General features: G+C 40.0%; 4 protein-coding genes across 7 annotated transcripts; 2 read left to right on the top strand and 2 right to left on the bottom strand.

The window, feature by feature from the left end:
* The first annotated feature begins 21515 nt into the window (after positions 1 to 21515).
* On the top strand, positions 21516 to 105400 carry COLQ (collagen like tail subunit of asymmetric acetylcholinesterase). 3 transcript variants are annotated; one of them, XM_075212299.1, is made up of 18 exons: positions 21516 to 21575; positions 21981 to 22017; positions 51571 to 51686; positions 59036 to 59137; positions 60980 to 61024; positions 63307 to 63333; positions 64964 to 65035; positions 66246 to 66308; positions 70947 to 70973; positions 72911 to 72955; positions 74890 to 74925; positions 79952 to 80032; positions 89480 to 89567; positions 89775 to 89893; positions 91834 to 91953; positions 93103 to 93208; positions 98506 to 98608; positions 103456 to 105400. In XM_075212299.1, exons 1-18 carry the CDS (start codon positions 21573 to 21575, stop codon positions 103523 to 103525), a joined length of 1260 nt encoding a protein of 419 aa, XP_075068400.1. In that variant the 5' UTR covers positions 21516 to 21572; the 3' UTR covers positions 103526 to 105400. The 3 variants fall into 3 exon arrangements, with proteins under 3 accessions (XP_075068400.1, XP_075068398.1, XP_075068399.1); XM_075212297.1 differs by lacking the exon at positions 21516 to 21575 and having other exon boundaries at positions 21595 to 22017; XM_075212298.1 differs by lacking the exons at positions 21516 to 21575; positions 70947 to 70973 and having other exon boundaries at positions 21596 to 22017.
* A 37494-nt stretch (positions 105401 to 142894) lies between these two features.
* PLEKHA8 (pleckstrin homology domain containing A8) lies at positions 142895 to 180704 on the bottom strand. Of its 2 annotated transcripts, none has more exons than XM_075212294.1 (14): positions 180460 to 180587; positions 172632 to 172748; positions 170381 to 170536; positions 166615 to 166739; positions 165228 to 165386; positions 164930 to 164970; positions 163586 to 163734; positions 160055 to 160262; positions 157740 to 157825; positions 157204 to 157262; positions 155806 to 155906; positions 155365 to 155435; positions 154330 to 154391; positions 142895 to 144485 (listed from the first exon to the last, which is right to left on the bottom strand). In XM_075212294.1, exons 1-14 carry the CDS (start codon positions 180497 to 180499, stop codon positions 144288 to 144290), a joined length of 1572 nt encoding a protein of 523 aa, XP_075068395.1. In that variant the 5' UTR covers positions 180500 to 180587; the 3' UTR covers positions 142895 to 144287. The 2 variants fall into 2 exon arrangements, with proteins under 2 accessions (XP_075068395.1, XP_075068396.1); XM_075212295.1 differs by having other exon boundaries at positions 142896 to 144485; positions 155806 to 155936; positions 180460 to 180704.
* A 78-nt stretch (positions 180705 to 180782) lies between these two features.
* Positions 180783 to 188326, top strand: FKBP14 (FKBP prolyl isomerase 14). Its single transcript, XM_075212296.1, has 4 exons — positions 180783 to 181183; positions 184241 to 184392; positions 187033 to 187160; positions 187686 to 188326. The coding sequence occupies exons 1-4, from the start codon at positions 180999 to 181001 to the stop codon at positions 187842 to 187844; spliced, it is 624 nt and encodes a 207-aa protein (XP_075068397.1). The 5' UTR covers positions 180783 to 180998; the 3' UTR covers positions 187845 to 188326.
* An 8851-nt stretch (positions 188327 to 197177) lies between these two features.
* WIPF3 (WAS/WASL interacting protein family member 3) lies at positions 197178 to 252110 on the bottom strand. Its single transcript, XM_075212292.1, has 8 exons — positions 251975 to 252110; positions 228809 to 228926; positions 211553 to 211682; positions 210179 to 210295; positions 206131 to 206889; positions 202994 to 203140; positions 201885 to 201986; positions 197178 to 199192 (listed from the first exon to the last, which is right to left on the bottom strand). The coding sequence occupies exons 2-8, from the start codon at positions 228893 to 228895 to the stop codon at positions 199152 to 199154; spliced, it is 1383 nt and encodes a 460-aa protein (XP_075068393.1). The 5' UTR covers positions 228896 to 228926; positions 251975 to 252110; the 3' UTR covers positions 197178 to 199151.
* Between the last annotated feature and the right edge of the window lie 384 nt (positions 252111 to 252494).

Raw genomic sequence — 252494 nt, 5'->3', positions numbered from 1 at the left:
TTTCACAAACCTTCATGTACTGGTCACTGAGAACTTCAATGATAGCATCACAGGTGTAAGGTATTATCATGCCAAGAGCTTGAGGTGAAATAGCCGTACTGTATTTCAGATCTGCCAGTGTTCTCCCTGTTGCCAAAAAACGTAGGGTTGCCACCAGTCTTTGCTCTGGCGGTATGGGTCTCCTTAAATGGGTGTTCTCCCTCTGGATGAGAGGGGTTACAAGTTGGAGCAGTTCCTGAAAAGTAGAATCATTCATACAAAGAAAATTCTTGAAATCATTGGGGTTGTTGTCCCGTATCTCCTGTAGCAGGGGCATATGGCAGAACGTGTCTCTCCTCTTGAACTACTCTTTGCTCCAACAACATCTATTCTTTCTCCTTCTTTCTCTTCGGTTCCGTACCAGCAGTCTTCTTGCCACAGTAAGCATAAGAAGTGCAGCTGCTTGTTCTTGTTTTGTAGCCATTTTACGTTTACAAATGGGAATGAATGAAGGGACAGTGTAGCCTTCTGTTTTTAAGCTGTTTTGGGAGTTAACTATAGTGCAGGGTCCGCCCCTTTATGCTAATGTCTCCAGTATCTTGTACATTTCCCCGCAAATGTCGCTGCAGTGTGTATGAAATTAAAATCATTGCTCACGACAACATGGCTGTAAAAAGTCGCTAAAGGGATGTCCGCTCTTCCCTTTCTCGTTCTAAACAAGGCTAGTGTGTATGCAGTCCATGGACCGAGCGATCCGACCATCGATCGCATGTAAAATCGCTCGGCATAAAAAGTTGGTCGAAATTTCTGTAGTGTGTACCCAGCTTAAGTAACAATGTAGATACAGTGTATGGAAATAGCATGTGCATAATAATATATTTAATACAACCTATTCTATAGTGGAATGCAGTTTTAGTCTCACAAATCACCACTGTGAACTCCAGTTTTCCTTCAAAATTAAGATAATTATGTATCACTTTTGTTTGCCTAATTTGGTATTTTGTAAATAAAGACCAGAGTTTTTCAAGTACCTTGCTATATTTTGAAAGTGTGAGAACACATTTAATAATTGCTAGCCTTCTCAATTACATTAGATTGTCTATGATTAGTAAAATAATAAAAACATGCAATGTTGGCAGGGCCATCTTTGGGCATTTGTGGGCACACTGCATAAAAACTTCACCCAGGATCCCTGAAATGGAACATGCTGCTCCTCCTCAATGGATAGACTATGATGTCAAAGCCAAGTGCCACATTCCCAGTCTGAGTTGCAGAGGATGACATCCCCACCCTCCACATGATAGGTAAGAAACAGCGGGAGTAAGGACGCAGCACCCGAGGATGTGAAGGGCTCTGATACATCTGGAGAGGTCGACCATCCAGGTTGTCTTTTGCCAGTATGACCCTATCTAAAAAACCTGGGGCTTGGTTTTGCTGGATCTGACCAGATATCAAGAAGCATGCATTCTATCTCAAATTAGAGACTGACCCCCTCCCAGCCCCACAAAAGCCTTGGGTACATATGGAAGAGCCCTCTATGCTCTGTGCCCTGTGTCAGATTTGATTTGGCTCCCCAAACCTTTAAGGCCTCAGTCCCCTGACTCCCTGACATCTCTCATTGATGCCCTTAAAGATTGGGACAGAACCATTGGATCATCTACAGACTTCCCCACCCCTCCCCAAATACTAATATTTCCCACCTTACAGTTTCTATGCTGCTCCCTGAATTCGATATCTCCAAGTGGACCCGTGTTGGAATCTTTTCCCTTGCGCTTCTATTTGGCCCAGGGGCGGAGGGGTGTCTGTGCTCCTTTGGTAGCTGCAGGACGCATATAACATCCCATCCATAACTCCTATAAATACCTGTGGTTGCGGCATTGGATCAGGGACCTCTGTCATCAATACTGCCGAATCCACCCACCCCCGCCTCTTCTCCATACCATACTAACTAGGGATAATAACAAAGGTGGTATCACCTATTGGTACCAATATTTCCTGCCTACCTGACATTCCCAAACACATCTCCCAGTGTAAGTGGAAAACGGATCCCTTTCCCTGGCTCAATGGAAATGATATATAGTAACCTGTCTACAGTTTCTAAATGTACTAACCATGTAGAAATGTTATGTAAACTATGAATTTACCTTACCCCAGGCTGTCTCCAGAAGATTTGGCCTAACCACTCTAGACCCTGTTGGCGCAACTGTGGAGCTGTAGGAGATCTTCTGCATGTGTTTTGGTCATGCCCCATCATTCAATCTCAAGAGGTCTTTCACATTGCTTGGAGAGTTACCTCTGTATCCTTGACTCCAGCTCCACTCGCTGCCTTCCTCCACCTATACCGACCAACTGCCTAAACATTATCGTTATGTCTGGGGTCATATTTTGGTGGCAGCTAGGGCGGCAATAGCACAATTTTGGAAACAGCCATCTCCTCCAACCTTTCATAAAGGTATTGCGAAAATTCACTTTAGTTTACGAATGGAGACATTACACGTTCCATACTCTATTGCGCCTCCCTCCCCACTGTAAAATGAATGTTGTGGCACAAATTTACAACTGATGGAGAAGGTTCCAGGCCTATTCGCCCCTGGAGATCACCGGCTTCCCCACTCCTGATCCGGTTGATATACCCCATGGTTCCTAGTTGAGTTCTTAATGTCGGGTTCACTCCTGACCCCCAATTTGCTACTGTTGATATTTACTTAGATTACTGCTTTGTTTGCCCCCCCTCCTCTGGGCAACCTCCTTTCTCATTTTTTTTCTGTAGCCCTTGACCCCTTACGTATAAAACTCTAATCAAAATTATTGATGTAAAAAAAAAAAACTACATAGATGAAATACACATATTGCAAATACACATTTCATTGTAATCAATTCAAATGCATTTTAATTGTTGTTAGTTGTCAATACAGGAAAGCAGAATACATTCAAACCAACTGAAATGGAGCTATGCAGTGTGTGTGTTTCATTTATGTTCTTTATGTTTTAAATGGCCGATTGTAGTTACACACTTTTCAATATTACCCTTTTAAACCATACACAACTGACTTCTACCATTTGTCCTATTGCATTATTCAAATAATAATTGTTAATTATTTTTTTTTCAAGGAATTCAAGCAAGGTTTCAGCAATTGGAAAGCAAGTGTTCAAAACAATAGCAGACAATGGTGAACTGGGGGCAATGGATCAGGTTATTAAGGTAAGTAGTTAATGTTGCGATTCTATTGTGAATAATTGTAACTGTTTTACATGAAAGAACTCTGCTTTGTTATATTGCAGCACTTACCTTCTGGGCTCGTTCACATATATGGAAAAGTGGGTAGCGTGCATAAACACATGATAAATAGGTCATTTTGCTGTCTAACATTTTAAATGCAGCTTCAAAAGTTTAGAACACAATGGTGGGAAGAGGTCTATAAAACAATTAAGGAAAGCAAAGCATAAAAATGGAGTAACTTTGCATCTGGGCAAAATCATGTTGTTCAGTGTAAAAATAAAGCTATCAAGTATTTGTGTGCTACATGAAAAAGCAGCCGGTATTTAACTTATGCGCAAAATAATAAACTGGTGCCTGATTCATTAAGGATCTTACCTTTAGAAACTTCTTATTTCAGTCTCCTGGACAAAACCATGTTACAATGCAAGGGGTGCAAATTAGGATTTTGTTTTGCACATAAGTTAAATACTGACTGTTTTTTTTATGTAGCACACAAATATCAACTTTAAATTTCAGTGTACAAATAAGCTATCAAGTATTTGTGTGCTACATGAAATAACAGTCAGTATTTAACTTATGTGCAAAACAATATCCAAATTTGCACCCCTTGCGTTGTAACATGGTTTGTCCAGGAGACTGAAATAAGAAGTTTCTCAAGTTAAGATCCTTAATTAATCAGGCCCATAATTTGCACCCCTTGCACCCCTTAACATGGTTTGTCCAAGAGCAAACTTACTCCTTTTCTTATTGCTTTGCCCTCCTTAATGACTCAGGCCCAAAGTTTCTCATTTTTAATTCTGTTTTCAGATGATAGTGGATTTCTCATATTTAATGCTCTGTACTCATCAATACGGCAATTCTGCACTGCTACGCTTTAATAGATCTGTAATTTCTATCACACCGTCATTCTGTTTTCAAAGTGTCTTCATTCCAGAGTCCTGTAAAAATTTTTACCCAATTCTCAAAGGAACTTTCTCTATACTTATATTGCTTTCAGCAGTTGTTGCAAATGCGGTATGTATTATATGTATTATCTTAATATATAATTTCATCACTGTGTAAATAACAAATACCTTTCCAGGCACGATAGTAAGTACCATACTGATTAGTAAGAAACATTGCGTGCTGAATAGTTCTCTCCCATACACACTACAGTCTTCACATCAATTACATGCCTGTAATTGACAATGATAATCTAGTTAAACATGCATTTTTATACATGCCAGGTATTAACCATATATTCAGGCCATATAATGTGCTGCGTGCACTACAACAAGCTGAGTACACAGCCCTAAAACACCTGAAATAAAACAGTGATCACTATTAACAGATAACAAGGCCTCTTGTCAATAGTCAAAATGATGGTCTATTGAATTAATATATCTGTTAATTTGATAGTAATAAGCAGTGCAGTACAGTGAGGTCTAGCAGTCTTCTTTGGTTGCAGATTTTAAGGACATCTTGCCTGTGTTGCAGTTACATGATATTATATGAAAATCAAACTTGAAATATGAATGAACTGTTGCTCAATGAATTGTCACTGTCGTGGTTATAATAAAATATTAAATATATAACGGATTACTCACCCAGATACCAATGGTTCTAACATGCAAACTCCTGTAATCCCAGGGGGTAGTTAGGTTAAACCTACATCAAAAGCTTGAATGTGCATATTTGGAGACATTTGGAGACATTTGTTGTCACCCAGCGTGTATCTGTTCCACACAGTTGGATGTTCTGTTTATAGTCACCCAGCCCGAGAGTATCCACAGGGGCAGCCAGATGTAAGCTCTTTTGAAATCACAAAAGGATACTAGCTGTAATATACAGTATGCCTTATATATGTATATAGGAAAGGTAACACATCAAATAAATAGTGTTCATATACATATAGGCAAAACTGTATGTATGTATTTATAATCAGTGAAGATATTCCCATGACGTATGTCAAATGTAAATTCTAGCCATAGGGGAAGCTACAGTAATCAAGTAAATAATATTGTCATGTTTCATATACATTTGTACCTCCGAACCTGTTTATTGAATGTAAAATTATGTTTCTATGATGCTCTAACAATAGGGCATAACAATAGGGGATGCACCAGCTATGAGGGGGTCCAGCATGTCGTGGGCACCACTCCACCCCTTGGTCTCCCACTGACATAAGCCCCTGTTCTGTTCTCAAAAGAGCAGGGTGGAGGCTACTTGAGTGTGGCATGCGCTGGACCACACATGTTCAGAAGAGGCCCCATGATCTGCTCTATTGAGAACATAGCTGGGGGCCCAGGAGGTGAGAATGACATTACCGGGTGTGTATATAATTTTGCTATGGGGCCCAGCGATGCACCATTCTGCCCCTTGTTACACAGGCATTTTAGTGACTTTCTGACCATGAAATAACAATGTTCTAAGCTGAGGGTACTCTCAATCAGCTTATCATTACAATGACTGGAGGACAAGGGTAGGCTAGGCTGGGGGTCCAGGGGGCATCTACTCCTCTCTGCCAATCCCATACTGGGCTACCTTGGGCTGGGTCACTGGGTCAACTGTATTTATTTCCTTTAAAATGTTCCTAATAGGCTACTGAGTTGAGTTTTGCCCCCCGGGCTAAAATTTCCGAGCCCTCCGCTGCAGGGGGACCTTGTGACATTGCTGCGATTCAACTGTCACAGTGCTGCAGGCTGTTTTAAAAGTGGAATTTATCTGGTACCACACAGGACTAGCGTTCCAACTTTACTTTAATGTTATGCTGATTAAGCATATCCTTGCTTTTGAAAGTCACAGCCTCTTCGTCAGAAAATCACTGTGCTCTAGAAAATCAGTCTGACATTGGCCTAATTTTAAATGATGCATCCTTTACAAGCAATTAACTAAACTGCAACTTTCTTGCTGAAATTGGGGGCTGCAATACATTCTCATGTGACCTCTGATGAAGTGTTTTCAGTAGCTGGTCAAACCAACAGTCCTGCTATAGGTTTCATTTTGCAAATAAAGGATTTAAATGAAGATACTATTTTCCAGTCTCTAATAAACTTGGCTAGAGTGAGGCTACTTCCTTTGTTCTTTGACTATAAGAGTGAGTTAGCATAAAGACTGCAGTAAAGAAGGCATAGAGGTGTAAGGGGTCCACCGGGGGAGGGTTGGGGATATCCGAGCGCTCAAACGCCGCCGGGGAGGAAGGCCCCTGACTTTGTGTGCAGGGCACTTGTTTTTCTGTAAGGGGAAAAGGGGAAAGTACGGGAGGGACAGCTCCACAAGGTGAGTGCACCAAGGGAACAGCCCTCGCCGAGGCTATATTCATGTACGCGAGTCTACGATGGTGACTCCCTCTATCCCTTCCGCGCACTATGCTTACGACAAGCACCTGTACAACAAGAGAGACAGCACAAAGAACCATCCCTTTCCCAACACCCCAGATACTCACGTAATCCTGAGGGACCGCTATGGAATGCACAGTACCTTGCTTCTCCTCACACGGACCACTCCCACGTCCTGAGACGCTTTACTCCACATGCCTTCACCTGCGGCCTGAGCCCCGGCTGTTAAGCCTGCCTTGTCCTGGGGCTCAGGACTTAGGTGCCCTTCCTGACAGATGGAGGGGTTCTGTAAACTGGTCCAGAACTCTACTTCTTAACTACCAAGAGACCGAGTGTCCCCTACACTACTTCGGGACCTAGCGTCCTGCTAGTCTTGGGCCGAATGCCCACTACCAGCTATAAGAGCCTACTGCCCCTCTAACCATCAGAGACCTTATATCCCTCTAAATGCAAGGACCCAATGTCCTGCTACACTACAGGCAGCCACCCTGCTACACTCGCGGGAGCCTATTGCTCCCCTCACCCAGAGGCCTGTGCCTCTCTACACTCAAAGGGCCTCTTGCCCTGCTTTTTACTACCTATGGGGTCTGGTACCCCTTCTGCCTAACTATGGGGCCTTGTGCCCCCTCTACTTCTACCAATGGGGCCTTATGCACCCTCCTGACTAACTAGGGCCTTGCGCCCTCCTGACTAACTATGGGGCCTTGTGCCCAAGAAACTCCTACCGTGGCCATCCTTAACTGTGCCAAAGGCCTAGTGCCTGAAACATGCCCCAGGGCCTTATGCCCTACCTAATTGAGTAGTTTTATACTTACCTGCTCCGCGCAGGAACTCAGCTTGTCTCGTCATCTTTGGGTCTTCCAGGCCCTCCAGCCACCGACGCCTCTTCTCCCGTTTGGCGCTCCAGAAGTCTTCTTGCGGGGGCGCTCTTAGCCCTTACAAGGGCTTCCCGCCGCTGCTCTCTGTGCCAGTGTCTTCTCATGGCAGGGTAGCTCACAGCCCTTACAAGGGCTCCCTGCCCCTTCCGGCGGCGTCTGCGGTGCTGGACATCCCTCGACGTCTTCATCGGTCTCCTCCACCGGCGAACTCTGAAGATGTTGGCACCCAGCAGCTTATACAGCCGCGGACGCGGCGATGACCAATGATGCGGTGCCAACAGTTTAAATGGCCGGAGGCGAGCCAGGATTGGCCATCAGCGGGAAGTGAGCCCTGATTGGCTCACTTGCACGCTGCCCCCGGGACCTACAGGGAGGAAGGAATATTCACCGCTGGAACGGTGAGTAGCATCTTTCTTCGCCCTCATCCCGGGCACCTCGTCGACGGGGCACCTCTCCACAGAGGTGTACTCTGCTAACACAGAACAGAGCAGTAAGGAAAAGAGAAGTGTGGAGCAAATGCTGTTCTGCTCATGGTCCTAGAAACAGGCAGCTATGACCACAGCTTTGTTATCTACTGTAGTACTGAAGAGTTCATTTCCAAGGGATACCACAACTACTATACCTTTTAGCCATGCAGTTATATTATCAGGCAGATTTGTTTATCTGCATTACCCTGGGATACATAATTGATCATTGATTTGTATGGCTGAAAAGTACAGATGGAAGCTAGAAAGATAAAGCAGTGTATTTAGTAAAAGTTGCAGACGGACATATACAGGATAGATCAAAGTTTGTAAACTTGCGAGCAGGGTTCTCTTACCTCTCTGTCTGTGTGTATTATCCAGTATTGTCTTATTAATGTTTGTTGCCAATTATAAAGCGTTACGGAATTTGCTGGCGCTATATAAATAAATGTTGATGATCAAAGTTGTCTGAAGGTAGAAAACACATTTGGAAAAAATAAATATAATATTTTCCTAAGGGAGGTCAGTGATTAATAAAGGCAAAATGTGCTTGCAAAGCTGTTTAGAATGTGAAGTGAATTAGGGTAACCTCATAAAGTCATGCACATGCCACGCTGCCTTACAGTTTGCTATGGATGTCTGCCAAATTATCACTCAGCTATTGCCATCAATTGTTTGTCAATGTCATTGGCCTTGTTAGAAAGTAGCAGTGAATTATAGCAACTCATACAGTAAAGGAATCTGAGACTGCAGATGCTGTCCAACTGTCTAGAGCTTCCATTATATTTGCTGTATTTATTAGTATTGCCTCTGACAGTTTGGGTCTATTCACATTTGCAAATGACACATGCTAACGAAATCTTCTCAGCACAGGGGACATTAGTGGGGCCAGGACAGATCACACTAATGAGCCCCAATGCCTTTTACAGAAAACAAACCTCAAGAGAGCAGTACAAGACAACACATATTTTTTTTTATGTTTACAATTTTACAAATGATGCTACATGAGCTGTTTCCATATATGTGTAGAGTTTGTGAAGGCAAAATCATATCTGTGCTAGGACAGGGGTCACTTTAAAATGTGAGTTAGGTAACTGTTAAGACTTAGGGGCATATTTACTAATACAGCCCAGATTGCAGCGATAAAACTTATTATTTTTATTACCACAAAATATTATCGGTACAATGTAACAAAAAATAAATAATGCTATGGGCAGCGCAGCGATATTTTGACTGTGGCAAAACTTATTATTTCATGTTGGGGCCTGGCAAGTAGTATAAATGGTACCTGCATCATGAAATTATAAGTGTTGCTTCCATCATCAATAATTTTTACCCCTGTTAGCAATCAAATAGTAAATTGTGTCCCCTGCAAAAAAAGACTAACTGCCCGCTTTCTCCTACAGGGGTAATGTATTGAGACATAATAGATAGCAATCTCCATATCAGAGGTATCTTCAATACCGTGAACAGACATGTCATCTGTATGGTCCTAGTGGGCTTCAACATATCCTTACGGACATCTCTGAACCAGAAACCATCATGGATAGAGTGCACAGAGTTTTGAGGGCAAAGCCCCCACCAGATCAAAACCCATGCCCTACTATAATTATATTATGAATGCTACCTGTGATCATCCTATGGTTGATTATCAAAATAATCTCTTGATCATCTTCCTAAATCTGGTGCCTTCCGTGGTGCAAACCCGGTAGAGAGTCTAGCTTTGCAAGTCTCAGGAGGCCCAGGGTTGCATGCAGAGCATTTGGCCTGGGATGACGGAGATGACTGTCTGGTACCCAAGTGTCCACTTCACTGATGGGGCTCTCAGCGGTGCTAGATTTTGAGGCTTGTTGAGGGACAAATTCCTCCAGAATCCCATAGCTTGATGTGATTTGAGGGTAAGGGTACATTATGCCGTGATTTTATTGTGGGCGTTAGGCCTCACTCAGACAGGATGTATGGGGCCATTGATACACTGGCCAAATGGTCTCATAGGTAACCCTGATGTTCATCGGGTACTTTAAGGGTGGTACTAGAATGAACTGGGGGAAAAAGCAGCATAGCTGAAAGGTTGCATGTCTGCCCTGTTTGGTGGTAAACCCACACCACTCTGTGTGTTTTAGTTTTGTAAACAAGACGTTGGCCTATACCAGGACCACTGGGTGGTAAAGCTGCTGCTCCATGGGTCCAAAATATTCCTTGTTGCTCCATGCCCCATGGTCTAACCTTGCGCAATCTGAAGTGTCTTAAACCAGTAAAAACATTATGCATGACTTAAACAGCGATTTACTATATTGATCCTTTATAGATTCCCCTGTTGTATGCTTAACACTCAGAAATCAGTGATTGCGGTGACATAGCAATGCCTGGTGATTTGTGTATGGAGGTTTGGATAACTGGTAATTAATACATTGATTTGCCTTTAGTAGAATTGTTGATTAGCAAATCAACCTGTAAATCATTAAAACATTTCTGCAAATCGACCTTTAGTAGATCCTACCCGATATGTCTTAATCCATCTATTCCATCAGATAAGATTTTGAGCAATCCTGTCGGTCCCATTTATGTATGAAATCTCTACAACTCCTCCTATTGTTGAGGTATTCCAAGTTGAACTTCCTCCAGTCGGCTAATCACATTGGAATGTCAAGTTCCTCTTCTAAGTAGAGGATAACAGCTGAAGCTAATCCAGCTTCATTTTGGTATTTTCCAGGGCACTACAGAAAGGGGTGCACATTATGTTGTTATTTATAATAGCTTACAATACATTTATAATCTTCTAACAAGTCCAGGTGGAAATGAATCTTAATCTATTTAACTCATTACACATTGATTGGAACGACATCAAGTCAATGTAATTTGTATGGTTTGGTCAAAGTTTCATAAGAAAGATTCTGCAAAGATACATCTCTATCTCTTAATTTCAACTTGTTTTACATTTCGTTATACTTAATACAGGATAGTATGTTTGGAGATACAGCCAGTTTTGATGTACAAATTAACACATATGATAAAATGATTTACATCAGCACTGAAACCATAGTGACCAATCAAAAATTAGCTTTCAGCTATTCAGTGCAAGTTAGATAGTGAAAGAACTCTCTGGTTGCTAAGATTTAACCGTGTAATGTTTTATTTATATGGAACTAGCGCAGGATAATAATTGAGAAGATAATGTCAGTCCTTTTCTTTTCCTTTCCCTAATTTCTCTCCCCTACTCCCTCTCCAGTCTCCAGAACACTGTAAAGTAAAATCTGCAGACCTGCAATGCTTCTTTATGTCCAAGGTGTACACCTATTTAACGGTCTTTGTAAACACACCTACAAAATCAATATGTAGTGGATGCTCCATAAAATGTTAATGATGAAAACAGTCAAAATGTTGCATCAAACTCCAATCTGCTACTGCTTTGGGACCACCAACCTCATTAACTTACACTTTTCCTATTTTCTGTAAAATACGACTCGGTTAAACATTATTCATGTCTTAAATGAATCTGTCAGGAATTATGGTCTTTATATGGCAGATACTGATTGGTGGATTCCAGTGGCAGGAACAGGATTAGTGAGCAAAGGTGTACTGTACCTTTAAGGTGAGTTTGGGGAAGTTTGGGGAATCAAGAAATAGCAAGTCCAGAGAATAGTCAGGGTCCAGAGCTAGAGAGGGTAGTCATCTGTGAGCCAAAGATCAGAAGCCAGAGAAGGTAGCCAGGAAGGTACAAAATCCGGTGTGCTGTATCACAGAGACAAGCTCCATAAACTGGCAATGTACTGCTCAGGAAACTACTTATATAGGCCTGAAACTGTGGTAGCAAGTTTCAGGACCTGGCAGGTAATTACTGCTGCAACCCATAGCTCACGGTTCGAGTCCAGCACCACCAGATTCCTCCTGGGCATTGGTGGTGTGAGCTGGAATGAAAACCCTATTCTTTCAGCAGTGTAGCAACTGCGCCATGTTAGAATAGAAGTGTGATTGTACATGTTGAGTCCTGTGTGCTAACAGTGAGGCTTTCAGGGTATACACAGAGTACAGGGTAAGTCAGGGACTGCACTAGTACTGGACCAGACAGAATGATGGAAGTGAGGGGATATTCAGGCTGCCTTTATTACATGTCATTTTTGTGGCTTTGAATATTTTATAACATTTTTGCAAGTGCACGTTTCTGCAGAAGATCAACGGGAAGGGGGAAAATGCATCCTACCCAAATGTAGGAATAAGACGCAACGTTTGACACCTCCGAAGCTTCGGAAAATTCATGGCCTTTTCTAAGTAGGAAAAAGCTGTGTTCCCCCTATATATGTGCCCTCTTTAGTCCTATATCTTTTTTAAATAACCCCAACCACACTTAGCAAGAAATGCCCTTTATCTACCCAATTCCTCCCATCATCTGATGCAAACTTTTGCAGTGCCCAGAAAGACGTCGATCTTGCTGTGCAGATCCATGCACCTCCCCGCAAAACTAGACGCGCTTACACAATAGTAAGTGCGCAACATCTCTGTAAACCATTTTTGCGGTTTGTAAAGGACCTTTGGTTTATACTTTATTCTGGAGCAGGAATAAATGATACTGGTACTTCTCCTCTAGACCACTTTTCTCCCCTGGTCTCCATCTGCTCTAAATGCAACCAATATAGCAATGTACAGCATTGTATACAATACACCTTTGGAATTTACTATATCATTTTGCTTACCATTCACCAGCCAGAACACTAACACCAGTGCAGGCCTGCGGGCATACTCAGCACAGAGATGACAGGCAGTCTATGCTCTCTCCACTGTACTGACTGCAGGTCTGCTGTATTCCAAATGCTTAGCAAAATGAGCCACAAGTCTGCATTGGCTCTTGAGCTCCAGCTGTTGCATGATATAGCAAAATAAAATGCTGCATTGTAATCAATGCAGTTATTTGCTCTGTCAGTTGCATTTATTGCTCAGCAGCCGCTCTATGTCTGTAGTTTGAGTTGCAGATTTCATAAGATACAACTTAACATCCAGGTATAGCTGTGGTCAGGGCAAATATACCCCAGTCATCATTATCAACTGTTAATAAGGGTAACTGCCATATCATTACAGTGTATTAGGATTTTTTTTATTTTATTCCCTCTGTACTAGGTCATGAAGAGAGATTTGTATATTTAATACAAATACAGTGGTAAAGAGCTAAGTCTTTAGTTAAATAAAAGTTTATTTATCCTTTGTGTTATTTTTTTTTTATTTCAACTACATTATTGTGGAAGTACATGTTGCTAGTTACCACTTTTGCAGTGGGAAGTCCACACTGGTTATCCGTCTGCATAAGTGGACACCAAGCCTGGCTTTCTGATATTTGTTAAATATTTTAGATAGGGCATGTTAAAAAAAAGTATATCATTTTATATCTGCAATGCAAATTATGGCAGGCAAGTAACATTCTTGCCTACTCTGCTGGGACGGTTCGGGAAACTTCTGAGTTTTCCCAGCCTCCTAGGCCACCCTACCTGATCCCACCTGATATTCTTCTGAAGAGGGTAGAGCAGAACCCTCATGATGGGATTTGCATCATCATGTCTCATTTGGCAAGTTCTGAAGATGCGAAACAAGTGACCATGGCCCCACCCTCACTGCACAATGATTCAATGGCATCATTGCACTCCTGGAGAGGATGTAAAAAAAGTAGGCAAGCATGGCAAGTAAACATCATCAACACATAAACTCCCATCAAGGTTTATGGATGAGCAAAAGATCCGTTTCCTCTCAAGGCGTCCCAACACCATTTCATGGTGTGCAAATGGACTTATGCTTTGAGGCTCACAAAAGTGCAAACCCAAAGTACAAATGCTCTTTTGTGATGTCACACTCTCCTTCACGAATGCGCCTATATTTACAAGGAAGCACATGGATTTACTGATGATGGCGGCATCAGAGCAGTGCAAAACTTTGCACAGTCTCATTGGAGAAGTTGAGCAGATTGGTACAGATTAAGATGAGTGCACCTGCTTTTGAGACAGTGCATTTACAGAAATGTTTTTCTGCTTTACAGGAGGGAGCACAGTATTTCTCTTCTTACAAACAGGTTTGATTTATCCACTACCTCGAAGGTGCTGGAGTTTGTGTTTATTCCAATACATTACTTGGATATATTTTTTAATTTCCATTTGCACTTCTATGGGAAAATACATTTCAAACACATTTCAATAAATATAATAAAAATCTTCAAACACACAAAAGTTATACGTGTAATAAAAAGAGTCCTGCTGTCCCTCAGTCTTCAGACTCTCAGACATAACTAAAGCTAAACCGAGCAGTATTTTAGAAAAAACAGAAAAGTTTGAAATAATAAAGGAGGTGGCCCTAAAGTGATAATAGGGTGGACTTTGATGTGAAGTTTTCACTGTTTCTACCATACGCATGTTCAGCTGAATCTGCAAAACCGCACAGCCGGGCACAGATTTAATGACTAATTTTATCTGAGCTCTGGCTTCTAAATGGTAAATGCAATTGATACAGGAAAGTACCGAACTGCATACAATATAGCATTACAGAAGAAAACACAAGGTAACCCAAGATTTGCCTAACCCTGTGACTATGCTCATGCATATCACTAAGTTTTTTGTATGTGAAATTGACTACATGACAACGCACAACATCATTGTTTCCATTTAATTTTTTTTATAATCTGTTTTTATTGTTCATTGGTACAACATATACAGAAGTATCAAAAATTTTGTGCAAAAAGATACATAATGATATAAACATATTTTGTTTTTCTATTTCTTCAGCATAGATATTACAAAATATAATAAATCAGCAAAATAGTGTTGGCATATAAAACCCACGGCCATACTTGTTACATAATGGAAAATGCCCAATAAAGTGAATTCTGGGTTTGTTTAGTCTGTAGTTATTTCTTTATCAAATATTTGAAAAATAACATGGAAAAGATGGGGTATGGGGGACGTGAGCTCAACCATGGAAGTTCCTTGACCTAATGGAAGATAAAATAAGATATATAGATACTAACTCGATACTTTCTCAGCAAGCAGTAAGGAGAGAGGAAATGTAAGCTCTAGACAATCAGCATTGCCACACAGTCATACAGTATCAATACCTATCTTAAAATTTGGTTCCGCAGCCTAAAAGACTGTTTAGAGCGTCTCCAATGGTTTTAAATCCTTAGTTTTTACACTTCGGTTAAAGAGTACGTACCAATCTGCGTTGTAGTGACCATGTCGTTGAGTCAAAAATTTTCATAATAACATGTTGTACATCTTGAGGTAAAGACTTTATGTACGGACCCCACTTACGATAAAAGCGAACCACTCCTTCAACATCAGGTATCGTCGCTCTTCTATCAAAATATAAAGTTTCTAGTCATTTTGCTTTCACCTGATTAAGCAGGGGGATGGGGTTAAAATCCAATGACTCAGTATAACCTTTTTTGCTATAGTCACCAATACAGTAAAGATTGGTTTGATATCAACTTCCAGAAGATTGGGTATCCAGTTACCAAAATCGGCAAACATCAGGGCATTAAAATCCTTTTGTAAACTAATATGGAAACTAGAATTTATAAAGACCATGATCTTATTCCAGAATCTAGATATCTTTCTACAACTCCAAATATTGTGCAGGAAGGTAGCAAAGGTACATTTACACTTAGGGCAACAACCTGACACATCAGAACCATGTACTTTCTTTCTAAGCTCTATTAAGTATTTTGTAATGAACTTCTTGGAGATCAGCGAAGGAGAGAGCCTTCATTATGTGTTCTATATGATCTAACAAGGGTACAGTGTCCGACAACTCTTTCTTCCAAGCCATCATTTCATTATTTTTTTCAAGAAATTATCTAGCGTTATGCAGTCTAGCAAACTGTATTCATGTACAGTCCTGTACACACAATATTATCAGAAAGCGCTACAGAATATGTTGGCGCTGTATAAATAAATGATGATGATGATAAACAGATGTCATCAATGTTTTCAGCCCTTCTTCATATGCACTCAGGCAGTTCATTATACTATGCTGCATAAAGATGCACTATTATATGTCCTGCAATTAGATCATAATCTACAAATGTTTTACAATGGTACATCACAGCACTATATATATGAACTTAATAGCCCTTTGTTCTAAATAAGTCTACATAATGAAGAATTATAAATAGATTTCCCAGTTGCTGGGTTTTAGTTTTGGAAACTCAACAGGGAAGTACTGTCCTTTTATATTTTGCAATAATGTGATGCTGTGTTATCTAGTTTATATTTAACTTCACAGTCCCTAATTCTTAGCCAGTGGTATTTACAATTACACAGAAATAGCCTATACTGACTCATATCTATTTCACTACAGAAAACAAAACAACAGTGTGCCTCTAATAACAGAACTATTTTAGACTCCAGAACAGGCTGTTTTAGTGGAACAACTTGATGACCTCTATTTTAACAGTTATTTTGTGGTTACAATTGAATTAATTTTTGAATGCGTGTATATATATATATATGTGTATATATATATATATATATATATATATATATATATATATATATATATATATACACACATAAATATTAATATATATATATATATATATATATATATATATATATATATATATATATACTGTATATACTCACACTGATTAGCTACAACATTAAAACTACCTGCCTAATATTGTCTAGGTCCACCTTGTGCCACCAAAACAGCTCTGACCTGACGAGCCATGGATTCCACATTCCACAAGACCTCTGAAGGTGTCCTGTGGTATCTGGCACCGAGACGTTAACAGCAGACCCTTTAAGTCCTGTAATTTACAAGGTCTGGCCTCCATGGCTTGAACTTGTTTTTCCAGCACATCCCACAGACGCTTGATTGAGTGAGCTCTTAGGAATTTGAAGGCCAAGTCAACACCTTGAACCTTTTGTCATGTTCCACAAACCATTCCCGAACAATTTTTGCAGTGTGGCAGGGTTCAGTATCCTGCTGAAAGAAGTCACTGCCATCAGGGAATACTGTTGCCATGAAGAGGTGTACTTGGTCTGCAACAAAGGGTAGGTAGGTGGTATGTTTCACAGTAACATCCACATGAATGCCAGGACCCAAGGTTTCTCAGCAGAACATTGCCCAGAGCATCACACTGCCTCTGCCGGCTTGCATTCTTCCCATAGTGCATCCTGGTGCCATCCTTCCCCAGGTAAATGATGCACATGCACCCAGCCATCCAAAGGATGTAAAAGAAAATGTGATTCATCAGACCATTTTTTATTGCTCCATGGTCCAGTTCTGGCCAATTATAAGCGCTTTTGACGGTGAACAGGGTCAGCACCGTTAACTTTTTGAGCAATTTGTGCTGCAGTACCTCTTCTGCAAGCTGCAATTTACCCCACCAGAACAGGGGTTTACAGAAAACTCTTCAGAATGTAATTCTGGAGTTTCAATAGTAAATCATAAACAGACACATTTATTGGCCAAATATCAGATTTGTTACAGATATTATTTAAAGATGGAATTAAAATGACTCTAAGGGATCATTTTACTATAAACTATTCGCCAAGACAGGCTCCTATCGGAGCTGCTGTCCCGGCTGAACAATGTTAATAAATAGGCACATTATATAATTTGTTATCAATGTGATAAGAAATTATAACTAACGTGATATATATAAAATATGATGGGTTATAAATAGATTCCTTAGTTAGAGATATTCTACAAGCGCAAGCTGTTACCTGAGAATACACTCTGAATTATACCCCAGGGACTGCAATTTAAATGGTACACTTGGAAACTGTTAAAATGATGATATGGAAATGTGTGTGCACATGCAATTAGCGGCATAACATGAATATCTTAGGATATGTTTCTATATATGTTTATCTTATCACAAATCTTATTTTACAGGAAGCAGTTGGCATTATGACTTAATCATGGTGTTTTAGTGTGTTAATAACTAAATTACCATGTATGTTATAGAAACGCTGAGTCAGGGATAGCTCGTGATAGGGATCTAGAGAGTGGATGGAGAGTGTCTAAGCTGCATAGTGTCTATGGCAGAGGAACAGAGAAGGAGTTGGTGTGGAGAAGGATTTGAGGGTGGTTGGGAAGGTTTTCTAGCCTGAATTCTGTGGGATAAAGGTCAAATTTGGTAATGTGGCAGCAGTACAGTAACCTACCTCCTAGCCCAGATATATTGTAGCTGTGTTGGAATATAGGTGCAGTATTGCTGGACAGACCTTGAGCCTATTGCCCCCCTGTACTGAATGCTATCAACTCCTGCCTAAGCTTGCCTTGATGGGCTTCCTGTAAAAAAATATTTGCAGCCAATAACACAGCAGCCTCTGAAATAGTAATTTTCCTCTACTCAGGCATTTATAATATAGAAGTCATGAGCCCCCTTCTAGTTATCAATATTGTGCAGGCACTTAGCTTCAGGGGCCCATATTGTATGTCCACTGAGAGGCGCATTCACAGTTAACTCTCCAACTAATCCCTGAATAACTTCAGCACGTACCATGTGACTTATCACCATGCAACCTATGACCACTGCAGTGTATTTTATACGTAATATGTGCTCTGTTAATGAGTGTAGTTGCATCTAATAAAGACTGTAAATGCTGGGTATCTGCAGAGCCCTGACAAGTTAAAAGGCACCCCTGTCTAATGGCGTGATTAGGTTGCAGCGACTACAATGGCTGGAAGTCAGTCTTATTGCCCATTATCTGCTACTGCATATTGTGCCGTGACATATGACATAAAACACTAAGGGCTAGATTTACTAAGCTGCGGGTTTGAAAAAGTGGGGATGTTGCCTATAGCAACCAATCAGATTCTAGCTTTCATTTATTTAGTGCCTTCTACAAAATGACAGCTAGAATCTGATTGGTTGCTATAGGCAACATCCCCACTTTTTCAAACCCGCAGTTTAGTAAATCTAGCCCTAAATGTTGGAGCATGAACTTAAACTTTACAACTCAAGAGATTACACAGCCCATAGGACCCCCCAGCAGCTCTTTTTAATTTTGCATAATGCAAAAAGGCAAAGAGAGAGGTACAGTTCACAACTGCAGAGAGTTCTCTGGGTATGTTACTGTATATTGGAATATCACGTTATGTCTAGCCTTACTATTAATGTTGGATCTTCATACCTGCATAGAAGCTCCACTTTGAAGAGCATCCCTGTGTGATCTGGATGTAATATATTAAGCTGATTACATTTCGTTGTAGCATTCGGAATGGTAAAAATGTGCTGAGAAGTCGGTTCAAATCTGTTTTTATTGAGGAATCAAGTTTACATTTCAATATATCATGACATAAAACAATCCATGAATTATTGTTGTGATATTTATAAATCACAAACAGTGAACACCAAACATTCTGTCTAAATATGGCTAGTAACAATAGCCCTCTCATACCCCCAGTTACGTCAAGCTGCAGTTTCTCCTGGAGAGGGAACGATTTTAATTACTGTCTGAATTTTCCCAGTATAAAATACACTTAATGCCACAAGAAAGGGAATAGGAATCCAGTTATTTTTTGGAGCTGTTTGAGTTCAACTTTAGATTTGAAAAACACATTTTTGTTATATTTTTTTTCTATTGAATTTAATGTTCATAAATAAAGATGTGTTCTAAATTTTGAGATAATGAAACAAAATCCTCTAATAATAATAAAAAGCTTTATTTTACCATATTAGATAATAAAAAAAGGTGTATAAATTGCTTTATTTCACATTATGAAAACTATGGGCCTGAGTCATCAAGGAAAGTAAAGCATAAAAAAGGAGTAACTTTGCACCTGGTCAAAACCATGGTGCATTGGAGAGGGAGGTAAATTTAAAATGTGGGGACAGATTTATAGTTGGGTTAGGACATGTCCTAGATCAACTTTAAATTTCAGTGTAAAAATTTAGCTCTCAAGTATTTGTGTGCTACATGAAAAATAGACAGTATTTAAATGATGTGCAAGATAATAAACTAATTTGCACCCTTTGCATTGTAACATGGTTTGTCCAGGAGCAAATGTACTCCTTTCTTTTTTTTTCTTTTTGCTTAGCTCTCCTTAATGACTCAAGCCCTATCGGGTCTGTGCATCAATGAAACGTGGTGCCCCTAAACTTGCATCACTGCAAACCGCAGCGATGCATATTTATGCACCGCTAAGATGCACTATGCTGGGGCTACTCTGGGGGCCCCGGCGAAGTGACCCCTCTCCTGCGATCCTATCACCCGCAGCTTAGCGCTGCCGATGACAGGAGGAAGTGCGCACAGAGAGGCTTCAGTAGAATCCCATAGGAAAAGACAGGTAATGCCATCCTGAGATGGCGTTAACTGCCTGCGCAATGCAAAGCTTATCAAAGCTTGATGCATTACAGAACATCGCAGTCCCCATAGTAATTTATGGGGACTGCAATGCTGCACGGTAATTGCCTAATCTGAGAAATCTCCTCCAATAGGCAGTTAATGCATGGCAAACATACTTATAAGATGCTTTTAAGTATCAAAAAAGTTTGATGCATAGACCCCTATAGGTTTTATTGGTTTGCTTTTGTGCTGTTACTGTACTTAGTGGTTATAGAGACACAGGGGCCTATGTATCATCCTAATTTTTTCTCAAAAATTTAATTTCAGGGGATAACCACATTTTGAAGTACCTCATTTATTTATCAATAGGTGGCCACTTTGCGATAGTGACCATAGAGGGTTTAGGAGATAGGTCTTCACCGGTACAGCTGTTTTTCATGACTGATGTTCCAAATGAAGAATTTTCATAAATAGTCACAATATTCATTCCTTATCACTGCGATAAGGAATGAAAATAATCGTGTTTAAAAGACGGCGCTTGTTATATATGCCCCAATGCTGTTTGTACTTGCGCAGTATCCTGGTAAAACTCAATAAATTATATATCTTATACATGAATAACACAGTTACGGGTAGGCTATCTAAAGATATTTTTCTTACTAATAAATTAAAAGAATAGATGTATAGACCATGCCCCAATCAAATATTAGGGAGAGAATCCCTATATTTTAAATGGGGTTCCACCTTCAGATTACTTTACTTTATTGGTTTATACATGCCCTCTGCAACTGTTTCTTCTTTCTAGATCCCTTCCCTGGTTATTAGTCATCTCTTTGTATGAGCAGGGAGAGAGGTTAATGTTTGTTTCCCTTGAATAGGGCAAAGTGTTCTTTGCATTGGAAACAATTTTACCAAGCAAAGAATATAAACAACTCTTCACGATTATATAATCAAAACAGAGAACAAAACGAAAAACAAAACGTATATATTTATTTATTAAGTACAAGTTGCAATAAGGAATATAAAAACAATGAATAATCAACTGAAGGTGCAAAACACCTTTGCATTAGTCACAAGAAAGAACCATAAAAAAAAATCTGGTGCTATTACCATTGTTGGAGTTGCACTTAATAAACCTGATTATTGTTTTAATGTCAATTAAAGTAGTAATACAAAATACACTTTTTGAATAGGTAGCTGATTATTCATGACTAGGTTTTGCGAATGACGCAGGTCTGTTTCATTCATTGCAGTGGTGACTGCCTGCTTCCTACTCTGTATAACCCAGGCGTGATACCCAGAGGCATAAATATATTAATGCATTTGCTCGTAGAAGGGGTCCCCTTTCTGACTCATATAATTCAATACACAACAGAGCTCTCCACAGCCAGAGTTAAATATATCACTATTGGCTGCAGGAGGAAGGATTGCTGCTGAGAATGGTTAGCGCATTCCTCACAGCGGACACACACTGGAGTGGAGGGTCACACTGACATATACTTGACTAGAAGGAAGGGAGACACACATGGAAGTAGGGCATACATAAATACTGTACATGCACGGGTAGTAATAAGCACAAGAAAAGAGCAAGACTGACACAGACACACTCAAGGTGGCAGACACAGGAGCCAGCACTCAAATACACACCCACTCACTGGGTGGAGGCATCGGCTGGGTGCATACAGACACACTGGCACATACAGTCACTCCTGCAAACACAGATCTCCCTCAGCCTGAGCTCAGGTTCTACACAGGGGTTTTTCCTGCAGGCTGCCAGCATGGTTGTGTTCAGACTGATCGCAATGGGATTTTATTTCCAGCTTTTTTTCTGTTTTGTCCTTTCTCAGACTTCCTTCTTGGACAGTGTCTTCCCAATTCCTGCAGGTAATCATCAGTTTTTACATTTTTTCCTAAGCCATTCCATATATGTGATCCTTAGAGACTTATAATGTATATGCTACTCTACCTGCATACTGTGCATGTGATGGGGCTGCATTATTAGCGTCATTGACAGTCTGACTATCTCCTAATTCCCTTGCTGCACTCGCTCTCTCTGCCGGATTCCCTTGCTCTGGAAGGGAGTGCAGCCCTTGTCTGTCTGCATGTTTACTTCTATTTTGGTTGGGGATAGCCAGAGAGTAGAACCACACAAGACAGCCAGTGACAAATATCTCTATTAATATACCTATAATAATCCTCCTTCAAAACTGCTTAGCAGAATAACCAGATTGATTTTGGATAAGGCATCATATTGCAGTAGGTAGGATCATTTTATAACCCATTTAAACAAGCTTGGCAATTGTAATAATGTGAGTCCAGTTTCCATTATCTGGAAAACTGATAGTGATTTCTGTTATAAATGTTCTGTCACAATATAACATCACATCTTCATAATGTACAATGGTGACATTTTGCATTTAACAGTATATATTAAGAAAAAAATCAACATAATGCTATAATTATTCAGGTTACTTTTATTGAAATGATAAATGATGTCTTAGAAAGCCATAAAGTTGATTGCTGCAATATTTCAGGTCTACTGCACTTCATTTAACATCAGCATATTCTAAGTCACTGTACTTAAATAGCATGTTAAAAATGATCATGCAAATAGAAGTACATGCTATGCTTGTTACTTTTAGCTGGATATACAGCCAAGGAATTGGATAGTTATAATAAACATATGGTTCATTATGTTGAATAGGCAGAATGGATAGACTACAGTATAGTGCATGCACCAATTGGTTCTCTGCAGTAAAATGTCATGCTGGTTATAGCTTTTGCAATGTGGTGATGGCACCTTGCATTCATACATGCTCAATTTACCAACCTATTCCTTTTTATTATAGCAAACAGGCAAATAGTGTAAATATAATGCAAATAGGATAAAAACCTTTGTGCTAATTTCACATGTGGTGACACACTGTTCGTTTGCTACTTAAACTGTTTTAGCTTACCTGTCATTTGTGCTTATATTTTCAATAAATTTTATCTATACAATATTTTATAGGATGTTATACTTTGTTGGTCTGCTTTAATTATTGCATTGTGTTGGATTACACAAATGCAATGCTAATTTGGCTTTTTAATTATATTATTTTGTTCTATAGTTGTTAAAAATTGGGAAAAATTAAAAATGTTTGATGCACCATGCCTAAAATATACTACATTCTGTACAAAACAAAGAGCACTAACTTTGCCCCACACTAACATCATTGTTTCGCCTACTGATTAAAAAGTTTTTTAGTGCTCCTCATAGTGAATTTAGGAAGAGGAACCTGGTGATTATGATTATGTGTATAACATTTTTACAGTTCAACAGCAGTTACTTCCGTTTTTTGGTTGGGTGTTTGCGGATCCAAAATTTTATGTGTATGTATCTTATTTAAATGCTTCTTAGCTCTTGTCATAGAAATTAACAATTATTTCTCTAATCTATGTTGTAACATATTTTTGATTTTGAGATAGTGTTGTGCTTCAAATTGTGCTAATTTACTAGAATGGAAGTCACTATTTTGATATCTTTAGGTGCAAGCTACATTTCCTTAATATCTTCTAGTTGAGAAGAACACACTGGGGTGCTGAGGATGTATCTTCTTTAATAGGCCTTGAAAGTTCAGTACAGGGGGATTGATCAATTCGTATTGAGTCAATCAAGCCATTAAGTCTTAAACGTTTGCGTATGACACCAATATGTAGCGGACACTTGGACCAACAACCCCTGAAGCAAAGAGGGGATATAACGCATTTTACTAAATTATATTTTGCGTTTATATAGTATTTTTCTTCCAAGGTGAAGTGAAAGCATTTACTGCAAAATAGTGAGTGTGGTGGTCAATAGTCATTGTAGATCATTTTGTAACAGCTAATCCCACCAGTCATATGAGAGGGCAGACGAGTGAGGTGAGATTGTCCAAAACTGGAAAACTGCTTAAATGGAGAATTTTCTTCTCTTTCCATCACAATCTGATAAATACACAGCCCACATCTCTTAGACAATGGCTGAAATACTGATGACCATGAACAAATGGCTCAAATATTAAAGCTTCACGTGTCAGTTGTGCTTGTTTTGTCATGTCTTTGAATTCACCATGTGTTCTGTTACCTAGGAGTCTGCAAGTCAATTATTTTGACCCAAACTTTCATACTTGGCAAGTATAGTCCGGGAGCCTACCGGGGAAGGTGGTCGTGCCAGGGGATGGGGCTCCGAAAATCGTGTCATTTTGGCCCGCCCCCGTAACGTAATGACACAAAACGCGTCATTCCAGGTGAATCGCGGCATTTTGGACCTAAATCTGCCCACTTCACTAGGAAGTGGGCAGATCCGGGAGATTGCCACACTCTCCCGGGAGTTGGCAAGTATGACCTATCTCTATTCCAAAGTGATTTGACATATATTATTTATTCTTCCTAAGCAGCCTTTAAATGTCTCTCCTATCTGCAAAGGAACAGGGCAGACAGCATGCTCAATAGATTTAGTGAAGTTTATAGCTATTTCAAGTTTATAATTGAACTTCGTAATACATATTTTTTTTTGAATAAACATTTTTGTATTGAATTTTGCAAAAGCAGATACAGCATAACTGGACACAAATTGGTTAGTTGAGCCAGACATACACGACAATAGGCAATTTCACTCAAGAAAGTAGGAGTTGGAAAATATACATGCATGGAAGACATCGAAAGGTACAAACAAAGCTGTGCTTATTCAATACTATAAAAGGAGATAGTGAAAATGGGAGGAAGGGGAGGATAGGGAAATAGAGGGAGAAGAGGGAAATAAGGCGTGGAAGTCACTGAGAACTTACTAATATTTAAGCTTTAATATATACTAATATCTAGGAGTGGGTTTACTCACTCTTCAGTACTGTAAGATACAATATGTTTGATATTGTGTGTATTGGTTTATCTAAAGAAGTGTATTTTCCCTATTGATAAAACATTCACAGTAATAGAGATAATAGAGATGCCTTCTCGCTTTTCATCTTACAGATTTACATTTGTGTCAGCTACCACTGAGCTAGGTGATTTACATCTGCATAAGTAGTCACAGTGCGGTGCCTCTGTGTTGGTTAAACAAGCACTTTGGTAATCAGTAAAATCATTTCCACAATAGAAGCTATGTTAGAAAGAGGGATAGTATTACAAATTAAGACGGCATAAGTGATGAAACAAAAAAACAACAGATATAATAATTGTCTCCAGAGGAGAAAGCGTACATCTGTAAGCAGTTTTATTTCACATTTTACGATGTTATTATATTTCCTTATCTGCAATCCTTACAACAGTATAGGAGTGATTTATAAAAGATCTCCCTGGAAGAAGTTGAAGCTGGGAATTGCAATCTGCCAAAGAGCACAGTACATGGTATGGAGTAAGCATTTCCCTAGTAATACATAAAGGACATTTATGGTGGCATTACATTTCAGCTTTGTGGCACTGCTGGGTCTTCTTCTCTACAGCGGCGGCTGCTTCTGGCAGCTATTTTAGATGTGCATGCGCAGGCCGTCCTACTATAGATGTGACCGTATGACCACCCACCCCCTGCTCGATTAGCTACACTATTTAAACTCACTCTGGGCACCTCTAGGGTGCCAGAGTATATAATCTGTTAGTATCCTGCTACAGTGATTTTTCTGGCTCCTGGTTAATCCCCTGTGCAGCAGCTGCTTCTGGTTACTCCCTGTACTTTCCCTGCTCCTTTAATTCAGTGCCCTCATTCCTCTGCCTGGGATTCCATTCCCTGTGTCCAGCAGCTCCAGTTTTACTACCCTCCATATTATTCCTTGAAAGCCTACTTACAGACCTTCCCCCCCATTTGAAATATGCTTAAGACCGAATATAGGGATGCAACCAGTGTGGCACATGCAGCTAACCCCATACCTCCTTGCTGGCGTCCCTGGTGAACAGTGGTTTCACATTAGACCGCATGCCATGGCTGTGTGTAGCGCCTGCTTAAGGTGGTTGTTCAAGATCCCTCATGGTGAACTCCTGGTATATGGTTTATTATAAGGAAGATGGTGTTCCTCCTATAACAGAAGGGATCTGGAGAGGAGGTGGGCATATTAATGGTTGGAGAATAAGGCCAGTTACCCATTCTATTCTGCTTGTCTGTACCCATTTACATTGCAGTGCAGTTGCAGAAAGGCTTTTTTGCTGTTTGTTCCATTTTAGTACATTCAAAGCATGTCCTGACATTCAAAAAAAGTCCATTGATCTCTATGGGAACATGTTGTGTACATACCAACTAAGGGTTTAAATCAGCAGTTTAACCAGCATTGGTCTTTAATTTCATATTAATTTATTAGGTCATTTATTCTAATAACCCATTAATTTCAGGATAGTTGTGTGCTACATGTGGAATCTCTATTGAAATGCATGGGCCATAGACATGAACAGACATAAATAGAGTTGCACAGTCCCTACCCTCTTTATTAATCTCTATTAATATGTGATGAAAACTTGGAATCTCCTGGGCATCCCTTAACGCCAGTCTCATCTAGTGCTAGATTTACTATAGGCCGTTGGATTTACTAGAGGAGAAAATGGACATTTTTAAAAACCACCACTTTACAGATCACCATCCCAATTTTAACAATGATGAACATACAAACAGCCGGATTTACTAAACTGGGGTTTGCAAATCCGCCATCCAAACGGCCAAAGCTAAAGAGGTGGTTGTGAGTGGCGAGAGTGCTCCAGCTGCTGCTGTTTGTGCTATCCGGCCAATCAGAACATAAGTGGAAGCACCATTGGCCTATATATTATGGGGGCTATCATTATTTATTGATTAAGTGGCAAAATTACTTTATAATTAACTTATGGGGCAAATTTTATATCCCATTATATTATGGGGAAACAATTTTATTGCATTATATTATGGGGAAACATGAATACATAATTATATTAACTGAGTAATACTATTTGATTGCTAAGAGGGGCAATAATTATTTATGATGCACACAATCCGCACTACATAGTGCCTCCATGATATAATAATACAGTAATATTGTCTTCTTAACATAATGAAAAATAAAATTTGCCCACATAAGTTAATTATAAATTTCTTTTGCCCCTTAATAAATAATGTTTGCCCCCATTATTTTAATGTCAATAGTGTCTCCTCTTATGTTCTGAATAGCAAGATAACTCAAACAGCATGTTTGAGCAATCAAGTCAATTAGAAGCAGGTGTAGAAAAACCTGTCATTCTCCTTTTACTAAATCGCCAACGGTTTAGCTGTTTTTTTTACTAAAGCGCCGGCGGTGCCACCCTTCTCCAGGCATTCTACATCACAGCCTCAAAATGCCCTATAGAACATGCATTGGTTTGGAGCACTAAACCACCAACAAACACGATTTTTAGTAAATTCACTCCCTAGTGTGCGAAAAACACCTCTGATTATCTCAGCGGTCAATTGATACATCTCTCATTTTGCAGCAGGGTTTTAAGCAGATCTGTTTGTGTCATCTTGTTTGTTTGTTTGTTTTTTATTTTATTTTTCTGTAAATATAATTTGAAATAAACCTGTTGTTTAAATGTAGAAGATCTGCTTTATATTTTTGTTTCGATTCCAAATTAAGCACATTTCCATTAAAAATGGCAAGAATTGCATCAGATTAAATTTGTAAGAATTTCCATTGGACTACAGCTTGACAAGAAGAAAGAATGTTTTGTAATAATAAAGTGGTGAATGAGGGGGAGTGTTTCTTTAATTAAACTTTTACAAATGTATGTTTGTTTCATTATATATACTTGTATGTGCAAGAATTTGTTTTATATTTGTGTATATTTGTATTTTGAGCAGGGGTTTTAGGTACCCCTTACCATTATAGTGGGGCGACTGAGGTGTCAAGTTACCACTCAGTGTGTCCAAATATTCCTCATTTATCCAGATTCCCAGACAGAGCCCCAATGCTTCTCTGTCTCTAGGACTGTTTGTTTGCAGGACAGCCCCACCTCCCCATCATTGATGCTGTAGTCAAGCACTGGCCAATCTGGGTCTGGTTCTGCTATAATAGGGGGAACCAGGCTGTGTGTTTCACTGCTTTAGTGGGAACCAGACCAGGCCGTCTAACACTGGAACAGTTGAGTTTGGAATATGTGAGGGGAAGGGGGACCACAGGCTGGATGATTTTTAAAGTATTTTCTTCTTCTCCCATTCATTTCAATCGCCCATTCACTTTACATGGTACATGGAGGTCATTGTTGAAATGAACCATTACATTGAAATGAATGGGAAATGCTCTATACTGCTTTCATCTGGATACACATACGAATGCTCTCAGCGGATACCAGCAGTGGGTATAATGCATGTGAACCGTATATTAAGTGTTTGCACAAAGCACAGCTTTTATATGCATTTTAAGTGTGGTTTATGCAAACACATTAACAGTGGGCAACCAACCAAGGTACGGTCTACATAAATCATGGGATGGATGGAGTGGTTGGACCCAATACAGTTTTAATTCATTATTGTATTGCAGTAAGTACTAGCATAATGAAAATGGGAAAATAGACACTTGCAAAAAAAAGCAAAAAGCAAAACTCATTTACAGTGTAGCTATTCACTCATACATCTGAAAACATAAAATATAAAAATAATTTTATTTTAAATATTTCTTTTTATAACAAAATTAGATTGTCTAATGGTCGTCAGTAGATCTATTACAACAGATTTATGCTTGGAACTATGACTGTGACCTCTAGAGACTGGATAGTCTCTCTTACTTGACATTTCTATAGATAGTGTCGATAACAGAATGTAAGAATCTATCATCTAAATTCAGCATAAACCTGGTTGTATTGGAACACTCCCTTGTAAATTGCAGTTTCGTTTTCTGTTGATGCAGAATTTATAGATTTGTACTATTTTATGTATGGAGTATTTTTTTTTTATTATTTTAATTTTATTTTTTTATTATCACCATAATGCTTCTAATACTATCAAACAAGGGGATTGCTGGGAAATATTTAATCAGACAGTGCTATAAGGTTATACAGAGCTTTGTATGTCCAGGAATCTAGTTGGCCAAACTGATGTGTTGTAGCGTTGGCCATAGAAAGGCCAATTGACCAGTGATTCCTATGCTTGGTTAGTTTGGGGCTGTTTCACTGCAGGTCCAATTAGATATCAGGTACCACAAGATATTTTAGGAGAGCAACAGTTCAAGGTAGAATGATATACTGAATCTAGCATTCAGCATTATGCAACATTGAAAAAAACAGACATGCAATGCAGGACATCTCTCTAAGCACACGTGCAGCATAGCTGCTGCTTGGACAGTGCATCTTATCCTCTCAACATTGTTATATTTATCCTAGCAGCAGTTTCACACATTATTTTATTCACTTGTACACATTTCATTAATTTAAAGGAGTGCAACTTGTTTTCACTGATTTCAAATTTGTTTGTGGGACTCAGACCACTCCCTTCATAAGTGCTGCATATTTTGTAAATGGAAACTCAGGAAGGTTTTTATTGTGACATCCTAAGTACACTTGTTGCTACACAGGGTAGAGTCTCCCCTACAGGAGATACCGTAACGTTGGTAGGTGAGTTTACCCCACAAAATTCTCCTACTTCTGTATATGCTGACACATAGTCATTTATGTATTGTTTGTTTTAGAGAGAACACCAGACTATCTTTTGTCTTCACATACATAGTGGTCTTATATGTCCTAGCGGCACTTTCTCAAATGATTTTATCCACATTTCATTAATGTAAAGGAGCGGATATTGGTTCCACTAATTTCAATCTTTTCCACTCACTGCAGCACACGGTACACAATCTGGACATAGACAGACACCATATAGTTTATTACAATACATAGATTGACACAGGTTTCAGAAACAAACATTTGCTATCAGAGTAATATATATGAACTCTTCATAATATGATGCCAGACCAATATGTCCATTAAGCTATTTTATGTAGAAAATAAGTGCAAAACAGCATTGCATTACATTGTAAGATTCTACAAGAGTTACACTATCATTTTCCTTTCTTTACAACACTCATCTCTTACAGTCCATTAATGCATTAAAACAGAAACCCATGGTTTGAAATAATTCACTAATATCTATGAAACACATCTGATTTTAGCATATATCTTATAATAGAGAAAATTGTTTTACCTTAGAAAAGAGGATAGAAATGAAAATGTTTATTGTTTATTTTTGTTATGCATTTATGTGGAATGGTATTTTACAAATATACATTTTTACTTTAAGTTAAAGTTTCCAACTTAAAACAGACTTTAAAAAGTATGAAATCATCTGTACTATTGTTAGCTTACAGAGTGCCTGCAATCAGCACATCTAATTGGCTTTGAATGATTTCCTGTTGTTTGTTACAATATAAATATAGTATTTGTTTTATTTTTTTTCATACTTTAGATCCTGACAATTTATTGGAGCTTTTATGCATATGATATTACATAGGGAGCATCATCAGTTGTCGTTTTTAGAGTTCATTCACATAGATTTACGGGGAACTTACAGTGCAATCCTCATAAATGATGCACGGAATATGGCACTGTCAGTGCGCTATGCATGTCATTAGCGCGGTTTTACTTCAGTGCTACGTTATGAACGGGCCCTTACAGCAGGGGCCGGGGGCAGGGGGCATCGGCCCCCCGGGCCGCTCAGTCTGACCGCTGTTTGGGCCGGCCGCCCTCCCCCCTGTGGATGCAATATTATCTTAACATTACCGGCGGCAGCATCACATGACACACGATGCGGCCGTCTATGCGTCGACTGGGCTGAACTTTGCCAGCCCGCGCCTGCCTTACAGATTGGACAGTTTGTATTGGTAAAAGCACAACACATGAAACAAATGACAAAACCACATCTTAAGAGTGCGTTAGCTTTAATCATCATCATTTATTTATATAGTGCCACCAATTCCACAGCGCTGTACAGAGAATATTTGTTTCTCACATCAGTCCCATTGGAGCTTACAGTCTAAATTCCCTAACATATAGACCCTAAGGAGAATTTTTGCCAGCAGGCAATTAACTAACTGTTATGTTTTTGGAATGTGAGAGGAAACAGAAGCACACAGAGGAAACCCACGCAAACACGGGGAGAACAAACTCCACACAGATAAGGCCATAGTTGGGAATTGAACTCACGACCCCAGCACTGTGAGGCAGAAGTGCTAACCACTAAGCCACCGTGCTGCTCCATTCAGAAAAAAGGCCTCCAGCATTTGTAGCCACCAGGTCTTATTACACAAATTTAACAAGGAAATGCTAGGGTTGCTAAATAGAGTGGAGATAATATGAAAATGTATTATTGGCTGAGTTGGTAATAGACAGATACAGGTTACAATTTATGACAACCTTAAAGCCTGGATCAAAGAAAAACGTCAGTAATGAAATAACATACAAGACTCCACTATCAAAGGCTTTAATATGTGATACGCTTCTTTTCGCCTGTGATGCAACGTCATGAGTAATTACTTTGCAAATATATATATATGCATACCACACAATTTTGATAAGACAATCCCAAATTCCAGCTATCAAAAGGGGTGTAAGTTTATAAAATATGTATATGACGTAGGACTTTGAGCAGTTCGGTATGCATTTTTTTTTTACTATTTAACTAGAACTGAAAGCTAGACAACATGCTTACTTTATTAAAGACGCACCAAATCCATATTTTAAATTTAAATCATCAAAATGTTGAATATAACATCTCAGCCTAAGATTGTAAGGGAGATCAGTATTAAAATCTTGAATTTTGCTAAAAGCCCTTTGTATTCAGCCACCTTCTGAACCAAATCATGGGTCTAGTACATACTTACCTTTCATACCTGATACTTTTGAAAAGCATCTTTGGAATATATATTGTGTACTATAGGTCACCAATAAAATTGCCTGAAATATTGAAGTTTATTTTTTTTTCTCTCTCTTTGGAGGTAATTATACTCTACTTCCATGAATGATCAATATCTAAAATAATTATTAAAAGAATGTGTTTGCTCAAATAATTTTTACACGATTGAGATCACTTCCTCAGAAAGTGAAACTTGAAATTTTACAAAAATGCAATAATTTTCCTTCCAACAAGAGTCATTAATTACAATTGCCAACAAGCAATACCTTAATATACCTCTAAATGGAGCTCCTGCTGGAATGCTAGGTGGACTCAGGCTTTTGAATGCCTACATTTTTTTTGTTATTTCAGTTATTGTTGGGATTTAGATTTCTCTTTTGTTTCAGGACAACCTGTGGACTTATTAGTCATATAATTAAACATGTTGCTTCATTCTTTTCTAATAACCTGTAACAGTGAGTATCAAGAGGAGTAAAATAACTATTGTATGTATGTATTTATGTATTATATTTATTTATATTTATGTATGTCACTATTTATGTATTATATTTTTATGTATTATTGTATTATATTATTATATTTTTATTTATATAGCACTTGCAGAGAAATTTATTCAAGCACATCTCTGCCTCAGTTCAGCTTACAATCTAAAATCCCTACCACTTACAACAACATATACCCAGCGCAGATTTACTCACAGGGCAGTTAATCAAACTCTGTGGGCTACATTTACGAAACTGCTGGTTTGAAAAAGTGGAGATGTTGCCTAGAGCAACCAATCAGATTCTAGTTATCATTTATTTAGTACATTCTACAAAATGACAGCTAGAATCAGATTGGTTGCTATAGGCAACATCTCCACTTTTTCAAACCCGCAGTTTAGTAAATCTAGCCCTATGTCTTTGAGTCATGTAAAGAAGCCCCACAAACACAGTGAATATATACAAACCCTACAGATACATATTATCCATTAATTTTGTATAACTTTTCTAATTATTATTGGCACGCCATTGAGCATTTGCCATGAGATGTGATTCTCCCTGATCATAGCTTTAACACATCTGTGAAAGGCAAATACGCCAATCTTGTAAAGCATTAAACTAATCACATTTAATAGTGAGCCCATTCTTGAGTGATGACTTGTTTTTCCATGCGTTACAAAAATACATTTGGATTATATCCAATTATGCTTGAAAATCAGTGGCCTTAGAATACCTTTTATTTAAGTCATCACATGTCTTTCCATGGCAACAAATGTAAACAAATATTGTATAGGTGTTACAGGGTCACAAGACAGTAACTATGATCCACAGATAAACATCTCAGTGAGAAATAGTCTCATGTACAGTATTTGAAATATTTCACTGCATGTGAGTGAAACTAATGACTGACATGAGTTTCTAAAAGCTTTCCAAGACTAATATTTAATATGCAACACATCTGTTTACTTTATTAATATAATTTTGCTTAAATATTTAGCATTTTAGGAACATTAAAACAAAACTCCTAGGAAAAAACAGCAACTTGCTGGTTATTTCCTAAAAAGTTTTTTTTATTATTTATTCTAAGTAAAGTGTCGAACTTTTAATCTATGTTCTTTGAAATAGTGTGGACGTCTATTCTAATAAATAAAGATACATGTTTTTGAAACTAAACTAGCTTCTTATAGACAGACGAATTACTAAGTGAAACTTCATTTATTCAATGGGAGATATTCATAGATAGGACATACAACAAGAGTTATCATTTATATCTTCTTTAACTGAGTTAAAAATAAAAATCTCAATGTGATATCAAACATACATCTAAAAAATTAAGTTATATATTATTTTTGTTTAAATGTTAATCCGCCACAATGTTTTGTTTGAAATATAAATAACAATAGCATGAATGTGAACAAAATATAGCATTTCATTCTATTTGCTAAATTATGGCATGAATGGTAGACTAATAAAATATATCTTATTAGTAAATCCAGAGAAATGTTTCTATAGTTCCAGCCCAGTATCCTCAAATTTATAGGGACTTGGGTGCAGAACTAATGAGTTATATTTTCCCTTGTGTAGAATACATATCTGTGTCTCTAAGCATTAATTGATTTACTCACAAGATGGAAATCATTGTACGCTATGGAGCACTGTGTTCCTATCATAACACTGTATTAACGTTTTAATGAAGCTTCTTGTAGTTTTTACACCAATAAATGTATTTTAAATCAGAATGTATTAACTGGTCAAACTCTAAAACAAATTGTAGTGTAAAACACTTTTGGGAACAAATTTTTACTATTATAACTGCTAAATATAAATATAAATATTTAAATGGCATCACCATATTACTTGATGGAAAAAATAAATATGAAAAAATCTAGTATTGCTTTTTTGGTTCATATGAAGTAGTTTTTTTAAAAGAAAAATAGGGAAAGTAATTCCACAATGTTTATATAGTACTTAAAGGTGCAATTTAGTTGCTTAATAAGGAATTATGTATTGCTATTAAGTTAAACAAAGAAAATATTAGACTATTCAAACACATTTGTTTTTCGTTGATGGGCTTCTGCAGGGTTCTTGCAGCAATTGTTAGCCTCTCAAGGGATATACTTTTATTCTCTGGTTGTTAAGTGATAGCTTGTAGATTCATATAATCATCATCATAATAATTTTATTTTATATAGTGATTTTCTCTCTATAGGATCTAAAGCACTTTACATTTGTAGAATAAAACCACATGCAAGATAAACATATTGAAGATTAACAGAATACATAAAAGAAAATTATGACAAAAAAAGTTTCCCCCCTTCAAAAATGCTTATACATTTTCTTTTGTTGATTCACACCTCTTAAAAAGATTTTTTGTAATGTTGCTATTTAATAAAGCGCAATGACAGTCAATATATAGTTGTGTTAAAAGAAAAACAAACATTGTTGAGCTCACCATTCATTCATTATGTAAAGCATATTTCACTATCTTTTATCGTTTTTTATTTCTAGACGATTTTGCGGCCTGTTTAATTTCACTTATTATTTTTAGGACGTCTGCAAAAATAACTTGGATAATCCTTGATATGAACTTTGTGCAGCACTAAAAAACAACCTTTTGCTTTGTTGTACCATTGAATGCTACAAAACATTTACAGGGATCTCTCATTACTAATCCAGTTAATTCAGGCTCTGCAGGAGTCTTAATTATACAGGTTCTTAATTAACGATGGTTCTGGCCTAGAGAATAAAATTGTGGCACATGGATCTTTCTGCCTTAGCTACAGTTACATTTACTGTATGTCTGTGTTTGCAAACAATGTAATGATTACTTACAGTTACAAAGTACTTTATCATAACAAAACATAATTATCATATAAACCTGATATAGTTAAACTGCAGCAGAGTTTGCAAAATGTCCACAAGATGTTAGTAGGGTATTGAAAGTGTACACATATAATAATGTGCAAAGAAACATAATCATGAGTTAAATGTGCACAGTAATTAATATATATATATATATATATATATATATATATATATATATATATATATATATGTACAAGATATAAGATATTTCCTTTATAATTGCTGTAAAGTGGTCTTTAGAAATCTGGTTTGCACAGTAATGTGTAATATAGTCCAGTGGGAAAAAAAACAGAAAATGCACCCTCGTCTAATTGAAATGTGTAATTTTATACATTGTCAAGGAACAGATTTGCTAGTAAGTCAGCCAAAGTACTGCATCTACTAACTTGTAATAATCCATTTTTCGGCATATAAAATAATTCTACACAGTGTTTAATAAGTGCATGTTGTGTCCCACGTAACTCCCTTTACTGTATCATTCAGAGAATGTGCTATTTTGCACTTTTTGCACAGAGCAGCTGCTGACAAATGCTATACAGTATTCCAAATATATTAGGAGAACATTCCATTTGCCATAGAACATCTAGTAAATTTGCCCAAATTATTCCTTTTAGTAAAGTGAAATAAAATAGTATGTGTATGAAATCCTCTGCATTTCTATTGACAATTATTGCACTGCTGACTAACAACAGATGTAATCTACTGTAAATAACACACATCCTGATGCACTTGCTAAGGGATGTGGAAGAGCGTTAATGTGCTCAGTGATTGCTCTCAGATTATGTTATTATGCCTGTTTATGTGCACCTTTCTCTCCATTTGTACATATAGAGACTCCTGTTGCATTTATGATGACAACTATTAATTTAGGTGGTGTTTATTGAGTGTTACAAAGTATGAAAGAGTTAGTTGCTTTTGTAGGAGAAATGTTCAACATAAAATATGGGGCATGCAATAGCTTGATATAAAGACCTGTATTTACACAAATGGCTCATTTATATGTTAAGCACACCTGTCATGGCTTCAGGATGGTAGTGTTTGTGGTGACAGAGAGTGTGAGCAAATTTGGAGAAAATTACAAAAGCTGGTGGATTTCTAAAGTGGAATTTGGCTGTACTTTTACATCACTTTTATTTATACTTTATGTCATGTGTATTTTAATGTGCACCCGCAACCCTGCAAAAGCAGACACTTTTCATTTTACAGGGTCTGTTCCCAAAACAAAACATGGGTTCACTCTATTTTATGCATACACATGCACATAACTAAACATGTTGTGAATTTATATATTTTGCGGTTAATAAGTGACCCATTTGTCCCAAGTTTCCTTGTGTCAGATAGCTCTGGAATCCTTTATAGTAGGGTTGCTTGCTGTGGAGTTCCCTTCAGGGTTTGTGACAGAGAGAGAGTTGATTCTGGCACTGTCTGATACCTCCATTATGGCAGCAATTTGACCCTTAGGCCTCTGAATATATGATTTGGGTAGGTCAGGCAGTTCTCTGGTATCTATTGTTTCCCGTACTTTGCTAGTAATTAATGCTCTCACTTCCTTCCTTGGGTCCTTTGTATTCATAGGTTTCGTTTACCTGATATTTGCCGGTATAAAAAGGCTGTCTTATGCTTTTATATAGGTACAGTATATAAAAGGTCAATATTTTTTTACCACAAAGCAAAAATAATAATGTCTTGGGAACTTGGAATACATGACAGCACTTCCTTCCACCCTCCCCAGTCCCCAAACCAAGTCTAGGCCACCTAAAACAACACATAAGCAGCACAAAAATAAAATATTCTTTTAAGAAAGTTAAATTGACAAGTGTTTACTGGTCCCCGTATGAAAAATATGTTGTTGGAATACAGTATAAGGTTATTTTTTCCAGAAACCTGTGAATTTCTGTCTGATAAGAGGCTTGTGAGTAAGAATTCTATGGTCACTGACATTACTGTTACATTTCAAATGGTCTCTTGCTCATTTGGGTACACTTATTTAATTAGCAAAAACCCTTGATTTGGGTCCCTAATCTGAGTTTACAATCTTTAACCCCAATCCCTAACACAGTTATCAAATATTTAATGTCAAACCTTAACCCCCGCCCTGTTTCCCTTTCCTCATTCCTTAATGTCTTAATTAGTTACCAATTAAACTGAGTCTAAACAATCTAGTGTCAAAATGTTGGAATCCAAAGTCTAGATGGACTGTACATTAAATTTAATACTTAAAAAAGTATAAGAAAAAAAACTATTTTTGCGTTAGAGAAGCAGTAGAGGTATCTTCTCTTACCCCCATTGTCCATAACCAAGAATTATCCCTGAGTTTCAGACCCAGTCTCTGGTGTAGAGGACCTAGGCTGGAGTGTGGCGTGATGGCCAGCTGTAGCTGTAAGAGAAATTTTCCTTTCCAGCTCATGAACACTTAGCATATTTAAAGCTCAGACACTGCCTGTGAAGCTCTGGTTATCTAAAGAGAAGTGTGAGTGAGCTCTCACCATTTACGTCTCCACTTTGGTCCCCAAACATGCTATTTCCAAACTCTACAACATTCTCCTCAATGGCATGTTTTACTCTGTGCCGAATTATGTAGAGGCTTGAAATAGGTATTTTCTAGTGGTTGTTGACAGTAACGACTTACCAAAGATATTCCATTTGACATACGCTTGGTCACCCAGGGCCTGATGCTGAGCTAGGAGCAAAATAAAAAAAGGAGCAAATTTGCTCCTGGACAAACCATGTTACAATGCAAGAGGTGTAAATTAATTGATTTTTAAGGAAAATACTGGCTGCTTTTCATGTAGTACACAAATACTTGAGCATTATTTTTACACTGAAATTTAAAGTTGACTAGGAGATGCCATACCCAAACTATAAATTTGTCCTCACATCTTAAATTTACCTTCCCCTCCAATGCAAAATGATTTTGCCAAGGTGCAAATTTTTTTCTTTGCTCCTAACTCAGCATCAGGCCTTCAGTGGTCAAAACTCAATTTAAGATCTTGCACGTACTTATACCCAGATTCTAATGAAAACGCATCTTAAATAAATGGTGATGATGATGATTTTGAGATCCGCTTGGATCTGGACTGCGCTCAAGTTCCGTGCTCTTTTTTGAACAGCAACTTGCTTACAAGTTGCATTCTGATTTGAATTGGGCCCAGAATGTTCTTTGAAAGCTAAAGCATGTATGGGCAGTTCCTGAGATCTAAGTAACTGAATTTATATTTACTTTAGCTACGACATAGCCACTATTTCATTCTTACACTGACCTTTGGGCACTTGCTCCACTCATTGGTCTGTTAACTTAATCCCTTGAGCGATAACAGCTATAGCATGTTGCTTATTGGAGCTCAGGATGTGTTGTTTGCTTTTTTGTACCCTTCTTTCTACATATATCAGTTTACAGGTTGAAGGAGCCATATTTAATTGGCCATTAGCCATAAACTTGGCAGCCACAAACGTATTCCAGGATGTCATTGACCCACTAAATATCTGGATTTTTTAGCAAATTCAACCTAGGTTATTGTAATTGCAAAATTAGTGTAAAAAGTCACATTAGCAGGTATGGGTTTATAGGAAAATAGGCACATTAAAAGCAATAAGTTTTCAGGTGTTTTTTTCTTTAAAAAAAATCTTTACATTTCAGGTATCTTATTTTTATTTGGCGACTAAACTGACAAAATTGTTGCAAAAAGAAGAAGCAAAAAAGTAATAATTGAAAAGGGTAAATCGCACAGAAGTCTAGATAAAACTGTTGGTAAAATGGCTTACTATACACTGATCAGCCACAACATTAAAACCACCTGCCTAATATTATGTAGGTCCCCCTCGTGCCCCCAAGACAGCTATGACCTGTTGAGGCAACTGTAGGTGTCCTGTGGCATCTGCACCAAGACATTAGCAGCAGATCCATTAAGTCCTGCAAGTTGCAAGGTGGTGCCTCCATGGCTCGGACTTGTTTTTCCAGCACATCCAACAGATGCTCGATCAGATTGAGATATAGGGAATTTGGAGGTCAAGTCCACACCTTGAACTCTTTGTCATGTTCCTCAATCCATTCCTGAAAAATGTTTGAAGTGTAGCAGGACGCATTGTCCTGCTGAAAGAGGCCATTGCCACCAGGGAATACCATTGCCATGAAGGGGCGTACATGGTGTGCAACAATGTTTAGGGAGGTTGTATGTGTCAAAGTAACATCCACATGAAGGCCAGCAGAACATTGCACAGAGCATCACACTGCCTTCACTGGCTCGCCGTCTTCCCATTGTACATCCTGGTGCCATCTCTTCCCCTGCTACACGACGCACACGCCCCCGGCCATCCACATGATGTAAAAGAAACGTGATTTATCAGACCAGGCCACCTTCATCTTCCATTGCTCTGTGGTCCAGTTCTGACACTCACATGTCCATTGTAGGCACTTTTCAGAGGTGGACATGGGTCAGCATGGGTACTCTGAACAATCTGCGGCTAAACAGCCCCATATCTAGCCAGCGGCGATGCACTGTGTGTTCTGACACCTTTCTATTATAACCAGCATTAACTTTTTCAGCAATTTGGGCTACAGTAGCTCTTCTGTGGGGTTGGACTAGATAGGATAATCTTCGCTCCCCACACAAATCAGTGAGCCTTGGGCACTCATGACCCCTACTGACCACTGCATACCGTGAACAACCCATAAGACCTGCTATTTTGGAGATGCTCTGACCCAGTCGTCTAGCCCTCCCAATTTAGTCCTAATCAAAGTCGCTCAGATTCTTCCGCTTGCCCGTTCTTTCTGCATCCAGCACATCAACTTCAAGAACTGACTGTTCACTTACTGCCTAATATCCCACCCCTGGGCAGCTGCCATTGTAACAAAATAATCAATGTTATTCTCTTCACTTGTCAGTGATTTTAATGTTGTGGCTGATCGGTGTACTGTGCTTGTAGTTGTTCTCTTCTACTATTTTAAACCAAGAATCCTAATTCACTGTCATAGCGAAGGAAATTAATACATGCAGGATGTCCAAGGCAGTGTGGGAAAATAATGAATGGAGGCACTGAGTTAGTGTCAGTATTAAGTACGTAATGTGTATCACCCGTCTTGTTTATTATTAGTTTTGATCTGCTCCCAAGTAGGAAAGACACCTGTGATGTTATGTCAGCAGCCAGTCCTCAGCAGGCTCGGACAGTCAATCAATGTTCAGATAAGCCAATGAGTCACTTGAATTGAAGACAAGCCTTCAGGACAGCTGGTGCAGAGGCCTTAAATGCACAAATGTTTAATGAGACTGTCTGTTAAAAGTATCAGGCCATTACTATAAACAAACAAAGATGAGAACAATTAATCCAACATCGTGATACAAAATAGCTGAGAATCAGCTGAGTAAAATTCACATGGTTCTAAACATGCTCTTTAAAAATTATATTTATGTTCTGTAGAACCAATTTAGCTGTCAATCTTGAAATATCCCAAAGCCTTGGGAGGATAATCACGAATAGCTGATACATGTTATCAGAAATGTTTTTTAAAAATATTGCATATTATAATTGACAAAAAAGTACAGTTTAATTCACTAAAGATGTTTTGCATAATTTCAATTAATTCCAAAGCATAGCGATATATGTTAAAAAATAAAAACACAAACCTATAAAATTGTTAGATCACCGTTTTTGATTGTAAAATATCAACAATAGCACCATTTGACAAACAAACATAAAAAAGAGAAAAAGTCCAGTAGTAAGCCAAGTGCCATCAGATGCTAAATAAAGAATATGCATGTATCGTAATACTTTGCAAGTATTTCGAAACCTTTGATTGGATGCCACGTATAAAGCCACTAGATTTAAATTACCAGTTGATCCAATCTAAAAAAAGCTTCTTTTAACACTGAAAAAATATATAAAGAATAATAATAGTAGTCACAAATATATTTAAATATTCATGTGCCTTGCCATATTTTTTAGATGTATGACATTGCATTTAATTTTTTTGTGTAGTTGTGTGCAAGCTAGTTTTTTTCTCTGATAAACCATTTCAGATGCCCTAGCAGTGTCCTTCAGTAGACTTAACGGTTTGTACAGAAATATAAAATTCTCCATGATCAGTTTTATCTGCAATACACACAGTTCTGAAAAACTCCTGTAGCTCCTGCACATACATTGCTGAATGTTATTAGTTGCTCTTACAAAAGCAATTTGTATTTTAGGTTCAGTGGTCATTGTAGGGAATTAATCCTGGTTACCAGAGCTCTGTTTTTTTCAATTTATAATACAAGATCACACGCAATAAAGCAGACATGAGTATATCCAGTTGTTTGGTTCAATTGCTAAATGAATAAATCTATGGCCAAGTTGTCCAAACAACTTGGCCATAGATTCAGGCTGAATCAGGCTGTAGAGTGCTGCAAGTGCTTCTTGCTTCCTGGTCGCCCAACAATCTTAGATGCACAGTGATGGGGATGAGCAGAATTCTGCCAAAGCAGATTGGATGACATCTTGTTCTTACAGAAAAGATCCACACTCAGATCAATTTAGTTCAATACCACAAGTGGCGGTGGGCAGGCAGTTTAAGATTAGATAGAATAACCCCCAGGAAAGTTATTTGCTCACACAATGCTTATAACACATGGGTTTATGAAGCAGATGAGAACAATAAAGCAGTGATTAAGGTGTATATATGTAGAGATGGCAATACACAGTTGGACAACTGCATTGGAAAGCTTGCTCCTGTATTGGTATTAAGACCAGAAAAGAGGTGGTGAAGACTGTGACTGTACTCAGCCAACATCAGAACGCTCCATCCAACCTTTCCAAGTGCATGTGGTTGTAAGTGCCAGATTCACACAAGTCTGCATAGATGTATATGCGTGCGCCCACTTCCTGTCCATGCGCAGAGAGATCTACACAAACTGGCATACATCCCACTCTGCATCAACCCCAATGTTCGGAGTGCAGTTGTCATTAAACGCTAGTAGCCTGTCAGAGGGGTCCTGCAGTGTAGCTGTCACAATCTACACTGCCATCCCTTGGGTCTAAAGATTTGAAGAGGGACGGGATTTCCAGTTTGATCATCCAAGTGTGGGTACATTGCAGTGTATTACCAAAGTTGGGCTCTATTAATATTCCCTCCAGGATTAGTTTGTTCCATCTCTGTATTAATACAGGTGGTGTGCAGTAAAAAAAATCACCAAAAATCATCATCATCATCATTTATTTATATAGCACCAACATATTCCATAGCGCTTTACAATTGGGGACAAACACAGCAAACTGATAAACAAACTGGGTAAAACAGACAAAAAGGTGAGAAGGCCCTGCTCGCAAGCTTACAGTCTATGGGACAATGGGAGTTTTGAATTTTGGCCCAGCCAGACTGCAAAGGTAAAAGTCACTCATAAGCTAAATGATCCTGTCACAAAACAATGTTGATCAGGGGGTAGTTGTCTTGTGTGAAATTGTGTAAGGGGTGGTAATAGGGTAATGTAGTGAGGTTAAGAGGGTAGTTGAGGAATATTATAAGCTTGTCTGAAGAGGTGGGTTTTCAGAGAACGCTTGAAAGTTTGTAGACCAGAGGAGAGTCTTATTGTGGGAGAGAATTCCATAGAGTGGGTGCAGCTCGAAAAAAGTCCTGTAACAGGGAATGGGAGGATGTAATGAGGGTGGACACAGATCTTGTGCAGAATGGAGTTGCCGAGTTGGGAGATATTTAGAGACAACAAAGGAGATGTATGTTGGTGCAGCTTTGTTGATGGCCTTGTAGGTTAGTAAAAGTATTTTATATTGGATTCGGTAGAAAACAGACAACCAGTGTAGAGACATACAGAGTGATTCAGCAGAGGAATAACGATTTGCAAGGAAAATCAATCTTGCCGCTGCATGCAAAATAGATTGAAGGGGTTTGAGTCTGTTTTGGGGAAGACCAGTAAGGAGGGAATTGCAATAGTCAATGCGGGAGATGATAAGTGCATGAATTAAGATTTTCAGTATCTTGTGTGAGATATGTGCGAATTCTTTAAATGTTTTTTAGATGTATGCAACATGATTTAGCTATAGAGTCAATGTGGGGAACAAAGGATAAATGTGAGTCGAGGATTACACCTAGGCAGCGAGCTTGTGGGGTGGGATTTATGGTCATGTTATCAACAGAAATAGAAATGTCAGGTATGCTCTTGTTGGTGGGTGGGAATATTATTAACTCTGTTTTAGAAAGATTAAGTTTGAGTTGGCGAGAGGACATCCAAGATGAAATGGCAGAAAGACAGTCAGTTACACGGGACAGCACAGGTGTCGAGAGATCAGGAGAGGATAGATAAATTTGGGTATTATCTGCATAGAGATGATACTGAAATCCAAAGGAACTTATTAGATTTCCAAAAGAAGCGGTATAGATAGAGAACAGCAGAGGACCTAGCACTGAGCCTTGCAGTACTCCAACTGATAAAGGAAGCGGAGCAGAGGTGGCCCCAGAGAAATTAACAGTGAAAGAGCGATTAGAAAGGTAGGATGAGAACCAGGATAGAACAGTGTCTTGAAGACCTAGGGATTGCAACGTTTGTATGAAAAGAGAGTGGTCAACTGTGACAAATGCAGCCGAGAGATCCAGGAGAATTAGGAGAGAGTAATGGCGTTTAGTTTTTGCAGTGATCAGATCATTGACAACCTTAGTCAACGCAGTCTCTGTGGAGTGTTGAGAACGAAAGCCAGACTGAAGAGGATCCAACAGGTTGTTTGCGGAAAGAGAGTGTGTGAGGCGAGTGTAGGCAAGTCTCTCTAGAAGCTTGGAGGGGCATGGGAGCTGAGGGATGGGACGGTAATTTGAGAGAGAGTTTGGGTCGGAATCTTGTTTTGTTAGAATAGGAGTAATCACTGCGTGCTTCTATAGTGATGGAAAGATGCCAGTAGAGAGCGCGATAATACAGATTTTAGTTAGAGGTGAAATGAGCACAGGAGACAGGGATCTACCAATTTGCGAGTGAATAGAATCAAAAAGACATGGCATCCCTTGACTGAGGGGCCCCTGTACCCAGAGTGACACAGGCAAGAATAATACTAATGCATTTAGAACCTCCTTGTTACAGGTTCCAGAATCCCGAAATTACTTAAGTTGCATTGGCATGGTTTTACCATTTCACACAAAATTGATTGGTTGTAACTAAATTAATAAAACACCACTGCAGCTTTGTTATATATAACTAATTACCAATTAGGTATTTTCAATGTTTTCTTATTGACCTGTTGTAAACATTTAGCTTGTTGGAATTAAAGGTTAATTCCAAAGATCAAGTAGAAGCAAAGGACCCAACAGCACTTAGGACGAGTCCTGGGGGAACGTATCCCATAATTTTTGTAAACAGGAGCAAGGAGTTTTTTGATATAAAGGTGGAATTAACATAGCAAAAAACCATGCTTATTTAACACAGCATCTAAATTAGAAGGTATATTAAATAAAACTATAATTACAGGGGAGTTCATCTGGCATATAATAAATTAAGAAACCAATAGACTGCAATTATAGACAGTAATATACTGTATGCTTGTAAAACAAATATACAAATTGTATTAGTCTCTCTGCTGATTCTTCACGGTAAACTAATTTGTGTAATAAGTGCAGTGTATACATATTAGACTGTATGTAAAGATTATGGTTTTCACATCAGATGCAACATGCAAAAATAACTACTATAAATAATATTAAAAAAGCTTCTAAGCGTCTAAGCTTTATTTAGTACATTCTACAAAATGACAGAATAGCTAGAATCTGATTGGTTGCTATGGGCAACATCTCCACTTTTTCAAACAAGTAGTTTAGTAAATATACCCCCTGGTGTCCATTTAGTGTCCCATTTAAAATACATAAGTGTCAAATTAGCAGTAGTCTGGGAGAAATAAAATAGACTACCTTTATTTTAAATGTCATACTTATTTGTGCATATTAATGTGTTTTAGCAGAAAGTGAATCTAGATGTCTAACAAGACATCCCTTTGAAAGCCAGAATTCTGCTGCCTTCAACTTGGTGTAAAATCTCCCAGTTTTATGTCACTGAAAAAGAACTGTGGTTTGATACTAAAGTCGTCAAACTGCAAAATATGTGCAGTCAGTGTCGGACTGGGGCATGAAGGGCCCACCGGGGGAATGCAGTGATAGGGGCCCACTATATTGGGGTGTGGCCAACTTTAGGAGTGGGTGTGGCCAGTAAAGGGGGTGTGGTCAGGCCATGGAGGACAACTTATAGCACTATTTTAAATGTGCACCTTTTTGGATGCAATGCATTAGACCCTGCCCCCTCTACTGGTAGGGAACTACATGGGACCCATTAACAAAACACTTGTGGTTTGGAAGAAACTCCAGTACCAGCTCCTGTAGTCTCCTAATGCACCAAGACTGTTACTTATGATAAGTGCATCATTTTGTTACCTCCAACCCTCGCCTCATATGTTATTGCCCATCATGTATTGAGCTTATATGGCACAGTATAAAGACCTGCGGATCCTTTCCTCCACTATTTGAAATATTTATCGTCTTGCATTCTATTTGGTTAATAGAATAAATCCCAGGCAGGTGCCAATATGTTATGTGTAAGTAAGATGGACAATCATATTAATATTGGAGCAATAGAGTGCTAAAGCTGCTAGAATTTAATCTTTACACAAATAGTGAACATACAATAAGAGCCAGTGCACTGGAAAAGCAAAATGAAGCAGAAATTGAATGTACATATGTGAAGCATAGCAATGGATCCAGGTCTGTGTAATCCGGTAAAAGCCTGTAGGATAATAAATCAGGCTAAAGTTCAGTATTTCCATACACATAAAGTGTATGCAGTCCACAAAAGGTATATGATTCGTGCTCAGCGTTATACCATATGATAAAGACACAAATAGGATTCTATTTTGCCTTAAAAAACAAAAACTATTGTGTTACTTACCTGTGCAAAGCTCCGGTCCTTGATTCATGTTCCTCTGGGCAGCTGCTGCTGGATTACAGGACGTCCTTCTCCCCTGCTCAAACTGCTGAAAAACACACTACCGCGCTGGTGCAGAGAGCCGCGTCTGGGCTCTCTGCACCTGCGCGGTAGTGTGGTTACAGGAAGTGTCACCACCGCCGCCATCTAAACAAAGTTCAACAACAAGCTCCGCCCTAACAACGGAGGGGGCGGAGCTTCAACCCCGCCGGGCCTACCGGTGGATAGTCCGGCTGCCCGGCAGGCCAGTCCGAGGCTGTGTGCAGTGCACGGTTGTAAAACATTAGTAAATTTAGTGAAGGTCTGTAACGTAGGAGCAAGTAACATTATTATTTTTCTTTTAATTCATTTGGACTACTTCACGAAAGAAGATTCCCTATAGATGTAAGAGTCTAATAAAGAGGTAAATAATGGCTTTGAGGGAGTTCTTATAAAGAAAACTTTGTATATAAGTGGCTGTGTGATACTATTGTGGAGATACATGTTCCATCGGGCTCTGGTTGTCAGGACATCTTGGTGGTTGCAGTTCCATAGGCTCCAGCATGCTCTGGGAGCCATGGGCACGCTGGCTTGTAGTGACTGACAGGGCTTTCTGGCACTTGAGCTCCACAATAGTGCATAATTGATTTTTCACTTACTAGTATTTTTTATTTTTTTTAAACAGATTGTTTATTTATATTTGAGTCATAGAAATCATTATGAATACAAATAGAGCGCAATGTACACAATCATATAAAATGAGAGTAAATTGTGCAATAAAGGGGTAAAAAAAGGGGTGGGTGGGGCATATAGTGAATACCAGCATGAAATTAAAATAACATCAGTGACTGTAACAATGTATTTGAAGAAGGAGGGTCAGATAACCTAGAATAAATTGGCGAGGGTGTAGCACGGGTATTTTAAATGTTAAGAAGGAAAGTAGAAATTCGGTGGGAGGGAAAAAACTGTAATCATTGCTAGAGTTTGAGGTAGCTTAGAAGATGACATGTATTAGATAGTAGTAAGGGAAGGTTCGTCCTTATAGAACTCCGTCTAAGGAGACCATGTGGTCTGGAAAATATGGGAAATATTATGAATGATGGCAGTAATTTGTACATTTCTGTATAGCTTCCAATTATTATTGATAGAGTAATAGATACAGTGGGTTAGGATTCTTTCATTGAGACGCGATTTGACATTTAGCTGCATTAAGAATATGTCCAATTAGATTTTGAGAGTGGCAGATAATATCTGGGATGGGTCTGGGCAATAGAGAGAACAAAGGAGTGTTTGGGAGCTGGATATCTAGTATAGACTTAATCAAATTATGGACCTCTTCCCAATATTCTCTAAGCCTCTAGGCTTAGAGAATAATAGCATGACCACCAAATAAGCAGCAGGGTACTTTTGTGACCACATGACCTCCAACATAGGTCCAAAGAATTGAGAAGAATGGACTGTAGATAGGTTGGTACCTAATACCATCTGTAAAAAAGAGTTTTCTTGTATCCGTACTGAGATTGAAGATTTGGAAAGATTAGTTCTGGTTTTATTCCACTCTTTATTTGTCCAGAGTCTTCTCTGCCTCCTTTTCCCAAGCTACTTCATGAGGTTCCTTCAATGGTTGCCCATGGGCTAGTATTAACGGGTGTAGAGTTGAGATAAGTCCTCTAGATGTTGTAACATTTCAACAGAGAGACGCCAGTGGGGACCACTGCCAGTGGGGACCACTGGAGCTCTGGTGGCAGGGTAGGAAGTGTTTGAAAAATATGTCATAATTGAAGAAATTGATAAAACACTAAGGGCCTTATTCATTAAAGAACTTAAATTAGGAAGTTTCTTATTTAAGTATCCTGGATAAAACCATGTTACAATGCAAGGGGTGAAAATTAGTTTTCTGTTTTTTCTTTAAATATGTCATGAAATGAGAACAGCCATATGGGGTGACTTGTATATTTATGAGTAGGGAAGAAACTTTTGTACTAATTTAACAAAAAAGCTATTCCATCAGTTTGTAAACCTTAAATAAATAATCCTAACCATGATGTTATTCAGTCTAGGTCAGTTCTTCCCAAGCCCAGTCCTCAGGGACCCCTAACAGTGCAGGTTTTCCATATCTCTTCGCTGGAGCACAGGTGTATTCATTACTGACTGACACATTTTGAAAGATCCACAGGTGGTACTAATTGTTTCACTTGTGAGCTGGAATACATGTACTGTTAGGAGTGCCTGAGGACTGGGCTTGGGAAACAGTGTTCTAGGTATTCGAATTAACTATTTTAATACAAAATGGGTATGATCCAACTGTAGTCCAGTAAGCCTTCAGCAGAACTGACCTCCTAATGAGAAGTTAGCTCTTACCAACATTTGTCCAAGGTAGTGAATGGGAATGCTCAGTTAAATGCTTAGTATACTACACTGCAGGTAAGCTTTGAGATGTATTAAGGAATGCACCTCTAACACTCTGAGTGAGAACAAAACACCAGGATTTGTCTATGCTTCAGTCTATTGTTTTCAATGCCTCTATGAATGAGCCCTTAATGTTGACAACAGTCTTTTAGTTCCAGAATTGTCTATACTGTACAATGTTATTTTTCCAAGCAGGAAGAGTGAACACATAGCCTGTATGATTACATAGATTGGCACACTACTACTACTAATACAGAACTATTGTGATAAATCACTCTAATTAATGGGCCTTTGTGCTCTGGATTCCCTTACATTGACACCAAGGTCCAGGTATCCAACTGATGTTTGTGGAAAGGTCACATAGCAGCACTCTGCTCACTTTGTAGAATAATTTTTGTGTTTTTCTTATTTTATATATTAACAACAAATTATGTACATGTAATAAACATTTCAATCAACGGCTATGTTTGGGATAATATACATCCATGTATTCATTTTATACAAATGAGATATTGTTTAGTTTGGAACCATTTAGAGATAAGACAGTGAGGGGTGTTGAGTGGCCTAAGACAGCAAAATAAAAAATGTACCTCTGCCTAAAACTGTAGGTAAGACACTGCATTAGTTTAATATCATTGCTGCTTCTACTATGACACAATGAGGCACTTATTTCCATATATGTTATGCCCAAGGTCAGTACTGCAGGGCTCCCACCAGTGTAAAGACTTCAAATTGGTATTTGAACTATTCACTCATCAGGGTCTAAACCATCACTGGCTTAGGTGTACTCCAACAGTGGCTAAACTGAGCTCCTCTCTAACCTGACATAGGTAGAATACCCTGTAGTTTGAGTTGTATTAGTTTTTTAGAATGTTTGTGTAAAATAGGAATTCATTATTCTTGACTATTTACTTACACCCCAAGGGCTTGCTTGGTTATTAGCTGGTAAGAATGTAATCTAGTGTCATGCTAAGATTGCTGTGAGTTACTTGACAAAGGAATGACCCCTTGTCAGTGACATACAACAAGTGTTACAATAGCTATGTTTGTGGTTCTATTTTGATCACAGCAAGTGCTGTATAGTTTTTGCCCAAGCCATTGTATAAACAACAGGGATTAGATTTCAATTCATACAAGTACAACACGAATAGTGATAGTCAGGCATGTGTCCTTATCTGTATCTCCATATCACTGACATAGACCTCAGGATCATGTTCATTAGGGAACTGTTTTATATATAGGCTGGAGTTGTAGGAGATCAAAGCCGTTATGTTATGCCAAGGCAGTGATTGGCTGCAATTAAATTGATAATAATGTATAATCTACCTTGTTACCACCCCTCTACACGGTTCACTCAAACCTTATATTTATTCTCTTTCTATGCTCCAACAACCTGACCCCAAACAGACATTGGGTGAGACTGGATCATATACCGCTACTAAGCAGTTTTCCCATTGCAATCTGCAATTCTCCCACGTCCTGTCCACTTCCTAGTGAAGTGGACAGGATGGGGGCCTCATTTATGTGATTCGCGGTGAATCATGTAATTTTGGTCCCACTACAAAATGTCACTTTCAATGGAGGGGGGTGTGGGGTGGGGCGGAGCCAAAATTACGCGATTTTCCGCGATCCATCTCCTCCCACCCTCCAACCATGCCTCCCTCCCGGAGGACAAAAACTCAATGTTGGCTAGTATGACTTAACCTCATGTATCAAACTTCTACTTTCCTATTATGAGCAAGCTCTCTTAACTCTGTAACTGGTTGAAAATACTCAGTCTTGTTTTATTAATGTGTTTGTTCCAAATTGTAAAGCCTTTCAGAGTATGCTGAAGATAAATAATGTTAATAATAATATACTGCTGCTATTACTACTACTACTAATAATAATAATAATAATACTTTCATTCTCAGTGCATACATATACATATATGCAATTCTTGAGGAATAGTTTCAGTGGTTAATTGCACTGACTGATTAATAGTGACAGGAGAGACTGGAATCCCCGTTTCAGATCTCATTATTGGCTTGGTGTGACCTTTGTCAAATCACATTGTATTCCTTGTCCCAGACACCATTTGTACACGTGTAATACAATCTGCTGTTTGGTTTTGCAAAGTGACTACAATACTCACCTTGCTGTTAGACTTTGGTTGTATGTCCATAGAGTCAATGCAAACTGTTTACTTTGCCTGCCAGACCTTCAAGCACTTTCTGAACCATCCAGACACCTCACCTCCTGCACTGCTAATGGTTTCTAAATTCAATGAAAAATATGGTCACTTTATATTTTCCTACCGGGCTCAACAAATATGAAACAATCTATCAAATACTTTTAAATTTTCCTGCAGCCTAAGATATTTTACTAGAAGCATGGGTATAAGTATAATGCATAATTGCCTACTTCTGTAACCAAAAAAACCCAACGGTATATTCAACAAACGTGAAAACAAGATGTAACTCAAAGTATTTATGCAAATATATTTTGTCAAATATAGCTGCCGACACAGAACCAAGTGTGGCCAGCAAATAATATCCTCTTCAATGGATTTTCTATAAACCAACAGGACTACAACATGTAAAAACTGTGTTCTAGGAGACAAAAAATAGATTATACTATTTTGTAGTGTAGAGAAGATTTCTGTATGACAATACCTACTTTTGTAGGACCTAAATATATCTCCTTGCATGTTGAATTTAAGTCAGCCTTTATTTTATAGTACATGTTTATTTAGATTGGGAACATTTGTAATCACTGTTTCTAGAAGTCATTTAGCATGGAGAAAATTCATTCCAGGCTTTTATTGACATTACTAATTTGAGTTTGCTGCCAGGATATTTTTTACTGGTTAACATAAAGTTGTAAAATTGTGTGCAACTAAATTTAATGAGTGATACATCTATAAAATTTCTTTTTACAGCTTTTCCTTCCTTTGAACAGAAGAAGCGAACTAGTAGTCAAGGCTGTTGTCTCTTAACGCCTCCACCACCACCGATTTTCCCACCTCCACCATTCTTCAGAGAACGTAGGAACACAGTAAGCATCTAGGCATGAATGTTTACCTCTATCTATCCTCCTATCCCAATATCTTTTGGAGAGTAGCCTTCTAAATTATGTTTATTTATTTTATGTAGGATGGACACTGCTTATTAGAGCCAGAACTTGAATTTTATTTGGAATGCCAATGGTATAGCTCTTAAGAGTCATTAACTAAGCTTCAAAATGGAAGAAGTGGAAATTATACTTGTTCTATTTTGAGACAGAAAGCACTTATTTTGTGTTACTGCATTCATTGTTATCGATCAGGTGTTCTTTGCTAAACGTGGGCCAGTCGTAGTAATGTGCCTGAATATATGACATTTTATGTTTATGTTGTAGGACAGTTAGGGGAACATTTTCAGTTTATAAGTTTCTACAGAGCATATTTATCCCTGCAAAATGAAGAGTCTATTACAGTTATTCGGAGGTTCCAGAGACCAGGCCTCGGCCATTCCTTTCAATTTTGACACATTTTATATGTGAAAATGTTTTTCATGTCACATAAATTAAAGTATTAAAAACATGAAAATGTAGAAATATCCCATATGAGATAAAAAAAAAAAAAAGCTCCCCATACTCATAACTTATTAAAGACATAAATAAGGCTGAGACTAGCAGTAGAACAAATAAAACTTGTGATTATAATTGAGGGGATGGTCCATAAGCAGGCCCGGCGCTCCCATTAGGCAAGGTTAGGCACTTGCCTAGGGCGCCGGGCTCTGGAGGGCGCCTGGAGGGCGCCACAGAATTCTAAAATACTTTAAAACTGTGCGGCGACCGCTGACCATACCTGTCACGGCCGCCGCACAGCATTCAGATGCATGGGGAGGGGGGGAAGAGGCTGTTTTGTCACCACTGCCGCCTCTCTGCTCCGTCTCCTCCCCTCCACTTACTAGTGTCAGTGAGTGGAGGGGAGGAGACGGAGCAGAGTGGCGGCGGTGGTGAGACAAGGTAAGGAGAGGAGGGAGGAGGGCGGCGATTTTTGCGGGGGGGGGGGGGGGCGATTTTTGCGGGGGGGGGGGGGGGTAGGGGCGCCGCTTTTTTAAAAATGCCTAGGGCGCCGTGGACCCTAGCACCGGCCCTGTCCATAAGTGATAGTATGTGGTGTTTAGAACAAATCTACATTTTTTTATATAAAACATACAGGTCCATCTGACTTTCATCTGCTTGCTCTGCTAACCTGTGCATCAGTTGAAGTCACACTTCCTATCTAACAGCACTGCATTCTCTCTGCAGCACAGTAAGGGAGGCGGGGGAACTTGCCGTGCATAGATGGTTGTTAATAACTAAGCTAAGCCTCTATAGCAGTCAACCTGGTACATTTTCAGAGGCTGCATGAGTGGACCTATAACCTTCAAATGCATACCTCCAACATGTCTGTCCCTGACAACAAACAGGGATGGGGGCGTGGCCACGTCACAATAGGGGCCGGCCACATCATGATCGGGGTGTGGCCACACTCCCAGAGGCAGCCTAGTGCTGTAAATCACTTGGCCGCACATTAAATACCTTCCCCAAACATTCCCACCCGCGGGACTGTCCCGCTGAAATTGAGCCATTTGGGAGGAATGCAAATGGGCCACACATTACCTTTAGTCTCAGTAATAAATTGAAACAATAAAGTTAAAGAAAGAGACACCAATCTGCTATAACATATCAGCAGGCATTTGAAAAAAGTGTTACAAGCTATAACAAACAAATCTGAGCTGTGGGCCGCAGGTGATGGCTCACAGGGCTGCACGTGGCCCTAGGGCCGCCTGTGGGCCATCACTGCTCTAGAGGAAGTAGGAGGACTGTCAGCAAGGTAACCAATATGTGACCAGTGACGTTTTGATGGATAAGTATATTACAAATATGAAAGAAAAGCTTCTACTAACTAGTGAGTGGACAGTCCCTTTAAAATGCACCTTAATGATGGCAGTAATTCTTCACAGAGCTGGAGGACCTGCCAACAGCATCTTCTGTCAGTGTCCTGCCCTGGCACAGCATGAGAAACATGTATGTGCACTTCAACATGTTAGCAGGCTGAATTATATTAGTACCTAAAGAATGGCACACTGCTCAGCTGCCATGCAGTTTACACATAAAATAGATCATATGTAGCTCAAAATGCTAAACATGTTCAATCATATACAAACTTTTCAACATTGGTAAATTTGCTTACAATAATTCAAAATATGGAAAGCTGGCAGTATGAAAAAATAGGTAAAAAAGTAACTTTGTACTGACACTACTGCTATATATTACAGCTCTATACTACCGGGGATCACAGTGCTTGTGTTTTCTTAGCATCGTTTGGACACTGGAGGTAATTTTCAAAGTAAATTGGCCAAGACACAGTGCAAAGTCAGAAGTGATCCCGCTGTGCACCTCAGTTTGCACAAATGCACCTAGATTTCCTCCAAAGTACATGTATATAGCACAGAGAAGGAGTTGGGATTACAAAGTACCGAGGAGATGCTTCGGTGCTCCTAGTTTTATGATTCATTTTGCAGAGCGTGTTGATGAAGGAGCTGCAGGTTTTCAGGTAGCATCCTGATGTTTGCTATTATAGGAGCACAGTCATAGTCATCACACAGAAAATGATTTTTTGTGCCTGCTATTATAATAGGACAGTTCCTATTATACTGTATAATGGGACTCATTTTATTTGTTGTGCTTCTAGAAGCCCATTTCAAGAAGTAATGTAATCAAAATCTTCAAACACGCAAAAAGTAATATAAACAGTACCCTCATTCTCATAATTAATGTAACCCATAAATGAGGCTACGCCAAGCTGTATTTCAGAAGAAATATGTAGAAGTTGACTTTTTTGAAACGGGTGGTTACTAAAGTGGTAGGAAGTTGGGCTTTGGTATGAGGTTTACACTGTTCCATGCCTCCTGGCGTGCTTTCAGTTTTGGGCACTTTATTGTGTGCTGGGTGGACCATCAAAGCGCAACAATACAAAACCAAGGCAGTCTACTAGTGCGCATCAAGTGCACTTTATTGATTGCAGACCCCTGTAATTCTCCCTGGTATGGCATCCTAGCTAAGATAAAACAGGGTAATTCATATTACATATGAATGATAAATCACTTTAATTGGAAGACAATTATTATGCAGCACAGTGGCTTAGTGGTTAGCCCAACTGTCCTAAGCACAACAGTCATCCAACTTCGGACTGTCCCTCCAGATTCAGGACAGTTGTCAGACTGTCCTGCTCTCTCCTACCTGTTCTTGTCACTTTCACCACTTGTGGCTGCTGGTTACTTCAGCTCATTTGCTGGTTGTCTGGATCCTGGAATGTTGGAGGCCCTATTTGGAAAAACAAATTGGTACATGAGATTTAGAAAACTCCAACTATCCCCAGTGTTAAATAAGTAGCACACAAGTTTAAGAATTAGGCCTCCCTCCACCCCCAACATTAAAATACTAATATACACATTTGCTAAATAGATCTATTTCCCTCCATCCAGCCCCAACATTAAATTAATAGTATTCTCATTTAATACATAATCCTTTTTCCTTCCCTCCAAACAGCCCCAGCAATAAATTAACTAGCATTTACGCTTAATATAACCATTTCCCACAACTATCACCGGCATTAAATAATTCATATTTACAGTTAAAATTAATAAATAGCCCTCCTCCCCAAAATCAGTCCCATATTCAATTAATAGCCACAAACCACCTCATCTTAAATTATAAGGACCCAATATTAAATTAAATAACCCAACCAATAAATTAAATTACCCCACAAATACAATAGCACTCATTAAATCATTAGCTCCCACCTGCACTCCACCATTAAATAGCCTACCTCCCACACTATATTAAGACCCCCCCCTTCCCTCACATATATTAACACCCCCTTCCCTCACATATATTAACATACCGCCTTCACACACACTATATTTATATACTGGCCTCCCATACTCACACACTATATTTATATACTGCCCCCCCCCCCAAACACACTATATTTATATGCTGGCCCCCCACACTCACACACTGTATTTATATACTGCCCCCCCCCCACACTCACACACTATATTTTATATAATGCCCCCACACGCACACACACACACACACACACAATATATAGTGCCGACACACATACACACACACACACAATATATACTTCCCACATACACACACAATATATACTGCTCACACACAATATATATTACACACACACACACTTACCTTATTCCACCCGCGCATCTGTGGCACTTCACAGTTCACACATGGGACTGCACCTGTCACGTGGTGCGCGTTCCATGTGACAAGCCACACGGGGAGAAGAAGGGGAGGAGGAGGGGAGGACGAGGGGAGGAAGGGCCGCAGCCAATGATAGAGACTTGAGCCGGTTCATGCACCTGCCCAAAATTTTAATTTTCTGTCCGGCCCAGCCCGCCCCTGGTGGTTAGCACTTCTGTCTCACTGCACTGTGGTCATGAGTTCACAACCATGGCCTTATCTGTGTGGAGTTTGTATGTTCTCCATGTGTTTGCGTGGGTTTCCTCCCACACTCCAAAAACATGCTAGTAGGTTAATTGGCTGCTATTAAATTGACCTTAGTCTCTCTCAGTCTTTGTGTAATAGGGAATTTAGACTGTAAGCTCCAAATGGGGCAGTGAGTGAGTTCTCTGTACCACGCTGCGGAATTAGTGGCGTTATATAAATAGCTGATGAGGCGGATTATATTATGAGTAATGCAGTACAGCATATTTAAGCATGTTTCAAATAACTCTATTATGTGTTGTAAACCAGTGCTTAAGGAATAAACATAAAAACAGGGTTACAAGAACAAGAATTACACATACTGTATGATATCACTAAATGCAGAATCAATAACAAAAATGTACATGACACAAGAAATATACATAATGGAACCAAGCATAAATTTCAAATAAGTAAAGAGTTTCAGTAGTGCCTGAGTACCAATTAAAAAAAATAAGAATCAATTACCCCACTTCAATTAATGATTTCAGGAGTCTGTGATTCTTCATCTGATAGGATTTCTATTTTGCCCTTGAAAACAATTACTCATGGGAATTCTGCCATTGAAGGTTAAGACCAATCTAGCTAATAGAACCTAGTGAATTTCATTAACCGTACGTGCAGTCTTTACTGATTATTATACAGGCTGCTGTTCCAGAAAGAGGTTCCAGCAAAATCAAACGAATCTCTAGGTTTGATTGCATTGTGAGATTAGTTTCAGTACTTTCCAGCAGAGTGTATTAGCTTTGCACTATCATTAGCTTGACAAAACATGCATTATTCCTATGATAAAGAGCTTAATCCCAAAAAACTGTACAACAATTGCTCTGCATTTAATGTCTTGTACAAATAAATCAGATAGACCTTTTCTTTTGTGAAATATTTGAAAAATTAAAACACATTAAAATGTTTCATTGTTATAAAAGCTGCTATAAAAAAATCATAACTAGACTAAAGCAAAATAATTTCACATAAAAACATTTTTATATATTTGAATTTGCCATGGTCCCACCATAATAGGGGGTGTATCATTAGATTTCCTAGTACTGGAACATAAATAGGAATTCCACTAAAACTGCTTCTATCATTGTCGATTGATGCCATAGGAAAATATAAGCACCATTATTTCAAAGAGGGAAGTCTCCGCTTGCAAGTGAGTTGTTTGACTAAAGTGACCCTAAAATATTTATAGTAAAATTTGAATTCTAATCCAAGTCTAAACCCTAATCATACATTCTGCAAAACTTACATGAGCCTTATCAGAGCTCAGACTCCGTCCCCCATATTGTAGGAATGTAATTATATACCATAATTTCTTCCGGCAGATACATAAAGAAACACTGATGCAGAGTGGAACATATGCTAATTTGAATAGCTTATTTTTGCATGAAATTGCTCTTGTTGTGGCCTGAAAGTGGGTGCACACATATGCTCCTATGCAGGTTTGTGTGATTTTGGTAGAAAGGGACGTCTAAGCCGAGTTCAATAAAATCAATTTTACTCAAATGCGGCTCACGAAGACCAGCAAAAACATGTATATGCGTCTGTTAGGAGGCATATCTGCTACAGCTGCTATAGGGCAGGTGTGATACTCTCTGGTGACGTAAACCAGGCGCATACGTTGCTGATGCAGACAATCTTGACATGGATACAGCTCTGCGTATTGGCAGAAATACGCTCACTTTTCGTGCACTTTTTTTAAGAGTAATTTACTACCCTTTTACAGCCCCAATGTATCTTGTATTACTCTGCTAAAGCAACAGTTGTTTCTAGGGGTTATAGAAAACCACTAGTTTGATTTGTGCCATGGGGCCTATTAGAATATTAGTTCATCCCTGGGCTGGATGGATGCAAAGTAATAATTGCATAGTCTACAGCCATGATGTATTAGGGTACGTATTCATTTCTGTCAGAATAATTCTCACAATGGACATGGATTCTACCCAGACATAAGTGATCCACTAGCAGCACTCTGGCTGTGTAGACCAAGAGGGATGTCTACACAGGGGCAGGGCCAGTGGTCACAACAATCCAGTCTCAGCTCTGTGACTTGTATCAGATACATACACCTATTGATGTGGTAGAAGTTTCAGGGCCGTCTTTTCCATTGGGCACAATGGGCAGGTGCCCAGGGGCCCTGCGGGCAAGGGGGCCCGTCCGAGGCAGCTCTGTAAAAAAAAAAAATTAAAATACTTACCTTGCGGTCATGTCAGCGGCTCCCTCCCTGGTCCCTCTTCCGTGCTGGGTGTGATGTCACGCCCAGCATTCACTGCGAGCACAGCACGGAAGAGCGCAGAAGAGACTCAGCGGCGACTTAAGGTAAGTTAAGGGGGCCCCTATATATATATATATATATATATATAAAATCACTTTTTTTTTACATACATATATATTTTTTTTACACACACACACTATTATATATATATATATCTAAAAAAAAATAGGGGTCCGGTCCACTGCATTGCCCGGGGGCCCATAAAGTAGTTAAGGTGGCCCTGAGAAGGTTCAGTTCTTTGTAGAGGATGGGGAGGTAAGACTTTAACAGAGCTGCAGTGGAGGGTCAGCTTAATGCTGAGCAATGTATTTTACCTCCATAGTTCATGTCTGTATATTCCACTTCTGGAGTTCAATGGTCCTTTAACTTGTAATGTTACATTGATATGAATACAGTATTACAGATGGAGTAGGCTGCAGTACACCATAGTGCACATTGTATCATTCACATCAATGGAAATAATGTGATTATATTCAATCTTATTTGTGCTAATTGGGGAGCCAAGTTTAAAGTTGCAACAAATAATTTTACATCTGTACCAACTTTAACTGCATTATGATAATATTGTTTTATTATTTCCCTCAAGATATATGACCTGGATTATACAAGTTCACAGCTGGAGCTACAACCAACTATACCTTTGTGTGTGCCAGGCCCACCAGGCCCAGATGGACCTCCTGGCCCGCAGGTTTGTACATTGGGGTGAGATGACCTACTGTAACACAAATAAACATCTGGTTATTGTACATTGTGTTATATGTTTCAGTAACAATTGCAAACACATCCTCAATGCATTGATACATAAACTAAAAAATGGTTAGAAAACGCTGTATGTAGTGTCACACTAATTAAAGCCATTTATAGTTATATACCACAAATAAACGTTTTAAGCTGTAGGTCAATTCTCTATCTTAAAAAAGAATTTTAGAAAAATGTAGTCACATTGGCAATATGATTATTTAATGTGACACTTGGCATGATAAAACTTGCTGACAAACGCCTGTAAACTTAGTGGTGCTTGACAAAAGAACAACATCACATAGTTGCTGGGTTTCAAATATTGTTATAGATCTATAAGTTGTGCTGTGTTCAGAGTAGAATAATATGCATCATATGTCATCATACTTATCTTTTTGTTAGAGCTTGTAAAATACTGATATTTCTTACATGATAGATTTACATGTAGTCTTACGCTGTTCTTAAGTTGCTTCATTTTTTGGGGGAGATTCAGTTATCATCATCATCATTTATTTATATAGCGCCACTAATTCCGCAGCGCTGTACAGAGAACCCACTCACATCAGTCCCTGCTTCATTGGAGCCTACAGTCTAAATTCCCTAAGATACACACACACAGACTAGGGTCAATTTGTTAGCAGCCAATTAACCTACCAGTATGTTTTTGGAGTGTGGGAGGAAACCGGAGCACCCGGAGGAAACCCACGCAAACACAGGGAGAACATACAAACTCCTCATAGATAAGGCCATGGTCGGGAATTGAACTCATGACCCCAGTGCTGTAAGGCAGAAGTGCTAACCATTTAGCCAGCGTGATGCCCAGTTGCTGGCGATGTGCCCCTGGACATCACCGCGATGTCCGGCTGAGCACCATGCTGGCCATTACGGTAAGGAATCGCCGTAATGAGTCGAGATTCCAGTCTGAACATGAGCACGACGTGTCTCTGAAGACTGTTCTGGACACATCACCCTGAATTCAAACACCCTCTAAATGTCCTTGATTTTCCTTCTTGGATATTTAAGTCTACATTACTTGTTCCTATACAAATACTATTCCTGGTTCTCACTTCAATTTTCTTTCATCATCCTTTAAGTTTACCTGTCCATGGTGCTGAATTATTAAAACTGTGAGAAATCACCCTACTACCTGATCTACATTTCCTCAGACAAACACAGGAAAGCCCATTAACCCCATTAATCCTATACATGATTGTCCCCAACCTTGTTTATAAAAACTAGTCTCATACAGCAGAATACCTAAAGAATTATGTAAAACTAATATGGATTTAGTAATGTCATATTAGTACAGGAAGTCATTATTGATGAAATGTAATTTAATGCTGAAAATCTTTTTGATGTAGACACATTTACAAATTGCATCTTGTTTAATTGTTTGTTATATCTCAGCAAGTTAATGATGATTTTGGGAAAAATGCCAGGATGCTTAAATTGTGACATGAGTTATGGCAATATGGATCCACACCATGAAAATGAAATGCTGTTTACATTCTAAAGATGCAACATTGTGTATTTTTAATTTAAGTTATGACTAATTGCATCCACAGAAAACATAAAAAAAAATTAAATTAATGGTCTCCACTTTATTATCCTGACTACATTTCCCAACTTCAGAATTAGTAACAGGAACTGAGATATTTTATAACTTTTGTACAGAACTTTGTGTCATTTAATACTCCCTCTCCTAGTAATATGATGGGCACTTATTTAATGGTTCAAATTATTCAGCAGTTCTACTGCATATAATATATTTATTTCCTGTTTTTATCTTTAGGGTCCTCCAGGAATTCCAGGGATAACCGGACCAAAAGGAGAAAAAGTATGTTGCTGAGAGATTTTTTTTTCTGACAGCTATTTACGGGTCTATTAAATTATTCATTGTTTTAGTTTTGTGATGCTTGATTTCCTCTTTAATTCATGTGTCAGTGATTGCAGTCTCAGAACAGAGATCAGAGACATAGCTGTGCACTGCAGGGATGGGTCTCTACAGCAGGATTTCCTAGACTTTTAGTCCTGATATCCCAATCACATCTGCAGTCAGTGTCAGGATCTATAATTCAGTTTTAATTAACATGTCTTTGTAATTAATTTATTTTGGGACAAACATATATTATTTTATGAAAAAATATATTTGTAATAAGTTATGATACCGGCACAGATTTATTTCAGTATCCCAAATATATACTTTAATAGCAGCCTGTGACATGGGGCTGGTCGTGGCCCAGAGATTAGAAATCCCTGTGTGAAAAGTTCTGCTATGTATGCTCCAATACCTCTTGCTGATGATATTGACTTTGTTCTTTAAAGTGTTTCCTCGTGGTTTCCGTAACATTTTGGTTTGAGAATAAAACATATATTTAGTTTATGCCTTAAAGGGATTGGTCACCCCTAAACCAACCATGTCATTTAGCTTCATTAGCCATTACAGAATCAACAGTGTTCTGGCTGATGAGGGGGTCGCATTATTGGACTTGAGGTGATCACATGATGTTCATATCCAATCATGTGACGCCTGAGGACTTCCATTGTAGTATTTGTAGTAAACAGTAGACAAGATCATTGGACTCATGTTGAGTTGTAAGTCTGTCTGTGTTATTTGTGTAACAGCACAATTTCCGTACTGCACGTGCATGTGTACACATACGTCCAAATGGGGAGGGAAAAGGCCGTCAGGCATAGGTTGAGTGCAGTAAGGACATGTTTGTGTAATTGAGACTGAGGCAGACCTGGACACAGATGCAGACACTTGTCAGGAGATGTATCTCTTACGTGTGCTGGAGGTAATGATGATGATGACTACCAGAAGCACTCTTTAGTCACTTCTGATTGGCCGATTGCAGATTGACCTCTCCAGTTAATAGTACTTGATTTGTTAATATAACTGCTACATTATATGACGTTATGGTAATCTATTCACATTCACATTACATTGATATTTACATTTGGAAAGAAGATTCCCATTGGATTTTTAAAGGGGAAAACAGATGTTTGTATTTCATTTGATTTAATTTCACTTAATTTAATTTATATGTGTTTGTGCTTAATTATATTTATACAGTAAATGCAGCTTTCGCATGTATAAATAACACTGTCAAGACGATATTCTCTGTTGACGTTTCATTACGTTCCTATATATTGTGTACAGATAGGCTAATGCAGCTTCTGCATTTACTATTAACACTGACAATCCACATCTCTATGCTTTGGTGATGTATAAGTATACACACTTGTTATTGATGTAAATGTGGAGCGTATGCTAGTACTGTACAGCTGAATGAATTTTCAGATGTGTCAGACCAAGCATAAGCACACAAATTCAGTTTTTCTTGCATGTCTTTCCCTACAAAAGTGTCAAACTCAACATGAGCCCCAATATCTTGTCACACAGTGGTACCTGGTATTTACACAAAGTTGCCTACTCTCCTGAAATTTCCCGGAGGCTCCCGAATTTAAGGAGTCCTCCCAGACTCCCGTAAGAGTAGTCATTCTCCCTGATTGTAGAGGAGGCGGGGCTTAATGACGCGATCGCAACGCCGGGAATTCCGGCATGTCATAGAAGGGGATGGGTCCCTGCTATGGCGTCACCACGCCCCCATCCTGCGGTGGTCACATGGCTATTCTCCTACTTAAAAGTAGGCAAGTATGTATTAACAGTGCGTTTTCCTTTTTTAATATCTCAGCATGTGTACAAACAGCTAAGAAGAAGATTTTGAACAATTAATGCTACAAAGAACATAAATATATAGGAGCTGTATCTTTATGTAGCAGTGTATGTCCTATTTGGACTATTGTCACTACTTACATGACTTTGAGTTACACTACACATAACAGAAAATCCATGTACCTCAACATCACAGATTTTTCATCGCAACTGTATTAGAAATCCGTAGTGTTCCATCGCCGCGGATTGCCTTTGCGACCTTTCCAGAGTCACTCCGCGGCGTATTGTGTCTTGGAGTTACTCCCATAGTAACAGACTTTGCTTTTGGAGAGAAGTATAGTATTTTCTATCAAGAGACCACAGAAATGTACTCTGACTAGTTACAGCTCACACTGAGGATGTATATCTACTTGTGTACTAAATGTTCTCTGTTTGTGCAGGGTGAAATTGGCAGGCCGGGAAGAAAGGTAAAATCTTAGCTTTGAGTTCCATTTAGAATTCTCATGTGGGTTCCAGTTACTGACATTAGTGTCTGTTTATTGTTTTGTTTTGAATTGTATTGAATTGATTGCATTTTTATTTTTACCTTTCTTGTTGCGGTATTCATTTTATTACATTAAGTTACACCATCCAGTGCTCGGAACGTCTGATCTGATGGGTTCTGTACGAAATGGAAAAGTTTATTTGGGGGCAGAGTTTATCACAAGATGCCTGGCTGTTGCTGTGATTTATGTGGGAACAGGACAATTTACTAGTTTCTCCTTTGGGTTAGGGGTTCCAGACTATTGTAATGTGATAGTTACTGATCCAAGACTGCACAGTGCATTCATTATATGTAATTGGATGGCAGTTGTGGTAACTTGTTAATTGGAAGCAGTAAGTTCTACCAGTTACTGCAACGTGCAAATGTCAACTGTTGAAGGATGACTTTCATTAACTGGTGCTCTCATAAACATAAGCATTGGTGAAAGAGCAAAAAGTTTTGTAGAGAGATGTAGCAGGGTAGAGTAAGACTCTTTAATGCTGTGTTATTTCACTCTATCAATAAGCACAATTCAACTCAGGACACTGAGGAGTCTCAGTTGTGCTGGCAGTTACTTCATGTTCAAGACTGTGCGGCACCACTAAACAAGATATTTGTCCACTGTAAAAATACTTTGTACAGACTCTGCAAGTCTGAATTCTAGACATTACCATGGTAAATCCTATACCGGACAGCTACAAATAGCTTGGGATCCTCACATCACATAATTCCACTCTGATTGAAGTGCTCAAATGTGGAAGCTGGAAAACAAAGTGTTATTTTTAACCCTTCCTGTGACAGAATAGGGAAATACCAATTACTTAGTAATGACGAAGAAGTCGAAGAAGACATTACTGCATTAGCACAGATATCTATCTGAACACAATATAAAGATTCTGTGGTATTTAAATAGATTTAGCAAAGTCTTCATGAAAATAGCAGAAGCACAGAATACAATGCAAAATAATGTTATATTACTATTATTAATATACAAACATCCACACCTATGTTAGCATAGTAGAATTGGGTTATTTATAAAAGTCTAGATGCTGCCAACAATGAACAGTAAGATAAAAAGTTAATTACCAGTTAGTGGAGTAATCTGATTAGTTTAGGGCTCCTAGTGCAAAGCAACAGGGACATAATAAAATATAATGAAAATATAAGGAGATATATACATATATTGTCACGATCCAGCACTCACCTAAGCCTGTGTGACGTTTGTACGTCTTAAAAAATGGTTAATCAAAAGCAACCACCTGTCCTGTTTAAAAAGGATTAACACTCTTCTTATCTATCCCACACACTAACATTGCCTTACCAATTATGCCACCACCAAGTTGTTTTGTGATGAGCTGACAATCTTACTTAGGAAGCCTTGTGTTCTCAGGTGTAAATGTTGAAGAATTCACTGTTATATAAATATGTATCTCTTCTTCAAATATTTATTTACTTTTCTTGTTATTTAATGTAGTGTTCTAGCACAGTAACATGGTATGCTGTTATCTTGTACACTTGTACACTGTAGATTTGCAATGTGTCTTGAATTGCTAATAAGTTTGTATACTTTCCAGGGCAGGACTGGTCCTCCTGGTGTCCCGGGAATGCCAGGCCCTATAGGACCACATGGACCAATAGGACAGAAGGTAGGTACAATTACTTAGTTTTTGCTCACAAATGTTCAGTCATAACTTTTCACTGGTTCAACCTAAAGATAAAAATATCTATTTACTGAAAATGAATTAGAGAAAATTCTAGTAGATCCAATACACAAGTAATCCCACAGGTATATGTGTTGTCTATCTGTAATTAACCTAACATTATATCAAGAACTCCTTATATCGTTATACACACCAGGAAGAGAAGACTGTTGACATGTAATAGAAAAGCAACAGTGGAGCAATGGTTTCTATCTTTCTGGGTTTTAGCTGGACAGTCAGGTGGGGGTGTCTTACAGTTTTCAGAGTACTGTCTAAGTTTCAGTGATCTTTGAAACCTAACATTAGAAAGTGTTTCATCTTGAATTAAAGTCTTAACTTAAGTGCCCATATAAGAACAGTTCAAAGGAGAAAAAGGAATTAAATAACAATAAATAATTAGCTTATCTTTGGCAATATAAATATAATAAATGTATAGGGATACAGTTTACCAATTGGGTTCAGATCTATCTGGGACAAACTGAATTTGAATCAATTTGGCATAGTTTTCTGATGTATATATATATGTATATTTCCTGTTTAGTATGTTTAACATTATTGTTTTGTCTTATATGTCATATGTTGCCATATGATTCCAGATGATTTTTTTTATATAGCCTGAACTCTCTCCCAATCTATAAACCAGGTTAGGACAGTGTAATGTTAGAGGAGGTCTTGCAATGTATATAAATGACAAGCGAACACTGGTGTCAAAAAGGCACTTTGAACGCTAGACATTTTCCAACACCAACCTTCATAATGCTGACACATTGAAGACAATTGGAAAAACTCCCTTGTCACACAGATATATTATTATAATATATTAATATATTATTGAATTATTACACTCAAGTCTAATCACTCCGGTGTGATGGGAGAAGCATTCCCCATTGTCTTCTATGTGTCAACATGGGTGATACTGCAGCTGGGAAAGAGCTTGCATTGAAGAACCTGCCTGACACCATCCTTAAAGGAAAAGTAAAAGTAAATTCAAGTATTTGTCAGAATGCAGTTTATATAAACTTTATATCTGAGTAACTAAAATGTTTCTGTATGATACAAGGTTCATTAGAAAAGGCTATTACAGAAATAACTGGAATGAATCATACATTACAGCTCCTGTTCTCAACTCATTAATCTCCATTGTTGTTACCTGCAGGGTGAAAAGGGGGATTCTTCATCACTGGGAGGGTCAGGTTCAAGAGGACCAATGGGCCCCAAGGTTTGTCTAATCTACCCTATGTGAAAGTATCGGGTACTATTTACTTTCTGACATAAACAACAAATCATTGGAAATTGTAATCCTACCAAAAAAAGATACCAGACAACCAAGGTGTAATTTTATTGGAGATTTCGTTTGAAATAATTTCACAGGCTACCAAGTACAGTAAATACTACAAGTAACAGCATGACACCTCAAGTGTGCTGAATTTAGTATAGGGGAAAAAAACATTTAATTCTGCATGATAAAAATAGGGGAAAAGAAAAACACTGTCTCAGCTGTAGTACCCGTATATGGGAATATTTATAGAGTGCATGTATGGTGTTGTACACGTTCTCCTCAATTTATACACAGACCAACCAAGCTCAATGCAATCTCACTTTATATTTTCCACAAAAAAAACAAGCATTGATCTGTCCAAAGACATGGACAATTCATTTTCTTTTTTAGGGTTCATAACTTAGTGTTTGATTAATATTAAGTTTGGCATTCCACTATCCAGATTTATTTATACCTATCAATACATTGTCAGGTTTAATGTAAGTGAAATGATTGCTGCTTCCCATTAATAATGGATAAATATAACATTTGTTTTCTGCACTGAAATGCATGTTTATGTGTGCTTTGGGCACACATATATAACACCTGACATCTTAATTTACATTATTAAGTCTAGGGGGTATATTTACTAAACTGTAGCTTTGAAAAAATGGAGATGTTGCCTATAGCAACCAATCAGATTCTAGCTGTCATTTTGTAGAATGTACTGAATAAATGACAGCTAGAATCTGATTGGTTACTATAGGCAACATCTCCACTTTTTCAAAACAGTTTAGTAAATATACCCCTAGACGTCTCAATGTATCTTTGTTTAATGGAAAATACTTAACAATGCAATGAAATAATAATAGCTAATTTATTGTGCTCTGTATCCATAGTGGTGGGTTGGCAGGGATATACAGTGGCTATAATATGCATTCACCAGTTTTGGCATTTTTCACATTTTATTTTTTTACATCATGGAATTAAAATGGGTCTATTCTGGATAATTGTTTTTTAACCACTGATTTTTCTGCAGTCCCTGAAATAGAGAAGCATGTGCATAGCATTACACTCACTCCACCAGATGTCAGGGTAGGGATAGTGTTTGTGGGTTGATACACAGTGTTAAGTTTGTGCCTAGCGTTGAGGTAAAAAGTTAACTTTTAGCATATGCAGACCATTTGTGTCTTTCTCTACTTGTTACGAGGTCTCCCAGCTGCTTTTTGTCAAACACTAGTGGTTTTAACATGCTTCCCATTTCTTGTCATAATTGCCATAGGCCTCCCTAAAAAGTGACCCTCTTTTACTGATGCTATCATTTAGAGGATGGGCTGTTCTAAACATATTCACAGTTATGTAATTTCTTTATGATGGAATTCACAGTGCCATGTGAGCTATTAAAATCTTTGAAATCTTATATTCTTATAATCTGATTGTTGCATTTCAATAGCATTTTCTTGGATTTGCCTTGAATGTTATTTGTTCTTCATGATGAAGCACTTATTTGGAAATGCACAAGTCAACTGACAATCCTCTCACACATTTGTGTTTATTCTGAACAAAAAATTAAACAGATTAATATTAAAGGATAACTCAAATCATTTATTTATGAGACCTCTGAGGAGAACTGAAGGATTATTTAGGTTATCTCAACAAAGGGAGTAAATACATTTGAGTAGTATCTGTTTTTTATTTGTAATTATTTAAGAGACAGCTTGATTCCATTTTGATTCCATGATGTAAGAAAATAAAATGTTTTATAGTCATTGTATTTGAACACAGAGACCTGTCTGCAGAATATTCAGTCCCTCCTCATTCATAACACAGTGCTAAACAATTGTCATCATGGCTTTGCATTTCAGCACCAAATGGTCATTAATATTGACATTACAAAATATGTTATTCATGTCCATTAATTCATTATTTACTAATGTCATTTTAAAGTAGTTACTTACGCAAGATGTTCTTCATCGTTGCCTTCTGCTTAATTATATAATTAACTCGCAAATCTCGCACAGGACAGATTTGGTCTTGAAAGTAAAGTCAATCAGAGCTCATGATTAGGTGTACAGATTTGGACAGGTTTATCAGAAACCATTGTTCATATCCCCCTAACTCTAAAACTAATCCCGTTATGGGGATACAAACCTCAAAGGGAGTTGCTAGCTGCGAAAGATGGGAAATAGCTGCATTGAAAAATGGGAAAACACGGAAGGACAGCCCATGTCATTTTAGCTTTGGGGTAAGAAAGGAAAAGGTAACAACAGGAGGTTATAACTCAGGTGGTTGTTGTATAACCGTTAAACCAGAATAGAGCTTAAATCTAAATCATAAGGACTCATTAAGGACTGTTTTCCTAGGTTTTCAGCAGGTATATTCCACTCAATACACACAGACTGAAGATATCTACAGTCAGGGCAGTGTTAGGAGCTAAAGGGCAGAGGACACACAGTAATGGATTGTGGAAGGCAAAGGCTCTAGAAGAGCTTCGGTCTGGTCACAATACACACAGACTGAAGATACCTACAATCAGGGCAGTGTTAGGAGCTAAAGAGCAGAGGACACACAGTAATGGATTGTGGAAGGCAAAGGCTCTAGAAGAGCTTCGGTCTGGTCACAATACACACAGACTGAAGATACCTACAGTCAGGGCAGTGTTAGGAGCTAAAGAGCAGAGGACACACAGTAATGGATTGTGGAAGGCAAAGGCTCTAGAAGAGCTTTGGTCTGGTCACAATACACACAGACTGAAGATACCTACAATCAGGGCAGTGTTAGGAGCTAAAGGGCAGAGGACACACAGTAATGGATTGTGGAAGGCAAAGGCTCTAGAAGAGCTTCGGTCTGGTCACAATACACACAGACTGAAGATACCTACAGTCAGGGCAGTGTTAGGAGCTAAAGAGCAGAGGACACACAGTAATGGATTGTGGAAGGCAAAGGCTCTAGAAGAGCTTCGGTCTGGTCACAATACACACAGACTGAAGATACCTACAATCAGGGCAGTGTTAGGAGCTAAAGGGCAGAGGACACACAGTAATGGATTGTGGAAGGCAAAGGCTCTAGAAGAGCTTCGGTCTGGTCACAATACACACAGACTGAAGATACCTACAATCAGGGCAGTGTTAGGAGCTAAAGGGCAGAGGACACACAGTAATGGATTGTGGAAGGCAAAGGCTCTAGAAGAGCTTCGGTCTGGTCTTCTCGGAAGACAAAAGACTTCTTTGTTCAAAGAGGGGACTTTCCTCTTTCAATGAATAACCTTGCCAAGGGAATCATAAGATCTACTTGATCATATAAAATAACTGTAAAAAAAAAGAATACTGACCTCAGTTTTAACCTGATAGTCTTAATGTAAATTCTTATGTGACATTTTCTGTTAAACCCACCCCAAGCATTAATCCTAGACCTCTTGCTAACTCTGAATAAAGCCTAAGTCCTCCTAATTAACTTTATTTCCGTTATAAAACTATCCCTGTTATTATGGAGCTTTGCTCTTGCTTCCCCAAATTCTAAAAATGCAGGAACATGTTCTGTCACAGCTTCATTTGTAAAGGTGGAAACATAAAGATGAAAAATTATATTGGTCTTGTAGTGCTCTCCTGTGCTTCACATTCTACAAAGGACTTTGGGGCCCTCTAATATTGTCTTTGCCCTAGCCCATGTAATAAAATAATCATGCCTTAAATCCAGCAAGTATGGGGATCATTCATCCAAATACTAATATAGATTTGTTATCCAAACAAGCATATCTGAAAAATAAAGTATGGGCATAACAGACGTAGATGGTGTTAAGTGCTTTAGAAGTAGACGTAGCACAATCTCTTTTTCAGGATAAACCCCAAGGTTGCTCTACCTCATTATACTAAGCAAATGTGACAGAACTCTAGGGCGTAAATGTATTCAACTGCGGAGTTTGCAAGTCGCCGATATTCGGCGACTGTGCAGGGAAAATTTAAAACAGCAATGTCTTTAAAGGCAAGTTTTGCCAAAATAAGTGAATGGCATTCAATACAAATAACTAGTAAATAATTATATAGCTATAATTTATAACAGATAATTATAGCGGATACTGTATGTAACTGAAAAGTTACAAACATATACAGATTAATTTTAAATAATGTGTTTTACTATTCTTTTATTTATTTTTGAGAAATGCCCACCATCTGATTACCAATAAAGACCTATGCACATATAAAAACAAACAATTACAACTATGTATGTAGAATGTTCCTTATCCTAATTGAACATTAACTAATTTCCCGTCCCTTATTTGTTTAAGACACTCCCATATTGCTAATTTAATATATTTGCTACTTACCTTGATGGAGATTACAGACTCATTGAGTGGTGTGCAGACACTGCTCTCTTTTCCAAGCCTGCATGATAAAGATTTGCTGCGTTTGTAGGGCTGCATCTCCATTATGCTTTCCTGCTACGCTGTAATGTAGTGGTAGCAGAAATTACACATTATTTAAAATTAATAAGGCTTTAGTTATCTTTGTGTGATTTCCCCTAAGACACTGTTTAGCTACAGCATGTTTGATATTTTGTTTCTGTTACACATTTAGATAATTTGTCTGCCATTTCTTTAAGGGTTTTCCTGGCATGAAAGGAGAAAAGGTCAGTGGTCCTGCCTTAGTACTAACCAGAATATGTGCTGATTGTTAGCAGTAGGAATTTTAGATTGATATTGTGGATCATTTCACATAACCACCTGTTATTCAGCTTGTGTCACTACAGATTATGTATCCTGACATACTGTATCTACCGGAGTAATTGAACGGCTCTTTTAAAGCACATATACACCCATATGCATGGTGACAGCACTATATGAATAATGGTCCCGGCAACTGTTGTGCAATCCAGCATTATTGGATCCAGCATTATTGGGGCCTGTCACCCTGAAGAAAACATTTAATTTGTTGAATGTAGACTTGGCAGCTGCTTAGAACAAAATAAATTTAGGAATAATATTAATCTTTTACAGTCCTGACATGGCCAGTAGTAGGGGCTTGGCTAATTTTTGTCCCTTTTTTCATGAAAGTTGGGAGATATGTTCAGGGGCAGCGTTAACTCTGAGGGGTGCCATAGGCACCCCCTAGATTGTGTTGCATACCTTCCACCTTTTGGTTGTCCCAAATTGGGATAGCATGCCACTGAGAAGGGGTGTGGCCATTCCACATCCCAAGCTCTGGGCTGTCCCTAAACTCTTCCCTAAAAACACCCGTTGAGTGCCATACGTACCTGCCTCTGCTACTCATGGCATTAAAGGGGCACCCGTTGTCTCCCAAGTGTCCTGAAATCAGGACAAAAGCCATGATCTGTGGAATGGTGGGACAGTCCCCTAAATCAGGACAGTTGGAAGGTACGGTGTTGTCCTATGCTGCTGCCTTGATAAAGACTTGAGCTGAACAGTCAGTAATTGTCTAAACGGGAAGTGACTTGAACAGGCTGGTGATATATGTGAGGGGGTCAGGCAGAGCAGCTTCATCCCCAATATTATGCATATGGGATTTTAGTTGCAAGAGGGAAAACTACTTTCAAATAACTCATTCAGTTTTCATTAGAAAGGATTCGATTAGAAAGGAAAATAAATGCATTTACTGTAATACTGAAATATACATATTTTACATACATGAAACCGTATTTATTTACAGTCCACCAGACCTTTGTGGAAGCCGTATTCTAAAACTACTTGGTATCCTTTATTTACTCAGTTTGTAAACATTTTATTTGCCCTCTATTTCCAGTTCAGGAGTTGCATAACAGTGGTTATATAGAAATCAGGTGGATTGTTACTTGGCAGTCTTGTGACATCATTTCCTCTTTCTTATGTGAATAAAACACATTTGTTGCAAGCTACGCTCATGAGAGAGTTTACCCTCATCTATGACAACAGAAGATTAATGGCTTTACTATTCCAGATGAAAACATTTTATTACAATGACTATCAGCTTCCTAGCTAAAATGTTTAGTTCAAAAACCAATATCAATGTTCTGCCCATGTTGTTATAAGTATTCATATGTAAATGTGCAGCTGGAGAATATATGGATCACCCCAAATTATCAAATCTTACACCTTTCACAAGATATATATCTGCTGTTTGCAGATGATGAAGCAACCAGTGTCATTGTATTTTTATATTCAATAGTAAACTAAGATCCAAGTGTCAGATTTGCCAAATGTCAGGTATTAAAGTAAGTAAAAGTCTTCACTCATCGCCACTAAAAACTAGTCACTTGCTGGCATTACAATAACACACAGAGGTGTCACCCCCATTATTATGAGTGGGTGCAGTGTTGTAAACCTCTTACCTACAACCCATAAGGACTTATTTCCACTATATAATGCTAATACTTGTGGCAGTCTTACTGGCATGACATTGACATGCATCTTCCATGCTCATTACAATCCATTGGAATATTCTGCTGTAGGTTTATATAGCACATAGTTTTCCTTTTGAGAAAGAAAATGTATCTTGGTAGCTATATGAGGATCAATTGGTAGCTAAAAATTGGTATAAATTTAATATCTTTCCTAATATCTTTGCTTCCAGGGTGTAAAAGGAGATACAGGAATAAAGGGTCCCAAAGGTGAACAGGTAGGATTCTACATTCCATCGCTTTACAAGAGTTGCTGAGTTATGCTGCTGTGGTGACATTGATATTTTGTCCCCTTATTACTTCACTTTGAGGAAAGTAAATCCTGGTCAGCAGGGAATGATTTTACAAGAAGGGGCCCAAGTCAAAGTTCAACAGTGGGGCCTTTAGCCTGGGAGAACTGAAAGTATGCAGACCTTAGCAGTATGCAGACCTTAGTAGTGTGCAGACCTTAGTAGTGTGCAGACCTTAGTAGTGTGCAGACCTTAGCAGTATGCAGACCTTAGCAGTATGCAGACCTTAGTAGTGTGCAGACCTTAGCAGTGTGCAGACCTTAGTAGTGTGCAGACCTTAGCAGTGTGCAGACCTTAGCAGTGTGCAGACCTTAGCAGTGTGCAGACCTTAGTAGTGTGCAGACCTTAGCAGTATGCAGACCTTAGCAGTGTGCAGACCTTAGCAGTGTGCAGACCTTAGCAGTGTGCAGACCTTAGCAGTATGCAAACCTTAGCAGTATGCAGTCCTTAGCAGTGTGCAGACCTTAGCAGTGTGCAGACCTTAGCAGTGTGCAGACCTTAGCGGTGTGCAAACATTAGCAGTATGCAGACCTTAGCAGTATGCAGACCTTAGCAGTATGCAGACCTTAGCAGTGTGCAGACCTTAGTAGTGTGCAGACCTTAGTAGTGTGCAGACCTTAGCAGTATGCAGACCTTAGCAATGTGCAGACCTTAGTAGTGTGCAGACCTTAGCAGTATGCAGACCTTAGTAGTGTGCAGACCTTAGCAGTGTGCAGACCTTAGCAGTATGCAGACCTTAGTAGTGTGCAGACCTTAGCAGTGTGCAGACCTTAGTAGTGTGCAGACCTTAGCAGTATGCAGACCTTAGCAGTATGCAGACCTTAGTAGTGTGCAGACCTTAGTAGTGTGCAGACCTTAGTAGTGTGCAGACCTTAGCAGTATGCAGACCTTAGCAGTATGCAGACCTTAGTAGTGTGCAGACCTTAGCAGTGTGCAGACCTTAGCAGTGTGCAGACCTTAGCAGTGTGCAGACCTTAGCAGTGTGCAGACCTTAGCAGTGTGCAGACCTTAGTAGTGTGCAGACCTTAGCAGTATGCAGACCTTAGCAGTGTGCAGACCTTAGCAGTGTGCAGACCTTAGCAGTGTGCAGACCTTAGCAGTATGCAAACCTTAGCAGTATGCAGTCCTTAGCAGTGTGCAGACCTTAGCAGTGTGCAGACCTTAGCAGTGTGCAGACCTTAGCGGTGTGCAAACATTAGCAGTATGCAGACCTTAGCAGTATGCAGACCTTAGCAGTATGCAGACCTTAGCAGTGTGCAGACCTTAGTAGTGTGCAGACCTTAGTAGTGTGCAGACCTTAGCAGTATGCAGACCTTAGCAATGTGCAGACCTTAGTAGTGTGCAGACCTTAGCAGTATGCAGACCTTAGTAGTGTGCAGACCTTAGCAGTGTGCAGACCTTAGCAGTATGCAGACCTTAGTAGTGTGCAGACCTTAGCAGTGTGCAGACCTTAGTAGTGTGCAGACCTTAGCAGTATGCAGACCTTAGCAGTGTGCAGACCTTAGCAGTGTGCAGACCTTAGCAGTATGCAAACCTTAGCAGTATGCAGACCTTAGCAGTGTGCAGACCTTAGCAGTGTGCAGACCTTAGCGGTGTGCAAACATTAGCAGTATGCAGACCTTAGCAGTATGCAGACCTTAGCAGTATGCAGACCTTAGCGGTATCCAGTCCTTAGCAGTGTGCAGACCTTAGCGGTGTGCCGACATTAGCAGTATGCAGACCTTAGCGGTATGCAGACATTAGCAGGATGCAGAACTTAGCGGTGTGCAGCCCTGAGCAATGTGCCGAACTTAGCGGTGTGCAGACCTTAGCAGTATGCAACATCCCAATGATCTCTTTATGTATTATGTGTCTCTTTTCAGGGCTTTATGGGCCTTCCGGGAATGCTTGGCCAAAAAGTAAGTGATTTGACATATCCATTAAGTTATACTAAATTGCCACATCAAGTGCATAACATACCATGCAAAGTAAAATTACTCTATTCGCAATTGTGGTATTTTTAGGCCACGTAAACTCTGGTAATTGAAATACAATCATAAAAGCATATAAACAATATTGCATTTATATATGTGTTTGATATATATCTGATATCTGGTTAAATGTCTGTTTCCAACTGAATGTAAGTTTTCAACTGAATTTAGCGCAACCTGAGTTAATCGCATGCAAATATGTATGGAACAATGGTTTTATTTTCACATCCATTTAAATGCACTTAACTTTCATGCAGCATTTAAATAAATAACTGCTTCCAAAAAGTCCAATATGAATTATCTCTCCATACTGCCAATTGAAGCAGAGTAAATCTGGCCTACTCTGGGCAGAATTTAGTTGGCAAATTTGCACATTTTCAGCCAAACAGACTTGACATTTCTCCTTGTATGGCCCTTCAGTGACCATTGGGCAGAATCTTTGAATCTGGTGCCTAATCTTACCATACGGGTATTCGACTGAATTTATGTGTCCATGTAATACCGTCTTTTTAGTCTTTTACTTGTTTAATTCATTTTCCACATGCTGCATATTGACTTCTCTTATCTTCTCTACCCTTAAAAAATCATATCAATAAATACAGCAATTCTCATGATATGTCACTGGCTATTTTATGTTTTATTACCAGATAGTGTTAAGAACGCCTTTTATATCTAAGAAAACATAAAAGGGGGGCTCTACTGAAAGTAACCAATCATGTTCTGCTTTCCTAACTGTTCTATAAAAATGATTGGTGCTATGAGCTACAAGGCTTTGTATCAATTTTCACAAGCGCCACCCACTGTGTAGAGCAATAATATTGTGCTGGGGGTAAACATATAAAAAAAGCTCTTAGTATGGGCATCCAATCTGTTGAATTGTCAAATAAGATATATACACAAAGGTCCAGTAACATTTATTGTTCAGTTTCTAACTGCTAATCTTTACTTTCTCAGTATACATTAATCTGTCCTTTACTTTATGAACTTCTGTCACCTCCCAGCTTGAGTCCTATGAAGTTTTGGCAGCAAGGAGGCTGCACTGTATTTGTATTATCTGCATTACCTTTCTTAATAACCCTGCTAAATATAGCATTGTTTACTGGCAGCAACTGTGTTATCTGTGATAATCATATAATTTTGAAATAAGGATCATGCTAAGGAAATGTGTTTAGTTTCGCTAACTTGTGGATGAACCCACGGAGAGGAAAATTACATAATGAACGTAATTGAGTCTAGAGGTAGAAATTAAATTGTATTCAATGTTGGCTAGGGATACAAATCTGAATTTATAGTGTGGTGCGCCGTGCTTGCACGCCACAGGCAACAAGACAAATGGAAGTAGATGCATTTGTTGAGAAATCAAATGTGTTCTGTGTATATAGAAAGATCTTGTTCCATGTCTATCATTTTCTTAAGTTACCCCTCTGTGATACACAGTAGTATTTATTTGGTCACTAAGAACTAATGGAAATGAAACCGTACCATTAATTAATACTTGGTTGACAGAGGAAGAAGTCCAAAGGCGACAGAAGAATATTAATATAAATAAAGCTCCAGGTCCAGAAGGCATACACCCAAGGGTTCTTATGGCGCTAAACTCAGAAATAGCTAGACCGCTATTCTTAATAGATTCAATCTCATCAGGCTCAGTACCAAGGGATTGGTGAATAGCAGATGTGGCCTAGTGGTTAGCACTTCTGCCTCAAAGCACTGAGGTCATGAGTTCGATTCCCGACCATGGCCTTATCTGTGTGGAGTTTGTATGTTCTCCCTGTGGTTGCGTGGGTTTCCTCCGGGTGCTCCGGTTTCCTCCCACACTCCAAAAACATACTGGTAGGTTAATTGGCTGCTATCAAAAATTGACCCTAGTCTGTCCCTATCTGTCTCTGTCTGTGTCTGTGTGTGAGTGTGTCTATATTAGGGAATTTAGACTTAAGCTCCAATGGGGCAGGGACTGATGTGAATGAGTTCTCTGTACAGCGCTGCGGAATTAGTGGCGCTATATAAATAAATAAATGATGATGATGATGATAGACCTGTAGGCCTGACATCAATAGTGGGGAAATTACTGGAAGGTATATTAAGGGATAGTATTCAGGATTACTTGGTGCGCAATAATATTATTAGTGGGAATCAGCATGGATTTGTGAGGGATTGGCCATGGCAAACTAATCTAACTAGTTTCTACAAGGAAGTTAGTGGGAACTTAGCCCAGGGCAGCAGAGTAGATGTGGTCTACTTAGATGTTGCAAAGACCTTTGATATAGTGCCACACAAGAGGTTGGTTTATAAAATAAGGGAACTGGGTTTCGGAAACAACATTTGTACTTGGATCAAAAACTGGTTAGAGAATAGTGAACAGAGAGTTGTGATAAATGGAACATTTTCTAACTGGTCAAAAGTTTTAAGTGGAGTCCCTCAAGGTTCCATGCTGGGGCCACTCCTACTTAATATATTTATTAATGACCTTGGTGATGGTTTAGAGAGTAAAGTTTCTATTTTTGCAGATGACACTAAACTCTGTAAGGTAATAAAATGTAGCAAGATGTAGCTACAGAGGGACTGGAGGATTGGGCAGCCAAATGGAATATGAGGTTTAACATAGATAAATGTAAGGTTATGCATTTAGAGATCAAAAACAAGAATGCAATCTATATATTAAATTTAATTAATTTAGGAGATTCTATAATGGAAAAGGATTTGGGAGTGCTCGTAGACAGTAGACTTCGCAATAGTGCTCAATGTCAAGTAGCAACTGCAAGGGCAAATAAAGTTTTGGCATGCTTAAAAAGGGACATAGATGCAATGGAAGACAGTGTAATTTTACCACTGTATAAATCGTTGGTAAGACCTGAATATGCATTACAGTTCTGGGCACCACTCTATAAAAAAGATAATTTGGAACTTGAAAGAGTTCAGAGAAGGGCGACAAAATTGATAAAGGGTATGGAGTCATTAAGTTATGAGGAAAGGTTAACCAGTTTAGGCATGTTTACTTTAGAAAAGAGGCGTCTAAGAGAAGATATGATTACTATGTACAAATACATTAAGGGTCAATACAGAGAACTTTCATGGGAACTTTTTACCCCCTTAGGTTAGAGGAGAGGAAATTTCACAACCAGCAGAGGAAGGGGTTCTTTACAGTAAGGGCAGTCAAGATATGGAATTCACTGCCAGGGAAGGTTGAGATGGCAGATTCAATAGATATGTTTCAGAAAGTGTTAGACAAATTTTTAGCGGAAAAGTGTATCCAGGGATACGACCGTTAATCAAAATGAAGGATAGTAGTGGATATAGGGTAAAAATAGGACTGCAATATTGGGTATGGGGGGATCTTCACAATTGAAACAATTTGGGGGTTGGATCAATTTCAAATATAAGTGAGAGATCGCAGGAGATCCAAATAGGTTGAACTTGACGGACTGGTGTCTTTTTTCAACCTCATCAACTATGTTACTATGTTACTATGACAGGCCTACATGGCAGAATTTATCATGGTGGGAACACAAAATAAGTATTGTGCACCTTTTCTGCAATGTTACTTCCTACGTACCAACTTTTTATGGCAGTGCTATGGTGTCATCATACGTCCATTGTATTTAATGAGCAGTTAGATCAACATGCATGATCCAGAATGCAAGATACAACAGACATGTACTTGTATATGTGTAAATCAGGTCATCAGTACATGGAATAATAACAGATTATTCTGACCTGCGGTAACTCTATATATGTAATACTCCACTCTCTGCTATTTAGGGAGATGAGTGAACAGAAATGTTTAAGCACACATAGGGCTCTATATTCAGTGCAAATCAGCATAGGAATATAAATGGATACTGTTAATTACCATGTGAATGCAATTATTCAGTTCACACAATTGTGTCATTATAAGGCAGTACCTTGAGCAATCAAATAACTAACTACTGCATTTATATAATTTATATAATTTACTACTGTAATAGGAATATAAATGCTACCAGGGAATGATTAATAGCAAATATGATTGGTATGGAGAATATTAGAAGACAATTGTCTATTGATAAAAGAGAGTAGTGCCCTTTAGAGTGTTGTCTTCTAATATTCTCCATACCAATCATATTTGATACCATTATAACCTAATCATATAATTGAACAATTATCTTAAAAAGTTATGTAATCTAAATGAGAAATATAAGGCATGAATATTATATATGTTATTAATGATAAAATAAAATAACAGGCAACAGGTGATTTACAGTTTTTTAATAACAGTTTCTATCTTACTCACATTTTTCTTGATATATTTTTAATCTATTGGAATATTCTCACATACCGCAAAACTTTTTAGCGCATACCAATAAATAATAAATATTTTAAGCAAAGAGAACTCCAGTGCACCATAAGAGATTAATAATAAGCAAAGAGAACTCCAGTGCACCATAAGAGATTAATAATAAGCAAAGAGAACTCCAGTGCACCATAAGAGATTAACTTTATTTAGCGAGAAAACAAGCAGTGCTATCGCTGGGTCTTTCCAGCAAAAGTTTCCCTATGTGATATAGGGATAATATGGATGAACAAATAATACATAACTATTGACTTTTATTCATTTAACCAAGTGACTAAGTATATGAGGTGGATTTAAACTTCTGAATGATTGAGTAAACTGACATTTACTGACATACTAGTTAAGGGAAGTTCGCCCTCCTATACAATGTATCAATTTATTTTATTCATGTTTAGTTTTGGGTTAATTCTTCATTTTAAGAACTAGCTAAATTACATTATCATTGGCAGATCTACTGTAACATAAATTCACTTTAAGTCTAAAGTGCTTAATATCGGAACATATGGTTCTGATATAGAAAATCAATGTTACAAATGTTTTATACAATAATGTTATTATTTTAGTAGAAGTTATTCTTTTTATGAGATTCTGTCCTAATTGTCTTTTCTTTGTTTATTACAAAAGGGAGAAATGGGTCCCAAAGGTGAGGCAGGAATTCCTGGAACTAGAGGGCCGACTGGGAGACCAGGGAAACGAGGAAAACAGGTACTAACTGCATCAATCCTGGTGTTGAGTGAATCCCTCTGTGAGTACATGAGACCATAAGTATAGCATTTGCCAGACTCTTTTTTGGTGTGTTTCACCAAAGGCAAGAACATCCTATCTTAGTCTCCTGGTCCATCTGTTTCCCTGTTTGCATTCAATAAACAGTGAACCCCCGGCTGTGACATTTCGAAAATCTTCTCTAATGGAATATATGACAGATAATTTACAATTAGATACGATAAACAATTTATTTCGCTGCATATGGGATTCCTGTGTCCCAAATAGGGATTCCCAAAACATTCTTCTGACCACTGAATTGTACCCCAATAAATTATCAGACAAATGAGGGATGCAATGGACCAGTGAAGAGAACAGATATACAGTTTGCATTAGGATGTCTCCAGCATAAGGATGAGCAGCTTTGTTTCACTGATTTTGGCACTAACCCTGCTTAGCAAGTGTGCGGCTTCTTCAGAAGTATACTAGAGGTGCGAGGAATAATGAGCGGAGATTTCTACCGTAATTTCTAGAATTGCACAATTTCCACAGCCCACATTGCTGGTATTTGAATTCCCCCCATAAAGCCAGAGAATGTTGAAATAAACTGAACACAAATTTTATCTGCCATTTATAATTTATATTGAATATTAAATAAATGGTGGTGATGATTTTGATGATGATATTGCCTTAATATAAGACAATGGGGAAAAAACAGGTTGTGTGTGGTGTTGCCCTATTGTGTCTCTGTGTTGGCACTGCTATTTACGTGTCTTACATTTAACTCAAGTGCCAACAGTTTAGGGTTAAGTTGGAGTTGGTGGCAGACATTGTGGTAAATCTGGTAAATATGGCATCTGCAAGATAGAGCATGCGAGCTTGTACCATAAATGCTATCTACCATTTGATGGAGGTCTTCCCCTTTGGGTATCAGAAATCCTGTGACACAATCACAATGAATATGTTTTCAGGGGTTTGCCTCAGTTTATGGATACCCAGACTGTTGCAAGGGAAATCTGTCTATTACTGGATGATTTATTTAGGAGTCAGGAGCTAAAAATAAATAAAAATGACAATTAATATAGACAATAAATTCAGCAGCAGTCTAGTGAGGGAATATGTCACATCCTCTGATAAAGAAAACAAAGTTAACACACCAAAAAGACAGCGCTGAAACAATTAAAAACATGTTTAAGCCTATAATAGACAGTATAATAAATGAAGAATGGAGGAATTAATGCTATCATAGAATTGCTTTATACAATATTTATTTTAATAATGGCAACAAAACATATAATAAAAACAATTGTTTAAAAATCTAAACTATATGACGACTTACTGGGAACCCCTATGTGTCATAGGGTGCACAAATCAAACAGCTGGCAGACACAATTGGAAGAAGCAGATTAATGGATGTATCATGAGGAATTTGTAAACATGTATAAACGTCCAATTAGGGGCTACAAGTCCTATGCCAATTTCCTCCACTATAAATTATTCCTCTTATCTTAAACCACTTGCCTTTCACTTGCCAAGCAAACATACTACTTTAAAGAAAAAATCAACACCATTGGGCAATATATTTTCTCATGCCAAATCCTGCACACCCTACCACTTTTTCCTACTCTCCCCAATCCACCAACAATTCATTATCTCCAGTAACTGAAGATGAAGTCTCACCCTTCAAGCTGCCCCTTCAACCCTGTTCTCTCTCATGTTCTCCACTCTCTCTCCCCACTGCATGCCCACCTCAATAAACTGGATCATTCCATTAGCACCTTCCCATCCTCCTTTAAACACACACTCATCTCACCAATCCTAAAGAAACCATTCCTGGACCCAGCCTCTCTCCAACTATCACCTTATTTCTATCCTCCACTTTGTCGCCAATCTAGTTGAGCAACTTTCATACAGCCGCCTCACTTCTCTCTTCTCACTCCATTCTCAACTCTTCTGTCCCCAACATTCCACTCAGACTGTACTTACAACAAAATCTAAGAGCCACTTCTCCATACTCCTCCTCCTGGACTGCTCTGCTGCGTTTGACACTGTTCCTCTCCCTCTTCTCTTGCATACACTCCACCTCATTGGCCTTTGTGACACAGTCCTCTCCTGGTTCACTTCCTACCTATCAATTCACTCCTTTAGTGTCTACCTCTAGGGCGTCCTCTCCCCCACTCCCAGTATTTGTTGGCGCCCCACAAGGCTCTGTTCTCTGCCCTCTGTTTGTCTCACTCTACACATTTCTCTTTAGAAACTACTTCACTCAATCAGCCTCCGGTATCATCTCTACACTGGCAAAACCCAAATCTACCTTTCCTCCTCTGACCTCTACCGTTCCTGTGTAACCAACTGACTCTCAGATCTCAGATATCTCTACATAGATGTCCCAGTGCTACCTAAAGCCCAATATGTTCAAAACAGAGCTTATCATACTCTCTCCTCCCGGAGTTACCACCTCCCCTCAAATCTCCCTCACTGTTAATAATACTGCATTTTTCTCAGACTCCCAAGCCTGCTGCCTTGGTGTCACACTTGTCTCCGCTATTTGATATATTCATCATATCCAGTCGCTCTCCCGAGTCCTTTCACTTCCCCCTTAGAAACATTGCCAGAATACGCCCATTTCTTACCCAAAATGCTACCAAAAGTCTTTTCCACTCACTCATCTCCCGCCTTCACTACTGCAATCTCCTCCTGTCCCCTCACCCCTCTAGCCACACTGCAATCCATCTTCAATGCCACAGGCTGATTTTCTTCTCTCACCACACCGCATTTGTAACACAACTTTGCAAATCTCTATATTGGCTCCCTATGTCCTCCAGAATCTAAATTACTCATGCTAACCTACAAAGCCCAAGATCACCCCTTCATACATCTCAAATCTCATCTCTACCTTCTATGTCCTTGTTTTATGTATGTCTTGTTTTCCCCACAGTGTGGCGCTGTGGAGCTATGTGGTACATTACAAATCAACAATAATAATAATGATAACTTGCTCTCTTTGTTTTACACGTACCTTGATCCACAAGCTTGTCTTTTTCATATATTTAAGCGTGAGCATCAAGTGCAGTAACAAGGGTTTCATAGCTGTCTGGGAGATAACTGGGTAGTAACCACACTACATTGAATTCTTTTATTTCTTCTTCATATATCACATATACCCAGGGGCGCCATCAGAAATCGTGGGGCCCAGTACAATGAAGCAGGCAGGGCCCCCCAATGACTCCCCCCCCCCCCATGATGACCTAGGGCCATGTTTCCGACTGGGCACGATGGGCAGGTGCCCGGGGGCCCAGGGGGAAAGGAGGCCCAGGGCAATGAAAAAAATAGTAAGAAAAAAACGTATATTTTGTGGTCACGATCCGGCTCCCTCCCTGGTCCCCTCTTCCGTGAAGGGGGTCGGATTATATGTATATATACATATATATAAATACTTTTTACACACACACACACACACACACAAATAAATATATATATATATATATATATATATATGTATATATATATTTTATTTATATATATATATATATATATATATATATATATATATAATCACTTTTTACACACGCACACAGACACACATATATATGTGTGTGTGTGTGTGTAAAAACGGGAAATTCAAAAGCCGAACTTCCTGTTGGTGGAACACACGTGCTTTCCACTGCAGAAGTTAAGGGCTGAAGGTACAGTTATGGCTCTGCCCGCTGTCCTCCAGTTCCGTCTTCGCTGCTGTCTTCAGCCTGACTGTCGCAGTGACAGCCAGGCTGAAGACAGCGGGCCCCCTGGTATGTGTGTGCCGCCGGGCCCCCTGGTGAGCCCGGGTGCGGTACAAGGGTACCCCCTGTACCCCCCTGATGGCGACCCTGCATATACCTTTTATACCATGTAGTCCTCTGTATGTTGGCTCATAATCAGTTTAGTAAGATATAGTTTTCTAATCAAATACAATTTATTGCTGACATTTACTCTTTCATGCACTTTCTGTACCTCTGCAGTTATGAAGCTGGCATACATTAACAAGGGGAAAAAGCAAAAAACATTTATTTTCGTACATTGGTAAATAGCGTTATTGAGCAGTGCCCATACACTTTTATGGGGACTGCTCAATAAAACAAAGACAGATGCAAAGCAGTAGATATCTACGCTATCTGCTGCGATGCAGTGATCATAAATAAGAATTTTGCGGTTAATCCCCGAAAACTGAGGTTTTCTGGGATTTATCTGAGAATTTATGTTTGATAAATAGGCCCCTTAGTGTGAATAGTATCATCAGGGATAAGGTAAGCTTTAAAAAATAGATGGGCTTTTGGAGAACATCTAAAGATTTGATGGCTGTGGGAAAGCCTGATTGAGGAAGATCGCAATATATTTCTGATATGGGCAAGGTATTAAAAATGTCTAATTTTGAAATACTCATAAAATGTAAGTTTCATAGTGAATTTGTGTTAGATATCTTGGAATAAGGCACATTTCGTTTGCTTAGTGACATTTATGGCAAATCTTATGCTCAGCTGAATCCAAGATTTAAAATGGACAGAGGAGCATCCAAGGGGGGAATTCAAATTATCCCAAGTGGGAGTAAGAGGTGAAGGACAATTTATATTAAAACATAGATGAATCCAATCCCACAATTTTAAATAGAATTTAAGACATGTAAGATAATTAAGTTGGGGAAGTCTATTTTTATTATAACTACATGACAAGGATGCTAGAAAATTTATTTTGAGAAATTTAATTTCCATATCTAGCCAAACTATGGAATTATGGGGCGCAAAACTCTTATTTGGGCAAGGTGAGAATCCAGATAGTATAGCTTCAGTTCCGGAAATCCTCTACCACCTCAATTTGTATTGATAGAGAGATTCTCTGTCCCTCCCTATTCCAAATAAATTTAAGCAAAGGACACTTAATAAAGCCTACAATTTTGGGGAGTGAATGGGGCAGGGAAGGGGCATTTGACCATAGTCAATTTACAGTGGGGCCGTGCCAAACTCACGCATCCACGTCCGATCCAAGCTCTGGGCAGTGCAGTTACTTGTTTTTCTGCCATATTTCTTGCTCCAGCTATAGGGCTAGTCTAAGTACTAGTGATGACAGTCTCCTTTGTATGGAGAGACACGAGCAGCATTAAACTGAACCAAAGTACTATTATTGGAAAAGGAGGGAAATTAGTCAAATTCATATTTAAAGTGGAAAACCACTTTAGTCTCAACAGAGCAAAAAGAGAGAAAGAAGTCACAATTTTAATGTACAGCACTGTATATTATAAGGGTGAAAAGACATGTGCCTTTTTTGTGCAAAATAATTTGTTCCTTATGGAAGGCATGGATCTGCGCAACAACATGGTGAATCAGCAGAAAGTGTTTTCTTCTTCTGACAGCATACTTCCCAACAGCCGAGACAGTCCTGATTTACGGGGACTGCCCTGCCATGCATAGAGTCAGGACTATTTCATGGGCACTCAGAGATTCTTTCCACCTGCAAAAAGACTTGAGTTTAAAACGGAGATGTCTGTAATCAGGACTAGTCCTACGGTGTCTCTTTATTAAATGGAGATAAGCCCTAAAGGGGATTTTTTGCAGGATTTAGGGCTCCTCCTTATTTACCAAAGCCCCCGGCCGGTAAAGACTAAACCTATATACCAAGGACAGCAGTCGTACAAATACAAATGCTGTCCTCTGATTGCTAACGTCATATCAATAATTTTTTTTATAAAGTCTGAAACTGAAAGTCCAAGTTAGGGCTTCCAGTTCCAGGTTGCATGCCCATGCCGGCACAAGCCATGCCCATGCCGGCACAAGCCATGCCCATGCCGGCACAAGCCATACCCATGCCGGCACAAGCCATGCCCATGCCGGCACAAGCCATGCCCATGACGGCACAAGCATGGGCCGAGGGTCCCAGGACTGACAAGTGGTGAGACTCTGCTTACTGCTGCCAGCCAGTATCACTAGGAACTAAGCATCGCTCATCTGCCCCGGTGACAGCGATAGAAATTCTGGCTGTTGGGGGGGTCTTAATAAATAGATGGAATGGCTGTTGTATGATCCAAGCATATTTGATGTGGTTAATACCCATGTAATAAAAACATTCAACCATACAAATGTGATCCATATAATAAAGACAGTCCCTATACTCCATCATTCTCCTCATATCCTAATTTAACACTTACTGGGGCATTTCCCCCCGTTAATTCTCATTTCTTATCACATCCCGGAGATGACTTTACTTTGATAACAAATCCGGGTTATGACCCAGAGTCTTTAACGCGCATACGTGACCTTCCATACGCAAAGTAATTCACGGTGTGTAACGGAGGGGAGAGCATGAAGCCTGCCAGAGAGGATCCAGACATCCCTCTCCTGCAGTGCTCTCCCCATAGGGTAGAGCAGTTGCCATTTACAGATGGCATCAGCCATCGGGGTCAGGCTCCAGAAAGCTAGGCTTTACGGAGCTGGATAAATTGGCCCAGACCGTAGTCTGCAGTATAATGCAATTCTTAGCCTAATGTAGGAGATAGCTACGATATCTTCTGCATTGGGCTTTTGTTAAATAGCTGTGATACTATATGCCTAAACCATGTGGAAACAGACTTTGGTTTAAGGCTTAATAAATAGTCCCCACTGTATATACACTTCAACCTGCAGTATTTTGGCAGATAAATGTGGATCTACAGTAGTAGTAAGTTCGATTTTGAAGTTACGATTTCATCATTTTGAGCATGTGAATTCAATTGTATCTGTAAACCCACCAAAGTAACTGCCTCACCCATTTACATGGGCAGATCCAAAGAAGGGGATGTACACCTTGAAATGTGTCAAGCGGACAGATATGTAAATAAAGTAGTATGTGCTTCATTTTTGTGGTTAATTCTGTATGTTCAAATATTGCTCTCTTGTAATTGGTGTTGAATGTTTTTCCTTATTTAAATGGGCAGAATTGTTCTGGAATCAGCGAGAATTTTGGGGAATGAAAAAGGAACACACTTATATAAATTATGATGTAAAAGTATTGCAGCCCAAACTGGTAGAAGAAGGTAAATATAAAAATACACTGTATGCTTGTAACTGTGCACGTGGTGTACATTGCTGTTTTAGATTAATGGACCTGGTGATGGGACATCTGTTAATTTTGTCCTTCCCTGGTGTACACATCGGCCGTCACTGTGTATCTCCAGCAGACGTCCCTATATAAATATCACTCCTGAAGCAGCATCTAAATTAAGAAGGTGTTACTTCCTCATCCATTTTGAGAACCATTTTAACAAACCTCCACCGTCTATTAAGCTGGATGCTGGCTGACTTCCAAATCGACATCATTCAGTAGATTTTTTTCATGAACATAGTAAGGATACTATTTATTAGGGACAAAAGCAGCACATTTAACTCAATCTTTTTGCTCCTTTGCTATTAGCTACAGTCATTGAAGTGACTCTGTAAATGTGTTTATTATTTTTTTTTGTCTGTGCCTCACCCCTGGTAGTTACTTTCCTGATTACAGCTATGGTTGTAAATGATCAGTTTGTGCATTGCTACCTAGTCACAGAGGGGGTAGCTATTTTGCGGCCTCGTCCAATATCCATAAGAATACAACTTGTGAACTCACTAGGAATTAGTGATGTGGCTGATGCATGAAGCACTTGCCTATTCCGACAGAATATCCAGGAGGCTCCCGAATTTCAGTCCCAGAAAAACAGACATCCTCAGTGGAGGCCAGCCTCAATGATGCCACTTGAGTAATTAGGCCCCACCTCTGCGATACCATGAATCTCGGCACTGCATAGTAGGGGGAGGAGCCATAGTAAGGGGAGGGGCCATGGTGACAGCATCACCACCACCTCTCCCACACATACACCTCACCCCCCTCCCAGGATCTCCAGGAGGGGAGATAATAAAAGTTGGCAAGTATGGGCACTTGTGATGTCACTAGTTGCTAGAAAATTGATTGGCTGTACCAGTAGTGTATCAATTGGGAAAGGAGGGTTAATCAATTCGTGCTACTTTGTTCCGTCCACAATATGTCTACCACCTCGATATGTAGGTGACATGTACACCTTAAACGCCATGTTAGAAATCTTTATGCTTTTAAAAGGGCTTAACTAAACATGTACATATATTTTTGTTTTGTGGTTATATGCATTACATGTGTATGAGTGATGAGCAAGGCCTTGGAGAAAATAAGTTTAATTGCACAATTCAACCATCACATGACAGGTTGTTATAATTATAATACATTACTATGAGTGCACATTATGAGCATCTTTAGCTAATAGCTTATATAGTAATCACTTCAGTGTGCTGTTCTGCTAACATTTTACACAAATAACATGATCGCTTAAAATGTTTCTCACCATTCATCTGATCACGTTACAAAAACTGGACACACTGTGGAATCCGTATTTTTTATATTTGCTCTTCTTGTGTTAAGCTTAAAATCCCCCTAAGCGATGATAAAATATTTTGTCACTAGTTATAGTTACTCTACCCAGTAAGGTAATCATGTCCCAGCAAGGTTAATCCTGTTGTATTTTTAATTATGCTAATTAATAGCGTGAATAAACTATTTTGGTATAAATGTTAAAATTTATCTTAAAAGCAAACTGAGACAACATGTGAAGGACAGAAATATATACTTAGATAGTAGTGTGCAGGGGTTCTTCATTTGCTCATTGTTATCTGTTAATGCAAGGTTATAATGAAAACATGTTTTTAGAATTTAGACAGATTCAGGACCATTTTGACTTTGGACTAGGACATAGAAATGGTTCACAATGGTTCAAATTTCACAAATATTTTCATCTTAAGTTCTGTAAATGTATTGTTTCCAGACATGGTGTCAATATTTTGTGTATATAAATGTAGTCTTAGGATTCTATTTATTAATATGCGAAAAAAAGTTTCCACAATTTTCCAGTAAAGTATTGCCAGGGCAGCTGAACGATACTCAGTCATGTTGGTCTGGAGCTGTAATAGTTAACTTAAGTTAAAGGGGAATATGTGCATGTGGCTAGCTGGTTCTGGTGTGAACGGTAGAACTGGAGGCCCAGAGGTTTGAAGTTCCAGTTAGTGGATGAGAAAGAAAAATAGAAATTATTTAAAAAAAATATTTAAAACCAATTTCAGCCATTTTCTTCTTTATCACCATCTTGAGATAACTGAACAATTATTGTAGTAGTATCACTGCGATTCTTATTAAGTAGGCTTCCCCATGTTTATCTCCTGCAAAATAACACCCATTTTCTACGGTTATAGGGCTTGTTGTCCGATGATAAATATGCCTCTTAAACTTCATGATAATTTCTAAACCACTTTCTTCCACCTTTTGCTTTTTAATATTACACACATAGTTTATCAGTGTTTATCGTGTGTTAGTCATGTGACTCATGCTGTGTGTAAATGTTAACACTGATTATTATTAATAATAATAATAATTTTTATTTATCTACAGGGAGACAAGGGCATGACTGGTGCCATAGGAATTATGGGCCCACCTGGTAGACCAGGTACTACTGGTCCCCCTGGACCGCCAGGACCAGGTAACTAGAAAGAATATGACTACCCTGGTTAGGAGCACTGTCACCACCTCTCTCTGATTAAAACCATATTATTATAAATCAATATTTTTTTTTTGCACCAATCAGTGCTCCCCCAACCCCATTTTTATGGAGATCAAGAGAATTATTGTGATTTAGCTATCTTTTACAAGTGCCTATTAAGCATAACGTGCACTGTTTCTTTCTCAGGGCAACTAATTGTTGGACCAAAAGGAGAGAGAGGAGTTACTGGACCTCCAGGGAGATGTCATTGTAAACACCCTCAGTCTGTGATTGAAGAATCAGTGAATGGATACAACTATGCCAAAGTACAAAAATATCTGTCTCTCCAAACCTTTAAATACTATTATTTTACTCAGCCTTGCAAGCTGCGCATATGATAGAATTATAATATTTAAATATTCATTTTTCAGTCAATGGGGTATATATACTAAACTGCGGGTTTGAAAAAGTGGATATGTTGCCTATAGCAGCCAATCAGATTCTTGCTGTCATTTTGTTGAATGTACTAAATAAATGATAACTAGAATCTGTTTGGTTGCTATAGGCAACATCTCCACTTTTTCAAGCCCGCAGATTAGTAAATATACCCCCCTTGAGTCAATATTATGACCTAGTGCTTGTAGGGCAGACAAATATTCTGCAGTATAGTAGCATGTGTTATAAAAACCCAAATGCTTGTGTATCCACAAATTAAACACAAAATGTTCCATCATATATACTGTGAGAAGGTACAGCATTCACAGGAATCCGACACAGGTATGCTGAACCATTTAACTTTTAACGTTTATTGGCAGTTGTCAGGATGGTAAAACAGTTTAAACGCTGGTTCAGCAATCATATCAGAAACAGTACACAAAAATTCCCACCACCTACCGCTGGCTAGACATTACTTCCCTATCTGCAAGCCGGCCAATTACTGGCATCGGTGGTCCCACCCACACATACAGACAGTGTCTTTATCCTCCACCCCAAGCACTACAAACAAATCACAGCAAACCAATCCCACCCATGTGGAACACCTGTGTGTGTGTCTGTGTGTGTCTGTGTGTGTGTGTGCTAAAAGAGGATCACAGGGAAACTTTAACCCTGTCTGCAGCCTGCAAAGAGGCATATTTGCCACAATACATACACACTGAAAGTGCAAGATTAGGGGGTAAATGTATCAAACCTAAAAAGAAAGAGTGTAGGTATTGCCCATAGCGACCAATCAGATTCCAGCTATCATTTATCTAGTATATTATAGAGAATGATATCTAAAATCTTATTGGCTGCTATTGGAAACACCTCCAATTTTCCTTTTTAGAAGGTTTGACACATTTACCCCTAGGACTAGATTCAAGTTACAGAACATGCTGAAATGAGTGGAATCAGAATGGAAAGATAAAAGATGCTGTGGGGAAATAGGTTGTTAAGTGATAAACTTTAAGGGGGGAAAAAATTATGGGTGGACTATAAGGATGTGAATGGATAAATGGGGAGTAGAAGTGAGGGGAAATAGTGGAATCAAGATAGTGTAGAACATGGTCAAGGAATGACTTGTTGTTGAATGGCTAAGTAAACTTACTACAAAGTAGCAGTGGCGTTGGGAGAGTTGCTGTAGACCCTGGTGCAAATCCCAGCTGATTCCTTGTGGCTCTTGTCAAGATTCTCTGTATTCATCAAGGGCACAAACTGTAGATTCTATGCTCAAAGTAACAGTTAGATAGTTCCTGAATAACTCTGTAAGCCAAAGATAATTATAATAGTCATAAAAGGGAAAATAATATTGGGAAAAAGTGAGAGAATTAGGAAGAGATGAGATATTGTCAATTCACAAGATGGATAGTGAAATAAGAATGAATAATATTATATTGAATAATACAGTATGCCTCAAATGTGGATACAATACTATTGGTATTCAAATACAGTTTCCTAATCGAGAAAGAGAATGTTAATTGTTGCATTTTTTCTCATGTACTTGTATTGTTCTATATTTATTATTGTTAAGGTTTTTGCTATGTTAACATAGTCATATTTTTCTATGCTTTCTTTCCTCACTCTACTTCTCTTCAAGTTTTGCAGAACTTTCCATCTTCATAATAACCTGAAAACTGTTATAATAGACTGGTGTAACTGTATATCAGTTTCTGTACATAGATGTATGATTCTTAAATCAGCAATGGAGAATTAGAAATTAGTAACATTCCTCAGGAACTGTTTACTGTTCTTATGATATTATTACATTTCTGTGTTCCTGTGTTCCCAGATATTTCTGGTCAACAGTCAGGAGGAACTGGACCGTTTGGATATTAACAATGCATTAGCATTTCGGAAGGACCTAAGATCCCTTTATTTCAGAGACACAAATGGATGGTACCCTGTACAGGTAGGAGACTAAATCTCAGGGTCCACAACAAAATCCCCGTCAAATTCTTATTGCTCCTTGACTTTAGAATAAGGTTTGGTCCTAGTGGACAAAATGTTAAGGAAAATGTTAGAAAACTTTCTTGGCTCACACATCGGAGAATATTTCTATTGGTCAACTACTGTAAATAAAAACTACCCATACACAGCTTTTAAATTATTTGTATTGTTATATAGGACTCACATAACATATACCTGTGTCAGTGCATATGAATATCCACACTTACAGTATATATATATATATATATATATATATATATATATATATATATATATATTATATAAAGAGTTATACACTGACCTACTAAATTCTTAGTGTGTGTGGGAAAAAAAATTCAAAAAGGGCTGAAATTTGGTAGGGCTCAAACTCATTTTTGTAAGGTAATTTTACCTCATGAACACACATGTGTAGAGGCGTGCGTTAGTGTGTGTGTGTGTGTGTGTGTGTGTGTGTGTAAAAAACTATTTTCTCAGAAAGGGCTCATCCAATTGACCTGAAATTTGGTATACTGACATTATTTGACAAAAAAATTAGAATAGTCAAGTCAGTTAACTTCCATCATCCCCCCTTCCCCCTGTGGGATGGGTAGTAAAAGCTAAATTTACGAGTTGAGGGGTCAATCTAATTTTCGTGAGGTAATTTTACCTCATGAACACACATTAAAAAGGTCGCTTGCGTCGGGAACTAACGCTCTTCCCCTGAGGAGGCCTGGGCTAGGTCCAAATGCATGACAAGAACATTTTTAAGACCTTGAGTAGCTTGATTTGACTAGAATGCATGAGTAACATGCACGGGTTAACTTGTGTGTATATATATATATATATATATATATATATATATATATATATATATATATATATATATAGTAGTGGTGTGAAAAATGTAAGTCACTGGAATTTGTTCTTTTAGTTTCACAAAGAAAGCATTAGGAGAAGTGGCAGTATGGCATAACACCATCTACCTGCCCACTTCCACCACTATATATATATAAATTATATATGTATCAGCATGGAATTGACCCCTTAACAAACGTTGATGTGCTACCCTTATTTTTAAAGACACATTCTTCTAAACACAGATTACCCTGACATTATTGTCATGTATTCCCAGCCCACTTCCACCCTATCTGATGCCAGTGGCAGCTGTGGAGATGGAATTATTCAGCTCGGAGAGGAATGTGATGATGGTAACAGAATTGTCTCAGACAGCTGTATAGGTAAGCCTTATTTATACCAGAAACAACACATGTAGCTATTTTAATATTTTTTAAATTTTATTATGACTATGCTGATGTCAGTATTGTCCCAAATATCAGACCCCAAAAGGGGGTGCGATCTATTAGTAAAGTAGTTATGGCTTTGTTGGCATATGGGTGAGCTTTGCCCTTATTTATATTTTTGAAAAACTGGGATGTATGTATTACCTAAAACAGTTACCAAACCTGATGTTTACATAGGTTTATTTAAATGGTTCCTAAATAAGTATACAGTGCCTTACATCATAAAGAGAAAAAGGGACAAAAATGGCAGTAAAAGCAACTCCAGACATAATAAAATAGGAAAGTGACCCCTGTATGATCTTAACATCTTATTTGGAGGTTGAACACGTACATGCATAAATGGATAGGTAAAAAAAAGTGCTAATCACATTTAGTAATGATCAGAATGGTAGGATAGCAGTTTAGATTTGAAGACAGGATGGTGATAGAGTTTGCTCAGGTTAAGAGAGATGGAGTTCTAGACATATGGTCCAGCCAGAGAAATAAGGTTTAACAGAGCAGTGGGAGTAGATGGTGAAGATGGTGGATGGTGCAGATGTAATAAACATGTAATCTATACCTTATGACCATACCATTTAATAATTTGTTTGCCATGCCTGGCTCAACCTATGTATTGCCAGCCCTAGGGTCCAAATGCAGGTTCTGTGCAGTCGTAACCAAAGGCCTGTTCTTCTTTCAATACTCCTTTTTATTACTGTGATGTCATTTGTGCTATTTGTTGCCACATGATTTTGTGTCAATGAAATCATAAAACTCTAGTTACTACACTAAATTAAGCTGCTAATTGAGAGACTCAGTATTGGGAAAGACCTTTTGAACTGTCTGAAAGAGTAACTTGCTGTACTATTTTGGGACACTTTACAGCATATAATCTCAGAATGATAATTTATTAATAATTTGGATCGAATTTCAGGTGTATTTTTCCAGTTAGCCCAGTGGTTCCCAAACTTTCTCAGCTCGAGGCACCCTTAGGGTCACCATAATTTTTCCAAGGCACCCCTAAGCAAAAATTATTACCGGGTAGTCCCGTTTTTTAAGTAGTTGGGTCAAAATGACGTAAGATGTATTTAGACCCCTTCACCATCACATTGTGCCCCTTTATCATATCACTCTGTATCCCCTTCGCCATCTCACACCCTGTGTCCCCCTCTTCGCCATCTCACACCCTGTGTCCCCCTCTTCGCCATCTCACACCCTGTGTCCCCCTCTTTGCCATCTCACGCCCTGTGCCCCCCTCTTCGCCATCTCACACCTTGTGTCCCCCTCTTCGCCATCTCACACCCTGTGTCCCCCTCTTTGCCATCTCACACCCTGTGCCCCCCTCTTCGCCATCTCACACCTTGTGTCCCCCTCTTCGCCATCTCACACCCTGTGTCCCCCTTTTCGCCATCTCACACTCTGTGTCACTCTTCATCAGCATCTCTCTCTGTCCCCCTCCTTCAGCATCTCTCTCTGTCCCCCTCCTTCAGTGTCTCTCTATCCCCCTCCTTTAGTGTCTCTCTATCCCCCTCCTTTAGTGTCTCTCTCTGCCCTCCTCCTTTAGTGTCTCTCTCTGCCTTCCTCCTTCAGTGTCTCTCTGTCCCCCTCCTTCAGTGTCTCTCTGTCCCCCTCCTTCAGCATCTCTCTGTCCCCCTTCTTCAGCATCTCTCTGTCCCCCTCCTTCAGCGTCTCTCTGCCTTCCTCCTTCAGTGTCTCACTGTCCCCCTCCTTCAGTGTCTCTCTCTCCCCCTCCTTCAGCATCTCTCAGTCCCCCTCCTTCAGCGTCTCTCTGTCCCCCTCCTTCAGCATCTCTCTGTCCCCCTCCTTCAGCGTCTCTCTGCCCTCCTCCTTCAGTTTCTCTCTGTCCCCCTCCTTCAGTGTCTCTCTGTCCCCCTCCAAATACTTGATAGCTTATTTGTACATTGAAATTTAAAGTTGATATTTGTGTGCTACATGAAAAAACAGTCAGTATTTAAGTTATGTGCAAAACAGAAAACTAATTTTCACCCCTTGCATTGTAACATGATTTTGTCCAGGAGACTTAAATAAGAAATTTATTAATTCAAGTTCCTTAATGAATCAGGCCCTAGATCTGACAAAAAATGGCGTTTTCACTGTATTTAGATATTTTTCCTATTTATCAAAATTATCGCCGATGGTAATCCTGGTGACATTTCTTGTTAAATTGCACCACACAAGATTTTCTAGAAAGTCTTCATACCAGAGGGGTCCTTAAATAGTCTTCATTCTTTATTACTGTCAAGATAATCATACAAATAAAATCCATTATAAGGTTGTGAGCCTGAAAAAGTGTTAAACCAGCAAATGTACATTACATTATAAATAGATAAATTGTCAAAAATGTGCAGGCTATCTAAGGGGGCTGTTGGTCCCCTATGTTCCACCTCTTCTTCTCTAATCAGCATAAGAGGAATGTGCCCAGAGATTTCCCTGGATGTCTGATACATGAGCCTTTTATATTTTGTAGCACTAACATTATGAAATTCTTCATCACTGGTGATGACATCTTTAAAAAAAAAACAATAAAATGTTTTTCTGAAGTCACTGCAGCATGAAGCTTCACATATAGGGGGGGGGTATAGTGAGCCCTGTTTAGGGAAAAAAGTTCAACATTACAATTATAAAGGGACATAGACTGTGGAGAAATGCATACACGAATTAATAGCTATATTTAGTAAGGAAGGTTAGCTTCTGGGTGCCATTTCCATTACCTAAAACTCTGGCCTCCTAGGTTGTACCCTGTTAATTTACTCCCTCCTTTACCACTGTAAAATAGATTTGTCCTGATTGTAACATGTGTATATAATCAGAACTGAACAGTGGATCAATTTGCACCATACAGAGCACAATGCAGACCCTCTGTACTTTAGTGCCTATACCTTAAGGCTATTGACACAGGTACTGTTCCTATGTTCTGTAGTGTTCTCTGTCTCATCTTTCTAATCTATCTTCTCTCCCCTAACAAGCTACCATGAATTCCCAACAATCTTCAGAGCTATACAAGCCCTGCTCCAACAATGATGATTACCTGCTCATTAAGTGGCTGTTCTCTGTGCCAGCCCTGCCTTGTATCCGCTTGCCCGAGTTTTCTGTATCCTGGTCCTTGTCTCATTTCTTGTCCTAGTCCTGTCTCCAGTGCTGTGATTAGCCTGGTACAGCCTGGTTTCCCTCTACCTGTGTCTGTCCAGATTTGTTATTGCTACTGCCTGCTCTTTATTTTTTTTACCCTGGTCCTGTTGTTCTGGCCGCTCCTCTTACAATACCTGTCCTGGGGCATCCAAGTACTAGAGGGCATACCCAAGGGCCAAGGTGTCTGCTACAGGCATAAGAGTATGCTGTGACCGGGAACTCACCTCCAGTAGCAGTTTGGTCACAGGACCTTCCTCTGGTTGTCTGTTGTGTCTGTCTCCTGTTCCATGTCCTGTTCCACTTCTGATAGTCTCCCTGTCCTGCTGGACTAACCATATGTATCGCTCCTCAATAATATCGCTGTCCGCTCAGCTTCCAGACCATTGCTTGTTTGTGTACCCTCTGATTTATCCCTTTCATTTGTTTTCGTCAGTTTTACAATGTCTGTTAGTAATAAGATTTCCATGAACACACTCCTAACCTACCCTACAGTGAAACTCTACTTCCCTTTTGTTGTTGACCTGCAATCCCCCGCTGAACCTTACAGACATAATACTTAACCATGTTTAGCCATGTAGCTTAGTCACTATTAATTACCAGATAATTCATTCCTGTCGAGTGAGGTGTATATTGCCAAAATAAAGCTCTTAAAACAACTCTGTTAAGGTATCAACCTTCCCCAACTGATATGTGTGAAATAAACAGCTGTAAGATATAAATGTCATCTAGAATATTATATACATATGACATTTGCAAAAGAAACGATGTCACTGTATAATATATTACTGTAATAACATGTTACATTTCAGTGTGGTTACCAGTATAGCAGGGTGGTATCTGAAGAGACTGGTGGAGAATGATATTCTAACAGTCTGCTTTCTGTGATACATGCCACAGTCATTGTTTACATAGTCGGCATTGAACTGTCCATGTTTATATACTAATGATTTACTGTAAGATTAGAATGTTAGTAAATACAATCCACTAATATATATTGTTTAAAAATTATAAATTCTTTATTATTATCAATTATTTGAAAAAAAAAAAACCATTCACAAACAGATCCCATTCATAGTTTAGTTGGATTTTTTTGTGTTTTTATAATAATATATTATATAAAATATATATGAAATATCTCAAATTAAGGTAATAATGTGAAAAGAAGAAGGTGGGTATTGAAAATAAAATCAAAATGAACTACATACAACCTATAGGATTGACCAGATATTATTTTTAGAGATGAGTGGTTCGGATTCTGAGAAATGACTACCACCGAGTATGGGTTGGGTACCTTACCCCGAACACAAAAATGCCGACCTCGGATCCCCCGACAGGATGATATCGAAGGTGTCATGGATGACAGAGTTGCAATATTGACATGTTGAAAACCAGACATGCAACAATTCAGACGAATGAAGATCCCGGCAGCCTCCGATGAGGTCACTTTGAATGGGCACAGTCTGATTCACGCTGTTAAGCTGGTAATTTAAGGAGGTGCCGGCTGTACAAGGTTCTAGGCTTTGTAAAGTACATTGTACAGCCGGCGCCTCCTTAAATTAGCAGCTTAACAGCGCAGATCAGACTGTTCCCCTTCAAAATGTTATCATTGGAGGCTGCCGGGATCTTCATTCTGAATTGTTGCACGCCTGTTTTCAACATGTCCGTATTTCCACTCTGTCGCCCATGACACCTTCAGTGTCATACTGTCGGGGGATCCGATGTCGGTGGTTTCGTCTTCGGGATAATGACTACCACCGAGCATTTCTACCAATAATTTCTTCCAGTTATTTTAAGCATAGACAATAATTTAAGAACTATCTAATTAATCTCTAGTGTAAGCATCACAAACTAGCAAAACAAGCAAGTGCTACTAAAAAAATTAAATATTTTTTGCTGTAATATTTCTTTACGTTACTTCTGACAACCATTTGTAGAAATGTTCCTCAGTGTTTTTTATGGAAAACAAGGTGCAAAGTGCTAGGTATTATTTGTCTACTTATGTGGGAAACTGTAGATCTATTGCTAAGGCTTCAGAGCTTAGTGAATGTTGGATGAATGCCTTATAAGCTACACATACAGCAATTACAATGTGACCTCTTTACTAGAATGCAAGCGTGCTTATTGTGGGGATGGCTTTCGACAAGAGGGGTTAGAAGAGTGTGATGGCAAAGACTTTGGATATCAATCGTGCGGAACATATCTCCCAGGGTATGTATTATCAAATATGCATAATTTTACTAATAATAAAGCTTTTAGTTGGAAGTTGAAATTAATGTGTGGTGACCCTGAGATCAATAAATTAATTTCAACTGCATGGGTGTAAGTAGGCAATTTTGAGTAGCTTTTGATAATTATATTTTATGCCATTATTTGTAAATATATCCAAAATTTTGTATCTGGTAACTTATTTTAGAGAGAGCACAGTCAAATCTATTGCTGTCTGTGCTCCTCTAAATGCAAATCAGTGTGACGATGGGTTTGACACTTATGTATATGGGGTAATAAATGTCATTGTGTTTAGATTATTATTGTTTCTTTACTTACTCTGTCAGTTTGAAGGCATTGCTGGGTTAATACTGTCGCCGAGGCCGGCATGGGCGCTAACAGGGGGGTGTTCCCAGTTGTCCAGAAATCCCCACCTATGGAGTAACAGGAGGTTTCTCCGTAGTCCCCCAGCCCCAGTGACATCATGGAGCTGCCAGAAGAAAGGAAAAAAGTGGGCGGACACATTTCTCACTCTATGTAAATGTAGAAAGCCATGCAGAATATTACTGCTGTGCACGGCTCCTACTGGCAGCCCCCCAGGGATAGATCTGTCAGATTGTAGATGCTGCAGTGGCTCTACAGAACAAGGAGAGAGCAAGAAAAAAGTGACAGGAAGAAAGGCACAAAAGAGACAGAGGAATGGGCAGTGAGTAAAGTAATATAAAGTGGTGATTAAGCAACACAGAGAGGAGAAACGGGCTAAAGGAAGATCCTATAAATGGAACGATGGGAGACTAAAGAGATGTAAAAGGGAGAAATTAGAGAATGGAAGGGGATCCCCTTCCTCTGCACCAGGGACCACGTGCTGCCTATTACCATAGAGAAGGTAGTGCATGGCCATTAAAAAGAGCAGATCCAGGCAGTGCATGGCCATTAAAAAGAGCAGATCCCGTCCCCACCTCTACTAAAAGTGGCTCAATTCCTTCACTTACATCCCCCCCCCTTCATTATCATCATCTATTTTTTTATATAGCGCCACTAATTCCCCAGCCCACTCATGGTCTCCCACCCATGTTTGTGTGTCTACTGTATGTTTATCTTGCCCCCCCACCCCATTGTGTCAATATCTATTATCTTCCCTTATCTCTGTTTCCCCTACTGTATTGTCTCACTTTCTCAGATTCTGTATGTGTACCTCCCTTCCTCCGTATCCCCATGTGTGCCTTGCGTGTGTGTGTGTGTGTGTGTGTGTATATGTATGTGTGTGCGCACGCGCTTGTAAAACTCTCTCCCCTTTTTATGTGTGTGTATAGCTCTCTCCCCTTTGTTTGTCTGTATAGCTCTCTCCCCTTTGTGTGTGTGTGTATATAGCTCTCTCTCCTTTGTGTGTGTATGTGTGTGTGTGTATAGCGCTCTCCCCTTTGTGTGTGTGTATAGCTCTCTCCCCTTTGTTTGTCTGTATAGCTCTCTCTCCTTTGTGTGTGTATGTGTGTGTGTGTATAGCGCTCTCCCCTTTGTGTGTGTATATGTGTGTGTATAGCTTTCTCCCCTTTGTGTATGTGTGTATAGCTCTCTCCCCTTTGTGTGTGTATATGTGTGTGTGTGTGTGTATAGCTCTCTCCTCTTTGTGTGTGTGTGTGTGTGTGTGTGTGTATAGCTCTCTCCCCTTTGTGTGTATGTGTAAAACTCTCTCCCCTTTGTGAGTGTATGTGTGTGTGTGTGTGTGTGTGTATAGCTCTCTCCCCTTTGTGTGTGTGTATAGCTCTCTCCCCTGTATGTGTATGTGTGTGTGTGTGTATAGCTCTCTCCCCTTTGTGTGTGTATAGCTTTCTCCCCTTTGCGTGTGTATGTGTGTGTGTGTATAGCTCTCTCCCCTTTGTGTGTGTATGTGTATAGCTCTCTCCCTTTTGTGTGTGTATAGCTCTCTCCCTTTTGTGTGTGTATAGCTCTCTCCCCTTTGTGTGTGTATGTGTATAGCTCTCTCCCTTTTGTGTGTGTATAGCTGTCTCCCCTTTGTGTGTGTGTGTGTTTAACTCTCTCCCCTTTGTGTGTGTGTATAGCTCTCTCCCCTGTATGTGTGTGTGTGTGTGTGTATAGCTCTCTCCCCTTTGTGTGTGTATAGCTTTCTCCCCTTTGCGTGTGTGTGTGTATAGCTCTCTCCCCTTTGTGTGTGTATGTGTATAGCTCTCTCCCTTTTGTGTGTGTATAGCTCTCTCCCTTTTGTGTGTGTATAGCTCTCTCCCCTTTGTGTGTGTATGTGTATAGCTCTCTCCCTTTTGTGTGTGTATAGCTGTCTCCCCTTTGTGTGTGTGTGTGTGTGTGTGAGTGTTTAACTCTCTCCCCTTTGTGTGTGTGTATAGCTCTCTCCCCTGTATGTGTGTGTGTGTATAGCTCTCTCCCCTTTGTGTGTGTATAGCTCTCTCCCCTTTGCGTGTGTATGTGTGTGTGTGTGTATATAGCGCTCTCCCCTTTGTGTGTGTGTATAGCTCTCTCCCCTTTGTGTGTGTGTGTATAGCTCTCTCCCCTTTGTGTGTGTATGTGTGTGTGTGTATAGTTCTCTCCCCTTTGTGTGTGTATGTGTATAGCTCTCTCCCTTTTGTGTGTGTATAGCTCTCTCCCCTTTGTGTGTGTATGTGTATAGCTCTCTCCCTTTTGTGTGTGTATAGCTGTCTCCCCTTTGTGTGTGTGTGTGTTTAACTCTCTCCCCTTTGTGTGTGTGTATAGCTCTCTCCCCTGTATGTGTGTGTGTGTGTGTGTGTGTGTGTATAGCTCTCTCCCCTTTGTGTGTGTATAGCTTTCTCCCCTTTGCGTGTGTATGTGTGTGTGTGTATAGCTCTCTCCCCTTTGTGTGTGTATGTGTATAGCTCTCTCCCTTTTGTGTGTGTATAGCTCTCTCCCTTTTGTGTGTGTATGTGTATAGCTCTCTCCCTTTTGTGTGTGTATAGCTGTCTCCCCTTTGTGTGTGTGTGTGTGTGTGTGTGTGTTTGTTTAACTCTCTCCCCTTTGTGTGTGTGTATAGCTCTCTCCCCTGTATGTGTGTGTGTGTATAGCTCTCTCCCCTTTGTGTGTGTATAGCTCTCTCCCCTTTGCGTGTGTATGTGTGTGTGTATATAGCGCTCTCCCCTTTGTGTGTGTGTATAGTTCTCTCCCCTTTGTGTGTGTGTGAGTGTGTGTGTGTGTGTGTGTGTGTATAGCTCTCTCCCCTTTGTGTGTGCGTGTATAGCTCTCTCCCCTTTGTGTGTATAGCTCTCTTCCCTGTGTGTGTGTGTGTGTGTGTGTGTGTGTGTGTATAGCTCTCTCCCCTTTGTGTGTCTGTATAGCTCTCTCCTCTTTGTGTGTTTCCACTCCTTTCTTCCTTCCTACGTCTGTGTGTCCCTCCCATGCAATCATTTGGAAACCTCTCTCTGAAAGTCCTGTGTTTGCCCCTGATAGGGTAGATCTTAGAAAACATTGAAGGTCATTTCTCTTCCAGAAGTTCAAGACCATACTGCTGACAGCTAATAAGAGAGAGATGTTTAACGGAGTCTATGTTTTCAAATTTATGAAATAGAGAGATTGTTAGTTTATGCATCAAAGAATATATACATGAATCTTAATACAGGTTTTATTTATTTTATTTATGTTATTGTGAGTAATAGTAAACATGAGGAGGGAGATAAATATTTAAACGTAATTTTACAACTTCCTTCCCCTCGCTTGACTGACAGAATATTGAAGATAAATTCCAGAAAAACCATATAATAATATTAATTATTTATCTGGGTATCAGAATTTGGCTGAAGAATTTACAAACACGAAGCCGCTATTTTTGTGGAATTTTCAGGCATCTTTGCCAGAGGAATACAATATTTGGTGCCACATATAGAATCAAGTGAGAGAGACAGAAATGGTCATTGTACAACATTACAGTACAAATTACTGTATGTATTGCATGTATATCATCAGTATAATTAGGCTTAAACTGCCGTAAACAAATAATGAAATGTCAAATACGATGTGAAGGATACACAATCTATCTTGTAAATAACTCTGATGAAAGTCGGTGAAGTTGGGAATGGAATTGTTCCCCTGACACATGAGTAATTAGACATGGGTGTGCACTCCAAAACGTCAAGGGAGGTGTGTGTCGTACACCATATTAGGGATTCCTAACATTTGTGGAATTGTAACACGTCTGCTAACACAGATTCATCTTTTGTGACAAATCACTGGGACTAGTGGAATAATAAAAAACAGTTTTGTGAATAAATATATGTGTGCTTGAAAAACAAAGTTCATTACAGCTAATATGTGTCATTTACAATTAAAATATAGCCCATACAAAATCCCTATTGCTTATATACAATTTATTTTAAGAGTTTGCCCTCGTGAGCCCTGGATTCTTTTGGTACATAAAGCCCGGCACTGTAACACATACATGTTGGCAAATCACTGCACTATAGAGTCATATTAAACGTTTCAGTCTCTTCAAGGCTACAACCGGTGTAAGTGGTTGGTGGGGGGTGGATACACCAAAAAGAACATCTATATATAGATTAATTCATACTTGCCAACTCTCCCGGAATGTCCGGGAGACTACCGAAATTCGGGTCGGTCTCACGGACTCCCGGGAGAGCTGGCAAATCTCCTGCATTCCGTAATTGCGGGGCTAAAATGACTCGATTCGCAGCGAAATGCATCATTTTGGCCCCGCCCCCAAGACAAAACGGCATATTTGCCGCGAGGAGCCAAAATGACGCGATTGGCCGTGCCCCGCCCCCTCCCACCCTCTAGACACAGCCCTCTCCCAGATACAACTTGCCAAATGTTGGCAAGTATGATTAATATTGTTTCATGTCCTCTTCCAACAGATCTTATGGACAATTGCGATGTACTATCTATTGCTACATTGACTCTACACAATGTCGATATTTCACATGAAAAGCAAGTGGAGAGAGATAGAATGATTCGCGATGTCACACATACATCCGGTGCTATCGTAAAAGAAATTCAACAAGACTGGGCAATATACTAAACTTAAAGTCTAAGTGAAAGAAATAAATTTGCTGCTAATGGCTTTTTGAGAATTGTAATAATCATGTCTGACTGGGAGAAATAGGACCACTGCATCCTGTCTTAATAAAACATGCCAAACAGTACTTGCCAGCAAAACTTGTTCCTAACACACCTGCATAGGAAGAACCCTTACGGGACAAATGCTAACTTCTGGGACAGCAAATCTCAATCAACAGGAATATTATATTAATAAGACAACATTACCTCGACTTAGCACTGTTAAATGTGAAAATCTATTTTTTTCTGTTTTTATTTTTCTTATTTTGTTTTCTGTTGACTTGTATTAAATGAACACCAAAATATTCTGACTTATGGTGTTTTCTGAACATTTAACCTCTCGATAATAATGTGAAAATGGAATGTACTGTATATACTATGCTAAATAGAATTTCAGTGACAAGATACCCAATGCGTAAAGGGATGAATCCTATTGGTCTGGTGCGCTTAGACAGGCAGGAAATAAGAGAAGGAAGACGAGGAACAGCACTACTGGAAGAGAAAGTTGCATGGAGCGGAGAATCAGGATGTTGCAGTTACACGTGGTCAAAGTGGATAAAACGTTTATAGACCAAAGGCTCAAGTTGCGTGATGCAGAAACTTTACATTATGAATATGATATGAATAGTTAATCCACATAATTAATCTAAAGGCATGAAGATACATTTTCAGGATGACTAAACTAAGTTACTGAAGCAGTAGTAATGGATAACACATTGGAAAAGAAAATTCTTCACACATATCTTGAATAAACTGTTGAGCCTAAAAATGTTCTAATAGTAACTGTGTCATGCTTAATCATAACACCTATTAAACATTAATTTTAAATAGCCAAAAATTAATTTTAAATATTTAAATGGAATATAATGTAACATGTATGTGTATAACTATTAATCTATTAATACCCAAAAAATATTTCTAACTTTCTTGCATTGCTCCTTAACATGTTCATATATCTAGGTTTTAATAATACATAATTGGGTAGGTGGGTCAGTCTCCCTTCTTTTTTAATTTCTTTCCCTTTTGCCCTTTTTTTATTTCAATTTTTTTTTCATCTTGTCTTGCTGCTCCAGCCAAGTTGTGCTTAGGTTTTTTTCTCATATTTTTTTTTTACTCATAAATTATACTAATGTATCACTTCACAAACTCTCCAGTGTCTAAGTGTTGTCATAGTTTGTATAATGTTGTGCAGTTTTATCAGTCATATCTGTTTGGCAGGTTCCAAAGGTCCCTGTATTCTGCATATGCTCTCTGATTACTATTGATGTACATGCTGCCTGTTCAATGTATATAGATTTATTTATTAAATATTACAAGGTTCAACTGAACTGAAAGAGCTCTAGACTGTTATGCATATGCTTTTAAACAATGTAATTGGATGTTTGTCATTGTCACATAATTTCTGCCTGTTTGCCAGTCACACAATACAATGATCAGTTTACAGAAATTAAGGTTGTAAAATTAATTAAGAAACTCATATTTTTTGTACTTTGGCATAAGAATAACAGATGAAGATTTGATAAGCATGTATATCCAGTTTTAGTGACAGCATTCAGGTGCCTGGCATATATATAATCAATACAAGCAACACAATTCAAAACATTGAAATGCCATGAAGAGACAATAGTATGTGTAGTGTTAGTATGAATTTATGTCATTGTAAAAACATGAATCTCCTCTACATCTGCATGCCATTCACCTTGGAACCCACCAATGAAAATAAACAAGCTATTGTCTGCTGAATCTGCCTATTTCTGTTTATTGTGCTGTATTACATAATGCATTGATAAGTTGTTACAAAAAATAGTCACTTATTAAAGTACATGGTTGTATCCATTTTATACTATGTGAATTAGGAGCACGTCAGAACCATTTTAAGCTCTGGTATGAAGTTATTTCTGATAGCAGTATTACTCTCCTTAAAACAACTTTTCCAAGGTACTGTAATTTAAGCAGTTCATTTAAAGCTACTCTACAACGTAGGAAAATATTTTACTACAGTGCCTATCCCTCTAGTCACAACCCCAATCACATCTATTCATTATCATTTACCCAAAATTCACTATGTGAACCTCCTGGGAGGCCTACGATTTTGGGTTTGGGTTCCTTCATTTATAATCGTTCAGTTTGACTAATTTTTTACAGACATATGATACCTCTCTCAGGTCCTACCTTCGAGACCAAGTCATTTTTTAAATCTTATTAAGAATATAATTTGCTATGCCTTTCTCACTTTGGCTGTCCAATCTTTATAAATCAATATTCACCAAAATAAAGGAACTAGTCATTGGTGAACACCTTTCTTGTGTCGGTGGGATCTGAGAAAGGCATTGTAGTTTTATCATGGATTCTATTTAATTAATCCTCATACACATTTATTTTCTTTTTGACAACATTTCTTATTTACTGGTGATGAGTACAGTTATGGGAACCAGATTTATCCCCAGTTATGCCAATCCCTACATTATGAGGAGGGGTGTGACAGTGTAGCCAGTCTTGTTATCTATGGTTGATACATAGACAATTTATTTATTATTAGGGATGGGGGTGAAGAATCTGCTGAAGATTTGTTTCATTTTGTAAACAATAATGATATAATTTTATTTTCTTTCTTTTACATAAATTTTATTAAGATTTGGTTTTTTATAAATACATGGCAGGGTATATGGAATTCAAAACTAAATAATATTAACATGCATAAATAACAATTGTCTCTATTTTTTGTAATAAAGATCGAACTACAAAGTATTCTTGGAAAAAAACTGAATTCTACTTTCAGTTACTAATCTCTATTCATCACAGGAAAAAAAAAATCATGCTGGTTGTTTATATTTAAGTATGAACTCTAAGAATGTGAAAAGGAGGAGGTGAAACATGAGGGACTGGTAGTAATTGAGAACAATGAAGGAAAATAGACTTATCCACAAACCAGGTTGTATGTCTTCAGACTGAATTAAAACAGGATTTCAAAGGAAAATATAGTCATGATAAGTGAGCTAGAGTGACCATATATAATGAAATTTGTTAGGGCCGTCATGAATGATACTATAGATATACTCAAAGTGATACAAATGCCATACTCTATTAATTCTAGCTGCAATGGTAGGGGAGTCATTCTTTTTCAAGTTATAGGCAATTGCGTATTTTGAGTCATTAAGGATATGCCCAACAATGGAGGCAGGCTGTTTGGAAGTATTTAGTGGGCATGATTTAAAAGAGAGTAGGATGGGCAGGTAGGGAGCTCAATACATTATTAACCATGATAAGATCGTGTATATCATGCCAAAAATGCCATATTTTATGGCAGTGCCACCAAATGTTACAAAAGGTGCCCTCTGATCCACATTTCTCCAGCAATCCCTATAAGATTTGGATAAATCACATATAATCGGGAGAGAAACCAATACTACCTAAAACGGAGTTTATAGAAATTTTCTTCAATTCTTATACACATCAAACGTGATGATCCTTTCCTTTATCTTAAAACATTCTTCTAACTCTAATGTCTCCCCTATGTCCTCCTACAATCTCAGCTCATGAAGATTCTTATTGGCTGGCCATGATCAATCAGCATTCAGAAGAATGTTGATATCAGCCCTCTAAGATTTGAATTAAATATATTGGAGTGACTCCAACCTTGTCAATTGTGTTAGTTTTGTCAACACTGGGATTGGATTATAGGGGTCTAATCTGGAGACACTGGAAAAAGGGATTATGGGGAAGTTGAAAGCACTCTTGAAGTTCAGAGAATTTCAGAAAAAACCCTGAAGGGGAGCTATATCAGATATAAATTTAATATTGTAGTTGGTCCATAATTTAAAATAATTATGGTGCTGGCCAGGGGGGAAGGCAGGATTGATCCACATGGGAATCATGATGGAGGGACTACATGTACATGTGCTATATGGCAAGCGCAAAGTGAGTTGTCAAGGGAAAGTTCTGTAGGTGGAAGTAGAAAAAAGACAGCCTTATCTAGTGCCATTGGAGATTGCAAAAGGGGTTGAAGCAGTACCATTGGCCAGAATAAATGCAGAGGCATTATAGTATAAGGCGGCAATTTCATTTAAGAAGTGTCTGCTAAAACCCATTTGTTTTAGAGTAGATTGAATAAAAAGCCACAAGACCCAGCCAATAGCCTTTTCAGCATCTGATGAAACATCAGGACAGGTACAAGACTCTTTATTTGCCTTGTAAATCAGATGCACAGCTCTCCTGGTATAGTCGGCTGTTTGAGCATCTGTTGGAAAACGTAATTGATCCGGGTGGACCAAAGCAGGAGTGAACATAGTTAGTCTATTCACCAATATTTTAACAAATAGCTTGAGATCTGCATTGATTAGAGATATGGGACAGAAGCTTGCACATTGAGTTGGGTCTCATCCCTCTTTAGAGACAATAATAATATCTTCTCTAGGTGTATCCCTCTCAATCTAGTTCCCTCGCAAAATTAGTTGCAACTTACAACATATTGGGAGGACCACAGGATGCTTAAAAGTTAGATTTATGGAACACAGACACAACAATAGGAGAAAATTACTATATCTAGCAAAACATTATTTTTTTTTAAATAACCACTTGTGAATTTCATGAAAAAGTAATTGATAAAAAAAACAAATATAAAAAGACTATCAAAGAAGCTATGTCTGTGAAAAGCCCAAAGTTAATTATATTCATTTTATTCTTAAATAAAACCAACAATAAAATATCAAACTGCAGTGTATGCTAAATCACAAATTGATATATTAATTATCATAAACATTTAATATCATAAACATGCGGATAAATATAATATAAAATTTTGATGCTAGGATAAAAAAATGTAGGAATGTTGTCTAAAGTGGATTATTAAATAGACTTGAAAAGGACACATTAATAAAATTGTTAAGGAACACAATGTCCCAAAGCATGTATTATCAGCTCCTAGCCTATATAGCATTGGCACCTCTTCCCTAGTGGAAATCACATGTTTGGGTTACAGTGAATTAATAACACATGATATTAAGGGTGTCAACAAAGTGTATCATTTATTTTTTTGTGATGTATATAATACAAAGAGTAAATATAATACAAAGAGTAAATTAAAAGTGATACTTAGCTGCCAATCAATGTTTCCAGTAAATATGTTCATACACTGATGATTGTAGGATCCCCATCTTTCTGATAAGAAAGCTGAAATAAACAAACTGGAAACAAACAAAACGAACTCGACACCCCTGCAGTGGTCTGAGCGAGAAGCGGCGTTATGTCGCAGTTATTTAGCTTTTATTAACCAGAAAACACTTCCATATAAGGTATAAACATAATTTTTCTGTCATTTGATTGGTATGCTATTGATAAGAAGCTTGCAGATGTGCAGTAAGCACAAAGACAACACCCTAGCAAAATATATGATATGTGATGTGTGGAGAATTCTCTGGTTTGGCCTTTGTTACATAAGCATTGCAAAATAGCTTGGTTATATAAGCAGTTAAAGTAATACACACATGAATGTACAAATCAACAAATTGGAGTCCAGTAGTCATTTTTTTAGGCCTGCTACAGCACTCAAATAAATAAGGAACAAGTCAGGCAAGAGATTTACATTGACTTCTTATAAAATAACCATATCAATACAGACTAGTGAAGACTTAGAAGATATATACTTGCATGTTGTTGTGTGTCTTCAGTCTCTTGGCTCATTTATCTTTAGCTGTAAAAATCACTCACTGGAGCTGTAGATGTGCAATAATGCACAATAATGGAGAATGCCATAGCAGTCCTCATATGATCCTCATAACCCTAAAAGAAACACTGCACCTCACCTATTAAAGCCCTCAGCCACTCCTAGCCCAATCAGATTATCCCCTAGTCTCCAAGGCTTCAAATGCTCCCTAAAAACTCATCATCAAAGCACACCAGTCCCCCTCCTAACTCATCCCCTACTGCTCCCCCACAACTACGCATCCACTCTGTGTTACCCTCTTTCTGTTTATCCCTCCCTTCTAAATTGTAATCTCTCATGGGACCTCGTTCCTCTTGTTTTCCTGTTTACCCTTTGTCATACATCGGGGACTTGTTTACACTCACTATGTCCGCTATCATCTCATGGCTATCCAGGTCTCTCCTGGTCACCTGCGGCAGTCCTAAGCATCACTTCTTCATTTGTAATCAAACATGGACTGTTTGTTCTGCTGCAGGCGCACGGCCATCTTGGATTCAGTCAGGTGATCTTTCCAGCCTTACCAGATTTCAGCAGCTGTGATCATATGATCTGTGCAAGCAATAGATATTACCGTGTTTCCCCGATAATAAGACACTGTCTTATTTTTTTGGGGGGTCCAAAAAACAGCATAGGGCTTATTTTTGGGGTCGGTCTTATGTTAATTAACATTGACAGCAATTTTAATAAACAGATAATGCCCCTCAGTCCTGCTTGTATCCCCATCATGCCCCTCAGTCCTGCTTTTGCCCCCATCATGCCCCTCGGTCCTGCTTTTGTCCCCATCATGCCCCTCGGTCCTGCTTTTGCCCCCATCATGCCCCTCGGTCCTGCTTTTGTCCCCATCATGCCCCTCGGTCCTGCTTTTATCCCCATCATGCCTCTTAGTCCTGCTTTACTTACCATTTTTTTTTTGTCTTCACTTTCCTCTTTTTCTGTACTCTTCTCTGCGGCGCTGCTGTAAATGACGCTGGCATGCACACCAGCGTCATTCACAGAAAACGAGGAGAGAGTGCTCGCTCACTGTGAGAGAGTGAGACGCTGCAGCTGTGATTGAATGACACTGTTAAATCTTTAACAGCGGCATCCATTTCATGCGGGGAAGGGGGAGTGGAGCTGGGGGCATTGTATTGTAGCGCAGGGACCAGGCAAAATGGGGATTTAGCTAGATCTTATTTTCAGGGTAGGGCTTATTTTGAACCGTTCTGCAGAAGTAAGGGTAGGTCTTATTATCGGGGTAGGTCTTATTATCGGGGAGATTTGCTAATTGCCAGAACAACAACTTTCTCTCCTCAGGATAGTTCTTGGCTCCAGGCTCCAGTTGTTTCCAACGCTGCTCCTGAATACCCTGCATTGCCAAGTGATCACCTCTTTGCAAGTACCCTGCATTTCCAAAGTGCATATCTTTCTGCAAATACCCTGCATTGCCAAGTGATCATCTCTCTGCAACTACCCTGCATTTCAAAACTGCTGATCTTTCTGCAAGAATTCTGCATTCAAGAGTGCTTACCTCAGCATGAACGTTACAATTTCTAGTGCTTATTCTGCAGTGCCTGGGGTTTTGCTGGTATCACCAGTTCTGTAGCTGGGGCTGGTTCTGAGTCTCTAGGGCAGGGGTGTCCAACCTTTTAGCTTCCCTGGGCCACATTGGCAGACGACGAGTTGGTTTGGGCCGCACATAAGATACACTAACAATAACGATAGCTGATCATCCAAAAAACCATAGAAAACATAGTTAACATATATATATATATATATATATATATATATATATATATATACAAGTTAACACGTGCATGATACTCATGCCTTCTAGTCAAATCAAGCTACTTAAGGTGTTAAAAAGGTTCTTGTCAGCTAGGTCCGGCAGGTGCGTTCTCAAAGCTGTTGGCAGAGCATGGTCTGTATGACGTGTGGAGGGTCTCGGAGCCAGAGGGGAGAGACTACACATATTTCTCCCATGTCCATAATTCGTACTCACGGATAGATCTTATATTAACAGATAAATGGACGTTACAAAGGTCTATCCGCTTGGAGATCTTGCCTTTGGCGTGGTCGGACCATGCTCCTTTACTCTGGTCCTGGCGTCTGTCACGCCCTCATATACCTCCCAGACCATGGCGTTTCCCAGCTTATTTGCTTTCCCTGCTAGAGGCGAAACTGGCTTTAAAGGACTCTATTTCCTTATTCTGCCAAACCAATAATCCAGAAGAGACTAATATTTTTAACTTTTGGTGTTCTCTAAAGGCGGTAGTGCGGGGGGTCGCCATCCAGACCGGGGCTAGATTAAAGAGAGCAAACGCACACTGTCAGAACGTGTTAGAAGCTAAACTTCAAGTGCTTGAGACGCAAAATAAGGCCCGCCCATCTAGAGAGATTAAAAAGGAACTTACTCAGGTAAGAGCCCAACTACAGAAATTACTTATGACTAGGACCCAAGCAGCCCTAAATAGATTGCAGCAAAAATTCTACGTGGCCGGGAATAGAGCAGGGAGGATGTTAGCGCGTAAACTTAGAGGCCGTCAGGCTAGGAACAGAATAAAATATCTATTGGAAGATGGTGATCGAAAAGTCTCTAATCCCAAAGACATAGCTAATACATTCGCTAAATTCTATGCTACTCTATATAATCTGAAGGAAGATCCCACCACGATCCAGCCAAATAGCAAAGCCATAGATTCCTTCCTGGAGGGCCTTAATCTTCCCAGTCTTGATCCTGAAACAGCCATGGCTTTAGATACCCCGTGGACACAGTCTGAAGTTGAAGAGGTTATTAAAAAATCACCGAAAGATAAAGCCCCAGGCCCAGACGGCTATACCAATAATTTCTATAGTGCTTTCAAGTCTGACTTAGCCCCTATTCTTGTGCAAGTGTATAATACTGGTACTGAGCAGGGGCACTTCCCCAAAGAAATGCTCGAGTCTCAGCTGATAACAATCCCGAAGCCGGGGAAGGACCCCGCTTGTTGCTCAAATTATAGGCCCATTGCCCTGTTGAATACTGATATAAAAATTTATGCCAAGCTCATAGCTAATAGACTGCAAAACCTTATCCCACAGCTCATACACCCTGATCAGGTGGGGTTTGTTAGCGGACGCCAGGCCTCTGACAATACAAGACGAGTCCTTAACATCATCGAAAGTATGAATGGGTCCCACCTTGAGCTAGTAATTCTCTCCCTCGACGCAGAAAAGGCCTTCGATAGGTTGCACTGGGGGTTTATGCAGCAGGTCCTTCTTCGCTTTGGGCTGAAAGATAGATTTTTGAACGGGATCATGGCCCTTTATAGTGACCCCACAGCTAGAGTACTCAGTAATGGTTTTCTCTCTGATCATTTTAAGATTTCGAATGGCACCAGACAAGGGTGCCCCCTTTCGCCCCTAATTTTCATTTTAGCAATAGAGCCTCTAGCCCAAGCTATTAGACAGGCCAAGTCCTTTCCTGGGGTCACAGTCAACCAGACTGTTCACAAGCTGTGTCTTTTTGCAGATGACATCTTATTATTTGTAACTGACCCGGAGACCTCGCTGCCGCCCCTCCATGTTATACTTGAAAAATTTAGTGGGGTATCTTACTATAAATTGAATACCACTAAATCCGATGCGTTACCTATCAATCTTCCACCACCTAAAGTGTCGAGTCTTAGGGCTCTCTTTCCGTACTCCTGGAAGTCGGAAGCGCTTCCTTATTTGGGTATTCAGATTACTCCCTCGATAAACAACATTGTAGACTTTAACTTTGTGGCTCTGATTCCCCTAATAATCACCTTGACTAAGTCATGGATGTGCTGCGAGGTCTCCTGGTTAGGTAGGCTGGCGGCCTTTAAGATGATGATTTTACCGAAGCTAATGTATCTGTTCCGTACGTTACCATTGCACTTACCAAAACCTATACTGGACAAGTTACACTCTATCATGTGCTCATACATCTGGAAGAACAAACCTCCACGAATAGCTAGTGTTCGTATGTCTTTAACTAGACAAAAAGGTGGTCTAGCTCTCCCAGACCTGGCTAGATATCATATGGCTTGCCTTCTGGCCCAACTTAGAGACTGGTCTCTCCCCCCCAATACAAAACCATGGGTAGATTTGGAAAGAGCTCGCAATCCTCATTTCCCCTTGCAGGATCTACTCTGGCTGCCTAGACGGTGGCGCCCACCATGTGGGTCCCTGTCCCGGCTAGCTGTTGACTCGTTAAGGGCCTGGGATAAGCTGATTGTGAACTCATCTGCCATATCTCTTCCCACTAAGAACCTGTCATTGAGTGCTTTGGCTAAATTGATCCCGGATGTAAATTTGTCGCTGTGGATAGCGAATGGCATGGTAGTCCTAGGATCATTATTTGATGACCAGGGGTTGATGTCTTTCATGCAAATCCAACACCAATTCCATATACCTGCGAGAGATTTTTACAAATACCTACAAATCAGACACTGGATATCCTCCCTCTCGAGATATAATCTGTCCCTACAGGCCCTCCCAGCCACGCTCCTCTCGAAACTTACGAAAGGAAATAATAGAGCTGGGATCACCTTTTGGTACGGTTTCACCTCCCCGGAGCCAATAGCCAAGTGCTCTAGCCAACTCCAGTGGGAATCAGATCTCCAGATAGCCCTCACAGAGGACCAGTGGCAGGCAGTCTATGTAAATGCTTTTCGCATGTCCAAATGTTTAAACCACACTGAAATGTTCATCAAGCTAGTTAATAGACTTTACTTGACCCCCTCTAGAATCCATAAAATGTGGCCCTCCCAGTCTAAGCTGTGCTGGAGACAATGCTCGTTGGTTGGGGATTTGCTTCACATCTTTTGGACATGCCCGGTTTTGCGCTCTTTCTGGGCTCAGGTATTTGACCTAGCTAAGAGAGTGACCAGATTGGATCTTCCTCAGACCCCCGAGATTGCCCTTCTCCAGGTATATCCGCCTCATGTCCCGAGACAGGCCTGTTATGTGTTTAACCATATACTTATTGCCGCCAGAGCCGCCATAGCCCAGGCATGGAGAGCACCGCTCCCCCCCTCTCTGTCAAAGGTAATTACCAAAGTCCAGTATGCGTTTGAAATGGAAACACTAGATGTCCCTTATTCAATGAGACCATCTTCCCCATTGATGAAATGGTTTGAATGGCATGTCTACGTGACCGACGGGGGTGGGGCTCCTGTAAATATTTCTTCTTCTCCCCCTGCTATTGGTGGTTCTTTGTCAATAGTTGCGCCCTGATTGAGTGTTTATGTCGGATTTTCCAAGTCCTAGGCCAGGTCTGGTGAGTTAGTTTAAAGTTCCACAGTAAACTGAATACTATAAATTGTATACTGTCTGTAATTTGCAAATGCTATATTGGTGTGTTCGAACTCCCCCCCCCCTTTTTTTTTTTCTTCTGTACCCCCCATTTACTTATAAAAAAAAAAAAAAAAAAAATTTCAATAAAAACGATTGATGATAAAAAGGTTCTTGTCATGCATTTGGGCCATAGCCCAGGCCTCAACCACCAACCACTCCCCACTGTCACCCCCGGCAACCACCAACCACTCCCAACTGTCACTTCTCCTTCAAGAAATATATATATATATTTTTTTTAAATCTTTATAAACACTTTTAACAATTAACAAATTAAAAACATCTTAGTATACCAAACTTCAGCCCTTTCTGAATTTTTTTTTCCACACACACTAAGAATTTAGTAGGTCAGTGTATAACTCCGCCCAGCAGGTGGCGCTGCAGCTTGGTTTTATTTTTTACACACACACACACACAGACAGACTAACACACGCCACTAAGCATTTATATATTAGATAGATATATATATATATATATATATATATATCACTTTTTTTTCAAATCCCCCTATACTTTCAATCGCCCTGTTCAAAAAATCCTCTCTAGTTATTATACTATAAACACTTTTTGTATTGTTTCGATGCAATATCATTTAAGCCAGGCCTTGTATATCAGGGTGCACTGACCAGGCCTGCGGTACCTGACATATACACCACTGTGACCCCAAATTTTGACCTGTTTTGATAATTACACCACTATGTTAGTTAAGGGATAACAACTTATAATGGGCCAAAGAGAATAATATATAATGCCCCATTAGTATTACTACAAGTAGAAGTATGTAGCAGGGAGATAAGGTCAATGATGCTCCAGGACCAGGTGACTTTTATTCACTTGTCGGCGTCCCTTGAAATAATAAAAAAAAATCCCCCTTAACTTACCTTTTAATCGGCTTGTTCTCCTGTCCTCTTCTCTTCTTTTCTCCAATTCTGTGCTGCTGATTGTTCTTCTCGTGCAGGTGTCTCCTCTGTGCTGCGCTCCGCAATGGATGTTGGGCGCGATGACATCACGCCCGACATTCACTGCGAGCGCCGCACGGAGGAGGAGACAAGGGAGGGAGCCGGAGTACCAGCTGACGTGACCGCGTGACCGCAAGGTAAGTAGTTTCTTTTCTTTTTTTTTTGCAGGATTTTTTTTTTCCATTAAGAGCGCTGCCCCCTTGCCACAACCAAAACTCCTTCTGGGCCACATTTACAGGTGTGCTGGGCTTATTTACAGTTCTGTGTATCTGTGTGTGGGTTCCAGGTCTGTCTCACAGTCCTGAGTTCTCCATTCCTAGTCACGGTTCTGAGTTCTGAATTCCTGTCTCCAGTTTCAGCTCATTTTGTTCTCAGTTTCCGTGTATTACACATTTTGAGTTCATAATAGTGGGTTCCAGTTCTGTGTGCCCGGTTACCACTGTCGGGGTTGAGTTCCCATTAACAGTTCCAAAGTGTTGTTACGGTGGATTCAAGTTCCGGATTCTGGCACAGATTCTGGTCCTAAATTTGGTTCTGCAAATGCTTCTCAGTGCACTCCAGATGAGCAGAGGGTTCATCAAGGCCTCCAGTTCCTGTTACACTCCTGCTTCAGCAAGGCCCAACGGTTCCGAATCGGAACAAGAAAAACAGATGACCATGACAGTTTGTTCTGGTCCAAATGGATCTGCTAGGGGAACATACCGTGAGGGAGGACACTGTCCAATTCCTAGTGATCAGACTACTACTGTGATCAGCATAACATGAAGCATTGCAGAGATGTGTGAACAAACTACACTCAGAGCTAAGATGTGTTTTCAAAATGTTATAAGATTGCGATAGATTGTAAAATGTTTTTTTCCTTTTGTTCCAGGTGCTGTATAATTACCACCAGCACATCTCTTAATGCAAAAAATCAAAAAATACCCCCAAAAATATAAATGTAAAATTATTAAAAAAATATTGTTTGTTGGAAAGTTAAATTGAATTGCTATTTAAATTTAATATAAAATTTGTTTATAAAAAAATTATGTGTTTTATTTTTGTAAAGAAAATGTGTACTAATGTACATTTATACCTTTGAGGTATGTTGTACATGTTTTTTTTCATATCATGCAATATCATACAAACAGCACACATACAGCATCATTAAAGGGTAATTGCAAACTAAAGAAGGAGGGTTAGTATGATAATTATGATAATAAAACATAAGTGTTAGGAGGAATTGCACGCCTGTGCGTTTCTCTGTCAATCAGCAATACAAATGCATCTCTTACACAAACATATGCCTGCCGGTGAATTATATAAAGGGGCAAATAAAAACACACTGCTACCTGCGCCAGTTCTTATGCACATAATTGAGTAAGTACCATATTTCTCAAGGAACATACTACCTATACGCTCCACCTTTAATGTGGATGTGTGTATGCTCAATGTACATGCGTTTTTAAAAACACGCACATTATGTTCGTTTTACTTTCCTTGAAGAATCAGGCCCACAATGTGCTTCTATATTCATATTAATTATATTTATTCTGATTTATTTGTATTTTACGCTATGATCACCTCTTTTTATTTTATTTGAATATGATAATGAAATAATGTCACAGCATTTGATTTTGGGCGTTCTTGACACATGACTGTGTATTGTGGGCATGGGGCTATGGTGGCCATTAGGCTGTTTTGCTGGGCACAGAAATTTTTAGATGTAGACATATGATAGGGGTTAGACTTCTTTGCCATACCACGCACACAGAATATTATTTTCTCTTTCACAACATATACCGTTCTGTACATATGCAATACCACAAATTCCAATTATTTATTTCAATGTACCTTGCACTGTGTTATATATAATGCAACGGGTATAAACTTTTTGTATGCACAGAACAAACAAAAGTAATTTTTTTTTTATCATTCTAAGCCCTATAAATTTCAGCTCTCCATGATGTATGAACATCACTGGACCAATCTAACATTTAAAGCTGGTAGCATGAGAACCAGGATAGAAGAGTGTGTTGAAGATCTAGGGATTGCAGCGTTTGTATGAGAAGAGAGTGGTCAATGGTGTCAAATGCAGCCGAGAGATCCAGGAGAATTAGGAGAGAGTAATGGCCTTTAGTTTTAGCAGTGATCAGATAATTGACAGCCTTAGTCAACGCAGTCTCTGTGGAATGTTGAGAACGAAAGCCAGACTGAAGAGGATCCAACAGGTTGTTTGCGAAAAAAAGCGTGTGAGTCGAGTGTAGGCAAGTCTCTCTAGAAGCTTGAGGGGCACGGGAGCTGAGAGAGAGTTTGGGTCGGAATCTTGTTTTTTTTAGAATAGGAGTAATCACTGCGTGCTTGTATAGTGATGGAAAGATTGCAGATTTTAGTTAGAGGTGAAATGAGCACAGGAGACAGGGATCTACCATTTTGCGAGGGAATAGGATCATAGGAAGATAAGGATCATAGGAGGATAAGTAGAAATTTCCTCTTCATTTGTGGGGTCAAATGAAGAGAGGGTGTCAGAGGGTAGTGGGAAGGAATTGAGCTGATTGCTTGTCAAGGAAGAGGATATCCTTTCTAGTCTGATCTTATCAATCTTGTCCTTGAAGTAGGAAACAATATCCTGGGCACTGATAGCAGACAAAGGGTTCGGGGTGGGAGGATTGAGAAGAGATTTAAATGTATTGAAAAGGTGCTTGGAGTTAGAAGCCTGGAGGCCACCATGTGAAAGTGCTGCAGGTGAGGCAGTGTTTGCTTGCATGAGCCATGTTTCTGTTATTGCCAGAAGGTTGAGGTTGTTTGAAAGGAAGAGATCATGAATGGAGGTAAGTTTGTTACAAACAGAGCGTGCATTCCAAAGGGCACATTTAAAGGACTTTGGAAGAGAGGGGAGACAGGTGATTGTTACAACTCACCTGTCTTCGCTCCAGCGCCGCTCTCTCTCTTCCATGTCTCGGCAGCGCTGTCACATGACAGCACAAGGCGGGGAATTCAAATCTGCAAGCTATGAAAATTCTGCTCTGACGCCTGGGCAGCGTCAGAGCAACTTCCTCTGTTCCCTGACTTGGCGTTTCTGTGTGGATTCCTTGTGTACCAGACTTGCTTGCTGACTTCCCAGACTCTCTGCTCCAGTGTACCAGACCCAGGCTTGCTGACCACGTATTACTCTCTGCTCCAGTGTACCAGACCTAGGCTTGCTGACCACGTATTACTCTCTGCTCCAGTGTACCAGACCCAGGCTTGCTGACTACGTATATATCTCCACTCCAGTGTACCAGACCCAGGCTTGCTGACTACGTATATATCTCCACTCCAGTGTACCAGACCCAGGCTTGCTGACTACGTATATATCTCCACTCCAGTGTACCAGACCCAGGCTTGTTGTACCACGCATTATCTGTATCCAGTGTATCAAACCTCGGCTATCCTGACCGCGGAGTGGTTCATACTTACCTTCAAGTTCCAGTGTGATCGTGAGCTACCTCCTACATCCTTACCTCTAGAGGGAGACCAGTGGACCGCGACCTGCGATCCTCCACAGCGAAGCCCATCCCGCCTTGCGGTGGTTCTTGGTGAACACCAGGGGGTTGGTTGGACTCCGCACCACTGGCCGGCCAGCGCTGATCTAGAGTAAGGCAAGTACTCCATATTTTATTACCTACATTATTGCATTGTTGCATATGTTACATAACTGTTACAGTGATGTGTTTGAGGTTTGCGATAGAGCGGTAGTGCTCTGATTTATGTGTGTGTGAGGAGTGTGGGGGACCTAGATTAGGTAATATATCACCAGCTAATAAATAAAGATGATACAGTCCTAAAGATAATGCAATGAAAAGAGAGCAAGAAAAGCAAATTGTTAAACATTGTGATAAAAGGAGTAAAAGCAAAAAAGTTAGGAGATTTTAAAGAATTACCTATTTGCAGTGTTCCATATAGATTAGAGATGGGCGGGTCCGGTTCTCCGAGAACCGAACCCACCCGAACTTTGGGTATCCGAGTACCGAGCTGAGCAGCTCGGTACTCTCCCGCCCATTCCGAATCCAAATCGAGGCCGAACGTCATTGTGACGTCGTCGGATCTCGGGACTCGGTTCTCGCGATACTTCAACTTTATAAATACACGCCTCCACAGCAATCCATCGCCATTTGACAGAGGGAGAGAGCAGGGTGTAGTCATAGGCTAATTAGAGCAGGGACAGAGAATACCATATTGTTCTTGCAATTGCTCTAACCAAAATCGCTAGTGCAGAGAGGAGGATAGAGGTTTATTATTTTTTCTTCATATTTGGCACTCCCCAGCGCTTTTGGGGTGTCCCCCATAATTGTGCATTAATATTTCTGGCTGTCAAAAGTCATATCTGTCAGCAGTATCTACTAAATAATTTGTAGCACACCTCAGTGTTTTTGGGGTGTCCTCCCTAATTGTGCATTAATATTTCTGGCTGTCAAAAGTCATATCTGTCAGCAGTATCTACTCAATAATTTTTAGCACTCCTCAGTGTTTTTGGGGTGTCCTCCCTAATTGTGCATTAATATTTCTGGCTGTCAAAAGTCATATCTGTCAGCAGTATCTACTCAATAATTTGTAGCACTCCTCAGTGTTTTTGGGGTGTCCTCCCTAATTGTGCATTAATATTTCTGGCTGTCAAAAGTCATATCTGTCAGCAGTATCTACTCAATAATTTTTAGCACTCCTCAGTGTTTTTGGGGTGTCCTCCCTAATTGTGCATTAATATTTCTGGCTGTCAAAAGTCATATCTGTCAGCAGTATCTACTCAATAATTTTTAGCACTCCTCAGTGTTTTTGGGGTGTCCTCCCTAATTGTGCATTAATATTTCTGGCTGTCAAAAGTCATATCTGTCAGCAGTATCTACTCAATAATTTGTAGCACTCCTCAGTGTTTTTGGGGTGTCCTCCCTAATTGTGCATTAATATTTCTGGCTGTCAAAAGTCATATCTGTCAGCAGTATCTACTCAATAATTTTTAGCACTCCTCAGTGTTTTTGGGGTGTCCTCCCTAATTGTGCATTAATATTTCTGGCTGTCAAAAGTCATATCTGTCAGCAGTATCTACTCAATAATTTGTAGCACTCCTCAGTGTTTTTGGGGTGTCCTCCCTAATTGTGCATTAATATTTCTGGCTGTCAAAAGTCATATCTGTCAGCAGTATCTACTCAATAATTTGTAGCACTCCTCAGTGTTTTTGGGGTGTCCTCCCTAATTGTGCATTAATATTTCTGGCTGTCAAAAGTCATATCTGTCAGCAGTATCTACTCAATAATTTTTAGCACTCCTCAGTGTTTTTGGGGTGTCCTCCCTAATTGTGCATTAATATTTCTGGCTGTCAAAAGTCATATCTGTCAGCAGTATCTACTCAATAATTTGTAGCACTCCTCAGTGTTTTTGGGGTGTCCTCCCTAATTGTGCATTAATATTTCTGGCTGTCAAAAGTCATATCTGTCAGCAGTATCTACTCAATAATTTTTAGCACTCCTCAGTGGTTTGCGCTCAGAATGGATTCAAAGCAGTCCACATATGATCTAAATGAGCAACCAGGTTCTGTCACCAGTCCTGATGTTAGTGTTCCCAGTACGTCATCTGGCCAAGGCGATGTCAAACAACAGAGTGTTTTCAAATTAGTGCAAAAAACAAAAACCAAAAAAAAATTTACTGTATTGAAGCGAAAAAGAAGTGTAACTGAGCAAAAGTTAAGTGACGATAAAAAAAAAATTGCAAGCATGCCATTCTACACACGCAGTGGCAAAGAGAGAATGAGGCCTTCACCTTTGGCTATTAGTGGCAGATCCCAAAAAGTTACCCAGGCTACAATTGGTGCACAACTACTGTTACGCGTCAAAGCTGAGCTGCAAGATACCAGTGAGGCATTACAGGAGAATATTTGCTCTGATTCACAAATGACAACAATCCCTGTGGAGAGTCCATCCAACAGTGGGATGTCTAATCGTGAGCATTCTGCTGATGTGTGCCTTAATAGCCCGAGTGTAGCCGGTGATACCCAAATTGAGGATGCCACTTTGGAATTAGAAGAGGATGAGGGGGAGATTTGTGTAGGCGACGAGGGCGCTAATGAGGATGTTGATGAGGATGAGGTTGTTTGTGTAAGTCCTGCACCAGTGGCAGCAGTTCTGGCACGTGACAAGAAAAAGGCCATTGTCATGCCTGGGCATAAAACAAAAAAATCCACTTCTTATGTGTGGAATTATTTCTACCCAAATCCAGACAACAATTGTATAGCCATTTGTAGTGTATGTGAAGCCACAGTCAGTCGAGGGAGGGACCTTAACCATCTTGGAACCTCGTCTATGTTACGCCATTTAACGAGAGTTCATGGCAAAGTGTTGGGAAAAGCTGAAAGTTCTTCCCAAAAGAATACAAGCACTCCCTCATCAGCTAAGACCCTCCGCTCACCGACATACCGACGGCTACAAAATACACCCACCACACCATCCTCATCAATATCCTCAGTAGCGCTCGGAGTTAGCCCGGCATCCCACTTAAGGCTGGATGACTCCGGCACTATTATTGATTCCTCTGAAGAAAGCGTTAGTCCTGCTGCTGCTGTTGCTGCTGCTGGGGGTGAATCGTCATCCCAGAGGCAGGTGAATAAAATGAGCAGTCCTACATTTCAGCAATTAACTGTGAAACAATCATTTGCGAGGGGAAGCAAATATGACAGCAGTCACCCAGTCGCCAAGCGAATCACAGACGCCATGGCTGCAATGTTAGTGTTAGATCTGCGTCCAATCTCCACAATAAACGCAGCTGGTTTTTCACAGTTAATTGAGGTTTTGTGTCCGCGTTACAGAATTCCATCGCGACACCATTTCTCCCGTAAAGCTATTCCACAACTATACCAAAAAGTGTGTAAAAATGTAGAGATTGCGCTGAAAAATGCCATTCTGCCCACTGTTCACTTAACCACAGATATGTGGACAAGTGGAAGTGGCCAAACCAAAGACTATATGACTGTGACAGCCCACTGGGTTGGTCATTCACCTTCACCAGCAGGAACAGCAGCAGCATGTACACCACTACGTAACATTTGTCACAGGCAGGCCACTCTTTGTATCACCGGCTTCACTAACAGGCATACGGCTGACAATTTGTTACGCAAACTGAGAGATGTGATTGATGCATGGCTTATACCACTCGGACTCTCCCCAGGGTATGTCATTTCAGATAACGCCAACAATATAGTGCGAGCATTACAGCTGGGTGATTTCCAACATATTCCCTGTTTTGCTCACACCATCAACTTGGTGGTGCAGAGCTTCCTACGAAATAACCGTGAGGTGCAGGAGATGCTTTCGGTGGCCCGTAAAATTTCAGGCCATTTCAGGCATTCAGCCACAGCATGTAGGAGATTACAGCAGCTCCAAGAGCAGTTTAACTTGCCCTGCCACCAACTTAAGCAAGAGGTGGTAACTCGGTGGAATTCCACCCTGTACATGCTTCAGAGGATGGAGGAACAGCGCAAAGCCATCCAAGCATATTGCACAAGTCATGACATTGGGAAAGGAGGGGGGATGTATTTCACTCTTGCACAGTGGGGAATCCTTTCAGTGCTGTGCAAGGTGCTGAAACCATTTGAAGTTGTGACATGTGAGGTCAGTGCAGACTCTGCTAGTTTGAGCCAAGTCATTCCTTTAATTAGACTATTGGAAAAGCAGCTTGAGAAAATGAAGGAGGAGCTGAAAGCAAGCAATTCAGCAAAGTATGTTGGCCTTGTCGATCAAGTACTTAATTCGCTTCACAATGATCCTCGAGTTATTAAGATCTTGAACTCGGATCAGTACGTTTTGGCCACTGTGCTTGATCCAAGGTTTAAAACCTACATTGAGTCTTTACTTGTAAATGAGCGAGATGTGAACTTTTGCAAGGAGCTATTGCTCAGCAAGTTGGCCGCTGAACTGGGCCTCGGCTTGACGACGTGTCCTCCTTCACTTTCTCAAGCTGTTGCTCGTAAAAAATTAAATTTCCAAAAAAGAAGCAGGGAAGACACAGGGGGCAGACGAGAACAATTTAACATCTGGGCTGGTTTGAAGGATTTTTCAAAAAAAAGTGTCACTTTGCCCATAAGTCCATCCAATATGAGTATAAACATGCAAAGGATGGTGGAGGATTACTTTCAAGAGGTAGTTGATATGGAAATGTCAGACAGTCCCTTTCCTTACTGGGAAGAAAAGCAAGCCATTTGGAAACCCATGTACAAACTTGCTTTGCAATACCTAAGCTGCCCACCCTCCAGTGTGTACTCTGAACGAGTGTTCAGCACAGCAGGGAACTTAGTCAGTGATCGCCGTAGAAGGTTACTTCCCAAAAATGTGGAGAAAATGATGTTTATAAAAATGAACTACATCTTCCACGAGGAAGGCCTTCACCATCCAAGACATCCAAGCACTGACTGTTCTCTAATGGCGGATTCAAGCGGCGATGAATTGATAGTCTGTGATGATGACGTACACACTGATGAGGGTGAGGATGAAGCTGAAGATGATGCCGATAACATCTTTTTAAAACTTTCTATGTAAGTGTAGGGTGCAATCTACCCCCAAAGAGGAAAGGGACTTGTGGCATTTCCATATCACATACCATCTTGAAAGGCTGCTGTTAGGGCAATTTATCCTTAAGGGTAGGGTGTCATAGACAGAGTGACCCTAAACTGGCTTTGTCCATTTTTCATAATATTGTACAGTCTATAATGGCTGAATTTTTTAGTATTTTATACAAGTGGAGGGGGGCCTAGAGAGACAGAAACCAAACTGGCTTTCTCCATGTCAATTAATATTGTACAGTCTATAATGGCTGAATTTTTTGGTATTTTATACAAGTGGAGGGGGGCCTAGAGAGACAGAGTGACCCCAAACTGTCTTTCTCCATGTCAATTAATATTGTACAGTCTATAATGGCTGAATTTTTTAGTATTTTATACAAGTGGAGGGGGGCCTAGAGAGACAGAAACCAAACTGGCTTTCTCCATGTCAATTAATATTGTACAGTCTATAATGGCTGAATTTTTTGGTATTTTATACAAGTGGAGGGGGGCCTAGAGAGACAGAGTGACCCCAAACTGTCTTTCTCCATGTCAATTAATATTGTACAGTCTATAATGGCTGAATTTTTTAGTATTTTATACAAGTGGAGGGGGGCCTAGAGAGACAGAGTGACCCCAAACTGTCTTTCTCCATGTCAATTAATATTGTACAGTCTATAATGGCTGAATTTTTTAGTATTTTATACAAGTGGAGGGGGGCCTAGAGAGACAGAAAGCAAACTGGCTTTTTCCATTTCTTTACATATTTAACTATAAGTGTAGGGTGTAATATACATTCAAAGACGATGGCTGCATTGCCAATATGCATAGATGGAGAGGAAGACAATCTGTTTTGTGTGTAGAATAGGCCTACCAACGAAGAATTAAACTGTTTTTTTGGATGATTTATTACCTCAACAATTAGATTACTTGTCTCTAAAACAGTTGGAGCACTAAATTGGGTTAATTTAGGCCCAAAAACATGGATTTTCCCAAAAAATAGCAAAACAAAACCAAACAAAACCAAAACCAAAACCAAAACACGCAATGGCGGTTTTGCAAAACCAAAACCAAAACCAAAACACGACGGTAATCCAGATCCAAAACCGAATCCAAAACCAAAACACGGGGGTCAGTGACCATCTCTAATATAGATAGACAAGTATTGCAGAAATAGACTGTTGCAGATGTAGCTTATTCCTGGAAGTAATCAAATGTTGTCCAATGTTTGTCCAACTGTGTTGTCTAACTGTGCACTTTCATACACTTTGTGAGAAAACCCACTCAGTGCAGAAAACGCACACATACATCTCACCCCATATATGTCACCCCATAGACTGAAGCCAAGATGTAGTCAGGCTAATTTAGGAAAACACTACAGCTGTGCTAATTGGTCAGCTAATCAAAGTAAAAGAAAACATTTGTTGAATAGGCTAGAGGAGGCCAGATACCTATCATAAATTAGGCATCAATAAAAGACTCTGGCCAACCTAAGTTAGAACAGATAACAAATTCCTATAACATACTTTTAAAACACACAGTTGCAGAGATGAGATACACAAATTAATGTAGTTCAGAATAGCAGAAGCAGGACATACCCCACATACGTCACCTCACATACGTCACCCCAGTTTCTAGCCCAGTTTTGGAGGTCCTTTTGCAATTCTTTTGGGATCAAAGTCAGCCTGTCTTCTACTTACCACCCACAATCTAGTGGTCAGACAGAAAGAACCAATCAATCTCTGGAGCAATTCCTGCGCATTTATATATAAATAAATGATGATGATGTTGAATGATGATGATTTATGTATCCAAGTTTCATGATAACTGGTCCGCTCTTTTACCCTGGGGCGGAGTTTGCATATAATAATTCTTGCCACTCTGCAACCCGTACTTCTCCTTTCTTCTGCAACCTTGGGTTCCATCCGAAAGCAAACTCTCTCTCCTCTGTTATTTCTGATGGTGATTCCTGGACTCCTGCCTTTACATCTCGGTAAAGGTCCATCTGGAAAAAGGTACACTCCGCATTATGTCAAGCTTCCTGCAAGTCCAAAGCTCTTGCTGATTGTCATCGTGGTCCTTGTCTATTGAAATTTGGGGATCGAGTCTGGTTGTCTACACGGAACATCAAGTTGAGGCAACCTTGTAAAAAAAACTTCAACCCCGATTTATTGGACCCTTTATGATTAAGAAGAAAATTAACTCTGTGGCATTCAGACTTAAGCTACCACCAACCTTAAAAATCCCTTTTACCTTCCAATGCTCTCTCCTGAAAAAAGCTGTTTCTCCTAGCAAGTTCAATCAACCTTCTTCAAATAGGCCTCGGCCTCTTCTTGTGAATGGAAATCGTGAGTTCATCGTGGAAAGAATTCTTGACTCAAAGAAAGTTCAAGGTCAGATCCAGTACCTAGTACATTGGAAGGGTTATGGCCCGGAAAAGTGATGTTGGGTACCACAGAGGCGTCTCCACGCTGATAAACTCATAAAGGATTTTTTAGGAAATTTCCCACGAAGCCTGGATGTCGGGGTTCCTTGACCCCTCCTCAAGGGAGGGGGGTACTGTTAGCAGCCTCGGCGGCTGCGGGCACTGCCACAACTCACTGCCTTCTGTTGCTGGCGTCCCGGCCATCTCCATGATGACCAGGACGTCACTTCCGGCCTCCTCGTCCCGGTTGCCTAGGCAACAACCGGGACGCTTGAGGCTCCCTGCCGCTGTGTCCGGCCAGCTGTCAAACAGCCGAGTGCGCTCACAGGACTATTTAGGATTAGCCATCCATGGCTGATTAGGTTAAGTTATTACAGCCACCTGGCTGATTATGCAGCTGGGCACACTACATGCTCATTGGCCACCAGTACTATTTAAGGCAGTGAGGACTGAGCCTCACTGCCGGTTATAGCGTTGCGTTCCACTTTGCTACCTGCTCCTGGACTCTGTACCCGGACTCTGAATCTTTGCCTAGCCCCTGACCCTGCTTGTACCAGACGTCTCCGCCTGTGCTGTCAGACCAGTCAGACTTTGTCATCTCTGTCCAGTCCGCAGACCTCTGGCCTGTCCCTACTTCGTGGATTACCTCCCGTTCCTGTGTGCCGCTGTGTGACCATAAACTTGTTCTACACTGAGTGTAAAACCAGACGGCATCCAAGTACCTGTGAGCATAACAAGTCTCTACGAGAAAGGCGGCTGCAATAGGTGAAGACATCTTCTGCTAGTTATACAAGTTTATGATGCAATGGTGGCCTCAACACATATAGGATTAAAATATAATAAGAATTCTCTGTTAAAGGCGGCAAAATCTGTGCAATTATATTGCAGATCATAATATTTACAACCGTTTGGTCAGATATTGCAAGAGCGTATACGCTCCCACAATCATGTTTTATTGCACCAAAACAAGTCGCATGACTCATTTTCATTAGCATAATTGAATGGGTCTCTGAGAACTGCACAATTCGCTACAAAAAAAATGTAACAGCCATACCCAGCCATCACCTTACTGCTTGGAGCCTTAGTACACCATCATAAGACCTTATTGTACAGATGTGGGACACAGGTGGTCCAAGTAATTTTCTCTCTCTGGTACTCGTCCTAGTAATTTTGATGTCACAGGATGAGCACAGTGCATTCACACAGTCTATAAAGCAGGTTAGTCCATGATTAGATTGTGATATCTTCTCACCAGCTTCATATGTTGCTGCCTGGCCCTGGGCGATGTCAATGCTTCTTGATAGTGCTGCAATCTGAAAATGTGATTTGATGCTTCTTCGCAAAATTAAAGCACCACATCTTGGAGGACTAAGGGCCACTTGTGAGGCCCTGAAAATATGTTGCTCACCATGGAGAGCTGAATTATATTTATTCCCTGCTAAATTCCCCCTGGATGAGGTCCAGTGCATTAACTTTTAGTTTGCTTCAAGGCTGCTCCATGCTGCTATGAGAGATTAAAGCAGTGACAGCACTTCCCAGGAGTCATTATATAAAGTGATCGTACAGTTCCCAGAGACCCATTCAATTATGCTAATGGGAGTGAGTTATGGCATATTGACCATTCTGCTCTTTGGCAGTTTTATGGTACTGCTGGTGATGCAAGATAATTAAATCCCGCAGAAGACTGGCAAATGTTAAAAGAAACCTTTGCAAAATACTGGTGGTCTGACTCCGAACAGGTAGATAAAAGGTTGTAATAATAGCAACTAAAATGAGCCTGCTGCTTGTGTCATTGACATTACGTGGGTGACATATGAATGTTGCAGGAGTTCACCGATATATCCTCTGAGGAATAATTCTTGTCTTTTCATTTATGTATTGATGTCTGGCAGAGAGCCAGCTACTACTAGGCCAGAGGGAGAGCAAGCTTGCTGCATTGTCATTACATCTGCAATTCCTGGGATACAGAGAGTGATCGCCAGCCAATATTCAGAGAAAAACAACCTGTCTAAATGATGTTACGGTTATGCGCTGTTGCATTAAACTAATTAGGCATTTCTAATGCTCACTTGCTTACCTTACTTTTCAATGTGTCCTGCACAAAGATTGCATTAACCTTATATCTGCTGGAAGAAAAGAAGTCACTGAATATCACTGCAGGTTATGACTCTTTTGCAAAAGTGCTCAGTGAAACATCTGCAGAGATACGTAAAGGGTTTGTCCACAAGCAGGCTTTAGAGACATTTGTAAAACATGCACCTAAACCAGCTTCCAGGTGAAAAAAATCATCCTGGCATCTATATTGATATTTTTAAATGCTGTAAATTAAATCTTAAATGCCACTAACATTTTTTTACATTTATAGAGACTGGCTGGCTTCTGATTGGTGGTTCTGTGGTCTCTTTACTATACCTCCATGTTTTGGGCACATGAGACTATAATGCATATTGGCTATATGTGACAGCTGGTTCTGATTAGAGATGGTCACTGACCCCCGTGTTTTGGTTTTGGATCTGGATTACCGTCGTGTTTTGGTTTTGGTTTTGCAAAACCGCCATTGCGTGTTTTGGTTTTGGTTTTGTTTGGTTTTGTTTTGCAATTTGTTATAAAAATTACATTTATTGGTGCTAAAATAACATAATTTAGGTATTATTTTGTAGCTACATTATTATTAACCTCAGTAACACTAATTTCCAGTCATTTTTTATTCAATTTTGAACACCTCCTATGTCACAATATGATTTTCATACACTTGAAAAGAAAAATTGCTGCAGTTCTTGCCAGTGATAACAAAAAGGCCATTGTCATGCCTGGGCATAAGACCAAAAATCCACCTCTTAAGTGTGGAATTATTTTTACACGAATCCTGGCAAGAGTTGTCTATCCATTTGTAACATTTTGAAAGCCACACTCAGTAGAGGTAGGGACCTTAACCATCTGGGATCCTCATCCATGTTTCGTCATTTTTCAGCGAGTTATTGGCAAACTGTTGGGAAAATCAGAAACTTTGGTTAAAAAAAAAATTAACAACAAGCATTCCAGCATAATCTACCTCCCTTCTCTCATCTACATCCCAGCACCTGCAATCTTCCCCCCCAACAATTGGCAAGTAAACAATCCTCTGCAAGAGGAAGCAAGAATGAAACCTGTCACCCAGTCGCAAAGCGGATCACAGACGCCCTGGGTACTATGCTAGCGTTAGATCTGTGTCCAATGTCCACTATTAATACAGTTGGTTTAAGACATTTAATTGAGGTGTTATGTCCCTGTTAGCAAATGTCATCACTATACCATTTTACTAGAAAAGCTTATTCTCTCCTGTACCGGAAAGTTCCTAAAAATGTCATTATTGGGTGACAAAATGGTATTCTACCCACTGTACACTTAACCACAGATATGTGTACAAGCGGAACTGGGCAAACAAAAGATTATATGACTGTGAAAGCCCACTGGGTTGGTCTTTCGCCTTCCCCAGCATGGACAGCAGCAGCATGTACCCAGGTACATCACATTTTTGAGAAGTAGGCTACTCTGTGTAACAGCAGCTTCACTAAGAGGCATACAGCTGACAAACTGTTCCAAAAACTAAGGGATGTCATTGAAAGATGGCTAATCCTGCTTGGAGTCTCCTGAGGATATGTCATTTCTGATTACGACCCCAATATTGGTCCAGCATTACAGCGGGGCTGAATTCCATCACATTTCCTGTTTTGCACACACTATCAACTTGGTGTTACAGAACTTTTGAAAAATGACATGCAGGAGATGCTGTTTGTGTCCATAAACATTTAGGGTCAATTTGTGGTTTCTGCAACAGCATGTAGGAGAATACAGCAGCTGCAAGAAGACTAGCATTTGAGGGGAATATACTTTAGTCCAGCGAAGTAGTTACCTGTGAAGAAAGTGCAGACACGGTTAGCTTGAGTCAAGTGATTGCCTTAATAATAGATTTTGAAAAGGTGCTACATAAAATTATAGTGTGCAATAAAACAAAGTAAATGTGCTAACTATATTTTAATTGTAGATGAAATACTTAATTTTCTCTGCAAGGATCCCAGACTTATCAACATCTTGTTGGGACGTCTTCTCCTTCAGTTTCTCTGGCAACTGCTTGTAGTAAAAGAAATTGCTTTCCCAAGACACCCAGTGGTGATGCAGATGAGTCCGCTAAACATTTTGATATTTGCTGTGCTGTAAAAGAATTGCCCAAAAACCGTGACAGCTCTGCCCTAAAATCAACTGGTCATTCCCTTTGGAAGGCCATTATCAGCAATTACATCATACTACACAGACTTCTATGATATTGGGATATTGGGATGAATTAGTATTGTTGGAGGAAGATTATCACTAAACCCTGCCACCTCTCCAGTTTCGCAATGAGCTATGGTACAATAAAATGTAACTGCAGATTTAGACCAAGACTGTCAGCCCTATTATTTCTATTTCAGCAATTACAATTAGCAATGGAGCAATGGAGCTCTTCTCTTTGGGTGTTACCTATATAACGCAGCACAATTTGCCTGCAAATTCTACAGACAAGCCTGCTTGTCTTCCTCTCCATCAATGACTCTTAGCAATTGAGCACTCGTCTTTGGGTGTATATTACACCCAAACATTATTAGTGAAAATTATGAAAAATACAGTTTAATCCCTGATAGGCCCTCCACCATCCTTTGCATGTTAATAGTAGGATTGGTTGGAATTATGGTCAAGGTCACACATTTTTTTGACAAATCCTTCAAACCAGCCCAGATGTCAAACTGTTGTGGTCTGCCCCCTGCGTCATCCCTGCTTGTGTTTGGAAAGTGCATATTGGTGCCAGAACCTCACATGCCAGAACTGCTCCCACTGGTGCCACACTGCTGCAGGACTTACACAATCAACCGCATCCTCATCGTCGGATACCCAAATCTCCCCCACATCCTCTTCTAAAGACAAAGTGTCATCCTCACTTGGTGTATCACCGGCTACACTCGGGCTGTTCAGGCACACATCAGCAGAACTGCTGAAAGGGCCCTTCTTTATGGGTAGACTAACAGAATGGTCACGATTAGACATCCCACTGTTGGATGGACTCTCCACAGGGATTGTTGTCATTTGTGAATCAGAGCAAATATTCTCCTGTAATGCCTCACTGTTATCTTGCAGCTCGGCTTTGACGCGTAACAGTAGTTGTGCACCAATTGTAGGCTGGGTAACTTTTTGGGATCTGCCACTAATAGCCAAAGGTGAAGGCCTCATTCTCTCTTTGCCACTGCGTGTGTAGAATGGCATGCTTGCAATTTTTTTTTTATCGTCACTTAACTTTTGCTCAGTTACACTTCTTTTTCGCTTCAATACAGTAAATTTTTTTTTGGTTTTTGTTTTTTGCACTAATTTGAAAACACTCTGTTGTTTGACATCGCCTTGGCCAGATGACGTACTGGGAACACTAACATCAGGACTGGTGACAGAACCTGGTTGCTCATTCAGATCATATGTGGACTGCTTTGAATCCATTCTGAGCGCAAACCACTGGGGAGTGCTAAAAATTATTTAGTAGATTCTGCTGACAGTTATGACTTTTGACAGCCAGAAATATTAATGCACAATTAGGGAGGACACCCCAAAAGCACTGAGGAGTGCTAAAAATTATTTAGTAGATTCTGCTGACAGTTATGACTTTTGACAGCCAGAAATATTAATGCACAATTAGGGAGGACACCCCAAAAGCACTGAGGAGTGCTAAAAATTATTTAGTAGATACTGCTGACAGATATGACTTTTGACAGCCAGAAATATTAATGCACAATTAGGGAGAACACCCCAAAAACACTGAGGAGTGCTAAAAATTATTTAGTAGATACTGCTGACAGATATGACTTTTGACAGCCAGAAATATTAATGCACAATTAGGGAGGACACCCCAAAAACACTGAGGAGTGCTAAAAATTATTTAGTAGATACTGCTGACAGATATGACTTTTGACAGCCAGAAATATTAATGCACAATTAGGGAGGACACCCCAAAAACACTGAGGAGTGCTAAAAATTATTTAGTAGATACTGCTGACAGATATAACTTTTGACAGCCAGAAATATTAATGCACAATTAGGGAGGACACCCCAAAAACACTGAGGAGTGCTAAAAATTATTTAGTAGATACTGCTGACAGATATGACTTTTGACAGCCAGAAATATTAATGCACAATTAGGGAGGACACCCCAAAAGCACTGAGGAGTGCTACAAATTATTTAGTAGATACTGCTGACAGATATGACTTTTGACAGCCAGAAATATTAATGCACAATTAGGGAGGACACCCCAAAAGCACTGAGGTGTGCTACAAATTATTTAGTAGATACTGCTGACAAATATGACTTTTGACAGCCAGAAATATTAATGCACAATTATGGGGGACACCCCAAAAGCGCTGGGGAGTGCCAAATATGAAGAAAAAATAATAAACCTCTATCCTCCTCTCTGCACTAGCGATTTTGGTTAGAGCAATTGCAAGAACAATATTGTATTCTCTGTCCCTGCTCTAATTAGCCTATGACTACACCCTGCTCTCTCCCTCTGTCAAATGGCGATGGATTGCTGTGGAGGCGTGTATTTATAAAGTTGAAGTATCGCGAGAACCGAGTCCCGAGATCCGACAACGTCACAATGACGTTCGGCCTCGATTTGGATTCGGAATGGGCGGGAGAGTACCGAGCTGCTCAGCTCGGTACTCGGATACCCAAAGTTCGGGTGGGTTCGGTTCTCGGAGAACCGGACCCGCCCATCTCTAGTTCTGATGTACTGACAGTATTTCTTTTGCCATACTATGCATTTTTTTTCCTACTGAAAAAAATCCTTTTAACCATATGCTGCAATAAGGACATCTTTTATCACCCAATCACGCTGGTCAGTGTGTTATCGATGGTGCATATTTTATTTAGATAAATGGCACAATCAAGCATTGCTTATGCAGTGCTTACATTGCTTCAGTTTCCACTCAATGGGGGGTATTCAATTGTTAGCGAGATCGCTGAAATACTCGCTCTCCAAAAATATTACCGTTAATACAGTAATATTGCGCGTAAATACCGTTAATACGGTAATTTACTCGCTGGATTTCAGCTTGCAGCTCAGGGAGCTGCGAGCTGAAATTCAGCGAGATATTACCGTATTAACGGTAATATTTTTGGAGCGCGAGTATTTCAGCGATCTCGCTAACAATTGAATACCCCCAATGTGTCACACTACAACAGATTTAATATAGAGTGCACAGGATTAATATGATGCAATCAAATGCATCCCAGCACCACACCGGCACTCTATCCATCGGAGCTTCTAGTTTCATGTAACTACGCTTGTTATCACTCATAATATTTACAGTATCTGAGAATTCAGATAAACTGAAACAGCCTTTTACTGTAGCAGCAAATGAATACATAAATCTTGGTTTATTTGGAAACATGACACAGCTGTTACTGATTTATTTCATTTCCTATGTGCTATTTTTGTTACCTACTCACCAATCCTTTTCCACAGCAGATTAGTGATTAAACTCACAAATGTTTTCATAACCTTTATTATACATCACTCAGAGTATAAGCGCCCTCTGCTGGACACATATAGTATGAAAGAATGTGATGGAATACAGTGACTAATGTGATTAAAATATTCATTACATTCAATTAGTGTTAGTTGTGTGTACAAAATATGGAAAATATTATATTACATATATTATATATTTATTCTCGGCCAAAAAGCTCCATGGCCGATGAAAACGAGTATGGGGCAGCCAATTTAACAAGCATTGTGGCAATGCATAACATTTTTTTTTAAAGATTTACATCTTTATATAATATATATATATATATATATATATATATATATATATATATATATACACACACAATACTGTGTAAAAGTTTTAGACAAGTGCGTATAAATGCTGCAAAGTAAGAATGCTCTCAAAAATAGAAGTGTTAATAGTTTATTTTTATCAACTAACAAAATCCACTTAGAATGAACAGAAGAGAAATCTAAATCAAATCAATATTTGGTGTGACCACCGTTTGCCTTCAGAACAGCATCAATTATTCTAGGTACACTTGCACACAGTTTTTGAAGGAACTCTGCAGGGAGGTTGTTCCAAACACCATGGAGAACTAACCACACATCTGTGAATGTTGGCTTGCTCAAATCCTTCCCTGATGGTATTGCACAATGGATAAGTACCTGTATTTCTTAGCACTGAGGACACCATTAATCCTGACCAAATCCCCAACTCCATTTGCTGAAATGCAGCCCCAAACTTGCATGGAACCTCCACCATGCTTCACTGTTGCCTGCAGACACTCATTATTGCACCACTCTCAAGCCCTTCCGCGAACAAACTGCCTTCTGAATAGAAACTATAGCTTTAATTTTTCCCTCCAAGCTGTGTCTCTGTTTCCCCACAAGCCCCTTCTGCAGATATAAAATAATCTGGGGGATTGATTACCATGAGCATGTTTTTGAGATGTTTGCACTTGAATTACACAAGACGTCCACAGTAGGGAGGGAGCTCGTAACCTTTGATGTAATTACACCAAGCCCAGGCTGATGCTCTTCTCTCTTTGCAAATATTGAGGACTGAGTCTACTGCTGTTGTAGCAAAAAGCAACCTGCACATACATGGTCTTCATGTTCTTCTTCAGTGAACTCTAGTGGTGGACTTGGAAGCATGAAAAAAATGAATGAAACCAGTAAAACACTGGCAGTAGAGCAGGGGAAGGTTGGTAAAGGTGGCAGGACGGCATTTTAACACCGACACAGTCATCTGTCCTCAACGAAGAGCCATAGCTAAAAGCCCATATTGATAGGGTCAGCTGACATAGAGAACATAAGTGTTGGGACACAGACCTGCCAGGTCACACAGACTGATGGTGACGAAGAGCCATAGTAAGCTAAAAGCCCATATTGATAGAGTCAGCTGACATAGAGGACATAAGTGTTGGGACACAGACCTGCCAGGTCACACAGACTGATGGTGACGAAGAGCCATAGCTAAAAGCCCATATTGATAGGGTCAGCTGACATAGAGGACATAAGTGTTGGGACACAGACCTGCCAGGTCACACAGACTGATGGTGACGAAGAGCCATAGTATGCTAAAGGCCCATATTGAGAGGGTGAGCTGACATAGAGGACATAAGTGTTGGGACACAGAGCTGCCAGGTCACACAGTCTGATGGAGACGAAGAGCCATAGTATGCTAAAAGCCCATATTGATTGGGTCAGCTGACATAGAGGACATAAGTGTTGGGACACAGACCTGCCAGGTCACACAGACTGATGGTGACGAAGAGCCATAGTATGCTAAAAGCCCATATTGATTGGGTCAGCTGACATAGAGGACATAAGTGTTGGGACACAGACCTGCCAAGTCACACAGACTGATGGTGACGAAGAGCCATAGTATGCTAAAGGCCCATATTGATAGGGTGAGCTGACATAGAGGACATAAGTGTTGGGACACAGAGCTGCCAGATCACACAGACTGATGGTGACGAAGAGCCATAGTATGCTAAAAGCCCATATTGATAGGGTCAGCTGACATAGAGGACATAAGTGTTGGGACACAGACCTGCCAGGTCACACAGACTGATGGTGACGAAGAGCCATAGTATGCTAAAAGCCCATATTGATAGGGTCAGCTGACATAGAGGACATAAGTGTTGGGACACAGACCTGCCAAGTCACACAGACTGATGGTGACGAAGAGCCATAGTATGCTAAAGGCCCATATTGATAGGGTGAGCTGACATAGAGGACATAAGTGTTGGGACACAGAGCTGCCAGGTCACACAGTCTGATGGAGACGAAGAGCCATAGTATGCTAAAAGCCCATATTGATTGGGTCAGCTGACATAGAGGACATAAGTGTTGGGACACAGACCTGCCAGGTCACACAGACTGATGGTGACGAAGAGCCATAGTATGTTAAAGGCCCATATTAATAGGGTCAGCTGACATAGAGGACATAAGTGTTGGGACACAGACCTGCCAGGTCACACAGACTGATGGTGACGAAGAACCATAGTATGCTAAAGGCCCATATTGATAGGGTCAGCTGACATAGAGGACATAAGTGTTGGGACACAGACCTGCCAGGTCACACAGACTGATGGTGACGAAGAGCCATAGCTAAAGGCCCATATTGATAGGGTGAGCTGACATAGAGGACATAAATGTTGGGACACAGACCTGCCAGGTCACACAGACTGATGGTGACGAAGAACCATAGTATGCTAAAAGCCCATATTGATAGGGTCAGCTGACATAGAGGACATAAATGTTGGGACACAGAGCTGCCAGGTCACACAGACTGATGGTGACGAAGAGCCATAGCTAAAGGCCCATATTGATAGGGTGAGCTGACATAGAGGACATAAATGTTGGGACACAGACCTGCCAGGTCACACAGACTGATGGTGACGAAGAACCATAGTATGCTAAAAGCCCATATTGATAGGGTCAGCTGACATAGAGGACATAAATGTTGGGACACAGAGCTGCCAGGTCACACAGTCTGATGGTGACGTAGAGCCATAGTATGCTAAAAGCCCATATTGATAGGGTCAGCTGACATAGAGGACATAAGTGTTGGGACACAGACCTGCCAGGTCACACAGACTGATGGTGACGAAGAGCCATAGTATGCTAAAAGCCCATATTGATAGGGTCAGCTGACATAGAGGACATAAGTGTTGGGACACAGACCTGCCAAGTCACACAGACTGATGGTGACGAAGAGCCATAGTATGCTAAAGGCCCATATTGATAGGGTGAGCTGACATAGAGGACATAAGTGTTGGGACACAGAGCTGCCAGGTCACACAGTCTGATGGAGACGAAGAGCCATAGTATGCTAAAAGCCCATATTGATTGGGTCAGCTGACATAGAGGACATAAGTGTTGGGACACAGACCTGCCAGGTCACACAGACTGATGGTGACGAAGAGCCATAGTATGTTAAAGGCCCATATTAATAGGGTCAGCTGACATAGAGGACATAAGTGTTGGGACACAGACCTGCCAGGTCACACAGACTGATGGTGACGAAGAACCATAGTATGCTAAAGGCCCATATTGATAGGGTCAGCTGACATAGAGGACATAAGTGTTGGGACACAGACCTGCCAGGTCACACAGACTGATGGTGACGAAGAGCCATAGCTAAAGGCCCATATTGATAGGGTGAGCTGACATAGAGGACATAAATGTTGGGACACAGACCTGCCAGGTCACACAGACTGATGGTGACGAAGAACCATAGTATGCTAAAAGCCCATATTGATAGGGTCAGCTGACATAGAGGACATAAATGTTGGGACACAGAGCTGCCAGGTCACACAGACTGATGGTGACGAAGAGCCATAGCTAAAGGCCCATATTGATAGGGTGAGCTGACATAGAGGACATAAATGTTGGGACACAGACCTGCCAGGTCACACAGACTGATGGTGACGAAGAACCATAGTATGCTAAAAGCCCATATTGATAGGGTCAGCTGACATAGAGGACATAAATGTTGGGACACAGAGCTGCCAGGTCACACAGTCTGATGGTGACGTAGAGCCATAGTATGCTAAAAGCCCATATTGATAGGGTCAGCTGACATAGAGGACATAAGTGTTGGGACACAGACCTGCCAGGTCACACAGACTGATGGTGACGAAGAGCCATAGCTAAAAGCCCATATTGATAGGGTGAGCTGACATAGAGGACATAAGTGTTGGGACACAGACCTGCCAGGTCACACAGACTGATGGTGACGAAGAGCCATAGCTAAAGGCCCATATTGATTGGGTCAGCTGACATAGAGGACATAAATGTTGGGACACAGACCTGCCAGGTCACACAGACTGATGGTGACCGGAGCTCACTCTCTAGCGTCATACCCCCCCGCATCCATAGATGATTATTCTGTGGTGTCACCATCATGTTTTGATGCCTCTAAATTAACAGAAGTGAAAGACTTACTGAGAGGAGTAACATCAAAGCTGTCCGCACTGCTCCAGGAGATATGAGGCATATAAAGTCTCATGTGTCACCGTATAATGGAGGGATATATAAAGCTATACTATGGGGACCTAGGAGACCATATAGTAGACATTTAGGAGTATATAGTGGCCAGCACTATCATTAGGGGGACCTAAGCAGTTGCCTATGGTAAATGTATGGCGGGTGCCTAAAACACTGAATGAGTGACAATGTCACTCAGTATGCATTTTTTAATTCCCCCTGTGACACCCCCACATGGACCGTCGGCCTCTGACATGGAGAAGCAGCTGACATCTTACCTATGAAGCCGCTGGCTCCTCCACATCAGTGATGTACTGTGAGTGTGGTGCTGGGCTATGAGGTCACAGCTCAGTGACACAATCCTAGTCAGAGGAGCAGAAGATGCCGCCCTCACCTATTGCTCGTGGCTCACAGAGCTGCAAGGAAAACATCAGCATTGAAATTACTGTAGTATCGGTAATAGTGCACGGGCCGCGTTGTTCTAAAGAACAACATGGGTAACTGAATTCCTCCCTAATAGCACAGACCAAGGCTGCAGTATAAACTTTGCCATTGTGGGGTTAGCCATTATTTTCATGGTTTATCAAGTTCATGATGATCACACTGTCAAAAAAAACGTTGTCAGGTCTGGGGACGTGAGGTCAGCAGCTCTTTGTTGCATGGTGGTGGTCGGGCTTATCTTCTGTTATAATAATAATATTCTGAAGATCATCTGTTCTGTACTATCATCATAGCACATAACCCGGGAGCTGCTGTTCTTAAGCAGGCTTTTACCACCTGTCAGCGAGAGTGATATCAGAACGTTGTCTAATTTAGTCTAAAATCAAATCAGTGATCTGAGACGGTCACTAGCAGTAAGAGCTCTGGCTGTAGTGAAAGCTCAGGTACCCCCATGTGAATTAACAAAGCATGCTGGGACTTCAATAGATTAATAACAGTAACCTTTAGAAGAATAATATAAGAATTATGTTTGCGGGTATGGCTTTATTACCAAGTAACAGTACAACTCCCCTTTTCTCTCACTGGATAACAGGTTTCTGCATAAAAGTTTTCGTCAGAATTTGACACGTGGTTTGGTACCATAGGCACTTACTTATACTTACACCCCTAACTAAAAGTTGCCACCCTGCCACTGGAGTCGAGTGGTTTGTAGGGAGCACATGAAAGGGGCAATAACTGAACATTATAGAGAGTAATCTGGGGTCTGACTGGTGCAATTGGGGTTGCAGCTCCCCTTCCATCATGTCTCTCCAAATCCTCCACCCAGACAAAGTTGTCACTGGGCACATTACTATGCCACTGATTAATAGACTGACACTGAAGATACCTGGTGAGGGAGAGGGACGTCTGAAGCTTTGTGCGTAGGTAACTGTACAAAAATGTGCTGTAACCTGCAGCAACTAGTCAGAATTTAACTGTAATTTCTCTAGAAATTTACAAAATGAATGCAAATTTCAGACCCCTGTGGGTTCAAACACCTTTTATCATTAGATGTGCAGCAGTTTTCATAAATGTCCCCTAGTTGTAGTGCATAATAATGCACTTAGTACATTATAGCAGCTATTGTATAATGGGGGAGGCACAAACCAGCAGGCTGACAAGCAAACACTCGCTTATCATAATGAGAGACATACAATGTGCAAAATGCAGATTATGCAGCCATCACCAGGCAAGCTAAAAAAAAGGTACTAAGTAGGATATAGTTTATTGTTTTCAGGGGATGGGCACTGGCCATAGATATGTCTTGTAAATATAAATGCGGAGAGGAACGATTTCTGAATCTGCAAAATTTGCAGCAACTTTGTTCAGATGTAATTTTACCTATTTTACCATACAACGTATATTTATAACCTCTTTCCTATTCTGCATTTAAACAATCTGTCTAATTATGTCTAACATATGTGCATGTCAGCATGGGTACTCAACGGGCTACTAATTTGCATCACTCCCTCATTCATTTCAACTTTTACTTCTTCTAAAATATTGCTTGCTTAACCCTAATTTATTGGTCTATAACTAGAGGGACATAGAGCTGCAGATGCCACAATGTCAATGTATTGCTTTATGTGTGCAAATTACTGGGGTCTCTCTATAAATTGGAACTCAACTGGGTAAAAGGACTACCCTTAGACAGTGGGGACTGAGGCTCTGGAAAAACCTGTTAAATTGGGGAATCCTCTATACATTCAGGGGCAGGCTGGGCTGGGGGTCATCTGCCCCCCGGGCCGGTCCCATATTTGGCTACCTTGGGTTGGGTCATCTGCATTTTTTTTTTCCTTTAAAATGTTCCTAGTAGGCTGCTGAGTTGAGTCTTGTCCCTTGGGCTAAAATTTGCCAGCCCTCCAATACATGTATATAATAGTATGCACATGTATGTTTACCTCTCAAAGTTCAGTTATAAAAGTTGCTCCATAAATTGTAATGGCGACAATCTTTCTGAGGAAAAGCAAAAGTAAACTGCTTTCCAAACAGAAACTTTATTTACCTTTATACTGTATATATTCTGTTTATTTGTGGCTGGAATGATTATGAATCACCTTTATCTATGTCCAACTGTAATGTCAGTGTTTAGTATTGCAGATGGAAACAATGTATGGGTGTCTTTCTGGAATGTGTTTAGGAAAAATATTCTATTTACACTATGTTGTTTGGAGATTTGTGTCCGCAGAAAGGGCTATAAAACAACAAAAGATTTATTTACTTGTATTGATCTATCATCTTCCTGGGAAAACAGCTACGGGTGTGAATTTCATCTTAAATTATTCCAACTAATTTAGCATCTGTTCTCCCGGCGTTAATATTATCAGCTCGCCTGTAGTCTTCCTAGAGTAGACATACCGTACATAGTTTCCTATAGGTCATAATTTTCCACTTGGTTTTGCTCAACAGCTGGTACCCGGACTCCTTCCTGCAACTGAGAAGTGGTTCATGGTCTAGCGGAGGCCTGCATGGTCTTATCCGCAGCACACTTACAATCCCTGCACAGTAACCCGATAGTGGCCCTGCCAGTATAAGTATACAACACCCGGCTAAACTTGACATACAGCTCTCTCCCAGGCATCATGTGGCAACTGAATTTCCTGAAAGAGCAGGCTGTTTAAAATATAAGGTAAAAATAAAGGTTCATTTTAATATTTATCATAATACAGAATGCATAGCACTCTAGCATGTATAAGAATGCTTATAGTGCTATAAAACATTCTTTATAATCGCACTCTTTAGAGCTTGGACACGTTAGCTTAGTTTGTTTCATTACTACACCTGAAAGTGGCATCTAGAGTGCAGATAACATTTCCCTATCATAACACTCTAGTATGAATGCCGAGCACAAAACATAACTATATTGGGTTTTGCAACACTCAAAAATATTTCTTATTAATGAAATAATATGCAGGACTTTGTTGGCTCTGGCAGTTTTCTGTGTTTTACTGAATTGATCATTTTCCCTTTAATTGGTAACTAATGGAGACAAGTAGAAAATCCCACTGATATTGGCATGCAGGATGGAGTAGCAGTGCCCTCCCTACACTCCGCATTACATACACTCAGTGTGCACGAGTGGCTTATCCCCAAAGGCCCTGCACAGAGCAAAGGGAAAGGTATATCACGGAGTACAGCTGATTTACTAAACTGTGTTACGTTCCTACAGCTCTGTGGTCAGCCCTATGTGCAGTGCTTAAAAAAAATAAAAATAAAGATAAATTATTTACACCCACAGTCTGTGAATTATCTTTAACCCCCACCACGCACATCACACCTACATTATTCCTGGCATCATCTCCACTGCTCTCCTTATGCCCAGCCGTCATTTCTATTGTCAGCGGGGTATAAGTTTCTCCAAGTTAGTGGGACTATGAGCTCTTGGACATCACAACGAATGTTTTAGATGTTTCAGCAGAATTCAGAACTTTATAAACACAAGAGTATTTTTACATTTCACAATAACAGATACTAGTGTAGATAACGGACCGTGCATCATTTACTCTGATCCTGAACACATTAACATGATTAAAAATGTTAGTTACCTGGTGTACGCCTTGTAAATTGTTTATAACTGTTAATCCCTGCCTCTAGTAAGCCTTTCTGTATCTATGTTCATATTTGGAGACATCGCCAATTTGGGTAGTTTATCCAGAGCTCTTTCAATGGGATGTCCTCCACATTACATTAATATGCACACATAAAGCAATATAAATACCAATGTAACTATGAAAAGGAGGCATTTGAAATAACATCTTCATGTGCATTAAACCATATGCAGCCAGCCACAGTGTCACTAGAATGTTTTATAACAATCGGACAGCTGGCATAGTCCCACAAATATGCTCCACACTCCGGGTTTTCTGGAAGAATTTCATAATTTAATAGGTTTAAAAAATTAACTTAAACGAATCCCTTACTCAATAACAATTTAAAAAATATAGCAGTTACACAAAATACTTTTGGTTAGGGTCAAACAAAGGATGACAAATTAATCAGCAATTTTTACACATGAGTACATTAGATCACTGTGTACATGTTATGGAAGTTATACAACAGCACAAAAAAAAAAGAACACAAAAAAGTGTATGAACTATACATTATGTATTCGCATGAACGGACATGTGATTTACCATCATGTGGCTGCACACAACTGCATTATATCATAAGTGTGAACATTCGCTCATCTGAGTTATCTTACCATGTAAGCAAGATGGCAGGATTTGTGGTATGACATACACTAACCAGTAAACAGAGGCTGTTGCATGTAAAAGGTGTATGCTGCCATCTATTGACACTTTACACTGTGTTACTTTAAAGCTACAGCAGGGGATTCATAAGCAACTAGTGTACTTGTAAATGGTTAGAGTGACATGTCAAGAAGCCTAGACCATGGCCAACAAGCTATTTCCTGAACCAATGTCTGAGACAACACAGTTACTGGGTGTTTTCGAAGCAAGACACAACTTTATAAAACTACAATCAAATAAGATAAAAAGTAATTGGATAAATTAATGGTAATTTAAGATTTGCTACTACCAATTTATTAAATACCTTCCTTAGAAGCCAACACATTTATAGCATATGCTATAGACATAAAAAGTTTGAGACAGCATCCTGAGTGTTGTGATTGGACAAGAGAACGCAGCGTTCCATCCCATGATGATACTGGTGACCAGCATTATAAAAAGGTCCATGCTAGAGGTAGGTGAGCTATCAGTCTGTTACTGATCTACACTTGCAGGTGTAGATCAGCAACACCTGCAAGTTGTCTCTTCCCTGACATGAAGAACCAGTCTCCTGCAGTTACAGATCTGTAGCAAAGATTTAATCTGTACCAACACACAAATATTATTCTTCATTCTAAAAACAAATAAACGTCACTATAAAAAGCATATCTTGTACATTAAGCAAAACATTAAGTTCATAAATAAGTATTCTAAGATTAGAGTCCTTCAGCATAGAAGTCCGGTTAGATTGCATCACAGATGAGTTGATACAAAACTTGATTGGAGATTACAAAACGGTGTCTCCCAGAAACAGCTCCTTAGGCGTGTATCACAATGTTCTATATAAAGAGACGTGGCAGCAGGTCGTTGTCCATGAACCTTCCCACACATTCCATCTAGAATCCCTTCATTAGAATCATACCACTTCATCAGATTCCAGACCGTGCTCCTCATACAAAGAGTCCAGAATGTTTAGTTGCTTTTCCATAGCTGGTAGGTAAATGTTAAGGTCTCTTATCATGGCGTCAAAGAAAGACTCCTCTTTTTCATCCCCTTGATTCACGGTCAGTGCAGTCATAAAGCCTTGATACGTAGGAGCCGCCCTCAAGGCTAGCTGTAAACAAATATCATTATTATTGTTGATGATGTGTAAGGTGATACAATCTCCACAAAGTGAATCAGCCCATGAGCATTAATTGCACAATAAATAATGGCTGTATGCAGACAACCACCATGCTGCATCAACTATCACCTATTCAGACCAGTGCTTGGGCAGGAGGCAACTTGGTTTACAATATATGTTTTCCGAGTTCATTATGCCTCAAACACAGGCTATTAACTAGAACACTGTAAAATACAATGGAGTTCTATGGGAACGCTCATTAAGTACAAAGTACACTATGCCACAGGGAAGCTTTGAGAAGAGTAAATGAATGTGCCTTTTATCTACTTTTTTAGTAACAGTTATATTTTATATTTACTGTGTTCAAGAATTTATAGAGGCAAAACATTTGTTTAGTTATTGTAGAAGCAAACTTCACAATACTAATGACCGTTCTTCCTGTAGGTGATAACTAATGAGAACAAATCTTGTTTCTAATGTAATTTAAAAGAATGTTCCCAAAACAACATGAAAATGAAAAAGACCATAAAAAGTACAAGGTAGCAGACCAGGTCCTTAAATGGCATGTAGAGGCCTACAAAAGCCTTACACAAGAGGATACAGGGAAGCACAAAAGCCTTTCAGGAGGATACAGGGGAGCACAAAAGCCTTACACAGGAGGATACAGGGGAGCACAAAAGCCTTACAGGAGGATACAGGCGAACACAAAAGCCTTACACAGGAGGATACAGGCGAGCACAAAAGCCTTACACAGGAGGATACAGGCGAGCACAAAAGCCTTACACAGGAGGATACAGGCGAGCACAAAAGCCTTACAGGAGGATACAGGCGAGCACAAAAGCCTTACACAGGAGGATACAGGGGAGCACAAAAGCCTTACACAGGAGGATACAGGGGAGCACAAAAGCCTTACACAGGAGGATACAGGGGAGCACAAAAGCCTTACACAGGAGGATACAGGGGAGCACAAAAGCCTTACACAGGAGGATACAGGGGAGCACAAAGCCTTACACAGGAGGATACAGGGGAGCACAAAAGCCTTACACAGGAGGATACAGGGGAGCACAAAAGCCTTACACAGGAGGATACAGGCGAGCACAAAAGCCTTACACAGGAGGATACAGGCGAGCACAAAAGCCTTACACAGGAGGATACAGGCGAGCACAAAAGACTTACACAGGAGGATACAGGCGAGCACAAAAGCCTTACAGGAGGATACAGGCGAGCACAAAAGCCTTACACAGGAGGATACAGGGGAGCACAAAAGCCTTACACAGGAGGATACAGGGGAGCACAAAAGCCTTTCAGGAGGATACAGGGGAGCACAAAAGCCTTACACAGGAGGATACAGGGGAGCACAAAAGCCTTACACAGGAGGATACAGGGGAGCACAAAAGCCTTACACAGGAGGATACAGGGGAGCACAAAAGCCTTACACAGGAGGATACAGGGGAGCACAAAAGCCTTACACAGGAGGATACAGGGGAGCACAAAAGCCTTACACAGGAGGATACAGGCGAACACAAAAGCCTTACAGGAGGATACAGGCGAACACAAAAGCCTTACACAGGAGGATACAAGCAAACACAAAAGCCTTACACAGGAGGATACAGGCGAGCACAAAAGCCTTACAGGAGGATACAGGCGAGCACAAAAGCCTTACACAGGAGGATACAGGCGAGCACAAAAGCCTTACACAGGAGGATACAAGCGAGCACAAAAGCCTTACACAGGAGGATACAGGCGAGCACAAAAGCCTTACACAGGAGGATACAGGCGAGCACAAAAGCCTTACACAGGAGGATACAGGCAAGCACAAAAGCCTTACAGGAGGATACAGGCGAACACAAAAGCCTTACACAGGAGGATACAGGCGAACACAAAAGCCTTACAGGAGGATACAGGCGAGCACAAAAGCCTTACACAGGAGGATACAGGCGAACACAAAAGCCTTACACAGGAGGATACAGGCGAACACAAAAGCCTTACAGGAGGATACAGGCGAACACAAAAGCCTTACACAGGAGGATACAAGCAAACACAAAAGCCTTACAGGAGGATACAGGCGAGCACAAAAGCCTTACACAGGAGGATACAGGGGAGCACAAAAGCCTTACACAGGAGGATACAGGGGAGCACAAAAGCCTTACACAGGAGGATACAGGGGAGCACAAAAGCCTTACACAGGAGGATACAGGGGAGCACAAAAGCCTTACACAGGAGGATACAGGGGAGCACAAAAGCCTTACACAGGAGGATACAGGGGAGCACAAAAGCCTTACAGGAGGATACAGGCGAGCACAAAAGCCTTACACAGGAGGATACAGGCGAACACAAAAGCCTTACACAGGAGGATACAGGCGAACACAAAAGCCTTACAGGAGGATACAGGCGAACACAAAAGCCTTACACAGGGGGATACAGGCGAGCACAAAAGCCTTACACAGGAGCATACAGGCGAGCACAAAAGCCTTACACAGGAGGATACAGGCGAGCACAAAAGCCTTACACAGGAGGATACAGGCGAGCACAAAAGCCTTACACAGGAGGATACAGGGGAGCACAAAAGCCTTACAGGAGGATACAGGCGAGCACAAAAGCCTTACAGGAGGATACAGGCGAGCACAAAAGCCTTACACAGGAGGATACAAGCGAGCACAAAAGCCTTACACAGGAGGATACAGGCGAGCACAAAAGCCTTACACAGGAGGATACAGGCGAGCACAAAAGCCTTACACAGGAGGATACAGGCAAGCACAAAAGCCTTACAGGAGGATACAGGCGAACACAAAAGCCTTACACAGGAGGATACAGGCGAACACAAAAGCCTTACAGGAGGATACAGGCGAGCACAAAAGCCTTACACAGGAGGATACAGGCGAACACAAAAGCCTTACACAGGAGGATACAGGCGAACACAAAAGCCTTACAGGAGGATACAGGCGAACACAAAAGCCTTACACAGGAGGATACAAGCAAACACAAAAGCCTTACAGGAGGATACAGGCGAGCACAAAAGCCTTACACAGGAGGATACAGGTGAGCACAAAAGCCTTACACAGGAGGATACAGGCGAGCACAAAAGCCTTACACAGGAGGATACAGGCGAGCACAAAAGCCTTACAGGAGGATACAGGCGAACACAAAAGCCTTACACAGGAGGATACAGGGGAGCACAAAAGCCTTACACAGGAGGATACAGGGGAGCACAAAAGCCTTACACAGGAGGATACAGGGGAGCACAAAAGCCTTACACAGGAGGATACAGGGGAGCACAAAAGCCTTACAGGAGGATACAGGCGAGCACAAAAGCCTTACACAGGAGGATACAGGCGAACACAAAAGCCTTACACAGGAGGATACAGGCGAACACAAAAGCCTTACAGGAGGATACAGGCGAACACAAAAGCCTTACACAGGGGGATACAGGCGAGCACAAAAGCCTTACACAGGAGCATACAGGCGAGCACAAAAGCCTTACACAGGAGGATACAGGCGAGCACAAAAGCCTTACACAGGAGGATACAGGCGAGCACAAAAGCCTTACACAGGAGGATACAGGGGAGCACAAAAGCCTTACAGGAGGATACAGGCGAGCACAAAAGCCTTACAGGAGGATACAGGCGAGCACAAAAGCCTTACACAGGAGGATACAAGCGAGCACAAAAGCCTTACACAGGAGGATACAGGCGAGCACAAAAGCCTTACACAGGAGGATACAGGCGAGCACAAAAGCCTTACACAGGAGGATACAGGCAAGCACAAAAGCCTTACAGGAGGATACAGGCGAACACAAAAGCCTTACACAGGAGGATACAGGCGAACACAAAAGCCTTACAGGAGGATACAGGCGAGCACAAAAGCCTTACACAGGAGGATACAGGCGAACACAAAAGCCTTACACAGGAGGATACAGGCGAACACAAAAGCCTTACAGGAGGATACAGGCGAACACAAAAGCCTTACACAGGAGGATACAAGCAAACACAAAAGCCTTACAGGAGGATACAGGCGAGCACAAAAGCCTTACACAGGAGGATACAGGTGAGCACAAAAGCCTTACACAGGAGGATACAGGCGAGCACAAAAGCCTTACACAGGAGGATACAGGCGAGCACAAAAGCCTTACAGGAGGATACAGGCGAGCACAAAAGCCTTACACAGGAGGATACAGGCGAGCACAAAAGCCTTACACAGGAGGATACAGGGGAGCACAAAAGCCTTACACAGGAGGATACAGGGGAGCACAAAAGCCTTACACAGGAGGATACAGGGGAGCACAAAAGCCTTACACAGGAGGATACAGGGGAGCACAAAAGCCTTACACAGGAGGATACAGGGGAGCACAAAAGCCTTACACAGGAGGATACAGGGGAGCACAAAAGCCTTACACAGGAGGATACAGGGGAGCACAAAAGCCTTACACAGGAGGATACAGGGGAGCACAAAAGCCTTACACAGGAGGATACAGGCGAGCACAAAAGCCTTACACAGGAGGATACAGGCGAGCACAAAAGCCTTACACAGGAGGATACAAGCGAGCACAAAAGCCTTACAGGAGGATACAGGCGAGCACAAAAGCCTTACACAGGAGGATACAGGGGAGCACAAAAGCCTTACACAGGAGGATACAGGGGAGCACAAAAGCCTTACACAGGAGGATACAGGCGAACACAAAAGCCTTACACAGGAGGATACAGGGGAGCACAAAAGCCTTACACAGGAGGATACAGGGGAGCACAAAAGCCTTACACAGGAGGATACAGGGGAGCACAAAAGCCTTACACAGGAGGATACAGGGGAGCACAAAAGCCTTACACAGGAGGATACAGGGGAGCACAAAAGCCTTACACAGGAGGATACAGGGGAGCACAAAAGCCTTACACAGGAGGATACAGGTGAGCACAAAAGCCTTACACAGGAGGATACAGGCGAACACAAAAGCCTTACAGGAGGATACAGGCGAACACAAAAGCCTTACACAGGAGGATACAGGCGAACACAAAAGCCTTACAGGGGGATACAGGCGAGCACAAAAGCCTTACACAGGAGGATACAGGCGAACACAAAAGCCTTACACAGGAGGATACAGGCGAACACAAAAGCCTTACACAGGAGGATACAGGCGAACACAAAAGCCTTACACAGGAAGATACAGGCGAACACAAAAACCTTACACAGGAGGATACAGGCGAACACAAATGCCTTACACAGGAGGATACAGGCGAACACAAAAGCCTTACACAGGAGGATACAGGCGAACACAAAAGCCTTACAGGAGGATACAGGCGAGCACAAAAGCCTTACACAGGAGGATACAGGCGAACACAAAAGCCTTACACAGGAGGATACAGGCGAACACAAAAGCCTTACACAGGAGGATACAGGCGAACACAAAAGCCTTACAGGAGGATACAGGCGAACACAAAAGCCTTACACAGGAGGATACAGGCGAACACAAAAGCCTTACAGGAGGATACAGACGAGCACAAAAGCCTTACACAGGAGGATACAGGTGAGCACAAAAGCCTTACACAGGAGGATACAGGCGAACACAAAAGCCTTACAGGAGGATACAGGCGAACACAAAAGCCTTACACAGGAGGATACAGGCGAACACAAAAGCCTTACAGGGGGATACAGGCGAACACAAAAGCCTTACACAGGAGGATACAGGCGAACACAAAAGCCTTACACAGGAGGATACAGGCGAACACAAAAGCCTTACACAGGAGGATACAGGCGAACACAAAAGCCTTACACAGGAAGATACAGGCGAACACAAAAACCTTACACAGGAGGATACAGGCGAACACAAATGCCTTACACAGGAGGATACAGGCGAACACAAAAGCCTTACACAGGAGGATACAGGCGAACACAAAAGCCTTACAGGAGGATACAGGCGAGCACAAAAGCCTTACACAGGAGGATACAGGCGAACACAAAAGCCTTACACAGGAGGATACAGGCGAACACAAAAGCCTTACAGGAGGATACAGGCGAACACAAAAGCCTTACACAGGAGGATACAGGCGAACACAAAAGCCTTACAGGAGGATACAGACGAGCACAAAAGCCTTACACAGGAGGATACAGGTGAGCACAAAAGCCTTACACAGGAGGATACAGGCGAACACAAAAGCCTTACACAGGAGGATACAGGCGAGCACAAAAGCCTTACACAGGGGGATACAGGCGAGCACAAAAGCCTTACACAGTGGGATACAGGTGAGCACAAAAGCCTTACACAGGAGGATACAGGCGAGCACAAAAGCCTTACACAGGAGGATACAGGCGAGCACAAAAGCCTTACACAGGAGGATACAGGTGAGCACAAAAGCCTTACAGGAGGATACAGGCGAGCACAAAAGCTTTTCAGGAGGATACAGGCGAGCACAAAAGCCTTACACAGGAGGATACAGGTGAGCACAAAAGCCTTACAGGAGGATACAGGCGAGCACAAAAGCTTTTCAGGAGGATACAGGCGAGCACAAAAGCCTTTCAGGAGGATACAGGCGAGCACAAAAACCTTACAGGAGGATAGAGGCATGCACAAAGCCTTGTAGGAGGATATCAGTAAGCACAAAAAGGATACCGAAGAGTACAAATCCCTTACAGGGTGATACAGGGATGCACAAAAGCCTTACAGGAAGATACAAGGGTGCATAAAAGCCTTGCAGGAGGATACAACAGTGCACAAAAGCCTTGCAATAGGGTCATTCTTACAATTTTATTCCTACACTTTAGTGTACCTAATGAATACTTTGATTTTGCTACTTTTATTCTATTAGTTATCACTTACAGAGATATTATCAGGAGATTATACGTAAATAAAAAAAACATACTATGTAAAGAAAAGAGGAGAGAACCAAATAAATCAGTATTATATTAGAAAGATTCCAAGCAGATGCATGAACACATATCCACAGAACAGGACACACTACAAACACTTGTGTGTTGCGTGTTTCCTCGTGTAATTGTTTCAATCTTACTGAATTTCATACATATATTTCACCCTTTCACATATTTTTCTTTTGTTTTTTGCATTTTGTAGGGTCTGTGTCTTATATTCTGTACCTATAACAAGTCGTTTCACTATTTATGTAATAAAAGCTTGAAATCACTTCTTATCTAGGTAACTGTTAAACACAACTTAAGTCACAATGTAACTGTTATAAAAGCCATTGCAAAATATTCACAAGGTTCACAGTACCAAGTGTAAACAATGTAAATGATAAAGTACTTAACAATATCCGTGGATATTTCCTCCTTCTCACGGACTTATTCAAACCAAGCAGACTTTAGTCTACACGTCCTCCCCTTGATTAGCGCAATCTCCAGGGGCACTTCCATGGTGCGTTATCCGGAAATAGACAAAACTGTAAGCATATCGTAGTCACATGCAGGTCTGCTCCCGACGTCTCTGTGGATTATCCAGCAAAGAGAGGTTGGTATGCTGCCTCGGTGTCATCCTCGACTCCTCTCTCTCCTTTGCCCCTCACATTCTCTCACTTGCAAAATTTTGCCGCTTCCAGCTGCACAACATCGCGCGCATTCGGCCCTTCCTCTCCCAAGATGCCACTAAAGCTCCTGTCCACTCTCTTATCATCTCCCGCTTAGACTACTGCAACCTCCTCCTTACTGGCATCCCCCGCTCTCATCTCACCCCCCTTCGCTCCGTACTCAATGCTGCCGCTCGCCTTATTTTTCTTTCTCGCCGCTCCTCCTCTGTCTCCCCCCTCTACCAATCCCTTCACTGGCTCCCCTTCCCCTACAGAATCGTGTTCAAGCTCCTTACACTTACCTTCAAGGCCCTCTCCAACTCCACTGCTCCCTACATCTCCAGCCTCATCTCCATCCATGCTCCATCCCGCCCTCTGCGTTCGGCCAATGACAGTCGCCTCTCTTCCCCCCTGGTCACCTCCTCCCACGCTTGCATCCAAGACTTCTCCCGTGCTGCCCCCCTCCACTGGAACCAGCTCCCCCGCTCCATCAGAACTTCACCTAACTTGTCCAGCTTCAAACGGGCCTTAAAAAAACCCACCTCTTCCTTATATCCTTCCAGTCCCCCACCTACATCCCTCCTCGTCGCTCTCCTCTCCCCCCCTTCCGTCTTTGCCTACGCTCTCCCCCTTTCCTCCTCCTACCTTTGCGTCTCTGTCCGTCCTACCCTCTCCTTAGATTGTACGCTCCTTCGAGCAGGGCCTCCTTTCCTCCTGTTCTCCACCACCTTAACTCTGCCCTCCAGCTCCTTGTCTCTTCCGTGAGGCCCTTCTGCCCATCTACCCCTCTAGCTACCCCGCTGGGGCTCTCGCCTGTCATCTAGCTGTACTTTGAGCGTCCGAGTTACTGTGCTTTTTGTTAACTGTTCCGTGATGTCTCACCCTGTACCGTATTTCTGTCTGTCCCTGTACGGCGCTACGGATACCTAGTGGCGCCCTATAAATAAATAATAATAATAATAATAATAATATGCTGACATTTATATCTATTTCTGGCACGTGCAATATTTGTGTATTTTAATAAAATTATATTTTGGATAACGCACCATGGAAGCGCCTCCTGCTTGTTTGATTTTCTAGAATCCTGTTATAAAAGCCATTTCATACTAACTTAAGTATATAGGTTAGGACTGGACCAATGTTTCAAATTATTCAGAAGACATATTCCATTCATATCCTCACTAGTCACCCATGCACGGCTTTGCAATCTCCCTACAGGAGCACATTTAAATTGTTTAGATAAAAAAAGTTCTTGAGAGCTATCCTGGTGCTATTGTTTTACAAATCCTCCTGGAAATAAATCCTGGAGCGCACATTGTCACTTCCGCAGAGTGAACATCTTTCCTGCAAATAAACCAATGCTGTGCTGCCCTCTACTGGCTGAAAAAAAAGCTAACCTGTGCACAAGATGTGACTAAGTCAACTTGCTTTTGTTGTACGTAGCAGTGTTATATAATCTACTGTTAGAACAAATATTTAATATAAAATGACAACATTAAAAACAAGAATATTATTTTTCAACAAGAAGACAAAATTATTTATGTAAGAAAGCAAGCTGAAAGGTCACGATTTCCAAGTGGCCAATGGAAGGGCAATATATAAATACATCCTTGCACCACAAAAATTTTAAATAACTGATACGGGAGATTGAAAATGGAAATATAAAACATAAAAGTCAAATCATCAATAAACAGTATGCCTCAATATTATTGTGGAGGACTAAAGCTGGGTACACACTACAGAAAATTACTGTAAAGAGTCTGTAAACTCTATGGAGATCTGCCTGCACTGTTGGTCGTGAGTACATACACAATGCAGAAATTGCCCAACATCGTTCCACGGAAGATAGTGATTTTTAGATGATACGATGTGTGGTACGATATAACATGATTGTGGGAGTGTACACAATAAAAAACCTGGGTACACACCTGTAGTGTGTACCCAGCCTTACTGATTACTGAATCTTCCTTGTTTTCATAAACTCTCTCTGCCTAAGCATTTGTTTCAGGAACATTTATCAGCTACAAATACAGCTTTCCTTAGTGTCACATCAGATAAATCGTCACATAGCTAATGAATGATCTTAGCTGGGTTTTGTATACACTTAAGTGGAGCCCACACATCCATTTGATATTGATGAATTGTGAAGATGTCTTCTTAAGTGTTCTATTCTACGTAATTTTCAATCTCCCATATTGGATCACTAAATCAATGTAACATTTATGTTAAATAACGTTATAGAGCAGCAAGGACTTCCTATAGTTTTAATATTAAAACCGGTCATGTTTTTAGAATTACACACACATCTACATAAGTACATGTATACTTACCGCGAAAACACCTCGTACTACCCAGCCATGATACTGACGCAATGTTCTACCATATGCATTACCTGAAAACAAAGGCAGGAAGTATATTGTTTCTCAGTGTGTAAAAGAGGAGTTCTTTTTAGCAGCTTAAGAAGTGTAAAACACACACACAATATACATACACTGGCCCCTCACACACACATAATATACATACACTGGCCACACACACACACACACACACACACACACACACACACACACACACACAAAGCCCTTCCTTTCAAATATCATGAGAATTATACTAAAACATTTTGGTCCCCAGGATATATAAGCATGACTCGCACAGACCTCTAAGGCAGTGCATAGTTATGACATCAAAGTAACACTAAGAGAAGCCAACAAAGGCATCACGTGGTTTATGAAACCGATCTGGGCAAATACAATATATGTCCCTAGCTCATAGGATTGATGAGCACAACAGAAAAGTAGGGTTAGACTAACCCCCTAATAAGGGAACGGTTAGTGCACAATAAGTTTTGAAGCTTTTCAGCTTATTTCTACACATGATTAGCTTTCTCTGCAGTGTCTCTGATATTCAGAGGGGAGGCAGTCAGCCTGCCCCAGCAAATGCTGGAGCTGTACTTTTATAGCAGTCATGAGTCACCCAACATTATATAAACTGGAAACCTGTACATATGGACACACACACATCATTATTTTTTAAAACATGTACATATACAGAATATATAATTGTCCTAATTACGTGCTGCCATAGAGGATACAAGAAAATATACGGTTCAACCTGCTTCACTTAGTGGCCTTCCAGATTCATTTCATGGTCATTTAAATAAATAATAAATAAGTAAATAAATAAATAGCCACAATGATAAAATAAAGGTAATACAAAACTTACACAGAACGGCCACACAAGGTCATAATGGTGGGAGGGAGAATCGGTGAAATGTAAATCAATATCCTGGGTACCAAACCCTCACATATCAGTCTGTAAAGCAATATATTTCAGGGGCTTTCCCTTAAAACAAAAATGTCACTTACTTAATGCTGTTTGGACGTTGTCTTCACCATTTCTCACCTCTGTGAGAAATTGGAAAAGGAAATGTAGTCCCCTGGGGTAGAGGCAAAAAATAAATAAAAATAACTTGGTATGTTTGCACAAGTGAATAAGCAGAAAAAGGTCACTATAGGAACGTGCAACTTTGCTTGTTGGTCGAACACAACAAATGTTATTGGCCATCAGCCTCAAGCAAGTGGCAGAGGCGGAACGTCTATGGCCGTGTGCCCAAATATACAGAGGATGTTTTAGACCTAGTATGTTATCCAATCACCTGTGATTAAGCATGGATAGTCAAGTAATGTGTGCACGGTTTGTACATAAATGTGCAGTAATACAAGTTTTATATGTCAAATAATGAGATGAATGTTAAAGATACAGATTAAAAAAAAGTAGGGCTGATGTTTCAGGACACATGTAATTACCGTTTTAGCCACAGGAGGGCCTCAGTTGCAGAGTTCCGAACTCTGTCCACATTGGCATTAACTTCATGGAGAACGATTTTCTGAAGCGTTGTGAACTCTTCCTTATGGGTGATATATTTCTGATTTATTTTCTGAGAAGTTAAAAACCAGCAAATTGAAAGAAAGAATCGCTGGACAATTTAATGGAAGAAACTTTTATCTTTTCTACAAACTATAAAATGCCAACTGCAGTATGATTGAAACAAATTCAAATGCTCATTTCTTTAATTGTTCTTGATGTGTACAAAATCAACAGCACTGTACCTCCATTTCTACCATTATTATTGTTGAAAAAACGAATAAAATATTCCTTTAAATAAATAAATAAATAAAATAACCAGCATTAAAAAGTTATGAAACAGAAATAAGCAACATATGCTATAGAAAGACAAACTAAGAGTCATTAATGGATGTGCACATATGCTCCTCAAAATTCACCCACATGCAAAAATGACATTCAATTATATATGTAAATGTCATCAAAAGAGGTGAAAGTGCATGTTCACAGGCTAATGTTCTGATTTGCTGGGAGATATTGAGCCTTTTCATCTCCACAAATAGGATGGTTTATGGGTTGTTGTTTTTTTTTTTTTTTTTACACATGGGCAAAAGTCATCCCAAAGTTTAAGGAGTTGGCTTTTTTTGGCATCCAGGTGCATATGACATAGCCAAGTACATTTATATGTACACCAACAACCGGTAATAAAAATACTGCGTTGATGCCCCCAACTAACATGGTTTATTTAAGACATGAACGAAGCTGCAACAAGTAGCATTTTAGGAGACACATCAAAGCGTTTAATTTAATGAAGAGTGTGGCAGCCAGCAGGACTTTACAGGGCCACAATAAGCATTTCCTGCTGGAGCCGCAATTCAGCAAAATTAGATGCAGGTGGATATCCCAGGGTTAGTTCCTAAAAGCAGAGTGAGGATGTGCACAATGTGGATACATAGGAGCATTTGCACATAATGAAGTGGACCGAGCGTGTGCTTTTCTGCAGTGACATTCTGCTCTTCGATAAACAAAAAATAAAATAAACAAATAAAAGATAATAATATAAAAATATTACTGATCTTTGCATAATATTTATATAAATGGTGCACAATAACTTACACAAATGGTGCAATCTAGCAGCAGATTCTAAACTCATTTGTGTTGCATTGGCAGTGTGGCGCAGGTAACGGTCAAAACTATCATTTTGAATCTAAAACAATTGTACTCAAATACATACTGTAGAATGTACTAGATTAACGATATATACAATCTGATTGGTTGCTGTGGGCGACACCTCCACTTTACATTTTTAGGTGGTTTGATAAATCTACCAGGTAAACCATTTAAATTCATTCATAACTTACCTTTATGTTACCAACAAAATCCATTTTTACAGGTGCAAATACTGTTGACCCGAGCTTATCTACAGAGAGACAAACAAAAAGTAACAATTCTAACTTCTCCCATGAACAACCTTCAAATCAGAGAACAACTCATAACCCTAAACAACCTTTATTGAACTAATCACTAATGATTTACCTGCCAAATTTTAAAAAAATATATATTGGTGCAATTATAAAAATGATAAACTTGAAAATATTTTTCAACCCTTCATGTCTTATACATGAACATTTCAGTATTTAGATTTGGCTGTACTTTAAACAGACAACATTATTTAATGGTAAAGACACTCTGTAAATGTAAGTGATGCTTTAGCATACTGATCTGCAATATGCAGTCATACAGTATTAATATTTCCTTTATTATCTTAAAAGGATCTAAATGTTCTGTGGACAGCTGCCACCCTCTTTGAATTCCATTGTTTCTCAAAGAGGAAATGATATGACTTTTATTCATACAACACTAAATTCAATGTGAAATGTAATGACTGTACACGTACCCAGAACAGGCACGATGGCATAGCAGGAGTCCAGGAAGAATTCTGTTGGTATGCCCTCTTCATCTTCATATACAAGATCACTGAATCTTGAAAACAATCATAAAACACAAACTGCAAATCATGATCATTATGGTGATGTAAGATTAGCAGGACAGTAAGAAGACGTGCCTACATCGGTTTCTGTACCCACAGTAAACTAGACTGATGGCGAGTGGTACATAGATCTCATGACCAGGGTTCAGTTCCCTTCCTAGTGACTCTGATGTCACAGTGAGCAGGCTAGTCTGAGATTCATGATGGTGTCTTCTCTTTAGCACAATCAGTTATCGCACTTCTTTAAAATGTCTATGCACACCCCCCTCCCTTGTTGTTGCCAAGAGTCACTTGTGAGACCCCTGAGAAATATATTGTTGTTTACAATCTAATAGACCATTTAAGTGAATTTAGGACACGTTCCAACCCAGTAATTTCCATTCCTAGAAGCAGAGAGACATAAATTGTATTTTTCCTACACTTTACTTCTGCAGCTCAATCGTGCATTTTGAGTCGCATCAGCTTAAAAGGGTGAAAGATGTATTGGTTGAATAAAAAGTTTTAGTTTCAGCAAATCACAGACTGTAGCTGGAATTGGGAGGAGAAAAAGGGGATCGTCCTGGGAAAATTAGGACACATGGGAGCCCAAACAAAGCGCTTGTGTGATACCAATGATTCATTTCTTCAGCAAACTGTATACGGGGGATTCAGTTATCGTTCAAACGGCTGTGCAGGCGTCTATGACGCCTTATAAAACCCAGGCATTCTCCAAAGTTTCAAGAGTATTTTTACGCATTTGACTAATCAGGAAAAAAAAAGGATAAAAAAAAAAAAAAGAAAAAAAAATCAATAACAAAGCACTCCACATCTGTTGTTACCATCATGTCAGACCAGCTCCTAGCTTCAAGAAGTCCTGCTTCAGGGGCCAAGGCAGCCAGGTTCCTTCATATTTTTAACAGCATTGTACACCCCTGCCCAAAATGTGTAGGTATGTTTTATCATATTTTCAGTTTTGGTGAACTAACTTAAACATAATTCACCCGAAGGTGTGTGTGCTTCCTTGTTGTGAGTGCAACAAGCTGTCTAAATATACTGTATAAACAGAAAGCCATTAGAGGCGATTCCTGGCAATCCCATTACTGACGCACAGAATTGTCTATGCAATGTTGTGTAGGGGCAACAACAGTAGCTCAGATCTGCATCACAGTGACAGTATCACTATAGTTCCAATAAAGGAAGGAGAGTCCAAGGTCCTAATAAAACACAGATCAGCTTTCACAGGTATCTAATTTTTTGAAGGATCACTATCTGAGAAAATATTTGTTTTATGTTAAATGCTTCTAAAGAAAGGGCACTGAGTTTTATCCAAGTTAAAAGAATAGCATTTTGAGTTAGTACAGTATATATTGTTATTATTCTGTGTTAAAGACACATTAAACATACAGTAACAGATTTGCAACTATCCCTCACTGTATATGTCTTGTTCCATTTACGATAGTAGCACGATTCAGACAATGTGTGACATAGACAACAGAAAGAGAATTAGTGCTATTCCTTATTAAGACTGAAGAAGAAGAAAACAGCAAAATAAACTACTGCAGCTCCAACAAGAGTGAGAACGCTATACTCCTTTTTGGAAATAAATAATCCTTAAACAAGTTTTTGAAATGTAGACAAAAATCGCTACCAATGATCTTTATGCACTTTCGTAAAACGGTACACCATGAGGTTTCCAAAAATTAAGTGCTGAAAGCACACACATGACACCACTGTTACCCTAGCTGGAAATAGAAAGCATTCAATATCGCCAATGTGACACCACTGTTTTCCTGCCTGGAAATAGAGCTTTCGATAGCTCCTACATAACACCACTGTTTCCCTGGCTGTATACAGAAAGCCTTCAATAGCTTCTACATGACACCACCGTTTCCCTGGCTGGATATAGAAAGCCTTCAATAGCTTCTACATAACACCACTGTTTCCCTGGCTGGATATAGAAAGCCTTCAATAGCTCCTACATGACACCACTGTTTCCCTGGCTGGATATAGCAAGCCTTCAATAGCTCCTACATGACACCACTGTTTCCCTGGCTGGATATAGAAAGCCTTCAATAGCTCCTACATGACACCACTGTTTCCCTGGCTGGATATAGAAAGCCTTCAATAGCTCCTACATTACACCAACATGCAATATTCAACAGGTTTTATATAAGACAACCAAAAAATATGTTAAAAAATAAATAAAAATTAGATGTTAAAATGCAAGAGCCCTTTAACAATACCTGTGACTCATTGTGCTGAAAAACGTTTCAGGGAGATCTTCAGCTTTGTCCCTTCCATTTTCATTCACATTCCCTCCTCCTTCATCTTGCTGCATCGTCTCAGTTACTGCATGTAAATCTGCACGTGTGCCTGTCCCCCCATCTTGTAGGTCATAGACATCCGAGCTCTCTGTATGTGGGGAAATTATATCTGCAACGTCCGCAGAGCCTGCAAGAAGGATTTTACAAATGTAACTTAAAAAGGTAAATTGGAACAAAAACACAAAACTAACAAAAAAAAAAAATCATAAAAATGTTTCAAAAGGATTATTCAAGCAAAATATGTGTAAATACATAACCTGAAGTGCTCCATAGCCAGGAGAGCGCTGACAACATTTGGGCTGGGGCAAGTAGATGTAGGTAACCTATTACATAGCTCAACAAGTCGCATTCAGAAAAACTACCTGTGCAAATTAGCAACCCATCGTTAGCTAGCAGCTGCAGATTAATCATAGCTATCCTTATTTTCTTTCCTGATGCCTAGTTAGGAAGTTGCTACGTGGCAGCTTCTATGAGTCAATGAGGTCTACATTGTATAGAAAGGAAATCTCCACAGCTAATAGCTGTACTGAAAAAAGTTCTGTCCATCTCTTCACTCCATCCCTAATCTGTAAACACAACAATAGCCCAGTGGGCAAATGACCTCTCTGAGCAGTGTGGTGACACAGTGGTTAGCATTGCTGACTCATAGCACTGTGTCACGAGTTCACCTCCGTCCAGGGCACTATTGTTATTATTATTAATTTTTATTTATAAGGCGCCACAAGGCGTCCGCAGCGCCGTACAGAGACAAACAAATTACAATACAATGGGAGACAGCACATTACAGTTAACAGTAAGCACAGCAACTCAGTAAGCTCAATGCACAGCTAGAGAGGGCGGGGAAGGGGGGGGGGGATCCGCAAACGACGGGGCCCAAGTAGGAGGGCGCGGAAGACAGGGAGACCCCCAGGGGGGAGGGGGGAGCGAGAGTGGACGTGGGGTGGAGGACCCTCGAGGAGGAGGGCTAAGTAGCTGGAGAGCAGAGTTAGAAGTGGTGGAAACAGGAGGAGAGATGGCCCTGCTCAGAGGAGCGTACAATCTAAGGGGAGGGGTGGACAGACAGAGAGATGCAGGGGAGAGAGGGAGAGTAGGGGGACGGAGGCAGAAGATAAGGTAGGAAGTTAAGTGGGAGACAGAAAGGCTTTAAGAAAAAGGTGGGTTTTTAGGGCCCATTTGAAACTGGACAGATTAGGGGAAGTTCTGATGGAGGGAGGGAGCTTGTTCCAGTGGAGGGGGGCAGCGCGGGCGAAGTCTTGGATACGCGCGTGGGAGGAGGTTATAAGGGGGGAAGAGAGGCGATAGTCAGAGGCAGAACGGAGAGGGTGGGATGGAGCATGAATAGAGAGGAGGGTGGAGATGAAGGGCGCAGTGGAGTTGGCGAGGGCCTTGTAGGTGAGTGTGAGGAGCTTAAAGAGGATTCTGTAGGGGAATGGGAGCCAGTGAAGGGCTAGGTAGAGGAGGGAGACAGAAGAGGAGTGGCAAGAAAGGAAAATAAGCCTAGCGGCAGCGTTAAGAACAGATCGAAGGGGATCGAGATGAGAGTGGGGGAGGCCAGTGAGGAGGAGGTTGCAGTAGTCCAGGCGGGAGATGATCAGAGAGTGGATAAGGCATTTGGTGGCATCTTGGGAGAGAAAGGGCCGGATGCGAGCGATGTTACGCAGCTGGAAGCGGCAGGATTTAGCAAGAAAGGATGTGGGGGCCAAAGGAGAGAGAGGAGTCGAGGATGACACCAAGGCAACGAAGTTGGGGGACAGGGGAGATAGAGGTGTTGTCGACAGTGATGGAGAGGTCAGAAGGAGATGAGGTATTGTGTGGAGTTCTTATGTTCTCCCATGATTCTGTGGGTGTCAGTTTCCACCCACTCTCCAAATACATACTGGTAGGCTAATTGGCTTCTGACAAAATTAACCCTAGCTCGGAGTGTGGTAGGAAATTTAGATTGTAAGCTCCAATGCGGCAGGGACTGATGTTAAAGCAATATTCTCTGTACATAGCTGCGTTATATAAACAAACTATAATAAATTTATAGTCCACAGTTTGCTATCCCAGTGTCACAGACATTCAATCTTGGAGAAAAGACAAGATCAGCACCACAAATAGGGCAGTGCGATGGTCCATAGGCAGGGAGCAGGCTGTTACACGGGGGAGAAGATTTCAGGACAGGCAACAATTACATTAAAGTGGAGGTGTATTTATAATTATTTCTGGAATTTATATTAGACATTGTGTTTTACAGTAATTTGGAGTGTTTTATAATAATCTTAGCGCCGTAAGTACAAAGCAGATGAGGAATGAAGGAGAGGAGTTAAGCAGATGAAAAGTTGAGTTGATGGAAAAGAAATGAAAACAGATAGGATGTGTAGTACATTTATTATATGTAGCCAATAATGTTCCCAATACTGTAAAATATAAGGATGTTAGAAGTCCAGAGTATTCTTGTGACAATATAATGGTAAAAGGTTGCAATCTGAGTGATTTTATACAGGCCCATGCAAGTCTAAGGTATATTCTTATAATACCCAAGTTTTAATTTGTGGTTTAACCCTTCTAAAATAAGTAACATGACATCTCAAAATAGAAGTGATGACACCACTACCCACCAAGTGCAAGAGTATGTTCTACTTTCTACATCTATCCATATTACTTGTGTAATATACATATTTAGAATCAGTTGTATACTATGCATCATTTATCACATGCTATATCTTCTGTACAACTTGTGTAGAGATTGTGATCATTGTGGAATGCTAGAAAATATAATATCCCTGTAGTAGTTTTAATGCAGAATGGGGTCAAAAGCCAAGTGTATCATGTTAAAGCTTAAAAGATAAAAAAAGAATGGTCTCAGTGTACAGGGCTACTGCTTCATCAAAAGATATGTCTAATCCTGTACTTCAAATATTACATTCAATCACTTCTGGTGACAGCAGGGGCGGGCTGGCCCGGGGGGCATCGGCCCCTCGGTCAGGCCGCTATTAGGGCCGGGGGGGTAGGCCAGCCGGCCGCCCCCCGGCTGAAAAATACTATGCTTTCCCCCGCGGCCGCATCTGATGACATCAGATGCTGCCGTGTCAGCGCACAGGCGGCCTCATCACATGACAGGGGATGCGGCCGCGTCATCAATGACGCGGCCGCATGCCTTTTCATGTGATGCGGCCACCTGTGTGCCCCCCTTGCAGCCCGCGCCTGGATGACAGGGTCTGGTGGCGTGGAGAACAGATATATATGTGATGGGAGTAACTTATGAAACTAATTTACAACACTTTTTATTATTTAACTTTTCTTTTTTAAATTTATTTATCAGTTTTCTAGTCATGGAATTGGCTTCGCTCTTCCCAAAGCATTGTTGGGTGTGAGTGCAGTCCAAAGTGTACTAAAATGTTAAACATATTTTGTTATCTACTGGTCACTAGGAGTACAATTATATAAATATATAACATAATTCTTTACCTCTTAGGTCATTTTCCTGGGAAGCCACAGAGGCCGTCTCTGATATTTCCATACCGAGGACCCGGATATTGTCAATAACGGAATGGTCACGATGATTGCTCTCCTTTTTTATAGAGCCATTCTCACAATTGTTGTTTAGTTCCATCTTCCTAGAGTTATAAAGAAGATTAAGAAAATATATGTACAGAGGTTATTCTGCGCATTTCATTTATAGGATAAATTGCCACATTGATTTGTCAACCAAGTTCAGTGCTATGTAATTTATTAACAAGATCAGTGCCACCTGTCGCCAAAATTACTATGAAAACTAGCAAAATGCAAGCATGGCATTACCAGTTTAACCTGTTAATGACCTCTACGATCAAGCCAGTTATTAGCTTCGGGAGCATCCATCTCATCAAGAACAGCATTATACTTTTATTATTTCTCTCAGGGTAGGGTTTTCCTCATGTAGAATAAATATCTTTATTTCAAGTCTGTTATATAAGGAAATATTGGCTAACACAAAATACACCTTTATAACATCCTATGGCTCTAATTGTGCTAGCTGCAGTTTATAGAGCACTCTACACTCGCCTGTGCTCAACGCATGGCCTGGGTACGATATGGCGACGGTGATTATGTCAGCATTTATACTGTTGACACCACAATGGTGTCAACCAAAACTTTCCCCCCAAACACATTAACCCAGTGCTACTGTCGGTCCCAATGGCCCCAAACAGCCAGCGGACAATACAGTAACTAAATAAATTTAAAAAACAGTGTGCCCCCCCCCCCCCCCCAAAGAAGATATGCGGTTTCTGTGAGAGCCGCCACTCTCACTAGCTGACAGCGCTGCAGCTCCTGCAAGTAATGCAGCCTTGCAGTCCCAGCCTTCCTATCTTCTTCCTACCTCTAACACAGTAAAAAATGGCTTATAAAAATAAATAAACAGCAGCAAATAAAAGTCAGCCCAACTCCTTGGGCACTTAGACTACACTGACTAGCTACAGGGGGTTGCAGAGGGGAGGAGTCTGTCAGCAGCCAAAGATTAACTAGTTAAGTGCCAACTCCACACTCCCCAGCTACAATCCCATGGTAGCAGTGTCCCCCAGATAGGATGAAGGAGAAAATATGTTATCATTATGTGTTTGTATTAAAAGTCATTTATGTTCTTATTTCAGATATTGCGGCCCACCATACAGGTCAAGATAAACAGTTTTTTGGGGGTTTTTTGGTGAGGAGCTGCAGTGTAAATTATGGAAACATAACGTATCTTCTGAACAACTGACCACATAAATGAGAGACAGAATCCGTAAGTAGGTTGTGTTATGCTAGTAAATTGATACTCTTATGTACACTTACTTGTGTGCTGAAATATGACCAGACATAGTAGATCGGCGTACCTGAAACAAAAATACATTTTAAGAGTCAAACAAACAAGAAACCATAGCTTAGAAACAAATATAACTTCTGAAGCGCTGGATCTGCCCATATCCAACATGCAGGTTTTGAGACTGTCAAGGACAGCTTTTAGCCAGGGGAACCATGCCCGGCTTTTTATCTCAATACATTTCCTGAAAATATATGCCCACTATAGTGTCTGATTAAACAAGCAGACTGCAATTAATACAGATGTGATCAGTGTTGGCAGGCTGTGTACCTTGCTGGGTCTCAGGATGGAGAGGTGGGGAGATCCGGGGGGTGTAGCATGGGTAGGGTGAGATGTGAAGGTGCTGTTTGCAATCTGCATACATTCTTCCAGGGTTTTCAGGAAAGTATTGCATGTAGATTTCAAAAGTGCTCCCATATCAAGTTTGTCCTATGAGAATAGCAAACATATAAAAAGATTAATAACATCACCTTTCCTATATTTATTTGTAAAAAGGTATTTTACTAATGTGGTTCTGTCACTAAGTTACATCACAGCAAACAGTAAAGCTGCACTACCATCCAGTAGATACATTTTATTAGGCTACTATCCCTTAGGATGTGAGCTCGTATGAGCAGGGCCCCTCTCCCCTCCTGTCTCCATACCTGTTCTTCTTCGCTCATATGTCTGCCCGGAGTTCTGAAGTATTGGTACTTTGTGTTTATTGCTCTGTACTATGTCACCCTGTATGGTCTCCTGTTTGTATAATGTACGGCGCTGCGGAAACCTTGTGGCGCCTAACAAATAAATGATAATAATAATAATAATACTCTAGCTTAATAGACGAGCGAGCAAATCAACTCTGTTCGACACATTAGATTGGTGGCGGAAGTGGAGTGAAAGAGGAAGGACCCATCATAAGCCACACTCACCATAACTGGTCTCTGGCTAGGGTAAGGGTTAGTAAAATGTATCTACAAGGTAGTACCGCTATAAACATAAATAATGTTTATTCAGCGTTGTATTTAAGGGCCTGTCATTTTAACGCCCCTTGCAAAAGAAGGTTGGGGCAGTGTATACATATTTTAGCCCAGGAGCCTTCACATAAAAAAAAAAAAGATATTATACCTTAGAACCAACAAGTTTCAGGGGAAGATTTATAGAACCTTCTAAAAAGTAAAAATGAAGCTGTTGCCCATAGCAACCAGATTCTAGTTATCAATTTCTAGAATACATTAGATAAATGGCAGCTAGAATCGCCTCCGCTTTTGATTTTTAGAAGTTTAAATAAATCCACCCCTCAGTGTCTAACGCAGATCAGTGTTTTAGAATACATACATAAAAACACAAACATATTCACACTCAATTTTAAATGCCTTTAGCAACTGAATGGCATATAACCCACCTCTCATTAAAGCTGTGGTACTGGTAAAGTGACTTGCATAGAATTTCTACAAATAGAAATGGGGTTATCCATGAGTCACAGGTTTATGAGCAATTGTGAATGCAGTGGTTACTTATTAACAATGCCTGTCCACCACTGCCATAAGCTTTAATTAGTCGAGTTATGAAAAGCAGGCATAAATCTTCATTCACTTTGTAGTTTTAATGCGTGATAATAACACTTGTAAAAACACGCATACAATAAAACTATATATTGTGGCTCAAATGTACATACCTGGGGTTCAGAGGTACTAATAATAGATGTGTCTTTTGTTTTGTTCACTTGCTGAACTAAGATATCACAATACAGTCTTAATTCTGACATCTTGGTTTTCAGAGCTTCTGTGCTGTCACTAAACTCTGAGACACAAAAATACAACTCTGCATAAGAGAATACGTAACGAAATAAATGATTAAATGGCTAAGTAACAAGCAAGTTACACCCTAGGCCTCTAGAGAACCTTCTGCTATTGTGAGTTCACCTTGGAAACTATATTGTATTTTAAATGTAGAACAGTGTCACAAACATTTCATTGTTATACCAAATTACAGTAACAAGATATTTACCTGAAACTTTTAGAAATCTGAAACGTCTGGCAATAGCAAGCCACTTTGTCTCTAGCGTTCATGATTTTCTTCTCTCCAAAGACTATAGATTCACTAAACTGTGGGTTTGAAAAATTGGAGATGTTGCCTATAGCAACCAATCAGATTCTAGCTGTCATTCTGTAGAATGTACAACGCAAATGATAACTAGATTCTGATTGGTTGCTATAGGCAACATCTCTACTTTTTCAAACCCACAGTTCAGTAAATATACTCCCATGTGTTGTTATACAGACCTTGTGTAGTCAAATAAAGGTTTATACTATGTCAGAGACTCTTCACCAGAAGGTATTGCTGGGCCAATCCATGGCAGCATTCTCTATAATTTTCCTGCCAGTGTGGCAATGTACTATTTGCACTTCCAAAATATTTCTATTACAGTGATCTCAAACTATAAAATCTCATGTTAAACCAACACTATATTTTTTTTTTAATTTTAAGAACACATTATTATACACTACTGATACAAAATATAGCAATGATTGTGTGGCTGTTATTTATATTACTAACATTACATTATATTTCTAAATAAATACACACAACTTAAGAAAATAAGTAAAATATTAGCCACAGACTGTCCTGCTCAATTATATCCTCTGTAAATCACAGGATTTGAAAAGGTGGCAGGTCACCAATTTAGAGATTTGATCATCAGATTAAATTTCTAATCTGAGCTTCAACAGATGTGACAGGGCCTGATCAGGCAGACATCTCATGCTTCCCATGACAAACATGAAAACAATATAACGCATAAACTATCATACTTATATACCTAATCTTCTACCTGCTTAATTGTAAAATAATAAGATACTCATAAACTCAGCCATTCAATCAAGTGACATAGGGTTCCTGTATAAGGAACCATCAAGTACCTGCTGGTTGGGTCAGGAATGAAACCGGGGGAATATTATCATTAGTGGAGTTCTTCTACAAAGACTGGAATGAATATCACTCTGCTGTTTCATTATTGAAATATGATTGTCTCCCATAGGTGTGTGCAATCAATTAATCATTTGTCATATTATGCCCTTTAGTACATTTTTTATTCAAGTATTTTCAAATAACTTGTTTTTGGAGTGGGAGAGGGAAGCCTACAGAACAAAACTTGGAAAAAGTGAGGAGAGGAGCCATTGAGCTACAGATCAAATTGAACAGAAATACCATAATCCAGGGTGATTGCCCAGCATGTAGTGATCTCCATAAGGATATTTGGTTCCTAAGAAGTGCTTGCCAGTAACCACAAGCCTATAATGTGCAATAAGCATGTGTTATCACTCTGAACAATCGTGAGGCAGCAGCACACACTGAATTTTACACATAACAACACACCATTGTATGCACACCATACACCCTGAACCTAAATGTGACACTGTCAGATAGTGAAGTGGGTTACTGTATAGTCCATGACACAGACCCAACATGTTATACATGTCTTCATGCACCCACTCAAACAGCACACCAGACATGCAGAACCAGCTGGGCCTGTGTCAAGGATTAAATATGTCTTCTTTTGTACCATTTGTGTTTGCTTTTAATATATCCAAAATAATGAAAATAGTTCTACATTTTTTTCCAATCCTTAACAACCTGCATGTTTATACTGGAAGGAAGCTAGAAATAACTTCAGTGTGTGTTGAGTGGGTGACATTCTCCACAGAGAATAAGGACAGTAATAAAGATAGTATTCTACAAATGTCATCTTCTCTGTCCGGCCAAGATATCAAAATTTGGTACAAAAAAGTTTTTTTAACATTAATATTATTAGTGGAAAACAGTGGGGGTAACTGGGGGTGGATAACATGATGAGACACAGTCACATCTATATTTTAAAAGAGACACCCTGTGCACAGCCATGTAAATGCAGCATGAGGATATGCAGTCACTTGGCCTCACGTGGATTCTTTAGAAGACCGGCTGTACGGTACTATGGTTGCTCTACATGTACAGTAGTATGGTTGCTCTACATGTACAGTAGTATGGTTGCTCTACATGTACAGTACTATGGTTGCTCTACATGTACGGTACTATGGTTGCTCTAAATGTACGGTACTATGGTTGCTCTAAATGTACAGTAGTATGGTTGCTCTACATGTACGGTACTATAGTTGCTCTACATGTACGGTACTATGGTTGCTCTACATGTACAGTAGTATGGTTGCTCTACATGTACAGTAGTATGGTTGCTCTACATGTACAGTACTATGGTTGCTCTACATGTACGGTACTATGGTTGCTCTACATGTACGGTACTATGGTTGCTCTACATGTACAGTAGTATGGTTGCTCTACATGTACGGTACTATGGTTGCTCTACATGTACGGTACTATGGTTACTCTACATGTACAGTAGTATGGTTGCATTACATAAATACAAAAGTACCGACTCCCACCACTGCAAATTTATATACATGCAGCAGCTTTACATCAAGAGATAGTCCATTATATTCTGGCCAAGGTACGTAAGCGCTCAAATCAGCGTCAGGGCATCTCATTCTCATACGGGCACCTACACTAAGTTAATATATAGACCTACACTATATGAATATATGATTTTAATTACATTTACATGATTTTCTTTTTAATTTTAGCAAGAAAATTCGGATTCTTGTTGCTGATTTGCATGGGACACCAGAGGGTCCACTAGTTCATGGGCAAGGGCTTTTATTGAAATTCTTTTTTACTACAGTTATCCTTTAACTTTTGTGAGGTAAATGAGAGTGGAAATTAGATACACGCACAGAGGCAGAAACATATAGATGCATAGACATGCATAGAGTTACAAACACACATACACACACACATACACACACACACACACACAAGACAGAAAATAATTCAGTTACATTTTGGTTTGAAGTTTAGGAGATAAAATTGGTAATCTTAAAAGCTGATAGAACGATACATATCCTCATTCAAGTACAGAACCATCATAATTTCTCTAACACCAGGGGGTATATTTACTAAACTGTGGGTTTGATAACGTGCAGATGTTGCCTATAGCAACCAATCAGTTGCTAGCTGTCATTTATTTAGTACATTCTACAAAATGACAGCTAGAATCTGATTGGTTGCTATAGGCAACATCTCCACTTTTTCAAACCCGCAGTTTAGTAAATATATCCTCAGATGTGTATAATTTATGTATTCTTTGACTACACCCATTTCTTTTTTTATTTAAAAGATATTTGTTTTATTTTTTGGGCACGTTAAGATATTTTAACGACAACTGTAATCCCTGAAACAGAAATATTTCCAAGGTGACACTATAAAGATACACAAATCCAGCAGCAGCTGATCATTGTTCCCAGAAATCAGGCTGTAGGTTTCATTCTTGACCTCATAAAAGTGTGCTTGTAGCCTAAGGAGAATATGATCATACGTAAGGACATCCTTACCTTTCTCTTTCTTTGCTCTGATATCCGTTATACAGGCCTTAGCTGACCCCAAGGCAACAAGCCACTGCTGTCGCTCTGCCGCAGTCTGGGCTTTCAGATAGAAGTACTGCTCCCCTGGGATAGCTAGGTCCATCCGAGTGTTATCTGTGGCATGAACTGTCAATGCAGAAAAAAATAAATATGGACATATGGTATAAGTAGCTTTCAGCCATACATTTATATGTACAGCTTTCCTGTGCTCATTGAATTGGATATCAGTGTACCCAGAGAGCTGCTTTATGTTACATCCAAGGGCACATGTAATAAGTACTTTCTGATGAGATAAAGCAATGCCTGAAAAGCAAATATGGAACCAGAAAGATAAAGTAATACATTAAAAGTTGCAGAAAGGTATGTACAAGCCAATAAATTCAAGCTATATGATGGTGGAAACCACAGAAAATATATCCCTATATATACCAGCTTATTTATCTGTAGCTATAAAGTACAACACCTGTCCACAGAACACTATTTCTATGTATATTTACATTTATCTCTGGGATACACCAGAGACGCTTCTATCAGAGCCAGACTGCTACGCTTCAAATGTCTCTCTAAGGCTGGGTACACACTACAGAACATTTCTCCCGATGTGATAATGTTAATGATTTTACCAACAACCAAAAGTCACGAATCAGCATGTCAATTCATGTGTATACACTGTATACATTTTACATGATTTACCTTCAGATCTGTGCTCTTCATCTTTCATAACTAGCTGCAGAAAAGATCGTGACTCTGTAAACTCTACGGAGATTTGCCTACACTGCTGGTGGGGAGTGTGTACACACTGCAGAATTGGCAAAGCATCGTTCCATCATTGATAGAAATTTTTAGTCCGTTTATAAAATAAAATGATACAATGTGCTTTGGACAAAATAAAAATGATTGTGGTAGTGTACACACTAATACAAGATCGGATAGTTGTTTACCGTGTCATTAGCATGATAATCGGGAGCCTACAGCTGGGTACACACTACAGAAATTTCGACCAACCTTTTATGCCGAGCAATTTTACATGCGATCGATGTTCCGATCGCTCGGTCCATGGACTGCATACACACTAGCCTTGTTTAGGACGATAAAGGGAAGAGCGGACGTCCCTTTAGCGACTTTTTACAGCCATGTTGTCCTGAGCAATGACTGTAAATTCTTACTCACTGTTGTGGATCGGTCGGAAGTTCATACACACTACACAGCGGAAACGAGATTGGAACGAAAATATTAAAAGGTACGACCAACCAAATGAGGCGATAATCGTCCATTTGGGCAGACTTTAGACCATCGTGTCACTGTACACACTGACCCGACTTTTGAACGAGCGGTCGTATGTCGGCTGTTTGAGCCGATTATTGGACGAAAACAGTGTAGTGTGTACCCAGCTTAAGACTACCTATTATTTCTATCCAGCACTACATAGTGTAGTGGTTCCCAAACAGTGCACCTGGGGTGCCGCGGTGATCTCACATGGTGGGCCGGTGGTGGTAAGCAAGTCGAAGGACTACTTGCCAATCATTTTGGCTTAGGGATGCATTGAAAAATTTATGGAGACCCTAAGGGTGCCTGGAACTGAGAAAGTTTGGGATCCACTGACATACTGTCTTGTATTTTCCAGATTCTACATATTCTTTACTACATACCTACTGCTTACTCTGCTACTTCCCGGTTGCTACAGTCTTGTTTCTTATGCTGTTGACATAAAATACCTACTTAAATAGCTAATGGAAGACTGCAGAAGTAGGATGGCCTGAACTTTAGAAACATACAATTATTTGCAATAAAATGTGGTCTATTAACAACACTGTAACAAAGTAGGACAGCAGTGAAGTACATAAAAAGCACAATTCAAAACTACTAGGACAATGGTTGTGTTTCTTGCACAATATTACAGCATAAATTGTAGTATTTACAGTTCAGTAAAATAATTCACCTTGCTCACATAGGTAAGACACAAGTCTATACTAGAACAGACTTATGCAACCTGTCGCTCCAGATATTCTAGAACTGCAGCACCAGTCATGTTAGTGAATGGCCACATGTGAGTTTTCTCTTGTTGTGTCCAAAAGGAGAAAACCACTAGAGAAAGAGCAGCTCAGAGATTTATACATGAACGGCGATGTAAAAACAATGACTGCGCTTGTGGTAGACACATTGCTGAAGTCAAGGACAATGTCATAGAGTCACACAATGTCATTTGTTTACATATCTGTACCTTGAATTTCACACACAGCCATTTGGATGCTTCCCTTACAACCTTTCCAAGCATCTTCCCTTGAATCATAATAGGACAGAATCCCTCCGCACAGGAGAAACCATCTTGGCTGCCAACCTGAAAGTAAAACATGAAATTAATACACACGTTAATCTACATGACCATTCCGAAAATCTGTAATATTTTATACAGCAGACTTTATTGAGAATTAAATATTCCACATTAGGACGCTACTTAGCTCCTGCAGAATTACATGCTTCAGATACAGGATGATAAAATTTGTGAGCAAAACAATGTTATTTAATGACTTTTTAAAAAACTATATATTAGAAGAAATCTTACACTGGCTTTAAATAATCACAATATAAACTCCTTTCAGTGTTCATAAGTACCTAACTGTAATAGAAGAGTTATGCTGGCCACTTACAGTGCAATCTGGTTGTTTGGCCTAGGGGTTGGGCAAAGTGGCATTCATTCTTGCAGGCAGACCACAAAACACATGTACCAATAGGAGGGAGCGGCCAATCAGAATATAATAACATTGAGCCGTTGTTCGGTGAGGAGGGACACATTATATTGTAAGCTTGAGAACAGGGACTTCTCACCTCTATGTCTGTTTTATGCAGTATTGTTTTTTACTATGTTTGCCCCCAACTGTAAAGCGTTATAGAATTTGCTGGCGCTATATAAATAAATGTTGATGACTATTAAGCCAGTTGGTCAGAAGTAACAATCCACATGTGCGGTCTGCTTCACAATTTGTATATGTAAAAAGCGAACATACAAGCATCAGGAAATGTAAAAAAAATAAAATAAAAGACCTTCTTGTGATGGAATGCAAATTAGTGTTCCCTCGAGAGCAAGTAGATGTTTTCTTTCTTATAGGAAGTGAAATTCAATCTAAACATCTACTTGATGTTAGAACCTGCTTATTAGTTTACTCTCCTGTACAGAAATGGCAGTTGTTCATAGAATGTTTGACAGATAAACAATCTATTTTGAAAATAATCTAATGTTTAAAAAACTTATACTTAATCATATCTCTTGATAAAGAAAACAGCATTTGACTATGTAGCCCTTTTAAAGCTGCTCATAAAATGTATAACTCATTTAGACAAGACCCAGTAAGAGATAGGGATAAGTATACAATGACAACACTGTATTAATTCCAAGAGGTTTAACACCTAGCTTACAATGAGTCACCCTCATATATATGTCACCTCTGTAAAAACGTGCGAGGTATGTGAGGTGAAAGACCCACCAGAAATGTTACCTACAAGGTACAATGAAAGCTAAAGGTCAGAGGGCTGGATAGAGCAGACACCACCTACACCTGCAGTATATTAATATCCAACATCTTCTGCAGTGTGTACAACTAGAAGCCACATGTGATATCGCCCCAAACCTATTAAAAATATACAGTGGGCTGACTCACAGAGTCTATATTATGGGCACAGGACCCAGCTAGAAGTCTGGGAATCACTTTTCCCTGTAAATTAGTACAATATTTCCATTTAAATACTTTATTGTTATATATAATATGCTTAACTAGTATACAACAGGTAGTTAGGATTCTCCAATAGTAACATAGTAACTAAAAGAACAGCAGAAGTTGGTGGTGCCATTTATGAATATAATAATGGTATCTAATCAAATTCCATAAGGGGAACTCAATTCCCCGCCCGACATTACAGCGATGTCCGGCTGCTCTTATTTCAAGGCACTACATACTTGCTTACTTAGCTGTATCTGGGAGAGGGGCGTGCCTAGAGGACGGGATGGGGCAGGGCACGGGCAAATGTGTAATCTTGGCCCCGCCCCCTCGACTAATATGTTGTTTTGTCGCGGGGGGGGCATGCCAAAATGACGCGATTCATCAGGAATCACGTCATCTTAGCCCCGCCGAAGACTTGCCAGCTCTCCCGGGAGTCCGTGAGACCGACCCGAATTTTGGGAGTCTCCCGGACATTCTGGGAGAGTTGGCAAGTATGAGATACTACGATACTCTAACATTGCTAATTTTCCTTTGATCACTATGGGGTGTGAGGAATAAACAGCACAGTTACATTACCACAGAGGCCTTCACGGCTGCTCAGGAGGCACTCATAGCAGTGAGGTGCCTGACACTCTACCACATATAATACCATTTTATAAACCACAAATAGATGACATATGCAATAGTAATATTTATTTACTATCATTTATTTATATAGTACCAGTCATATTACTCAGTGTGTACACAGAATATGTAGTCAGTCACATCAGTCCCTGCCCCAGTGGACATTCCCTACCACACACACAGACCAGGAAAAATTTTGCCAGAAGCCAATTAACCAAGCAGTATGTTTCTCGCCTGTGGGAGAAATCGGAGCACGCCGGAGAAACTCATGAAAACTCAGGTATAGCATACAACATAGATAGGGCCCTGGCCATAACTGAACTCATGACCCTAGTGTTGTGAGACAGCAATGCTAACCACTGTGCAGCCCAAATGTATGGTAATATTGTGACATAGAGTAAGTGAATACTGGTGGAATATATTCAAGATTCAGGGGAATGGAACATTAGATACGTGAGAAATTCCATCACCTGGGGACTACGCTCAGCCCTTTGTGGATGCACTTATGGGAATCAAGATTTGTATATCAAATAACAGTGAACAGTACATCTTCTTGTTCACCCAACAGAATACCATGGTGTCAGGTGTCAGATGTCAAGTACGCTCTCATGAAGATGTACATTTCATCAGTTTGTTAGCCAACTGTATTTCTATCCTTTGGGTTAGTGTCCTGGAAGCCAGATGGAGTGTAGTCTTATCTGCAGAAAATCCTCATGTGGTAGCAGCCATAGGCATAAGAGTGTAATCCAGGCTGTGCAACAAAAGGGTGAAGACTGAGCGGCAATTCAAGTCTCTAGATAATGGACATCCAAGCAAACACCTCTAACCGGTTTCTCCGCCTACTAAGGGCGGTTTCATCAGACAGGAATCCCTTCCTTGTAAGTGTACACAAAATTGGACATCGCGGCATTTTAGAGCTTTGAATAATGTCTACACTTACGTGGTTTTGGGTAAAACAACACAGCCAGTATTCACTTATGTCATTGTGGGCCGGTGAGACTAAATGCAGATATGTGCTATATTTTGCGGAAAATCACACTGCGTATGCTCAGAACCACAGCATACACCAGCACACGTAGCAACGTCCAATTCATCTTCGAGCGCTAAGGATCCTTACTACAGCCTAAGATGTCATGGGCGGCACAGGGAGGGGACTGGGTATATGCACATAGTCAATGTACATTAAGGATGTGCCAAGCTTGAGCGTATGCTGCAGAATCCATTCAAGCTTTGGGCATCTCTAAGGTACATGCTTTCTGCCATATCACTTGCACCAGCTACAGTTCCGGTGTAAGTGACGATCACTAGTTATGACGGACACATATGCATAGTAGAACATGTGTCTGCAATCAGGCGCAACTGTAAAAATGCATTTTATGTACAGCAGACATTCATAACATCCTCATAAATGTATTTTATCAGGGGTTGTGGGGCATTAGTTCTGGTACGTTCCTTGTTGAATATTGACGTGATTGTGTCCAATGTACGTGCGTTTTAAAAAAACGCTCATTACGTTTGTTTTTGTGTTTGTTAATGAATGGTGGAGGCACAGGTGAAAAACAGTCTGCCAGAATGAATCAGCTTCACTCTGATTCGCTGCCAGACTGTTACTCACATACTGTACTGCGGAGCTCTTAGCCTTGCGAGAGAGACATGATTAAAGTCTCATCTTGGTGCTATACAGTATAAAGAGTAATAATAAATATGTGTATAACAAATGTAAAAAACTCTATCACAGTACTACAATTTTTTACACTAAATGTGCTTTATCAAGTTGTGTGACATAATATACAAATCCTGCAATTAAACTTACAAACAATAACCATTAACACCTCAATCAACTAAACCTCTCTTTGCCTTATTCTAGACCTGACCCTACAGACTTGAAGTACTCTTTGCCCAAAAGTCAATTTGTGTATGTTACAGGCACCAGTATCATGAAAAGATTGGTCTCTAGCTTCTGTAAGCAGATTGAACACAAGGACAAGAATACACCCAAGACAATAGAACGTAGGGTGTGTGAAAGAACACAGACAGATATTAAGTTTCCACATATTCTACATTATGTTCAAAGGTCTTGAAAAGACTAAAAAGACATTGCCATATATTGTCTGCCTGGAAAAACAGACAAAATCTCACATTTCCCACGGCATGTGTGTGCACAAGCGCTAACAGCACTATGCAAAGATTTCTTTCTACTCTGTTTTACATTCATCTTATGTGCTCTATATTTTCTAACAGGTAAAAAGCCCTGGGGTGTCTCACAAAAATCAAGAGCCTACAAACCTGTGAAAATGCCACCTGTTCTTCATCATTAAAATATATCATTCCACAGAACAAAATTCTGTTTTTGTGGATAGGACCTCTTTCACAGTAACAGTGATAGGTACATAACCGCCAGTGTGGTGGGGGGAATTCTGTACTAGAAAATCACTACACTGTTAGGATTCGCAAACATTTTGCTCCATTAATTGTTTATGTTGCCAAACGTTAATTATTGTATGTATGGATACAAGTCTGTGCAGCTATGGATGGTTTACTTTCAGGAAACTTCCTTAAGGCCCACTGAAAAACTAAGATAAAACTACACAGGTCTGCATCCGTACACATTTACGGACATAATACCGGAGCACAACAACGATGCATATGCCTTTAAAGTGTACTTAGGGCAGAACAGTGCCCTAGTGGTTAGCACTTCTGCCTCACAGCACTGGGGTCATGAGTTCGATTCCCGACCATGGCCTTATCTGTCTGGAGTTTGTATGCTCTCTATGTGTTTGCGTGGGTTTCCTCCGGGTGCTCCAGTTTCCTCCCACACTCCTAAAACATACTGGTAGGTTAATTGGCTGCTATCAAAATTGACCTTAGTCTTTCTCTCTGTCTGTGTATGTTAGGGAATTTAGATTGTAAGCTAAAATGGGGCAGGCACCCATGTGAATGAGTTCTCTGTACAAAAAGGAGATGAGCACTGGCCTAACATACTGGATGCATGTCACACCCCAAGCAAGTAGAACTCTGTATTTTATCACAACTTGATGAACTTCACCCAAAATCTTTTATGGTTTTATGGTTTTTTTGTGGCGTTCTTCTTTTACAATTCTTTCAAATATTTTATTTTTCAAATACAAAATAATGATGCTCTACGTTAACAGTTCCAACAATTAGATGCCCCAGTTATTTAAGGTGGGACCTCATTTTTGTGTTCATCTATTCTGTAGTACCAACTAACACATCAATTAATAATCATTTTATATTTGGTCAACTGCCCAGGTTCTTTACAGTAATATTTGTATAAAAATGATCAAAACAAAACACTTTATTAACTCCCAGGTCTATGTCGCAGGCTGAAAACAACTGAAAACTCTACCCTAGCCATTAGAATAATTACCTGAGGTAAAATGGCTTTGTTGTCAGAGATACAACAGACAACAACAGTCTACACTCCAGCCTACTATGAGTTATCTACCAATAGCAAAGGGGCAGAACAATTAAAAGTGGTAAAAGCTTCAAAATGTCTAGTGAATGACAACTCTGAAGTCAACATTTAAAAGCGTTTTACACTGTGCACTCCCCTGTGGGCCCAAGTGATAAGCACTCTATCAAAAGAGAATGAAAGAGGCAATTAAGAACACTTTGTGTATAGTACTATACTGGTTTCTACATGGAAAATACAGCCATTCATACCATACTAAGTTAATGCAAATAAACAGGCAGGAACGGTCTGACAAGGGGAGTGGGGGATTGCTCCCGTGCAGAGCCCCATCCCCAGGGCTATCTTAACAACATTATGGTCACCCCGGCAAAGCAGTGCACCGGGGCCCATATATATATGTGTAATATATATATATATATATATATATATCTATATATATATATATATATATATATATATATATATATATATATATAGTGCAGCACGGAAGAGGGGACCAGAGAAGAAGCCGGATCGCCACCTGACGTGACAACCTGACCTGAACGGTCAATGGAAGAAACAGCAAAAACAGCAATAAGAAAAAATAAGTAAAATGACAGGATTTTCATTACCATATGAATTTATTCACTGCTGATCCATCCAATAGGCTAGCATTCTGCACACATAGGTGACCCAATAATGAAACCTCCCAGTGACTGTATATTCACATCTTGTCACAACGGTGCCAGGTTTGGGAGGAGCAAGGCTGATGATGATGACACTGGAGGCTCCTTAATGGATGTAATTATGCCCAGTCAAAATTACATCTGGATTCATTGCAGGGCCGTAACTAGGGCTGTGCGATAGAAGATGACCGCCCAGTGCGCAGCGCTGAATATTTTAGGTTCATTTGGTTAAAATTGAGGGTTAGAGTGGCGGCATTTTTGTTTCTCGCCACAGGTGCTATAATTTTAAGTAACGGCTCTGGCAGGACAGATACAAGTTGTGCAGAGTTAACATTACTAGTGACTTGCTATCATACACCAGGGTGCCCAGTAGCAGAGACTAAGGCATGGACGGAGACAGACAAGAAAACTGAGATTGGGGGACGCACAGAGACAACAAAAGACATGTGTCAAAGAACATTAAGAAATTATGTATGGACCCGACAACAGTTATGAGGGTAATGAATGAATGAATGAAGACAGACAAGGGGACAAGCAATGAAATAAATAGGGACATAAGTGAAATATGGGGCAAGTAAAAAACAAAGAAAAAAGGTAGGCAAGGGCTCCATGGGGGCAGATAAGCATAAGCAATTCAAATTTGAGCATGACAGTGCACAGAAGGACAGACAATGGCATATAATGAAAAAAGAAGTGTCAGATATGAGGAAACAGGGCAAAGGAGTCTATAACAGAGGAACAAAAGGTGAGCGTTTCATTACGAAAAAGAGGCAGATCTATCAGATCTATCTATCAATATGGAAAAGGCATTGTAGGAGAAATGCCTAGGGACGGGGTACAGGTTATATACATATGTATTATGTGCAGTGAATCTTAGGATTAAATAAAAATGGTACCTCCGATTTGGGTGGGCACGGGAGTAGCAGTGTATACTTTAAGCATGGTAATTGTACTTTATACTGTGGGCTTTAGGAATGACATCATGTCTACTTGTATTTTACACACAGTCTCATCAGAGCATGAAAAATACATCCAAAATGAAGACTTATTTTTTAAAGTTTTTATGCTTTGATTTCATTCAACTGACCTAATGGGAAAAGATGAAAAAATTAACCTGCTACACTGGAAACAGAGCAACAAAGACTTTATTTAGCCTGTGAGTTTCAATGGGGCTGGGACTGATGTGAATAAATAATTATCTGTTAAGCGCTGCGCATATAGTAGAATGCATAATATAATAATAGAAATAATAACACAATTTACTTTCAACCAGAGAGGAGAATTGTGACATAAAAGGCAAATTCAGTCTATTTTACAGCATTTTTTAATCTAGTTTTCATGAGTCCAAATTCCTGGAGACTAGATAAATAGAGCACTGGTATAAATTCAGGCTTATGTGTGGGCTGAGGACACTGCTCATTAGGCCACTTAGTTGTGCTTGCCTCTCATGCAAAAGGTTACAGTCCATTCATTAAGAGATAAAACAAAAATAATACAAAAAGTTCATTAGCATCAGTAATATTTAATAGCAATGGTTCTTTCAAAGATCTGTAAAAAAGCATTAGAATTGCAATATGATCATGACTAGGACCCAGTGACTCCAGCACTCACCGCTCAGATAATTAGTCCACTTGTACAATATCCCTTCCATGTTGCTGGGAGTGACAGATCCACATGCCCCGGACTCCTGGTAGCTCTGTCCTGGTGTAGGTGTCAGTGCTGCGGCGCTGGTGCTGGCCACGGGGTAGTCAGTGACAGACAGCACCGCCAACAGCGCATCTCTGTTGTGAATAGCAACAACCAGCCGCCGTCCAGGGAATCCAGCGCTGTAGTCCGCGGTGACGTCACGGACCGCCCCTCACGTCACTATCAGCAGAGCACAAACAGACCTCTTGTCCTGATACCTCAACGCCCTGTAGTCTCTTCCTGGAATGTACTCTCAGCCAATCGCGTTTCACAACTGACAAGGCGACAGTTCCTATTGACCAATGACAAACTGCGTGTTGGCGTTAGAAACACGCCCACTTACCCAGCCTATAGAGCTAAACTCGTTAGAGTTAAATATCCCTGAAGCGCTCAGCGGTGTTAAGTGGCTGTGCCACGTCTGCTGGTGCTGAGGAGCTAGCGGTGCAAGTGGTAGGGTTAATGAGATGATGTTGGTACTGGTAGCGGCTCTGCTGGCCTATGCTGGCGGTGCACTTATCCCTGAGCCTGAGGTGCAGATAAAAGTTTTGGAGAAGCCTTTCCTCTGCAAGCGAAAGACCAAGAATGGGGATATGTTGCTGATCCACTTTGAAGGATTCTTGGAGAGTAATGGAACACTTTTCCATTCAACGTAAGTATTATTCCTCATCCACATCATAAAGCCATCTTATTATTGCTGAATTAGGAACTGATGCATTGCACTATTCTCTCACAGGGGTAAAACATCTAACTTGCTGCAAACTCCTTTCATAGAAAAAAAATGTATGGAAATAATGGAGGCACTGGAATTTGTGCCTTACAGAGTTTGTCATGGATTGTTTCAGGTGTGAACCATTGTTTTTTTTTTTTTTCCTCCATCAAATGTAGGTACAATTGCTGCAATGACTTTTAATATGTTCTTCAGTGTTTTCCCCAGAAAACTTTGCCAGTTGGGTGGCATTAAAAGGTAGCTGGGGGGGGGGGGGGGGGGTGATTAGGGGGCAGTGCAATTCTTTGCAAAAATATTGAAAGATGCTGGAAGTGATCTGCCCACACCTGCCAGGACTGGTCAGACTGGTGTCAGTGGTTTAATGCATACTGCTGGCTGTAGTGCTCACTAATGGGTCTATACATCAAGCAAAAACTTGCATAACAGATGCGGAAATGGATGTTTCTGTATCTTTAAAGGCAGTTTGCTTTGTATTAACTGCCTAATGGAAATTTCATGTACACCTGTGCAGCATTGCAGTCCCAATAGATTACTATGGGGACTTTCATGTGCTGCAATGCATGAAGCTTTGATAAGCTTTGCATTGCACAGACAGGTAACGCCATCTCAGGATGGTGTTACCTGTCATTTCCTATGGGATTCTGCTGAAGCCTCTCTGGCTTTGCAGAATCTGGTACAGTGCACAGCACTTCCTTCTATCACTGGCAGCGCTAAGCTGCCGGTAAGCAGAAAAAAAATACCGCAAGAGAGGGGTCACTTCATTGTGGCTCCCAGAGTAGCCCTGGCATGGTGCATCTTAGTGGTACCTAAATATGCATCACTGTGATGTGCAGCGATGCATATTTAGCTGTACTGCATCTTCGTGATGCATAGACCCAATAGTGCTTGTTCTAATAGGAGAAATGTCGCTTGGGTTTCTATTCCCTTTGATTTCTTTACCTGCGAAACAAGGAAATAAAAAAATGTTTACCATTAAACTTCTATATCTGTAATTTATATCCAACACCAGAAATACTCTCATTTGCTCACCTTGCCCACTGCTCGAGATCAGTTTATGTTGTGGTCCCTGTGGCGCAATCGCAATAATAGTGGGCGTAACCTCCATATATTCTGGAAAACAGGTGCCATTTTGGTTATTATAACTATACAGATATGTGCCCAAAGCATTTAGTTGTCTACACATGTTCACTGAAATACCCTTGTGTATAACGACTTTCATATCTTGGTATTCAACATAAATGTTTTATTGTTTGATAACAGGTGTTACATTAGTGGTATCTAAACAGGCCTTCTCATCGTTAATTCTTCGTTCTGACAAAAAAAAAAAAAATCTGTTACAAATTAGACGTTTACATTGCCTTGTGTGAAACTACAATGAAATAAAGTCCTTCAAACAGGTACACTACACATGCTACTGACCTTTTTTAATGTCGTAGTCATACTGGTCCTGTAATTTTACCATCATCTCCACTTCTCTTGGGTTCATTGGATTTGCTCTTTGCTCTTCTTGAGCATCTCCATCCCCCACCTTAACTTTTTCAAAATAAAATTCCCTTCCAATATTCCTTAATATTTTACATTAGAAAAACACAAAGGGAAAATAAAAGGCACAGGGCCAAAGTTGATTTAAAGAGAACCAGTCACCTCTACAAAGTAAAAGCTTCCACTTTTTTGGGTGCAACGAATATTCATTCACTAGGAACCACTACCTCACAAATATGTCAGGTTTCATGATTATACATCTGGTTCCACAATAAACACTGCCTGTTGAAGTGAGGTATCTTGACCTTTCTTCGGGGAGCTTTGAGTCTTGTTCATTCAAAGCTGTGCTGCAGCATAAAGTATTCTAATGCTTTCACAGGAGCTGACCAAGTGTTCCCATAAATCTCCATTATATCTACCATTTGTTAACACTGCATGAATGTGCAATCAAATTAATGCAGCACTATATTTATTATTTTCATAACTCCCGGCACTCTTCATCATCATCATCATTTATTTATCTTCATCTTATCTTCATCTTCTGTGGCCACATGATCACATTGGAGATGATATGGATTGCAGCACAGCAGGAAGAGGTTTCCCATGCAGCAGGACAGCACAGACCAGAATTGGAATGTCTGACTTTCTTGCCAGTACATGTACACATGATAAAGTTATGCATGGATTTCTACTACAACTAACCAGGGAGTCGAATTTCAGTTTGTGATGTTAACAATACAGGAGCAGAGAATGACATGAGTGACACCAGTTCACTAGGATTTACAATTGTTGTGCTTGTGTCCAGTAAATTGTGACCTTAGGAAGTCTGGCTTGAGTCACTCTTGTGTTCCTGGAAAACCATCCATGGTGGATACTGCCTTATGTGTAATGGGTGCATTTTATAATTATTTTTGGGGATTTTAGGTGCGCCTCTCAGACAATTTCTTCACACCTAATGCTCCTGTATGCCAGGTAGTTTAAAAAAAAAAAAAAAGCCATAGGTGCGTGTTTCTTTTTAATGTGTTTATCTACATAAAAGGCTTAAATCTAGGAAAATGCACATTCTGTTAAAGATTTTCAGCAGTAAAAAATTAAAATTGGTGTTTCATTAAACTGTTAAATCTGACTGGTTGGCTAACTCCCTGCTGCATGTAATACTTCTGTTATGATGTACTTTCCTTATTGGATTTCATCCATCTCCCAGCCCACATGCTTGCAGTTGTGGGTGGTGCTTGCAGTCTTTCAATAACATTGGAATTTTGAAATGACAGGTGACAGCTGTACACATTATATTACTTGCAGTAGTAGGATTGCTGCCTGGGGTTTCACTGTCCATCAGTTTAGTCAGTTTGTTAAAATGTGATGTTTTTGCAGTTGTTTAAAATAAACGCTTGGCCTATGGAGTTCACCATTTTCAGTGACCTGGTGGGGTGGGGGTTTGCCACCCATTTGTCACAAGACAAAGTTGAAATATGATGCTAATAATACTCTTTTTAGTTATACAGATAACAATGGCCAACCTGTGTGGCTTACACTTGGTATTAAAGAAGTTATAAAAGGATGGGATAAAGGCCTCAAAGATATGTGTGTCGGTGAGAAACGAAAGCTAGTCATCCCTCCTGCGTTGGCTTATGGAAAAGAAGGAAAAGGTAACCGTCTGCCTGCCCCTGCTCCTCTAAATGACCATTTAAGGTGTATGTGTTCTGATAATCTGTCCATCACTTCTGATATGGATAGAGCAACCTGTTATGACATAACCACTTGTGTGATTGTATTAGTAAGGACAGGGTCATGATGTGCGGAAGGGAATGGAGGCAAGCTGGTATTCAGACAGAAGGATGACAGAAGGTGCATCATTCGTTCTTGCCCAAAGAGAGATTGTTAGATCTACACCAGTTTAGTATCTGAACCAGCATCTGTTTTTCTTGTGTATGTATTTTTTATTTTTTTTACATCCCAAAACATACATGACCTATCTAAACTCTGACTGTAGCACATGGCTACTTATAAATTCAGTATTATCCCCCCCACCCCCCTACAATACGTTGGCTATGCAGGCTCTCTAGGACTGCAGCTATACTACTTTCTTTGAGTCTTGACCTTTGTGTTCACGTTGCTGTCTCTAGAGCAGTTTCCTGTTTGAGGCTTTATAATACAGGTTCAATGACAAAGACACTATTCTTATACAGATCTCTTCACTAGGCCGAGCATTTTTGTTTATTCCCATATCAGGTTGATTGGTTTTAAATTACACAGATGAAACATAGATCTTATCTATAACTATATGAATTGTGTTTTGTTTTATATTTGGGTATGCTGTGAAATGGTATGGGCAGCATTGCAGTGTGTATCTGCTGTATATTTTCATAGCACGTCTACTGGGTAACTCCTATTTGTTTGTGTTGAACTCTTTCATTACAAAATATCAGTTGTATGTGCCTTTCTCTTGACTCCACTGTATGTAGTTTTATTTTTATAGCTTTTTTTTTTATTTTTTTTGCTTTTAATCTGGCTTTGGATGTCTTTATGTAGTTCTAAAGGTGAATGAATGATAAGTCTTCAAGTCCCTGGGATTTGGTAAATCCAGGTGTATGTTCCATGTATTTATATATTGTCTCTTTTGTCCCCTCTTACAAAATATAATTGTATAGAAAATTCTATTGCTGTCACTCATTGTCTGTGAATGTGAGAATCCCATGCAGCCTGGAGAGATGTAATGGTGATCATAGATCTCTATGGTAAATGCACTGTCAGAAAATGCACACAGACACTCTTTGAAGTGCTGAACACGTAGCACAAATCTTAATATGTTCACAATACAGCAACAATGTATTCCGATTTGAAGAGCAATTTCCTTGAACAGTGTAATTCTATAGTAGGAAGCAGCGGCTAGATTACATTTGACTTAAACATTTTTTTTTCTTCTGTATTTTATTACACAACAATTAATGACAAATAGAAGATGTGCTTTATCCTGAGCACATATTGTACTATAACCATCTTAACCCAGTAAATGCCCGCAAATGGCTATCAAAATGCTCAGTCCACCATTAGTCACCGAGGGCTAGACATGTCCTAGCTGCCAATAATGGAGCAATGACTGATATTCTCTGACCACCAGTAGTCAGCTGGAAGTTACTGAAGCAGCCATATGATCATACCCAGCGACTACAGCTCATACTAATAGCAGCTGCTGTGGCTGAAGACATCAGTAGTAGTGTGGGTACACTGGATGGCAGGAATGATAATGTGCACAGGAGATTATTCTCTCTGTTGAGATAGACAAATGAATGCACAGCCAGCAGGTTCTGTTGAAGGGGAACCACATGAACACCTGCATTGTAGATGTACTTGGTGTCTTCTGCACCCTCGCATGGCACTATTTGTGTTTGCATGTCCACCTCGTCCTCCCATCGTGTTGGTCGTCTAAAGAATGTTATTACATTAACTATTAGTTACTACTAGCAAAAAAAGATGATGGGTTTTATTGTCAAACGCACAGTTCCGTGGCCTGCACAATAACATACTGGTCTCTAGAGCACAAGAATACTGCTAACAAGCGCATGTATACTAACTTCTATTTGTCTTGTACTTATCTAAAGTGTGTTCTGGTCTTGCATGAATATGAAGCTTTGGAAAGCCATACCACCGTGTCCCCCTCTCAGATCTAATTCATGTGGACACCCATCCTTCATTTATCCCCTGCCTTTATTAAAAGCGGTAAGCCCTGAATTCTCTGCACTGTATGACTTGTCTATAAGGTTGTAGTTAGAATATTTCACTCTTTCATCTTAACTCTTCACAGAGCCATCCTATCTGTTTTCATTGTCACACATTACGCTATACATTGGGGGGTGGCCGAGTATTGCGCATGATAATATTGGTCCTGAAACCATGTGGCACAAAACTCTAGTTTTGGTCATTGGCCACAGAGGAGCAATGTAGAACTGTCTAGTTCTAGTATATTCTTCCTGATGTACTAGGCATAATGAAGCCTTCTTTAGGTTGGCGTGGCTTTTAAATCTCCTTGTAAAATGCAGCTGTTATTGGGTAAATGATCTCTGACCACTGCTTTTTCCTGCTCAAAGCTGTTCATGAGTTATAGTGCATTAAACAAAAAAAATGGATGATCCCTACAAATGTTTGGTCACAACCAGCCCTCAGATGTAAACCTGAATAATATAGCCATATGCATTGTTGGTTTGCAGTCTTTTACATTTTGTTAGGTGAACTAAGGGTTCTATCTATCTGTACTTCTAAATATTGTGTTTACTCTGTCTGCTTCCTAGGAAAAATCCCTCCAGAGAGTACTTTAATCTTTGATGTCAACCTTCTTGAGATCCGAAATGGACCAAGATCCCACGAGTCCTTCCAAGAAATGGATCTAAATGATGACTGGAAACTATCTAAAGATGAGGTTAAAACCTATAATAATTAGTTGGGTTTTGTGCTTGTTCTGAGTGGTGTACTGTCATGAGGAAACATTGTTCAAATTTGTCTAATACAATAGCCTATTATTTGATTTCAATACTTAGAATGACACTTCATATAAGTTGTAGAATTAAGGAACGCAAATGCTTAAAAGAATTTTGTAAACCCAACTTCTAAATTTGGCCATTAATCTATAACTTCTACATTCACCATATAATTAAACTGGGCATATATCAATGGCTGCACAGTTCACAGCGCAACATGCAAAGCTCTTTATTTTCTTGCTCCAAAAACAGTGTAAAGGGTGTTTGATGTTGTGATTACTGACTTTTTTTCTAGGGCAACATCAACTTCAAAGCAGCAATTTTACTAAAGTTTAATCTGCATGTCTGTATAAAACTGAGCACTTATCAGTTCTGTAATGGTGGGCGACTTCTCTTCCCTTTTTTATATGAAACTTTTTTAATTTCATAAGATTTAAAGCTTGTGGTCTATCTATCCCCCCCATTAGGTGAAAGCGTACCTGAAGACAGAATTTCAGAAGCATGGCAGTGTTGTGAATGAAAGTCACCACGAGGTCCTGGTTGAGAGCATATTTGAAAAAGAAGATGAAGACAGCGATGGCTTTATTTCTGCCAGAGAATTTACATATATACACGATGAGCTTTAAATTCAATTTTTGTATTTTATTTTTTTTTCTTGTGCCAAACGAAGCTCTAGCACATTGTGTCTATAAATGTCATATTAACACTCCTTGGGGTAGCTTTAGCACTAATGCCAGTTCTAGCACTCTGAATACACTCTACAAGGAGATGGCACTAAAGAACTAGTAACCAGACAGATCAGATACTCTCTCTAAGCCACTCTCTAATTTAAGCAGGTTTTTAATATTAAGACTAACTGACAACTGTAGTCCTGATACCAAGAAATGGAAACATTACCTCGTATGTGCATCTATTCCCTATATGGAATAGCCCATATTGGGCATTTTGGGTGAGTCAATATTATCCTTGTCTATATGCAGGGAATGATGGGTAATAGCCATATGCAAAAAACTATAAAAAAAATAAATAAAAAAAAAAAGTCTGCCACACAAATAACTTGTACGGTGTTTCACTAAATGTTTTTCATCTTTGCAACATGAAATAAAAACTTTAAAGACTGAACTTGTCTTCAGTGCTTGGAATCTAAAAAAACATTTCTATTCTAATCCTAAATGTAAACCATTTAAGTGTAATTTAAATTATGCAAATAAGTGTGTAGTTTTTAAACCAAAGGACCTCAAACCTAAAGGATTGCTTATTTTGACTATTTTCTTTTTAATTTAATTGAGATGCTGCTGCTTGTAAGAGGTGATCTTTACTTGCAGATGTATTTTTCAATTACAGCCTTGTATCTTTCTCTATTCTAGGAACAATAGGTGTAACAAGCATTTGAGTCTAAGGCTGGGTACACACTACAGTGTTTTCAGCCAGTAAGCCTGATATTGCATTAGTGTTTAAACTTAAATGATGAATGGTAGACGATGAGGTAAAAAGTAATAGAGCAAAACAAAGAGGCAAGCAGGAGCACACACACCAGGAGTCCATTGTTAGATATGAGTACATTACGGCAGAGGGGAGTGAGACGTACCAGAATAATCCGCACAAAGTATACTATATGGATCGGATCGTATGATACTTATGTTTTGCATTGCTGCTAGTATACATATACCATTCATGGTTCATCATATCATTCACCAGAACGATCCACTTTTGAACATCAGGACCTTCAACAGCAAGCCATCTCCTTGTTGTCAAAACTCGTACTAGAGTTACAAGAATAAAGATTAATTTATAAATAGGATTGTTACAGATGTGTTCCACAAAGACGCACCTTAGGGACAAGGGAGAAGCTCCAAATACTGTGTTGCAAACACATTCCCACACTGCAGTCCAGGATGTGGTCACCACTTGATGCTACAACATTTGGGCAGTCAGAAATATGCTTGGTACCAATCTTACCCAAAGAAACTGAAGAGTGACTTACCCTGTGGAGTGAGTATATATAGTTTGTTAAACTGAATGCACAACATGGCAGCTTGAATACTTTTAAGGATATGACTCCATGTCCCATCAGAAAGTGGTCCTGAGTTACCCTCCTGTTTACGTTTGAGAGACAATAGGCCATTGGGTGTGTAATAAAAGTTAATCTCAGAATAGAGTGTAAATATGACTTTTCTCTTACCCATAGACAGCAGCAACATCTTAAAGGGAGGCAGAGAGTTATCAAACTCAGACGTGGCAGCAGGTCTACTGTGAGTAATGATAGAAGGCAGAGTTGGGAAGAACAATTTCCTGCTGCAGTTGATCAAAGGATTTAAACTCACAATTACAATAAAGATAGTACAATGCAGACACCCCAAACTTATGCCAAATATATCCATAGTTTAAGCAATTCATAGAGCTGACCATTATGTCTGGATCATAGCTCTCCCTAGCCAAAATATTGTGAGCTGTTGTCCACATCTCAGTTGCCTGCAGAACAATAGGGGCAATATTTTTAGTCTTGCCCACCAGAAGAACATGGAGTGGAGTCGCAGGACACCCCATTTGCTCACCTCTGTACCCACCAGAGCTCTATTACCAGAGATTCCCAACCAATCAAGTGGGATAGTTATGCTACCAAATAATAAAGTCTAAGGTTGGGAAGAGCTAGACCACCAGATTCTTTGGATCTGCAGAGAGTGCTCAATGTGATGCACATTTATCACCCCAAATTAATGGGAGGTAGTCATTTTGTTGACAATTAAAATGTTGACATGGATAAAATGTTCAGTTGTTAGGTAGACAGTCACAATGTGGACATTCAAAGGATGAGTATTCCAGGGGTGGGTGTTGTTTTTTTTTTTTTCCTTAAAAATCTTTTTAAAACAAGGTGTGTAGTTTATTTAAATTTTGTCTTGGTGCACTACAGGTCCTACCAGGGCATGATAGCACTTGTGGTTCCCACCTATGGCTGGCAGCCATAGGTGTGCCGATGCTTGTAGTACTACCAGCACCAGCATGCCAAAACTGTTAATGCCTGGGACTAATGAGACCTGTAGTGCACAAATCCAAAATGGTGTGTTTCCATAAAATATATTTTATTACCTCACACCCACCGCCAAGGGGTGTGGGTAGAGCCCTAGTGCACGCTGCAGGTTCCTCTGCTATAGAGCCACCAGCCCCAGCTGGCAAATCCTAGTGCTGGCACCGATACAATTGGCAAGACCCTGTGCTTTTTGACCCCCGAGTTTGCTAGTAGCAGCCTTGGTTGGCCGCATTAGGCTTAATTTGTTTTTTGTTTTTTTAACTTTATTTACAGTTTTGTGCCAGCGGCTGTATTGCTGCCGAGTTTGACACCTGGAAGCACAATGGGGCACTTTGGGCTAATGTGTTTATTTACTGTTTTGGTATTGCCCTTTGAATGTTGACATTTTTACCACGTTGACATATGTCTCCTCATTTATTTGGGTTGGGTACAATATGTATTAATAATTTGAAATACTTGGTTGGGAATATGTATAGAAGAGTGCTGTAAAATAGAAGTATATTTAAGTTGCACAATAATTTTAAAAAGATTAATCTTTCCTGTTGCTTCCACGAGTGGAACTTGAGCTTAAAGTAGTCTGTGATAGGGTCAATAGTTTAATGAAGTCCGCAGGGACAGGAGAAATCAAAATTCCCAGGTATATAAAATGCAGCATTCACTACAGGGAATGATAGCAATGATACCATTGCCCGGAAAGATACTGGATTAATTAAATAGTTGATTTTTGACCCAAGAATTGGGCAAATTCACTACCGCCTCTAGAAGGGTTGGTCAGAGAATGGTCTGCGTCCGATAAAAATAACAGCATGTCATCAGCGTAAAGCGCAATAGTATCCACGGCTCCTCCAGTGGGGAGATTACCAATGCCAGGATGGATGCGAATCAAGCAGGCCAGTGGCTCTATAACGCAGGGGACAACGGGCATCCCTGTCGGGTGCAGAAGAAAATAGGGGTAGCCCGCGCAAGAAAGGTTGCCAAAGGTATCCCTCCTTGATTAATTCATAAACACAATATAGAAAATCAAACCAAACAGGCGTTAATGCACACCATCGCTGCTGGGGCGGAATACAATACCTTCAGCCATCGAATAAAGTTAGTACCAAGTCCAAACCACTTCAGAACCTCCCAGAGGTAGATCCACTCAACAGAATCAAAGGCCTTGGCAGAGAGAGACACCACCACTGCCCCGACTTAACCCATAGACCATCTGTAACTGCATAACAAGGCAGCGTAAGTTAGTTGTGATGGATTTGTCTGGCATAAACCCTGTCTGTCTGGGTGTACAATTTGACTAATTACAGGATTAAGACAAATGGCAAGGATTTTGACCAATATTTCAACATCAGAAATCAGAAGTGAGATAGGGCGGTAGGAGTCCAGACATAGGGAGTCCTTACCAGCTTTAGGTAGTACAATAATCAAGGCCAGAAAGTTGAAAGTCAGTAAATGAAACCTTGGACCCATATAGGTCCTGATAGTAGTTCAAGAAGGTCGTGGCAATACATTCTCCAGTAAAGTGCTTGCCGTTCTGGTCATCTGAAATAGCCGTGACTGTTCTATCGACCAATTCGTCTTGAGCCAAGCAGGCCTTATAGCTCCATAGCCACTACAGAATATTGAGAATGTCTGGATAATAAGAGCCTACGTTTCAACTTGTCGAATAGGTGATTCAAGCACTCCCACTGTGCATGGAGCCATCTAATCCTATCCTCCTGTGAGTGTGAGGAAATGTAGGAGCACTCCAAGTCCCTGCAGGCCAGTTCCAGTTCACTTTCTTTACATCTATTATATTTATAATGTTAGATACTCTTTTGATGAGCCTACCCCTAAGGAAGGCTTTAAAGGCATCCCACACAAGCTCCTGGCTATGCACCTGAGCGTTGTTGCCAAAATAGTCTTCAAACATATGGACTAAGTCTGAACCAGCAACCATCAGATGGAGCCAAGATGGGTTCAGTTCCCAAAAACTTTTTACCTCTTTGCTGCTGATTCTGACACAAGGGGCACCAATCTATGAAACATGAAAATGAGGTCTATGGAAGAAAGTGAGTTATATGAGGAGGAATGGCATGAAACTTTGTGCGAGAATGGGGTGGGGGCGGGAAGGATACTGGGCCGTGGACTCTGTCCACTTGTCAAGGTGAGATGTCCAAGACATTATTAAAGTCGCCCATACAGATAACGGGTTTCAGGGGAGAGGGCCTTAAAGGCAGCTGCCCTTTTAAGTACCTCAGAGCTATAAGGGGGCAGAATATAGAGTACAAGAATTATAGAGTACAAGAATTGTAAGCTTGCGAGCAGGGCCCTCTTATCTATGCAAAGGGGAATAAAAGCTTGAAACATACATGGCAAAACCTTCCAACATAAGTGGCACTTGTAATAAAGGCCGCCCTGATGTCCTTCACTAATGTTTAATTTAAGCCATGCATGAGCTCAATGAGTAGTATTTTAGGATAAATAGGAGAATTTAGTATTTTGGAGAATATTTTAGTTAATGATAATTTGTGGTTCTAAAGTGACAATCTAGGCACATTGCTAGTTTGCAGAGCCGTCTCCTGACAACAGATTGTTTGCATGCACTTTGAAATGCACTGGTAAGACGATATAAGTGCACCTGTGTTAAATGAAGGTGTTGTATGGGGTGCATCCAGTGAACTTTAGAAATGAGGTCCTGGGAGAGGTTCATTTGGATACAAAGTTAAATTGGCCACTACATAAACTGTTCATACCGCTTGGGGTGCAACATAGTGGAAGGATTTTTATGTTGGAAGGATTCGGTAAGCGTCTAAAATGAAGACAAAGGGGAGATATATACAGCTACTGAAGTTTGTTCATAGCCTATATAAAGAGAGATCATATAAACACTAAGGGGTATATTTACTAAACTACGTTTGAAAAAGTGGAGATGTTGCCTATAGCAACCAATACAGAAAGGGGTGTACCTTCAGCGCTAATTCTCCCCCATGGTAGTGAGACCAAGATGATTTCTCAAAATATATACGATGAGGTCTTTCATAACATAGGCAGGCGCGGGCTGGGAGACTTCAGGCGGGGGGCACACAGGTGGCCGCATCTGATTACACGGGATGCGGCTGCGTTATTGATGACGCGGCCGCATCTCGTGTCATGAGATGCGGCCGCCTGTGCGCTGACGCGGCCGCATCTGATGTCATCAGATGCGGCTGCAGGTAAAAAAAACGGGGAAATTGTATCGAGAGGCGGCCTCCCGGCCGGCCCTATTAGCGGAAAGTCTGAGCGGCCCGGGGTGCCAATGCCCCCCCGCCCCCCGGCCCAGCCCGCCCTTGAACATAGGGCACTGGAAATGAACTAAAAAATACACAGACAGAGGGTAATAAAGTCAAGCATATGTATCTAAACACATAACAAGCATAAAATCCAAATGAAAGAAAGTGGATCCTCCTTCCCAGGTACAGAAAGTGTGTGAAACCTCTTTTCCAGTGTAAAACCCCACGTGATGAACCCCTTAGGGAACCTGCTTACAGGGTCACTGAGGATATAGGGCACATCCCACATCAAAGATGGATGTTGTTGAAGACTATCTTGTTCTCCAAAATACTCCACCACTCACAGCAGACAGAGAGTATCTATCACAGCACATGTATCGAAGGGTAAAGATGGTAATACCGGGAAAATACACCTCCTACTGCTGCGAATCGATTGGTGTGAGATAAACAAAGAAACCCGCTCATCCAAAAATAAAGGGGAGAGCTATACAGCTACTGAAGTTTGTTCGTAGCCTATATAGAGAGAGATCATATAAACACTAAGGGATATATTTACTAAACTGCATTTAAAAGTGGAGATGTTGCCTATAGCAACCAATCAGATTCTAGTTATCATTTATTTAGTACATTCTACAAAATGATAGCTAGAATCTGATTGGTTGCTGTAGGCAACATCTCCACTTTTTTAAACCTGCAGCTTAGTAAATATACCCCCTAGACTTAATTACAACCACAAAACAATTTAAAGTTGCATTACTTTTTTATTGTGTGTCTACTTGTTCGCCCAGTACATCTCTAGGTGCAAGGCCACTTACTAACGGGTTTTTGGACCCAAACGGCCTGATTTTGAGTTAGTAGCAAATATGCACATGGGCAAAACCATGTTGCATTAGAGGGGGAGGTAAATTTAAAATGTAGGGATAGATTTATAGTTTGGATACAACATGTCATAGATCAACTTTAATTTCAGTGTAAAAATTAAGCTATCAAGTATTTGTGTGCTACATGAAAAAACAGCCAGTATTTTCCTTGCGTGCTAAAAATAAGCCAATTTGTACCCCTTGCATTGTAACATGGTTTGTCCCGGAGCAAATTTGCTCCTTTGCTTTGTTCCTAACGCAAAATCAAGTCCAAAAATAGGTATATGAGTTCTCTTGTTTAAGTATCACACATGATGAGATGTGGGTGTTAATTTATTAACGGTTACTTTAATTAATTACGATAGCACATTGACACAACACAAACATGACACTGAGAAAGGTGATCAGTTCGATAACGAAAAAGTAATCTCTCTATTAACTGGGACAAGGACACATTGCAAAAGTAGCAAATCAATATAAGGTAATACACATAAATTACACAAGTCCCAAGTTCTAGATCTCAGTATATTACATCCTATAAAAGCAGTATCAGCATATACACAAGACTTCATCTTGTTCTGCTAACGATTATACTAATTCATAGGTTCATAAAATGGATTCTTACAGGTCACATAGGGCTAATTGCACCTTAAAAAAATAACCCTTTATGTTTAGCAAATGCATCTTCTGTACTAGTCGATACAATTAAAAACAAAGAAAATGTTCCAGTACAAAATGAAAAATAGTAACAAATATCATAAGGCCTCTTATAGATATTTTTTACACAATTCAACACACATTTTTAAACCTTTTTAAAGGTGCTGAAAGTGTAAAAAAATAATGTAAGCCAATGGACGGGTACACACACTTTCTCACAAGTGTTGCTTTGTGTCAATGCTGACGTCACCTGCAGCACAATGGAGAATGCTGCTCTGCAGAAAAGTTGTGGGATGCATTAATGAACTTGTTTCTAATAATCTGTTAAAGTGAGGACAATGTGCAAGGTTCTGCCTTTGCTGTAACTAGACATCCATATAAACACTATAAAAAAGGACTCAACAAAATTTCTCCCATAATAAAGTCACCAGTTTCCATCCCTCCTATTGGATCCTTCTCTTTTTTTATTGTACAATCGTTGTTTGACCAACACCTGAATTCCTACCAGAGTCTTCCTAATAGTGGAAGCTTGACTTTCAGTAAATTATCCCTCATAGTTCATGGACCATACCATAGGTGTCACTCATCCGTTCAAGAGTTGGCACTAAAAATAAGGCGCTAAAAATAACTGACTCGTCTCCTTCAGCTCTACCCATCACAGGTTCAGTTTAGCTCTTAAACAGGACATCAGCTTATTTTACAGGACATCAAAATGCAGTTTGCTAATAATCGGAAATCACTTGCCAAATGTTCTTAAATGTAAGTCAAGGAATAGCCACAATCTCATGTTATCATCATCATTTATTTATATAGCGCCAGCAAATTCCGTAGCGCTTTAATACAAAATAGACCAATACATTCTAAAAGTGCCACAGTCTAAATGTCTCTGTACTCTCTAATTTTTTCAAGCCATATTTATTTTATTGAAAGGGGAGGTTGCAAGGAGGTAGGCGGTTGGACTTTTGATGTAGTATGTGTGTAACTTGATTTGTGTGGAATAGTCCATCCAGGAGCAGCGCAAAACAAACAAAGTATTGTGAGATGCACCTTCATACATACCCTCCATTGTCGTTCTGTAGGACATTGCATTTCTGAATGTAAATTGCAGACTCCATTTTTGGGACACCTCTTACCCTAGACCAGTGGATACCAAACTTTTTCAGTTCAAGGCACCCTTGGGGTCTTCAAAATTTTTTCAAGGCACTCCTAAGCCAAAATAATTACCAAGTAGTCCATCGCCTTGCTTACCACTGGCCCTGTCCGAGGCACCCCTGTGAGATCTGCAAGGCACCCCAGGGAGCCTAGGCACACAGTTTGGGAACCACTGCCCTAGACCCTGTGGTTTGGTGGACGACACTATCCCAATAGGCCTGAGTAGCAGGCCTATTGGGACAATAATTATTGGGATAATAATTACGAGCTGTAGAATGTAAGGTCTGTTCCCCATAGCAAAATTGTCAGCTGTCTACTGTCCCTGTGACAATTATCAATGAGTGGGTTTTGCTGTATTACATTGATCAGTGTTACTGACTTTCTGTTGACAATTTTTCTAAGACTTGACAGAGCACAAAATAGGGAGAATTCAGGAATAACAACCATCAGTATGTACTGTACAAAAAGTGCTTTTACTGTAGAAGTGAATGATCGATATATTTACAGCAGTGGCACATGTGAAAACATAAGTGTGTATGTACCCCAAGTATAATCAAAGAGATTTAAGTGGTTAGCACTTCTGCCTTGCAGCACTAGGGTCATGAGTTCAATTCCTGACCATGGCCTTATCTGTGAGGAGTTTGTATGTTCTCCCCGTGTTTGCGTGGGTTTCCTCCGGGTGCTCCGGTTTCCTCCCACACTCCAAAGACATACTGGTAGGTTAATTGGCTGCTAACAAATTGAACCTAGTCTGTGTGTGTGTGTGTGTGTGTGTGTGTGTGTGTGTGTGTGTGTGTGTATATTAGGGAATTTAGACTGTAAGCTCCTATAGGGCAGGGTCTGATGTGAATGAGTTCTCTGTACAGCGCTGCGGAATTAGTGGTGCTAAATAAATAAATGGTGATGATGATGATGAAATTCCCATCCTATACTACAGTTTCTTTAATTTTACATTGCTAATAAACACTGGCCTAAAATAACCATAGTACAACTGGGTTTGAAAACGTTGGAGCAGAATCAGTGGGCGAACTACCGTTGTTGTTTATTTAGGAAGTAAATATGATATACAGTATTATGTAGATCATACAGTCATTTACACAGCACATCATAATACTTTACACATTGCACAGATAAGGCACAGGAGAACAGTAGATATTTACATAACAATTGCATTGATTTTACAGGACAGTTTTTTTTAATTCAAATCACACTGGGTTTCCATCACAAATCACACTGGGCCTCCATCACATCTTAAATGTAAAACATATTAATAAACCTTTAGCTTAAGGGTACTAATAAAGATGACCGAAATCAGTGGGGAGGGTTGGGGGGGCTGGGGGTATGTAGTCATAAAAAGTGATTCATATGATTCACTGATTTACAACATTCCATGAGTTCATTCTACTTGAAACATGTACGGAATAGTGGTCTGTTCGGAAAACAGTTCATCTCATGTAAACCGGCCTTATGAATATGCAACCTGTCACTGTCTGAATCTGGTCACTCAGGTCTATTTACTGAAATAAATACAATGGGCACTTGAAGGAAAAAGTAAAAAGGACCAAATTATTTTTATGGGGAAATTACAGACGGCAAAACTGTCTTAGATTAATAAAATTATCACTAATTTCCCTTCAAAGATGTGTCAAACAAAAGCAGAAATTAAATTTGTGTAAATAACATTATTACTCTGCATAAACACAGATAGTTTTACAATTGATAATCACATTGCACATGCTTTCTTCAAAACAATTATTTAATTACTGCTTGACGGACCAATCAAAGTAAAATAGAAGTATTATTAAAACAAATAAAAAAAGCAGACACAGTGATAGCTGCAGGCATGGGAAAAACTTCCGTTATACCAATAACAACTATTAAATATATTAAGTAGTTTTACACACCAGTGATACCACAAATGTGAATAAAATTTGATTTTAAAATGAAAATGTTACTGTTATGAGACAATGTTCAATACACAGAGCAATGTATGCTTTGCTTTAGACAAGCCTTGTGACCTGGCTTTAATTATTCACGCCACTCGACTAAAAGAAATAGATAACCTCTATGTTTACATTCACCATGCAATAACCATATTGGAATACAGCCTCATCATAAGAAAACTTTTCTCTACAAACTGTGAAAGCATTTCTTGACATAAACCCACTGGGCATGTTGTGTGAGTTGCAGCGCCACCATCTGGCCCAAGCTGCATATAGCAGCTACCTGTGGCAGTACTTTTTAGGGGCAGTCTAATTTATTAATGGTCTAATATATTAATTTATTAACTTTTATCTCCATTATGTATGTATTTCTTTGCTATGTGATCTTTAGAACCTACCTCTCTTTCCAGTAAACATAAAGTAGGAAGGGTGCTGGGTTTATGGGTATAGATGCACAATCACTAATTTACAGTGTATTCATTCACATTGCTTAGGGCAGTGCCATCTATACATGACCCTGAGTCTGGCACTATATAAGTCCCATTACTGGCTTTAATGTTCTGTATTTCTGAAGGTGCAAGAACATAATACACACGTAATTCAATACAAGTCTCAACAAGTTACTGTTCTATACAGAACCCATTGCAGAACATATCAATCACGTCATTAATGCCATCTTGCAGCAGATTTAAATAGGCAGAAACACAATTACACTGCAGAGTCACATAAGAATAAATTAATTACTATTCCAAAGATCAGCTTTCTTGGTTATACATGTTTAGTCCAGCCCTTATACAGTATTTGTTCATACTGTGGTAAGATACCATACCAATCTCCTATGTATGTCTATCATTATTTTACCTATACCATGTATATATTTGCATTCAGGAAATCTTCTATTAATATCATCAGCTGCTGTATGTGTAACCATAAAATCACACTCTGGTCACACCGGTCACAATACACACTTTTATGTATCCAAATAACTCAAGTCAACCCAAACAGGCCCCGTTCCTCTTGTGCAGTCGCTGTCCTGGGGGAGATTGTCTCATCTCATCTGCAGTCTCTGAGGTGGTAGGACAGAGGTTTCTAGTGGAAAGTAAACATGAATAAAAGTTAAGACTACATCATACATTGAAAGTCTTATGCATAATGAAACAATTGCCCAGAAGATATATACAAAGTCATTTTCTCTATGTGTCCAGTAAACCATTAATAATATTCTCATGTCTCAGTGCATGCTAGGCCATTGGCTATGTACACAAGTGTATCTAGCACACATTAAAAGGAAAGGAAACACAGAGACTTCATAAACAAATCTGTATAAAACCAACAAATCTGTATAAAACCCAACATTGAATGGTCTTTTTTTTTCTATTTTTCATTTTTTGGGGGGGAAAACGGATGCTGGGTTATCAATATGCCCCCATCTCTCCACCTGGAAAATAGCCCTGCTAGACATCACCATGATGATCTTCAAGTTTTTTAACTAATGTTCATATGAATGAGCAAGTGTGTATTTTTCTAGCTCACCTCAGTTGCACGTTGATGTATACAGAAGCAAGTGCAGAGTGTATTCTCCTTTCTCCACTGGCTACGGGCCGAGTGAGACGGAAAGCAGTCATGTTTAGTCTGACATTAATACAATTAATTTAAATTAATAATTTCTTTAGTAACGTGACTGATTCGTTTAGTAGTGGGTGATCACTGCTACTGCAAGTGAATGGGGACATGTGGGGAGTCTGAAGGGAGCTTTGGCGTGGACATGTGACCTGAGGGCATGTGTATTTTTGGGTGAGTGGCTTGTTGGTGCATAATGTGGCAAGTGTGGGACTGAGGGTATGTGAGAGAATTCTGGAGCACGTGGGTGATCTGAATGACATGTGGAAGGTCTGAGGGCTATGTGGAGGCATTTTGGAGTGATGTGCAGAAGACATTATTACATAGATTAAGGGTAACATACAACATTTTCTGAAGGTTACAGGTCCACACATGAAGTCCTAGGAGTGTATCAGGTTGTACATCATTGTCATAGACAACAGGGAACTGTGCACTAAACGGAACTAGCTGGAGGAATGATACGTTCCTAAACCTGAAACAGCATACCCACTTATAAAGATCTTTACATTGGTAAAGTACATACTTCTCATTCTAATGATTTTCCTAGTTGATTAAAGATAGCTCAGCTTATTTTTTATTAGATTTGTGGAATGTAAATATTACAATATATTATAAGGGACAGGACTTTAGCTACCATCTATAAAGGTGCTAATAACCCTGCCAAGAGAGGCTAGTACTTACTAGAGTGTTATTGTATTTCTCTCAGTCCTATATTCCCCTTATCACCTCTTAAATGCCTCCTACTAAATCTTATAATTCTGTAACAAACCACATTTGTGGTGCACCACAATGGTGTTTGCACAATAATTAGAACAGGCAGAGAACTGATGGAAATAGTACATAACATGCCCAAATAAACAGAGTACAACAAGCTGCAATCCATGCCTCTTGAGTTGAGCATATCTTATAAGCATACATGCCAACTCTCCCGGAAAGTCCGGGAGACTCCCGAAATTCGGGTCACTCTCCCGGGCTCCCGGGCAAGCTGGCATTTCTCCTGCATCCCAATCTCACCGAGAATCGCGTTTGAATCACGCCATTTTGGAGGGCGGGAGGGGGCGGAACAAGGCCAATCGCGTCATTTTGGCCCCGCCCCCGCGACGAGAATTCCGTTGCCCCCTCCCGCCCTCCAGTCACGCCCCCTCTTTCCGGGAGTTGGTAAGTATGCTTATAAGTGCATCCACTTGTGCTTGGAGATGCGGGTTAGAGCACCCACGTGTATGTTCAGTACAGTGGGAGCATGGAGACACAAGTCAACCATGCATCGTACAGATGTGTATGATTTAGACCTACATGTACCTATTAATAAGTTGCATCTGTGCACATCCTATAGGTAGGGTACAAGTTTCTGAGTTGATGATGATGAGGAACGCACTGGACTGGACTGCACTGGATATATATATATATATATATATATTTATATTACTTCTCTAGCATAATGGGAAAACATATATTATTTGAATAATGTATGATTACAGTATTAAACATGGGAATACAAATATGACTGCATCCTGCCACACAAGTAGTGCCACATTATTTTTATACCACAGACTTTAGTAAGCTGGCTGTGGATATATGGCCTTGAATTATGTGTGTCTACACCCTAGAAAAATCAGAGACATCCCAATACCAGTCAGCATCTTTTGTTTAGGTATTTTTATGAAAATGATTAATATTTTCACAGATCATAAATATATATAATCACGCAATAAGTTGCAATACCGAAGGATGACGATATGCATTTGTGCGTCACAAACATTTAACAACAAAAACTGGATTTAAATTGTGAATTACTTCCTGGATATATATGCAGAGACAGATTTAGAGCCAACAGCAAGATCAACCACGAGTTAGATTAGGTGGATGGCACCATCATGTGTATGTTGCCTTTGTCCACCAGACATATGCAGTCAGGGGCTTTTATACAAGTTTTGTACATTTATTATAATCTCACAGAAGAGATTTTTTCCATGTGACTGAATAAATGCAGTAGTTTTGGGTAACTGTAGGACAGAGCAGAGGACAAAAGTTTAGATCGTATCAGTAGTACAGTCCAATCCCAGGTATTGCAAATCTATTGGTTAGTATAAATAATTACAAATACAAACACAAAACAAAGTCCTTTACTATACAGATTATGTTTTCATGTGCAAGAACATACCAGCAGGGCACTTGCTGGGGTAAATCCGTTCAAATGGTTCATATAGTTCTGGAGGTGGAAAGTCCTCCACTGAATGAAAGGTGAATTTAGATTCAAAGTCATCTGTAGAAAAGATAACAACAGAGTCAGATATTTATTTTGTTATAAGTCTTACCTGCATTAAGCCCATGTGATTTGGTGCCAACATACACTGCGATAATGGCAAAAGTGGAAGGCTAAGATGCAGTGATCTGGATGTTCAGTCTTCAGGATTAACAGTTGAAACTAAACGCATGGCCTCCTGTATTTTCATCTCAAGCACAGAGTTTACACATACATCAATCATTGTTAGCCCTGTATTTTTATCTTTCAATTTAAATTAATATAATTTTGAAGCTGACATTAGGACACGTATCTGCTGATTTTGAGCATATGATATGCGAAATCACTCTGCGCATACAAGTTGGCAGGTACCAGCGGTAAAACAGCCCTTTTTCGTGCAGCAGGAAAGGGCACTTACTACAGCCTGCGAGATCGTGGTCCGGGATGGGGCATGTGACCGTAGTGAATGTACAGTGTGGAGGCGTACCAAACTGGAGCACACAAAGCCACGGCCGTAGCAAACTCTACGGCCGTGGAAGTAACCGTTCTTCTGCTGTATCTCTTGCTCCAGCTCTGGGTCTAGCCTAAGTTAGCCGACGGGTCAGGTGACATTACAGCTGGCTGCCCCGTCGGCTCTATACAGTGTTAAAAATAGACTGTGAAAAAACCCCAAAATGTGCCATTCCCCCTCCTAATGCTATTAACCCTAGTGCTGTCAGCCTAGGATTAATAGGGGGGAAAAAATGCGTTGGGTCCCCCTGATTTCACAGAAACCAGCACTATGCTAACTAGCCGGGCTTGTAGGCACTATAGCAAGGGTTGGGGGGGGGGGGGGCACACCCGCTGCCATAATGACAAACCAACCCCAGGCTGATCAGCAAGGAGATGAATTCCCTAGGGACTGGGATCTGTCCCCCCCTGGGGGGCCGCACATAAAAGAATATGATATGATTTTCATTAAAGAATATGATTCCCATGAACAGCGGATAGTTTGAATATAGGAAAGAAGGTAGGGTTAATAACATTACCTTTGCCAGGGCTATGAGAGTGATGTGTCTGTTGTGCTGAATTCCAGCCTGCTGGATGCTGATTAGACTGCGGTCTGCTGGTCAGCTCTGTTGATGGTGACCTCACCGGAGGTCGTGGAGGAGGAGCCAGCCGTACGCCACTACTCACTGATGGAAAGAATAAAAGGTTATAAACATTTGCATATTTGATCTGCTGACCATGAGTGTCTTACACTGCAAAATGAGTTTAGATTTTAAAAATGTTATGGATTTTAAAGGGCATATAGTCTCAAAATATTTTCATTTTAAAATGTATACAATTAAATTCTGAAATGACTTTAGATTACTGTATTTTATTTATTTAAGTAAGCAAAAGCTGATTTATGGCTATTTGTTTATAGTTTATAAACACACGTACATCCGGCATACACACATCCGTATTCAGCAAGAGGCAGATCCGAAGATATATCTATTGATGAATACAGGTCTAGGTCCACTCTGCTCAAACAGACAATATACTGCAAGATATGTCCAATACATATGTGGAATTTAAAGTCACAGAAGAATGTACAGAGAAAAAAGCTATTCAATTAATGTCCCCTAATAATAATACAGGGCCTGATTCATTAAGGAACTTAGGCAAGAAATTTCTTTCTTAAGTCTCCTGGACAAAACCATATTAAAATGCAAGGGGTGAAAATTAGGTTTCTATTTTGCACTTAAGCTAAATACTGTCTGTTTTTTCATGTAGCACAGAAATACTTGATAGCTTATTTGTGCACTGAAATTTAAAGTTGATATTTGTGTGCTACATGAAAAAACAGACAGTATTTAGGTTATGTGCAAAATAGAAAACTAATTTGCACCCCTTGCATTGTAACATGGTTTTGTCCAGGAGATTTAAGCAAGAAATTTCTTGCCTAAGTTCCTTAATGAATCAGGCCCATAGTAATTAATGACAAAACATAAAAAAGGTGTTTTTTGTAATCACCCCCTCCCCATAAAATACATTTATTAAGATGGTCTTAATGTCTACTGCGCATAAAATGAATATTTCCAGTTGGAAACCCATGTTCCAGCAAGCATACATAGCCATCATCACTAGTAATCAGCACTTACACCAGACCTATAGCTGGTGCAAGTGATAATTAATAAAAGCACATACCTTAGAGATTTAGATACCCAAAGCTTGAATCAGAGCTTGGCATGCTAGTATACTGACTACATGTATATGTGCATTCCCCTCCCCATTCCGCCCCCGAAAAAGTAGGCTGTAGCAAAGGTCCTATGCGTTTGACAATGAATTGGACGTTGCTGTGTTCTCTGGTGTATGGTTCGTTTATGGGCTTGCACAGTGTGATTTTATGCAAATCAGCATTACGTGCCTTAATGAAATGAGGCCCATCATCTTTACAATATACTTATTTTGAAAACAATATATTTAACCCCTTATTGACTGGATGTATTTTGTATCTCATTAACCAAGCCCATTTTAATATATCTACGATGCGATGTATCATATTTACAGGGAATAGCTTATTTTTTACTCTTCCCAAGTAAATGTTATGTTGTTGTTTTGTTTTTGTATTTTTCAGTTAGGAATGGCTTTATGTTGGTAGCATATTGAAATAAAAATCTCCATAATTTATGCCAAAATTGTATTAGCTTGTTAGGGTTGACAATAGGGTGTAATAAAAATAACTAAAAATAGTAATAATTGTGCTTATTTTCCTTCCAGATTTATAACTTTTATGCTTTTAAAAGGCAGAGATGTTTAGATTGCCAGTGAAAAGGTATGTCGTTAGTTTATTCCATTTAACTAAAAGCCAGTATACAAGGTCCCTGGAGTAAATGAAGGAGTATGGATGGGACCTCTATTTCAGAAGGCTGATCTGAGTTTCCCAGCCACCAGTTCAGGTAACTGCCTAGTTGTCATGCTGCAAATGTGTGCATTTCTTTGTATTTTAAAAGGGTGTAACTGTATACAGTCTGGGCTTCAGGAGAAACTAGATTATACTGAGGCTGAGGGCAACAAACAACATGTCTTTGACCAGGGCCATCTTAACAACATTATGGGCCCCCGGGCAAAGCAGTGCACCGGGGCCCCTAGATATAGATATATAGATGTATACAGATACAGATATAGATATATAGAGATAGATAGATGTACTTGCTCAGTGACCATTGTAGGTTTATTTTGCAGGTTTTTTCTTTTGCAGGATTATTTATTCTCATTAAGAGCCGTGCCTATGGGGCCCCCTTGCCCGTGGGGCCCCCAGGCAGCTGCCCATCGTGCCCAATGGAAAAGATGGCCCTGTCTTTGACACATGCAAAAATGTGTTCCTGTAGCAAAAAGCCATTTTTATTTTTTTGTGGTGTAATTTTTCACTATGGCACCAATTTTTAAGATTAAGTACAAGGCTCAAAATGGAGTGATCGCAAGGGAATATAAAAAATATCTGCTCCTTCTTGATGGGGGAAGCTGTGCAGATTCAGCCTCTCCTTGCTGAATGTGAGCTAACTGCAATAATGCACCGAATTCTCCTCTGAAATGCAAAAATTAGAACTGGTAATGTGCATTTTGAGAAGCGGGTGGAAATGACCATAAACAGCATCATATGGACAGGGCCGTAACTAGGGCTGTGCGACAGGGGCGACCGCCCAGGGCGCAACGCTGAAGGGGGGGCGCAATTTAGGAATATTTTAGGTTAATTTGGTTAAAATTGAGGGCTAGGGAGGCGGCATTTGTCTTTCTCGCCCCAGGTGCTAGAATTTTACGTTACGGCTCTGCATATGGATACATATAAGTACAGACAGCATGCACATAATCAGAACCTGTAGGAGTTACTGTACATGTTTTAATTCTTCCCTCAGAGAAAACCTTCTTGGATATCAAGACACAGAATACAATTCACTGATGACTTAGGTGTATCAAAATGCACCCTGGAAAGATGATCAGTGAATCTGTATAGAATATTGTGGAATGATCACATCTATAACTATAAATGACCCATGAATTTTCCATGATTATAAAAGCAGATATAAAAAGTTACTGTAGGCAAACAATGAACCTGCTTTGGGCACTGTATGTTTGAACTGCTGTTTTATTTTAGCTAATTGTTTTGTACAATTTGAAACACTTTACAAAGTTTAATTACCTGCAGATCTGTGAGGTCTTCCATGTACAGGCATAGGGGGGACAGAAGGTTTCCCAGAAGGACCCTTTGATGGTCGAGCTGGAGCATTTTTGGCCTCAGTGGTTAAGACTGGTGGTGGTGGCAATGGTTCAGATAGTCTTCGTCTGCCAGAATTTGTTAATGGAATAGAAACTGGAGGTGGAGGAAGATCATCAGGTGGTGGAGGGAAATTGTCTTCTTGTAGCCTGCCATGTGCAGCAGGTAGAGGAGGTGGGGGAGGTGCTGAATAATCAGGTGGTGTAGGGGAAGGGCTTCTCCTACCTGAATAACCAGTTGGTGGTGCAGGTGGTGGATGAAGGGGAGCTGGAGGTGGTGGAGGGGGGAACGAGAGAGAGGGAGGTCGTTGAAATCTTGCAGACCTGTCTTGAGAGTTTAATGATGTTGGCGATGGTGGGGGAGTACTTGATGTTTTTGTGGATCTTTCTTTAAAATGAGAGGGAGTTGGGGAAGTTGGCATCACAAGCTGAGGTTTGTTGCTGGATGGTGGAGTTGGGGAACTTGGCATCACAAGCTGAGGTTTGTTGCTGGATGGTGGAGTTGGAGGTGGCGCCAGTGAAGAATGACCAAGGACTGTTGGCCGTGGTGGTGGAGCTCTAACTGCCACTGTTGGCGGGGCAGAAGAACTTGGTGGCTTTGGTAAATCAGGTTTACTGGGTATTTCATCCAGTTGTTTAGGAACATTTGTCTTCATTCCTGGAAGCTGTGGGGCATTTCTGTTTCCTGCGAATACAAGATACAGGGTAAAAATCTTAGTTGTTCCATAAATACCAGGCCGGGTTGACCATCCCAGGCCATTATCTGTTCAAGTACAATACATGTACAAGCATCAGGGCTGAATGTACCAATAGTTATTTAACTGAAGGCAACGTAACAATCGAAACTCATGTCAACAGGTTTCAATATAAAAACGTAATGCAGTATTTAAGGTACATCAACGTAAAAGATCACTAAACCTATCAGTCTTGTTCTCATTTATTAAGAGAACACCAGCAAACACAGTAATAAAACAAGACTGGTTATTAACAAACAGGCAAAGAGATAAGAGGACTACATGTGAGAGGTTAAGTGCCACAGATTACATATTGGTCCAGCCAGACTGTAATGGAAAGTGCTAGCTATATATGTCAGTCACACAGCAATGTTGGCTGTCAGTTGTTTGAGGAATAAAGAAATAAGACTATAGGTAATTTGTGCATGAACTGTGTGGAGAGTTGGTAATTGGGTAGAATAGCCTTGGGTGTGTGAAAACGTGGCTTGAAAAATTGATAAGCTTGCTAAATTAAATTAGTTTTTTGAGAACTCATAAAGGTTTGTAGCAAAGGGGAACGTTTCTATGCAAGGGAGGAAATTAAACAACAGTGGGTTGATACCAAAAAAAGTCCTTTAAGTGGAAAAGGGAGCAAGTAATGCAGTAAAGATTAGAGGGGTCAGGAGATATTTTGAGACAAGTGGGCAACACTGTGGCACAGTGGCTAGCATTGCTGTCACACCCTACTTGGGCTGTGGTTTCAATTACAACCAGAACTGTCTCTATGTGGAGTTTGTATGTTTTCCCTATTTTTTATTGGGTATCCTCTGGGTGCTATGATTTCCACCCACAGTCCAAAAACATACTGGTAGTTTAATGGGCTGCTGACAAAAAGAGGCCCATGTGTGTGCTGGTGCGGTAACGAATTTAGACAGTAAATAAATAACAAGTGTAGAGGTTTATGTTGGTGCAGATCTGTTAATATCTTTGTAGATTTAATCCTGATAATTGATTTTTGATTCCATGGAAGCCTATACACGGGGTTTACTCACATTATCACTCTGACCTACACTGTGGTGTGGAGGGAAATCATCTCCTAAGAAAGTTTCCAGAGCTTCCGTTCAGAATCAACTGCTGTCTAAAGTATTTATAACTAACGTTTCTCTACTACTCTATATAGGACTGGTGAACCTAGGCTTATCTGGTAGGTTTAGGTCTCCTAAATATTATCTAATCCCCAACTGCGATAATTAGTGACAAGATTTTGTTTAACTATTTTTTTTTATTCCACTTTGATACGAGTTCAATATATCCAGCATTACAAGACTAGTGTTTTCCACTTAGTCTAAAATATATATATATATATATATATATATATATATATATATATATATATATATATATATATATATATATATATATATATATATATATATATATATATACACACACACACACACACACACACACATACATACATGTTATTTATATTATTATCAGAAGATAGGGAGTCAGAGTATTAAGGTCCCCCTATGCTCCAGCACTCCAGTCTGTTTTACAGAACTTTGGCTTCCTGGTTCCTGATTCGGCTTTGTCTGATCCTGCTTCTTGAATCTCCTTTGGGCTGATTGGATTTCCTGGTTTCCTGACTAAGCTTTTGGCTCGTCCCCTGGTACTTTGTCCACATGGACTGACTTCGTATTGTACAACCACGGCTCTTCACCTGCTACTTCGCTGGTGGATATCTTGGAGGGCCGCGACCTGCGCTTCTGCTATAGTAAACTTCTGGCGGGAGTCCCTGGCGCAGAGCAGAGGTGCGCTTAGGCATGAAAGTAGACTTCAGCTCAAGTATATTCGTGACAGGTGGTTTGAGGTAATATATTTCAGGTTTGCTGGGTTTCTATAGCTTGCAGAATCAGAATGACGTGAATGTGAGATGTGAGGGACTAGATTTGGTGATATATCAGAAGCAGAAAGACTGAGGAGTAGAGAAGATTATTTTGTGGACATTTGAATGTGATAAGCTCATAAGTGCCAAAATAAGCTCAGAAAAGGGGTGGAAAAAATGCTTAGGCAGCAAAGAGGTTAACTGGCAAGTGAATCACTATTAAACTTACCACCTATAATAATGTGCTCATAGGGTAAATTATTATCAATCTTAACATTGTGTTTCAGTTACTTCTCCGTTTTGACCAAACAGTATGGTGAAATGCAGCCTGCCTTACTCTAAATACAAGGTGTGTTTCCACACATTGAAAAGTTCTAAGACTTCAGAAGCCAAGGATACTGCTCTTCAATTGTATTTTCGTCTTACTGAATATAAGCATCACTTCAGATTTACTGTATGAAGTTTTACCATCTACCAAACTAGCTTTCTCCCTGCAAGAAGGATCTTCACCTGTGGATAAGGTTTTATTATAAGGCAGTTTCAGTTTTTGCCACTATAATATACTTATTTCTTGAAATTCAAACTAGCAACATCCCTGGATCCTGAAAATAATAGAAACAAATTCATATAGGTTTCACTTGGATGAGAGCACATTTCTTTATTCAATTGTCAACTACTGCTTGTCCATTATGTCCAAGTTAGAAAGGTATAGAACAATCTGCAGCCAATCATATCATCCGAATGTTCACAGCATCTTGTGATTAAGTGAGGACAGGGCTGCATGTTACCGGGGAGGTGTTGAAGTGTGAGGAGGGGAATAGAGGCAAGTAGGATATCATAGACTGGTGCAAGGCTACGTACCCACTGGCATTACACTATGTGTTTAACATGCTTTTGTTTAACGCAAGTTAAATGTAAAATAAAATCATTCACCAAGGTAGACATAATTGCGCTTTTACATGCCTTTACCTTGTGTTGGTAGGTTTCACGTGTTTTAATGCAGTTAAAGTCTATACATTCAAACGCATGTTAAAACACATCTCAGATGCCAGTGGGTACATGTACTTAGGCAGTGGGTGGAGCAGGGATCCCAAGAGCACAGTAATGATGTGAGGTTCCTGATACAGAAAGCACATGGAGTCAAATATACTTCTGTATGAAAGAACATCCTACATCCAACTTGTTTTTAAACTTTGCTTTGTAATCAAACATCTAGTCACTCACTTAGTACAACATGATGAGAAAAGTAATACACTAAGTAGAGCTCCCCTAAGCCGATCTTTAGTACATGTGCAATGCACAGAATGAAGACTATATGAATAGAAGAGTAAAGTGAGGATAATCATTAATATAACAAGTAGCAGTACTCTTACCTGTTGCATCTCGCTGCCCTGGAGGCTTAAGCACAGGGAATCCTCCAGAGAAAAGACCACCAGTAGGGGGTGCAATTGCAGTCCTGCCATTTCCTGTGCCACCATTTTTTTGGGCATCTGCACACAAATGCAAATGGAGAAGATATTATTAAATATCCATAGTCATATTATTATATTTTTATTTTGTATGAAAACACTAATCATTTCCATGAGTAATCCACATAATGGGGCATATTCAATTGTTGGCATTACTGGCCAAAGTAACGCGGCGCACATACTATTACCGTCATTATGGTAATAGTGCGCATAAATCCTGCCGCGGAAAATGGAAACAATTGAATATGCCCCATAGTTAGCATCTTAGCCTCATGTTTTTCACTGCTGACAGGCAGGAGAGATCTGAGACAGACTGGTCACTATTGTGACATTACAGGATTTCCTGTAGTGTTCAATTTGATTTGCTTTGTAAAGCCAAACAAGTTAGTCACCATATTCTATGATATTGTGAGCACTGGAGGTTTTTAATATTTTATAGTACCTTTGCCAAGTAAGCAAGGTGGCAGTACCCCCAGGCCCGGCGCTCCCATTAGGCAAGGTTAGGCACTTGCCTAGGGCGCCGGGCTCTGGAGGGCGCCTGGAGGGCGCCACAAGAATTTAAATTACTTTAAAACTGTGCGGCGACCGCTGACCATACCTGTCACGGCCGCCGCACAGCATTCAGATGCACGGGGGAGGGGGGAGAGGCTATTGCTCACCACCGCCGCCTCTCTGCTCCGTCTCCTCCCCTCCACTCACTAGTGTCAGTGAGTGGAGGGGAGGAGACGGAGCAGAGAGGCGGCGGTGGTGTGACAAGATAAGGAAAGACGGGGTGAGGGGGGAGGAGGGCGCCGATTTTTGCGGGGGGGGGGGGGGGGGGCGGCGCTGATTTTTGCGGGGGGGGGGCGCCGATTTTTTAAAAATGCCTAGGGCGCCATGGACCCTAGCACCGGCCCTGAGTACCCCCTTATATTAGTAAATGGAAATATGCATAGAAATTAGGTTCTCTGTCTAGAATATTGAACGGTTATTTATCTGTGTTAGTGGCCTGTGCTGACATTTTCCCCCAAAATGTATTTATTGCGCTTCCTGTACAACTCGTTCTCCATTATAAACCCTGTAAATATGATACAGATCAAGAACAGTTGCTCAGCTGTACTATAAATTCATCTGAATCCAGATTTTCAAGTAAAGCAGCTTTGAGTGTATTAGCTCATTGTATCCAGATATGGGATAGAATGCATTGATGGGAGAGATAGCAGCATACATTAGAAACACATTACATAATTACAATTCACATCAATCTCCTCAGCAATTGAGTTAGCTACACAAACTCACTCTCAATTACGGGAGCACTCCGATCATTGACCTCAGTTACTTTTTTTAAACGTGCCCCTTTGTGAATGTCTGACAGTAAAGCAGATCTCCCGCCTGTGTCCTGCTTCAGTTTTGGGGGTGCTGAGCGGCCCTGTTATAAAGGAACAAATCAATAAGTTAAACATGCACATTTTAGTTCATACTACGGAACAATGTTAGTTATGCTGTATTTTACAATGAAAAATAATTTAACCTATGCATACCATAATTACAATTGAGCTTTTTCTATTCCTGGGGGTAAATGTATCAAGCTGAGAGTTTTCTGGCGGGTTTGAAAAACCAATCAGATTCTAGCTATCATTTATTTTGTGCATTCTTCAAAATGACAGCTAGAATCTGATTGGTTGCTATAGGCAACATCTCCACTTTTCAAACCCACCGTAAAACTCTCAGCTTGATACATCTACCCCCTGTTCTCTTACGGTAACATCTTACGGTAATTTAATGACAATTCGTAAAGCTTTCACCTAGCTTGCAGTACTTTTGCAGCAGCAAATACTACATTCTGTGATACTACAAAGACAATATTGAGGGGGATTGGTTAATGACAAGCTGTTTAGATAACAAATACAATACCAAGTAACTAAGAAACTAAACTTGGCAACTAAGAAATATATGGAATTCTTATTACCCTTTAATAGAATGTGCAACCTGAATTTTATATAGTGTTTTCTGCAATGCACTTAGAGTTGGTATGCAAGATAGAATGGTTTTAGCAGTTAAAAAAAAAGGGTTGAGCTTTTGCAGAATTCCGTTTCATGAAATATACTCCATATCCACAAGACGGCAGTGCTAAATAAACATTTGTTGCAAACTACATAAGTTGCGTAGATAATACAGTCATGGCCAAAAGTTTGAGAATGAGTGAATGAGACAAATATTATTTTTCACAAAGTCTGCTGCCTCAGTTTTTATGATGGCAATTTGCATATACTCCAGAATGTCATGAAGAGTGATTAGATGAATTGCAATTAAAGTCCCTCTTTGCCATGACAATTAACTTTATCCCAAAAACACTGCATTTCAGCCCTGCCACAAAAGGACCAGCTGATACCAGGTCAGTGATTCTCTCATTAACACAGGTGAGCGTTGACAAGGACAAGGCTGGAGATCACTCTGTCATGCTGATTGAGTTAGAATAACAGACTGGACACTTTAAAAGGAGTGTGGTGCTTGAAATCATTGTTCTTCCTTTGTTGACCATGGTTATCTGCAAGGAAACACGTGCAGTCATCATTGCTTTGCACAATAAGGGCTTCACAGGCAAGGATATTGCTGCTAGTAAGATTGCACCTAAATCAACCATTTATCGGATCATCAAGAACTTCAAGGAGGGAGGTTCAATAGTTGTGAAGAAGGCTTCAGGGCGCCCAAGAATGTCCAGCAAGCGCCAGGACCGTCTCCTAATTTGATTCAGCTGCAGGATAGGGGCACCACCAGTGCAGACCTTGCTCAGGAATGGCAGCAGGCAGGTGTGAGTGCATCTGCACGCACAGTGAGGCGCAGACTTTTAGAGGATGGCCTGGTGTCAAGAGAATCACTAAAGAAGCCACTTCTCTCCAGGAAAAACATCAGGGATAGATTGACACTCTGCAAAAGGTACAGAGATTGGACTGGGGTAAAGTAATTTTCACTGATGAATCCCCTTTCAGATTGTTTGGGGCATCTGGAAAAACGCTTGTCCGGAGAAGCAAAGGTGAGCGCTACCATCAGTCCTGTGTCATGCCAACAGTAAAGCATCCTGAGACCATTCATGTGTGGGGTTGCTTCTCAGCCAAAGGAGTGGGCTCACTCGAAATTTTGCCTAAGAACACAGCCATGAATAAAGAATGGTACCAAAACATCCTCCAAGAGCAACTTCTCCCAACCATCCAAGAACAGTTTGGTGACGAACAATGCCTTTTCCAGTATGATGGAGCACCTTGACATAAGGCAAAAATGGTAAGTGGCTTGGAGATCAAAACATTGAAATTTTGGGCCATGGCCAGGAAACTCCCCGGACCTTAATCCCATTGAGAACTTGTGATCAATCCTCAAGAGGTGGGTGGACAAACAAAAACCCAAAAATTCTGACAAACTCCAAGCATTGATTAGGCAAGAATGGGCGGCCATCAAGTCAGTATATGGCCCAGAAGTTGATTGACAGCATGCCAGGGCGAATTGCAGAGGCAGTGTCAACACTGCAAATATTGACTCTGCATAAACTTAACCATAGCAACATCTGACAAAAAGCATCAAACTTTGTGAAAACCAATACTTGTGTCATTCTCAAAACTTTTGCCCATGACTGTACTGTATGGTTTTATAGGATTTTTTTCAAACTCTTCGTTAATAAGTTTTGCTAAGTTGATTGGCAATACTACATAGATGTTAGAGTAGGGAGTTATGATACATGTAACACAAATGGATATGTTGACTACACAATAAGTAGGAGCACAGCAGAGATTCTTACAGTAAACAGACACTGCAAAAGAAAATCAAATACAATTGCAAAACATAAATAATAACAAAAATACAACTAAACTAAACATAGGTAAAAAGATATGTAAGTGAGCACAAACCTATCAGTGGTTTAAAATATCTAAATATCTCATATCAACAAGAAAAATCTAGTTATTCCAGATAAGATTCACATTTTTATAGAATAGTCTCACTACATTGCTATCTGTATTGTATCTTCTTATCCAGCCAAGTAACCTTTAATATCAAAACTTTTAGTTCACTTAGATAGGAAGGTTTAGAATAAATTCAGTTTCGGGTATATATTTTTTGTTTTGCCAGATTGAAAATGATAACAATGTTCTCATTTTGTGGCATGACCACACGTAATGTATAAAATCAGCTTGTGGGGATTCACATTTCAGACATATACCAGTCTCTTCTGCCATCAAAATTGTTTCCTCTGGGCCCTATTAGTTCATATCTCTATCAAATTAACTCAGAATGTTGTGGCAACCTGTGTTTTCCTCCAGATATTTCAGCCAGGCCTGTAGTAACTTGGCCCAGAATTTTTCTGTATTTTATTTGAATTTAATCTTGATATCAATGTCTCCAAGAGTTAGTGTAATGTTTTGCTTGCAGATAAATAAAAAAAATGATATTTTGTTAAAGAATATTTGTATTTTACTTGGCCAAAAGAATAAATGGTTTGCCTCCAGGGTCAAATACATTTATTATATTTGCAATCAAAATAAATTTATCACACTCAAGTACCAACTATAAAAAGAGGAGTTATGTGGCCCTGGGTGAAATCTGGGTTGTCCTAGAAGAAAAAAAAAAAATTGGTATTGCAGCGTTTGTCTGTTTTTTTAAACCTTCTACATATAGAAGAGCATAGAAAGTAGATTTTCTCTCTTATGGATTTGAGAACCTTTTTAGAGGTTATGGCTCAGCAACTGGGATCACTAATTCTACTCCACAATAACAAACTTTGTTAGAGCCTCCACTCTGGAACAGATGATATAACTGGACACCAATTGGGCTGACATCAGATTCATGAAACTAAAACAGATTTACAATCGCAAAGAAGGTGTTGTGAAAAATTACAATAAACGCAGAAATAAATACAATAAAAAAAAATAGTAGCAAGCAGCTCTGCTGCGTGACATATAAGTAGCAGTGACTTTCCAGAATCTAAGCAAATTTAAATGCTCCTTAGAGCCACAAGGTAGGATTAGATTGTAAAAATGTTGGCTAGCCTGAAAGAAGAGCAAAATTCTAACTTTATCTTAAAATATAGAACTAGTAGAACAACATATCAGTCTGCCTAACGTCTGAGGGGTATATTTACTACAGTGCAGGTTTGAAAAAGTGGAGATGTTGCCTATAGCAACCAATCAGATTCTAGTTCTCATTTATTTAGTACATTCTACAAGATGACAGCTAGAAGCTGATTGGTTGCTATAGGCAACATCTCCAAATTTTCAAACCTGCAATTTAGTAAATATACCACTAAGGGTTCCCACAGAAGGAAGTTTGCCTCTATATATAGCCAAGCTTCAGATAATATAAGAGCACTTTATATATAAATATTGTAGGACATTTAGTGCTTTAGAAGCAATATTTTACCAGAAGTGATAAAGTAGATTGCTTATCCCATAGTTTGATTGTAAAGTGTAATCTCTATTCTATATTTACAGTCAATACTATCAATATATTTCTGTCTCGTTACTTTACCATGAGCTAAGAGAAAATATCAAAACATAGGAGCGAGACAGGTGGTAACTATTGTAATGTATGATAAGTCGCTCAAGCATACAAGTAAAAGACAGCTGAAACTGTTCTTTCCGACATCTCCACTTTCTTGGAAGGTCTTCACCCTTCAGACAGTGGCTTTGTTGACCCTCCTCTGAGGACTATGGGGGGATGGGGAGTTTGATTGGAGTGGTACACCTGTCAAGCTTGTCCTAAGCAGTGTTGGCTAACCTGTGACACTCCAGGTGTTGTGAAACTACAAGTCCCAGCATGCTTTGCCAATATAGGCAGCTTATTGCTGGAAGGGTATGCTGGGACTTGTAGTTTCACAAACACCTGGAGTGTCACAGGTTAGCCAACACTGTCCTAAGGTAAGCTCAAGAAAGACTGAAAGCCCCCATGAAACAAAAATTCATCAAGCCCATATCTTGTATAGATCTAGGTCTGGTGGGGTAGATTACAGGGAGTTTACACCCTTCTATAAACATGCCATAGCATATCAGAGAGAATTCCCTTCTTGCCTTATGTACTTCAGTGGAGAAATCTTGGTATAAGAAAAAGTTTTTTTCCCCACCCATTGGATTGCACCATGGCTTCTTCCTACATGTTTACCATACGTCCCTTTGTAAATTTCCAATAAACCCACTAACCTAGATTGCTGCACCAGTCCTCAAGGTTATCAAAGATTAGTTCCTGATTTCTTCACAATAAGGTGGAGTGATTTTGTATACATGTCTGAGAACTTCCACTACATCTGCTTGTTAGACAAAGCTTAGTGCTGTTAACCAATTGTTCCTTTAAGTCCCCAATAATATGTCAATGCAGACTTTTTCGTACACAACTGTATTTACAGTTTTCCTGCCGCCTTTCTGTTTCTTTTATCTGTTGGTGGAAGCAGCACATAATGAATAAATGTATCTATTCCTTGAATTAAGAGTGGCAGTGGGTGCCTTGGCGCTAGATAGATGCACGTGCTAGCCCTATATAGCAGTTGTCTTCTGGTTGCTAAGGCAGAGCTAGTATGATCAGTCACTGCACTATGTCATATTGGTCCTGGAAACATATGGTTAAAGGATTGCTCAAAAATGTATGTATGGAATTACATGTTTACTTGTGCACTATGCATATTGTACTACACCCGATCTCATCATGGGCCAAGGTCAACAATGCCTACCACACGTTATTGAAGGAATCTTTTCCGTAATTTCAAATACTGACAATAAACATATATTTAAAAGCATTTTATCAAATATATATTTTTATATGTTGGTTAAGAAAAGTTTTATATTGAAAATGAACCGCCTTTGAATATATACCCTATACTAGCACCTTATATAGGCAAGTACTATATGCTTAGGTCTCCCATCATTTCAAGAATATTTGCTTAGCTGTACTATAAACTCTGCTCATTGCGGCTGAAATCCACATTTCCAAGTAAAGCAGCTTTCAGCAAAGTATATCAGCTAATGTTGGTCAGATAAGGGATCTGAGACATAGCAGCATATATTAGCATACATTAGAGACACAACACAATTACAATACACATTTCAATCTTCTGTTTTCTCACCAAACTCACTATCAATTAGGGGTGCACTCTGTTCATTGATTTCTTAATTACATACCTCTTTGTAAATGCCCCTTTCTGTAATACATACCCCATACTGGTGCTTTGTTTAGATAATTACAATACACTTAGGGAATGAAACAACAGGACACCCATAAGACCTGCAGTGTGCTCAGGCCATATAAGCCACCACATACTTCCTTTTTCATTTCATATAAGATAAAACAGTTACATGTTGATGCCTCTGGAGTCCGAAATATTGGAAAATAAGGATTTTCAATTAAGGATTTTGGGTGGGAAAATGGGACTGTTTTGGGATAACCTGGGCACATTAGTGACCTAAGTATGCTGAGTTAAAAGGCAGGCAATTGAGTCCAATGAAAGCAATATAGTACACAGTCAAATCAAATGTAGGAACAACTTACCCTCCAAAAAATCAAACTGTAAACTGCTATATTTTTGTCATTGTTCATCCCTCATCCCTAATTGTAATATACATGTGTGTGTGTGTGTGTGTGTGTGTGTGCGTGTGTACTTGTATTCCTATACTTGTGGGGGACATTGACTTGTTTCCACACCAACACTGTGGGGACCTTGGCCGTAGTGGGGACACAAAATAAGGTCCCCACAAAACTGACTAATGGAGAACTTGCTAATATACCCAACTTCAAAATCTGGATGTCCCAAAGAGCCACTTGTGTCAGACAAGAAGTGTGTGTATTTATGCCGTGGAGGGGAAACTGTGTGCACTTCACTATCATCTGTCAGTGGAAGTGCAGGGGTACACACACACATTTGATCATGTGCGCTGGAAGAAAAGGGGATTGCAGCTTTCCCGCCATTTTACACAAAACAGCAAGCGACTATCACAGACTTCTCCTGTCGAAAGGAAGGTAGAGAAGTGTTTTAAAAGCAGAAGGCCAAAAAAAGTGATGCAGTGTCTATCCAAACACTTTACAGAAAAGGTGATGGATCCAGAGCGTATGTGAAAAACCAGTACTGCCTGCACTGTGAGAAATCTGTCTCAAAAATAGCCTTGGACCGTGAAATTTCCCAAGCACTCGAAGGAAAGGGACATCCTACTTTGCACACAACTCACAAACATACTTGCCTAGGTGTCGTCCAGGAGAGGGTCGTGACTAATGGGCGGGACGCCTCGAATCGCGTCATTTTGGCCCCTCACCCTCGAGGGTCTCTGTGAATCGCGTCATTTTAACAAGGGAATTCCGGGATGCGGGAGAAATGCCAGCTCTCGCGGGAGCCCGGGAGACTGACCTGAATTTCGGGAGTCTCCCGGACTTTCCTGGGAGAGTTGGCAAGTATGTTCACAAATAAGGACAGATGTTCTGAGTCCATGCAAACAACCATGGTTCCCTAAGGTTTCATGGACTGTGCTGCTTGTCCTAGGCTTGTTTGCAAACAAATACCTGTGGCGACACATGAAGAAACGTAAGCTAAACAAAAGGTGCCACAAACCCAAACCTCTCTTTTCCTGTCTTTAATATTGGTACCTATGTTACCATATTTCTTGTGTCCTGTATTGCGCAATGAAGTACCACGAATAAGGAAAAATCTGGTCGTACAACTGTAATTTACTGGGTACTTTTTCCTGTACAATTGTATGTGTACAATATATTTCCCTTTATGGAGGATTTCATGTCTGCATGTATGTGCTTTGTGTTCTCCTCTGTATCACAGACAGTGCCAGCACATTTCTGCTGACAGACAGAGTGGGGGTATGACAAGGAATGTCACTGAGAAGGGTGGGAGGACAGAGCACCACAGTCTGATTACACAGCTCAAGTTCTGTGTGTGGAAATAGATCTAGAAATAAATAATGCATTTCATCTACTATCACTTTACTCTGCCACTAAATCTTGTTGAATGTACAGCATAGAACATACACAGTTATGTATATTGTGCTCTGCTACACATGGAAATGTTACTGATCAATAACAATTGCCAACTGTCATTAAGAATGATTTTTGGAATAATTGAAGGACAATGGCCTTTCTTATAGCTTGCTACAGTCATATGCGACAGGTGTCTGGAATCCCTTTAGGTAATGACACAACAGAAATGAACATGTAACTTTATGTGTTTGTCCTGTGTTATGTGAAGAAGTCTGTGTGTACAGGTTGCAGCTTTACTCATAGAGATCATAGTTTCCTAGTCCGCCTGCATCACTCCTGCAACTGTACACTGCTTTCCAGAAGAAAAAGCGGACATAGTAGTGGCATATTAAATCCTCTCTATGCACCAGACCTAAAATAGCTTGGTGGTGGTGAGGGTATGGAGTAAAGTGGGTTGACCCACCACAAGACATAGCACACATACTCCCTCTGCCACTATTTAATGTTAATCCTTAACAAAATTAATTTGGCAGTTCTGTATAACAACCTTAGGAAAACATTTTGCTAGGTTGTAGCGCAGCTTTAATCCACTGTAAGTTACAAGTCTATTTGAAGTCTCAGTGTTCCAATATGATATTCAGTGTTCCAAGATGACCTTGGCCTTAGGCTTTGTGCTTTTATACGGTCAGTTAACTACGCACTGACTTAGAAACATACACTCGTACCTCCCAACTGTCACAATTTAAGCGGGATTGTCCTGATTTGAGAGGACTGTCCCCCTGTCCCGTCCATCAGAGCTTTTGTCAGATTCCAGGCCAGATATGTGCCCCACCAAGTGTGCGGACGTAACAGGTGTATGTGTGACACTGAGGGGGTGTTTTAAGCAAAGTGAAAATGGGCTGCCAAATGCCTCTGACGCGCCAGTGTGACCACACACCCATGTAGCATGACTGTGCCCCCTTCCCATTGTACACTCCTTCCCATATTAAATAAAATATATAAAAGTTTACTTGTTTAACTAAAGAAAAGCTTATTCTTTCAAGTTGGTTTAGGCTCTTCTTTCATACCTGGATACCTAGCAGCCGATATGCACATAAGAAATGAACATTCAAAAGCACGGAAACACTGTTCTGTTGAGAGTATTCATAAACCTTTTTCTATAACTGAACAGAATTGTAAGTTATAATAAAGCATATAATACACCACTTTAATATGTAAAAGATAGCAAAGAGAACTGGTTCTTCTTCTTCAGCTGATATATAACCAAAATAATGGAACAGCTGCCAAACCGATGTCTCCAATATGTTTCCCTATGTCTGTGATAATAATAAACATGCCCAGCTACAAATCTAAACCACAAAGTCTGCATGTCCAGATTCCAATAGCAGCATTAGACAATGTCTTCTCTTCAACAGACTTGTGTCCTTGACACATGTTTATCGTGTTGTGAAACGAGTTTGAGCTGAAAACTATATTGTTATCACACTGATACATTGACCAACATTATGCTGAAAAGGAGCTGGAAACAGTGACTGAATTTGACCTTTTTTACACTTTGGACTTCCCCGCCACTCCCTCCTTTCTGATCTCACAGCTCTGCTGTGGGTTACTTTATTGTGCTGTAAGACCATCTTTCTTCCTCTTCCCCTGCTGTTCCCGGAGAGATAAGCTCTCCAGGGCAGAACTGAATAGCATGTGCCAGAAGCTCTCCTCAATCACGGTCCCAGTAACAGTAATCTTGTTTTTAATCATCAAACAAATACAAAAGAAAGGGAAACACACCGTTTAAATCCATGCTCGTTAAATGTATTGATTAATGGGAAATAAACGAGGATGAAATAGAGTTTTTTTACGAAGATTTGGCTTCTTGGCCAAGTGACTGGATCACTGTCCATTTTCCCACATATATGGTCAGCTAAACAGGACAAAATCCATCCATTTAGACCAAATAGCTGGATCACTTTTGCACCACATAGGGACCTGTTAGCGCTTCCAGAAGATGATCGCACACAGGTTGATAGAGCTCATCTTCCAACCTAATTTACAGCATGCCTGATAAAGATCCAACCAGGATCAATCTAAGGTCAATCGGGATTGCCTGAAAATGTGTCAGACAGTGACTGTTATCTGCCAGTGTGTACATTGCCCAACTACCCACATTCAGTGGATGGCTAGAGTCCAAGTTTCTTCTTTCAATTTGGACACATATGTGTGTGAACAAACAAGATACCGGTCTGGATCTGGCCACATGGTGCTTAGGCTCAGTTACTGACCACATTTGAGCAGCTTTATGAGTGCTGCTATTGTAATGTGATGGAGGTTGGTTGTGTCTGATCTTGCAAATCAGTGTTTTTACATATCAGGACAGAATTAGTAAACATCTAGCCTTTAATTTGCCATCATTTAATCAACAACAAAAAAAATAAGGCAACATGGAAAAGCCATGTGTGAAAAAGTAAGTACCTCATTCAGTAGCTTGTAGAACAACGTTTAGCAGCAATTACGTAAAGCAATAATTTTCTGTATGCGTTTATCAGTTTTTACATTGTATTTGAGGATTTGTGACCCACTACTATTCACAATATTGTTTAGCTTCATTGATGCTTGAGGGCATTCATTTGTACACATCTTAAAGTCTCACCCCAGCATCTGAATAAACTTTGATTCTGTTCTGTAGATTTGCTGTTCTGTAGATTAGCTGGTGTGCTTAGAATGATTGTCCTGGTGCATGGTGGTCTCAATGACTACAAGATGTCCAGGTCCTGATCCTGCAAACAACCAGAAATCATCACCCCTCTACTACTGTGCTTGATAGTTGGTATGAGTTTCTTATGCTAATACGCTATTGTGAATTGCAACCAAACAACTCCACTTTGGTCTAATCTGTCCAGGGGACAATGTTCCACAAAGCATGTGTTCCGTTCAGTTGCAGCTTTGCAAACATATGCCATACTGCAATGTTAATTTTATTAAGAGAAGTGGCTTTCTCCTAACTGCCTTTTCATGGAAGCCATATATATTCAGTTTTTTTATGTTAATAGAGTCATAAACTTTAACACTTACCAAGTTGACAGTTGCCTGTAGAACTCTGGATTAGCAGTACCTGAGTTAAATGATCTTTCTTGATTTGGAAGCAGGAAGATTGTACTTACTTTTTCATACATGAATACTTCATGTTGATTTATTTTTTGTTGAATGAATAATGACAATGTAAATCTGCTATGGGTTATTTGTCACACAGAAGTAGCAAATTTTAGGATTTGGTAAAGAGTAGATGATTGTTAATAATGTCCCAATATTGAAAAAAAACACAGTTGGTATACCTTCTTTTTTTCATGGCTGCATGTATACTTGTTTTGCAGGTTTTGCATTCTTTTGTGGAATAAAATATACTTTGTACTTAAGTGTGTTTTGGTGTGTTTTTATTGTTTTTACTTCCTTGTTTAATTTGAAGTCACCTTGGTTTCCATAATAGTAAGGTGTCTCTTAGAGAACCAGGGGAGGAGATGGAGCAAGGTGCATTTACGAATGGTCCAACCCGGGGGCCAAGACTAGGTTAAAACAGTCCCCTATCACGTGAGGCCTGTTCCTACATTTCTCTAGTTAAAGAAACACCTTTGTAAAAAAAAAAAAAAAATCTGTTTGTCCTGAATTGGGAGCATAAGGCTAAACCAATGGAAATGTTTTACCTGCCAGGAGGGAGATAATGTACCTGCTATTCAGTTCTGTGCAGACCTTGTCTACTATAAAATTAATCCTATTCCTGAGAAAAATCACCACACGCCTGGTTTTAAACTGGCTGTTGTAAAGAAAAAAAATTAGAATATCGTTTGTCAAAAAAGTTCGACACACTAGAATTCAGAAATTCCAGTAACATTATAATACTTGTACCAAGTTTACTGTAGTTGGTTAATATTATTTTATTTCTGGAAGGGACATTAAACTCCCTGACATGCAAGATGACTGAATAATATGGAGACAAGTTAGTTAATGCTAGGATAAGCACAAAAAACAGAGCCAAGTGCTATTCATGTTTCACTATCACATGATGAGAATGACAGAGAACCAAACAATAAAATGCAATAATGTATAAAGGACACTAACTTCAGAATAAAAGAAAAGGGGAAAAAGGAGTGGTGAACAAAGTATAACAAAACAGAACTAAAACAGGGAAATAATAGGCATGGACGTTCAATCAGCAAGTCTACATAGAAGACAAAACATTTTTCTGTTACACGTAGAGAGACTTGACCTCTGGCTGGAGAAGGCAATATGTTTAAGGCCATTATATGATTCCATGTACTGCAAAAAGTGAAAAAGACTACACAAAGGGTTTATATAAGAGTCTCTAATAATCATCAACATTGCACTGCCTCCCATCTTCCTATGTGTTCCTTCTGCCCTTCCTTCAGTGAGGAAGTCCATTCTTTACTTCTGTCCTCTCCCCCTTCCACCTACCCCCTTGATCCAATCCCCTCTCACCCATTGCCTGCTCTCACCTGGCTTACCTCTTCAACGTATCCCTTTCATCTGGTATCTTCCCTTCTTCCTTCAAAAATGCTCTAGTCTCGCCCATTCTTAAGAAACCGAATCTCGATCCCACCTCCCTGTTCAATTACTGCCCCTCTCTCTCCTCCTCTTTGCCTCTAATTTACTTGAACGGTTAGTCTACAGCCGTCTCACCAACTACCTCTCTGACAACTCCCTCCTTGATCCTCTTCAATCCGGTTTCCACCCCCCTCCATTCCACCGAAACTGCCCTAGCTAAAGTCACTAATGACCTGTTAACTGCCAAATCCAAAGGCCACTACTCCCTCCTCATCCTTTTGGACCTCTCCGCAGCCTTTGATAGTGTCAATCACCCTCTCCTTCTGCATACCCTTGGCTACTTTGTCCTTTCCGACACTGTACTCTCTTGGTTTGAATCCTATGTCTCTGACTGATCCTTCTCTGCCTCTCTCTCTGGCTCCTCTTCAGCCTCCCTCCCAATTCCCATAGGTGTCCCTCAGAGCTCCGCCCTTGGCCCACTGCTCTTTGCTTTGCACACCTCTTCACTGGGTCCTTCGGCCTCCAGTACCATCTCTATGCTGATGACACCCAAATCTACCTTTCTTCTCCTGTACTCTCCACTTCCATCCTCAATAAGGTGTCCTGCTGCCTGTCTACCATTTCCCCCTTGATGTCCCAACATTTTCTCAAAATTAATATGGCCAAATCTGAACTTATCAACTCCCCCCCCCTCTAGAAAGTCTTCCTCTCCCACCCTCTCCATCCCTATTGTTTCTACCATCATCTCCTCTTCACCACAAGTTCGACGCCTGGGGGTCACCCTTGACTCCTCCCTCTCCTTCACCCCTCACATTCAATCCCTTGCCCAATCCTGATTCTTCCATCTCCGGATCAGACCCTTCCTCTCCGCCGAGACCTCCAAAACTCTCATCCACTCTCTGATCACCTCTCGTCTTGATTACTGCAACCTCCTCCTCATTGGCTTCCCCCGTACCCATCTCGCTCGTCTTCAGTCCATACTTAATGCTGCCACCTGACTTATCTACCTCTCCTGCCAGTCTTCATCTGGCTCTCCTCTCTGTCAAGCTCTTCACTGGCTCCCCCTCCACTTCAGTATCCTCTTCAAACTCCTCACCTTCACTTTTAAAGCCCTCTCTAATTCCACTGCTCCATATCTCTCCAACCTCATCTCCACTCATACTCCTTCTCGCCCACTGCGGTCATCTAACGACTGTTGCCTTACCTCCCATCTGATCACCTCTCATTCCCGCATACAAGACTATTCCCGTGCCCCCCCTTCTCTGGAACGATCTCCCCTGTTTAATAAGGTTTTCAACTAGCCTGTCAGACATCAAATGCTACCTTAAAACCTACCTGTTCAGGTTAGCCTACCCTTCCTCCGCCTAACCCTGCCCTTCTCCATCCCTCTTCTCTCTCACTCTATCTACCTTTCCATACCTCACACCCTGTTTCTTACTTCCTGCTCTTCTCCCCTCAGTGTTCTCATTCCTCACTGCCTCTTGCCACTCTGTGACTCCTGTCAGTCTCCCCCTCACCTTTAAATTATAGGCTCCCCTGAGCAGGGTCCTCTTTCCTCTTGTCCTCCTCCTTTTGTTTTCCTTTGCCCTTAGCCCTCCACCTTTTCTCTCCACTTCGTCACTTGACTCCTGCCCCCATCTTTTCTCTTCTCCCATGACTCCTCTTCTCCATCTCTGCCCTGATCATGTAAGTGTTGCCCACTCTACTGGGCACCTGCACATCCCTTTGACTACCCCACCTCTCTCCTTTCTATCTGTACATTGGAATTCACAGGGCAGCACAGGGCAGGTGGCTTAGTGGCTAGCACTTCTACCTCTCAGCACTGGGGTCATGAGTTCGATTCCAGAGCATGCCCTTATCTGTGTGGAGTTTGTATGTTCTCCCCGTGCTTGCGTGGGTTTCCTCCGGGTGCTTCGGTTTCCTCCCACACTCCAAAAACATACTAGTAGGTTAATTAGCTGCTATTAAACTGCCCTTAGTCTCTCTCTGTATCTGAGTGTGTAAGTTAGGGGATTTAGATTGCAAGCTCCAATGGGGCAGGGACTGATGTGAGTTCTCTGTACAGCGCTGCGGAATTAGTGGCACTATATAAATAAATAGATGATGATGATGACTTTTACCTCTTTACCCTATATACTTCTCGCTGCTAATTAATACTTGTTTATACATATTGTACTTTGTCTATATTTATTACCCTTTGTTTACTGCACTTTGTTTTGTACTACCTTGTATGCCATGTATTGTATGTCTCTTTGTTCACCGCTGTGGACCCTTTGTTGCGCCTCAAAAATAAAAGATAACAATAATAATAATAATAATAATAATAATAATAATAATCATCATCAGCCTATAAGGATGTATGGTAATTCGATATTAAACCTGGATACTACATATTAAATATTGCACTCACTCCCTGTTAAATAACAGGTTTTAACCATTAGAAAGTCAAACGCTCCATCTGTCTCATTGTGTTCTAGTATACAACAATCGAACACAGGTAAGTGATAGCAAATATATTACAAAAAAAACCACATGGGCTCCCCACAAACCCCATGATGTACTCTCCATTGTCTGACTGCCACACCGTGGTTCTAAAATAGTAAGGCAGCGGGCGTAGCATAGACATAAACATGAGCAATAAAATGCAGATAGTTGTCTCTGGATTGCATGCACCCCCCTCCCTAAAGAGCATTTTTATAGTAATTGATATGAGCATGAAGTGTGATGCAGTTTCCAGCAGACCAAGGGGTATATACCACCAAATGTGTTTGTGAGTTGAAAAAAATGTCACATTACTTTAAAAAAGGGAACTGAGAAGATAAACAGAATGCTGTGTCCAACTGTCAAGAGATGTTTAAATTACGTTTCCATAACTACTAGGGAACAGCTGAGCATTTCCATGGAATGACTATTTTTGTTCCTAAACTACAAAGAGAAGAAGAAAACTATATCACCAGCATAAGACAACTGGAGCAGCAACAAATGGCCCCATCTGTTACATTCCTCTGTTATACCAGAGGTGAGTTAGAACTGAGATACTATTCAAGAAAAACTGTGAGCTTAAGTCATTGTTTTCACAGCTAACTGCTACAACTGCCTGATGTGGAAAGAAAGGAAACAGAATGTTTACAAAATAAGTTCTCACAAAGAAACGGTCACCTGTCATTTTCAAACACAAGTTTTACCCATTATCTCGCCAATTTATTTCAAGGCTATTAAAAAGGACGGCAACCTTTTAGACCTGCACAGAGCCCCTATGTTGTACTGGTTTTGAATTCCATTAACCCTTTTGTTGCCTGGGGTCCATGCAGAATCTGTACTTTTTCACTCTGTCAGCTTCACTGGGGATACAATTTTTTTAATTTACCCAAAGTTATTTTTTTATATATATATTTTTAGCAACAGGTAGTGTTTTATTTTAGTACAAATAGGCAAGTAAAATATATTTTATATTTAAGAGCATTATTGGAGGACGTGGCGAAAACTATGACCTATTCCCCTTTTCACTTTCTTCTCTTAGCTATTTTATTCTGCCACTTCTAAAGTTTAAAGGCGTTGCGAATACAATTGTACTTTATTGGAGGCTTGGTCTGTGGTTTTATATATTTTATTATGGGAAAAAAAGTGCTTCAGTGACTGTATTTTTATTTACTTTTACATGTGTTAACAATATGATAGACTTGGATTGTATAGACACACAGGTCTGTAGTAGAGTATATAATGACGTGCTCTATCACTAAGGACGTGCTCTACCACTAAGGACGCTATGGCAGAGGTGACCTGGATCTTCTCTTAAGGCAGTATATATCACTGATGCTTCCGGCCGGTCAGTTTTAGACTCTATATTGGTGGCCTCCTAAGTGTAGGACAGGCACCGATGTAGAACTGATATCCATAGCAGTGTAAGGATTAAAGCGGATCCATCACACAGTACAGATAGTCATTATGTGGGCTGAAGCAATATTCAGCCTATCAATTACAACAGACAATACACAATATGCAAACATTTCCGTGCCTGGAGTTTTACATGTGGATTTTGAGTTGTCTTAAGATTCGTGCAACTTAAAATGCAGCTTGAAGATGTGACCAGAGTAAAGATATATGCCAGTCATCATCATCACCCTGTCGTTTTTAAAGATAAATAATAATAATAATAATAATAATAATAAAAATGCCATAATGAGCACCACTGGTATAGTCTGGGCTGATTAGCACTTTTGCAAAGGGACAACAAGCATGGGTTCCACTAAAAGGAAGTTGTGCCCAAACGGTTTTTCAAACATTTCCCACTGGACTACTTCAGAAAGAAAATGTATTTAGTAGTGTAATAAAAAGGGAAATAATTGATATGGATATGTCTTTATGTGGGATTTTTTTCTATCATATACTATTGTTGAACTACATATTCCAGTGGACTCTACAAGCTCCAATATGCTTTGGAAGCCACTGTAGGTAAGAAAATAGCTGCCTGTGCTTGCTGGGACTTCTAGTTCCAAAATAGTATTTTGTCATTTTACTTTTTTTACTTATAAAACTCTTGGCACCCCTGCTCCAGGACTTCCAGGAAGAGGCCCAATGTTATTCAGCACAGGCTGATTTGCATATGTGATCAGCCCAGGTGGAGTATCTGAAGATGCGGCCAAGTGTAAAATACGTGTGTATGATTACACTGTACTGAACCTGTATGTGCTCGCCCTAGATTCCACCCGCACAGAGTGCTGCAGGTGCAAGTTACCTTAGTAATACCTCTCAGTTCCTCTCTCCTAGGCTGTACATGTTACATATTACAATGTTACCAAGATTATTACACATATTACCCAGCTCATACATTCCTGCACAATATGACAAAACAAATATCCATACTGTGCAGCCATAATAACAAGCTAGGACATGTATATATAGTATCAAGCAGTAATCATCAGTGAAATCTAGCATAGGTTATTTCTTTATTTCACAGCTATCTAGATGGATGCAAGTAAGCTAGTAAGTATTATAGAATTCTGTATACACAGGTTTAATTCTGGACACAGTACAGTGCGTAACTTGAGAAGAGCATACCTGGTTAAATGCAGGAGGTGGAGGTGCCGCAGGGGGCCTACCTGGTGCAGGTGGTGGAGGCGGTGGTGGTGGAGGAGGCACTGGCATGGCTCAGGTTTCTGGTAACTACTTGTCAGCCCTGGAAGGTAACCATAAGACCAGAAAAAGTAATTAGCACAAATTGCCCATGCAACTAAACTTCCCCAAGATAAAAATATACAGTTTTACTGTCACGTATAAGAGTACATGAGCATAGTCTGGAGATCCCAGTCGCAGCTTCTTCTGACCAATGGTGGTCAGACACAGGCCAATCTTGCCGCTAGGTCAAAACACTGAGCCATATGGTTAGTGTACACTTCAGCCACAGATGTAAGTACAAGATGAATGTACAGTGCACAGGTGGAGAAGCTGTGTCTCTTGGTTCTGCATAGTGTTACATTTCACCATAAATAGGTAAGATAAGGTTTGCCAGCATACTGTCAATTTCAAAGTATCATATGTTTATTAATGCATTTAGACAGAGAAAGTGAAATTACAAAAGCTTCATAACGAGCAATTTAACTAATACAATCGCTGTTATAAATATTTTATAAGGGATCTCAAAACTGGTTACCTTCTTACAGAGGGATTTATACTCATTTACATTATAAAACCTTTAATTAGTAGTTAAATGTATGAATCCACCTAGAGGCCGCAAGTAACGTCAGGACGCGTTTAATATAAATTACTATGCTGTTTGTTGTAATTGGGTAAAATTAAATGTTGCTATAATTACCTGCCATTTATATCCAGTGTTATGAAAATCAGTTTATTTAACTCTTAAATGCAAGAGGGTTCACTTGGTTATATTTTTATACAGGATTCATGATTCTAGAGATTTGCACAGTGTTAGGCACAATATAAGCAATATCAACATTAAACAAGTGACATTCTCAGTTACTTCTTAGAGGGAACAAAAATCTACAAAACACTTTTGTTATGTCATTAAGCAAAAATAGGATTTCTGGGACAATATGGGTTGCAATTACAAAGTGAGGCACAGTGCTAATCCTCTCTGGTGCCTTGTGCAACTGCACCTATATATCAACCAAAGCACATGGGTTTGTGGAGCAAGATAGTGGCAATGGTGTGGAAGTACAAGGGAGGACTTGGGCAGAGTGAGGGCATTCCTTGCAAAGTATATGTGGGTGCACTGGGCCTATTTATCATCTATAGCCATAGAAATACTAACTAGGATATTTATAGGCTCCTATATATAGCCTTTTCAATAGCAAATCCAGTCCCCATGGAGACTGCAATTTTGCCCTAATTATCATGCTCCAAAATTAGGAGTGGTATGTTTGGATCCCTCCCAGGTAGGCTTCATGCTCTCCATATTGCAAATTCTGCCTGGTCAAAGAATCCAGTAAGTAAAGGGATCACATTGCGATCACTTTACTATAGATTGTTCACTGGGACAGGCTCCTAGAGCCGCTGTCCCAGCTAATCACTTTTAATAAACTGCCACATTAATTCATCTCTTAATTCATACCATAAGAAATTAAAATTAATGTGAGCAAATTAAGTTTTGTCATAAATAGACCCCCTAGTGTTGCAGGCAGTGCAAAAACAAAATTTCCAGAGCGAGATAAAGGGGTGGAGATGGTACATTCTTAGGGGCATTTTTTGCTGTATGGAAGGGCACAAAGTCATAACCACTTTGCAGAAGGGCCTGATTTTTCCACCAGCTCTAAGCAGAGAAACTATACTTGGGATGCATTTTGCTCCTTGGCACTTTATCGGAAGTTCGTGTCCACTTTGCCCAATGTAAAAAGACACCAACAAGCACACAAAAGTGCATCATGTAACCAAAGCAGCCCCAATGCCCCCTCACTTCTTAAAGGGGTTATTCTAAAGGGGCAGGAGTTTGGATTTTGAAGTGATGTTTACACTTTTGCATAGTACGTTTCCAGCTCTCTGATCAGCTAGGTGCACCTCCTAGTTAGCAGAAGCTGTGAGTGGAGTGTAGACAAGCACTGTGATCTGCACTAGGTGGACAATCTAGACGCATCACTACAAATCCAAGGTGTTTGCGCTGCCCATCCAGTGCGAGTCATATTTAAAGGCCCATTGTTTGTATTTTGGTAAAAGTTTAGTGTTTTGTTGCCTCATATAACTAACAAATAACTCCTTTGGCTTCTTAGCATTAAGAAAACGTAAGTGACACTGAATGTGGGACCCACCTGCGATCGGGGGACACTCTATTGACCCCACTGCCTTCACTTGCAGTGAAAACACATAGAGCAGACAGTGTTAAAAAACGCAACTGTGTCACAAGCTCAAGTGCAAGTGGGTATAGGATCATTGTAACCAAGGGTTAGGTATAAGGCCTAAATGTTTAGAAGAATCTAAAGTACAATTATATCCATGGAATTGTTCTATTACTTTATTTATTCTTTTGCGTTAACCTTTCTGCAACATTTTCAATACACTAATCTGCCCCTCAAATGCAGATGTCAAAGGAGTTCAAGAACATGATTGGAACATTTAGATTGCATACTCAAAGACGCTGCAGACCTTAGAAACAAGTGTTCATCTGCTCTACATATTATTACATTACAGACCACATTCATAAATGTACCTTTCTCAGTACACAGACATGCAGATCTCTGTATAAAATGTGTTGTGAGAGATGCAAATGTCTTCAGCGCTAATAAAGACTGAAGCTGTACATTTCCCACCTCCTGTCTCCTGAAACAGCTGAATACACTGAGGAACAGGATATCCACACTTGTCACAGGCAGCTGGCTTGTTGAGAGACACGAACGTAAAAGCAAAAGTGAAAAACAAATCACTGCTCATAGTGTTACTAGAATTTTAAATAAAGTTTGCTGTGTTTGTCGTCATGCACATGTTTACACAGATTACGGTGCTCAATTTCATTTTGGATGAATATACAGCTATAGATAGTGAAACGGGAACAACTCAGGGGCGCACGCAGGGGGGGGGGGGGTTTCTGGGTCTCCAGAAACCCTTCCCCTCCGCTAAAGAAGTGCCCCATCATAGCGGCACTGTACTATATAGCAGCCGCTGCGGTGCTTCTTTGACAGCGCCGCGGCTGCTGTATAGTACAGTGCTGCCGAAATGGAGCTGGGGCGCAATGCGCAGCAGCTCAAATCCTGCGTGCGCCCCTGCATATGTAATATAGTTTTGCTTACTGTGGTCCAAGTATCATACATAATGTTGATATCTGTGTTCTGAACACTTTTAAGGCAACATGTATTAAACTGAAGATGCTTTGCCACACAGCTCACTGTTACCCCAAAAAAGAAATAAAAAACTGTTTGAAATCATGTACAAAGTCCATATACATTGATGTTAGAAGGAGCAGTATGTAAAGCAGGAACATTTCCTGCACAACCTGTTCATGCTTCATCTGTGAAGCTACTTCATCTGTGTACTTTGCATTCTGCACAAGGAACAGTGCACTCAATAAACTCTGCTGCTACTGACCTCACTACTTGCTGAACGTAACACAAAGTAATAGACACCCCAATAGCTTAGAACAGCCGTGTCGCCATATAGATAAAGACAGAGATCAGAAATGTGAAATGTGTGGTTCAAACAATCTTATCCAATGATACTAAACCTGAAAAATCAACGCTCTTGCGCGATAAGTGGAACTGATTACTCAAATGAATAACACAGCTGTCAGATTCCAGCGTTTCACAAAGCTCATCATACTATTCCAGTTAAATCCCGCCAGTGCATGCTAGGACATGTAGTTCCCCAATAGCTTACTATAGTTGCAGTGTCTATTCCCCCTTCACTCAACCCCATTTTTCACTACTTTAATATAAAATAAAATCTCTCCATCATAATGTAATGTAATATTCTTCCGTCTTTGTAACCCAATGGGAGAAACAAAACATACAAGTCAATGCAACTGCTCACTATGAGCGCCGCAGGTGAACGTTTGTAACCTAAATTGACCAGGACTTCCCCTAACTACTGGACAATCACAAGATTCGATACTTGTAATTAGCTGACCGGCTAATAGATCTCTCGGTTATTGCAGGCCAGAGTCATTCAGCAGTTGGTGCTTGTAGTGAGCAGTTGTAACTAGTTTCTTTCTCTTCCATTGGATTATCTATAAAGAAGAATTTCCCATTGGATAACAATGGATGAAGAGCAAAAAAGAATATCTGATTTTATAATAAAATGGTTATCAACAGATTGGGGAGTGTTTTATACAATTAAACTTTATTATTTAATATTTCTCTGTGTGTTTTTTTTTACTTATATATACAATTTTGGTATAATGAGATCTTAAGGTCCATTATACTTGGACCCCTGAGGTAACAAGGTTGCCACTCTTCAGGTACCAATGTTTTTATTAACCCGGTTCCCACAGCTGCTGTTTTTTTGCAGCCTCCCTTCCCATAGAGGCAACAGGCCTGTGCCGACTTTCCATTGTGACAGGGAATCCCAGGGTTGTCGTTTCCCTGTTATAGTGTGGACCAGCCAAGGCTGTCTATTGCCATGATTGGTTGACAATTTTCGTTTGAGGACCGTAAGGAGTGGGGGGCGAACTTAAGCGCACACTGCACATTTTATACATATCTTCAGATTTGGTGGCTGATTTATGAAAGGGTATAAAGAACTATTTCTGGCAAAAAATGGATGTTTTCACTGGTAATAGACTTTCTGTTTAATTCACTCTATAAATTAAGGAGGCTACTAACAGTAAAGACTTGTATAAGGCAATTTTACTACAAAAATGTTATTTATTTTTTTTGCTTTGTTCTGAAATCAAGCATTTAGAAATCCCCTTCTAGAAATCCCCTACCCTTGGACCGCAATGAACAGTCAAATTCCCCCCTGACAAACTGTGCACTGAATCGATTCCCCACCCAATGGAGTATCTTTGAAACACTCCTCTCCGTAAGTCACAGGAATCATATGTAATGTGACAGTGGAGCAGGCAGATTGCCCCACTTAGTAAACCAATGTTTACAATGTAGCCCTGTAAGATCTCACACTGCAAGAGGGAGCAGAGAGATGGCTCTTAGAGCTCTTCCTTATACTTGAGTTAGTTGCCCCATTCATTTCCAGGCAACTTTTAATCACAAATATTTTTATGAATGGCGCAATTGTCCCAGCGGATTATATGAAACAATGTAATCTTTTTATTGATTGGTGACTGTGAGAGTACATCTTTTGACTGATTAAACTGTTAATTGCTCATTCACACATGCTTGCTATTAATGCATTGTTCATCTGCCAACATCTAAAAACCACATTAAAAATAAGATGAATGGTTTCTTGTGGACTTGGTCTTATTGCATTATAAAATAGGAGGGCAGAACCGAACTTTAGAATGCGGCATGCCCTATTTCTACCTGTACAATTGTTTGAATCGATTAAAGTACAATCCATATAAAGGAACACAACACAACACTGCAGCACATGTTAGTTTTCTTGAGTTTTGCAATTTTCTTAGAGCATAAGTGTCTATGAGTCCCAACATCTGCGATTACTATAACCAAGTGTGAGAGCACTTCATCATGGAACTCAGGATGATGTCTCTCTCTCTCTCTCTCTCATGGGAAGTGCCATAGGTAGTAAGATGTCACCTCAGTATGATAATCTTTTCATGGCTGAACTAGAGGAGGAATTCTTATCAACTTGCACAATGACACCTCTAGCATACTTCTGTTATATTGATGATTTGCTAATAATCTGGACGGGCTCTGAAGATGAGTTGCTGACTTTCCATAAAAACTTCAACAAATTTCACCCAATCATTAGACACTCTCTTAACTAATCACGATCTCAGATACATTTCCTGGACATAAAAACAATACAGTAAAAACAATACTATACAAACATCAGTCTATCATATCTACAGGCTGACCAGCATATCTGAGATGGAACAGCTTTCACCCAGGACACATAAAGAGATCCATCATTTACAGCCAAGCTCTGAGATACATTCAGATTTGGTCAGACAGTGAAGACAGAAAACAACACCTGCTATCACTGAGAAATACATTCCTACAACAAGGATACCATCCAATAGTTATAGATGAACAGATCCACAGAGCCACAAGAATCCTAAGGAGTCTCCTCCTGGATTACAAACAGAAGGAGGACAACAGCAGGGTGCCCCTAGTGGTTGTTTACAATCCTCTCATGAACATCTTGGGGAAAATTGCTCTTGACCTTCAACCCATAGTTCTGAAAGACAATAGACTGAAGGAAATGTTCCCAGATGTACCTCTCCTTACATACAAACAGCCTCCCAACTTAAGAAATCTCCTCGTTAGAAGTGCTCTCTCATCACCATCAGAGACTGGCACCTTCCCTTGCAAAAACAAAAAAATGCAAAACCTGCACCCATGTCCTACCAGCAAACACAGTCCACATACCCAACACACAACGGGATTATAAAATAACTAACACATTCTTATGTAAATCCTCCAATGTGGTGTACATGATACAGTGTACAAGGTGCCCTGAGGGAATATACATTGGAGAGACTAAGCAAAAACTGCAATCCAGGATGAATCTACACACACACACACAATAAGGAAGTATCTGGACACCCCCGTGGGTAAACACTTCTCTGGACCAGGACACAGTATGACAGATTTAAAAGTCTTAATACTAAAAGTTTTTTTAAAAAATGACAGGGAGAGAAAAATATGAGAATTCAAATTGATAAGAACATTCCAGTTATTAACTGGAGGACTCAAACACCTGGATTTATGACCCACTACATGGACACACTTCACACCCCAAGAGCAGAGCAACTCCAGATCTCTGAACTCCTAGGACTTCTAGTCTTCCAACCGTAACGAAAACCTTTGTTTTATTACTTTAGCTTATCTTAATTATGTATCCCCCTGTACAAATTTCTTGATGTAACAGCTCTTAAATGTTGTGCCTCTCCCTCAGTCATTCATTTGTAAACTTGCCTGATGAAGGGGCCTCTGAAAGCTAGCAAATATAATATTTATATACATATACACACACACACACACACATACATATACATATACATATACATATATATATATATATATATATATATATATATATATATTACACACACACATACATTTAATGAATGTAGTCTCCCTGTTTGGCGAAGCTTCTTTATATGACATGTTTCCCGGGTTGAAAGTGATGAGAAAGTGATCTGGACTGAGTGGATTGATCTCACTGCTCATCACAACAATTCCAACTATGGGGTAAATGTATCACACTGAGTTTCCAGGTAGTTTGAAAAGTGGAGATATTTCCTATAGAAAACACTGATTGTAATTATCATTTATTTAGTACATTCTACAAAATAATAGCTAGAATCTGATTGGTTGTTATTAAGGGTGTGCACCGGCCATTTTTGGTGTTTTGGGTTTTGATTAGCTTGAGGTTTTGGGTTCTGATTTGTTTTGCCAAAACACCCCACGAAAGGTTTTGGTTCTGATTTTGGGTTTTGATTTTTTTTTTTAAAAAGCATAAAAAGTGCTAAAATCCATATTTTGGGTTTGTTTTCACTCCTACACTATTATTAAGCTCAATAACATTCATTTCCACTAATTTCCAGTCTATTGTGAACACCTCACACCTCACAATATTGTTTTTAGTCCAAAATGTTGCACAGAGGTAGCTGGATGACTAAGCTAAGCGACACAAGTGGGCGGCACAAACACGTGGCCCATCGTAGGTGGCTGTGTAGGCTTGAATGGCTTTTTAGCTGCTCCTCCATCCTCTGCAGCATATAGAGGGTGTAGTTCAAGCGCGTCACTACCTCTTGTTTTAGTTGATGGCAGGGCAGGTTCATGCTTTTTTGATGTAGCATGAACAGTGAACGTAGTTTAATATCTGATACTAATATTTATGCACTGCAGGAACAGTGAACGTAGTTTAATATCTGATACTAATATTTATGCACTGCAGGAACAGTGAACGTAGTTTAATATCTGATACTAATATTTATGCACTGCAGAAACAGTGAACGTAGTAATATAGATTGCAGTTCCTATTCTTTGGGACTGCAGAAACAGTGAACGTAGTAATATTGATTGCAGTTCCTATTTTTTTAGACTGCAGAAACAGTGAACGTAGTAATATTGATTGCAGTTCCTATTTTTTGGGACTGCAAGAATATATTGCTCTATAAATATTTTTTATACTTTTTAAAATTATGTTTTTATATTTTTTCTAAATTATTTTTTGGGTATTTTTTTTTTTATTTTTTTTTAAGATTTTTGGATAATTATCAAATTACTATGGACTTAGCAGAAAAAAATACAGGACAAAAGCACCACTGGACTCAGCAGGACAGACACTGGCCAAAGCACCACTGGAATCAGCAGGACAGAGCACTGGACAAAGTACTTCTGGACTCAGCAGGACAGAGCACCACTTGACTACTAAACTAATCAGCAGGACAGAGCACAGGATCTCAACAACCTCCCTCTTCTGTAACCACAGGGAGAATGAAGATGGCGGCCGCGAGCGGGGCATTTATGACATCAGAGTCTCGCGAGATCCGATGCGAGACTTGGATGTCATAGCCTCGTTTTGGATTCCTTTGGCGGCCGGAAGTAGCCGAACAGTGCTCGGATCCCGTCGGATCCGCACTGTTCGGGTAGGCTCGGATTAGCGAAATCCGAGCCCGCTCATCTTTAGTTGTTATAGACAACATCTCTACTTATAAAACCCGCCAGAAACTCGCAGCTTGATAAATTTATTCCCATGAGGGGTACAGGGATATTGTCCCAGAGTCTGGCAATACAGAGTGGTGGCAGGCAAGTGATATACGTTTTAAAAGTGTACAGCCATGTACAGTGGCAGTAGTGGGTGTGCGACAAATGGGAGTAATGTGGCAGTGAGGACCAGTGAAAATAGGGGATGTCTAGCAGTTGGAATTGGCAGGGGATTATGGGCTGCAGATTGTGTTGTGGGCAGTGGAGAGAGTGGAAGAAGGATAGACAAAACATAATTACATTTATTTATATATGTGTAGTGCAATAATATTAAACAGTGCTGCACAAATAATATTTATTCCATTAGTTGATGACTCAGTGGACTTTACCAACCAATTTTCCTACTCAGGGGTCCCTGGAGTAGATCAAATCAACAGTGTGTGTGTATGTGGGAGGCACTGATGCAAATGGAGAATACATATATATGGTGAAGGCCTGTGGCAATATGCAACAAGCTTGTGAGTGTGGGCTTGGGGCAATATGCTGAAGATGTGCGAGTGTGGGCTCGAGGCAATATGCTGCAGACCTGTGAGTGTGGGCTTGGAGCAATATGCTGCAGACCTGTGAGTGTGGGCTTGGAGCAATATGCTGCAGACCTGTGAGTGTGGGCTTGGAGCAATATGCTGCAGACCTGTGAGTGTGGGCTTGGAGCAATATGCTGCAGACCTCTGAGCGTGGGCTTGGAGCAATATGCTGCAGATCTCTGAGCGTGGGCTTGGAGCAATATGCTGCAGACCAGTGAGTGTGAGCTTGGGGCAATATACGTCAGACTTGTAAGAGTGGATATGTCGCAATCAACAGCAGATAAAAGATTTGCAAACAGTCGGAAAGAAAAAAAAAGATAAGAAAATAAGAAATGAGGAACTAAAATCCTGAATGTTACATTAGCAAAGCACAGCAATCTGCACTGATCAATACTTCATGTACCTTATGTATATACATTATGTTCCAAAGTTCATATTTACAGATATAAAAGGTATCAGTCAAAATGAAACATAATATGTTATTGGTTTTCAAATAAGCAAGATAAATCACATAAATAAACATATACAAAACTTACAGGGCTCCTTTACACACATATGCACTGGAAAATGTGTAAGGAGCATGAAAAAAAACTCTTCGGGGCACATTCATTGTCGGCAGAAACGCCGAAACTCTCGCGCTCTGTGCACTATTACCGTTATTACGGTAGTTTTCCTGCTGGATTTCAGCTCGCAGCTCCCTGAGCCGCGAGCTGAAATCCAGCTTACTATTACCGTAATAGTTTTAACGCGGCGGGATATTCAAACAATTGAATATGCCCATTAGTTTAGACAAGTTTTAATAGAGCATTTTTAATGTGTTCCCTCGTGAGCTTTACATGTTTTTCCCTTTTACCAGTACAAACTGTTGTACTGCTAGTGTCATGAGATATAGATTATGCCGTGTGCTAATATTTTAAACGCAGGGTTAAACATTTAGATCACAGTGGAGGGAACAAGCCCATAAGATCCTCTTATTCTATTTTACTGCATATTTCAGGCATTACTTAGTGTCTGAAAAGATGTGAGCAAGCTCTAAAAGAGTTACAAACCATTGACCCTTATACTTCATATCAGAACATGATTTCATTCATTTTACTGTAGCTTCATATTATGATTCATTTAACCTTGAAACTCACTTTGTATCTCCTTTACTGCTGATAAGTGTTTTCCTGGAATTAAAAAATACATTTGTATTCAAACTTTACAAAGATAACTACTTCTGTAAAGTAACGTAATGGAAGCAGACCCATGCTGGCAAAAAAAAAGTAATATGAACCTAATAGAGAAGGTGGTTTGTTTACAAGATTAGCAATAAACAAAAATGTTATTCACCAAACAAACTGGTTATTAAATTATTAATATCCACTCAGCGGCCACTTTATTAGGTAACCTTTTATAGCACTGAGCAGAACCCCCCCTTGTCCCCAGAACCGCCTGACTTTTTGGTGGCACGGAGTCAACAAGATGCAGAAAACATTCCTTAGAGATTCTGGTCCACGTTGATATGATCACATCACGCAGTTGCTGCAGATTATTCAGCTACTAATGCACCCTATGAATCTCCAAACGGTGCTATATTAGACTGCGATCTGGTGACTGTGGAGGCCATTGGGGTGCATTGGACTCATTGTCATGTTTGTGGATTATGGATTGAGATAACTTGTGCTTTGTGACATGGTGCGTTATCCTGCTGGAAGTAGCCATTAGATGATATGTAGACTGTGGCCATAAAGGGATGGACATGGTCAGCAAAAATACTCAAGTATGATGTGGTATTTAAAGCCTCAATTGATGCTAATAGGACTAATGTGTGCCAAGACAATACTCCCCACACCATTACATCACCACAACCAGCAGTCTGCATGGTTGACACAAAACAGGATGGATCCACGGATTCATATTGTTTACGCCAATATTTGACCCTGTCATCTGCATGTTCCAGCAGAAATTGAGATTCGTCAGTCCAAGCAATGTTTTTCCAATCTTCAGCTGTCCAGTGTTGTTGAGCCTGTGCCCATTGTAGCCTTAGTTGTCTGTTCTTAGCTGACAGGAGTGGAACCCGGTGTGGTTTTCTGCTGCTATGGCCCATCCACTGCAAGGTTGGATGTGCTACGCGTTCAGAGACGCCCTTCAACATACCACTGTTGTAGCACATGGTTATATGAGTTACTGTCACCTTCCGGTTAGCTTGAACCAGTCTGCAATGCTCCTCTGATCTCTCTCATTAACAAGGTGTTGTCACCCACAGAACTGCCATTTACTGGATGTTTTTGTTTTGCACAACATACTCTGTATACTCTAAAAATCCGAAAATCCCAAAAGATCAGTAGTGTCTGAGATATTCAAACCACCCCTTCTTGCACCGACAGTCATTCCATGGTCAAAGTCACTTAGGTCACATTTCTTTTTCCTTGTGGTGTTTGGTCTGAACAACAACTGAACCTCTTGACCTTGTATGTATGCTATTATGCACTGACATGTTGCTGCATGATTGCTTGATTAGATATTTGCATTAATGAGCTGATGTACCGAATAATGTGGCAACTGAGTTTATCTAGATGTATTTTCCATTAAAGTTCTAACTACTTCTCAACACTTCCCAATATTATATGAAACAAAGGAATTCATGAGATTCTTGAAAATCATGTTAGAGAATATACTATATATATATATATCTATATCATAAATGCCTTTTGCCTCTGTAAAAGGCTACCAAAGTTTGCTTTTATTGCTTTACAACTTGCAAAAGCCTCTTGAACTTCGAAGCCACATACCATAAATGCAGTGAATGATATAAAACAGCTATATGTTCATTGAAAGAGCAATGATAGATTACTTAGACACTTACTCTACCATGGGTCTATACAGGCCCGGCGCTCCCATTAGGCAACCTTAGGCAGTTGCCTAGGGCGCCGGGACCTGCAGGGCGCCGCTGACTATATTTTGTAATCTAGTCAGCGGTGTTTGGGACATAGTACAGCGGAATGGCGCCTGCTGTTTCCTTTTTTTTTTTTTTTATGGATGCCCCCGTCCGCGCAGCACTCACACATGACCAATGACATCAGTCAGTGATCCTGTGATATCAGTCTTCTTCGGCGGCGTCTTCCAGGTCCAGAGAAATGCTATCCCCACCCCCCGTGTTCTCACACTGTCACTGACAGACAGTGTGAATAAGGTTATTTCCCAGAGTCCCCTCCCCTCCCAGCATGCACTGCTCCGCTCCACCCCCCCTCCTCTGTGTTTTTGGAAGCCGAGGAGTGTTTTTGGCAGCCAGTGGAGAGAACAGAAGAAGTGTGAAGAGCCCCCTGCATCTGCTGATAAAGAGAAAAAAAGTAAGTAAATAGAATATTATTATTTTTTTTAAATGTATTTATTTTTATTTGATTGTCAAAGTGTTCCTGCGGCGCGGGGGGGGGGGGCGCCGATTTTTATTTGGGGGGGGGGGGGGAGCCGATTTTGAGAAAGTGCCTAGGGCGCCATGGACCCTAGCACCGGCCCTGGGTCTATAAGCGCCCAGTTCCACCTTCATTTAGGTAGTATCTTCCTATGATTGACAGAAAACTTACATGATACAGAAATACAGTACGTTTGAGAGGATGAGAACAAAGCTGTCAGTCAGCTTAGACTGTGCTTGTGCTACACCTAATAAGGGAGCTTAATAAACCTTAGTGGGCTCTTGTGAAGAATAGTGCTTTATATGTGACAAGGGGAGAATGGTGTAGGAACATACAGCGGGTGAAATAAGTATTGAATACATCAACAATTTTGTCAGTAAATATATATTTAATGTGGCTATTGTAATGAAATTTACACCAAATGTCAGCAATAACCCTTTCAATCCACACGCAAAGAAATCAAACCATAGATGTCCATAATTTAAGTTTTGTGTAATCATGTGAAATGACACATGAAGAAAGGCATGGAAAGCCAAGACACCAGCTGAAATCTGTCAGTAATCAAAAAGCAATCCTTCCAGCTGGTTCACCCACAACTGATGGCCTATAAAAAGATGTCTCATTATGAAGGTGTCACACAAGAAACATCTCATGATGGGTAAAAGCAAAGAGCTCTTTCAAGACCTTCGCTACCTTCTTGTTCCAAAACATACTGATGGCATTGGTTACAGAAGAATCTCTAAACTGCTGAATGTTTCAGTGATTACTGTTGGGGCCATAATCCGGAAATGGAAAGAACATCATTTCACCATAAACCGGCCACAACCAGGTGCAACTCGCAAGATTTCTGACAGAGGAGTGAAAAAAATTATCAGAAGAGTTGTCCCAGAACCAAGGACCACTTGTGGAGAGCTTCAGAAAGACCTGGAATTATCAGGTACAATTGTTTCAAAGAAAACAATAAGTAATGCACTCAACCGCCATGGCCTGTATGCATGCTCACCACGCAAGACTCCTTTGCTGAAGAAAAACATATTGAAGCTCATTTAAAGTTTGCTGCACAACATTTGGAGAAGCCTGTGAAATACTGGGAGAATATAGTGTGGTCAGATGAGAGCAAAATTGAAATCTTTGGATGCCATAATACACACCATGTTTAGAGGAGAAATGGAACTGTACATCACCCCAAAAACATCATACCAACAGTGAAGTGTGGAGGTGGGAACATGATAGTGTGGGGCTGTTTTCTGCACACAGTACTGGCATACTGCATATGACTGAAGGAAGGATGAATGGATAAATGTACCAAGACATTCTTCTGCTGCCATCTACCAGGATGATGAAGATGAAACAAGGGTGGACATTTCAGGAAGACAATGGTCCCAAACACACAGCTAATAACACTCTTAATTGGTTTCAGAGAAAGAAATTAAAGCTGCTAGAATGGCCCAGCCAAACACCTGACTTGAATCCAATTGAAAATCTATGGAAAGAACTAAAGATCAGAGTTCATAGAAGAAGTCCACAGAACCTCCTGGGGTAAAATCACACCTGACTAGTTTCTCCATACAGGAGGCGTCTTGTAGCTGTCATTACCAACAAAGGGTTTTGTACAAAATATTAAATAAATTTCAGGAAGCGTGTTCAATACTTTTTCCCTGTGTCATCTCACATTATTACACAAAACTTAAATTATGGACATCTATGGTTTGATTTCTTTGCATGTGTGGATTGCAAGGGTTGTTGTTGACATTTGGTGTAAATTTCATTACAATAGCCACATTAAATATATAGTTACTGAGAAAAATGTTGATGTTTTCAATACTTATTTCACCTGCTGTATATGTGATATGCCATCCCCGTTATTCCCCTTGGCACATATACCCCCACACCACTATCCCCTTGTCATGTGTGCCTAAAGCTCTCTCCCACAGGTTTCTACCTGCTGCAGGGTCCAGAGGGTTCTGGTCTTCACAGCACTTCTCGCCTCTGCTACCCTATATGGCAAGGAAACATGCAGAACTCTGGTGACTCCCACTGATGATGTCACTGGCACTCTGATGACTCCCACTGATGATGTCACTGGCACTCTGCACAGACCTCATACATCATGAAGTTGTAGTGCTTTCAGCGGGACAGTCCCAAATTTCGGAACTCTAAAGGGGCAGGGCTTTACTCGAAAATGGGTGGAATTTTGCCAAAACTTGGGCATTTTGGGGTCGGTCAGGACGGGGTCTGTGTAGATCACGGGCATGGCCTATTTTGTCCCGATTCTGGATCTCTAAATGTTGAGCGGTATTTCAGAGTGCGCTGTGTAGTGCATTGCAGCCCTCTGACCCCTCCTTCAGTGGACACCGCAGCAGGGTAATACCTTACACAATTCATCCTCATCTCAGTTAAACTTACAGCAGTTGATTATCTAATTTCCTCACTTCAGTTTTCTTTACTGATGAACGAAAATCAGTTTGACAGACAAAGAAAGAGCGTCCTCTGAACTTCTGCCAGCCTAAGGTCAGGTCCAGTGGTCCTACTACTAAAGCCAGTAATGCAGACATGGTTCTGCTCCTCCAGATGCATGCCCCTGGACTAGTTCAAGAGAATTAAGTTATCCTTAATTATGTCAAAACATCCAAACTTTTTTGTATAATCTAAATGCAATAGTCATAATTTGCCAAATTATCCCTCTGCCATCCATTATCAGTGTAGTCAATTTGACATGAATACAGCACTTAAAATGTATTTATTACAATGTACGGCACGCCAGCTATCTAATCAGTGTTATCAAAACATTTGGAATGAGCAGTGGATGTAGGGATTAGTGTCTGGGTGGCAGCCAACCAGTCATTATAGATACATCTGCAGGAAGCAGAGCAATCATTGAAAGCTCGTCAGGCTACTGCGCACCCGGTGGTGGGCTGGGCCAGGGGGCATATGCCCCCCGGTCCGCTCAGTCTAGTACCTCCCTTGGGCCGCCTGTTTCTATATGCGGTGCCATCCGCATATACAGAATGCTATCCAGTGCACAGTCGGCCACATCACATGTTACGCGATGCGGCCACGTCACTCAATATTAAAATATTGTACTACAAGTTGTAGTACAATATTTTAGTAATGAATGACGCAGCCACATCAAGTGACATATGATGCGGCCGCCTGTGCACCGGATAGCATTCTGTATATGCGGACAGCTCCGCATATACAGAATGACAATATCGCTCTGTGGACAGTGCTACAAGGCTTCTCCCATAGCCTACGGGAGCCCTGTAGCAGCAAATCACTGAAGGCCAGGGTGTCAGATTGACACCCTGTGTCCTGCCTCTCCCCCCCCCTAGTACAATTCTCTAGATATGATTGGGCAGCCCCAATCATATTCATATCACTAGGAGGCTCCCATGAAGTAGGTAAAGATTAATTAATAAATATATATATAAATGTATAAATTAATATATACATATATAAATAAAATAAATAAGTAATTAATATATATAAAAAATAATAAATATAAATATATATATTTATTTTTTTCTTTATTTACTGGTGGCTTGCCCACCAATATATATATGGGAGCTTCCAATACAGTAGGAGGCTCCCATATAGGCAGGACTGGACAAACACCCACCCCAGTAGCCATTATTTAAGACAAGAGCAAGGAAAGCACATCAAGAAGAAATAAAAACAGAAAGAAAGAAATTACAATCACTTTTATTCAGGTAAGTGTATGCTTAGTTTTTTAATATTATCTTATTCATTTTTATTGTTATAAAAATAGCATTTTTTGTGTATGTGTGTGAATAGACAATCATAGAAATAGTGTAGTGCTATTTGCATGATGATCTATTAATAGTGCTTGATAAATAGGTTCTCCCAACAAGGGTTATCGCCAGAGATAACCCCATTAGTATTTTGCAGAGCAAAACCAAGTAATTTTGCTGGAAAAAACTTCAGTTTTTTAAAGCAAAATGGCTTTTTGCACTTTGATAAATCAGCCCCTGGGTTCAGTACTGTAATAGAACAATATTATATAATCTATTGCTAAACCCCCTCCCACCTCCACGGACAAACAGGCAAAAGCATGTAAACATGCTAAACCCGTTGTACAGGAACGCGCAACAGCGGTTTAGCCTATCATTGGCGAAATGGAGCTGCTGCGCATGCGTAGCCTCAGCAGCTGCTCCCAGGCATAGCCAGACAGTGGAAATCTTCATTGCCGCCCTGCGGCTGAACGGTGAGTCCCAGGTACACTGGGCATTCAGCTAATTATATATAAAAATATAAGATATTTTTGTAAAGGTTATTTATGCATATATGTTTTTGGTTAAATTATTTATTTTAATTATTTATAATAATAAAGTCCTGATTAAGTAACACCAAAAAAGCCTCTTTTTATCTTATGAAATATATAATGTACTGAAAAACACACTTTAAGGCTGGGCTGCTACTTATGGGCCAGTGCTGTGAGATTGCCCCCCGGGGCTAAAGTCTGCCGGCCAGCCCCTTCACGCATCCTAGGGGGCTCACCATTAATGAGAAACACAGGATAAGTAACTTGGAAGCTGGGAAAAAATGGGAGCAAGATGGAGTTTGCCATTTGGTGGCAGGATGGTTGATATATCTAAAAGAAAAAGTGTAGGTGGGTTTCTTTAATTTAACATAGGTTACAAAATTTGGAAAATCTGTGATGAAGCGGAACAGTATGTTTAGTGAACTGGGTGGGGTTGAAGGTATAATAGCAAACAAGTCACCTGTGTGTGTTTTGCAATATTTATTTATTATTTATACTTTCCTATGCTGTGATTCAGTGCTAATCAAATAGTGTACAGGAATGAGCGAAATTGTAAGCTCTGTCTTAAATAGGGGAGTGGGGAATGTTTCCTATAGCTGTTTCTGTCAACGGAGCAGAATTGGTCATTGTCTTTTCCATTCTGTGCTTGGCTCAAATGCAATACATTCTATTTTGTACCAAAATCTACTTTTTAATTTTCACAGCACCTCAGCACTGAAATGTACAAGCCACTCATTTAACCAATGCACACATACATTATTTTGCTTTATTTTTAATTACATTGTGCTATATTCAATGTTTTATCTATCTAAGGGTTAGATTTCACACTATGGGCCTGAATCATCAAGGCACGTATCTGCGAACTTTGAGCGAATTTTACAGGACATACACCAGTAAACGCAGCATCTTCGAACGCAAAGGGCACTTACTATAGCCTATGATTTCGGGGAGTGAACAGGGCGGGGAAGGGGCATTTTGCCATAGTCCATGTACAGTAAGGGCATGCCACACTCACGTCTGAATCAAGCTCTGGGCATCTCAGAGTTACTTGATTTTCTTCCGGATCACTAGTGATGACAGTCTCGTGTACATGCTATAATATGTGTTTGCAATCAGGAGCAACTTTAAAAGCATATTTTATGTTCAGTAGACATTAAGATCTTCCTAATAAATGTATTTCTTGGTAAAAATATTATGAATGCCTTTATTATTAACTGGTTGCATTCATTTTTTTTTTTTTTTGTGTGTTTGTTTGCAAATTTATTATTCACATAGACTTTTGGGTGTATCCTGCAGTGTCTTCTGTAGTAGAGCACAATAGATCTACAACCAAATTGAACACTGCACGTATTTTAAAATTCGTGCCTTGATGAATTTGCATAGGCAGTGCCGATTTACATGTGTTTTAAAACAAGTGCGTGTTGCGCTCAGTATGCGTGCCTTAATGAATCAAGCACTATGTTTCTCTAAAGCAGGGGTGGGCAAACCTGTCCTCAAGGGCCATATCCAGTTCATGTTTTTAGGATTTCTGTCTGTAGAAACAGGTGGGATAATTACTGACCCAGCCAAATAGATTAACTCAGCTGTACATGATTAAAGAAATCCTAAAAACATGAACTGGATATGGCCCTTGAGGACAGGTTTGCCCACCCCTGCTCTAAAGAGTCTGGTGAACTGTACATTTAAACTTATGGCTTCAGCTTCCCCACTCCAGTGGCGCACGCTTGGGGGGTTTCTGAGTCTCCAGAAACCCCCCCCTCCCCTGCGCTAACTCAGTGCCCACCATATCGGCACTGTCCTATACAGCAGCCGCGGCGCTGTCAAAGAAGCGTCCGCGGCTGCTTTTTTGGCAGCGCCGCGGCTGCTGTATAGGACAGCGCTGCTGAAACGGAGCTGCTGCACATGCGCTCTCTCTCATGTTTTTGGGTTTTTTTGGGTCAGGGGGAAGGGGGAACCCCCCCCTGACAATCCTGCGTGCGCCCCTGCACTCCTACATTAAGGGGCATATTAAATTGTTGGTGGTACTGGCTAAAGTAACGCTGCGCGCGCACTATTACAGTCATTACGGTAATAGTGCACGTAAATACCGTTATTACGGTACCTTTCACGCTGGATTTCAGCTCGCGGCTCAGGGAGCTGCGAGCTGAAATACGGCTTAGTATTACCATAATAACGGTAATACTTTTAACACCGCGGGATATTCAAACAATTGAATATGTCCCTAAGAGAGAGAATCTGCTGGTGGATGGATCTGTGAATTGTCTTGTGTGTCATGTGACATATGAAGTCTGGACAGGAAGCTAGGAGAGGAGGACCCAGCTCTGAGATGCAGCAGCATTGTCAGAGAGTGAGCACTATGCTAAGTGGTGCAGAACCAGCTACATGGAGTTCCTGCTTTCATCGAGGTCGTCCAGAAGCAGGACAAATTCAAATTGCGGCAGTACTACTCTAGGTTCATAGTGGGCCAGAACCTATATGTCAGAGGCCAGCACAGGGGCTCCCCTGATTTGTGGGTCTATGTGTACTGCACACCCAGCAACCATTGTGGATAAGCCACTTTAACCTCTATGGGCCCGATTCATTAAGTAAAGGAAAGCAAATAAATGAGTAACATTGCACCTTGGCAAAACCATGTTGCAATATGAGGGGTGCAAATTAGTTTATTACTTTGCACATAAGGAAAATACTGGCTGTTTTTTCATGTAGGACATAAATATTTAATAGCTTTATTTTTGCACTGACATTTAAAGTTGATCTAGGACATGCTCTACCCCAATTATAGATCTGTTCCCACAGTTTAAATTTACCTGCCCCTCCAATGCAACATGATTTTGTAAAGGTGAAAAGTTACTCATTTTTTACTTTACTTCCCTTAATGAATCAGGCCCAATGTTGCTATTTGTACTATTTAACAGATATCTTGATAACATATGAACTTCCTCAGCAACATCTGCAACTATGGTAACAATCAATTCAATCCAGTTTGTTTCACCTTTTGCTAAGGAACTCAGTTATTCACAACCTACCTGTCAAATAGCATTGTCATTATTACATACATATTTCAACTATCAGTTGAGTTATTACAGTAGGTTGTAGTACCAAATGTAATGATTTTAACTATGAAAAATGAACTAGTCATTGAAGAAACCGTTAGATGCTGGCAACCAGACTGTCTTTCACGTTGCCAGGATACTCACTTCAGGTGCCATGTTAAAATTTGTGCATGTGTCATGTCTAGATGCATTAATCACACCGAAATGCATGTTAAGCTCCTCAATCGGCTCTATCTCACCCCGGATCACCTTCATAAGATATGGCCAAGTCAGTCTAAATTCTGCTGGCGTCAATGTGGTCAGATAGCAGATGTTTATCATGTCTTTTGGACATGCCCGGTGATTCAGGCGTTCTGGGGTGAGGTATCCACTTTGATCTCGGAGGTCCTGCAAGTTTCTATCACTCTTGACCCGGGGGTAGCCCTCTTACATATATATCAGCCTGTGATCCCTAGCTATAAGCGCTATCTATTAGGACACATACTAATAGCTGCTAGAGCAGCAAAAGCTCAGAACTAGAAGTCCCCTGCTCCCCCCAGCATCACTAAGGTCGTGTCTAAAATCCAGTATAGTTTTGAGATGGAGACAACGGATGTGCCCTATACGTCATCCGCCTCCAATCCAATTATCAAATGGTTTAGCTGGCACGAATATGTCACAGAGGGCTCCGGTAGAGCACGGGTAGCCTCAAATCTTTCACCCTCTCCCTCTCCAGCAGCCCTCATAGAGGAACCCCAGCTTAATGAATAGGTTCTGCCTGTGAGTTTTTCGAGCTACCTAGGTTTTAATGTGTCCCCATTTGGTGTACTACATGAAAAACCAATGTGTATATCTTATTTCTGCTTTTCAAAGTAATGTGCATGTTATAAGATCGCTGTCTCAATTGAGTGACTTCCCCCCCCCCCCACGTGGGGGTTCCCCCCCTTTTTTCCCCTTTTATTTGTTCCTTTAATTGCACTTGTCACCCTTTCTTTTTTTCTGTAACCCATTTAATTTTGAAAAACTCAATAAAAATTTATTGAAGTAAAAAATTTGTGCATGTGTCTCTGTTTTTCAATTATATATTGAACTTGTAGGCCAGTAAGAGCGAGCAGGTAACAAAGAGAACCCCGGCATCCCTCTACTGAAAAGAGAGGTGCCTATATTTGGACCGTCTTCTACAATTGGTAGAAAAAAATGTCTTTACTAGTCCAAGTTTCCCAGTTGTTAGATGAGATTTTAGTGTAAATCTACAGTTGATTTTTTATATATAGAATATCAGTTGTGGTTTCAGCAGATTATACTAGTTTGTAACGTGGGAGGATATATTAAGGGTGTAAATTCACTGTTACAATACCGCAAAACATAATCATGCTTCTATATTAGATAGCACTTACATATCCCTTAACACTCTGTATCCATAAAGTTGCACAAAGCAATAAACCGGTGTCCTGCAGAGCTTCTGAAGCAGCAGTGATTACCTACAGGGCAATTACTGTAACCACCAGTGGTGCATATTGATTCTATTTCATTGCATTATGTTACAGTTTAGCAATCTTTATGTTGTGCTCATTGCTGTTGCACACTTTACAAAAGATTATCATTTAAATTCCCAAGCATTCCATAGTTGCATGTATTTTTATGTGTTTTCTCATGTAATGTATACCCAAGTATCTCAACAAGGATGCTCTGTACATTCTCAGCTTATCAACTGCAAGCTCTTGAAGGTAAGATTGCTCCTCTGCAGATACTCTATGCTTTATCCTTTTGCTACCAAGACTTGTATACCTCACATATCAATACTCATCTGTTGCCTTAACCTAGGTACACACTACAGGTTTTTCACTTGATTATCGTGCTAATCGCAAGATAAACAACCGTTAGGTCCGATATTGCATTAGCGTGTACGCTCCTACAATCATGTTTTATCATACCAATGCACATTGTATCGTTTCATTTGATTTTATAACTGGACTAAAAATCTCCATAAACAATGGAGCGATCTCAGGCAAAGTCTACAGTGTGTATGCACTCACGACCAGCAGTGTAGGCAGATCTCCATAGAGATTACAGAGTTCTGATTTTTTCAGCAGATGATTATGACAGATGAAGAGCACAGATCTGAAGGTAAATCGTGCAAAATCATGTAAGTGTGTACACATAAATCGGGATGCTGATCGGGGCTTTCAGTCACTGGTAAAATCGCTAAAGATAACACATCGGGAGAAATTTTCTGTAGTGTGACTGTATATAGCTTTACTTCCTTGTATAGAAAATCCCTGCACTGGCTCCAAATTTGTGTCCTAATGACATTTAAAACGTATAGTGCTAAAAATATACAATTATGATTAAAAACACACACACAATCAATAAGGATTTTTTTCTAACATACAATCAATATTCTGTCAATATAAAAAACTGAAAGGTGTGCGCACTGGTCTGTTAGCAATCAAGACTTAATATAATTTGACAATAGTCTTCATAGTATAAGTTAATTTTGATATCAAATAAATACAAATGTTAAATATAGTACACAATGGACTGTGCATAAGTGCCATGTAATCAGTATTCAGTAGCCACTTTAAAATCACTACCCCAAAGATATGTCATATATGAAGGATACCAGTTCAGCTGAACAAGGAACTGAGACACATAAGAAGATAACAGTATAGTGCACAGGGTTAGTATAATTCCTGTAAGTGATATAACTACTGTGCAAGTCCTTGAATTATGACCTAGAAGTGGACTCACACAGTAAAGAAAGTGACAGAACTGAAACAAGTCCGGGGAGAATATGGTCCGTTCACTTGGTGAGGATTAGTAGTAATGTATTCCAAACAACCATTAAGTGGAGGTATGATCTCATGCACAGTCCGTGTGTCTGTCAGAGGACCTGTGCTTCAGCTGTAAGTGGTGCCAGGATGGTTTGTTATGCGGCATATGAGAGGCTGCTCGTCCCAGTTCAGTTGTCATAAGTGTCATTTACTATCATTATCATTATGATCGTAGAATGGGTAATTTAGGTTTCTATTGAACTACTTCACAGTCTGGGAGTATAATGCATTCCCTATCTGTACTGTATTTGCATAGCAACCTTTGCACCTGCGGTAATATAAGCGTTGTACAGGGACTTGCCGAGCAGTTGTATGTGTGGCTCAGTCGGAAGCCTGGCACTAGCCTGGCACTAGTAGTACTCACAGCGCGTCACTCGGTGCCTCCAGCTCACGTCTCACTATGGGCCGCTGTCTCCTTGTACACCGGGACCTGCGGGGACAGTGCAGTGTAGTTTGCTCCTTAGGCGGTGCTGGGAATGAGTTATAGGACTGGGGCGGAGGGTATTGTGAGGGCTGATCTTAGTTCCAGGGGTGGGGACTGTATTCATGACACCTGCTGTATGGCTGTGTATGGCAGTGCAGGCACTCCCATCAATAACACTAGTAGAAGAGTGTGTTACATACATAACAGCTGCACTATAGGTTCCTCCCTAACCTGAATATCAACTCTACGGAATAATAAGAGCTTAAAACCTATCAATGCAATTGGACTATGTTAATTGATTTGCAAGATTAACCAAAGATACAAAATCATTACATTACAAAAATGGACATGTCCATTATGGTAATTCATGATTTTGTATCTTTGGGGACCATTTACTAATTAACAGGATTTTGCCCCATTAATTATCTCAACGATGACTGATGATTTTTCATAGCCATTT

This window comes from Mixophyes fleayi, chromosome 5, assembly GCF_038048845.1.
Source record: "Mixophyes fleayi isolate aMixFle1 chromosome 5, aMixFle1.hap1, whole genome shotgun sequence".
Lineage (NCBI taxonomy): Eukaryota > Metazoa > Chordata > Amphibia > Anura > Limnodynastidae > Mixophyes > Mixophyes fleayi.
Note: the sequence above shows the minus strand (reverse complement) of the source record. Positions and strands in the feature narration are given on the sequence as shown.

What these genes read in the sequence shown, in the direction of transcription:
- PLEKHA8 (XM_075212295.1), bottom strand. Translation starts at nt 180,499, where the DNA reads ATGGAAGGGATATTGTACAAGTGGACTAATTATCTGAGCG. An exon ending in TTAGTACCTCTGAACCCCAG is followed by an intron (nt 165,387 to 166,614) that starts GTATGTACATTT and finishes CTATTCTCATAG; the next exon opens with GACAAACTTGATATGGGAGC. An exon ending in GGTCATATTTCAGCACACAA is followed by an intron (nt 163,735 to 164,929) that starts GTAAGTGTACAT and finishes TTATAACTCTAG; the next exon opens with GAAGATGGAACTAAACAACA.
- COLQ (XM_075212297.1), top strand. Translation starts at nt 21,912, where the DNA reads ATGGTTGTGTTCAGACTGATCGCAATGGGATTTTATTTCCAGCTTTTT. An exon ending in TGTCTTCCCAATTCCTGCAG is followed by an intron (nt 22,018 to 51,570) that starts GTAATCATCAGT and finishes TTCTTTTTACAG; the next exon opens with CTTTTCCTTCCTTTGAACAG. An exon ending in ATGGACCAATAGGACAGAAG is followed by an intron (nt 65,036 to 66,245) that starts GTAGGTACAATT and finishes TGTTACCTGCAG; the next exon opens with GGTGAAAAGGGGGATTCTTC.
- WIPF3 (XM_075212292.1), bottom strand. Translation starts at nt 228,895, where the DNA reads ATGCCAGTGCCTCCTCCACCACCACCGCCTCCACCACCTGCACCAGGT. An exon ending in GAGTGCTCCCGTAATTGAGA is followed by an intron (nt 210,296 to 211,552) that starts GTGAGTTTGTGT and finishes ATTTGTGTGCAG; the next exon opens with ATGCCCAAAAAAATGGTGGC. An exon ending in AAGACCTCACAGATCTGCAG is followed by an intron (nt 203,141 to 206,130) that starts GTAATTAAACTT and finishes TCTTTCCATCAG; the next exon opens with TGAGTAGTGGCGTACGGCTG.
- FKBP14 (XM_075212296.1), top strand. Translation starts at nt 180,999, where the DNA reads ATGATGTTGGTACTGGTAGCGGCTCTGCTGGCCTATGCTGGCGGTGCA. An exon ending in TTATGGAAAAGAAGGAAAAG is followed by an intron (nt 184,393 to 187,032) that starts GTAACCGTCTGC and finishes TCTGCTTCCTAG; the next exon opens with GAAAAATCCCTCCAGAGAGT. An exon ending in GGAAACTATCTAAAGATGAG is followed by an intron (nt 187,161 to 187,685) that starts GTTAAAACCTAT and finishes CCCCCCCATTAG; the next exon opens with GTGAAAGCGTACCTGAAGAC.